The sequence below is a fragment of the Eumetopias jubatus genome, unplaced genomic scaffold, assembly GCF_037043125.1.
Source record: "Eumetopias jubatus isolate StellerSeaLion01/CBP00866 unplaced genomic scaffold, mEumJub1_p1.0 scaffold_10, whole genome shotgun sequence".
In the NCBI taxonomy this organism is placed as follows: Eukaryota; Metazoa; Chordata; class Mammalia; order Carnivora; family Otariidae; genus Eumetopias; species Eumetopias jubatus.
The window spans coordinates 106723845-107006820 of record NW_028274816.1 but is presented as its reverse complement, the minus strand read 5'-3'; the positions used below and the strand labels follow the sequence as shown (position 1 = coordinate 107006820).

The window sequence follows — 282976 nt, the reverse complement described above, 5'->3', positions numbered from 1 at the left end:
TCATTCAGTGCAGGGTCCCTGGCATGGTGTGGGGTGCTGGCCTGCTGCCTTTCTGTCCCCATTCCCAACCCATGTCTAATCCCTCTCCCTGTAGGGAAAAATTCCTTGTTGGGCTGCGAAGGACCCTTTGATTGAACCCCTGCCCCTCTCTCAACCCTCATGGGGGCTGGGGGTCCTCAAGATGATCTCTCCCAGGGCGCCTGGTGGCTCAGTTGTTAAGCGTCTGCCTTCAGCTCAGGTCATGATCCTCGGGTCCTGGGATCGAGCCCCGCATCTCAGCGGGGAGTCTGCTTATCCCTCTGCTGGCTGCTCCCCCGGCTTGTGTGTTTAAAAAAAAAAAAAAGAAAAAAAGATAATCCCTCCCTCTGACCCCCAGGACGCCCCACCCACTGCTTCTCCATGTCAGGCTGCTCAAGATAGGCCGCATCAGTGACTTCATCACCCTGAGCCTTGGTTTCCCTACCTGTAAAATGGGAGGAATCTCGTATTTAACTGTGGGGATTCAATAAACCAGTCCAAGGCCAGTGTTCCTAAAATGGCAGTTGCAGCAATGACTCATGCCCCACAAGATGCCCCATGTGTCTGGAGGCCAGGGCTCCTCCCGGGAATGGGTAGCTGGAACCCGGGACTTGGCCATGACCCCCAGCATAGGGACCAGGACCAAGGCAGGCAGGCAGTGGTGTGAGCAGGTCACAGGGAGGGGGTGGGGTTGCTGGGACTGTCCGGTGGCATCCTGCCTGGCCCCAGGCACATTCCTCCTCCCGCGCTCTCCCCACCTGCCACCTGTACAGCCGGCACCACTGCTCACCTGGCCTCTGCAGCAGGAAAGAGTGCTGGGACACTACCATACACGGCTCCTCCAAGGAAAGGAATGAACAGAGGGGGCGAGCGGGTCTGATTGGGACTGCCTGCTGGGGCTCTCTAGCTGCGGCCCCACATGGAGGGGCGAAGCCTCTAAGTCCTGGTTTCATCCTGTTGCCCCTCAGCACCCTGGGAGTATCCTTACAACAGGGGCTAGGTCTATGCCTTCAGACTGGGGGGCTCCTTGAGGCAAGGGAGTCACCATCAGACTGGAGGATTCGCCTGCAGGGGGAGCTTACCCAAAGAACCTGGCCCAAGGGGACGAGGCTGGGATTGATGGGTTAGCCCAGCACCTTGATGGGTCCCACAACCTCACCCCACTGCTTGCTCAGATCCAAAACTCTCTATTAAGGGGAAAGTCCCTGGGGAAGCTGGAGAGCCCTGGAAAACCTGGGGAATTGCCTGGTGTCCTCTGATCTGGAAACGGGTGAGGTAGGGGGAGGGCCGTGTGTGTGTGTGTGTGTGTGTGTGTGTGTGTGTGTGTGTGTGTGTGTGTGGAGAGGCAGCTTCTAGATTAGGGTCATTCCCAAATCAATCTCCCTCCGCCCTTCCCTCCTCAAATCCAGGCAGGTTAACCCCTTCTCTCCCTCTGTGCTCTGCCCCCAAGGAAATGCTTAGCATTTAGTGGTGGGGGTGCCACTAAGGGAAAGACCTGCTGTCGGGCCAGCAGAGCCACCTGCAGGGGACAGTCTGGGGTGGCGGGGACCATCGTGGGGGGGGCAGGGTTGCTAAAGGAAGCCCAGAGTCACTGCTGATGACACCCACACTCAGTCTCCCATCAGGAAAGAGAACCCCCTCCATACCACTCCCCACTCTATCCAAGTATGGATCATGGAGCGGGGTGGTGAGGGATTAGGGAGGAGGGGAGCCGGGCTAAACGGAATGCCGTTTCCTAGGCCAGAACTGGAAGGATTCGGAGGCACTTGGGAAGTATCAGAGTGGACCGAGCTGGGAGAGCGGGGCGACCCAAAGACCATCTCACCCACCCTTGGCTTCAAACCTCACTGACTCACTACCTCTCAGACAACGTCTCCTGATTTAAGGTCTACTTCCATGAGCATTCAACGCCGAGGTCTCCACATCCTCACCACAGAAACAAGAACGCTTTCATTAAAGGCCTACTGTGTTCCAGATCAGCTGTGCGCTGAATGATGGTATTCTAAGCACGACCGAGCAACACTCCCTTCCCTCAGTTGCTCACCATCTAGGGACTGCAACACACGAGACAGATTCCAGTTCAAGACAGAATGAAACACAAGCTAGGCAGAGATGCCAAGAAATCTGGGTGTGCAGAGGGGGAAAGTCATCCCAACAAAAGATCAAAGATAACCTCCCCAAGCATGGAGAAGCAAAAGGTAACTTGAATCCAACACCCAACAGTGCCTCTTCTGCCTAGAAGCTTTCTCTGAGTCCCCAGTCTAAATCGGTCCCACCCCCATTATAGCTTCTCTTTGTGTTTCTAATGACACCCTGAACTTATCGCTGTTTGTAAGGATATATTTATTTACGGGATTATGTGATTAATCCTTCTTCCCCACAATACCCTAAGTGCCAGGGACAAGCTTGTCTGTGAGCCAAGGTGCTCGGCCATGGAGGTACACGGCAGGACTAGCGTAAAACAAGCCACTGGATGTAGCTGGAGTTGAAGAGGGTGAAGTACGTAGCGGGGGCCCAGGCTGGAAAGGTAAATTGGCACCGGATCAGGGCGGGCTGTAAATACCAGGCAACGTTGGGTCTTTATCCTGCTGGCAATGGGGAGCCATCAAAGGTTTTTGAGCGTGAGAGTGGCATGTTCCAACCTGTGTTCTGAGATCCCTCTTAGTGCAGCGGCAAGGAGGGACGGGGCGGGGGGTAGGGGGTGTGCTCCTCTGGAGCCAGGGGAACCAGCCATTGTTGCAATAGTCTCAGGGACTGGTTTAAAAAGGCCTCAACTGGGTCCAGAGGGATCCAAGTGGAAAGAAAAGCAGGCACCTCCGAACCTACTAATGCTGCAGGAAGGGTGAGGTTGGGTGACCTGTTGGATGGTGAAGAGGGGTGGCTTCTAAATTCTAGTGTACTGTCTTAGAGATGTGATGCCTTTAGGCTGGATAAGGCATATGCAAGGCGCCATTTTGGAGGAAGATGAGTTCTATTTGGACATAGTAGGTCAGACTCGCCGTCCTTCCTCACGGCTACTCTCCAGTTGTCCCATTATAGCCGAAGCCTCTGCCCCCTTGCCCTTCCAGAACCCCAGCTTCAGGGAGGCTTAGCTTCCCCCAGGGTGGCAAGGCTCACAGAGACCACTGGAGAGTGAGTGGGTGGGTGGGTGGGTGAGTGGGGGTTAGAGCGGAGTACCGGGCCTCCTGGCTTCCTGCCCCCACTTGGCACTGCCTCCTGACTGGATCTCTGACTTCCTGCTCCTCTTGGAGCTCCCACCCTTCATAGGTGGGGAGCAGGCTCCCCAGGAAGGCTGGAGAAGATAGGAAAGGGATCTGGGAGCTCCCAGGCAGAGGGTCAGTTAGTGAGGGTTAACAAAGTGCTTTGGTCTCTGGGAGATGCACTTGTAGTTAGGGGGCGGGGAGGGGGAGAGATTTGAACTCTGAGGCAGGTCTAGCTCCAAGAGCTTTGCCCTCCTTTTCCTACCCACCAGATAGCCCCGTGCATACCTGGATTCCTGCAACTCTCAGCAGAAGAGCAGAGAGGAGGGTCTGGGAGACACACGGGGGTGGTGGGGAGGCATTGGGTCCAGCAACATGCAGGGTGGAGAGAGAGAACACAGGCCCCAGGGCACGGCCCCTGAATGATAATCACAGGTCAAGGGCAGGGCCCTCCCGTGGAGAGCACAGGACACAGCCCCCAGACCCAGAAGCAGAAACCCAGACCTCAGGGCCTCACAGAATGCCCCCACAGCGAGCCCCGGCCAAGGAGCAAAGGCCTGGTTGGCAATGCCCCCCCCCCCCTCCGCTGAACAGAGACTTAGCGGCATCGCCCAGCAGACGCAGACAAAAGGAAGGGAGAGCAGCCAGAGGCTCTCACGCCATACCCAGATCTGAGAGCTTTCCAGACTGTGTTCCTTGGAGCCCTCCCTAGGCGGTCTCAGGAGTTGGGTGGGAGGGAGAGCAGACCTCACTCCCTACTCCAGCCAGAAACCTTCCACTTTGATTTATATACTAGGCATCTGCCTGAGATTCTGCTTGGGGGGAGAAATGTAGGTTACTACTAAGCCCCACACAAATAAAGAAGGCTGACCCTGAAATGCTACACCCTGGAGAAAGAGCGCCCGCCTTCCCTGCGTCCATCAGTCCCGCTGACCCTCTCGGCTCTTCAGATGTGGGTGTTGGAGGAACACCTGAATTTCTGGACTCTCTGTCCAGTGCCCTTGAGCTACAGGGACTTTCCAGGAGGGGACACACAGGCACCGAGGGGAGGCCCGGTGGGGGAAGGGGTGATCGTCTGTCCCTGGGAGGCCAGTCTCCGAGCGGGGGCGCCCCCCCACACCCCGAACCGAAGGGGCCCGAGGCCAGCGCCCCGGGGCGAGGCCGCCCACTCAGCCGGCGCGCCCGGCCCCCGCCGCAGCTTCGCGCCCCTCGCGGTCGGCGACCACCCGGCAGGCGGCGGCAGCGAGGGGGTGCGGCCAAGAAAGGGTTAATCTGCAGCGCCTTTCATCAGCAGCTTGGCGGGCTCCCAAGGCCCACAGGCTGGGTACCTGGGCGCCTACCTCCGTCGGTGGGGCGGAGACGTGACCACAGGGCAGCCCTGCCGTCTGCATTCCTCCCGCGTGAGTGCGTGAGTGACAGCCGCCGCCGCGCCGGAGCCCCTCGCTGGCCGCCCGGCCTCCCGCCCCGCCCGCCGCGCAGGGGTGGGGGCGGCCGCCGGGAGGGCAGTGCCGGCTCGCTGATCCCCCTCCTCTCCTCGGGCTGCTGCGGCCCCGCGCTCTGCAGGGAGCCCTGTGCCCAGAGAGGGACCCGGACAGCCCTGCTGGGGGACAGAGGACGGGCGGGACGCAGCCTGGCCACGAGGTCAGGTTTCGGGGATGGAGAGATGCCCCGGGCTTCCCGGAGGAAGGGGGTCAGGACAGGGTGGGCACAGCCAGGTCAAAGCCCAGGGCCCTGGGAATTTGGCCTCTGTCCCCCGTGTCCTCCCTTGGCTCCAGCTATCCACATAAATGTCAACCCTCCCATTACATGGTGGCAGAATGGACATCCTCAATTCCTCTTCCCTGCACTCACCAGCCCTTGCCTTTGATCTCTCCTGGAGCCTGTTGGTGGAAACAGGAAGTCGCCTCTGGCTTGAAGCAAACTCAAACAGGGTGGAAACAGGCAAGCACCCCACCTTGAGGCTTCCCCAAGATGGACACCAAGTGTCAGGACAGGAGGGGGTGCCTTTCTCTCGGAGAAGGTGGTGGACATGCACTCCCTCCACCCCTAGGCCTGGGGGTTCTCCAAGAAGGCCAACAGGACTAATGAGACACAGTAGCTCCATAGCAGGGTCCCTGTCCTAAAGAGCCTGTCCCCAAAGTGGAGCTCCCCACAAGGCTCAGCACCCCTCCTCCAGACTAGGGTGCAAGGCCGGACCGTTGCCCCTTCTGGGGGACCAACCCCCCCAACCCAAGCCCTCTGGGAAAGGAGCATCTGGGACAGCCCAGAAAAAGGAGCTCGGCCACCTAGCCCTAAACCACACAGCTTCCCAAATGCCTCGGTAGCCAGAGTCGTCAGACCCAGGAAGCCAGCAAAGAACCCTCCTGAGAATGTTCCAGTGCCCCTTCGAACTGGCACTTCAAGCTCAATTTGAAGTGCAAGCTCAGCTCTGGCTTCCAGCCTCTCTCTGTTTGGGTTCCAAGAGCGCTGGGCTTGTGTGCAGAGGAGAGGGAGGGGAGGCTGAGGGGGAAGAGGCATGTGGAGAAGAGGTGGGTGAGGGCAGGAGCAGGTGGGGACCAGCCCCAGAGCAGCCCAACTCCAGGACAAGGGGAGCACAGCTCTGCCCGCTGGTCTCTCTCCCTCCGCAAGGCCTCCAAGTTGCCTCCTTCCCATCCGGGCTTCTTCAGGCGCCATCTCTTGGATGCCAGTCACTGCTGGGAGAACAGGTAGAAGTGTGGTCTGCTATCTAGACTTAACGAAGCCCTTCTGTGCCTTTGGAATCCTGCCCGGTGCTCCCCTTTCTCAGTCCTCAGTTAACTATGTCATTAATGTCTGATGAGTGGGGTTGAGGCCACCTTCAGGGAAGAAGCAGCAGACTCTCCCCCCACCTGGGGCCGAGGGCTTATTCCTGACCTCAAGAAAACGGCCATCTTTGCCCGAACAGGAAATGGGGTGAGGTCCATGTGGGGCAGTGCGATACCCAGGAGACCCTGCTTCACTCTCCCCCCAACTCAGCCCTGGGGCCAGTGACTCCACCTCAATTCTCTCATCTCTGAAATGGGATAATAACTGCAGAAACCACACACAGTGGGTGTTCTGAAGGTTCATCTGTTAGGCAGAAATGGGTGCTGAGCCGTCGGTGCCCCAGAGAGCAGGCCAGATGGGCCGAGGACTCCAAGCCCATGGTCCCCAGCATGAAGGAGATGAACTGCCAAGCTACTCACCCCCAACCCCATCAGCCCCCCAAGGTCAGAACATCTTCCAACACCCGACGCATGACCTTGAAAAGAAGACTACAAATAATAATAAGGCATCAGGCTAAAATCAGGTAAGGATGAAATAAAATCAAATAAGAAATCAGGCAAGAGGGGCGCCTGGGTGGTTCAGTCGTTAAGTGTCTGCCTTCGGCTCAGGTCATGATCCCAGGGGCCTGGGATCGAGCCCCGCATCTGGCTCCCTGCTCAGCCGGAAGCCTGCTTCTCCCACTCCCTCTCCCCCTGCTTGTGTTCCCTCTCTCGCTGTGTCTCTCTCTGTCAAATAAATTAAAAAAAATCTTAAAAAAAAAAAAAAAGAAATCGGGCAAGACACCTCAGAAGAACTGCTCTGTCCCCCATCCCTCTGCCTGGTCTCTGGGGCTTGTGTTGAAGTATGGGTGACCAGCTGTCCCAGCGTGCCCACGTCTGATGTGGCTTCAGCACTGCCAGTCCCACATCCCGGAAAGCCCCCCAGTCTGGGGTAAACAGGGACAGTTGGTTCCCCTTTCTCGGGGCAGCTTTGGAGATTGGAGAGATTATAGATGTCTGATTCCCTCACTCCGCCTGGTTTTCTTTAGATATCTATGCAGCAGTGGAAAAATGCTGGAGGCCTCAGAAGCTTCTGCCTGCCCCCCAAACAATATAACCTCACAACGAAAAGCAGCCACCCACCCCATGCTGAAGTCTAAGACCCCTTCCTTCCCGCAGTTATCCCTCTTCCAAGGAGAATTCTCATCCAAGGACTGAGGTCCTGGACCCCTGCCCCCATCCACACAATCCAGGCCCCAGCAGAGCCTTGGCATTCCCGAGCAACTAGGGAGAACCTTTCAGGAGACCAGCCCCATGTTGCCATCTGGTGGTAATTCCCCAGGGAAGAGATTTGCCCAGGTGACCTCTAGGTCAGGCTTCTTTAAATAGCCCCAAATTGCCGTTGACACAGGCACCCTGGGGTCACTGCTGGGGGAGGAAGACCCAAGGCTTTGAAGGCCACACCCCCCAATGGCACTACCTTGAAGCCACTTCTGGGGGCCAGCCTTCCAGCTGTGCAACAGCCGTCCACAGGCATTCCTGAGGGGTAGCTGCAGCAGGGTCTCTGGGAGGGGCAGGGAAAGGGTGAAGGAAGAAGGGTGGGCCCTCCCTTATACAGGCTCAGCTGTTTTCTTTTAGGAAACACCAGACCCCTGCCTCCCCCCACCCACCACTCACACACACACACACACACACACACACACACACAGTCTCTGTTGATCTCAGAGCATAACCATTATTGTGCAAGATGGTGGGGAAGCATAGAGATGCTGCTCCCCAGGCCCTGCCCTGCTATAGGTCTACACACACACACACACACACACACACACACACACACACACACACAGAGCAGAAATGGGACCTGCAGGTGCCTGGGCCCTGCGTGGAGCATGGCATCCCTCATGGCATCAGGTCAAGGGGGTGGGCAAGCAGCCTGGCCTTGGGCCTCTCCCTCAGAGCCAGGCCCCCCAGGCTGGGCAGGGAGCTGTCAAATCTCCCACTACAGAGACGAATGGAGCCGTCAGAGAAAATAGCTTCTAATGGTGAGCAGGAGCCAGGCTGGGCTGGGGGGTGTGGGGGGTGGACTCTGCTGGCCAGATGTGAATTCTTCACTAATCACACCAAATTGGCCCAATTTGTTCACTGACACGTGGGGCGACCAGCTCCATCTTTCTCCCGCTGAGCAGGCTTCCCTCCCTCCCGCATGGAAGCACTTTTGCTCTAAGGGTTGGGGCTGGCCAGCTGACAGCAGGGCTGGAGGAAACGGGATGAGGCCAGATTTACATACCCTCTCTCCCTGGAGGACCCCAGGAGTTGGCTTGGGCTTGCCTCCCCTCCTTCTCTGCCAGCCCCCTGGGCCCTGGGCGCTGAGGGCCACACAGTTCAGGGACCCTGGGGAAGGGGGCAAGGACAGAAGGGGGCTAGACCATCTGCTTCCTTGGAAATGGGTGGGCACAGGCAGGAACTAGGGGGTCAGAGATATTCTTGAGAAGAGCAGGGAGGGGAGAAGAGGCTAGGGGATCATTTAAGGTAAGGTGATGTCACCTCTTAGAGGCCGTGGAGTTTGCCCATTAGGTCCCATTAGGTCCACAAACTCAGAGCACGCTGGTGAGGGGAGGCAAAGGAGAGTCCTTGCCCCTCACTCCAACTCTGAGCCAAACGGACCTCTTAAATGCTTATACCAAAAAACTGTCCAGAAGGTGGGACTCTAGCCGGAGGGCTGCTGGTGAACTTCACCTTCCACTTCATTTGGACATCTTTTTCTCCAGTGCAAATCAGAAGGTGACAAGGAGATAGGCATCTACTGGGGCTTGGGGGTAGGATAAGAGGGATGATGGGGGTGGGTGGGTAAGCCAGGGTGGGGGCATAAATGGAAGCCCCAGCCTCTAGAACTCTCGCTTCTCTGTCCTGCACCAGGAAAGGGAGCTCATGCACATGGGTTTGGGTGCCCTGGCATTGTTCCAGCTCCATCCTCACCCTGCCCCACCAACCTCACCCCCTTCCCAAACGGCCACACCCCGGGGGCCGAGAAAAGATGGAGTAAAGGAAAAAGCCTGTGTAGACCCTGAGAGTGGGCTCAGGGAATTCTGGGGTTCTGTAGTCTACAAAGGGGATTGTGTCAAGCTCCCCCTTGGCTTCATGAAGTCCTCACTCTTGGTCAGGGGGAGATCTGGCTGCGAGAGGGCCAGGACAAGGCTATTAAGCTTGGGGCCCAAGGCCCAGGTCCCTGTGCCCAGTAGCCACTGAGTGCCCTGGGCCCTCACTTTGGCCTGGAGAGAAGGTGAAGGGCATCCAGGTGCCCCGGCCTGGCCAGCTCCAGGGCAGAGAACACCTCCCATCCCTATGCCCCCTTCCCTACTCTCGATCTCCCCCACCCCAGGGCTAAGCTAGTCCTGCCCCTGGGCATGGCCCTTAAGAACTTCCACCTTTCACCCTAAATCCGAAACCTTCCTGAGGCTCTCGTCCCTGTTGCAATCGGTGCTACTCCCTTGGGGGGAATTCCACTTGAGGAAGCCAGTGGGGGAGGGGCCAGCCCTGCGGGGGCTATGGGCCACCAGGTTCTCGGAAGGCAAGGAAGTCACCTGGTGTGATAACCTGCGAGGACCAGGTGTGGCGTGCCCCTGGCGGGGGGAGCAGGACAGAGCTGGAGGCAGGGGCCTCAGGAGGGCAGAGGACAGAGGCGGCCAGCGCTGCGGCGACGTCAGGGGGCATATGCTGCGGGAGAAAGGGCGGAGGGGAGAAGGAGCCAAGTGCTGCCCAGAGTCCATCCTGTCCCATCAACAACGTGATGTTGTTTTGTAATCACTCCTACTCCTCCCTCCCTCACCTGCCTCTCTGGTCCTCCCTGGCTGGGCAGAGCACCCCCTCCTGGCAGGGTTAGAGACCCGCCTTCCAGAGAGCTGAGGGCAAGAGGGAAGGGACGCACGCAGGAAAGTCCCGGGATTTCTTTTAGAAACACACTTTCCCTCCTATTTTCCTGCAGTTCCTAGCTGATCTGTGGGCTTATCTGGCCCAAGAACGGGAGCTCTTTCTCAGGCCCAAAGAGTCACCCTGACCCAAATATGGATTCTAGTTCTGTTACTTACTTGCTCGGTGGCCACGATCTAGTATTATATAACTCTGGGCTCTCAGGTCACCCCTCAGAGCCTCAGTTCCCACACCTGGAAAGTGGGAGAACCACCACAGACGATCACAGTGAGGACTGCAGCAGGTCACAGAGACCCAGCACACGGAGCTGGCGGACCCGGTGTCCGTGCAGTGAACCAATGAACCAATGAACGAACTTGAAGGGCTCTTTGTATCTTTTGCATGATTTCCTCACAGATTCTTGGACAACCTCGTGTATTTCCAACAGACCAGGGACTTAACCCCTCCGTGTCTCAGTGTCCTCATCTATAGAAGGGGCAATAATAAAATACCCACCTCGCGGGATTGTTTTGAGGGTTAAATGAGTCCATCCAGGTAAAGGTCCTAGAGCAGGGTCCCAGGAATGTTGGTATAGTCTCACAAGACTACAGGCCATTTTGTCCATCCCCCAACACCCAGAGCAGGGCCCTTCCCTCCTCCATACCACCCTATCTTCAAGTGGCTAAGGAACAAGATGCCCTAGGCCCCTCCTCTTCCCCTAATCTTACTGTCCCACAGGCCCGGTCTTCCCACCTTGGAGATCAGCAAGTCCTTTTGCTCAGTAAACTCCTTTGCTCAGAAATACTCGCTCCAAGACTGGAGAGAAGCTCCAGGAAGTTCCACGTTCCTCAGAGCCTCCCCAGCCCCACCCAGGCCCCAGTTTGCGTGGCTTTACCCTCCCCTCCCACCCTGTCTCCCTTTCCACCCTGTCTCCAGGACTGATCCTTCCCGTGTCCCTGCCCTGCTCTCAGCCAGTGACCTGCCTCCCTCTCAGCCCTCCTCGCTTGCCGCCCCTCTGACTGGCACCTGGGCCAGGCTCTCTCGGGTGGCAATGGTGAGCAGACTGAGTCCACAGCAGGCCCAGGGAGGAGCCCTGGGTGCCAGGACCAGCCCGGGCCGGTGGCTCAGGCCTCCTCTTGCTGAAACCTGCCACCTCCCAGCCCCTGTGGACACACACTCATCCCCTTCCGCCGCTGCCGCCAGGAAGCTAGCTCCAGACACCTTTACCTAGAAACCAACCCTCCCTACATACCCGCTCCTGTCCCGGGACGGCTCTGCCAGCTTGTCTGAGGGTGTGGCCCATGGTCTCTGCCGGGGCTCTGGTCCTCTCTGGCTAGTCATTCTGCGCTGTGGCTGACCTGCCCCCTGCCCCCATTCTGAAGTGGGCTCAGTCCCAAACGGTTCGGGGAGGAAATGGAGTGGTGATGGGCAAGCAGTATTTCTCAACCTTCCTCCTGGGCTGCCTGCAAGAGCAGAGGCTTGAGGGGACAGACAACACTCAACGCAGCTCACTCAAATACTTTCATTTCAGGCCTCTGCTTTACCTTGAATGGGCACGTACATACTTACTTGCACATCGTACTCCGTATTATCTCCAAGTTTGTTTTAGTATAAAAAGCAAGCTCAGGGGGCCTGGGTGGCTCAGTCGGTTAAGCGGCTGCCTTCGGCTCAGGGCATGATCCCAGGGTCCTGGGATAGAGCCCTGCATCGGCCTCCTTGCTCAGCGGGGAGTCTGCTTCTCCCTCTGCCTCTGCCCCTCCCCCTGCTTGTGCTCTCTCTCTCTCTCTCTCTGCCAAATAAATAAATGAAATCTTTTTTTTAAAAAAAAAAAGGCAAGCTCTAAAACATATTCTTTTTTTAGAAAAAGATTTATTTATTTATTTTAGAGAGAGAGAGAACACACGAGAGCAAGCAGGAGGCAGAGGGAGAGAGAATCCTGAAGCAAGCTGCCTGCTGAGCTCAATCCCAGGACCTGAGCTGAAACTAGTCCACCGTCTAATCAACTACGCCACCCAGGCACCGCTAAAACATATTTTTTAAACATTTTATTAATTTATTTGAGAGAGACAGAGAGTGAGAGAGCACAAGCAGGGGGAGGGGCAGAGGCAGAGTGGGAAGCAGGCTCTCCGCTGAGCAAGGAGCCTGATGCGGAACTCCATCCCAGGACCCTGAGATCATGACCTGAGCTGAAAGCAGATGCTTCACCAACTGAGCCACCCAGGCGTCCCCTTAATACATATTCTAGTTGAGTTCTTTTTTCCATCCAAACACCTTTGGCTTGAGAAAAATGTGCAATGTCTTTGGGTATTCCCATGGGGCCAACGGCACATCAGTGCCTCTGTTGGAGAAGCTGGGGGCGGGGGGGGGGAGGTTGGGTGGAGAAGAGGTGGAGTTGATCTGGGATGGAGGGATGGGGGGTGTGAACAGGTGGTCAGGGAATGCGGGGCGTGGGTGGAGGGGGAAGCTCTGCCAGACCATCACCTCTTCCCTTCCCTTGCCAATCTGACTTTATCTGAGACCAAGCTCTCCAGCCCTGACTCCTGAACATCCCGTTTTTCTCAGAAATTTTTTCTGCACTGGGGTTTTCCTCATGGCCCACTGCTCCCAATTCCAGCCAATCCAAACCGTTCACTCCAATCCAGAGAAGAGCCTTTGGCAGTTCCAATTCTGGGGAGCACCAACACGAAGCCTGGCACACCCTGACACGTTCCCACACAGCTGCGTTCTTTACCTTCTGTCACACTGCCCGTGTCCTCAGCCGCGGACCAGTGGGGTTGAACTTTGTTCTCTAGGCATCCGTCCCACAGCAAGAATCTTAACCTCCTTATAGAAACTGTAGGCCTCACTAGAAAAATCAGTCCCTGCTTTAAAATGAATATTCTGCCACTCATTCTGCCAACACTTACTGAGCAACTACAATATGCCCAGCTCTGTGCAAGGTTCTGGGGATGCCTGTAAAGCATGGCTCCCACCCACACAAAACTCAAATGTGGGGGCGCCTGGGTGGCTCACTCTGTTAAGCTCCTGCCTTCAGCTCAGGTCGTGGTCTTGGGGCTCTGGGATGGAGCCCCATGTTGGGCCCCTCGCTCAGCAGGGAGTCTGCTTCTGCTTCTCCCTCTCCTTGTGCCCCTCCCCACCCCATGCTCTCTTTTTTCTTTCCTCTCTCTCTCTCTCAAATAAATAAATAAAATCTTTAAAATAAAAAAACCCTCAAATGTGGGCATTAGTATTATGCTGGAAGTCTGCCTTTCTTTTTTTCTTCACATACGCTTAAATCCTAACGTACCCGAGCCCGTGGAGGCCTGGGGAGGCGACCCCGCCCCCACCCTGGCTCCTGCGCCAAGTGAAGACCAACATGGGGTGTGCAGGAGGGTTCTATGATTAAGTGCAGGTGGCCTGGTGTAGCCCAGTCGCCACACTTAGTACTTAATGTCTCTATACCTCAGTTTCCCCATGTAAAATGGACTTGACAATACTGCCTTCCTCATAGACTGCTCTCCTCAGCCTGCCTAGCCTCCCGCTACCCATGCTCCCCTGAGCCCCCCGCCTCTCCACACAGGCCTTCTTCCTGCGCCAGCGTGCCAAAAGCCGCGCAAGCACCCACCTCAGGGCCGTTCCACTGGCTGTCCCTCTTGCCTCGACTGCTAGACCCCCAATATTCAAATGGCTGCCTCCCTCATCTCACACAGCTCTCTGCTCCGATGTCACCACTCCCAGGAAGCCCACCTCATGCTGCTTCAGTTTTCTTCGGGGCGCTTATCATGACCTGACATCAGACGTCTGTCTTCTCACGTGTTTCTTTCCTCCACCCCTCACCAGAATGTAAGCGCCAAGGGGGCAGGGGTTTTGGCTGACCTGGTGATTATTATTATTACTGTATCCCCAGTGCCAGTATCCAGAATAATGCCTGGCGCATAGTAGCTGCTCAATAAATACTTCCCTGAATTAATCCTGAATAGCAGAGATGTGGAAGCTAAGCTAGCTAGAGCCCGTCAAGCGCTTTGCACAGCTTCTGGCACGTGCTAGGCAACAAGAAATGGAAAGTGTGATTATTTAGCAAACACCAACGAGCCTGACTGAAAAAGATTGGAATTTCATGAGGAGAAGGACAAAATTCAGCCAAAATTACATATATTGCTTCATGTAATAAACATTTGTGTGGCCATTCCTGCCATCCATCTTGATTAGAAAATGGTTGACTCCACTGCGTTTGCTCCAAAAATTGAGCCTGCGCAGGAATTGCCAGTTCTTCCTCTGCTTTAACAGCTCTTCCCCCAGCCTCCGAGTGAGCCATTTGGACCATCAGTGAGATGTCACTTCCCTGGCCACCTGGGCCTGTGGGGGGACCCGCCCCCCAAAGCTGCTAATCACTGATGACCGAGGCTCAGACCTCAACCTCCCCCTCTCTGCAGGGGCCCCGAATAAAGAGAGGAGGATGGAGGAAGCCCTCCTGAGTGGTCTTCTGCCTCCCCTTGGGGGTCGCTCCCCTCAGTCTGGAGTCCCGTCAACCTGAAGAGAAGGATGCCACTTCCCCTCCCCACCCTCCATGTCAACAGAGGCCCACCCTCCAACACCGCCGTCCTTATCTCGACTTTCCTTTCCTCGGGCCCGTAAGGACAGCAGGGCAAGCACCTGCTTCTGGTGTCTTCACCGACCTGTGAGGCAGAGAGATCACTCCCCGTCCTCACCTTTCTCCCAACGTGCCCAGCGTGGGCACAAGCTGGAAGGCGACCAGTTTGGAGAGAGAGAGACAAGTCCCGGCCCTTTGTGGCTGCACCATAAGGTCACCGAACACTTAGGGGCGAAGCTCATCTAATACCCTAACGCGGCAGGTGGGGTTAATAGCCCTGTTTACAGTTGGGCAAACAGCCTCGGAGAGGTCAGGTGGCTTGGCTTGCCCAAGGCCAGAGCACAGGCCTGGTCTCTCCGTGCCATGGTGAGCAGGAACGTGGCCTACCCACAGTGGCAGAAACGTGGGCTACCTGAAAAAGAGGAGGTGCGGCCCTCGGGGCAGGCTTCCCCGAGGAAGAGGAGGAGGCCCAGGCCTGAGAAGCAGAGGCGGGGTGACTGGGGAGCAGAGAGGCAGGAGACCCGGCCAGCACCCCATCCTGCGCCCGCCTGGGCTTCGACGGCGCACCGGGCCCAGCCCAGGAGGAGCCACCGCGGCCAGCCCGAGACCCCGGCCCCGCCCACAGCGGGAACGGGAGGCCCGTGCGTCCCTGGCCACCCCAAACTGGCGGCATGGGGAGGGAGTGGCGGGGACCCGACGCCCGGGATGGAAGGGCTGAGCTCCTCCCCCAGCGGTTCAGGGCCCCCCAGCCTCGGGGGAAGGGGGGGGCCGGGTCTAAGAAGACGTCGGCCTGCAGCAGTAGAAATCAGGCGGCGGAGCCAAAACAGAGGGGTCCCTGGGCGCGGTGCCCAGGACCAGGACTGCAGGGTTCGGGCGGCGTCTGCGGGCAGCCGACGGAAGGGGTGTGGGGAGGGCGGGTTGGAGGCCCGCAGGGCTGGGGCCCAGCTGCCTAATGGTTTTTAGAGGAGGCTCCTGGTGGATTAGAGGTCTGTCTGCCCAGAGCTGGAGCTGGGCGGGGTGGCCGGGGGAAAGGCCTGGGCCCAAGCCACTGGGTTGCGCTGGGCAAAGGGACCTGGGTCTTGCAGCCACGTGCCACGTCCTGAGGCCTTGGGGTGATTGTTTTGTGCTCACCCGACCCACCCACCCCCACGCCCCTGAGGCTGCGCAGACAGATTCAGGGGCTGAGGAGGGATGAAGATCCGGAATGAAGGTGCTGGTGGGGAGGGGTTATTAAGGGGCTTGTCTTAAAACTGCAATTGCCCAACACCTTCCACTGGACAGAAATGCCAACTGCAGAGCAATCCATGGGGTAGGGGGTAGGGGACAGGCTAATGAAGATGGGGGGACCAGAACACCCCAGACTGTTTGGGGGCTGCTGGAGAGGACTTCTTCCATGGGCTGAGCCCAGGTGGGCAGTGGGAGAGAGTACCTCCTTGACATTCCCCATCACCCTAGCAGAACTCGCTCCCTGTCACTGAGCTTCCCCCCACTCTAAGCCCTCTGTCTTCAGTAGCCCCCTCCCCTCACTGGTCCCCTCACTCAGCCTCCTTGGCCGGGCCCCTGCCTGTCCCTGTAGAGACAGATCTAAGGAGACTACCACCTCCTTCAGCCAGGCCCAGGCCTGCCTCCCTCTCCGGCACGGGAGCTGGCCCCAGGCAAGAGGAGCTTTCTCCCGAGAGGACCCCAGTTCTTTTTAGGGAGGTGACCCAGAAGAGGGGCTAGGCCTTGAGTACAGGCTGGATGACTTCAAAGGGCGGTAGGTGGGGTTGGCACCTGGTCACAGGTGCCACTCAGGGTGGGCCAACCTGCCCAACCGGGTCAGGGCTTGTGCTGCACCCCGCCCTCTGCCCAGAACATCACGACACAGACCTGCAGCAGCCGCACCCACCAGGGACACCCCCGGGGCCTCGGGAGAAAGACCGGAGACACAGGATTGAGGATTCGAGGCACAGAGGCCCCGGCCGGTCATCCTGGCCGTCCTCCCACCCGGGTGCCGAGAGCCTGTGCACGCCCACCCACCCCCCCGCAGGCACGGCCCCCGAGCACAGCAGCCAGGCAGACACAGAGCAGGGGTCCACGGCCTCAGTAGGCTCCACCTAGCTTTGTGCCAAAGTTCTCCCCGCTAGCTTCTCCTCCTTGAATTCTTGGGAAACAAGCAGAGGGTAGGCCAGTCCTTGCTCTGGCACTGTCTCGTCTGGATTCTGGAATCCCTGGACCTAAGGGAGGAGGCCTAGCCCCACCTCTCTTCATGGAGCCCTCTGCCGCCCTAACCAGATTTCATGTCAGGTCAACAACTGCTTGTTCATGCTAGGCACTGGGGCTTAAAAAAGGAGTAAGGCTTTTCTCCCCTTCCCATCGGAAGCTAATAGCCTCAGTTTGCTCATCTGTAAAATGGGAATCATGATAGTCCTTGCCAATAAGGTTGTTGCGAAGATTAAATGGAAAACCATGTAAGGTTCTTAGCACAGAGCCTGGCATAGGGCAGGTGCTCAATAAACGGCAGGTGTCATTGTGACGAATATTAATATTACTCTAGCTGGGGAGATCACATGTGGAGGACCACATCTGCCGTGGACCAGACTGGACCTTCGCAAACCAAGTGCCAGGGGCAAGGAAAGGAGTGGTGGCCTGGCCTTGTATAAATCAGTGCTTGCCCACAGCAGCTCACCCCAAAGTGACCCCCAGGCTTCAGACTGACCCAGCCACCTACCAGAGGGGACTCCAAGCCCCCAGGCAGAGGCAGAAATGGTCAGCGGTCAGCGGGGGGCCAACTTGTCTCCTGGCTCCCTATGGTGAAGACTCGCTGAGAGAGAAAAGGGCTGCAGAGGAAGAGTCTCAGCCAATAGGGTTCCAGGAAGACTTCGTGGAGGAGAGAGCTCCCAGGAGCCAGGGCAATAAGCAGAGGGAAGAGGCCCTGTGTATCCAGAGCCAGAGACAATAGGGGGACAAGGGGGTTTCATGAGGAGTGGAGGATGCTGGGCTGATGCTGGCGGAACAATAGGAGGCAGGGGATGGAGAGGCGAGAGGAGCGAGAAGAGGGATGGCTTTTCCCAGGCCCTGCACTGGCAGGATCAGGCTGGGTACCGATGAGCCATGCCCACAGTGGTGGGCACTAGCCCGTCCCCCCCTCCCCCGCCTCTGGCAGATGTATCTGTCCCCATGCACCGAGTTCAGCAGTCCGGCAGGCAGGTGGGTATATTTACTGGGCACTGACTGTCCAAGTCAGGGTCCCTGAGCCTGGGGCACCTCCAGTCTGGAGGGGACAGTGCCTTCCTCAATCCCAGAAGTGCCCCTAAAGGCAGATGTCAGGCTGGACAGAAAGGGAGGAGGACGAGCGGAGAAGGAAATGCGGGAGGGCAGCCTGGGCCAACCAGAGGACTTCCCTGGACCAGAGGCAAGGAAACGAGTGGTGGCCTGGCCAGGCTGCCTGGGCTCTCTGGCTGAGTGGGGGAGGGGCCTGGAGGTGGGAGGGATGCCACTGGCCCAGGTTCCTGGCCTGAGTGGGAGGGGATGTCTCTCGCTGGCCCTGGACTTTGGCTACCTCCGACCTCCCTCTTGTCTCGGAGGCAAGAGCCGGATCTGCCACATTCCGGGGAGGCCCGTGTTGCCATCCTACTGGGCTTGGAAGAGCCCCCAGGGGCAGGCTGGTCTCAGGGCTGGAAAAACTGGTCTTCCTGCCCCCCCCCTCCACCGCCACCATCCTGGAGTTCGAGGAGAGGGCGTCTCGGCAGGAGGCTCCCTACATTCCACATGGGATGGGAATGGGAGGGGAGTCCCGGAGGAGAGAAGGCAGGAGAAGCACAGGACGGGAGGAGGTGGGATAGGAAAAAAGGCAGGAGCCTCTCGGGCCGGTAAGGTTTGACTTGCTGGTGGGGGGCATTTTTAATAGACTTCAGAAGCAGGAGGAGAATGGGAGTCATGTCTCTCATTGCTCTCAGTCTGAAAGGGAAGATGGCTTGCCTGCAAGCAGGAAAGCTTGCAGTCAAACATCACGAAGATCTTCCCCAACGGATGAACTGGATGATTGATTGTCAGGGAGGAGTGAGGTATTCTCTAAGGAGAAAAGGAGAGAGTGGCTCGCAGCATGGGATGAACCCAGGAAGTGCAGCCGGGTTCACGCCAGGGCAGGGGTGGGCGGCTACATAGGATGGGGGTGCTGCCCCACATTCCTCAAGTATCCCGCCTGCTTCCTGGACCCCTAGGCTGTGTTAGACCTCAGAACAACTCCAGCCCCTAGCACGACCTCTTTAAGAATATCCTTTGCAGGGCGCCTGGGTGGCTCAGTTGGTTAGGCGACTGCCTTCGGCTCGGGTCATGATCCTGGAGTCCCGGGATCGAGTCCCACATCGGGCTCCCTGCTCAGCAGGGAGTCTGCTTCTCCCTCTGACCCTCTTCCCTCTCGTGCTCTCTATCTCTCAGTCTCTCTCAAATAAATAAATAAAATCTTTAAAAAAAAAAAAAAAAAAGAATATCCTTTGCAGTAAGAGAGATTTAGTGTAGACCCAAAGAAGGACCTCTGGTGGCCAGAGGCAAGCTTCTTACGTCCCAAAAGTCCCTCAGCGACATGTCAAGCCCAGCTCTCTTCTCAGAATGGCTTCACTCTGTTACCTGGGTCCCTCCCTCTTCTCTAGGCTGTTAGCCCCGCATCCATCCTTCCAGGGTCCGCCACGGTCCTGGTGCTGGCACACACGGTAGGTCTCAGCAAGTGTGGGAAGGGCTCTACCGGGCCAAGCCCAGGCCCCTGAGGCTTCCGGGGCTCCACAGATCTTGTTCCCTAGAAATAAAACATGGCCCCTCTCGGAGAGGAAGAGACCAGAATTCTGCTCAAGGTCATTTCCCAGCCTTCGGGAAGATAGACCCTGAGCTTTGGTTTTTCCCAAAATGTAGGGCATGGATCAGAACCAGGGGAGCCCTTGTTCAAAATGCAGATTCCCACAGTCTCTGTGTTGAAATTCACTAGACCCAGGAAACTTTGCAGCATTTTATACTGCTTTCCCTGCCAAAGTCCCCACCCCCAAGCCCATCAGAAATTCTCAGAAGAATTTCTGCAAAGACCAGCCCAATGAGCAGTTCCCAAAGGGTGCTATTTGGGGGCACTTAAGCCAGGTGAGCAGAAGCCTTCCAGCCTTCTGTAGCCCCAGGGAGAACAGTGGGCCTGGGAGGGGGGTGGAACTTCCCTGTGACAAGTGGCCTGAATGAAGAAGACCCCTCCCCAATGTCTCGTTCTTCTCATATGACACCTGCTGAATGGTGTTTATTGCAAACCCACTAAGTGCCAGATTCTGTGCCAGAGGCTGGTCATTTCAGAAGAGGTCCTGCCCACCTGTCTGAGGGGCAAAGGAGGCTGAGGGCTGCCATGGAGGCCAGAGGAGGGACACGATGACCTCTTAACGTGCCCTGGGGACCCAGAGGCATCCCTGCCCAGCCTTCCTACTCCCAGCTCTCAGGAAAAGCCAAACTTCTTTCAGCCTCCTCATGGCACTACTCGGGACCAGGTAAAAGTAGAGGTCATGGAAGGTGCTGGACCTCACGGAGGCGAAGGGGCCCCCAGCCCTGTAGTCTGGTTTCCTGTGGAGATGTGCCCGTGTGGACCACACATGAAATAGACACTTGCAACCCAAGCCGGTTAAGGAATTCATTCACTCGTTCGATCATCCATGTACCAAGTGTCCTGGGCCTGACTGCCTCCAACCAGCGCTGTTGTCTAGGATGGACCAATGGTGGGGGGGACTTTGTAGTCAGCCAGTCCTGAGTTCGAACCCAGCCTTCTGGCTCCTGGTGAAAGCCACCTAGGGCTTTGCCCCCTGAGCCTGGGACTTTCCCTGGCTGGTTAGAGCGCCAAGAGCAGGGTAATTGAGGTAACCACATCAGTGAGTGAGTCTCTCACCATCCGTTTCTCCTGCTGCTGCTTCTCCAGTCAAAGCACTTATCACATTGTGTGGGCTTTGTCTCTTGCCTGTTCCAGGACACACACACACACACACACACACACACACACACACACACACACCAGACATGCCGCTGTGGGTGTGCAGTGCCTGGGTGTGTAGTAAGGGTCTGCTGTGTGAGTGCAAAGAGAAAGAGTGAAATCAGCACCTGGCTCTGGAAGGAATTGAGGGTTGCTCTGAAGGTTCTCCCTTTGATTGCACCACTGGCTGGTTTTTGGCTGAGAACCCACAGCTCCGTGGTTCAGGTCAACACACAAAGGGTTAATGCTGACTCCTCTGGCCCTCTTCATCCCAAGGAACCAGGTATTCTGAGCTGCCGGGTGAGTGTGGAGACAGATGCACACATACAGGAGGCTTCCACAGTCTTCCAGGCTGACCCAAAGGTGGGGGGTGGGGAGGGCGGGAGTCAGGGCAGGAGCTAATGCCACAGGTAACTAAGGAGAAAGAGACAGGCTTCTCCCAAGCTCTACCTCCACCTGGCTTCCCATGATGGAAGGGACAGGCCCCTGCTCCCAAGAGAAGCCTTTGTATGTATCTGGGAAGTGCTTTGAAATGTATAGCCTTGAGAGGACATCCAAGCACTTCCCAGACATTAAGACCTGGGAGGCAGGAAGGTGCCTTCTGGGACTGCCAGTTCCAGCTCTCATCTGATCCATAACCCAGCAATGATTACCCAGAGCTTCTGTGGTCCTCCCAGGAGAACTTTCTCCTCTTTTCTGCAAGAAGCTTCCAATAGGAGAGGAGAGGAAGGTTCTCCTACCCCCCAACATGCACACATCCCTCTACGGGGAGATGGCAGCCTTCCCCAGGGGATTTGGGTAGGGAGCAGCTCAGTGGTTCCAAACAAAGCAGCGGGGATTTGGGTCAGACTTGAGGAAGGACTTCCCAAATGGGCAGACCCACCCCAAGGGGGAAGGCAGGACACCCCGGTCTAGAGATGGTGGTGAACACGTACGTCACTCGGGCGGTAGCTCTTAGATGGCTGGATGCACCCGCCCGCTGGCGGTGCTGTTCTGAGTGTGGAGTCGGTCCTACAGAATCACGCTCCCATTAGCAGGGAGGTACTCGGACACGCATCTGTGTTCAGCGTTACTGTGATGATGAAAGATCGGATTCTGCCTAGATGCCCCTCATGAGAGAGTTTAGCCAAGTTGGACTGCGTGCCCATAGGGGTTCCTCTGGAGCCCCCAAACATGGGATGGCTCGGTGCATGTGGGTGGGAACGCTGATGAACAAGCCGAAGGACTATTTGTTCTATCACTATTTGTTAGTAAAGTCCCATCTGTGTTGGGGAAAAAAGGTTTAATGTTTAGAAAGTTGGGGGAGGAAGCACCCCAACGTGAATCATAGTTACCCGATGAGGGGATGGGCTTGGGGAGCAACTCTTCTATTCTATAGACTTCTGCATTGTTCAAATTTTAGAACAAGCATGTAGCACTTTTGTGATTTCTTAGATGAAACATTTAAAAAATAAATAAACATATCTTAGTGGGGAGAGGGGAGGAGGCCGGGCAGGGAAGAGGGTCTTGCCTGCCCTTAGGCAGTGGAGGAGAGGTGACAAGCTTCTGGAGACACCCTTCTCACACCAGGGAGAGGGCTGCCCCTCCCATCCCGAGTCTGAGCTCCACTGAAGACTCACAGATCACCTGCTCCAGCCCAGGCAGAGGGTTTAGAGAAGAAGGAGTCTGATCTTTGCCCCAGGGGCTCCGGCACAGTGGGGGAGGCCAGCCTCAGCTGTCCCTGTACAACGCACCAGGCCCCACCACAGGGGACACACACAGGGTCTGCGGACGGAGCCAGGACATCTGCGTCTCAGGGGAGTGTGTGTGTGTGTGTGTGTGTGTGGTGGGGTGGGGGGGGGGGTTGGGAGCTTCCTAGAGTAAAGAAGGCCTGGAAAGAACTCCAACTGGGGTAGGGTGCATAGACACACACACACAGCCACTCAAACGTACAGCCTCTCAACTCAGCAAGCTGGGGCCCACTCATGTTGACGCCATCCTGTGTAGTGTACTCTCAGCCCCACCCTCAGAGCTGCTGTCACCTCCTCAGGCCCTGCTCAAACGGTGCTGGCCACGCATGGGGGGCGGGAGTGGGCGATCAAATGGGGGAGGAGGGGAGGAAGAAGCCCCCCGCTATGAAGCAACTCCCTGCAGATCAGGCCGTCCCTCAGGGCTCCCCTCCTTCCATTCCCTTCCACATCTGTGAGGGCAGGGCCTCCTTCTCTGTCCTTCCCTCCCTCACACATCCCCCTGGACAGGCCCTGCACAGCGGGACCTTCAGGGACAGAGAGAAAGCGGAGACCCTGCCGCTGAGCTCAGGGAACAAAGGCCCCTCACCCAACACCATCCTTAACTGCCAAATGTCCCTGAAGGAGACCTCCCTGGCACACCCGTGGATGGAAAGTCTAACTGATACAAGGGAACCGTCGAGAGGCCTCACCCAAGCTCACGCCACAAGATGGCAGCGAAGCCTGGACGGGAAGGCCGGCCTAGGTGGCCCGCTCAGGCTCCGTCCCCCGTGGCGGGCCCTCCTCTTGCATTGTCCTCTCGTGGCACTGAGGGGGGACCAGAACAAGCTTCCCACACACGGGCACTGAGGTTACCCCTGCTCCACAGGCTCATTCTGGTCTTCCCAAGTCTTTGTCAGGATTCCTCCCCCTTCTGTGAGAGAGGGCGCAAGCCTGGTGGCCTCGTATGCCTCAGCTTCCCCATGTGTAAAATGGGGGCCGGCAAGACTAATAACTGGGAGCAAACGAGGTGAGGGGAGTGAAAATATTCAGTAGTAGTGGCGCTTCTCTTTTCTAAATGAAGGCGGCCCCTGGTGGGGGGGCAGGAAGAAGGTTGGGGGGAAGCTAAGTACCTGCCAGGTGCCAAGGCCCTGCCGGGGAGGGACCAAGCACAGCTGTCGGGCAGCACCCAGAGGCCTGAGTGGGAACTGCACGCTTTCTCCGCACCGGCTCCGTCTCTGGACAGGAGGCCAGGGGACCTGGAGGAGAGAGTTCAGGCGCCCAGTCCAACCTTCACCCCCAGCAGGCCGCTCCCCGGCCCTCTGCAGGACTCTGGGGACGGGGTGGGCAGAGAGAGAGAGGCGGAGAGTAGGCCTTCCACCTGCAGGGACAAGGGGCATCCAGACCTGGGCTGTTGCTGTCGGGGACCCCAGGGCAGGGGTGGGATGGGGAGATGGGACTAGGAGCCAGGCTGGGAGGTGGAGGGAAGAAGGGCAGGGGCCAAGGGCAAGGTGTCCACAGAGGAGGCAGGCTGAGCTGGAGACAGGATGGCTGTTCAAAGGGCAAATGGGACCAAGATGCTGGGGCGGGGGGTTGGGGGGCCGGGCATTTCGGCCAGCCCCCTCCCTCGAAGCCCTTCCTAAAGGGGATGACTTATTTTTGGTGGTAGCTTTTTTTTTTTTCTGTGAAAATCCACCTGAAGCCGAGTTCCCAGACTCCTTCCTCTTTCCCTTTCTTTCTCCTACCCCAAGTTAGGCTTCCCCGGGTCTAGGCTTTCTTGGGAAGTTCCTCCTAGAGCATGACCTCAGATGTCCCCCTCCCTTCTGCCCGGGCTGGGGGGAGGGAAACCGCTGCTTTAGTCACGCCAGATAATCACCTCTGGTCACTCGCTGTCTGGCCTCTTCCTCCAAGTAACTCCAAGTATCTCTTAGACATTATCTCACCATGCAGGCTTGGGGGGGGGGAGGGGAAGAAGCAGGGAGGCAGCATTTAAGAAGGGAGAAACTGAGGCCAGAAGGGACCCCCATACCCACCTACCCTGCTCCCCACAGAGGCTGGAAAGGTGACGCTTTGTTATGATCTGAGGAGGGATAGAGGTCAGACAACAGGAAGAACTTCCAGGAGGAGAGCTGTGAAAATGAGAATTTGGAAGCGGCCTTTGAAGGAATCACCAGAGCTCAGTGAATGCCAGACTCTGTGTGAAGGGCTTTACAGGAATCATCTCCTCCATTCTCCCAATGAGACACTATAATTCTTATTTTCATGTCAAAGATGGGGAAACTGAGGCCTGCTCTGAGCAGAGTGAGTGTGCCCTTTTCCAAGACCGCTCAGAAAGCACGTGGAGATGCTAGGAGTCAGGCCCACCTGTAGGTTTCCATTGATTACTGGTACAACTCACCTGGAGCTGGACTGTGCCCTTCTCCCATCATCGTGGAAGGATCCAGGCCTCAGCCGACCCCACTGCTGGCCTTTCTCTCCCCAATGTTTTCATATGACTTGAGAATTACACGTGGAAGAGGAAAATGAGCCAGAAGAGGACCAATCGTATTCCTTTTGTGTATATAGGAGCCTCACATGAGCCTCTAGTGTTTTCACTGCTCACTCTCGAGCATCCTTCTTCCGTCTCCTGTCTGCTGCCCACGCCCTACCCCGTACTCCCAGAGTCACGCCAGCAGGCTAGCCCTTCAAAGCCTGGAGCAGGGAATTCCTCCCCTAACTCTGCCCCACTGCAGGCCCAGATCTGGCACGGGTAAGTCATGCACTCCTATGACCTAGGAAGTTCCTCCTGGCATCTGACCCAAATCTTTTCTCTACCAGCTTGGCGAAGGCTCTACTCAGAGTGAGAGAGGCAACCACGGGTTCCCAACTTTGATTGGAGGTGCAAGGCCCGGTCTGAAGCCTTCCTTGGACACAGGACTTCATGGGACCCTGGAGGTCATATGGCCACATGGCCCATCTCTGGCAGGATGGACAGGCAGGTGCCCCACGCCCAGCCAGGCCAGGACCCACCTGTCTCTCAGCTGCGTCCCTCATCAGAATAGCAAATAGTGAGGCAGCAAGAGACTGCCTTATCTGATGGGAGCCCCACTCAGGCCCCCTCCCCCGGAAAAGCCTCATTACCAGGGCCTCAGCCCCTGGCCCGGCCCTGCCTGTTTACTCTGTCATAAGAACAACACGACTCAGCAAGACTTCAAAGGGAGTCTCCTGGTGGTGCGTGTGCACAGGCAGGAGGGAGGAGGGAGGAAGGGAGAGTGGGCAGAGAGAGAACACAGAAGGCCAAGAGGGTGAGGTGGGGTGGGGTGGGGGGCTCAGGGCCCGGAGGCAGGAACGGACCCTGCCCTCAGGGAGCCCCCAATTTATGGGGGAGATACAAAGCCGCCATGGGAGCCCCTAGTCTGATGAAGGAAGCCATTCTCTCTTCTTACACACACACACACACACACACACACACACACACACACACACACACACACACACACACACACACACACACACACACACACACACACACACCCCAGGACATGGAGACTTGCATGTGGAGACTGGCGCTCCTGCAGCCCTGGGCTGTAGACTTTGGGCGGCAGGTGGAGGAAGGCCGCCCAGCCACCCTGGCCTGAAGCCGCCATCTTGACCTGAAGCCACAGCAGAGCCAGAGGACTCACTGCACGACCGGCCATCGAGATCGCCGCCCGGGCCTGCCCAAAGCAGCTGTGCCCCCACACCCTCCGCGCCCTCCATCGGCCCCTCCATGGGCCCCTCCACCCACTGCGGGTCCCGTGGGAAGTCTTCCCTCGAATCCTCCTGCTACAATTCCGGCTTTCTGGCAGGCAGAGGGAAGCGCGTTAGGGCCTTCTCTCCCCACCGCCTGGCTTTCGTGATGGCCTCCTCTGGGTCCTCCGGGGCCAGAGGAGGTGGGGCGCTGGCGGGCAGACACCTTCTCCTCGGCCACCACCCCACACAGCCCCCCCCCCCCCCCCCCCCCGCGAGAGAGGCCATCACAGCCCTCGTACCTTCAGGGGCTTCTCCCCACCTGCCCTCTCCATCCCCGGCCTCATTAAGGAAGGCGGTTAACCTCAAACACAGGCAAATGAAAGTCCTGCAGCCCATCACTCGGGAGACGCCCAGAGGGTAAACTGAAGGCAACATGCCCAGGCCTCGGAATTATCCTGTTCCCATTGCTCGGTGCCTGGCTCCCTTTCCTCCCAGGTTCAAGAAAGGTGAAAACGAGGGGCTTGGCCCGGACAGAGCACGGGATCTCTAGGATTCAGGAGCAGACACCCCCCGGGGAAGAGTCCCCCAGCACGGATGTCCCCCCTGCACCGGGGCCTCTTGGGCACAGTGACGTCCCACGGAGCAGTGTCGTTCCTAACAACAGACTCGGGATACAAGCAGCCCTGATGTCTCTCCGCAGAGGAGCTCGGGCAAGGTCAAGGTCAAGGTCAAGGTGAAGAGGCTGGTGAGGAAGCTGCAGTGGCGCCCACGGGAAGAGGCTATGAGCCAAGGCTAGCACGGCATTGAAACACGGCAGATACCCCTGGGCACAGACAGCCGTGGGGGCTTCATCCGGGACCCTTTCCCGGGGGTGGTGTGGAAGGACGTTAGGCAGAGGTATAGTTAATAGTCCACTATTTTAATATGTGTGAGAACATATTAAAACTGGTGCACCAAGCCACGATTTCCCAGATGTCATTGCTCAGAAGTGTTTATTTACTTATTCTATTTAACAAACAGATAGCACTTTCCACGCATCAGGCCCACTTCTAGCCGCTTTACAACTACAAACACGATCCCCCCAGTAACCCGATGAGGGGAGGACTATTATTACACCCCCTTCACAGATGAGGAAACAGAAGCACAGAGAAGTCAAGGGACTAGCCCAAGTCACACAGCCAGTAAGCGGTGGAGGAGCAAGGTTTAAAAAATGGGTTGATGTGGGGCGCCTGGGTGGCTCAGTCGGTTCAGCATCCGAATCTTTTCTTTTTTTTTTTTAAAGATTTTATTTATTTTTTTGACCGAGGGAGAAAGGGATCACAAGTAGGCAGAGTGGCTGGCAGAGGGAGAGGGAGAAGCAAACTCCCTGCTGAGCAGGGGGCCCCATGCAGGACTCCATGCCAGGACCCTGAGATCATGACCTGAGCCGAGGGCAGACGCTTAACTGACTGAGCCACCCAGGCGCCCCTCAGCATCTGAATCTTGATCTCAGCTCAGGTCTTGGATCTCAGGGTCGGGCTCCACACAGGTGTGGAGTCTACTTAAAAAAAAAAAAAAATGTGGGTTGATGTCAAATTAATCAACTTTAAATTTAAAAGATCCCATAGGGCAGAAATTGTGATGGTGATGTTTCCACAGCCGAAGCATGGGAAGCTCAAGGGACATAATCGGAATTTTATGTCCAATTATTTATCTGTTTCGTTTGTGAAGATTAATTTAAAAATAAAAGAATGTGGTCATTCATATCTCCGGCCATACTCCCGTCCTTCACCCATTTCCCTCGCTTTCCTCCGCCCAATCCCAGCTGATGAGAAAAGATTCAGGCTACAGACCCATCCCCGCTGGGTCTCGTGCTAGAGGTCACCCCTACATCTGGTCTCACTGACCTCCTCTCCTCGCCACCAACCCCAGCCCCAATTTCTGCCCCGACTTTTGTCCTCACAGCCCAAGGCGCGGGATCCTGGCATTAGGTCATTAGCAGAAACCATAGAACCCACATCCTCTAGCTCTGTTTGTCAATTCGAATACTTATTGAATGCCTACCTCATGTCAGGCAAAGTACCGGTGCTAGAAAAAGAAAAAAGGGGAAGGAGAAAGAGGGGGAGGGGAGGAAAAGAACAAGTTGCTCTTCTGTTAATTCCCACTGGGAGACAGCCCCTTGTCCTCCAGCTGAGGTCCCATCCTGCCCGCTCAGCTTACTGCCCCCTGCCACCATCAGGAAAGTCCATGTGCCTCTCAGGCCTTGGGACACCCCTCCAGCTCGGTCACCGAGGGGACCATCCTGTGCTCTGGGGGCTCTGTCTGCCCAACTGGGGGCGGAGGGGTGGGCTCCTGAGAGATGAGAGGGGGCAGGCCAGGAGCCACGGAGCTCTGGGGAGAAGGCCACAGCCTCTGGAGGAGTGAGCCGGGGTGAGGGGACACAGTGTGTGGGTGGCTTGGGAGCCTCTCCAGACACTTATCTCCCCACCTGGGCGGTGACTGCTGTCTCCACCTTTCTGTCTGGCGGGCCTCCTCTGCCAGCAGGCCTGCCCTCAACCTCCCACCCGGGGGTGGGTTTCAATCCCCTCCCAGCCTCCCCCATCATTCCGTAGCCAGCTTCTCCCCCCTCTCAGCCCTCCGGGCGGAAGCCCGCCCCATCTCCTCCTCACCTAGCTCCCAAAGACCCTCTCCACCCCTACAGCCCGGACAAAGAGGCATCCCCTTCGAGCCTCTTCTGCGACCCGAGCCACATCTAGTCATTAGGAAGGCTATTTTGGGTTACTTCAGACTTTTCCATTTTGCCCCCCTTCCCCCACCTGACTCAAATGTACATGCATCCTGCCCACCAGGCACCCGCCAGCTCCAGCAAGAGAAGAGCAGCTGCCTTGGGCAGCCTGCAGGGCCCATGGGGGTCTCTGCCCACAGCAGGTCACAGGCTCAGTTCCTCACTCAAGGCAGCGACTCTCGTTCCTCAGAGAGGACAGTGAGGGGGGTGGGCGAAGGTGGTAAGAAAGGGAGGGTCCGCTCGGAAACCACCAGCGCGCTAACGCAGATATAAAGTGCTTCGTGCGCCCTGCTCTGCTCTCTGCCCAGAGGGCCTCAGGCTCGTTGCCTCACCTCATCCTCACAGCAAGCCTAGGCACTGTTGCCATCCACTTCGTACTGATGAAAAGATGAGGCACAGAGAGGTGAAGTAACTTGCCCAAGGTCATACAGCTAAGGTGTTCAGGGCAGGATTTGGACCCAGGCAGTCTGGCTCTCTGCTCTTGCGGTGTAACTTTCGTGTTTAAAAACAGGAAAATCTACACCTACAAAATCAAGCTGAGGCTCCTCAGTGAGGCATTCAAAGGCTTTCCTAAGCTCTGAGCTCCTTCTGCAGCATTCCCGCCCCCTGGGAGCCTGATGGACGGGAACCCGGCTCTGCCAGCTGCCTAGCTGTGTGACCTTGGGTGAGTCACTTTATCTTCCTGGGCCTCAGCTCTTCATCCCCTAAAATGGGGCATAAGGACACCTATTCTCTGGCAGATTCGAGGAGGTCCCCTGGGTGATGTACCTGCTGGGCACCTGAATCTAGTGGGAGCTCGCTACAGAGCAGGAAGGGGGAAGACAGGGTCCTGAGATGGTCAGCTGACATGTCTAGGTTATTGGGGGTGGCGTGGAGGGGGAGGCCAGGGGCCAGGATGGAGAGGGGGCTGTCACCCAGAGGAAAATGTGCTCTAGAGTGGCCTGGCCAGCCGCCAGCAGGGGGCCGCATTAGCACTGGGCCCTGGGTAAGATGGCACCAAATCAAAGGGCTCCCACTCGCATGTCCCCCCCATGCACGGAGGGTCAGCCCTGTCTGGGGCCCGCCCTGGACCCCGTGCCTCCTGTCAGCCCCCAGCAAGCCCCAGGGCCGCAAGATGCTGCCTGGGGCTGCCAGGCACGGCCCCTGGAGAGATGGCACCGCCTCCCCAGAAGGGAGCCTGAGTGCCCAGGCTGCAGGGGGGCCCAGCGCTTGAGGGACTGTGGCCATGTTGGGGTGGGGAGGGGTCTGGACTCAGCCTGAGCTGAGCGCAACCACTCCCCCTGGTCTGAGGCAGACACAGCGCGCCCACAAGGGACCCAAGCCTTTCCTGGCTCTAAGGACCAAACTGAATGATTTCCTGAATGTGGTAAATAATAAGGCAGAGTGGGAAAGAGGGGCCCCTGACCCCAGCACTTGGCGCTCTTCCTGAGCTGCCGGTGCCTTCCTCCTCAGCCTCCTCACCTGCAAAGTGAGGGGAACAAGCCCACTCCCGCCTGCGTCTCAGGACTCCCCAGGCTCCGAATGAGATCAGATGTGTGAATGTGTAAACTGTAAAGTGCTCACAAACTCAAGTGTTTGGCGAAGGGACAGCCCACTCTCAGCCCTCCAAAACCTTCACCTTCTAGAAAGGAAGGAATGGGCCCATCTACCCTCAGGATTTAATTCTAGATCCTTCTATCCTTGGTCACACCCACCACTTCCCTCTTCCTTGAAGCTGGAAGCAGTCAGATGGGGATGTGTATTCCTTACCCCCCTGCTCCCCCAGGTGATGGGGGAAAACTAGTCTCAGGTCTCAGGACCCACCCGCTGCCTCCCCATTGGATTCCCAAGACAAGGCCCCAGGGCAGAGAGCTGGGCACAGGAAGGCAGAGCAGGTTCACGGTGCTGGAACCATCCAGAAGGGAGTGGCCAGCAGCCTGCTTCCACCCACTCACCCACTCACCTCTGGGGTTCTCTGAGTCTCGTTTTTGAGGCTGCAGCCAAGCAGGCTACCTGGAAATGGGTGGGTCCCAGATACCCCCAGGGACTCCATTCTCCAGAGCTCCCCACGGCAGTCTCCCCACCCCACCTGCCCCCACAGAGATGACCTGGTGGCTCTTTCCACTATCACCACCCCCTTGCGCTCTTCCCCCGGCTGAGGACTGAGAAGGTGTCCTTGAGACAGGCTAGGATCTCCTGGATCTGGAGAGGGCAGGAGGGAGTGGGGGCCAGGGGGAAGCGAGCTGGAAGTTGAGAAGGTAGGGGTCCCGAGCTGAGGGGCCTCCCACACCGCCCTCTGGTGCTGAGGACCCTGTTTGCTCCTCAAAAGCTGAGTGATCTCTCCCAGGAGGGGCAAGCAGGGAGCCCCTCCATAGCCCTCTGGGATGCTGAAGAGACAGTCTCCCCAAAATATTAGTGGGAGATTGAGGCAGAAGGAAGAAGAGATGATGGAGCAGGGACAGTCCAGAGGGTTCGGAGCCAGGGTCCTGGTGAGGCCCCCGATGGTCAAAATCCGCCAGCAGCCGCAGCATGCCGAGTTTCAGGGTGAAGATGGGGGTCTCTGTCCCTGTGGCCTTCAGGAAGCTGCCCAGAGCCTCACAGCTCAGTTCCATCTGTCTCCCTGTCCTCTGCAGTTCTGATGTCCTCCCTTCCTTCCTATTTTCCTTTCTTCCTTTTTTCCTTTCATTCATCCAGAGAACTGAGTGGCTACTTTGAGCCTAGGCCTTGGGAAGCACTGTGGATCTCCAGGCTCTGGCTGGCTGCTCATCATATCCTTATTTCACCGCGTGGAGCCAGCTCTCTCGGTACCCAGTGTGTCTCGTCTCTCCCATCAAACTGAGGGGTCCCAGGCCAGGGCTGCTCCTCCCTCCTCACACTGGGGCTCCCCAGAGTACAGGCTGTGTGCCCTTGGCCATGGTGCTCTTCTGCTCCCGTGCTCAAGGCCCCCCACCCCGGGGCATGGTGACAGAAAGACCGGTCCCTCCCTGCCGCAGAGGTGTGCTCAGACAAGTCTGTCTGGGGTGAGCATGCCAACCTTAGCCCAAATCCCCAATTTCTAAAGGCAAAAAGAAAAAAACAAAAATGAAAAAACCCTCCCTCGCTCTTCCAGGCTTCTCCCCAGCCAAGAACCTCAGACCAGAGACCCTGCCAAGTTGGCAGAGCTGGGAGAACAGGCCAGGGTTCCTGGGGTATGGGAGAGGGTGAGAACCAGGGAGCCAATTGCTGGAACCGGGAGGAGAGGCCTTCACAAGTGAGGAACAGAGACCCAGAGAGGCAGGGGCCAGCGAGGCTGGAGCCGCCTCCCTGACCTCGCATGGTCCCACAGTCACACACACTCAGGACTCTGACGCTAGCGCGGAACAATCTCTGTCCTTCCCATTCCCACACTGGGCCTGGGATGGTGGGGAAGGAGGAGACCAGGGGGCCGCTTTCTTCCTCCTCTCCTCTGCGCCCTGGCCTCAGAGATAGGGGCCACTGCGCCCGTCCTTCCTGCACCAGCCACCCGAACCTGGGCTCTGAGGACCCCCTTCTTGCCAGCCATGGGAGAAAAGAGTGTCCCCAGGGTGCCTCTGGAAGTGGGGAGTGGTCCTGGCCCTTGGTCCTCAAACGGAGGCCGAGCAGGGGAGGGGAGAAAGGAGGAGGAAGAGGAGGGAGGCGGGAGGTGGCCCGGTGCTGCTCATCCCAAAGGTGGGGAGAGAACCTGGCACACACGCACATGGGCACAGACTCTCACAGCTGTTTGCTCACATTTGTGGATGTCCGCGTTTATGTGTACGCCCTCACCATCTGAGAGCCGGGGCAGCGTGCGTGCATGCCTACACACATACACACATACACGCATACACGTCTACACGCCTACACGCATACACACCTACACGCATACACGTCTACACGCCTACACGCATACACACCTACACGCATACACGCATACACGCATACACGCATACACACTGGGGACCGGCGGCTGACGCCGTCCCTCTCCCTCGTTCCCTTTCGGAGCCTGGCTTCCGTGACCACACACGCTCCCTCACACATGCACACCCGCTCGCACACCTGCCTACAGAGTCACGTGTACACCGAGCTCGGACACACACCCCATCACTCACACATGCACACATAATCACACACTCCCTCACCATCATGCACACACACATCCTTGGGCTGCCAGACCAAGCCCCCTCTGCCCGAGGACTGGCCAGCTCTGAGGGAGTGCTCCCTCAGCCCATCAAGTTCCTGATCCCCACCCCCAGCACGCTCCGGGCATAGTCTTTCCTGGGACTTGTCCAGAAAGGCCCAATATTGGGGTTCCTGTATAGCCTCGCAACTCCTGAGCTCCCACCTACCCAGTGGGCGCCCATCTTTGTCTAGAACCTAGAATTGACCAGAACTGCCCAGGTGTCCCGGCTGTCCCCCATGGTCTGGAGCCCAGACTCCCACGGGGTTCTGAGTCCCCAGCCCTGCCAGCTTGCCCTCCCCTTCTAGGAGCCCTGGAGGGAGCACCTGGGGCATACCTGAGCCTCAGAGTCCTCATCTGTAAAAAGGATGTGGTCATCTCGTTCCCCACCCATGGTGGAGGTCAGGAGGCTCCCACATGATCAGGGAAGGGCACTGTTAGCTGGAAAACATCATGCCCAACCTAGAGGTTAGTCACCTCCCTCTGATTATCACCCCCTCACAGCATCCTTGGGACACAGGCCAGGGAGGACGGGGCCAGTCCAGAACTGCAGCAACAAGGGAGGGCTCAAACCTGGCTCTCTCTGCCCGAGGGGGTCTATCCACAGCCAGACCACTCACTGCACAAGGCTTGCCCCTCAAGGCCAGTCCCTCCAAGGGGGACTGAGTCTGGGACACCAGGTGCCCTGGGGGTGGGACACAGGGGACTGAGACCCTCTTCCCTGGTCCACGGGGGGGGGAGACCTGTGCCTGACTGGCAGATAGTGCCAGGGATGCCTGGGCCCCGGCAGGGCTCAAGGTCCAGCCCAAGCCCCAGTGCTGTGGGGGTTGGGGGGGAGGGGAGGGATTTGTAGGGTTCTTCATCCCCTATTTCCCAGGCCTCGGAGAGGGTCCTGGCGAGACCCTGAATCTTCTCCCAGGAAAGAGAATGGACGAGGCATGACCTGTCGTAGGGTCACGACGGCGGCCACTGAGAGGGAGGTCAGCCTGGCCAGAAAAACCAGAGCTGGGAAGGGCCTGAGGAAGTCCAAGGAGGAGTGGGAGGCCCTGGGGGCTGTGCTGAGAGCCCAGAGGGCTCCCACGGGGAGGAGGAGGCCGACAGCCCTCAGGCCTGTCCCAGGGCCGGTCTCAACCCCGGGAGGCACAGCCGAGGGCACCCTTCAACGTGGGAACGGGGTGCAGATCACTTCAAAAGGAAGGAAGGAGAGAAAGGAGATCCAGATCGAGGTAGGAGAGATGGAGAAAAGCTACCGCAAGGCAGACAGAAAAGCCAAGCGGACAGTCTGACAGAGAGAAGGGACTGTGACCGACGAAAGGTGAGGGAGGGCGGAACTGCAGCCCGGGGGGCCCAGGGGACCACTCGAGAGCCTGCGAGCCAGAGAACTAGGAGCAGAGGGAAAGAGAAAGAGGGAGAAGGGGAGAGGGTGGAGAGAGAAAGGCTGCAGGAGAGCCAGAGCCGGAGCAGAGCAGGGAAGGGAGTGAACGAGAGGCTCTAATTATGGATGGCGGGTGGAAGCACAGGGCAGCCTGTTTGAAGTCTGTGGTGAGAAGCATCAAAGAGACAGTGGGGAGGCCAACGGGACAAGGGGAGACACCAGAGGGGCTGCCCTCTGCTCAGGCCCACCGGGACCTCCCATCTCCACCCTCCCCGGCCCCGGCCCCAGCCCCCAGCCCTCCACCCAGCTGCTCGACTGGTCAGGGGTCCGAGCCACCTGGTCCCCAGCCCGGCCGGGCCTCAGCTTTAGCTCAGGCTCTGCTGCTGCCCTCCCCACATCCCCGGGGCATGGCAGGCTTCTGGCCCCAGGGACTGCCCGGCTTGGGAAGGGGGCAGGCTTCCCTCACGGTTCCTGCAACTACCATTTCCCTGTCCATCTCCCAGAAAATAGGTCCCAGCATCCCCCAGACCCACATTTGGGGTCCGGAGATGGGCTCCAAACCACCCAGCTTCCGTCCAGCACCAGTCCACATGATCTGTCTTTCCTCCAATCCAGAAAAGCTCACTCTCGAGACTCCCAGGTCCCACCCTGGCAGGGGATTCCAGCCCCTCTCGGCTGCAAGGTGAGGGGATGTCTCCAGATCGCCTCTGACCATCCCCTGTCTCAGGCCAGCGAGTCAGCTGTGCTGGAACCACCCAGGAAGCCTTCTCGAGAGAATGTGTCTTTCTGCTTTTCCTCATCTGCCCACTCCGGAGTTCTGCCTCCAGTGGGCAAGGAAGTCCTTCTGGAGGCTTCCCCTATGTCTCTCTGATGTGTCCTTCAAGCTGTTGCTCCTTGGACCCATTCCCACAGCTGGACCTGAGACTCCAAGAGGAGGAGGGGGTCTCGGAAATGAGAGGCTGCAAGAGGCAGAGAAGCCAGGCCAACTTGAAGAGGAATCTTGATTTTATGACCTCCTAGACAGGTAATCCTGGGCACATTCTTCCGCCTTTCTGAGCCCAGTTCCTCATCTGTAAAATGGAGGGAAAAGCTCCCTACCTTGAAAGGAAATTGTGAGACTGTATGTAAGGTGCCTGGCATCCAGCAGGTACTCTGCATGAGGCTCCTTTAATTGTCATGGAAAGTGGGGGCCATCCAGAGTCCCCCCTCCTCCCCAGGGTAGATTTTTCCCCCAAGAGAAGGGCCAAAGAGAGTCCTCTCCAGAAGAGGCCTGGTACCTGGGATGGGACAGAGAAGTGATGCCACAGCCCACCCCACCCATCCCCCTGCCAAGCACACCTCGTCCCTGGCATCTGAGTTCTGTGTCTTTTTATTTTTTTTTAAGATTTTATTCATTTATTTGAAAGAGAGAGAGAGAGCACAAGCAGAGGGAGAGGGAGAAGCAGGCCCTCTGCTGAGCAGGGAGCCTGATATGGGGCTCGATCCTAGGACCCTGGGGCCATGACCTGAGCTGAAGGCAGATGCCTAACCGACTGAGCCATGCAGGCGCCCCTGAGCTCTGTGTCTTGCTACAGTTTCTGGTAGCCTCCTCTCATTCTGGGGAACAGCTCAGGGAGCTTTTTCCAGTGTCCCCCTTCTGTTGTCAGGGCAGGCTTGCTGCTCTCAATTTCCTGACAGCATCACACCGCTTGGCAGATGTCAGGCTAACTTCCGTGATTCTGAGCCTCTCCATGCTGACTAATCTCAGGGAAACCTGAAAGAAACCCTGAACCCTCAGAGAGTGCAGTCAGCTTTCCCTGACTCTAGGGGAAGAGGGAGCCTGCCAGAAAGATGCAGGAGACTCACACCAGTGCTGTGGGCACTCTGTATCCATCTGGGAGGACAGGCTGTCCTTCCCAGCGAGAGATGAAGGGAGGTGTTGGCAAGAGAAAAGTCAGAGCTGGACTCCCAAGATGAGCCAGCCACATCAGCCTGTGTGACCGACAGGTCACAAATGCTCAGACCCTCAGACCTCATAAGTGAGAGCCAGTTGCCCAACCCCATCCCGGGATATGACATAAATCAGGTTGAGACCAATCAGCATCTTCTAGATTTTTCCATGACATGGTTTCTCTCCATCAGTCCAGATGATTGAGAGCTGACCAAAACCGAGGTAGTTGTGGAAAATTCATTCCCTGTGTATAGCTGGTCTTCTAAAGGCACCTTCAGGCTCCAAGATTTCCGCCACAAATCTACTCACATACCCATCCCCCCACTGCCCCATCTATCTCATTCCTTCCTTCCTTCCTTCCTTCCTTCCTTCCATCTATCCATCCTTCCATACATCCATGCATCCATCCATCCACCCTTCCATCCGTCCATCCTCCCTCCACCTTACAATCTATCATTCAACCATTCACACATGCGCCCATTTACCTAAATACTCACCCACCCATCCGTTCAAACACCACCCACTTACCCATCCACACGTTCCACCTGCTCACTTACCCATCTATCCACTCACCCACAAACCACCTATGCACCCCCACCCCCTCACCTGTGCAGTCATTCACCCTCTTCCATAGATTTACCCACCCACTCAGCACTATATGTCCATATACATGTATTGATCATGACTTATTTTCAAGGCACTGAGCCAGCTCCCAGCCTCTGTGGCCTCTTCCAGCCATTGGGAAATCGAGCTTCCTTCTTGGCAGCCTACTCCCGTGGATGGGATGGCGCCCATGCCTCGTTGTCTCCACCGAAGACTGAACGAAAGGACATGCCTGCAGCAGGAGGGGACCAAACCTACAGAATCACATTGTCGTGGAAAATATTAATAGGGAGAGGTCTTTAGGACAAAGTAGATCCCAACCCACTTGGCAGGGAGAGGAAAGGAGTTTCCACAAAGAGCCCCAGAAGCACGGGAGGGACAGCAAGACCTGTCCGTGGAATGGAGCCCTGTTGCTTAAGGACGGGGTGTGACTCAGGGAGGGGCCAGGTCATCTCCCCCAGCTCCCGCTGGTCTGTTCCCATTCCCAGGTTTCTCAAGACAGCAGACTCTTCGGGGGTGGCAGGGACAAGGTACGGAGCGGGCAGAGGCCCGGCCACTTGAAGGCCGAAGGGGATCTCCTGACACTGAGCAAGACCCTGGGGTCCATCCTGGCCCTATTCCTCACCGGATATGTGACTTCGGGGAAATCCTTTAACTTCTCAGAGCCTCGGTCTAAACATCTGTGAAATGGGGAAAAGAAGCAATACCTGCCCTATCTGTTGAGAAAAATCCAAAGAGAGTTAACGTGAAAGAACTTTGAGAATCACGTCTGGTTTTGCATGGTACAAAGTACAGGCTAGACTCAGAGGCAGTGACTCTACCCTTCTCTCATTCTCCCCGATGGAGGAAAAGCCACAGGAGCTCTCCAGATTCCCAAGGGGCAACGGAGACTCAAGGTCATTCCCAAAGTCTCCTCCATTGAGCCCATCCCTCCTGACCCAAAGCTGACACAGCAGGGGTGCCCACTCCCTCCTCCCTTGCTCTGAGGCTCATGGGGTGGGGGGCATCAGGCCTTCCCCCAGGAATGCAAAGGGAAAGGACTGGAAGGTCAGTCTGCAGTGGGGGAGGGGTGCAAGGGCCAGGAATGATACTCGAAGACGCAGAGGTGCCAACAGGGACGGAGGCCTGGTAGGTCTGCGCTTGGCTGATGGGGAAGTAGAAACCAAGGGGAGACCCAGCCCCGACCTGCAGTGGGAGATGTGAACCCCAGGACCTGCTTCTCCATGGGCTGTGCCTCTGCTTCCGCCAGGGTTCTGGGGGAGGACACATGGCACACACACACACACACACACACACACACACACACACACACACTGAGCTGGAGAGGTTGCGGTGAGGGCACCGCCCCTGGGCGCTGAGGTGTTGGTGCCAGCCGGGTGGGCTGGCACAAGGTGGAGAGAGGGCGGTGTGGGCCGCTAATCCCCCCAGCGTCTCCCAGACGCCCACAGAGACCAGGGTGAGCTCTTTGTCTGAGCTCAGAGACACAGAGGGGCGGTGGGCGGGCGGGCTCCTCTTTCTCTGCCCTGCCTCCCGCCCTGGGGCAGGTAGAAGCCTGCTGTCTGTGCGCCGGTCGGAGGGAGTGGGGCGAGAGGATTAGGGGAGAGACAGATGCTTACAGCTCGTAGGGTTCCCTCCCTCAGGCCCAGAGGGCCTGTGGCTTTGGGGTGGGGGTCCCCGGAAGGACAACAGGGCATGACCCTCAGCGGGAGCAGGCCTTGCTTGCATGGAAAGCCGGCTGGTGGCTGTGCACTCACACACGGGGTCACACCCAGGATGACAGTCTACACACACACACACACACACACACACACACACACACACACACACACACACAGGCAAGCACGCAGAGCCAGAGTCCCAAACTGCCTCCGCACGTGTGTTTACGGAATCACACACACGGAGACCAACATCCAGGGGGATAATCACACAGCCCCTCATCTACTGCCGTACTCATCGGCCACCCCCCAGAAACATCGTGACAGGCCATCCCAGTCCCCCACAGGGGAGCAATGCCACGGTCACCCGCAGGTCATCTCAGCCCTGCACACCACCACAGGCTGGGCACGGCCATGGGCACGGCCACGGCACAGAATCCCAGCCCAGTCCCGTCACCCAGTGCCCAGTGACTGCCCGCTGCCCAGGAGCACGTGGCCCTGAGTCAAACAGGAGTGCGCCATCTGCACACTTGAACACACCACGTGGTGGCCTCTCCGCATGCCGCTGTCTTTTTCCCTTGCACACATGTACCTGCTCTCCAGCCTTCCCACTTTCTCCAGACGTCTATGCCCAAACTTGTCAGTCTCCTTAGAGGGAACAGAAAGGCCACCCCACTTCCTATTCCTTGAACTCTGTCCCCTACCCACTCCTCCTAAGAGTAGGCCCCACACTCCCCAGCGAGGGCAAAGCCACTCTCTGATAATAAGCCCCATGTCATGGACATGTTAGGCCTCAGCGGCGCCTGGGCTGGAGGGGGCAGGCAGCCGGTCTGTGGGGGCCCCGGGCCCACCCTCCCATCCCATGCCTCCCACACCTCCGGTAGAGGCCCTCGAGCCTACAGAAACACATCCTGAGCGTGGCAGCCAGGCCTCAGCTGCTCTGGCTGGCACTGTCACTCTCCCCGCCAGCCTCAGGGATGTGCCCCTTCTCCTCCCTGACCCCACTCCCTGCCCTGAAGCCTGCCTGCCCTGCAGCCCGTGAGCCCAGCACTGGCGGGCTGTGTCCCACTGTGGCCAGTGCCTCTCAGGATGAAAGACCTCTGGCTCCTCCAGAAACCAGGGCTAAATATACCCCTCGCCAGCTTTCTTGTGCCTAACTGGAACCAGCTGGGCAAGACCCACCCTTCCGCCGGCAGGACAGGCCACGGACTGTCAGACGACGGACAGGCCGATCGTCAGCAGGACCCGTGCCTGGCTGAGCACTGGGACCCTCAGCGTGGAGCCTACAAGTAGGTGAAGAAGAAAGCCATGTCTCTCAGGGCCCCTCTCTTTAAACCTCATCAAAGAAACAAGGATGCTCCCTGAAAGCAGGCCACGTGAGACCAAGCCTGGTACATGAAAAATGGGCTACTTCTGAGCCTCAGTGTTCCTGTCTGTAAAATAGGAAGAAAATAGCACGGACCTCCTAAGTGTTGTTGTTCACAGCAAATGAGTTAATATAGGTAAAGTGCTGGGACAGTACCTGGCACACAGTAAGCACTCAATAAACGCTGGTCATCATTATGGACAACCTGGGCACCTTCCTCGGGTGACAGTCCTGAGGGCACTGGGCTTGCACAGTCTCCGACACACATGGAGAGGCAGGCCCAGGGCTTACCGCCTCGAACCAACAGGGCTGGGGGCAACAGGACAGAGGGATGGGCCAGTGCGGGGCAGAGCAGTGAGGGGGCAGGGGAGGGGTCAGAAGAGCCAAGCTACGCCCCCACCCAGCCCTGCCCCGAGCCTGGCCACGTCCTGGGCCCCCTCCCCCGCCAGGACTCCGCCCCCGCTGTGGTCTGCGCTGTGGCCACAGCTCCCACGCCACGGCCCAGTTTAGCGGCTCCAGCCCTCGGCCCCAGGACAGCCCACTCTCTGGCCCAGTCCAGAGGCCTGAAATAGGAAGGAAGAGGGGCCTAAAAATAGCCCTAATTACAGAGGGGCCCAAGGGGGTGGGGGGCGGTGGCTCCTCTCTGGCTCCTGGGCACTGCCACAGCCGGCTCAGGATCCTGCTCAGGCCCTGGGGAAGGGACCCCACCCTGGGCCTCCTGTCCCCAGCCCACTGCTGGCCTCCCAGTGGGACAGGGAGTGAGCGGGTGGGGCAGGGCAATGGGCCAGTAAAGGAGCTTGGCCCAGATTAGGGCCAACAGGGTCCCCTCCCCTGCCTCCAGGACTGCAGCAGCCCACCCAGCTGCAGCCCATACATGAGGTTCACTGAGCAGCTCCTGGCCTGATAGCTGCCATGAAAGGCATTGCCCTTACTCAGCCTACCTTCCCCTGTGCTTGGTCCCTGCCTCCTCCCAGAAGCCTGCCCTGACTACCTTCACCTAGCTCGGGCTCAACACCACCAGGGCTCCCCAGAAGGCTACACCTCTGTCTCCCCCATTCTGTGGCTCCTGGGACAGGGCCATGTTTCTCCATCAGCCTGGAGGCTCCCCGAGGGCAGACAGCGGCTGCCTTTTGGTTAGAAAAGACAACATGAAGATACATAGAACAAAGGGGGAAGGCAGAAATGGTCCCAACTTGGACAAGTGACTTCATTTCTTTGGGTTTCATCTTCTTCGTGTGTAAAGCGGGGATGCTCACCAGGCCCTCCTGGTTTCCGGGAGTAAAGGCAAGGAGGCGAAACCCTGCGGGGGCGGGGGGGGGGAGTTGGTGGTAGTGGATATTAGAGCGGCCCCAGGGGGCTCCCGGCCCCCACCCCTGGCCCCGCCTGTATTTTGCTGCTCTGTTTCCCTCCATGTTTAGAGTCCCAGGAAAGCATTGGGCAGGGTGTGGGTGTTGTGAGGGGTGAGGGGTGGTTAATCACCCTGGTGCGGCGGCAGGGGCGGGTGGCGGGATAGGGCAGGAGCCCCCAGCAAGGATGGGACCCGCGGTGCCCTGCTGCCATCTGGTGGCTCCCAAGAGCAATGCCGGTTACTGGGCTGAGAGGGGAGGTGGAGGAAAGATGGGGAAAGTGGGTATAAAAGAAAAGGAGGAAGACAGAGAAAGGCCTGAGGGAGGGAGGGAGGGAGGGAGGGAGGCAGCAGAGGAGGACAGAAGGAGAGAGAGTGAGGTGGAAGGACAGAAGGAGCCGGAGGCCCACAGCAAGAGGGGAGGTGCTGAGGCCAGGGCCCTCGCACACGCTGCCGTGAGCCCAGGCAGGCCAAAGCAATAGCCCAAGAACGTCTGCAGCCTCCGCGAGGCTCCCAGAGGCCATAGAGACCCCCCAGCACATGGGTCTGAGCCATGAGGCCTGAAGGCCGGGAGGCAGAGATCCAGCAGGTCAAATCAGGTGTTACTCCATGGGGACAGCTGAGCCTTCAGACCCAGCCTCATGAGCCTATGACACGTGGCCCCCAGATACCTGGGATGGGGTGAAATGGTCCCCATGAGCCCTGGCCAACTTGGCCCCTAGAAAAGGTTGGCTGCACTCCCCTGAGGACATGCGTGAAGGCAAACACACTTCACCACACGTCCCCCACCTATAAGGGCCCAGCACAGGCCCCGTGGACACCCATGACGTGTGTTAGGTAGATGGCTTGGGCCAGGTGGAATGTTTGGAGGCCCCCACCTCACCCTCTTTCCTGCTTCCTCTCACGGGCAGGAGGCAGAGGGTGAACTTGTTTACCACTTCTGCTCCGGGCAGTGGTGATGAGCTCAGACTGGCCCATTGCCCTCCATGGGCAGGGCCAGGCCTGAGTCATGGGGGTCAGATGACTATGGAAGCTAAATGGGTCCCATCATGCAGCCCCTGGGAGCTGCTGGACACTCCACCCTTCCCCAGCGGTGGGCTGCCCTTCCAAAGCACTCAGGCCTTCCCAGGCAAATGGGCCGTGGGGGAGGGTCCTGAGGTGGAGGGTGCCACTGGGCCCCTTTCCTGACCAGAGGACAACAGGGCAGATCCCCACCCCTCTGTCTCTGCCCAGTCAGGCTCACTCCACTGAGCACCCATGGAGGAGCATTCCCTGCCCTCTGGGGCATCCCGGCTCTGGCCAGAGCCCTCCCAGAATGCCAAGCATGCCTTCACTCACAGGCAAAGCTTCAGACACATCTTGGAAATAAATGAAATGTTGGGGGAAAAATGGTGGTATTGGAGGTTATGTTACTTCTCCCTGGGCCTCGGTCTGCTCCAGTGTAAAATGAGGAGGGGGATCAATGTTCTCCAGGGGCCCTTCCCAACTGACCTTTGTCCTTGGCTGATAGTAAGTGTTCCTGGGCCTGCAGCTGATGAAAATTAAGAGAAAGCCCTTAGCTCTGTCCCCCAGACAGACTTGCAGGCCTCAGGATTATCTGCAGACCGGAAGCCCCATGCCCTGACCCCCTAGGACAGCTGAGTAACCAGTGTCAGCTCCAGAAACCCAGTAATAATCCTACCTTCAGGATGTGCTTTTTTCTTGCAAAGTCTTTTCTAGTACTGTAGGTCATTTGATTTCCATTGAAAATGAATTCTTAATGGATTTAGTGCCGCCCCATTTTTTTGAGCTCTTCCAAAGCTACAGCTTCCCTAGGACCCCCTCTCCCAAAGGTCCCAGCTCACGGGAGGTGCATTCCACTGTTGCCCCAGAACGTTGCCCCAGCGGTGCAGGAGGCCTTCCATGGCTGGCTGGGCTTAGATGTGTTTGGCCTGCCGCCCCAATAAGACCACTGGCTCCCTTGGCCAAGACTGGAGCCCTTCCCTCCAGGCACCCCCCCACCCTAGCTCCCAGCACCCCACCCGGTACCCCACAGGTATGATACAGACCTGGACACACGGGTCCCTCACTAGATGCACTGGGTGGCCCTGGAAAGGGCAGGTCTCCCCCCCGCCACTGTGGACATCACTGTCCCCATCTGTACAAAGAAGGGATTGGAAAAGATGACCCTGGAGGGCCCTGTAAACCCTGAAACTCACCAACAGAGGCATCTGTTTTTGTTGCAAAACGGAATGAGACCAAGGGAAAGAGTAAGCTCTAGGGCTCCCTCCAGCCCACCCCTGCCCCCGCCCCCAGCCCCAAGCCGGCACCAGCTCACTACCATTGCTCCCTTGGCACTACCCTCTTCCTCCTGGCCACCACGTGGCTTCACTGATCCTCCACTCTCCCCCCCCCCCGCCCCCGCGGCCTCCTGCTTCAAGCCCTGACAGTGCCTGGGCCCTCCCCCATCCACTCCTCTGATCTCCAGCCCTGGCAGCCCCTCTCCCCACCTTGGCACTGCATCTTTCAGCCTGCTGTCTGCCAAGCCTAGGCATCGCCCACTCTCCATGCCTGGGCACCGGGATTTGGCTTTTGCCTCCTCAAACCTTCAAGCCTCAACACTGTCCTCGCCCACCCGCCCCCTGGGCGCCAGGCCAGAGACTCGCTGACTCCTGCCGAAGTCAGCCTGGTCATCCCCTGCCTCAGGGTCAATCTACGCCTCCAGCTACAGTGGCTAGTAGGGCTGCTGTCCCCACTGTGGGTCCTCAAGGAGTCCTTCTCAGGGTCGTGCCTGCATCTTCTCTGGTGAGAGATGAGATCGGCTTCCCTGTAGCATCATCAGCCACTTCAAAGACCCTCAGTGCTCCCTCATGTACGTGTCCCAGAGACAGTTGGGGGGGGACAGGGGGACCACTGGCTGATAATGGGGTTTCAGAACGCTTATGTCAGGGATCTTAGCAGGAACACCGAAGCACACCCTCTGCCTCTGGGCCGGCAATGCTGGTGGGCACCCTCTGACCCCAGGGCAACCCGGGGGCCACCCGCAGCCCCTCCTTCACTGTGGGGCTTGCTGCTGCATTTCATACTATTGGCTCTCCCCCTCTTCCTTTTTTTCTTTTTTTAAGATTTTATTTAGGGGCGTCTGGGTGTCTCAGTCAGTTAAGCGGCTGCCTTCAGCTCAGGTCATGATCTCAGGGTCCTGGGATCGAGCCCCACATCGGGCTCCTTGCTCGGCGGGAGGCCTGCTTCTCCCTCTCCCACTCCCCCTGCTTGTGTTCCTGCTCTCGCTGTGTCTCTCTCTGTCAAATTAATAAATAAAATCTTTAAAAAATAATAAGAATTTATTTATTTATTTATTTATTTATTTATTTATTTATTTATTTATCTATTTATTTGAGAGAGAGAGCGCGCGCACGCGTGCGCCAGTTGGGGAAGGACCAGACAGAGGGACAAACAGATTGCGCTGAGCGCGGAGACCGATGTGGGACTGGATCTCATGAGATCATGACCTGAACCAAAACCAAGAGTCGGATGCTTTAACTGACTGAGCCACCAAGGCGCCCCAACCCTTTCCTTCTTTCCTAAAACCCTCCTCCCCACCCCCACGGCTTTTCCTATTTCTCTTCTGGTTTTTCAAAATGTATTAATTGTAGCAGGCACATAGAAATGCATAGGCAACAGCACAGGGAACCTGAATGTTCTTAAATGAGTCATTACAGAGAAGACAAACCGCTGGTGTCCTCTCACCAATGCCCTCCCCGTCCCAGAGGGAAGCTCTCCTGCATGTATCGGTTATTCCCATGAGTATTTTATATGTTTATATATTGCATATATATTCTGCACGTATATGTGTCTATTTATAATATGGATCTATGTTTTTTATGTTTTTAAATTCCACATAGATGTAATCATACCATAGGGATCCTCCTGCAACTTGCTTTTTTTTTGCTTAACACTTGATGAGTTTTATCCAGCTCATTCCAATTCATTCATTTTCACTGCTATGGAGTATCCCATGCCACAACTGACTTATCCATTTTCCTGTTAATGGGCAATTCGAGTACTTCCTATCTTGTTTTAAACTGTGAAAGTAAAGGGGCGCCTGGGTGGCTCAGTCAGTTAAGCGGCTGCCTTCGGCTCAGGACATGATCCCAGGGTCCTGGGATTGAGCCCCGCATCAGGCTCCCTGCTCAGCAGAGCCTGCTTCTCCCTTTCCCTCTGCCTGCTGCTCTGCCTACTTGTGCTCTCTATCTCGCTGTCAAATAAATAAATAAATAAATAGCTTTAAAAACAACAACAAAAACAAACCCCCCCAAAAAATAAATTGCGGAAGTAATGCATGTATATATCTCATTGTAAAATATTCAAGTAATGTTAGGATATCGAATAGATTATGGAAACTCCCCTTTACCTACTGCCCATCCCGGAAGTACCACCGCCAACCACCTGCGTGGATTCTGCAGTACTTTTTCTAGGCATTAACATACAACTGCTCATATCCATACATATCTTTCGTAAGCATCTCTCGCCTGTATGTCTGTCTCCTGTGCACCCATCCTTCTACTTTCTCCTTTGTAGTCTCTCTTACCACACACCCCCACCCACCCCATCCACCTCCTGCCTCTTAAATATTGAGGCTGCTCAGATGTCCAGCTTCGGCCTTTTCATTCATGATTTCCCTGGGTGACTTTCCTTTCCCCTCGCTTCACCCGCCTGTACGCTGACCTCCTGAAAGCTCTATGACCTTGTGCCCTGAGCTCCGAGCCCCTCTGGGTCTACCCCATGGACAGCCAGAGATATTTCAAACTGTCAGATTGTCCAAACCAACACCCGGCAGCTCCTCCGCACCCCCCCAGAGCCTATTCTCCTTCCTCTTCATCATCCCAGTGCCTCCCCTCTCCATCCCTCCAGAGCTCAGACCTGCGGACACCCTCCCTTCCCCCCCCCGCCCCCCCCGCCCCCCCCCCCCCCCGGCTTCCTGAGAGCTTCCTGAGACTATCACCATTACCTCTTAACAGGCTTCCCTGTCTCCAGCTTCTCCCCACTTCCAGCCCCTCCTTCTCATCACCTCATTTGAGGGGAGGAAGCTTTGGGAACCCATGAAGGGAAAAAAACCAAAACCCCATGTAAATCCTTTGTTCTAAAGCTCTCAGTGACTCCCCAGTGTCTGCTGGGTAACATTCGCACTCCCCAGCCTGGCCTCATCCCTTCCCTCCCTGGTTCTCTAGCAGCCCGCTCAGGATCTCATTGAACTCAGCATTTTCCCGAGGGCTCCGTCAGCTCAGGTGTGCCAGACGGCGGGTCAGGGAGAGTGGGACGGAGGTTCAATCCTTAGCCTCTTGCGGAGCCCCAGCCAGCCACGTTACCCACCCCATGGGTGCTGTCTCCGGGTGGCTGGCTCCAGAGTCCTCCCCAACTCGAGAAACAAACTATTCCGCAGACAGTGGGGTCTGGAGGCTCCACTCGGTAGACAAAGGACAGTGCATTATAATTATATTTTCAATTAGCTGTTCACTTTTCTCCCACACTTGCTAACCAAGATCCAGGAAGAAAAGGCTGATTTACATCATGAGCTTCTCTCCCACTAATGGGGTCAGACTTCTGGGTGCCTTTATGCACATAAAGGGCTCTGTGAGAAGCAGGCACTCAGGAGAGAAACTTCTCTCCACCCTCCCCCCCCCACAGTTAAGGCAGGGGTAGGACCTGAACCCACATCCCCCAACAAGGAGGGCTTCACACACCTCCGTCAACTCTCAGGCCTGAAGCTCCTGAACCCTACCTTTAAGATCTGGCACAATGACCTTCATCTAAGAGGCCTGGCCACAGGGAACTAACTCTTAGTCCCACAGGAGAAGCCCAGTCCCTGTCCTTACGAAATTCTCAACCTGATGGCAAGTATCAGGGAATGCCTGATATCACTTTCCTTAATCTGGGCTTTCCCATAAAACATGGATGAGTGTTATTGCTTAATTATATTATTAATGGCAATAATAATTGCCACTGTTTATTAAGGCTTACAATGTGCCAGGTGCCGCATGAAGTTCTTTCATGCATTATCTCATTTAAACATCTTAGCAACCTTTTGAAGTGAATATATTATGATCTCCACCTTAGGGATAAGGGAAGTGAAGTCCAGAAAGGTTAAGTAACGTGCCTGATGCCTGACATTACACAGATGGTAAGTGGCGGGGTCAGAATTTGAACCCAGGGTCTCATTCTTTTTTTTTTTTTAAGATTTTATTTATTTATTTATCTCAGAGAAAGAGAGAGCACGTGCCCCAGCAGGAGCGGGATGAGGGGAGCAGGGTGAGGAGCAGAAGGAGAAGCAGACTCCCTGCTGAGCAGGAAGCCTGAGATGTGGGGCTCAATCCTGGGACCCCAGAATCATGACCTGAGCTGAAGGCACATGCTTAACCAACTGAGCCACCCAGGCACCCCCCAGAGTCTCATTCTTAGCCACTATGTTATGCTTTGCTTCTATTCTTTTTTTTTTTTTAAGATTTTTTATTTATTTGACAGAGAGACACAGCAAGAGAGGGAACACAAGCAGGGGGAGTGGGAGAGGGAAAAGCAGGCTTCCCGCGGAGCAGGGAGCCCGACGCGGAGCAGATTCCAGGACCCGGGGATCATGACCTGAGCCGAAGGCAGAAGCCCAATGACTGAGCCCCCCAGGTGCCCCCCCCTAGAGTCTCATTCTTAGCCACTATGTTATGCTTTGCTTCTACTCTTAACTTGGATCCTTCTTGGGGACAAATACTCCCCACCATGTATTTCTCTTTCCTTTCGGAGCCTAACTGAAGAAAAAAAAAAAAGATGTAGATGTGTGTCAGGGACCTACAGAGAAAGGGGCCCCCAGGGCCACGATGTGCCTTCCATGGTGGGGGAGGTGTCTGACCATAAGGGTGAGGTCAGGGATTGTTCTGAATCGTTTTCAGAACTCTGAGAATTTCTTTCTGAAACTGAGCAATAACTTCAGGCCCTTCCATAGATATTCCGGGCATAACTAAGGTCTCAATGTCAAAAACAAGGCAGGCTGGGGCCCAAATGTCTGCCGTGACTCTGGGCAGAGGTATCTGCCCACACAACCTCTGGGCACAGAGGGCAACTGCTCAGTTGGCCTCATGTGCGCTCTGGGTGTAGAGACCCACGTTCCTAAACCCAAAGTGTCCTGTCTAGGACAAGTGTCTGAAATGTGCCTGCACCATCAGTGTGAGTACAGGGGGTCCAGGATTCTTGGTTTCTCCCCAAATGCCCCTTCCATGGCACTTTCCACACTGAGTTAAAATTGTTATAAATGCTTGTCTGGTTCTTTCATCTCTGCTCTGGGGCAACTTCCATGTTGCAAAGTGCTCGGTAAGTCCGGAGTCAACGACTGAATGCAGGAGCGTAACCTCAAAGACGTGGGGGAGTTGCCTTTTTCAGAGGTTGCGCCGATCCCGAACTCCGGGGTACTTTCCTCCCCTGCCCTCCCTTAGAAGGACCAGGCTGCCGGCCCGAGGAGCCTCGCCCCCTCTGGCAGCCCAGCCCCTCCTTTACCTCCTGTTCCTCTATCCACAGGACAGGCCCTGGGGACCAGGACCCAGCTGTTGCCTGGCCTGGATCCGCCAACTCCGACCTAAGAGGGGAGACCCGGCTTCAGGAGAAGCTTCCACATGGGGGCGCTGAAGGGGCGCTGGAAAGCCCGAAGCAGAGTCCCTGCGGCGTCATCCGGGGCGGTGGACACCCCCGCGGGTTCCACCCCCTCCCCACAAGTGTCCCCACGGGGCGGCCGCGACCCCTGCCCGGAGCCCCCTCCCCGCAGCCTCCCCTTCCCGGCCCCGCCCGGCCGGCGACTCAGCCCAGGTGGGAGAGCGCGCGGCCACAGACCCACCGAGTTCGAATCCCGGCCCTGCCACTCCGCCGCAGGGCGGCCTTAGCCAGGGCGCTTGGCCTCGCGGAGCCCCATCCTCCCTCCTGCCGGGGACCGAGTGGGCGCTCGGGAAACATCAGCTTCCTGCCCGCCGCCCGCCCTCCTCTCGTGTTCTCGTGTTTCCCTCCTCGCTGTTCGCCCTCAGCTTTAAAAAAAACTCCCTCCCTCCCGCGCCCTTTCTCTTCTCGGCTCCCGCGGTCTTCGCCAAACCGCAGCCTTTAGCAATCCTGCGCGCCCACCCGGCGCCCCGGGAGCCTCGCCGCGGCCGCGACCCACCCCGCGGGCCACACGGCCCCCGGCGCCCGCCCCGGCCCAGCGCGCCCGGCTCCGCACCCGCCTCCACGCAGCCCTCCGGGGTCGCGCCCGGCTCCGTGCCCCAGCCCTCCCGCCGCCGGGGCCGCGAGGACGGGGCCGTGCCCGGGTGGCCGAGGGCACCGGGCGGGGCGGCGGGGCGGCGGGGCGGCGGGGCGGCTGGCCGGGCGGCCGGGGCAGCGAGCGCCAGCCCCGAGACCGCAGCCCGAAGGCAGCGCTGCAAATAGCCGCGGTTTGCAGCCCGTGCCCTGCCTTCCTCCCGGCCTTCCGGACCTTTGGGATTTTCTCTCCTGTCTTCCCGCCGCCCTCTCCTCTGCCCCGTGGCCCCTGCCTCCTCCCCGCTGTGCGCCCACCACATCCTGTCCCACGCGGGGCGGCTTCTGCGCGGGGCGGGCGGGGGGAGCGGGAGTCCACGCCGAGTCCAGGGTTCCAGAGGTCGAATAATCACAGAAAACAAGTGAGGATTTATTGAGCGCCTACCACGTGCCAGGCCCTGTGCAGAGAGCTCCTTAAAACTGGGGTAATTATGAAATCTTTACCACCATCCAATGAGCAGCAGCTCCGATTTGCAGATGGAGAAACTGAGGCTCAGGGATACTTCTTAAGTCCTAAGGTCAGCCCGTTTGGACCTGCAAAATGGGAAGCCATCGCCCCCCCCTCCACCCCGGGTCCATGCTGTCACTCTGCCTCCAGCTCTGTGTTGCTTGCCCTTAGAGACTGAGGCCCTGGTGGGAGGTGGGAAGCAGCTGGCTGGGGTCTGGGATGCTAGTCTGCCACCAATTCTTACGGTCACCTAGAACAAGCCCAGCCTGCCTCAGTTTCCACATCTGTAAAATGAAGGAGATGAAAAGCGAAACTCTGTTCCCTGGAAAGAAGAGCTTGCGAACAACAATCGAAAACCCAAAGTGGAATGCCCTGCCCTTGGGGAAGTTCAGTGGGAGGCCGAATGACAATCACCTGGAGTGTGGAGACAGACCCAGAGACCAGGGCTGGCAGGGCCAGAAGAGGGCAGAGCTGGGGGATCTGCATGTTATCGCATGCAGGGGTTCCAAAGCCATCAGGTTTGGGATCCACCAAAGAGATTGCTGGGCGGGGGTGGGGAATGGAGGGGGTGTGTTGGGGGTGTCCTCCCCCAAACCTCCATGCTTGCCCTATTCCCTCTCTGCCTTCACTGGCCTGGACTCAGAGTGACTGCCCATTTGTTAAGGACCCACTGTGCACCAAGCACACTTGTATCACAACCCCACTCTCAGATAGCTGAGGCCTACTGCAGCAGACCAGCAAGGCTGTCCTCAGCCCAGCCCTCCCCTCTGGGAGAAAGGGAACAAAGCACCTTCCTCCGGGGGAGCAAACCCTCACACCAGGTTGTGAGGCTCAGTGAACAGAGCGAGGGCTGGGTTTCCCATCCACTCTCCCTCTCGGCTGCCACTCCCACACTTCCCCTGAGCTCAGCTACAAGGGATGTAAGTGGGAGATACTGGGAAAGCCCAGGAAGAGGGCCAAACAATTCCAACTCCTTGCCGGAGTCAGGAATAGGCACAGAAAAACTCTAGTGTGGAGGTGACCATGAAGCGGGCCCTTTAAGGATGGGTGGGAATACACCAGGTGGAAAAGGAGGTCCAGGCAGAGGCAACAAGCCAGGGTCAGGGCATGGGGCAAGGAGTCTGAGCCGGTCCTGGAAGCAGGTGGTGCGGTGTGTCTGGGACCAGGGAATGGCTTTGGGGCAGATGGGGAGGGGGCATGTCCTTCTCATGCTCCCATCTCTATGCCGGCACATTCCAAACTGAACATAGCTTCCCTGCCAGCCAGAGGTCTCTCCTGGACTGGGAGATGTTGGATGACAGGCTCGGCGTCTTATTCATCCTCTAGTGGCCCAGTGCTTCACCCGGACCATAATAGTAACAGTAATAACAGTTAACGGTGTGAGATATTTACCACCTCGCTCTGTGCTAAGTGCGGTACACGCATGATCTCATTTCATCCTCCAACAACTTTGGAAATAAGTGCTGTTGTTAATCTCATTTTACAGATGAGGATTCCAAGGTTTTGTGGGGTTAGGCAATGTGCCAAGGTCACACAGCTATTTAGTGGTGGAGCTAGGATTGGAATTCAGGTCTCTGACCACAGGGCCCTTGTTCTACACTGACAGATGGACAGATGGATGGATAGTTGGAAGGATGGATGGATGGATGGATGGATGAATGGATGGATGGATGGATGGGAGACAGGGAGGAACTAAGTGGAGAAGGGCCTTGAATGCCATGCTAGGGAGCCCGAACATTATGCCAAGGGCCATGAGAACACATTGGAAGGCTGTAATCTGGGAAAGACTTGTCAGGTTAGGGCTCTAGAAAGATCACTTTGACAGCAGTGGGAAGTAGTTTCGAGCTGATGACACTTGAGCAGGAGGCCATTTTTCTGGTAAATCCCAATTCTTCCCTCTGAGAAGCTTTATTCCTTTAAGTGCTATGTTATTTCTCTTAGGGCAAGATGTGCATTTCTGTATACACATGGGGACCTTAGATGGAGGGGAACCTCAGGAAGGGGGGGCGCAGTGATGGGGAGACAAGTGGTCAAGCACTGAGTTCTGGAGAAGAGGCCTCTCTTACAGGGGAGCAGAGCACCGGGAAGGGAGGAGCCACACACTCTCCCTTCCCATGTTCAGGATGACAAGGCCCCCTCGGGCTTCCCGCCAGGCCCCCACACAGTGCCCCATTGTGCACCTGCCATCGAGGGAATGCAGCCAAAAGGTGAGGCCAGTGTTGCATCAGAGTGCTAAGCCCGGGGATCAAGTGCTGGGATGGCAGTGGAAGAGGTCTGGTCCCTCCTCTGGTATCATTGGCCTTTCCAGCCAGCCAAAGAGGGAGGGCAGGGAGTCACAGGAAGTGGCCCCAGGGGCCAGATAAGCCGAAGAAGGAAAAGCAGGGTAGCTGGAAGGACAGCGAATAGGTGGAGCTTTCCCCCCACCCCCACCGCCCAAACACACATGAAAGGAGCCAGAGAGAGGCCCCAGGCGTGTTGGAGACAGCATCTTCAGGCTGCGAGGGGCCCCCAGAAGGTTCCAGGACAGAGCAGTACTCGCGATGCTGCCCTGCCTCCCCCTGCTTCTCCTGATGGGGCTGTCTGCCGGCACTGTGACAGCTGATGAGGGACTGGCACTCAGAGCAGAAGCAGAGTCCTGGATAACCTTGACCCTGGAGGTACCGTGGGGTGAGGCATGGGTTGGTCTGCTGTGGAGTGGGTGGGAGAGCCCTTCCACGGCTGCCCGGACAGAAGGTTGTACATTGTTAGCCATGCTGTCTGACTCCCCTCTGCAGGTAGGTTCAAGGCCATGGCCCCTGGCCTGGCAGACATCCAAAGGGGCACGCATATATGGGAGCAACGGTGTGTGTGCGTATGTGGGTGTGAGTGTGAGTTTGTGTTTTATTTCACATATACTACGTTCCTGGTACTGTCCTAAGTGCTTCATAAATATTAACCAGTTTAATCCTCATATCAACCTTGTGGGGAAAGTACCGTTACTATCACCATTTCACAGATAAGGAAACCGGGGCACAGAAAGGTCAAACAGTTAGTCCAAGGTGATGCAGCTTCAAAAGCATGACTGCACATTTGTCCGAGGTCAGATTGGGTGTGTCTGTGTGTCAGAGGACGTTTTCCAGAATTTCCTTTCAAGGGGGTTGGCCAGGGGCGCCTGGATGGCTCAGTCGTTAAGCATCTGCCCTTGGCTCAGGTCATGATCCCAGGGTCCTGGGATCGAGCCCCGCATCAGGCTCCCTGCTCGGCGGGAAGCCTGCTTCTCCCTCTCCCACTCCCCCTGCTTGTGTTCCCTCTCTTGCTGTCTCTCTCTCTGTCAAATAAATAAATAAAATCTTAAAAAAAAAGAAAGAAAGAAAGAAACTCTTATTTCCTGATAAGTACTTGGTTTGATGGCCACTGTCTTCAACTAAACTGACCTGAATGCTGTCACGGGAGAGATCTAAAAATTAGGCACAGAGCATCGGTGCTGCACTCCATCTGATTGGGAAGACAAAGATCCTGACCTTGGGCAGCTCCGAATCAGACAGGGGAGCGAGGCCAACAGACCACATAGGACCAGTGCTGAGTGAAGGCTTTCAGGAGGGCAGATGGGGCACAGCTGAGCCTGGTTCTCCCAGTCCTGGGATAATCCAGTTGGGACCCTGGGACCACTGGAAGAGCCACAGAAGGAACTGCCATTGGTGGCGGGTTTCCTTCCTGCTTTGTCTGAATGTGGAAATGTGTGCAGTGGAGAAGACCACAGGGCTGACCGACCTGGGTTCAAGTCCCAGCTTCTCCACAGACTCTGTGAGACCTTGGGAAGGTCACTGCTGCTCTCTGGCCACCTGTAAAATGGGAGGAGAGGGAAGATGGTCCCCAAGGGTCTTCTCACGCTTTGACATGCTTTGCAGAGTCTGTGCCAAACATCATGGGACCTGGCCCAGGCCCAGGGAAGCCGGGCTGGGTGACGGGAAGCTCTCTACACAGCCACGCGAGAAACATCATCATCCACTTTCCCGGGTGCTGCTGGGCTTCCCACCTGTGAGCGCCTCCCCCTGCAGTGGGGTCTCATGCTTATTCTGTTTCCCGAGACATGGGGCTGGGAGTAGAGGAACCATTCACAGAAAAGGAGTGAGGTGATGGAAAGAAGGAACGAGGCAGTGCCAGGATGACCTAATCACCTCCCCAGCCCTGAGGGCTTCCCCACCTGTGGTCATCCCTGGAGCTAGGAATTTGGGTTAAATGCATAAGGAAGGCTTCAGGTGGAGGAGGAGTCTTTCCTGAGTCAAAGGGATCCAGTGTCCAGAAACCCCGCAGACGGTGGGAGAGAGGTAAGCCTTACTTAATTCATAAGTAGTCATTCTCTCCAGCTTGCATTTGAAGGCTGCCTTTTACCCAGGCAAAGTGCTTTTCATGAGTTTTCAGCAATGGGTCCAAATCTCCGAAGAGACTTTTCTGGTTCCTGGCCGGGCTAGGTGACTCCAGCCTAAGACAGTTACCCCAGCGCTTGACGTCCTGGGGAGGAGACAGACTGGAAGTGACTGAATCAGTCCAGGGTTTAGAAAACAATCCACTCCTGGTCCTGAAAGTCAGGACCAGATGAGCTGTGAGAGAAGAGGGGTGTCCACTGCACCCCAGCCAGGTCCCTGCTTGTCCCAGGAGCTCCAGTGTCGCCCCTGGGGAAGCAGGGGACCAAAGAGCCAACCCCTGATCCAAGCCCAGCTCCCATCCTCTTGGCAGGTGGCCTGTGTTACTCTAGGGCTCAGCTGCCTGTCTCCAGCCTTTCTGGAAAAGGAGACCCCGTCCTCCCCCTCTCTCCAGACTGCCAGAGAAAGGGCCCCTCTTCAGCTTTCTGTGTCCCTCACACACTGTGTTCTAGGCTCTGTGCCAGAGCCTAGATGTGCCAGATGTGGAGCCAGAGCCTAGATGTGCCAGATGTGGAGATGGTCTAACGACTGTCACCCTCTCCACTAGCAAGCATCTCTTCCTCTCAGCAGAGCTGAGCAAGCCCTTTGGGGGCTCAGGTTAAGGCCAGAAAATGAGGCGACTTTTTGGCCAACATCACAAAGCCTGATAGAAAAATGAGAAGTACAATCCAGAGCTCTTGGCCCAGACTTTCACCCCATCAGCTCAAGGATGAAAATGTCTTTGCCCAGAGAAGTGGCTTCCACCCCAGGCCACATGCCATGCTCCACATGGGAGGCCCAGGCTGTGCGGTAGGGTAGATCCGGGGCAATGTGGGGAGTTTTGGGGGGGAAGAAGGGACAGCAGTGGCAAGAGTGGGGGTTCCAGGGAAGCACTCCCGCCCTGCCTATGGGGTGCCCACCGTGAGTTCCTCAGCTGCCCGCTCCTGTCCATGTTGGAGACGTTTTCTAAATGGAACAGAACCCATGCTCTGGAGTTAGACTCCTTGGGTTCAAATCCTGCCTCTGCCACTTCCTGTGTGACCTTGGACAAGTCACTCACCCTCCATGAGTCTCAGTTACCTCATCCATAGAGTGGGGATAAATCATAGTCACTTCCTACAGCGGATGCAAAGAGTAAGTGAGATTTTGGCTGCAGTGTTTGAGCCTTTGAGCCAGGTGACCTGGGTTCAAGTTCCGGCTCCATCTCTTACATCCTAGCTGGTGAGCTTGGGCAAACTAATGTCTCCGTGCCTCAGTATCTTCATCTGTAAAATGATGACCGTACCGGTTCTTACTTGGTGTGGCTTCAGTGAGGATTAAATGAGTTAATACACAAAAGTGCTGAGCACAGAGCCAGGAACTCAGTAGGCAGAACATTAGCTATGAATGATTGTGTCTAGGCACTGTGTTGTGTAAAGAATGCACCAGGGCTGCATGCCGGCACAGAGCCAAGTGGCATGATGCTGGTGTCGCTCAGGCTGCCTGCCCTGTCCCATCTCCAGCCTCAGCCTCCCCTGCAGCTCTAACAATGAACTCTCTGCTTCTCCAGGATGGTGGCATTCACTTCCAGCTCCAGGAGGTGAAGAGGGGCAAAGCAAGCCAGTTCTTTGGGCTGATGGGGAAGCGGTTGAGAGGTGAGTGACAAAGGTGGATGCTGTCCGGCAAGGAGTGGTCCTGAGCGGGTTCAGTGACACCAAGCAGAGGCCCAGCTTCAAGCCCAGGCCCCCAGGGACTGGTAGGGGTCACCCGTGCCATAGAGTGTCCATAGGAATGACTGTCAAACCCCAACACTTTGGAGAGTTCATTATGCCAGGCTACAGGCGTTAAACTCAGGGCTGGCTTGGGCATGTGGGGGTGCAGTCACCCCAAGCTTGAGGGCAATGCCTCCCGCCCTGCTGGTGCCCTTGCCATCCATACTAGGGATGACTCCGGAGACAGGTGGTGAAGTTGGGCATCAGCCTCTAGATGGGAGCCAAGCCACGGGCCAAGCTTTCTAGTTGATTCTGTTTGGCTCAGATAGAATTATTAAAATGAATCCGTGTTCCCTGAGGGTAGTCTTAATGCAGGAGTCATGTCCTAGGAGCACAAGGAGCAAGTAGTCTGGACAGAGGGTAGTATTCTCCTTTTCATTGTCAACATTATATCTCTCTATATCTATCTACACATTTAAGTGGTTTCGGTGAGGGTCTGAGGAAACTGGCACTTGTATACCCTGTGAAGGACATGTTAGCATTCTCCATCAAAGTTGAAAGTACGCATACCTTTTACCAATAGTCTCACTTCAGAACATGTACTAAATAGAAATGCTATTGATGCATGAGCCTTGAGATATCTGTATCAGAGTATTGCCAACTTGTTTGTAATAGGAAGAACTGGAAATAACATAAAAACCATAAGTAGGGGGTGCCTGGGTGGCTCAGTCATTAAGCGTCTGCCTTTGGCTCAGGTCATGGTCCCAGGGTCCTGGGATCGAGCCCCACATCGGGCTCCCTGCTCCACGGGAAGCCTGCTTCTCCCTCCCCCATTCCCCCTGCTTGTGTTCCCTCTTTCGCTGTGTCTCCCTCTGTCAAATAAATAAATAAAATCTTAAAAAAACAAAACAAAACAAAACAGTGGTTACATCTAGGCTGGGAAGTGGAAGTGAGGGAGAGAGAGTGAAAGGGACTTTAATTTTTACTGTACAAAGCGCTCATTACTTGATTCTTTTTATAGTGGGCACGTACTTGAAGACTGCTTTTGTAATAAAAAAAACATATGCCCATAAAAACAGAAAACCGACTTATGACCAAACACTTCTGGCCTTTGTTTTCTCCTCCACAAAATGTGTTCTGGACTGGGCCACTTCAGAGTTCTCTTCCAAATCCAACACCCCATGAGGAGCAGGGGATGGGGAGAGAAGAAAGAGATTTATTGAACACCTAGAATGCTCACATATGATGATATCTCACAACAACGTCCCCTTTATCACCAGTGGGAAAACTAAGGTTCAGACAGGTTAAAAACTTTTCCAAGGATGCTCAAGTGGTGCCAGGCACCAGTGACTCCTAAGTCCGTGCCCTTCGCAGTAGTCCACACTGCCTCCTCCGTTGAGCAGCCAAGTGGCCCGGCCATACGAGGACAATGGGAAGGGACTGGAATTCTGCTGACTACCCACCAAAGGCACTGAACCCCAAAGAGCCATGAGCCCTTCCCGTCTCACCAAACCCCAGGGGGAAGCAGTGCAGCCCTCATTCCTTCTTTCTCTTTCCCCCCAGGAATACCTCCTATCCAGCCAGACAGAAGAACAGGTAAAGACTTGTCCACACCTTCCGCTCAGCATGCTCCCTGGGGAGGGCTGAGTTGGCCTGGCCGCTAACAAGTCAGGGGGGTGGGGGAGATGCTCTGGCCGGGGGCACGCCAGGCTGGCCTTAGAGGGGGTGGGGCCAGCATGGTTTGGCCACATGCTAGGTTTCCTGGTTGTCTCCTCAGAGGGGTGGTCTGGGCACGTGGGGGGAGTAGTTGCAGGGATAAGGAGGAGACCGGATGAATCTAGTTCTGCTAAAGGTTCAAAATTACTTTGGGTCTAAAGCCTGGGATTGGAAAGAACTAACCAATCCATTCCCCACGCTGCACCTAGAAGGATCTGAAAAGTGCAAATATGAGCAGCCAGTACCCTGCCCAAAATCCTTGGTAAAAAGGGCAAAAAAAAAAAACAAAAAAAAAACCCACCAGAAAACCAACCAGCCCTTACCCACCACACCCTCAGTACTCTCTCAGGATCAAGTCCAATGCTCTGACGCCTCACCACATCCTCTGGGGCTGCTCTTACTGACTTGACTCCAGGCCCCACCTCTCCTTCCCCGACTGCCTGCCCTACCCAGACGGAGCTGGTCTCCGTGGCCTGGGTGCCATGCTGTCCTTGGCACCCTGCCCTGCCCTGCACTGCCGGGTCACATGGCCGCTGTCCCCAGAGCAGAACCCCTCCCACCACGGGCAGCAGCAGGTGGGCCACCTCCTCTGTACCCACAACACGAGCGGTTTCTGTCTATGAGAGGTACCTCCTGGGTATCTGTGGAAGGGAGGGTAAAGGGAGGGAGAATGAAGGAGAGAGAGGTGGGAATCAATGAATGAATCAGTAAATGAACAAACCAATCCACGGTTTCTCTTCAACTCCCAGAATGCTTGAGGAATGACTGCACTTACGAGGCCCCAGCTCTGGCTCTGGCCCTGCCCTGCCCTTTTTGGGTCCCAGGACAGCCTTACTCTGCTGCCTTCTTTCTTCTCCATCTCTTCTAGCTCCACCACCAGAGCATCTGCAAGGACAAATGGTGCAGGGCCTCCTGGGCAGGGCGGTACCATCTACAGAAGGTAGGTGAGAGCCTCTGGTGGATTGCAAGGGCATCATGAGAAAGCGACCAGATGCCTTGCTGCCAGTCTCCACGGTGGGGGCCAGGCAGACGGACAGACGGAGCAGGCTGCCCACAAGCCACTGGGCAGATGTCCCATAGAAGAGAGCAGCTGAGGCCTAGGGAGGTGGTCCCTTTGATGATCCAGGCTCGAGACAGCCAGAGTCCGGAAGCTGTACCCTCTCCACCCCCAGCACACCCAAGCACACTCTACACCCCGCCTTCTCAGGACCAGCTGAAGCCACAGAGAATCATGTGTGTTTTTTCAGACCCTGGAACATCCCCCTTATTCCCACAGTGATCAATGATTGTTAGAAAGTCATGCCTTGGTCTTGAGATCCTTCCTTTCCTCAGCAATCGTAAGTGTGAATCACTCCGGGAGGGGTCGCACCCTAAGCAGTTATCAGCTAACACCTTCTGGCAGGGGCCACAACCCCAACGGGCCCAAGGGTACACTCAATACATGAATAAACAGGCATGAAGGTAGATAAGGGACGCAGGCGGGGGAAAGATCAGAAGCTCACACCAGCGGCACGGGAGGGGGTCAGAGAGACCGAGCTCCAGTCGGCCTTCGCTAATGCCGGACCTCTTGCCCCGGAGTGCATCCTCTAGCAGGATGCCTTTCTAGCTTCCCTGATTGAACACCTGCTCCTTCCAATATAAGCACTTGGGAATAAAGATGGCAAGTCCTCTCTTTCCCCCCAGGATTCTTTTCTAAGTGTCTGAGCCATTCCATTCTAAGGGCCATGGAAGTCACCTCAGTACCCAAATGGAAATGAATGTCCCTCCACACAGAGTGTGGGCAGGAATCCCATTTTTCAGGGATGGAAAGCAGGTTGCCTGAAGTCACACAGTGAGCCAAGGACAGCCGGGGCTAAAGCTGGGTCTCCTGTTACCTAGTCCACGGCACCTTTCACGTCTCTAGGAGGGGCTTTGGGCTTGCAAATACTGGATTGCCACTTCCCTCCTTTTAGAGAAAATAGCTGAAGGCTGGCTCGTCCATGCTCTGGAGGCGCTTCCGATTGAGAACTGGGAGATATGGCAGATTAACTTGTAATTTGCCCCAAATATCTACAGCCCGAGTTAGGGAAATGGAGGGCCCAGGGAGGAGTGACTAGGGAAGCCCAAGGGTGGAGGAGACAGACAAGTCTCCTGAAACGACTGTCACGTACAGAACTCTTCCCAGGCAGAGAGGAGGAGGAGCATGGGTCAGAGTAAGCACCCCCACCGCACACTTCCCAGAGGTCGAAACCCCCATCTCCTTCCCTGGATGATACAGCTGACAGCCGGCCAGGCCAACTCTCTTCTGTGTGTGTCTCCCGCGCCCAACACGGGTGTGTCCCACCCGGCCTCACTGAACTCATTGCGCTTCCTTCTAGGACTCTCGGTCCCAAGCAATGGTGATGCACAAATGCACTGTTGTTGCAGTTGCGAGCTGAAGTGACCCTGCCCTCCCTCAGTGCTCAGCCCCCATCTCACTGCTAAGCGGGGCTGTCACCCACTTCTATGTCTCCTGTGCCTGGAACACCATAGGGGCTCAATAAACGGAGAAACAGTGAATAACTTCTTCTTTGGTACAGGGCAAAGGGCAGGATCAGTCTGGGTGCTACGCCCTGCCTAGTGGCCTACAGCGCAGCAGGCCGGGCGGGGGGCGGGGGCGGTTTTCCAGAATTGCAAAGGGAAATAGTAAACAGCCCTGGTCCCCACCCTTGGATGGGAAAACAGGCTTGGGACACAGGTGAGGAGAACAGTCCCCCCCGAAAGCAGACACCTTCTCCCTACTCAGAATCATCATCTCAACGCCCCAAATCCCTGTGTCTTCTGACCTGGACAATTGGGTCCCAGGTCCTTCATCAATTCTCATGCATAAACTGGCTCTTCAACTCACTGCTTTGCTTTTGGGACACAGGCAGTTAGTCATGCTCTGAGCACTGGGAAGAGCTCCAGGGGCGTGAAGCACTTCCTGCCCTCAGGGAGCCCCCCGTCTGATGAGGAGACCAATGTCGCTGCCCCTGTGGCTAATGGGGCAGGATGCAGAGGACCCCAGGGTGCTTAGAGAGAGCGCGGAGGGCTGCGTAAAGGAACGAGCTGGGAGTGGGGTGGGTTCAGCAGTAGAGGACAATTAGTGAATTCGCTCGGCTACATAACATTTAGCCTGTGTGTCCCTCTTTCCACAAAGAAGGAAATGGGTTAGACGTTTTTTGGAGTGACATCTGATCCTTCGGGAATGGGGTGGCCAGCCTGTTTTAGAAGGAGGGGAAGTGGCCCTGGAGGACAGGGCAGGCCCTTCACCTGGGCGCCGGGGAACCTTTTAGCAATAGCAGAGACCACTAAGGAGTGGCCAGGTGTCCGCACAGCCAGCAAGATCCCTCTGTTTGCCCTGTAATGAAATAGCCTCTATGTTAAGACAGTTTGTCGTGGGCCCTGAATAAACCTCAGGCCTCCCAGTTCTCCCGCCTTACCCAGGGCCAGGGAGCCGCCCACGGGTGGGGGCGGTGTGCGCCCTCTCCAGACACCACAGCACAATCCCCCAGGAAACGCACTTATTCCATCCATTCCCAAACCCCTCACTCCCGGGGCACCCCCGGTGCCTTCCCCAACTCACCCCACCCGGTGCTGTGGGCCCAAGAGGCGGTTCACCGTCATAGCCAAACTTGAGGGATCCACGAAGATTGAAGATTTTCTGCTTGTGTTTTAAGTTTGGGACATTTAAGAGAAACTGGGGTCACCAAAAATTTGGTGTTTCCTCTCGGTGCGGGCACTTTGTCAGGAACTCAGATGGCACTGGGAGAATTGAAGAAGTAGGAGACGTGTTTGTCCTTGAAGACCTAATGACCTTACAGGGGAGTTGAGATGTGCAAAGCCCACGCCCTGCTCTCCTTGCTCAAACCCACCACGTTCCCTCAAGCTTCTGGTTTCTGCACATGCCATTCTGGGCAATTCTTACTCCAAGGTCAATGTCTCTGTAACACCTTCCCCAGCCGGGAACTACCCATTCACTCCCTCCTCTGAGGTCCCCAAGCCCCTTGCACGTTCCTCTGTGACAACACTTAACATACGATGTTCTGATTCACAGTTTCTCTCAAGTACACGGACCCATCCCATTTATCTTTATCCCAGTGCCAGCGCTAGTGCTTGGCCCCAAGAGGTCCTTGGAGAGTGTTTGACAAAAGACTCAGACGTCCTGCCCTTGGGGAGTCTCTGTCTCTAGAGAGCCATACTTAATGCAGTACCCGAAATAAATAAGAGCAGCTACTGCTTATGGAATGCGTATCCTGTAGTTCTCACACTCACCGTGTCCCGACGCTGAACCCTTCACCTACTGCCCCAAAGCCACTCCTCCCTGTGGTGGGCATCCCCACTAATGGCGCCTCTGTGTACCCTGCCGCTGGGAATTGCCCTCCGCTCTCTGCTCGCCACATGGAATATATATCCCCTAGTTCTTGGTATCTCCAAAATCCATCTCAAATTCCTTCCCCCTCCACTACCACTGTTAATACAAACCATAGTCTGCCGTTGCCGGGGGGAGGCAGCCCCAAGAGACTTCCTTGCTTCCCATGTTACTGCCAGACCTGACCCATCCATTCTCCAACAGGAGCATGACCTCTTAAAATGAGAAATCAGGTCATGCCATCCCCTGCTGGCCATGGTTCAGCTTCTTGGGATAAACCTGACAGTCTCGTGAAGGCCTCCAAGGCCCTGTGTTCTCAGGTTCTTCCCCCCTCCAGCCAGGCTTTCTCGCAGGCCCTCACACACAGCAAGGGGCTGCTTACACTGGGCTCTATAGTTAGGCACTCCCCAGTGTCTGAGTGCTGCCCCAATCCCCCCACTCCTCCTTGGACTAATTCCTCATCGTTCAGGCCCCAGGATAAAGGCCCTTTCTCAGACAGGGCTCCTTCTAGCTCTGCTCACACATCTTGTCCTTTTGCCTTCATGGCACTGATCACAATTAGAAATCCTATGTATTAATAGTGGTCTCCTCCAGAATGCAAGGTCCGCATCTTTTTTGTACAAATGAGTATTGGTGTACAAATCAGGCATCGTGCAAGACAAATTTCCCTTCACAATTACTGTCCTCACTCTGCAGATGAGGATAAGCCATGTGCTCGAAGTTACACAGGAAATGGCAAAGCCAGGATTTGAGCCAAGGTGCCTTCACTCCAAACACCCATCCCCTCCCTACCTTACTTGGTCTACGCCATAATCATACAGGCAAGTCCCGGGCAGAATTAAGACTTCACAAGGAATTCCTTTTTAGCTGGGCCATTTCAATTGGTAAGAAAGAAACCCAAAATATATGCCTCCAGTGTACCAGTCTCTCAGGAGGCTCCTTCCAGAGATCATTTTAGGAAATGTTACTGTGTCTTTAGGAAATGTTACTGTATCTTCCCTCTAGGAAAACCCCCAGAGGGAGGAGGTTTTGAGAAGCTCTGATGTCAAGAAACATACTGATACTTTTTAACTGTCTCCCAAGTTTGTGACTAGTCTCCTTTTTACCCCTACTATTGTGTTCAATGCAATACATGGGGGGGGGGGGCTGCTGTTGAAGTGGTGGATTTCCCAGTAAAAACAGGAAAGGGGATAGAGGCTAATCCAGTTGCACTTTGAGACTAGGTGTCGGGGAATGATGAAAGCTACGTAGGCTGAGTCAGTTTATGGACAGACTTGAAAGCCAGGATCTGTGACCTTAATCCAAACCCCATGGATGAGCAGGGAAGTGACAAGCCAGGTCTTAAGAGCAGGATATTCTTCCCTTTTCCTGATCCACTTCTGTAAGGAGGCAGCTAAGATTCCCAGGCCAGGCAGGGACTTCAGGAGCAATTTGACTGACAGCGAGACAAGCTGAATGGCCAAACAGGGCTTGAACTGGCTCCCAGGCTCCGAGGGTGCCATTGTAGGGAATAGGAATAGCGCCCCCTGGAGTTACACAGGGCGGTGGCCCTCGCCAGGCACATCTGGTTCCCAATCACAAGCAATCCGCTGATGGAACCTCTGAGGTCAAACCAAATTCCAGTTTTCATTTCAGAAGTTCTCTTCCTGCATTTACCCACTGCTGTGTATCAAATCATGCCAAAACAATGAATGGCTTACAGCAGTCTTTCGCACAATTCCTGAGGCTGGCAGGACTCAGCGGCATTTCTTTGGCTTCCCGCGGCGCCAGCAGGGGTCACCACTGAGGCTGCACTCAGCCCGGAGAGGGCTGGCATTTGGGTGCTAGAGGCTGCGGCTTCTTGGTCCTCCCCTGCGTGGTCTCTCTTACGCGGCCCTCACCATTCACAGTAGCTCAAGCTTCTGGTCTGGAAACATTTCTCCTGGTTTCCAACAGTCGAAGTGGAAGCTGCCAGAATATTACTTCTGCCACGTTTGATTAGTCAAAACAAGTGAAAAGTCCAGCCCACACTCAAGAAGGAAAAATCTCTTATTGGAGCAACACATACCCAGAAATGGCAGAAATTGCTGGTGGTCAGCTCTGGAGATGATCTGCCACGCCAGGTTTGTGTGTGTGTGAGACAAGAGTGTAGGTTTCTAACGACTTTGGAATAAATAAACGGTGAGCTGTTCCCAGAAACGAGCACCCAGTTAAGAAAGAGTAGCTTCTTGGAAAGAACCGTACTTGTCAAGGATAAAGGTGTTTATAGCTCACAGAGAACATCTGGGAGGAGCCACAGAGCTGATGTTGCGCAACAGGCAGGTTTGTTTTTTTTTTTCTCCACTCCTGTGCACAAATAAACAAACCCCCCAGCCCCCAAGTGGTGGCAGCATGACCCGCATGGACAGAGATTGCACAAGACAGAAGAGACGAATGAGCATCTGGGACATTTGTCACCACCGGGCGGTCCTTTGTTTCCTTCTTGGTGACATGCATTGGCATTTTGTTGGAAGACGCCACAAAGGAAGTGGGCAATTATACTGCCCCCAGCATCAGGAAACAGTCTGGAAGACGAGGTCATAAAAGTCTGTAGCAGAAAGTTCTGGGGCAAAAACCCGTGGGTGTAGTACTAGCATTCCAGGATCCCAGTGAAGAACAAAAGGTAGTTTTTAGAATTCCTAGCACACAGCACATATTTAGCAAAGGAGTTTTCACTTTATTCTAGTAACATGCAGAACGCTGGGCCACATTTCGTATATACCTGCACTTGTGAGACCATGGAGGAAACAGAGCGCCACAGCGAGCCAGGCTTGCTCCCTTGGTGGTCACTCTGCTTCACTCAGTGCGACCTGTTATTTGAGCCTGCACACTCAAGCCAGTTTAGGGCCTTGGGGTGAGTGATGGCAGGGTTCATACCTGCTCAGGGAGAATTTGTTTCAAACCAAGGTTTCTTTCTTTCCTTCTCTTAAAGATTTTATATATTCACTTGAGAGTTTGGGGGGGGCAGGGCCACAAGCAGGGAGCCCCGTGCAGGGCCCGATCATGGGACTCTGGGATCATGACCTGAGCCAAAGGCAGCCACTTAATCAACAGTCACCCAGGTGCCCCAAACCAAGGTTTCTTATTTGAGCCCAGTCTAGTAATGGACTTCAAAGGTCCAATTTCCTGAACTGTAGACAAATGTGTGCATATTTGCATCATGTGCGTTCAAGAAGATCCAATTCTAGGATTCTTCTCAAAAGGTCAGAAGAGATAAAAGGTAGAAAGGATCACTGCTGAGAGCTACACTGCTTGATCCTGGCACGGCTCACACAAACCCTGCTTCTGGAATGCCATTTGGCTTAGCAATTGCTCTTCAGACAAAGGCAGGCAGGTTTAGAATTACACTTGAAGTTACTAATATACCTTTAAGATGCGTTGCGTTCCATTCCATTCCGTATTCCAGAAGGAATGTGTACTGAAAGCAAGCTGTGGTCTTTTCTACTGGCCTTTCACATGTAGCCCCAACCTCGACCTGAACCAACTGCCTTCACATCAACTCCATTCGAGGTCATTCTTAAGCCGAGGCAGGCAATCTGCCCAGAACTGCAGGGACGAAATAAAGCTAAGTGTCCTCTTGCTCCGTAAAGGGTAAACCATATTGTTACCAATCACTTGACTCACTACTCCTCCTTGTGAGAAATGGGAACAGACAGAGCATCAGAGGCCTCCTGACAGCTTTTAGGAATGGGTTTGGAATGAGAATATCAGGGCTGGGGCTCCATAACCCAGAGGCAAGACCTCTAAGCCCCCAACTTTCCAATGAGAAAGAGGCAGAGAATACCCACCTTACAGAGGTGTGGTGAGGAGGGAAACCAGTCAAGGGACAGTGCTTACTGAACAGCTTATTCCTAAATCAGCAGCAGTGTCAGAATGGGGAACAGTTGCTGCTTCCTGGGTCTCTGGTCCCCAAATGCTACTTATAGAATCAATTAAAATCCCTTCTTTCATCTGAAAGCTTCCACCAGTTTCATTATTTTTCTTGTAATGGAAGCCACTAGAAGCATGGGGGCCTGTGGCTGAAGCCCGGCAACCTAACTAAAAAGGAAAGGATGATTAATCATTACAGAACTAAAAAAGTAGAGAAAGCAAATGGTAGAGGGGAGGGTGGAAGTTCTCAAGTTGGACAGACCAAAATGAGTTCTCTGCCCTCATTGCTGTCACCTTAGGCTCCCGGTCTCCTTCTGCCAAACCAGTGTGAATGTCTCCTGCACCGGGGCTGACGTGGGGGTCAGAGGAGGCAGGAGGAAGGCACCCAGCAGTGCCAAGCATATAGGAAGCAACCAGCATGTCAGGGCTCCCTTCATCCTCCAGATAGAGTAGGCGATTCCTCTTAAAGGATTTCGGGAGCTGGATCCAGAACAGTTCTGGACTTGCTCTGCTAAGGAAGGAGCCCAACAGCGGAGCTGCTCTCATGCAGGTAGAGTCAGAGGAGACACTTTTACACAAAGTTGCTAAGGAAGTAAATTCTGTGTTTCCATACCTGTGAGGGATTTAAACTAGAGAAATCTTCTTTTTATTTTTTGGTAAGGAAAGTTGGGTGGCAATCAGGAGTCTTGGGGGCCTGACGGTGCACAAAACTTCAAGTGCCCTGACCCCTCAGCATCTACCCGCATGGTTCATTATTACCTACCCCTATATTTTCAAAATGTGAGGGAGCAGAATTTCCCTTTGTTACAAATTATCTACAATGGGGAGATTTGGGCATACATCATTCTAACAGTATAAAAAGGGTATTTCTGTAACCTCAAGCTTCTCTCCAACCCAGTCTCCACCCCAGTAAGTGGCACACAAGACTCTAACCTTACAAAGGAGAACCCCGAGTTTATCCACCAGGATAGGTTCTCAACCCTACCATGGTGAGCAAAACCACCCCAGCAAATACAACTTCCAGCATCCAAGGAAGTGCCGGCCCGTTTGCAGGCGCTAGATAAATGCTACAGGACAACGCAGCTTTCAGAAATCCTCTCAAGCTGGGAGAATCCATGACTGGGGGGCGGGGGGACAATGTTCTCTATTGGCAAATGAACTTGGGAGACGAGGAGGGATAAACCTGTCCCCACCCCATCCCAAGTATCCATTGTACCCCATTTATCCCAACTTCCTGCCGGTGCCCTTGCCCTTGAAATCACAGGAAAATGACCTTAAGAATGAATAACACTGAAGGGCAAGGCTGGCTCAGTTGGAGAAGCATGCAACTCTTGATCTTGGGGTTGAGTTAGGGTCCCACGTTGGGCATACAGCTTTAAAAAAAAAAAGGAGTAATATTGACTTGTCGTTACTATGCATACCCATTAGTGGCAACTAAGTGAGGCAGAGAATTCTTCCCACAAATTAGACAAGTTCAGAGTAATCACTCCCTCTATAGATAGCCTGCATCAGAGAAAAAAAAAAAAATCCCACAGCCACAAACCACATCCCTCAACAGTGCCCTCACTGCTGGGGAAAATAAACGCCAACTGTGCTCACTATTAGCGGCAGGTCGGCTGCACCCTTTGCAGACTTAAAGAAGAGCCCCTGAGTGAAACAGGCTTGAGCAGAGAACATGCTTTATTGAGGAGTAGATATAGAACAGCACATTCTACCACATGTGGGGAAGGGTTAGCTTCGGTAAAAGACCTTTACCCCTTAAGAAAACCCCCAGTGAAGTTGCTTTTGGATAAACATTAACAGTGACACTGAAACTGGTGGGGGGCTGCCACTGACATGCTGAAAAGGGGCTCCCCCCAACCCACAGTGAGTATAAGTAGTGTACAGAGAGGACAAGAGAAAGGCACAAATGACCAGAGTTGGGACCGTGGGGAGGGCTCCACTCGAAGACAGCAGTGTTGGAGACCAAGTCGGGAAGGGGAGCACATGTCCTACATCCAAAGCTGCCCCAAGATAGCGGGTTATAATGGGCTGGAGAGAAATTAGAGGGAGTGGCTCTTCCTTTGCTTGAAACCAAACACAGGAGAGCAGAGAAGAGGGGGGTGGGGGGGAAGGTGTCAAATCCCAAAAAGGAAATGGGAGTTCTTGGAAAGGCAGGAGCACTTCAGTCCCAGAAGGGAGGGTGAGGCACTGTGGGAGCAAACGCTGGGAGGGGGTGGGTGGGGGCGGCACTCTGCCTTGCTGAGTCATGGGCTGAGAGGAGATGTGCAATCATTTCCTACTTCTCTGAGGAGGTTCAGGCAAAAATCAATGCAACTGAGGCAGAAGGACAGGCGTGCCAGATCAGAGCGACGGGGAAGAGGGTTCTGCAGTCTTATGAACTGTGAGCATGCAGCATGAAAGGGAGAGCCGGACACCGGCCCCCGCAAATGTAAAAAGGGGCAGGGGGTCACAAGGGAGGAAAACATTTAGGGCTGGGCACTTTCTGGTGAGGCAAAAAGGACTCGTTTCCTTCCACCAACACGGTGCCCACTGGTGAACTCAAATCAAAGTACAGAATCACCACCTGTCAATTCTCCTCTCCATTTCATTCAGATAAATTATGTGCGGTTACCAAGACGAGTCTTAAAAACTACTGGTCTCTCGTCAGCTTGACACTGATCAAAAACCGGTCTTTCAATAAAAATGGCGGAAAAACTTGAAGTGAAATAAAATCCAAAGGGAATGGACCCCTCCCAGTACAGAGTCAGAAATGTTACCTCTTCCCTGCTCTTCCAAAAAAAACACATGTAAGGAGTAACTGGAAAGGTCCTGGTGGTGGCAAACCATGGTTTGGAAGTCTGGTGACCGGGCAGCAAGAAGCACTAGTACAAAGTTTAGAAGACACAACACAACCTCATGGGGCTAGAGGCCATGAGGAGAACCAGTGACTGGACAGGTACAGTACCAAACAGAACACCTTGGGTCAGTGCTACGAGGGATCTGCTCCCAAGTCTAACAGAGATCCCATCCGGGCAACCTCACTGAGGCCGAAACAACAGTTCCTCAGAACCAGCGTCTGCAGTGAACACGAGGGTCGGAGCCAGGACAGTCCTGAGGGGGATGGCCTTCCCAAAGGATACTGTACTTGCCAATCACAAGAGCAACAGAAATGACAGACAGATCCCTAGGGTACGGATTCCTACTGCTGGGGTTCGCTGGCTCAGAGTAACAGGTCACTTTAAGTGCCCTTGGGAGGGGTCCATTTTAAACAGCTTGGATCCATGGTTTTATTGGAATTGGATCTTTTGGCCTCTTTGGCTATCCACTCGTCAATCAGGTCCTGCGGGAGAACAATAGGAAAAATGACTCTACACATTCAATGAAAACGTCTTTATTAATATACTAATGGAATAATACAAAGATATAAAAGACTATCTTTTGATCTAGAAAACGTTTTCCTAGAGAAACCATTTCCAACTGTCCTCAGGAAGAACTAACATCATTATTTAATATTCACCTTCCCTTACACGTGAGTCAACTAAAACAAATTAAAAGTGGGCATGAGGGGCGCCTGGGCGGCTCAGTTGGTTAAGCAACTGCCTTCGGCTCAGGTCATGATCCCAGGGTGCTGGGATCGAGCCCCGCATCAGGCTCCCTGCTCAGCCAGAAGCCTGCTTCTCCCTCTCCCACTCCCCCTGCTTGTGTTCCCTCTCACGCTGTCTCTCTCTCTCTGTCAGTTCAATAAATAAATAAAATCTTAAAAAAAAAAAAAATCATTTAAAAAAAAAAAAAGCGGGCATGAGTTGAGATGCCATTTGTTTAAAGAATTTAAAAGCACTTGCATGAGGGGCACCGGGGAAGCTTGGTAGGTTGGGTATCCGACTCTTGGTTTTGGCTCAGGTGGTAATCTCAGGTGATCTCAAAACCAGCATCAGTCACCATGCTCAGATATATATATAAATATCTTTTTTTTTTTTAAAGTGCACTTCCACAAAGATATTTTTAAATATCTTTAAAAAAGAAAACAAGTGCACAAGTCCTAGAGTTTATGAGGATTTCCCTCAGATGAGCAATCTGCTCCAATCTAAGAAAATCATCAGAAGTGCCGTGTGACACAAAGCTGCTTAACTGAGCTCCTTTGTTTGTGTCATCCAAATTTGAGACAGGAGCTTACTAAAAGCTTCAGATAAGGACAAGATAAGAAGTAAGCCTAACAGGCATCGTTGCATGCTTTAAAAAAAAAAAAAAAAGGTACATGTAGGCAAACCGCCTTAAGGAGAGAAGGCGGCTTTTCGGGTATTAAGGCCCCATTTTGCTCTGCTAAGCCTCAAGAGACATTTAGCACTAAGCCAGCAGCTGACAAAAACTTCAAAAACTTTACCTGTCTCTTTAAAACTAGGTGTTTTCCTTTCCAGTACTTGAGCATCTGAAGGGCTTGCAGAGTGCTGACAATGTCCACTGGATTCACAGCTGTCTCCTGGCTAATTTCTGAAATAGAAGCGCTACTGAGAACCGGGTCAAAGTGCAGACCCCCACCTTCACCGACCCCCACCAAGCCAAGCCCCCGACCTTGCTTAGAAGAAATCCAGATGGTTGAAATCTGATACTTAACCCAACCTGTTCAGAGAAAGCTTACAAAGCATTTATTTGACCAGTCCTAATAACTACAAAAGGGAAATACTACAGCAAGAAATCACTCTGACCTGTATAGAAATCAAGGTCAAAGACAGACCTGACTAATTCTTCTACCCTTACATAAATATACAGGCATGTCTTATCAGCCCCTATGTTTGCCAAAAGACTTGGAAAAAAATATTCACGTTTTTCTTCCTTTTTGACTTTCGTTAAGAATTAAAGTGTTAGGGACACCTGGGTGGCTCAGTCGTTAAGCATCTGCCTTTTTGGCTCAGGTCATGATCCCAGAGTCCTGGGATCGAGCCCCACATCGGGCTCTCTGCTCAGTGGGAAGCCTGCTTCTCCCTCTCCCACTCCCCCTGCTTGTGTTCCCTCTGTCGCTGTCTGTCAAATAAATAAATAAAATCTTAAAAAAAAAATAGAATTAAAGTGTTAACCACTCCAGGTTTGTAAAACCAAAATCATATAGCCATTCCCAAAGGGCCAAATGCTCTGGAATCCTTAGGCACTTTCCGGAGGGTCTCTTCAGTGGCCCGCATCCAGTGGGCCTTCTGTTCTCATATTCAGATGAAGCACGGAAGGGGTATTCTCTTTGCAGGTTACCCAGCAGAGCAGGGCCAAGTAGAAAAGCTGGAATGTTCAGCGGCATTAACATCTTGGGTACCAACTATCCTAAAGAGCCAAAAACCAACCTTTGATAGAAATCTCTTTGCCTTGGAAATTATGCAGGTAACGGAGAAGTACTTCTTTCCAGTAACTGCGATAGCTTATGAGCCCCAAGTCGGAGAGGGGACGTTCCGGGGAGCCGACTTTTTCTTCCACTTTGGAAAGTAAGTAACCTACCGAGGAACAAAATGCAGGCACTATTTTATCCTAATCACAAACACCACTGTGTCAACAAGGAAGGCCTGAGGACAGGCTGCTTCACAGTACCAACTAGGGGTCAGACATTCAATGTGGGGCGGCTGCTGTGCAGCATGCTGCCTTGGGGTAAGCCAAAGGGGAAGAATGGGGTGTTTGCATTTAGCTGTACTAGACATTAGGAAAACTCTGGAAGGTTTCACAAGATAGAAACTTTAATCAGTGGTAATCTGTAGGTGTGTGCTGGGAACAGAGATGGGAAGCCATTTCATTATGTCACTTTTTATATTTTTTGAGATTTTTCGATTTTAAGAATAGATTATCTCAGCATTGAATCTCCTGAAGCCTCTGGTTCTAACATCTGAACGACTAATGTTGAGTATTATGGGGATGCAGTCCACAAAATCCAATTTCCGCAAAACGCTAGTGGAAAACTAATGTGCTTTCAACAAATAAATAGGAAAGAAATACAGGAAAGAGATGGGAGTGGGAACTTTCAGATTAAAAGTGATTTACAAGCCACATCGATCAATCACAATGTATCAATTCTATGTGGAACATGTAAAATTACATGTGTGTTTTCTTTAAAAGGAACAAAAATCACAAAATCAGGGAAATTTGAATACTATAACTTAGGGTTAAAGGAATTTGGGGAGGTTTGGTTTTTTTTAATGTGAAATACAGCTTATCTTCTAGAGATGTGAAAGTAATTGAGGTTGAGAATGGAGGTAAAACAAGATTGGCCATGAAATACTAATCATACATTACAAGGTCTTTTATTATCCAACTATTCTACACTTGTATGTATGTTTAGAAATCTACATAAAATCAAGTTTCTAAAATAGGTGTCACCGGTTCCAAGATATAGGGCCCCCTCCTCCATGGATTTTGCCACTTCCTGATTTCATCACTTCCCATAGCTGGGAAGTGATGGGCTAGAAGGCTAACTCTAAGAATCGTAATTCTGACTAAAATCTCGTAGGACAATGAACACTGAACAAAATACAGTTGATTCTCATCATTTACAGGAGTTACATTCTACAAAGTCACGGCAAGCACTAAGTTAGCAAACACTGAACCACTGCTCCTAGGGGAAACAGGGTTAGGTTTCTGTAAGCCTCTGGTCATATTTTCATCAACCCATCATGATGGTCACCTTGTTCTATGTGTTTCTGTTCAAGAATACCTTTTTAAATATACACTGTTGACTCATTAGCACATTACTCCCGGACAACAGCACAATCACCTATGCCTAAATGAAGCCTGTCAAATACGGGTATTTTCTCTGTAAGACAGAGACACAGCCTTTGTAGATGCCATTTCGGCACTACACCTAGGGGCCATTTAAAATCAGCAACAAGGGTGACTGGATGGCTCAGTCAGTTGTCTGCCTTCAGCCCAGTGGGATCCAGGCTAGTGTCAAGCTCCCTGCTCAGTGGGGAGCCTACTTCTTCTCCCTCTGCCACCTCCCGCTCCCCCCCCCGCCTGCCCCGCTCATGCTCTGTCTCTCTCAAATAAAATCCTTAAAAATAATAAAATCAGCAACAAAATGCACAAAAATATGAAAAGCATGGCACTAACACCTGTAAAAAAACATGTGTTTACACTGAGAGCTGAAACAAGGCACCTGCTTGTTTGACCAGAGCAGAGAAAATGCGGTGACTTCCTTCTTGCTGCTGTGTGCATGTCCACAACGGACTGCAGAAGTGCCAAGAGTACTGATTCGGGGATTACAAATAAACTCGAGGCGGCAAATTCCCAAATACAGAATACACTACTACAGAGGCCCAGAGCCTCTATCAGGCACAGGAATTGCCGCTAGAAAAGTCCTTACAAAACTGCAATCCCTAATCCAGGAATAGATTTGAAGCCTTATGCATGTATGTGCTGTTCCTAAGTCTCAAATGGGGATAATCCTCATGAGCTTTCTTTCCTATCCTCTATTTCCCCCACTATCAGGTAGCAACTGAGTCCTGTATTCATGGAAGATTCCAGGTAACAACCTGGCTGACCAAGGACATTCAGATTCTGTCCACGTAGCCGTTCACCTGCTGCACGCCAGGAACTAGAGACCCAACCGTTCCTGTCGCCCCTGCAGCTCGAGGAGCCCAGGCTGGAGCAGTCCCACTTACTGAAATCGATGAGCATCTTGCCATAGCCCTGTCTCATGTACTGAGGCATGGTGAGGATACACGACACGTTGTAGTTGAGGAATGAATTCTTTTCCTGAAGTCAAGAGCAAAACAGATGAAAGCATGTCAGGAGGGTTTGGAACCCAAGGTGTCAGCAGTCCCAACACAAAAGAAGGCTGCTGGCAAACTGTCTGGTTAAGCAGTCCCGGGGAGTGGCTGTCACGCTCACAGCTGTTCCCATGCACACTGTTTCCTACGATGGCCGAAGCCAGCCATGCCAGGCTCTCCCTAGCTCGGAGACCAGTCTCATTTTAAGGGGGCTGACTGAGTTCCTTCTAGTCACAGAGCAGGGCAAGGTTTGACTGCTGAGTCGGTCAGGGCAACCCTCTGTAAATGTAATTTTTCAAAAGGGGGCTGCCTACTGGAAAACAGGGATCCCCAACAGTAAGCCCCCAGTCTGGAAGGGAGTCAATAATCAGATCACATACTGTATGGTTCCCTTTATACAAAATGCTCAAGACAGGCACACTTATAGAGATGGGGCTGACAGTGGTGGAGGGGAAACGGGCGGTGCTGCTTTGGGGGTGCTTGCCGGGGTAAGAAGAATGGAGCGGAGGGCCTACGTGATTGCTGCACTACTCTGATGGTACAAAACCGCCGAGCCATGCGCTTTAAATGAGTCAAGTGTGTGGCATGTGAATGAGATTTCAATAAAGTTCCTAATAAAAAGTCAGAAGCAAAACCTGGCCTTCAGTCTTCAAAGGCACAGTGGCCTTATCAGAGAATGAGCCTAGCTAGAAAAACAGGCGAAAGGAATATATTCCTGGTTTTAGGCTAATAACAGAGGGCAAAGCTAGGAGCATTGGCTTGACTACAAAATGTGGGCTTCGGGGTTAGCAGGTAGGGCCTTGGCCAGTAATTAATAGGTAGCTCTAACCCACAAGTCCAGAAATGAATAAACCAGAAGCTTTTAATAAAGAATTACATACTTTCATTAAACAATCTCTGATACATGGATTTCTGCAACCCTCCTCCCCAACCCTTAAGGGAAGGACTGTCATTGCCCAGGGTACTGCCTCTTCCTGTCAGGGATCTAGGTCCCCAAATGCCAACATCAATCACCCTGCTGGGGCAGGTAGCTTCTTAATCTCCAGATCCTGCTGACCTTGGAAAAATATCCAATCAGGTGACAGCCGGTGTTGTCCGCTTCTGTCATAACATAAAACAGGAAGGGTTCCACATCATAATATAACGTCTTATGGTCCAGAAAAAGCTTGGCCAACAGGCACAGATTTTGGCAGTAGATCTGGAAGCAGAGACAGAATTCATGCATGGGCCAGTGATTCCTAAATTTATCAGATAAAGGCCTAAAATTAAAGATTATATCATCATTGTTGATGAGGCAGCAAGTGTGCTTTGGTCAACAGCAGAGTCCTATCTTCTTTACGAGGGGAGATGGAGACAGGGTAAATTGCTTCCAAGACCTGTGAATATACACCCTCCACCACCACATCTCCTTCTCACCTTGTTTTTCTTGCCATCCACTTCAAACACGGAGATGGAGCCTTTACGATAGATCTCATCGCCAGGTGGGTGTTTCCACACACATTTAGCCTGCAAGAGAATGGAATTTATATCAGGGAAACAAACCTTCCCCAACAAGACTGCTGCTCAAAAGGAAAAATGAATCACAGGTCAAATTTAGTTAGTGGAGATGACAGACAGCTGGACACACTTGAGAATGTACGGCAAAAGTTGTTTTTTTGTTTTTTTTAGTAAAACAATTAACGGTTTCTAAAATCATAGTAATGTGTTTATGGTATTTTTATAACAGTTTAGGACAAGTTTTCTAGATCATACTCTGGCCCTGTTTCAACCCAGGAGATTAAAATCATCTACTATGTAAAAGCCAGATAAATAAAAAATACCCTCGATTCTAAAACGCCCTGTGCCAACAGGAAATTCTTAAGCAGCTTATTTCCAGCAGCTTAGAGTTGCTAAGGAAAAGAAGGAATACTTGATGTTCACCTTTACCAGTAAACTTTGTTACCACATAACCACTAATCTTTTCTTCAGATTAGAAAACAGGCCCATGACAATAAAGACTAACCCCTACCAAAGTGTTCCCTTTGTTATATAAGGAAGATGAGCAAGTCCTTCTGTGGCTTAAAAAAAAAGGCAAGGCAGCCTGGTTCAGCAGCAAGAAACTGCAGGGGTAGGTGGGCACCTGGCCACAAGGAGGCACAAAGTACCCCTTTCCTCACCCTCAATTGCTAAAGGATTTAATGCAGCCAGTCAGCCATTGCTGTAAATATGTGAATTCTTACAAGGTTTTATGTAAATACATTAAATAGTATCATTTAGGAAGCAGATGTATATGGAACATTTTCTACCAAGTTTTACTGTGACTTCTGGTCAACTCAAGAATCACGCCCCAATTGTCACATGTAAATCCAAATACTAACTGGAATTGCTTCAAGAAAGCTGCACCCCTAGGCTAATTCCTATATCCACCCATTTATTCATGCTGGCTCTTTCCAACAATAACCCAACTAATACAACAATTGTTTAGAAACAAGCCAAGCTGTTGGCCGAATGGCCAAAGGTGGCCCATTTCAGCGTTTATTCATGAAGCAATGGGAATCAGAATAGGTGTAGACGAAAACACAGGTTTTTAATTCCTGAAAATCAATTTTTGTACCTCCCGTAATGCAGATCCTCAAATATTCAAAATGTTTACTTGACCCTCAGATTTATTCAAACCCTTTGTTTTCCCCGCCTACTACTATGTCTTGCCCTTTTGGGCTATTTTATTGGTTAATGCCACGAAATAACCAGAAACAAAAAGAAAGAAGTAAAACCTAAACGGTAAGCAGTTCACATCAGTAAAAATACCAGCCTTACTTTCACACAGGAAAACCGGATTTTGGTTTATCTCCATGGTCTACAACCACGGAGACCAGTCCTCTGCTACCCTCACCCCTGTAGCCTAGTGGCCCGACCAGTCCTTCATCCCTCAGTCCCTCTCCCCTCGAGTCAAGTCAAGTGTGCAGTCCCCTCGAGTCAAGTCAAGTGTGCAGGAGTCTGGCGGGCTGAATTCACAGGGGAGGTTCTGGGCCGCAACACTACAGAGTATGTGTCCCAGAGATGAGAACACAAAATGCAGTTATCCCCCAACCCAACTGGGGACAAGAGTAGAAGGACAGGAACTCTGGGAAAGCCTGGGACGTAGGTGTTCAGCACACAGAAAACCTGGTAAATAAAGGGGGAAGGGGATGGAAGGAGGGACACCCTAAAAGGTCTTAGAGCCAAATTATGCTGGGACGACAGAAATAGGAAAAGGAAGGTGTCCTGCCCAAAAAGCTCCTTCCTCTCTTCCCCATCCCTGCTCCCAGAAATTCCCTTATTTAAGACAAGATTTTTCATTCTTCAGCTAGGAAATGAAAAATGACTTAAAGCTACAAAATACCTAGTGAGCATATTTATGAATAAAATGAGTGTCACATCTTTCTTCCTATTTGAATAGCAAGGACAATGTTCAGGAACCAGAAAGCACTAAACTTGGGAGAACGCACCAAAGCACCCATTTGGTTAATTTCATAATTTGTCTCCTTTAAATACGCGCTCATTCAACAAACATTTACTGGGCACTTCCTGCCCACGCTGGTTGCTAAGGATACAAAGTGAGTCACATCGTCCTTGCCCTAATGAAGTCAATCTAATTTAGTCTACTTGTTTTTATCTAGTTTGGGACACATAAAAACTGTGGGCAGAGGTAACTGATATCCCAAGGAGAAATGGTAAAGAGCAGGCAGCAAGAAAAAAGACAAGTCAATGTGTGTGACAGGATGTGGTTATGGGACATCAGCTGCTTTGGGTGCCACATGGCACCAGCCAGGCCACAGGCTGATTCCTCCCCACCCTGAAATTTGTCTTTCCATTTCCAATGCCTTTCTGCCTTTACTATGGACCACTGAGAGAGGGAGGCTTAGAGACGGAGATCATCCAGGTAGAGGTCAACATCTAGAGCTCCTCTGGCTCATCACCATCATGATCAGAGAACCCTAGACTGCTTACCATGTGTCGGCGGAGTATTGTTTGGCTCTTCATGTACTTTAAACAGAATTCGCACATGTAGAGACGTCCCAGGCGTGCATATTCTTCGGGATAGGGAGAATGGTACCAAGTATCAAGCTCATAACGACCAAAAGCAATTGTTTTAATCATGTTGCTCCCCTCTGTAATTTGGCCTTGCAGCCTTAACTTCTCCTATTGTAGAGAAGAAATCAGAAAGTCAGAGGATTACAATCAATCATCTTTGTTTTTAAAAAGCCTCTAGTATGCTTGTTTGCATGCCACCATGCTAGGCTAGGAGAAAAAATAGAATTGCCTTCTAACTCATGAGAAACTTGCACTAAAGACGGCTACCTTTTAGTCAGGATGGGTTCTAGAAAACTCACGATCTACACTGCCTGGAAACACAGGTCTCAACAGACTGTGGCTTTTCTCCCCTCCCTACCATGCTGTGGGTGGGCCTCGTCTCTAGAACCTCAGAAAAAGTCCTTGCTAAAATTTTGTTTTTGGGCGCCTGGGTGGCTCAGTTGGTTAAGCGACTGCCTTCGGCTCAGGTCATGATCCTGGAGTCCCGGGATCGAGTCCCGCATCGGGCTCCCTGCTCAGCAGGGAGTCTGCTTCTCCCTCTGACCCTCTTCCCTCTCGTGCTCTCTATCTCTCATTCTCTCTCAAATAAATAAATAAAATCTTTAAAAAAAAAAAATTTTGTTTTTAATCAGCCTACACCAAACTTTTTTTTTTTTAAAGATTTTATTTATTCGTTTGACAGAGAGAGACACAGTGAGAGAGGGAACCCAAGCAGGGGGAGTGGGAAGAGGCAGAAGCAGGCTTCCCACGGAGCAGGGAGCCCGATGCAGGCTTGATCCCAGGACCCCAGGATCATGACCTGAGCTGAAGGCAGACGCTTAACGACTGAGCCACCCAGGCGCCCCACCAAACTGTTTTATAAAGGCAATCACAAATACAAATGCCCCACCCTTACAAAACATTCTAAAACCAAACAGAAAAGATTATCTAGAATGTGCTTTACTACTTCTAAAACTGTATGGATCTGTGTGACATAAATCCACAGGTATACGGGGTCATCCTCTCAATGTAGGTCCCTGAAAAAATATTTTTGAAACATGGACAGTGCTTTAATACTGTAATCTAAACTCCAGATAAAGTAGAAAGTATTTTTGGATATCAATCTCTACTCAGTGGCTAGGAGCTGACTATAGGAAGAAATTTTTTTTTTTTTTTAAGATTTTATTTATTTATTTGAGAGAGAGAGAGCACAAGAGGGGGTGGGGTCAGAGGGAGAAGCAGACTCCCCATCAAGCAGGGAGCCCGATGCAGGACTCGATTCCGGAATCCCGGGATCATGACCCGAGCCGAAGGCAGTAGCTTAACACAACTGAGCCACCCAGGCGCCCTACAGGAATTTTTAAGCCTAACCAGGTGGAAAGTTGTGATAGGAAATGCTCTGCTCCAGAGCAGGAGAAAGCAGCTACCAAACCCCGCCTCCTCCAAGTTTCCAACAAGTATATTTGAAGATTTGTGAATGAAGTAGTTGATATAATTAAAAAAAAGGGTAAAGACGATGTTCACTCTACAAGCTAAGTTTCCCTCAACACATTTAATCTGTTAAATCAGAGGTACCACAATTTTTTTAAAGCAACATTGCTGAAAATTCTGCCTAGGGTATGAAAACTAAGTGAAACTAACTGTAAGTAAAAACCATAACAGAAAACCAGCTTCATAGATAAAATGTAGCTGGGTCAAATATTAATTTCCTTTATAAAACAACTAACCACAGCCTTTTCCATTACTCTTCTTCACTGTTCTCTTTTTAGAGCTAGACTGGAGGGCTGAGGAACCCTGGTAAAGGCTAGTTCCTGGGAGTGGGGGGGTTATGAGAACAAGAAGAGAGGCTTAGCCACCAATCTAGAGGCTCTCAGAATTGCAAATTGCCCAAGTAAGACCAAGGGGCACCTATTGTCTAAACCAGCCTCAACACTCCCACCAAACAGGTCCTTCTGGGAGGTGAGGTGAAGAGGGGAAAACGGTCAGGGAAAAGGAAGGGAGGAGGGGAAATTAATTTTAAATATGAATGGGAAGGAGGATCATCCTGAAAAGGACAGCTGGGGGAGGGGAAAGAGACTCATGTAGCAAAGGACCAAAGGACATTTATTTCTCATCAACTGATTGCTGATCACTTTTCTCGGCAGTTGTACAAGCCCTTCACAAGTGCTCCACAAACTTGAAGGTTTTAATACTCACCAAATCCTCTGAAGCCCGGGCTTGTGCTCTTCGGAAAAGATCCAAGTCATACTCGCTGGTCAGGTTTTCCAAGAGAGGTTCCCGAGTGTTCCCATAGGTCTGTCTATGTTCCTAGGAAAATAACCAGAGCGTGATTCTTTCTGCTTCTAAGAACTTAATCTATTTCATTTCAGTCAATGCCAGAGGGCCAAGCACAACTAGAAGCTATTTATTTAGTGCCTACTATATGCCAGCATTATACTAGGCACTGGGGACTGAGCATAAGACACACTATTACCAGGTTAATGCCAAAAACAACCATTATCCACCCTAGTGAATCTGGAAAGAAAAGGCTCCTACACTTTCAAAAGGGAGTTTCATTCTTCTCTCTCTAAATGAGCACCTCGAGGGTCAGAATTCTATGCCTCCATTTCTTCATCTGAAAATGTGCATGACAACACAAATAAATAAAATATAACAAACCCAAAGGCACTACAAATTCCTAGAATCTTGAGACCTGGAAGGAACCTTGGTGGATACTCCCATATTTCAAAGCAAAGCAAAACAAAAAGCACAAAATCTATGAGACTTAGAGTCTGAGATTTTTAGACTGAAAGGAAAAGCCGCAACAAAGAAGGGGTGTCTGCACCAAGTGGTCCTTGCTAAATCCTATCCCTGCAGTTGCTGCGCCCAAGACACTGTCCGCCCAAGGCCTGAAAGTGTCGCCTGAGATCTCCAGCCCCAGTGCATGGGAAACACAGGCTGGCCCCTTTAAAAACCACTGTACTAAGTATTAAGCAAGAAGAAAGAGACAATACTCATAGAAAATCAGAAGCATAAAAATAAGCCAGTTCTCAATAAGTATTAAATCTCACCATGGCAGTCATGACAAGTATCCTGGCACCGGAAAGAAAGGCCACAAAGGAAACTTCCCTTTTTAAACCTCTGATTCTAGCCCTTCCCACTCCGTCCTAGACTCCACCTCCCACCCAGAGAATAGAAGATAATGGTTAAGTGGAGTGGATGGCTCATCCCAGGGAGAACATTATAGAATTCACATATTAGCATATGAAAAAACTATTCACCAATACCTTGACCCCTATTACAATTTCTTCAGGTTCCTCTGGGCCCATCTGACCGGTACCTTTTGCATTTGGACTCTGGTCATCTAAGATTCAGATTCTAAATATTAAGTTATTTCTTCTAGTTTCATAAACATTTTTTTAAGCTTAAGAAAAAAATATCCTATCCAGCATTTTTAACAGGAAGGTTGGATCCAAATAACCTAGCTCAAATTTTGGAAAGCAGATGTTTGTAAACTAAATTTCAGGAGCTTTTACTTCAGACATTCTTTCTACCCCCATATGATTTCTGGGCAAATTACTTCTCAAAACCTCTGTTTTCTTATCTATGAAACAGGTAATATACCATCCATCACAAAGAGTTGTCATAAAGATGATGGGGACAACATAACCATGCCTAGTGCCTAAGCACATAAGCACCCAATAAATGCTATTTTTTTTAAAGATTTTATTTATTTATTTGAGACAGAGAATGAGAGAGAGAGAGAGCACATGAGAGGGGGGAAGGTCAGAGGGAGAAGCAGACTCCCCGCTGAGCAGGGAGTCCGATGCGGGACTCGATCCCGGGACTCCAGGGATCATGACCTGAGCCGAAGGCAGTCGCTTAACCAACTGAGCCACCCAGGTGCCCGTCAATAAATGCTATTATCATGTTATTCATTCCATGTCTACCCAGTTTATAGATAAAAACAATGAACAAGGCAGAGGGAAGCATACAACTTTGCACCTGACAGCCCACTACTAGAACCCTCCCCTCTACAAACCCCAGTCTGGTGTAGGCGTTCAGCTACAAATTCGCCCACCACCGGTTCCTGCTGGCCTATATCCATCTCATTCATAAGATTATCATTTTCAGGGGCACCTGGGTGGCTCAGTCGTTAAGCATCTGCCTTCGGCTCAGGTGAGGATCCCAGCTCATGATCCCAAGGTCCTGGGATCGATCCCCACATCGGGCTCCCTGCTCCGCGGGAAGCCTGTTTCTCCGTCTCCCACTCCCCCGCTTGTGTTCCTGCTCTCTCTCTCGTCAAATCAATAAATAAAATCTTTCAAATAAAAAAATTAAAAAAAAAAAAAAGATTACCATTTTCAAGGCAGTGAGAATGACCAAAAACGTAAAATACATGGTTTGGCATATTTTTGCCTTAATGAAGCTGTGCTAAGTATCCACAAGCCATACATTAAATAACCTAATGCCTAAATAAGCCAATATTCAACTCCATGAAAAAATAAAAATACACATCAGAAAAAGACTGAGAGGGCGCCTGGGTGGCTCAGTTGTTAAGCGTCTGCCTTTGGCTCAGGTCATGATCCCAGGGTCCTGGGATCGAGTCCCGCATCGGGCTCCCTGCTCACCGGGAAGCCTGTTCTCCCTCCCCACTCCCCCTGCTTGTGTTCCCTCTCTCGCTGTGTCTCCCGCTATCAAATAAATAAATAAAATATTAAAAAAAAAGAAAAAGACCGAGAGATCACATAGCAAAACACGCACTGGGGGGAGGGGGTTCCTATCTCAGAGGGTGATTTTTACTGGAATTTTTCCTCTCTAATATTTTTAGTATTTTCAATAGGAAGCATTTAACACATTTATAAATATCAGTTACATATATTTATAAATTGTGTTTACAATAAATCTTAAGTTTCATGCAAAAAATTTTTTTGAAGAATTTTTTATGAAATGAGGAAATTACAGTTCACGTTATTTAAGTGAAAACACAGAATCCAAAGCTGTACTTACAGTAAAATCCAAATTACATAAATAAGGCATTATGTAAAATGCTAAGAAAAAATATCGCCAAATGCTAACATGGCTACTTTTTAGGTAGTAGGATTGATGTTTATTTCTGTATACTCTTATGTGTTCTGTATTTCCTCCTACAAATGTGCATTACTTTTGGGGCACCTTGGGTGGCTTAGTCAGTTAAGCATCTGACTTTGGCTCCGGTCCTGGGATAGGGCCCAGCATCGTTGGGCTCCCTGCTCAGTGGTGGGGATGGAAGGGGGTGCTTCTCCCTCTCCCACATCCCTAACTCATGCTCTCTAATAAATAAAATCTTGAAAAAAAACAATAACAAATGTGCATTATTTTTCAAAGTAGAAAAAAAGTTAAAATACTACCCAAAAAATCTTCTTATAGACTACATCACCCAATCAATACTTTTTATCATTCAGGAATTTTGTTTTCCCATTAAAATACACAGACCACCACTTAGTTCGAATACTTTCCCTTATACAGACATCTCCAACATCCTGATATTTGCTAGAGTGGCTAAATTTAACCCTTTACAACTAAAATGAGGTTTACAAACAACTACAGGATTGAATTTTTTTTTCATCTAAATTCTAACTGTATTTTGTTTTTCGAAGCCTCCTGGTTTCCACTCTTAACAACCCAGTTTGGGGGGGATTACGGCAAACTCTAAGGGCCAGAGAAGGGCCCTTCTACTTGAGAATACCAAATGGCAAATCTGAAAAGCAGGGCTTAGAAACCAAAAGCAATCAAACGCGATCGCAAGAATTCGTGTTAATTATTTAACTTTTTCTCACCATATACTTCTCTTTCTGCTCTTTGCTCAGCCCAGAATTCCTTTTCTTCCTGAGTTCAGCCACCTTTTCCTTATACCGCAGCTGCCTCTCTGTTGGTGCCTAAAAGGTAAGAAGAGGGACACTGAGAAGCTAGCTAGAAAATGCATGATGTCATTCAGTTTCAAAATGAAAGTAACAACACAAAACAAAACACAACCTGGGCAGGGAAGAAAAACATGCCAGATGTGTGACAGCCACATCCTGAGAGTACTATGGTGAGTTTAAAATTCCAAACTGGGGTCCCAGACCACTAAGTTACTGTCAGTTAATATGGGATCAAACAGAACATAAATTAAGAAGGGATGTCTCCACCAAAGCAACAGGAATAAAATAAAGGTATTTCAATTCAATAAGCATTTCTTGAACGTTTACTGTTTTCCAAGCACTGATACAAGAATGAATAAAACTTTTAAACTGAGTAAGACTAGAACCCCAGGTAGACAATGAAAACAAGAGCAGCTACCTTTTATGGCATGCTTATTACCTGCCAAGCACCGGGAATGGGTATTTTGTTAGCGGACTACCCTACCAGGTAGGTATTATTCACTCCTTGTTATTAACAAGGAAATAAAGTTTAGGGACCTGCCTAAGACCACACAGCTAGCATCACAGAACACAGTATTCAAATCCAGATCTGTTTGGCTCCAAACCCAAACTTTTTCCTCCTCACCAGGCTTCCTCTGCTACCCACCTATAATCTAACCACAAAAACAGACATCCGTATGATGAGCTGCATATATATAATATGTGACAAGAGCTAAACCAGCATTCTGAGAACACTACAGCAGAATACCTAAGGAAGAAATTCCTCAACGGTAGGAGGTCTGGGAAGAATTCCTACAACAGCTGAGAAGTGTTCAAGGCCTTGAAGGATAAACACAATCTCTTGGCACAGAGTTAGCCAGAAAAACAGCAAGAGCAAAGACCAAAGGCATTCATGGAGGAACAAGGAATTGAGCGTCATCAATAAGCAGGAATATTCAGAGAAGCAGAAAGATTAGGGCAAAGCAGCATCTTGGAATCCAAGGCAAGAGAGAAGTAGAAGAAAAATGACACCATCCACAAGTGTCAAATGCTAACAAGCACAAGTCACTGGTGACCCTAGAAACATGCGAGCACAGTGAGGGGGTCTGAAAGTAACAAAGGGTTAAAATGGAGTTGCGACATGAGGACATGGAGCAGCAAGTGTAATCTCTGAAATAATCAGGATTATGTGTGATAACTGTTATTTTCATAAACAACATGATTCCTTCATTTATGAGGCAGAAGTGCTTGTTTCATGAAATTTTACTGTCTGGAAAGCAAATATGCTTCTGAACGTACAAGTGAAGACGAGTTAAGACGCGTTACTTAGAAATACCACGGGGAACAAGAGATATAGAGAGACCTAACGCCCACTCCCGGGCAGAGGAGATCCAAGACTTGGCTCTCAGACTGTGAGCGGCCGGAGCTTGAACAAGGCCCGTACCTGGTGCCTGGTTGCATGCCTGTTGTTGTCATCTTGCCTGTGGGACAGCATCCTCTCTTCTATCTGCTTATCCCGGCTCTGTGCTCTCACCTGCAACCATCAACAACGTCAATAAATCCTCCTGCTTCTAAGACTAAGTTTACTTAAAAGCATAAGAATACAATGGTAATCCCTTGAATTTATGTTGCGCTTTTACTTTCAAAGGATCTTCACGTTTATTATCACAAATCTCTAAAAGAACAGGTAAGGCAGGCTTCACGGTCTGCTTTCTCAGCCATTAACTGAGAATCAAAGAAGCGAAATCATCACAGGTCCGTGGTGGTAAGGCGAAGATTTTAATGAAGTCTGATGACTCTGAGCCTGGACCCTTCGCAATGCACAATGGGTAAGAAACAAGAAACCACGAGGAAGTACAAGAACAGGGTGAAGAGGTGCAAAAGAAAAGCTTGGATAGCTGGGGGTCAAGTCTGCGGGGGAACTGAACTCTGCAGTTATGTAATCTTAAGACAAATCACATCAGCTCTCCAACAGTTTCCGCTTCACCTTCTGGAAGTGAGGGCTCATATCCAACCTCCTGTTCCGCTTCACACCAAAACTCAGCACGGTCCAACAGGGCGACTGATATTTTCCCACAAATCTGCTCCTCCCAACCATTCCTTCTATCAACAGATAGCAACACTTTCTAACCAACTCATCAGGTCAAAAACTTGAAGGTTGTCCTTGCTGCTTCTCTTCCTCACATCACATCCATCAGCAAGTCTATCAGGCTGCTCCCTTCCAAAATATATCCTGAATCCGATCAGTTTACTATCTCTGTGGATACAGCACTAGCCCAGGCCACCAGCCACTGCCTGAGCTTCGGAGCAGCCTTCTAACTAGTCGACCTGCATCAACTCCTGCCCCGACCAGTCCATTCTCCACACACGACAAGCTGTGACTTTTAAAAAGCGTTTATGAAATTATATTACACCTCTGCTACAGCCCTCCAAGTGCTTCCCACCGTCATCACAATAAAGACACACTCCTTGTGCTAAGGCCTACAGGTCATTCAGGATCTGGATCCTCCTTCCTCATTTCCATCATGCTCCAGTCACACTGGCCTACTTTTGGCCCCTCCGACCCAGCAGTTGATCCCCACCTCACAGCCTTTGTGCTTGCTCATCCTTCCATCTACATCTCTTCTCCTAGATCTGGACACAATTGTCTCTTTGCCCTCAGCCATGACTCGGGTCAAATGCCAACTCCTCTGGAAGGTCTTCCTTAACGACCTGAGCAAAAGCAGTGCTGTACCCCTGTCACCCCCAAACAGCCATCACCCCCAAAACAGCCATTCTGTATCTTTAGTTTTTTTTGTTCCTCAGAGCATTTATCACTGCATGAAATTCTGTTCTACTTATTCATCTGTTTGCGTTTTGCCTCCCCCCATGAGAAAGTTAGCTCACTGAATGCAGTCTTTTTATCTCATTCAGAGAACCCTCAGGTACCTGTACAGTATGCAGTCATGACATTCTGTAACCAAATAAAAATAGCAATATCCTTGATTGCAAACGTTTACCAGGAAACTCAAGGGTAATTACGTATATGCAAGTACGTTAAAAATGACAGAGCTTTCAATAAATGCCAGGAATTAGTCTAATTTTTCCATTTGGGATTCTAAATGTAATAAAAACATATATCTTTCAGAAATTCCCCGGATCCTCCAAGTTCCAGTAGTAGAGATGGATTATGTGGAGCCTCATTCCTCTTGTGAAGAAGAAAGCACAAGAGAGGAAAGAAGATTCAGGAAATGCTTTCCTTTTTTTCAGAATTTTCTTCCCCAAACTGAATTCTTTTTCTTTTTTAAAAATAAATTGCTTAACTTGTTCACACTACAAGCCAACAATTTAACAAGCTGTACCTCAGAAAGACTTCAATTGTGAAACCATCCACAGTATCAGATCATGATATTTAAAGACAAGAGGCAAAGGACAACTCTCAAAAAAGAGATCACGGTTCTTTTCAGAGAAAGACAGACCTAGTGCCTTGTCCGTGATCTGATGCAGATGTTGGCCAAGCTCTTCCTGTTTTGATTCGGTCTCAGGCGAATGGCAAGATAATGGGAAGACCTACCACTCGCTCTTACGCGGAAGAGAAGAAATGACCTTCCTTATACAAGAGATTTGGAATGAAGAAAAATAAGAGTGTGTTCAACCTTAAAATTCATGTAAGCATTCAAAGTATAGTACTTTGATGAAAAACTAAACACACAGAGAAACTTCCTATGGTGTGGTCTAGTGAATAAGAGACCAAATTCCTGAATCAGAAAGAACTAATGTTGGCTAGGGATTCTAATTTTTCATAGGATGAAACTGGCTCAGACAGGAATAAATCTGTGACCTTGGCGTTGTCAGAAAATAACAGCCACAAGAATAACAGTTAATACTTTGATCTAATGAGCTTGGATAACCTGTCCAAATAATACCCATGCAACCCATTTAATTAAGAATGTTTCAACTCTTGCTTCCCCATTATTAGTTCCATCCTTGGTAGCAGCAACCCACACAGGAACATATAACATAGGATCTTAGGCTCTCCCAAATCCATTACCCCCAAATCCCAAAGGTTATTTAGGACTACATTTCTCAAGAAATGTAGTTTTAATTCTTAAAACAAGAATTAGCCAAGAGTAGGTGTGATTGACAGTTAACAAAAACGAAAACTATTCCACGGAAACAGAGAAAAAGGAAAATAATTATGAAAAAATTTAAAGAGCAAAATGTCTTCACAGATTCGTAAGAGAACCTAATGCATAAATATTGAGATCACATATTTATGCAAATTATTTCCTAATGGAAACGGTCCCTGGCAGTCGTTGAAGTCAATTTTCAAAGGAAAGTATCAAGGCACTAGAAGATAATATTCCAAATATTCCATACATAATCTCCCTATTAATTTCCTTCAAAGCATTCATTACCTACTAGAATTCTTTTATCTGTTTAACTAAGAAAACAACTGTATTTTTATTACGTTCCCTCCACTAGAATGTAAGAAAAAGGACCTTGCCTATTTTGTTCACACTGGATCCCCAGTGTTTAGCAAAGTGCCTGGCAAACCTTAAGTAAGCACTCACTCGCTAAGTATATGTCAAGTAATGAATACAATTACCTTGCATTCATCAGCTGAGAGGTTATGATAGAGCGGGCATCCTGAGATGGAGAAATGTCTCTCGTGTTTTCCTGTAAGATGTCCTGTTAAAAGAGGGAAAAACTTAATCTCTAGATAAAAGATTTAAGCTCATAAAATGATAGTTTTCTGTATGTCAACCGTGTTATTTTGCTGTATCATTTTTATGCAATATATATCTGATCAGAGATTGAATCCACCAAAGGTAAGTGATGTCAGGGCCATAACTTGTACCCACAATAAATTCTTTTAGTCCATAGAATGGATCTGGCAATCTTTGAACATACTTGTATATGTTCAGTATCAACTGTAGTTCCTTCTGTTCTTCTGATAATGTAGTTCTCAAATTCCAAAAAAATCATAAAAGCCATACATTTATAATAAAGGAACAAACACAAATGAACATTTTCTTCCACTGAAATTTAACTTTCCTATGCGAAATTTTCAAGTTATATGTATATTAAGTGCTCCTTCCTTTCTATTATGCAATGCTACTCAATATGAATTGAGCTTTCTTCAATAATCAAAAAAACTTATGGAAAATAAAGAAAATGGACTCTTCAAATATACAAATAAGCGTATTTTGATAATTTTGAACCAGATTAAATATATTCATTTTTTTGGAGGGGGGCTGATTTTGTTTAAAATTTAGTCTTCTTCTGTAATCAGACTTTTAAATAGGCAGTTAGTATTTTCAACAGCCGAGATATAAAAGCAACTCAAATGTCTATCTATAGACAAATAGATAAAGATGTGTTCTATACATATATATACAATGGAATATCCCTCGGCCATAAAAAAGAATGAGATCTGGGTGCCTGGGTGGCTCAGTTGGTTAAATGACTGCCTTCGGCTCAGGTCATGATCCTGGAGTCCCAGGATCAAGTCCCACATCGGGCTCCCTGCTCGGCAGGGAGTCTGCTTCTCCCTCTGAACCTCTTCCCTCTCATGCTCTCTACCTCTCATTCTCTTTCTCTCAAATAAATGAAATCTTTAAAAAAAAAAAAAGAATGAGATCTTGCCATTTATGATATGGATGGACCTAGAGGGTATTATGCTAAGTGAAATAAGTCAGTCAGAGAAAGACAAATACCATATGATTTCACTCATATGTGGAATGTAAGAAACAAAAGCAAAGGAAAAAAAAAAACAGACTCTTCAATAAAGAGAACTGGCGGCTGCCAAAGGGGGGTAGGGGAGAAAGGGGGGAAATAGGTAAAGGGGATCAAGAGTACACCTCTCTTGATGAGCACTGGGTAATGTATGGAACTGCCGAATCACTGTATTGTACACCTGAAGCTAATCTAAAACTGTAATAAAATAAATAGGAAGTTAGCACAAGGCACTCTTACAGAGGGAACAATGTTAGTAAATAACAATACTGAAAGCTCATTTTATCTAAAGGGGTATCTTTTCACTTTTCTATTTTTCACGTGGTGTTGGGAAACACATAGGGAACTGAATGTTACTTCCTTTTTATACATCTCTTTAACCAAAAGGTTTACAAAACCTTTGGGTAATAGAGACATTGCCATTTAAAAAATCATACATGATTTATGGAGTAAGCTTTAAGGGATGAAATTAATCCAAGTACTGGGTGAAAGAGGAATTAATATATGATATGCAGGCTGCCATTTCTCCCGGACTATATTATTGAAAATATGATTAGGGCGCCTTGGTGGCTCAGACGGTTAAGCGTCTGCCTTTAGCTCAGGTCATGATCCCGGGGTCCTGGGATCGAGTCCCACATCGGGCTCCCTGCTAGGCAGGGAGCCTGCTTCTCCCTCTGCCTCTGCCTCTCTCTCTCTCTCTGACTCTCATGAATTAAAAAAAAAAAAAGTTTAAAATAAAAAAAAAGAAAATATGATTAGAGATCCATTCAATTTATCTTGCACAGAAAAAAATACCTTCAGTGATCAAACACCATGTATATAATGTAAAGCATCAATACTACAGAAAGCCTTCTTAGTATTTCTTAGAAATACTTCTATAAATATTTCTAAGATATTATGCATTTTTAACTTCTGGGTAAAATTATTCAAATCATGCCTTATTCTAGAATATATAAATTAAAACCAATCTAATGTGTCTATATCAAAAGTGTTCGAAAGGATAGCTAGTCTATTGATCTAGCAATTCTACTCCTATAAATTTAGTCCTACAGGTTTTCTAGGAAGATACCAAAATACATATATACAAGGCTATCCACTACAGTGTAATTCAAAATAAATAAAATGAGAAATAATCTAAAGGTCAATCCATACTGTACAGTTTAAAAAATTTATAAACTATCAATATAATGGAATTTTCTATATTCTTTAAACAGATGGAACCCTAAGTAATGTAAAATATCCCAAGATGCCAAACCATTATATTTTCCCTTTTGTGAATAACAAGATAGAAATATATGTATATACACGTGTGTGTGCACGTACATACAAACTTACTAGAATCATTCATAAAAAACTACCAAGACGGCGCCTGCGTGGCTCAGTTGGTTAAGCGACTGCCTTCGGTTCAGGTCATGATCCTGGAGTCCCTGGATCGAGTCCTGCATTGGGCTCCCTGTTTGGCAGGGAGTCTGCTTCTCCCTCTGACCCTCCCCCCCCCTCATGTGCTCTCTCTCATTCTGTCTCAAATAAATAAATAAAATCTTAAAAAAAAAAAAACTACCAAGAATAGTTTTATACCCAGGGATATGAGTGAAGGAAAACTTTTACTTATGCATTTCAAGGCTCTTACAGGGTTTTAAGTTTTCACGAGCACAGAATACTTTTATACCAAAATTATTAAAAAAAAATGACGTTATTTTGCTGAACATATTTTCTGAACCTGATGGCCACGTTGAAAAGTTTACAAATTTGAGAAGTAGACCCAGTAGAGAAAAGTCTGTAATCTCAATCAGCGCCTTCCAACTCTAAACAAAAGTGTAAGCACATTTGCACTGAAGCTCACCTTAAGGAGCATTCATAAGGTTTAAACCATTATAAGAATCTGTCAGTAAGGGGTAATGGTCATAAGAAAACATTGAGATACTCATTTATCTGAGAAGAAATACTTGTCTGGTTTATACTTATTTTAAGTACACAAAACCTAAAAGCACTGAAGTCACAGAAATCCAGCATCTCATCTGCACCCTTTTAGTTTCACAACTGTGCGATTAGGAATCTTGTTTTTCTCATTTCCTTAACAGCTCTGGCCATACAACCAGTATTCTGCATTAGTACACACTCCTCATTAAGCTCCAACTATGCACCTTACGATGAGCCATTTGGAGATAACTGGTCTTTTGTTTTGTTTCTGAAGGAAAAAGGAGGAAATTTTTCGCAGGGAGAAGCTCTCAATAAACGGATCAGTGCATCACATTTAATGTCCTTGCAACCATATGGACAATAGGCCAAGAAAGCAAAAATACTCTCTACTTGAGTGGGCAACTTGGTGATACTCTGAGCACCACTGAAGAACCTAAGAAGCTAGATCACAAGAGAACACAAAACATTTCTTCATGATCCTAATTCCAGAGGGCGAGAACCACAGAACACAGGTGTCATGGAGCCGGCCACACTCACCTAGAGAGTTACAGCCTGGAGTAGGACACTTCATATTGAAATTGTAGCTTTCATGGAAGCGACGGCGCTTGGGGCGATGAGAGAGATCGCTGCCCGAGTCCTTCAGGGACATGTCCTTGGCAATGCTCTCATCATGAGACACATTGGGGCTGGAGATGTCTATGTCAGACTCAGAAGAAGGGGCATTTCCAGTTGGAGTTCGAGGTGGAGACTCATCATGATCAGCTGTATTTTTAGTTTCTAAAGCAAAGGCAATTGGTAGAGCTCATGAATGGGGTTCATTTATTTAGAGTTTTACTATTCAGAAGAGTTTACGGGCTTCCCAGATCCTCTATCATTTAACTAGTGACTTTTAACCACTTATCTGCTATAAAGCTAGAAGAAAAATGAAGAGAAACTAACATTATTCCTTTGTGCAACTTTACATTCTAAGTAAAATTCAGTTTTGGCTTTATCCTAATACATTTCACTTATCTGTGTTTCTCCTAAGCCCCCCATCATGGGTAATCAAAACTGGACGGAAGTAAATTTTTCTTTAAAATGACCATCCATGGGGTGCCTGGTTGGCTCAATTGGTTAAGTGTCTGCCTTTGGCTCAGGTCATGATCCCAGGATCCTGGGATTGAGCCCCACATCGGGCTCCCTGCTCAGTGGGAAGTCTGCTTTTCCCTCTCCCTCCACCCCTCCCCCCACTTGTGTGGTCTCTCTCTCCCCCTCTCAAATAAATAAATAAATTCTTTGAAAATAAAGTAAAATAAAATCACCATCCAATTCTCCTTCCAGGAGACACATAGGATGGAAATGAAAATGGGTGTCCTTCTGGATGACAGACTTGGTGCGAGAGTGTGAATGAACTTGACTCTCAAGCTAGCTTGTTAGTAATCTAACAATTCAGACTGTAAATCATGGGCTGTAAGCTAAATGCCTAAAAGGGCTGAGCAAGGCCAAATCGAGAGCAATTGTTCACCTCAAGAAGACAACTGCTATTTCGTTCCAGTCAATACTGTGAGTGAATGGTCACCTCATGTTCCCAGAGCTTTCCAATTTTTAAAAGAAACTAGTAACCCAGGTTTTTTTGTTTTTTTTATGAAATTCTCTATTTTCAAATGCTGGCAACAAACTTTTAAAAATGTAAACACTGGGGCACCTGGGTGGCTCAGTTGTTAAGTGTCTGCCTTCAGCTTGGGTCATGGTCCCGGGGTTCTGGGATCGAACCCCACATTGGGCTCCCTGCTCAGCGGGAAGCCTGCTTCTCCCTCCCCCACTCCCCCTGCTTGTGTTCCCTCTCTCGCTGTCTGTCTCTCTGTCAAATAAATAAATAAAAATCTTTAAAAAAATAAAATAAAATAAAAAATAAAAATGTAAACCCTGGGGCACCTGAGTGGCACAGTCAGTTAAGCATCCAACTCTTGGGTTTCAGCTCAGGTTGTGATCTCAGGAGTCCTGAGATCGAGCCCCATGAATCTGCTTGTCCCTCTCCCTCCCCCCTGCTCCCCCCCAACTCTCTATGAAATAAGTAAATAAATCTTTAAAAATTTTTAAAATTTTGGGTGCCTGGGTGGCTCAGTTGGTTAAGCGACTGCCTTCGGCTCAGGTTATGATCCTGGAGTCCTGGGATCGAGTCCCACATCGGGCTCCTTGCTCAGCAGGGAGTCTGCTTCTCTCTCTGACCCTCTTCCCTCTCGTGCTCTCTATCTCTCATTCTCTCTCTCTCTCAAATAAATAAATAAATAAAATCTTTAAAAAAATTTTTTTTTTTTTAAAAAGGTAAACACTGTGTAAGCAAACCAACAGGGCATGTTGGCAGGCTAGATGCTCCCAGTCTGCAACCTGTGCTCTAAGGCATCTGATTTGGGCTGGTCAATCACAATCTCAACAGCTCACCACGCCCACTACCAAAGGTCACTCCTCCTTAGAAATTCAGAGGTAAGTGGACTGAAAAGCATAACTATAGGAAAATCTGGTTCAAACCTTCTTCATCTATGGGTAAAAGGGTTCCAGTCCCTTTTGCCTATTATGCGTTCAATCTGATATACTTATTACTCTAGACTTTAAGAGTACTCCAGTACAAAACTGCTCAGCAAGCCATTCAAGAAAGGAATCAGACAAACAGCATTTACCTAGCCGAATTTTGTCAGTATTGGGCATCTATCTGCAGTGGGCCCAAGCCTTCCTTAAGAGGAAATTGACCAGATCCTCCCTGTAATTGACCAAATGATCCCAAAACTCACTCACCTCTATCTGAAAAGTCAACCACTTGCTCGGTTTCTGAGCCAGACGAACGAGTCTGCCGAAGGGGGTATTTTTTTGGAGTCACCGGGGTAGGCTGCTGCTGACTACGGGTCACTCTTCTGGTAGAATAAGCAGGCTCCTCAGTGCCAAAAGATTGCAAATTTCGAACAGGACTGGAATCTGATCCCCAATATTAAAAGATAATAAAATAATTAAAGAGAAAAGAAGGAAATTTGTTTTATTTCTTATCCATATGATTTATTAGCATGTATGCCCTCCTCTTCATACTTCACAAAATCTGACAAATAGTTAAAATATCTATTTTATTAAATAAAATATAAGCTAAAGAGCCTAGATCAGATACAGAGGTGCAATAGAGTATAGAATAGTTTAGCTTCTGGAATCAAGACTGACTCCCATTCCATTCCACTCCACCACACCAACTAGCTATAGCATCCTGGGCAAGTTCATCTCTTCAAGTCTTTTCCTTGATCTATAAAAAAGGTAAAATGCTAGTTGCACATTCCTCAGACATTTGCTGTGAGAAGTAAGTGAAATATTTCATATAAATTTCACTTAAGGGGCGCCTGAGTGGCTCAGCCATTAAGTGTCTGCCTTTGGCTCAGGTCATGATCCCAGGGTCCTGGGATTGAGTCCCACATCGGGCTCCCTGCTCAGCGGGAAGCCTGCTTCTCCCTCTCCCACTCCCCCTGCTTGTGTTCCCTCTCTCGCTGAGTCTCTCTCTGTCAAATAAATAAATTCTTTAAAAATAAAATAAACTTCATTTAACGTGATCCCTGGTACCTAGATCTAGTGCTTTCTAAATATTAGCTGCATCTCCCTTTCTTCCCTTAGTCCAACCCACCATAAAACAGATATTCTACTAAAGGTATAACAATATACAAATATTTCCTTTCTTTAAGGATCTCTGATACTCTGAAGCAAAATCATAATAGATTTATGAAGAGTGAGGCAAGAACACAGCTTTTGGAATTTTTTTAGATAACAAAACCTATTCTGAAGCACCTGGCAGCCTTGTTACATCTCTAATTTGATGACACTTAAAAAAGAACTAGAAAAAGATGCAAAGCTGAAAATAAGCATTTTTTAAACAACAAAAGGTCTTAAGGTGGTATGTAAATCTCACAGGTTCTCCAAAGAAGAAAACTGAAATTCTCAAACTTTTGGGTAAAAAAAAAATTAGCACACAGCTAGGTTATCGGCTTGCATACCTCCAGAAGGCTCAATTCAAAACAGAGTCTACAATTTTGCTTTTGAGAAGGCTACCTTACATAGACTACATTGTGAACAATGCCCCTAGGAATTGTGCAACTCCCCAGTTATGAAGTATAACAACTAGGAAGAGACCCAGGGCGCAGGTATTTCCTAGCTGTTTTGAATACTTACAACTTTCAGGTGTCCAGGGCATGACCAATTACACTTTGTAAGAATATTATGCCCCTTCCTTTGCATATACTGTTCCCTCTGCCTAGAATAACATTATCCCATCTTTCAACTTATAAATTCCTACTAGATCCCTTAAGAATTCCACCTTGGAGACCTGCCCCAAGTTGCCGGCCCCATCTCTGAGCTTCCAAAATATGCTATGCAAACCTCTCAGGGCCCTTACCACAATCCATGACCATGATCGACTGACACATCTTGCACTGAACTGTGAGCACCTTAAGGGCAGGAACTATGATTTTTCTATCATGGCATTCCAGTACACAGCACAGTATCGGAATTACAGCAGTCGTAATCGATATTCCCACTGTGCTAAAAAAATAAACACAAACTGAGACTCAAGAGACAACAGCGTCATTTCAGCTGAAATGTTAAATTCAAAAATAAAATAGGGGTGCCTAGGTGGCTCAGTCGTTAAGCGTCTGTCTTCGGCTCGGGTCATGATCCCAGGGTCCTGGGACTGAACCCCACATTGGGTTCCCTGCTCAGCAGGAAGCCTGCTTCTCCATCTCTCACTGCCCCTGCTTGTGTTCCCTCTCTTGGTGTCTCTAGCTGTCAAAGTAAATAAAATAGAATCTTTAAAAAATAAAATAAAGAAACAGTTGTTGAGAATGTTCCCATTTTCTTGCTTGAAAAACTGTTTTTCTCTCATTTTGCAATGTGCTCATGAAGTAGTAACCAAAATGGCACTATTTAAATGCTCGAAGCATATTACAAATTTTTCCCTCTTAATCTGTTATCACCTATTAGTTATCAGCTTTTTGCATTAACTGCAACCTTCTTTCCTCCCCAGGGAATCCCAGAGCAGAACCAGGAGGGATCAGGGGTACCCTCCAAATCTAAGCCGAGATGGCTAATTGCAGGAGAGAACCTTCAAACTACTTTCCAACACAGAGATTCTCCATTCTTCACTACCAAGCAAAATTCTAGGTATTTACAACTGACAGTTGGGTGCAACTATTTATATTCACTAATTGTGTCTGACTACATAACAGAATTAAGTACAAGTTTTAGAAGTATTGAGAAGTACTGAACCTCCTCCAAAAACAAGGTCAAGAGACTCTTCTAAGTCCCTAAGTCTAAACCATTCTAACAGAAAGTAAAGAGATGGCATTCCCATTTTACTGATGGAAAAAGGTAGTCTAAAAAAAAAGTTAAATGACTTAAGACATCCATGTGTCACACAGCTATTATATCAGACATAGTTCCTTTGGGTCTCCAAATTGGACAACACTCCCAACAGAACCATTAAGGCTCGATATTTCTGCAGTCATTCACTCTGCATTTTACCAGATTCTGTCACCTACACCAAGCCAAGGGACCAGTTTCCATATTAACACAACATGACCAGTGGGTAGGCAGTGAGGCATGATCAGGAAGAATGAATTCTTATACCTTGGGAACTCTGGCTCAGCCGGGCTGAAGAGCGAGTAACTCGGGCAGATCGCCGGGATGTACCATCACTCTCTGAACTGTCTGTGTGCTCGAGATCTGTAGAAAAATCGGAATCTTCGGTTCCATCTGAACTACTGCCTGCATTCCTCTGTAACACCATAGATCCAGACATTAGCACAGAAGCATTTACTCTGTGGGTTTGTGTTAACACTGGAAATAAAGTGAACCATGATCCTGAAAACACTAAGGAAGGATTCCACCACCAAATTCCCTTTACTTAAGGCATTTAAACAGAACAACCTACAAATAATGCACCTTTATAAATGAATGAAAGAATTAATTCTTACTTCATTAACACTACTTCTGAAACAAACCCATTTATCGGTCAGTACTACAAACTGGAAATAAAAGTACCCAATTCAAAATTGTCTGGCCAACAATGCTATGCACTTGAAGTCCATGGTGGTGACAAAAATATCAGTGCTAGTCTCCTTTTAACTTTAGAGTAGCTTTTGTTCAAAGTCTCCACGAAAGGCCATCACGTTTTTTTAAACCATATACTAATCCAAAATATCATGATCCACAACTCTGATCCCAAGAGAACGTAAAGAGACTAAAATTCTTCTTTCTTATGTTATCTACCTATGAAGTTTCTCCACATGAATACCAAAAGTGCTTAAAAAAAAAGGTAGCTTGCACATGAAGACTTGTAGATATTCAAGAATAGAGATTTTATCATCTCTTCAATAATTATTTGTCAATTATTATCTTCCTGAAGCATGATTAGTCATACAGATAACTTTTAACAGCTGAATATTAACACTACACCCTTTACTAAGACAGAAAGGGGAAGAGTATTTGCTTAGAAAACCATACAAAACTTCAAGCTACAAGCCCCCTGGTTTTTTTTCAAGACCCTTAGGGCCAGTTGTGTTTGAAATTCATAACTTTTTGGCTTTTTGGAAAGGGAATACTTTGCATATATCCCACAAGCAACACCCCATCATCAAACACGTTAACATTTCTACAGCAGAATATATAAACAATCACACCCAACGAGACACACAAAAACTGTAAGTAGCCTCAGCATAGTTTAAGACAGGTTTTGCCAACCAAATGTTACTAAAAAGATATTTTCAAAAGCTCTTTGTATTTGGGAATTGCAGAAAGGGGCCTGTGGACCTATTCCAAGGCACCAATACTATTCCAGCATGTGGTGAGCCTCAACATAATACCACCTAAGAGTGTAGGCCATTTTTAGGAGAAAATAAAAGGTACAGATGTTTGAAAACCTCCACGAAAAGAAAGATTTCTGCAGAAATGAGCAAGAATACCATGCAGCTTTCCAAATATTTCAAGAGTAATCTGCCCAGAAATGAGCAGAGGCTCCAGAAAATCCATGGGATGAAGGGGGAGTCTTAAAGGTCATCTAGTCCAATTACCCAGATACTTGAATCCCCTGACCATCCCCTCCTGGTTTGACCCTGAAATTCAGCTCTTCTCTCTGGCTTTCACCATCCACTTCCCATCTTACTCCACAGGCGACTTAACTGCTCCCTCACTTCCCTCCCACAATACTTGTTATATACCCCCAAGTAGAGAATTTACTAGCTCCTTCTACAGTTATTTATATGTTTTCCCCATCAGACTGTGATCTTCTTAAGCCACGGATCATGTCTAATTAATTCGTGAATCCCCAGCAACTAGCACAGTAGCAAGTAGTCAATAAACATGTGTTGAATTGAATTAGATTTGTTCTGTAGTCCTGGCTCCGCTATTGCCTAATGGGAGTGGCTTGGGGCATTCCATTAGGTCTCTGTTCAGCTGCAAAGAAAAGGGATGGGGGTGTCCCTCGGTGACCTTATAAATCCCATCTAACTTTGGAAAGTTTTTGCCTTTACGAACTGCATTTTCTGGCCGCTGTCCAATTGGGCAAATAAGGAAAAATTACGGCTTAGATGCAACAGGCCTGAGTGGGATCCCTAGGGAGTGGGCGCTGGTTCCTTACCACCCAGTCCTCTGCTTTGTTGTGCCCCCCGCCTGGAAAGGAAGGACGCTCCAAAACCCCGCCTATGCACCTATCAGCATCACCGGCCGGAAGGGCGGGGATTTGTGCCACCCAATGGCGCTACTGCTACACCGCGCCCCCACGGGACAGACTGCCAAGCCTAGCCAATCAAGAGAGGAGGGATCGTTCTCCACAGCCAGTCGGAGAGCGGTAGGGCCGGGCCCCGACACAGCCCCCGCACGCGGGGAGGTGACCGTTGGACCCAAATGGGCGGTGCCACCAGCCAATCAATATGCTTCTAGGCGCTTCAGCGACCAATTAACGAGAAGAACGCCTCCGAGCCAGGCAAGCAGAGGGCGGGAATAGTTGCAAGCATAGGCCGAGGCCAGGATCGGGCCCACATTTTTCTGTTGGGTATGGACAGAAGAGAGGGTTGCTGAGCTAGGTTCGGGGGAGCGGGAAGTTGGAACCCAACCACTGTGAGGCGTGGCCAACTGCGTCACGTTGCTCAATCGACTGTCCTTAGACACCCGCCATCCCTTCTGTCCCGTTCCTCTCACCTTCCTTCGCGGCATTGCCGGCGGCTGCAGCCCGACAGTTCCGATTCGGGCAGCGGCGGCAGCAGCAGTAGGAACGGTGGCTCCGGCGGGCTCCGTGGCGGCCTCTGTAGCAGTCCCAATCCTGCGGACGATCCCAAGTGCCTCCTGCTTCACAGCGTCTAGACCCTTCTGCGCAGGCGCCGCGGGCTGAGGCGCTCTTTCCTTCACTTCCGGCTGGGGCTCGCGTCACCTGACGTTGAGGGCCCGAGAGGGTGCTGGGAGGTTCGCTCCTCCGGGGGAGGCTAGTGAGCGCCATTTTGGAATTGGGCAGAAAGTAGCACCGTAGTAGAAATCCGGGCCAGCCATTTTTAGTTAGGGGATTGGCACCTTTTGTGGACGTGGGCAGCCATTCTTGTTTGGGGCTGAAACCTGACAGTTGAAGTTCGCGGTTCTCATCTTTACCTTGGGCAAAATTTCCCTTCCCGGTCGTTTTAATTTCTGAAGTCGAGGAAGGAAACCCCCAGAATCCATCAGGTGGCTGAGGTTTAACCCCTTCGTTGCCTAATTGGCTAAAGGACATTTCTGTTTATTATATAAACTCAAAGTTGGGAAGGGATATTTTGCACAAGAACTTGTATCTTAAAAGCCATCCTGCATCACAAAGTGGTGGGAATGGGGGCTTATAAAAGGAACTAAAGGGTAGCGTCCATCATCAGTTAAGTTTGTTTCTGGTAGAGGAGACATTGTCCTTGCTTTTAGCGAACAGCAAGTAAGTTAGTTGCTCACGTCGCGGAAAGAGGTAAAACCATTCTCCAGAAGCTGTAGCTCCAAAGAATTCCCAGGTTCACTTAATGGTGAGCGCCCACCTCCTTCCCCCGTTCTGTATGGGTTTGAGAGCCCTGAGTGGCCCCGCGGGGGTGGGGGCGGGTGCCGGTGCGGTACCAGTGTCGGAGAAGCAGTGAACCCCATTTAGCCCAAGTGACCTCTGTAAATCTAAATGCTTAACCAGGAGTTGGGCGGGGGCGGGGGGGGGAAGAAGAGGAAGGAATATTTTTAGTGAAGCTGGAGCTTAAAAAAGGCATGAATATTTAAATGATAATAATTATAGGGTCAGTTGTGAGAGGAAGGAAAAGTTGGTCAAGAATATCTAGCTAGAAGATCCATTTAAAAAAGTTGGGAAATGGAGAGCAGGCGTTGAGGATTTAACCTCGCTGGAGGAAATGCTTTGAGAGAACCAAAGGTTGGCGGAAAGCGACTAGGTGGAATCCAGGCATACTCAGTCATTAAGTTGGAATCTTGGACCCCAGTTTCACCTGAGTTTTCCCCCACGAGCAGAGCTAAAGAACAAAGCAGCAGAAGGTACACATCTGATTGATGAGAAAAACAGAGGACTCTGAAGAGTTAAAGTTCCGGACCTTTAGCCAGCACTGTCATCGGGGATATTCTGGGCTGGTGGTATAACACAGGCAGCTTTCAGTATTTAGTATTTAACTTTTAGTGTTCAGTATAAATACCTCTGAATAACCTACCTAAGACTGAACTGCACATAAGAACTTGTTGGAAAAGGGCTCACGTTTCTTCCTCTTGTATCTCATCATTTAATTTCCCATTATTACTGTTATTTTGCGTTTACTGGTGTGTGCCTGAGGTCAGTCGTGGATGCTCTGGCTCCCAGACTAGGGTAAGGAGCTCTCGTGTTAAAAGCATAACTCAGTTTTGTGTATCGTCCTTAATTGTGTGCCCAGACTGTGCTCTGCCCACACTAAATGCTTGCTAGTCAATCAGGACATGTTTACTGTTCCACAATCTCTGAATGGATGGCACTCAAAGATGGTGAAATATCCCTCCCTGGAAATTAGTATTTTAGAATAAGATCTTATCCTGACTTAACCATTCATTATACAAATACCAGCATTACAAATGTTCAACATTAATTGTTTACACTAGATTCTCAAACACTGCAGCTGACACTGAAGAATTTACAGTTTCATTTAGACATGGTTCTTGTCCTTGGAAGGTGTGCACCTTGGAAGAAAGATAGAAAAAACTAACATCAATAGGATAGAAAGATGATCAAAAGGAAAATGTGTATTTAAGATGAAAGTGGAACAGCTAGGTATATTTAGAATGGGGAAGCGGGAACCCTAAAAGCTTTCTTTTTCTTCCTTTCTTTTTCTGGATCAAATATAATCTTTACTTTGAGGGTCATTTTCATCATGGCAAAATTAGCTCTTGAAGCAGAAACTGATGTTGGTTTCAAAGTTTCTTGACTAGTTGCCCCTGGCCCATCTTCATATGCCAGACTTCACACAGGCAGCCCACCTGCACTGTTTCTCCTGACTTTACACTTTCACATGGGCTTTTTCTCCTGCCTGGATGCATCTACCAACTTTCTTGAACATTTACTTTCTTCAGAAAGTCTTTCCTGATTAGGGCGCCTGGGTGGCTCAGACGGTTAAGTGTAGGTCATGTAGGTCATGATCTCATGGATCTGGGATAGAACCTATCACCTCAAACTCGGAGCTCAGCAGGGGGTCTGCTTGAAGAGTCTCTCCTTCTGCCCCTCCCCCCACACACGCTCTCTTGAGCTCTTTCCATCTGTCTAAAATGGATAGGTAAATCTTTAAAAAAAGAAGAAAATCTTTCCTGATTTATTCATTCTAAGGTAGTAGGGCATAGTGATATATTATTTTACATTTACTGCTATATTTATACTTTTCCTTATACAGTTTGGTCGATGTTTTGTTCCCCTTTCTCCTTTCCAAACAGATAATAGGAACTCATATTTATTTTATTCATAGCTCTACTAGTACCCAGTCCAGGGCTCCGACGTCAGATGGGGAATTGACTTTCAGCTCTGCCACTTTCTTTCTTTTTTTTTTTTTAAGATTTTATTTATTTATTTGACAGAGAGAGAGAGAGTACAAGCAGGGAGGAGCGGCCGAGGTGGAGGGAGAAGCAGGCTCCTGGCTGAGAAAGGAGCCCGATGTGGGGCTCGATCCCAGGACCCCAGGATCATGACCTGAGCCGAAGGCAGATGCTTAACCAACTGAGCCACCCAGGTGCCCCTCAGCTCTGCCACTCGTCTGCATGGCTCTCAGACAGGTTTTTGAATTTGTGCCTCAGTTTTCCTCTCTGTGAAATGGAAACACTAATAGCTGCCCCACAAAGTTGTAAAGATTCAAGGAGATGACTGTCATAAAGCACTTAGCACAGTTCCTGCCAGAGTATATACTCTGTAAATGGCTGTTGTTACTGATATTTATAATTCCAGTCACCCTAGTCATGGCTAATATCCTACTGTTAGTCAATATATCTTTACATGGTCTAGTGATTGTTTGCTTTTGTCTGTTCACCCTCACTTCAGCTCAAGAAACGCAGAGTAATTACCCGGGAATTCTAGCCCAGGTTTTGAGTCACACCCAATATGGGCAAGACACCATGTCTCCCCAAGCCAGTAATCTCATGGTCCCCAAATACTGTAGAGTATTAATGGGAAAATAGAAGGACAAGCAAGGGTCAGAAGTGGTACAGAGGAGGAAGTAGAGTGTTTTGTCTGGAGGATAAAGGAAAGGATTTCTAGAATAGGTGAAAAAAGAATGGGGTTTCTTAGGACAGATGAGTTTGCCAGTGGGCAAGGAGAAGAGGGGCTTTCCATGCAAAGGGAGCAGCGTGCACAAAAGCGCAGAGGGACGGAGCAGCATCGTGCATGGAGGTGACTAACAGCAGGGTGGAGTTGGGGGGGTGGCTGCCAAAAGAAGAGGCAGGAATGGTTTGGGTGACGCCCTGCTGAGGAGCCCGGACAGGAGGTGATGAGACATCTCTGAAGGACTTTAAGCAGAGTAGTCCCACGATCACACTTGCACTTTAGATATCTCTTTCTGGCAGCCGTGAGGGGGACTAATCAGAGTGGCAGGGAGACGAGTGCGAATCCTGCTGTAACAATAACCTTACCCAGAGTCGAAGAGGAACTGAACAGGGCAGGGGGTGTGGGGCTGATCTTTTCTGTATGTTCTTGTGCCTTTTCTTTCTTGTATCTGTATCTTATCTCTTCAGTCACACTTGTAAGCTCCCTAAAAGATCCCTGAGTTTCCTTTAAAATCCTCCCCTGCCAGTAAAATGATAGGTACTGTATTTCAAATGCAAAGTGGAGTTGTTTGTCCTTTGCTTCAGAGGTCTGGGAGCTCCTAGAGGTTGGGAGCCTTGCCTGGGCGGCTTCTCCCTGGCTTCCTGACATCTCCAAGGGTCAGTAAATTCAGCGGCTACTGCCAAGTGTTGGCTCAGTTAGGAAAGACTTGCACAGAACCAGCCACCCTCTCTCCTCTAAGCCTGTTTTTGACCAGGGATGTGCACAGGAGAGGATAGAGACAGTAGTTTCTTCTGTGTGCAGACAACTGTCCTGGAAGGTGGAGAAGCCTGCCTTGACCTTCAGAGTGGCTAGCGTAGCCGGGCCAATCTCCTGACTTCTGAGTATAAGTGTTGGCCTAATCTCTGTCCCTTCGGGAGAACCTCAGAGGTTACCGATGCAACTGTAATTCATATTAAAAGCCTTTCATTCACAGCTGCCTTCAACATGGAGTCAGCACAGTCACTACTGGTCACTTTCTCACTCTTCTTGGAGGGTGGCCTGCAACTTCTCTTCCCTTCTTGGCCACTTGTGAATTTGGTTCCTGTATCACCCTTATCTACCATCCACCCCCCAACCCCACCCTGGGGGAAGGTATTGGACAGATCCCAGCAGGCTCAGGCACCACTCCTGCCTCTGCAGCTGGGGTTATAAATAACCACCAAAACTAAACAGTCAAACAAACACATTTTGGAAATTGCTAAAAAAAAAAAAAAAAAAAAAAAAAATCACCCTAATCCTGATGCAATAGCAGTTCTCCCACTCCTGCCCTTCATCTCCTCCCTTCCTCCAATTATCTACCTCCCTTCCCTGATCTAAGCTCCCCAGGGAAGTCAGTCTGTGCACGAAGCCTGCGTGTGATGAAGACATCCTTTTCCATATTTGACAGGGCCAAAGCCCTCCAGGGCTGTAGTTATAGTTACACAGTGTTGTTATGGCAGCAGAGGCCTGAGGGCAACATATGTTCCTGGGTAGTAATTGGGTTTGCTTTAACAGACTGTCTCTCCCTGGGTTCTCCAAGCCCAAATTCACTTATCGAGAAGACCGGGGAATTGCCATTATGGATGGGCCTTCAATTTTTTTTTTTTTTTTAAGTAAGCTCTAAGCCCGATGTGGGGCTTGAACTCATGACCCCGAGGTCAAGAGCTACTTGCTGTACTGACTGAGCCAGCCAGGCGCCCCACCTTCCTTTTTATATTCGGGCAAAACCAAATTCTTCTTCGTTCCGCAGGATGGAATGTGCCCAGTGATCCCGGGTTGAGACTTTTTGGACTGCAGGCATTTTCATTTATTCATTCAACAAATATTTACTGAGCATCTGATAAGTGCTAGGATTGAGCTGGGGGCTGAGTGCAACCATGGATAAGCAGACGTGGGTCTTCCCCTCCTGGAGCAGAGGATGTAGGACAAGTGTGTATAGAGGGGGCTGGGAGAGTATGATTTTCACCTGTCCCAACCCCTCCACCTTTTCAAACATTAACACAGAATAACACTAAATAAGGTGTTTGGGTGTTTTTTTTTTTTTAAGATTTTATTTATTTATTTTTGAGAGAGGGAGGGAGAGAGCACAAGCAGGGCAGGAGGGGCAGAGGGAGAGGGAGAAGCAGACTGGCTGCTGAGCCGGGAGCTCGACATGGGGCTCGATCCCAGGACCCTGGGATCATGACCTGAGCTGAAGACTGAGGCCCAACCAACTGAGCCCCCCAGGCGCCCCAACACTAAATAAGTTGTGAGAAAATAAGACATCCTTAATCTCACTGCTGCCACAAAGCTACTTTTCTTTTTTGCAGAGTACCTTCCAATTTTTCACCACATGAGCACATTTTATTATTGTGTATATTTTTGCATAGATGCACCCATTGTTTACATGAAATTTCATATTTTTACATATTCTCAACATGCGCCATGTTTCTCTATGGGCTTCAGAATTGTAATTATAATCATTGTGTGACGTTGCATTGTGGTACTGTTTCATAATGTGCTCATTCCCCTATGTGGGATTATTGAGGCAAGCGTCTGCATGCCTCTGTCGGTCTCTTCTGTGTTTACGTCTGCCCCTTATATATTACTTTTTTTCTTTCCCCAAAGACTTACCCAAATGTAAAGTGTCACCATCATCATGTGAGGGTGCCAATTTTAAGACATTATTCCCAGAAGTGAGTGTTACCACTTAATAAAATCCTGCAATTTGGGGCGCCTGGCTGGCTCAGTCTGTAGAGCATGCGACTCTTGATCTTGCAGTTGTGAGTTTGAGCCCCACCTTGTGTGTAGAGATTACTTAAAAATAAAAATCTTAAAAAAAAAAAAGATCTTGCAATTTTAGTCAAAATGAAAACTGTGCCTCCAATGTGCTTTGGATTTGATTTCTGGTAAGGATTTACTTCAGTCTGCCGTATGTTTCTTTGCTAGTTCTCTTTCCTCTTCCATGAAATCCTCATTACCCATTTCTCTACTGGGGTCTTGATTTTCTTTTTAAGTCTGAACGAGGGTCAGATAGATAGATGGATAGATAGATAGTCAGATGCTTCGTGTGAGCCACATTCGGTTATGGAGTCAGTGTTATTTAAGAAGGCAGAACATTTGCTTCGTAATTCTTGCCCTAGTATTTTCTCCTCATTGCTTCGCTCTGGCTTTCCAGTGACCTCTAGGGGTAAACTCTTAGTCAAGAATGCACGCTACTGAGAGAGAATGGCCCCGTGAACAGAATGTGGAGGTGACATGCATGAAAGCAGTGAGGAGGCAGGCTCCCTTTTACCTCAGCAAGAGGTGTGGGGCCACTTTAAAAGCTGTAGTCACAGCCACTACAGGAAGCTTGAAGATGGTTCTATAGACAGTATTTTCCCAGGGACCTAGAAGAAACCGAGTCCCAGAAAGAAAAAAAATTCCCAAACCAGTCAAGCTTCAGGAGGATGAAAAATGACCCTGAATTTTGCCATTTGTAAACTGTGGGTCTTTTTATTTTGTTGGGAGACGCTTTCCCAGGAATGGGGGCTAGGAATGGGTCCCTGAGTCATTTACACATGCTTACCCAGTCTCCCTTGTGACTAACTGTAGCCAAACATGAATCAACTGGCCAAAGTTAAGGATGCAAGCTGCAACTAGAAAAAACATTTCTCTATTTAAGGCAAACCAGCACATATATGGTCCAAACCCACAACCGTGGGCTTCTTACTCTTGCTCTAACCAATATCAGGGACTTAGGATGATTTTTTTTTTCACTAGTCTAGAAATTACTTGAGGCTAAGTGGGCATCTGGTCATTTGCTTACCTGCCTTGCTTTGCCAGTAGGTGTCACTACACCAAACCACATTCTCCAAAAATAGGACCAGAAAGAAGGAGAGGCCTTCAGAAAGGCAAAGTCCGGCCATCATGACGCTCTTATCCCATGGCTTCCAGTAATACCAGTGCAAAGCTCTCAAGGATATGTACCTGGTTCCAGACAGTACTGAGGCCTGAACTCAGCAGGTCAAAACCCCAGGTTCTGGGCAGTCAAGAGTTCTTATCCAGGGGCCTTCCCCAGATTGGGTGGGGAGAACAGCTGTACAGGAAGGGCAGCAGGGTGAGTGGGCCATTTAAATGGGGGGCATACATGATAGAGTTATCTGGGAACAAGAGCCATAGTCTTGGGACTGTTCCAAATGTCACTGTGGAGCCGATACCTCAGGCAAAGCACTCCACCCACCCTCCACCCCTGCTCCTCTGTCCACATGAGCAGGGGCCATCCCTTGCCTGAGGGCTGCCAGGCTGGGGCTGGCTCATGAGTCCTGGGCCTCCCCAGTGCAAGGCAAACATAGCTGCACCATGCCAGGACACTGGGAAAGTTCCTAGCACTTCAGGCCATCATTACCATTCTCCTTCAAGACAAGTATAAGCAACTTAGTAATCTGGGGAAAAGAGCCATTATTAACTCTTCTGTAGATTTTTGTTTCATATGCTTCTGGAGAATAATGACTGGAATCCTTACCTGGCCTCTAGGGTCCTTCATGGTCTGTCTTCTGTTTAACATTCCAGCTCATCCCACACCACCTCATCCTCTGTGTTGTAGCCTCATTGGCCTCCCTGCAATTCTTCTGGAGTGCACTGGTTCCTTCTACCTCAGGACCTTTGCACTTTACTCTGCCTGGAATGTTCTTCCTCATACTCTTCTTCACCTATTTCCACTAATCCTTCAGATCTCAGATCACATGTCACTTCCTCAGGGAACTCTTTCCTAAAGCTTCCAAACTAGATCCAGGCCTCCATTTCTATACCCTTAGGCACCCTGTACGTTTCTTCATAGCTCTCGTCTTGTTTGTAGTTATAAATGTACTTGTGTAACTTCTGGATTCTTTATCTTCCATACCTTAACGTATACCCCAGACCACAGCATCCTCAGTATCGAGCATGGTGCTTCATAGGCACTCAGTTAACCACTGGATGTTTGAAAATATGGCCAACAGTTAAATGAAGGAAGTTAGAAAACATTGGGTTACCCATCTACACACATGCATATAGCATTCATATACAAAATATAGTGCCTAATTCCGGTCACTTGGCTCCCAAGGAAGACCTATCAGAGTCCAGAGAAAGTTCATGTAAATTATTAGCCAAGGGAAAAGTGGGGGTCACCCTATGAGGCAAACTTTAAAAGACTGTGGAAAGATGGAGGCTGAGGATCTGAGCCCTGCATATGAAAACGTAAGGGGGTTACCTGCCCATTGGATTACCAAATCCCAAAGCACAAAGGAAAATCTTTTGAAAACTAGACCGTGGACTTGGCAGAGAAGTGAACCCTATGTGTTGTTCACCTCTATATCCCCACACAGAGTGTGATGCCTGGTACATAGTAGGAGTTTAAGAAATGCATGTAGAACTCTTTTTTTGTTAAAGCTTAAAGGCGGTAGACTCGTATACTCGTAGACTCAGGTCTGGGGACAGGGTAGCATGGAATTATTCACTTGGGAAACCCCAGAGGCAAGAAAAAGAGAAAAGCACAAATAGGGTTAAGAAGGGTTCCTTTACATGTAGAGACAATAGCCATACAATAGACTGTTTCAGGGACATTAGGGCTATTCAAGGCCCATCCCTTGACCTTTTGAGATCACACTTATGAAGGGCAATTACCAGGCGCTCTCATGGAAGGCATCTTCTTTCCACCAGCCAGGACCAAACTGTAAACTATATAAAGCATGGGTCCCACCCTACCTCACGTTGTTATCTCCTTCAGTGCCCTCCAGACTGTTGGGCACATGCCCTGTTGGTCCTCGGGGCATATTCTACTCTGGTTTTTCACCAGAGAAGGGAAAATCCCAGAAGGTGGTGCCCTTCAATCAGAAGTAAAAATGGCTGCATCTCTCAGGGCAACCAAAGCCTGGGCCTGGTATTCCCAAGCCCACAGCAGGGAGGCCATTAGCCCCGATCCCAAGAATCCCTGCAACCAGCATCTCTGGCTTTTAGCCTTCCATCCCTGGCACTTAACCCCCTGGCCCCATAAGCAGGGACATTTCAAATAGTTGTTCTTGGAGCCGTGGAGGGTTCAAAAGAATTCTTGTACATGAAAAAAATAAATCCTCCAAAAACAGCTATTGAGCTGCTCGACCTCACTGATTTCTTCCCTTGCCCAGCAGTATGAGGCTTACAGAACAGGCTGCAGATTTGGATGTATGTCCATTAGTCTCATTCCAGCCAGTTCCACAGGTCTCAACTTAGATGGTACCCGAGCCCTGGGCCCCAGGAGGGGTGAGGGCTGTCTCTTGAAACTGAAGGCACAGGCATCAAGAAAATACTTTGACTCTTGTCAGTGGTGTACTGATGCGTCATGGAAACTAGTCCCTAATCCCAGGGGCTTCCCCTCTCTGGCTCCCCCCCCCGCCCCCCCCCCCGGCCTTCCTTCCAGCAGCCTATAAATCACAGAGTATTAAATACTGTCTGGAGGACCCTTTCTACCCCACCCCTCTCTGGGGCTCCCTGCCAGGCAGAAGTTTGCAGCAAACTAAGCAGAGAGAAAAGAGAATGGGCAACAGGCAGGGGTGCTCATCATTTATCAGCCAAACACAGCGGTCGGTCAGGCACTCTTCCCTGCTCTCCCCCGCCCCCCGTGTTTTCTGGCCTCAGCACAGTCCAGCAAGAGCGCACCTTATTTGGCTGCCCCGCCCCAGAAGTGGGGAGATAGAGTCAAGGGGTGAGTCCCTTCCTTTGGTGATTATAGTGGTTTCAGAATTAAAACACACTTTTGGTCCCGGATCAGTTCTTACCTCCTTGCCACCCTCCTCCGCCGAGTCTTCCCTAGAGCCTCCTCTTGTTGCCTCTCTTTTGACCCCACAGAGAGCTTTCTCACTTTACCTGCCATGCTACAGAAATTTCTTGAGTCTTGGTTCCAGAGCTCTGGCGGCCTTGCCTAGAGAGCAGCTCTAACCCTTCTACCTCCTTTCATTTTGCTCTCGTCTCTCCCAGTGGAAATCCCCCAGCTTCCCCATCTCTCTCTCCTCCCCCAAGCTGGGAAGCTTGGAGGAAGCAAATGGATTTGATCCTAGGCTAGTCCGCTGAAGGAAAGACATGCTTTTGCCAAGGAGAAGTTCCAAAAACTGTTCAACTCCCACACCAGGAACAGCTGGAACCTGCCAGACTCACCTCTATAATTTCTGAGCACCGCTTCCTGCAATATAAACAAAGTCAGAATTCTAGAGAGTTTAGGGCTGGGGAGGTGGCAGGGAGGCAGGGGAGTGGGTGGTCTGATGGGTGGCATGATTGGTCTGGCCTGTATTCCTAACTCTGACCTTCAACCTCTGGGTAAGGGGTCGTGACCCCCCCCAACCCCATAGTGGTTATACACACAGTCTTTGAAAGCAGGTGGACCTGTCACTTCTAGCTGTATAACCTTCAACCCATTTCCTAACCTCTCTGAGCCTCGGTTTTCTCAACCTGTGAAATGGGGATAATTATACCTACTGTATAGGTTATAATAACTATGACTGAGGATTAAATGAGATTACGTGTACAAATTGCATAGCCTATAGTAAGCACCCAGTAAGTGGATGTTTTCTTCTAATGCTGTGTAGCAGGGGCACATGGCCTTTAGCATCCTGATTATATTACTTCCTTCCTGGGGGGTGCTGATGTTACTATCTGCACAGATGGTGCAGACTTCTTGAGAATTCTGAGGAATGAAGGCCCATTACTGGTTCAGGGATCCCAGGATTTCCAGTCTGTCTTGGGAAGAATTCAGAGTTGAGTGTATAGGGCCAAGAAGTTGACAGGGCTGGTTTCTAAACCCTGGCTTGACATTCTGGGCAAATACCCAGGAGGTCAAAGAATTGGATAGAGCTTCTGGGTGGGACTTCCAAGGAAGGTGCCAACTTGTGTGATATTATCAGAGTGGCATGGAAGAAGCAAGGCCAAATTGCTTCCTACCCCCGCAGAATACAGGCTACTTTGTAGATTACCAGGCCTTTGCCTAAGTTGATTGGAAGCAGGGGTCACAAAGGCCACTGGTGGAATGTACTGGAACATTCCAGGCCCTTCTGCTGTACAACAACACAACTCCTCGAGTCTTTGAGCCATCGGGGGCTTCCAGGATTGAGCACAAGCTTCCCCCTCCCCTCCATGATGCACATCAGGAGAAACCACCTGCTCTGAAAGAACGGTTCTAAGTGCCATGAAGTTACTAAATGGGAGGAGTGTCAATTCAGCACTTTGGGAGTTTCTCATGAGATAGACAGACTAGGCTGCCAAAGCCATTTTGTTGAGCCAGAGCCATCTTGTGGAATAAATGTGTTGGGTACAGGATATCCGCAGGAAAAAGCAGGAATAGACACCTCATTCAGTCAGGGCTGAAGAGTTGAACGGGATATAATTGGACTTCATTCTTTCAGTCAGAAACAGGCTTACCATGAAGCTAATGAAACTTTAAGAGTCTGAGCCCCTCACTTGCACAGAACACTTCTAGGGCCTTGTACCTAATTCTGTAATTTCTTTACTCTTTAACTTAAAGGGGAACCCCCAGATGATAAGCATTAGTCCTCACAAAACTTGGAGCCTTCCTTCCCTCCTTTCAGTTGTCAGGACTTGTAGGCCCAACTTCCAAGAGTGATCAGGAATATTCAAGAGCAATCAGTTGGAGAAACAGTCAGTTACTTAAATAACCAACACCGACTCACCGCTGCCCAGTGCAGTGGCTCATGTTAGGTACTGACAGGAAATACGAGAGCAAGGGGCACCTGGCTGGCTCAGTCAGTTAAGCGTCCGGCTCTTGGTTTCGGCTCAGGTCGTGATCTCCAGGTCGGTCGTGGATCAAGCCCCGCGTCGGGCTCCGCTCTCAGTGCGGAGTCTGCTTCGGGTTCTCTCTCTCGCTCTCCCTCTCAAATGAATAAACTTAAAAAAAAAAAAAAATACAAGAGCAAATGGTTCCCTTTGCTCAGAACTGGGGAGAAGGGACAAACATACATAAAATGACTTAGGAGAAGCAAGAAAGCTACCCATAAGCTAGTACAAAATAATGGGCTGCAAGCCAAACACTGAAGCTGAAAACCTAAGTCCTGAGGGAATCATCAGTGCCTGACCAGGTCAGTTGAGGAATGTTTGGAGGAAATGAGGTCTAACTGGAAGTTGAAGCAGATGGTGAAGAAGACGGAGTTGCCAGGAGGCTGGCAGGGGGGTGCAAATCTCATATACCAAGGCCCAGAGAATAAAAATGAGGAAGACTCTGTGGTGATATTTTGCAGTTATCTATTACAAAAGATACCTTTAAAGATAATATTTTGAGCTCTGAAAATAAGCTCTGGAGCCTATGCCCTGGGTCTAAAGGAAATCAGACTGCAGACCAACTTTCCAATCATGCCTTCCTTCTGTTATATTTAGAATCTTTTTCAATTGGATCTCATGATACTTGATGCCTGATTTGGTGCGTGGTGTGAGAGGAAGGGAGAGGGATTGGATATGGAATCAGATGGAGAACGTTTAAGGTGTTATAGCTTATTTGGTCCCAGGTAATTGTATTTTTGAGGCCAACTTCAGGCAAATGGGAAAGGAAGAGGGAAGTCAAGGGGGCTGAGGGTCACCTGGCTGGCTCAGTAGGCAGAGCATGTAACTCTTGATCTTGGAGTTGTGAGTTTGAGCCTCACGATGGGTATAAAGATGACTTAAAAAATACAAATCTTTAAAAATTTATTTATTTTAGAGAGAGGGAGAGAGAGAGCTCAAGTCGGGGGAGGAGCAGAGGGAGAGGGAAAATCTCCAGCGGACTCCACATTGAGCACGGAGCCTGACGCAGGGCTCGATCTCACAGGCCTGAGATCATGACCTGAGCCAAAACCAAGAGTCAGACGCTCAACTGACTGAGCCACCTAGGGCCCCCCCCCCAAAATACAAATCTTTAAAAAAAATAAAGGGAGCTGAGACTCTGCAGTCTCCTGGGAGTGTGCATAACCCAATCTGTCCTCTTCAAAGACTCTGATCTCTGAGAAGGCCTGGTGTGGGGGGACACAAACTGTTCCCACCAAGGCACTGCTCTAGATACCAAATGGTTCCTCAAGGCACCTGTGATCACGTGACTTGACAGAAGTCAAGTTCATTTTTGCACCACCTGCATGCCAGGCACAGAGCTCACTGAGTAATGAGAGTGATGACCAAGACACACCTGTTCTCCTGAGGACACTTCTCTATTTTAGAGAGGAGGACACGTGTAACAATTGAAAAATGCCAACCTGGGTGTTCCATAGGCCAAAGAGCCAAATCTTCTGTCTCTCACAGTGACCTTTTAAAAGGGAGATCACGGAAGTAGCTCTCTTTGTTTCCTGAGACATTCCCTTAAAAGAATAGCAGGAGTTGCCACACATCCGACATCCCTCATTCATACATATATCTAACTCCTTTTTTTGGGAAACAGCTAGATTGAGGTATAAATTAAATACCACAAAATACATTTATACATGTATAACTGTGTTTTTTTTTTTTTTTTGGTAAATTTCTAGAGTTATGCAACCATCACCACATTCCAGTTGTGGGTCCTTTCTTTCTTTCTTTTTAAAAGATTTTATTTATTTATTTGACACAGAGAGACATAGCCAGAGAGGGAACACAAACACGGGGAGTGGGAGAGGGAGAAGCAGGCTTCCCGCTGAGCAGGGAGCCCGATGTGGGACTCGATCCCAGGACCCTGGGATCATGACCTGAGCTGAAGGCAGACGCTTACCGACTAAGCCACCCAGGCGCCCGTTGTGGGTCCTTTCTATCCCCCCAAAAAGTTTCAGTGTGCCTGTTTCCAGGTAATCCTTGCTCCCTGTCCCAACCCTAGGCAAGCACTGATCTGCTTTCTGCCTCTATAAATTTGCCTTTTCTGGACATTTCATATAAATGGAATCCTATACTATGTGGTCTTTTACGTCTGGCTTCTTTCACCTAGCATCATGTGTTTGAGGTCTATGCATGCTGCAGCACATATCAATAATTGTTTCTTTTCATTGCTGAATAGTATTCCATATCAATTCTTTTAGAAGCTATTTATGTTTTGAGGCAACCCTGAATAGGATGCAGGAGTCCTGGTCTCCTACCCTGTCTCTGATTTTCTGAGTGGCCTCTGACCAGCCCTTCCCTTGTTTGGGCATCCATTTCCCCATCTGTAAAATCAGAGGGCTGATCAGGTAGAGTCTCTAACATCTCTATCAATTCTTTTTTTTTAAGATTTTATTCATTTATTTGAGAGAGAGAGAGCATGAATGGGGGGAGGGGCAGAGGGAGAGGGAGAAGCAGACTCCCCTTTGAGCAGGGATCCCAACGCGGATGGAGCTCAATCCCAGGATCCTGAGACCATGACCCAAGCCAAAGGCAGACGCTTCACTGCTGAACCACCCAGGCGCCCCTCAAATCTTAAAAAAAAAAAAAAATCTATTTTCTATTTTTCATGGAGTGCCAGCAGGACCGGTATACCAATATTTTGATGTCTCTGATCCCACATTTACCCTTTACCTGTTTTAGAACTTCCACCATATCCCATATTGTTAAAGATAAGGAATCTTCATTTTTAAAAGGCTGCAGTTCAGCAGGAAAGTTTGATTCCCACTGAGAGGAAACGAAGAGTGAAGGAGGGACCATCATCCGGTCTGAAAGAAGGAAAATGAGCATGTGAGATAAGTAAGCCAGAAGACAGGAAGCGGTGGGCTGCAGCAAGGGATGGAATGTGTCAGACACAGACCCGAAGGTCAAAATCCAGGCCATCTAGTTACCTTGGGAGTAAGAGGGAAGGAATAGAGGGAGAGAAAGGCCGCCAGAGTGGGAGAGATGTTGAGGGCTGGGACCCCTCCCTACTGTGTTCCCATAACCTCATTCATTCCCTCAACCCTCCTTCCCAATCCCTCTCCGGCTGCTCTGCTCCTTCAGTTCTGACCCCATTTCCTCAGGATCTCGTTCCCTGAGGAGCTGGGCCTGACATTTCAGACAGAGGCTGAGGAAAGGAGGTAGGTCGGAAAGAGACACTATGTGTCTGCGTCATCTTATTTTCTGTTTTGTTATTTTGGAACCTGAGGGCCAAAGACGTGAGCACTTGGACATTTACCTGGAAGTGCAGCGACAGTCCCCCAGGTACCAAGGAATATCAAGAGCTCTCTGTTCTCTGAACAATTGCTATTGAGGGTCAGGTTTGGGAGGGTAAGAATGGTGATCTGGAATTCCCGTGCTTTTTGGTAATTGTGGCAAAAATGCATAGGGTGGAGGGTCAAGGTGCCCTGGAAATAGGGCCGGACATCACCTTCAGAACTAGAAGGCTCTTCTTAGCTATGAGGACCCCAGCCTTCTCCTAATTCAGTGGCCAATAGGATAAGACGTCCCTGTTGAGCCTCTGATCTGCCAGAATTCCCTACAGCCTTTTGTCTGTGGTACTCCCTCAGACTCCTGCAAAGTATTGATACGCTTTGTGTATGTACTCTTCCACTTTTGCTGTTTCTGAATGCCTGCCTCTGACCCAAACTCCCTGAAGGCAGGAACCACTTCATGTCTCAATCAGAATAGCATCTAGCCCGGTACCATTTCCGCATACAGGCTTCAAGGCCCCCTGGGCTATGAATTCCAGGGTAGGGAGCATGTCTGTGAACATTAGTGTCATTCCTTAGTGCCTAGCTCTCTGTCCAGTACATAGTGGTCATCTGAATAAATTTGTGCTGAATGAATTAATTAATGACAATCATGGTAATAAGGATGACAGGGGGAACAGTAACAAAGGTTTTTGTTTGTTTGTTTTTTGTTTTGCAAGCTACAAGATGCTTTGTAAGGCAAGGCATCTCCCTTAGCAGCACACAGCCTCCCCAAAGCCATGGTTTTCTTTCAGTGGAGGAAAAAGACAAGAGTTTATCTTCAGATGAGGCCTTTATCCCCACCATCAAGCCCGTGCCAGAAGCTATCGGTGATAGAGAAGGGAATAAGAGACAGCTGCTTGGGCATGATACCTGTGTAAGAAGAAGACAGGGATCTCCTGTGCATGCTTGCCTTCTCACTCCTCCGGCTAGGTCAACGCGAGTGTCTCTTGCCAACAACTTATCAGGAAGGACCATGACTCTCTGGACTCAGAAGATCCAATTCTTCAGCTGTGCCACCTCCACTGGCTCTTCTTCCCCTGTCCAGGTCCTCAATTCCTGGTACCTTGGCTTTAGAACAAAATTTAAACACCATGTCCTTGAGGCTACCCACATTACCATTCTCCAATGGAAGAATACAGCTGTCTAATTCTGTGCCATTTTATCTTCAGAACCACTCTGTGAGGTTAATGGAGGTGACTCTTGCATAGAGAAAGGAAGCCACCTGCCCAAAGTATTTCAAGATTCCTCATTCCAGGGCTTTTACCTCTAACACACACTGTATGGCTTAACCAATAGCAATTACCCATCATCTCCTAAGAATGCCTGAGAATTTACATGTTGAGGGGTCCTAAAATGGAATATGTTGTCAGGCAAGAACAGATTTCAAGAGATCAACTAGCCATCCTTTGGCTCTTAGGAAGGCCAATTGTCTAGAAGTTGGGAAAGTTGGGAAAGTCCTTGAATTTGGAGTCCAAAGACCTCAGATGTAAGTCCTAGGTCTGCCATTTACTGAGTGGATGATTTGGAGCAAGTCACCTAACATCTGTGACTTAGCCTTCTATAAAATAGGGACATTAATGTCTGTGTTTTTGTTTTGGGGAGTTTTCTTTGTTTGTTTTTACTTTACATGCCTATTGTGAAAATTAAATGAGATGATGTACGTGTACTAGGCAGTGTTAATTTTAACATCTCAGGCAAAGTTGCAACTTTGGAGACTCTTTATGTAAAATATAAATAGCAATCCATCTGTGTTCATAACAAAGTTTTACAAGAATAGGAGTTCAGCTCTCGTGTCAGGCTGCCTGAATAACCTTGGTCATGTTACTTCTTTCTGAAATCTCATTGAAGAGGAGATAACACCCATCTCATAGGTGTGGTCATGAGCATTAAATGAGCGAACGTACACATAGTACTTAACATGTACCTGGCATAGAGAAAGAAACTCAGTGAATGTTAGCTGCTACCATCACTGATTTTATTAATGGAGAGGTGGGGCAGGGTAGTCCAATAAGATCTGATAGAGATCTGAGCTAGAGATCAAAAGACCTCACCTTCTTGGCCTCGGTTTTCCTACTTGCTCTATAATAAAAATCTATGGTTTTCTTCTTCCAGATTGTCATGAAAATTAAAAAAAAAAGCATATGAAGACTTTGAACTAATTGGACTTGAGGAACATAAGTTGCAAGATATTTTTGAAAAAAACTGAGTTAAGTTTATAAAGACTCTGACTTTGATCAGTTCATCAGTTTTTGTTCATCCCTACCTGCCTGTGTTAAAGTTGTTCTCTTCATGGAAAAGGAATACAGCATTTCCCAGCCAATAAAAAAGATTTCAAATGTCAGATCTTGACATAAACCCTTCAAATCTGCTAGAGTACATACACTCTTCACAAAGAAAACCATTCTTTAGGATGTTCCATTGCCTCGAATTTGTTCTGTGTATGTAGGGTGATTTTAATATTCAACCAATTCTTGAATTTCCACTTTGGGTATTATCTTCTTTCAATACGTAATCACAGAATGACCTCTCCTTGCCTTGCAGGATGCTCCCAGATTACCTCCTTTTCTCTGATTAGCTAGGATGGCTTCAGGGAATACCTTCATTTTAACATTAAAGTGGGCAAAAACAGAAATAGAAAGATAAATCTGTAGCAAGATCAAAAATAGAATTCATAGCTAAATATAAATCTGGAGGGAATTATCCAATTATTTGTATGGTCCCTTATCGCAGACGATCCAGGGTTGATTGCCTTCTGCTTTTTCCTTATGTGGAACAAAATGGTCAATAAATGCCAAGAGTAATTTTTTTTTCTTTTGAAGAGTAATAGTTTTTAATAGTAACTTAAATGCCGTTTTCTTTCCCAGATGTCCTCGTATATATTATAGCATGTGATTTTTACTGCATGCATTCTCTTTGGGGACCATCTCATCTCATTTTGACTTGTAGGTCAGAGAGCTTTGAACTGGGAAGACCAGGATTTGTTAATGGAGTCACTGTACAAATTTGGGCAAGTTTCTCAGTCACTTTGTTCTTCCACTCTGCTGAGCTAGACTTGGAATGGACGGCTCTGAAGGGAAATTCCCTGCTCCTTTTCGGTCGCAATATAATTTAGAGGCTAGCAGCTGGGTTGTTTTTTTGTTTTTTGGGGGGGGGATTGGACCCACACCAGCTAGGGACTTGGAAACGTGGAGAAAGACAAATGTGGGTGTCACACGAGGCACGGTAGCCATTAAGTGCAGGAATATAATGCAAATCGCATGCAAATATATGCAAACTGCATTAATTTGTAGAATCTTACTTTGGAGCTTGCGAGCAGCACTGAGATCCTATGGGGGTTCACAACTAATATTTTTAGGTTAAATCAAAAGTAGTGCTTTTTTGAAGTTCTCGCTTTCTCGGTGCTTGCCGGGCTCAACTGCTAAAAGTTTGACACTCCTCCCTACCCCCCATAATGATTCCACTAGTGCTTGATTCCATCTTACACCCGGCCCCACCCCCGCTTAGCCTGACGTCACGTGACAGTGTATTTGCATACTACCTGGGACTGGGTGTGACGCTCCCCTTTTCTGCGTCTTCTCATTGGCGGCACCGGAGAACCGGCCCTCTTCCGGACAGACCAATCGGCGGCTCCTCGGACGGAGGCCAGCGGGAGGGGGCGGGATGAGGGTGGGGTCTTGGGTTGGATCGCTAGGCATATCGACCAGTCATCCTCTGGAGTGAGAAGAACAAGCCGCGGATTGGTTGAGGGGAGGGGTCTGGGGCTCTGTAGGCCAATGAGAGTTCTGGGCTGAGGGGGCCGGTCTCCGCCCCGTAGAGCAGATAAGCAGCCGCAGCGGGGGTTGGGGGGCTGTGTGGGGCTCGCTGTGGGGCCGAGGCAGGCAGGCGGTCGGGCGGGCGATGGCGGGGGCCGCAGCGGGCGGCAGAGGCGGAGGTCCCTGGGGGCCGGGGCGCGGAGGGGCCGGGGGGCTCCGGCGGGGCTGCTCTCCCCCAGCCCCCGCCGGCTCCCCCCGGGCTGGGCTGCAGCCGCTCAGGGCCACGGTCCCCTTCCAGCTGCAGCAGCCGCACCAGCGCCGGGACGGGGGTGGCCGCGCAGGTGAGCCGGGCCTGGAGCGGGTACCGGGGGGAGGAGCCGTTGGGGGAGGGGGGGCGCGTGACGGGGGGGAGGGGTACGGGGAGAAGCGTGAGGGGAAAGTGGATGGGGGCGAGGGGAGAGAAAGGGGGTCGCGCAAAGTCTGCGAGGGCGGAGGGAGCGAGAGCGAGGAGCGGTGAACGCTGGGTCCACCGCTGGGACAGAGTGTGCAGGGAGTCGGGGCCGGGAGGTGAGGAGAGGGACAGGGCAGACGGAGGCTGTCTTTGGGGGCGTAACCGAAAAGTGGGCAGAGGTGTCGTGTGGGGGTGAGTGGAAGATGCAGGGGTGGCAGCGAGGTGTGAGGAAGGAGTGAGTGGCGCGTGATGGGGGCGCCCTGTGCTGGCTGGCGCTGGAGCGAGGAGCCGGTGGGCGCTGGACGTCTGCACGGGGAGGGGGAGGGGCATGGAGGAGAGCCCCGTGGAGCCATGTGTTACTTCTCCAACTTGAGTTTGGTTCCAGCATCCCGCTCTACGGTTCTAGAGTTCCTTTCCCCCCCACTTCACGTGCACTTCCCTTTATGCCACCTCCCGGAGCTGATTTCATCCGAGCTGTTGGAATAGGTTAGTTTAATGGCTTTTACTACGGTACAAACGCTCCGCTCCGATTCCTACATTCCTCTTGGTGTGACCCAGAAGTTGTATGTTCCCAGATCATTGACCTGCTTAATATGGCTGTCTCATTCCAACTATCGTGTGGGTGTGTGTGTATAGGGCCTGGGCAGTGTGCCCCCTGCCTTTCTCTCCTACCCCCACCAAGGCTGTTTAGTCTGGGGCATTGCCAGCCAACGTGGCAGTGGAGTGAGGGCTACACTCAAGGGCAAATACCCCCACTTTCTGAACAGCCCTGAAACGGTGTCTTAATAGCAGCTTGATGTGCTGGGTGTGGGGAAACTAGGGAGGAGCAAGATTAACCTTGCTTTCACACTCAAAGCTGTGATGGATCCCCCACGAAGGCAGGCAGTGAGGAATGGGAAAAGGAACCTACTTGCGGAGGAGGTTGGCAATAAGTTGAAAGTGAGGCTTGCATTTGATTCACACCAGATGTGAAAAAGATCATCGCACACTTCCAAAGCCTCAGAGTCTACCAAATGTACAGAAGTCATGGTCCCCACCGTCTAATGGTTAATGACATTCTCTACACCAGAGTTTCTTGAGCTTTTTGTGATTACTAGGCTTCATTGCGGCACACCCCCCTCTCTGAAAGTATAGCTGCCACATTGCCTTTCTAGGTAGGAATGGGATTAAGGGTCTCTGAAGTAGAAAGTCCAAGTCTATCTGGACCTCATTGTAAATGTTAACATTGCATCTTGGAACACAGAAACGTAGTCAAGTCTGGTAGCAAGATGGTGACCAACTAGTCAAAGTATGCCTATCTGGTGTTGTAGAGCAGAGCAATGCCCAAACTCATGCCTATCATGAGCTATAAAGCAAACCACAAGATTACAAGCCTGTTGGTTTTGTTTGGACTTCCTTGGAGTCCAGGGAAGTTAGTAGAACAGCAAGGACCAGAACCTTAGTCACTTTTAGTAGAAATCAACAGAAAGCCTGCCTATGCTATAGCTGGAAATCTAATAGCCGTCATATTTTAAGAGCAGTTATTTTATGTCTACCATAGAACTAACATTAAAGGCGCAAACAGTGGTGGGTGCTGCGGAATGGAGAAGAGTGTAGGTTTGGATAACTGGGTTCTTTACATGGCCCCTCCCTTTTTAGAGGGCCAGGGGCCCAAAGATCCTGGTAAAAATGGTAGGAAGCTAGAGTTCTGCATAACTTGTTGAACGATTTAGGGCAAGTTGAGTGGTCCTTTGTGTATGAATTGGGCTGATGGGTTATTCCTCCACCTTTAAGTATCCCAGAGGCATTAATGAGGCACTTAATCTGGTATATGGTGGGATTATCTATAGATTCTCATTGAGGCAGAAGAGAGGAAAGATGGAAAGAAAGGGGTCTGAGCCTGTGGACTTCTTTGTGAGCAGACATTAAGGGGCTGTACCTGACCTTTGGTTTGGGAGTACATCGGGTCTTCTATGTGTTAACTTTTCTATGTGTGTTCAGATTGTTTCCATTCCTTGCACTTGAGAAGTGGCAGGAGTGGTTTCCTCTAGGCCAGCGGCATACCTGTGATAGGAGGAAACGCCTTACATTCATAAACCCTTACGAGAATCCTCCTGGCTTTGGGTCCCAGGATTCCTGAATTTTGATTCCAGGCTCTGCCATTTACTAGCTGTGTGGCATGGAAGAAGTTTCTTAACTTCTGTGCCTCAGTTTCCTCATCTGTCAGAATGTGAATCATAACTATATCCTGAGTTAACAGTTATAAAGTGCTGAGGCACCTAGAAGGTGCCAGCGGTGTTTGCCGCTGCTTCTGTCATTACTCTGCCCTCCACCCAGCCACGGTGAGAGCACTGTTGGCCAAAACCCATTGCCTTTCAGGCTTCAAAGAGCAAACCCATGTTGGTCTGAAACCAGTACTGCAAGTTTCAGAATTTCAAGGCTGCCTCTTGCAGTTTTATTCCCTCATCTTTTAAAATGAGCTTTTCTAAACAGGGCTCCAGAACCCAGCTGTTTAAAAAGGCATGTGAGCTGGGACTGGGTTTCAGGGACAGTTAGGTGCCGTCACTGTTTCTTTCCCATCCCAGAGTGACGTAGTGCTCAGGGCTGTGCAGTTATCTCTGTCACACACCCTGTTGTGTTCCTGACAAGATATATTAGACCTTGTAAAAACAGGGTGATGGTGTGAAGAACAGGATTTACCTTCTGTGGCCATTCATCCATGAGGGATGTCTTCATAAAGTGAGGAATGGCTTCATTTTTCTGAGCCTGGGCTAGGGGTGTAGAAGGCAAAAGAGAAGAGTGAGAAAAATGAAGGTCAAGTCTAAGAAAGCTAAAATCCACCCGTGGGGAATAGCAACCCAGGATACATTTCTTACAGCAGTTTCCCCTTTAATTAAATTCTCATTTGTGTCTTATGTCAGTTGGAGGCTGCTAACTTTATGTTCTTCCAGGACTACTGATGGACAAAACGGGACTGGGAGGTGAATTGTTCTGGGTTCCAGTCTTAACTATCCTGTTTAGTGTCTCTGTCTCCATATCTCTAGAATGAAGATAATGTTTAATCCAGCTTTGCAAATTCCTCTAGAGTGGACCAGCCCCACAGGGGTCAGCTGGGTGCTGGGGGAGCCACATGTTGCCTCTGTACCTCCTCTGCCCAGCAGAACCTTCTTAAACCCAGGGTTGGCAGTTATGGCCTGCAGGCCAAATCTAGGCCTCTGCCTGCTTTTGTAAATAAAGTTTTATTGGAACTCAGCCATGTTCCTTCATTTAGTATTGTCTGTGGCTGCTTTTTCACGACAGTGACAGAGTTGAGTAGTTGTGATAGAGACCGTAAGGCCCCCAAAGCTTCAAATATTTACTACCATGGCACTTTACAGGAAAAGTTGGCCTACCCTTGTCTTAAACAGTGTTCCTTACCATTATTCCTATATAAAGGTCAGTTTCAATGCATGTGGTGTACATCTCCTCAGAAAATTCTAAGGGAGTAAAGAAAAGTGACAAGCCTGTATCCCCACTCATGTTTTAGGCGAAAAGAAAAGGGGGGGGTCATCAGCTTCCAGTCAGTTCTCAGTCTTTGTGGAGGATCAGCACATGTGAATGGAGGCTGCCTCCCCGCCCCCCTGCCCCCGCCCCCTGCGTTGTCAGGTGGCATGTGTTCAGTAGACATAAACTAATTTGGATTTACATAAAAGCTTGACTGTTAGGCAAATATGCACCCCCTGCCCTCAGAACCCCTCCCAAAACACCCACAACTGCAGTGAACACATTTCAAATCAGTTGGAAATGGCTTTAGGTTTATCTCCTGTTTGGGATTTTTCTCGATCACTGACAGCTGGCAGTAGTCGGGGCTGCCTTAAAACGCTGGCTTCCCCACAGGGACGTAGGATGGGTTTACTTCAGATGTCCATTCAGTTCTCCAGGATGGCGTTTCAGTGAATATAAGGCAGCATTGTTATTAGCCATGCTATTGGTAATTATTAAACTCCTTTCCTTGCAATGCTTTGAAAACTTAGTACTTGGGGGATGGGTGTTTAGATAGGTCTGGAACCACATTAAGGAGGTCCCTTATTAGGGATCTTGAGAAAAAGCCCTCATCAAATCATGGTCCTCCTGGACGCTGGTGTCAGAAGCAGTCCAGCTTCTCAATGCCAAGGAGCCATCTTGCTGTAATGAAGCCCGGGGATGCAGTTAAAATCCTTTAAGAGCTACAACCGTCCTTGAATGCTCTGTGACTGAGGCACCCTCTGTTTGGGAAGCATTAAACACTGCTTAGCCTGATGCTGCTAACTTGCTTTTGACAGCTTTGCTTGCCCCAAGCACGTGGTCCCCAAAATGTACTGCTGAAGTCTGTCTTAAATGTTTTTATCACCAGTGACAGCATCCTTGAAATTTGGGGGCCACAGTGCCTAACTGCTTTATCCTGTCAGTCCCTAAAGGAGCATGGGTCCATGTGTTCTTCCATGTTTGGGATAGCAAAGGATTATATATATGGGAAGTTCTCCACTCATGTAACATAGAGCTAGGATATTTTAAACCATTTGAGGTCAGTGGAGGAGGGGTGAGAACAAAAGTGGGTGTGGTGGTAAGAGGACATCATTCTCTCTGGTTCCAAATATAGATGGATCTCCAGAAAATTTGGGGCAGGATTGCAAAACTTCCAGTTCTGGTGGCCATGTGAGTGTTGCCAAAGTGGTTGGTGGCGTTAATAGCAGAGAACACTTTACCCATATTTTTGGCTAGTTTATACTGAATGGTGTGATGGGCACCCACACCACACTATTCTTTGATCTTGTTCTTTTTTTAATTAAAGCATAATTAATATACGGTGTTATATTAGTTTCAGTTGTACAACGTAAGGATTCAACAATTCTGTACGTTACTCAGTGTATTCCTTGATCTTCATGGAACTGTTAGAAATCAAGTGTCCTCAGGGCGCCTGGCTGGCTCAGTTGGTAGAGCACATGACTCTTGATCTCCAGGTTGTGAGTTTGAGCCCCACGTTGGGTGTAGAGATTATTAAAAAAAAAAAAAAAAAAAAAATCAAACATCCTCCTCTGGATTTTTATACCTCTCACGTAGAGACTGTGCCATAAGGATTCACACTTTAGGGTGTGACATGTTCTGGAGGCGGGTCTGGTTTTGAAATCTTACTGACACTATCACACTTCTCAAATGCTATTTGACACCAGCTCCAGTGCTTTCCTAGTCTTGCCTGGGCTTACCCTTGCTCTACAGGCAGTTTGGAGCCCTTTCAAGGGGCTGGAAGGAGAAACCTTATGTGTCCTTTCCAGTTCAGAGTGAAGGTGGGTGCCCACCAGCACGTTTGTTGAGTGGAAGTGGACAATCTCTTTGTGGGTTACTAAGTTTTGCCCCACTTTGAGGTGGATAGAAGAGGGGCCAGGAAGAGTGGAAACAGACAAAAGATGAGTGAGAAACCTGGTCGCCCTCCAGCCCCGCCCCAGCTGAGGGCTGAGTTGAGTCTTCATAGAGGGCTCCATTATTTGGTTTGCAGGGTTATGAATTAACCAAACACGAGCCAAATCTATTCACATTGTTAGGTCAAAAACAAATCCTGATCTCCGAGAGAAAAGAGTTTTGGATTATATTTGAAGTTATAAATTATCCGTGCTCCAGTTCCTCTCCAGCGGTGTGGAGCTTGTGAAGGGGCCCGTGTTCTTGGGAACAGCTGGTTAGAGGGAATTTCTCTACACTGGCTCCCCACTCTCAGGCCTCCAGCTCAGGGTCCCCACCAAACCTCCTGGTTTTGAAAACTCTTCCTGGCACTTCACTCTCCTCCTCCACACTTTTCCTCAGGGTCACTACAAAGCTGCATGCTCAGCTTGGAGTCATTTAAATGTTTATCCTCAGGCCCGAATAAGCCTCAGTTGACTTTTACTGTGTCAGAAAACCACAGCCAATCAAGGGTGGCCTTTTTTTTTTTTTTAAAGATTTTATTTATTTATTTGACAGAGAGAGACAGAAAGGGAACACAAGCAGGGGGAGTGGGAGAGGGAGAAGCAGGCTTCCCGCTGAGCAGGGAGCCCGAAGCGGGGGCTCGATCCTGGGACTCTGGGATCATGACCTGAGCCTAAGGCAGATGCTTAACGACTGAGCCACCCAGGCGCCCCAAGGGTGGCTTTAATGAACTTAAAAGAATGCTATCAAAGTATTTCATATTAGGGAATCTTTTAGCTCTAGCCCTTGGGCAACCTGGAACTGAAGTTGGGGCTCTGGACACCTCCCCTTCCCTGCTCACGTGCCCCAACCGGCTGATATTCGGGATGGATGCCGGGCCTTGGGCTCAGCACTGCCTGCCCATGAGCAGTTTCTGCTCTGCTTCCAGCTCCCTCATAAAAGGGTTGGAGGTTGGGGGAGGCCTGGGAAGATTCCTCTGAGGGCTTTGGTTGATCTGAAGCAGCAGGTCTGTGATTAGGGGTGGTGGAGTTTTTCTCTGAGGCCGCCTGGATGTGGCTTCTTAGTATTTGGCAGGGCAGAGTTCTAAGTCTGGGATGCCTCTTCTCAGACCCTGAGCTCCCTATCTTGTGAATGGAGGGTGGCTTTTTAAGCTGGAGAGAACTATGCCAATAAGCATAGGTCTAGTCCCTCCCCAGCTCTGTTACCTGAATCCCCTGTCATTTGATCCTCAATGAAAACATGCAGGAGAGCACTGAGGTCTCACCTCCTTAAGAGGGAAAGGTAGGATAAACATAGGACTCTAAAAGCAAAATGACTAACATGTCCACCAATGGATAAAATTTAATTCAAGCTGGAGGAGGCATAGAATAAAGGAATATTTATTCCTTTCATGTTAAGTAGGGTTAATTGGAGAATTAACCGGGATATTTCCAGTAAGCTTTTTTTTCCCCCCACCCAATTGGCCAGTGTATTAATTCTCCCTAAGGTTAAATTAAGTTTTTACTCTTCTCTTTTCCTTTCCCTTTCAAAAGTGGCATTGGTGTGGCCCTGTCTGGTCAGCTGTGTTTCTTCACTTTCTCATCTCTTTAGTCCCTTCAGCCCGTGCTGCAAATTGTGTGCCTGCCTTTTTAAAAGGTAGGCACCTCATGTTTCAAGTTCAAGTGCAATGGAACTCACCCTGCAGCTTGAACAGATTTGAGTGTTTTTGCAGAGGGAGGGCCAGGGCAGATGGGGAGTGTCGTGCTCAATAAATACTTGTTGGATTGAGTTGCTGGAAAGGCAGCAGGGGTGGGGAGAGTGAGCCACACTTCCCCCAGTCTCACTTGAAATGGTTTTTCCCACTTCTGGTCCCCACACACTGTGCCCCCTTTATAATACCTCTCTGCAGCTACTTCCAAGGCAACCTCTCCCCACCCCACCCCCACCCCCCCCGAAGTGTTAGTGTTCTCTCTCTCTTTAAATCACTGGTCTCCTATTCATCTTGGTCATTGGGCTTGAAGCCCAGCTGGTGGCAAAGACGTGGCATTTCCATGGATGTCATTGCTAGGCCTGTAGGTTCCCTTCCCCTCACACTTAAAGCCAGAGGGTGAGCTTGGGCAGTTAGTTACCAGGTGGATCCATGGAAACAGCCAACATTTAGGATTTTGTTTAAAAAAAAAAAAAAAAAAAAGCCAGACTACCTGGCTTTAGGCTTAGAAGTGGATATGGGTGACAGGCCAAGGAAAGTGAGATGAATACTGCATGTCCTTTCACTCCAGGCAGATTTACACCAAATTCCTAGTAGGCTAATGTATAGCAAAGGGAAGCAAAAAAACGAAATCTGAATCAGTGACTTTTCTAGGCTAGGGAGCAGAACTGTCTACGGGCTATGGGCCCTAGTGGGGCTTCAGGCTTCATCTAGAGGTGTGATTGGGCTGAAAGCCCCCTTTCCCAAGCCAGGCACCATCCTGTTTCTCCTTCTCTTCCCACACCGCGAGTTGGGAAATGCTGGAAAGAGATGCTCATTAGCATTCCCCACGCCCTGGACACATACACTGTCATCCATGGAGCCCACGTTGCCCCTTTGTTCAGGTTGCCAACCATGGACCTGGCGGCTTAGTCAAATTGTTTTCTAAACCTGTCCAGCTGGGGGTACCTTTGAACAGAGTAAAACTGCAATTGAGAGGAAGGAAAGACAGCTTCTCTTACCTCGCCCTCCTTTCTCCTCTTCCCTGCCCCACACACTGCCTTTCCTTTACTAGTTTTCTGTGCTCAGTGCGTGTTTGATCGCCCACACCGCTTTGAGAGAACCACCGCTGATAACACGTGCGCTCCCTGCCCCACACCTGCAAGCTGGCTGAACACCTGCCGCACGGCCTCTGTTTGGGGATTGTCTTTGTAACTCATACCCATCAGATATGACAAGCCAGGGTTGAGGGTGGGGCTGGATGGCATTTGGCGAGACTGAGGGGATGCAGCCAGAGTCCGATGCAGAGATTGGGAAGAAGGCAGTGCGAGTCACACCCATGTGGTGCGTGCACTTCTTACTGCTGAGAGTAGCGCCTGGACTCTCTCTCACTGGTAACCGCAATCCTGGGGAGTTCTGTGTTCGCAGGAGAAGGCAAAAACAGCTGCTTCGGTGGAAAGAGCCTGGGAATCCCAACAAATTTTTGTATTTTTCGGGGAAGTTGAGCATATAGATAGCTTTAGTTTTAACAGTGTGTTCCATTCATTTAGCTCTCTGTTGCTCCTGGTCAGGATTTCTCATTCATTTGCCTGACAGTCGTGCAGGTGCAGGTGGCATTGACTTGTTTTCACAGATAAGTTTAAAGTGAGGCCTAGAAAGGAAGTGACTTGCCCAGGACCGTGTGACTATAAAGCCCTTTTGCTCCTGATCCCAGGGCTCTTCCCACATATGTGTGGCGAGTCCCTTGTGAATTTCCTCCCGAGCTGGCATCCTCTATGCTGCCTGCCCAGCACACGCCCAGCCCATGTTTCCCTTCGGCTTGTATGCCCGTATTCCAGGAGCAAAAATTCATCTGTTCAGTTGACCAAAAGAAAATTGGAAAGGAAAATGGGCTGCAAAGAAGTCTGTTGTTTCTTCAGCACCCTCTAGGTGACTATTCACTTGGTGTGGCTAATTGGAAGGTGACAGTTATTACATTAAATGTGTGATATGGTGGCGGCTTTGAGTACCTCCCACTGGTTTGAGATACGCAATTTCCAGGTAGAATGAGAAGTTAACCAGGGACAGACAGGCCCAGGAGGCAGGAAGGTTTTTCCTGCTTTTAAGTGGGGTCATTGTCATGGTTACTGGGCTTGGGCCCATGTCAGGAAGATACCTCCAAGATGGAGCTTATAGGAAAGGGTGTCTTTCTTAGGTGTGACTCTGTGGAACCCCAAAAAGCACCTGGGAATAAATGTGGGTGGTGCAATCCTCTGCTGGGGGGTAGGTTCAGGTGGCATGGCATCATGATGACAGCTTAGTCTTCCATGTAGGGAACCCCTGGTGCAAACCACCCCCACCCTCCCTGCCATGCTCTATTTGAGTATGTCTCCTCCTCCTAGCTTTAGGTTAAGTGGGAGTAGAGTCACTATGATACATGGTAATGCTTTTATGAGACAAGTGTGTGCCCAATAAAGGGGACTAGCGGGGACTTGAACTCAGAAGAAGGCTCCATCTAGGGACTTGGTACCATGGAGAAATTGCCTGGCCTGCCTCACAGAGGTTACCTAGCCCTCCACCCCCTCCCCGAGAGAGTTCCAGGCAGCTCTTACCCACTTACCTCTCCTACAAAATCAGATTTTGTATAGAATTCTTGAATGTCCTGATAACCATATGCTTATGTGTATCCTTCCTTTGCCTGTTACTTCTCAGACTTCATAAGTTAAAATCCCATTATAACAAACATTATAAAAAACCATTCTGTATAATAAAGCTATTTCCATGGTTCATATCAATGCTTTGTTGTTGTTTTTTGTGGTTTTTGTTGTTTAAAGGAGAGTAACCAGCTCTCTTCTGTGTCAAGTACTTTTTCTGGTCCCTGTCCATGTAACGGTTCATCCCTGAGCCAGGGCCCCAGCACTAGCCGTCTGCCTTGGGGGCAGGGAGGAGGGAGAGGAGCAGTGGACCCATCTCGAAATAGCAAGGCCCCCCTTTGTTGGCATTTTATCTCGAACCTCCCACCCTCCTGTACGTCTTTGTTTTCAAACAACACCACACAAAAACCCAACAGAGGACAGTACACGTGTTTATCTGAATGTGAGTGTGTATGAGTGTGTGTCTTGAGTGTGAGTGAGCATGTAGGTGCCGAGTGTGAGCACGTGTGTGAAAAAGTGCACGTGAAGGAAAGCAAATGACAAAGCAGGTGGGACAAATGTTTGCCCAAAGGCAAATCTGGGTCAAGGTTATATGTCCTGCTCTTGTTCTCGTATCTGGACATTTGAAATTACTTCCAAATAAAAAGTTTAAAAAATGAGTACATGCTAGACTAATTTGACGGAACCAGGAATTCTTGAGAGTGGAAGTTCTCTTCTCTTCCTCTTACAACATCTCTTATTCTCCCCGTTTAACAGACAGCAAAACTGAAGCCCAGAGAAGTCAAGTGACCTGAGTTCACATAGCACACTGGGGCTGAGGCAGGATTTGGGCCCAGGGACTGACCATTGTGGTAGGCCGCCCCTCAGGAGCCTAGACTGCGGCTTGCCCTGACTCCCTGAGCTGGACCAGGGGGGCATCAGATGCCAGGAACGATCGGGGGACCTGCTGGGGTGTGCCTGCGCCTCGTGCAGGCCCCGCACTGACCCAGCAGGGGTCAGCCGGCGTGCAGCAGTCTGCCGAAGCACGCCAAGCACACTCAGGATGTCCAGGTACCTTCTCGGGACAGCTGCTTCCCTATTCTAAGGAACACTTTTACTCTGCTCTTCACTCAACTCTCTACATTTCTTAAAGAGCATGAGATCAGAAGCCTCTTGTGCCAGAGCCACGGAGTAATTCTAGTTCGAGTTTTTATGTCAGAGATGGACAGGCAAAAAGCAGTCAGGTTCGGCATAGAGAGCAAGGCTAGAGGGTGGGCCCAGGCCAGACAGCTTTCTCGGCTGTGCACCAGTCTGCTCGTGGAGGGACAGGAGCCCAAGGGAGGATGTTCTTGTGGTTCCGTGTGACACGTCTTACCAAGTGGACGAGAGTTACAACTGTGTACACGGAGGGAGGACTCGTCAGTCGGGGAAAACTGCTAAGCACAGGGCCCGGGGAGGGATCTGATCATCCTGCTCAGCTGGTTGAGGGAGAGCTTCAGACACTGCTGTTTGTTTCCTGGCCCCTTTGCTCTAACACCAAACCACACGTCCTACATCTCTCTGTGCTCCTGGAAGGCACTTGAATCGTTCCTGACAGTTTCACTTACTGGTATTTCCCCCCAGCTTCCAGAATTAGGGTTGAGTGAATGAGTCTTACTCTGCTTCTTAACAGAACAGTTTTTGAAAATCTTTCATTTTAGCATGTGTCCTTTATCTGCATTGCCTCCCGGGCAGCCACCCTAGAGCCATGAGATTGTGGTTAAGTTGGCTTCAAAGGGTTTTTTTTTCCCAGGGGCTCCAGCCAGTTATGTGAAAAGAGACCTGTGAGCACTTACTATATTATTACCCCAGCTTATATATACTTAGATTGCTTGTCTTTAGGCAGTTATCATGTTATATAGGCTATTGCCACAATTCTCTGGTTCTTCCTGGCTCTGTCCTACCCCAACAGAAGTGCCGGGTGGATGACATCCAGGGGCAGAACAAGGTGCAGGAGGATGAGGAAAGGCTGCCCCCCTGATTCCTGGTGGGTCGTGTGCAGCATGGAGGTGTGCAAATGGCCAAAGCAGTCTACTTAGACGGCATGGCAGCAGCGGCATTCTGCTACTTAGACGTATAGATAGGATGTCATGGTAATGAACCTCCTCCCACTGTTTCCCTGGATCAAATTCTCCTTTGTTTCAGGAGGCTAAGCCTTTTCTTTGTCTGACTTGTAAAAGAAGAGACTAGTACTGTTAAGCCCTTGATTTAAGAGCAGACACAAAGCCCTTCGTGTACTTTGCGGAGGGGGTATAACTTACCCTCCAGTGATGTGTGTTGTCCTGTCCACCTCTACCTCCGGAAGGACATGGAGAGAGGTGACCTGACAAGTGTCCTTCTGCACTGAAGTCCTCAGTGGTCTCGGGCATACACTGATGATAGGAAAAACCTTCCCAATGTCATACCTTTCAAGGCTGTTTCTGGAGGGGCCATCTGATTTTGCTTTTCAGAAGAGGTTTATCCTGGAGGCACTGCATCACCTTTGAATCTCGGAACAACTGGCAAGACCAGGGGCTACAGCAAAGGGGCTGCCCTGGAAGGTTGCCCGGCACGCTTTGAGGTTTTTCCACTGCTAGGACGACGGCCTGGGAATTTGCCTGGGATTTGAGGTCAGGCTGGCTCAGGTCCAGGATGTCAGAGGCCAGGTAGGGAACCACTAGGTGGGATGTAGCGGACTCTTGGGTGTCTCCCCTTTGCAGCCGGGGACACAGTAGAACTTGCAGAAGGAGATGGAGGTAACCAGAGAAGGCTTTCTGCAAGTGGGACAGCATGGTCCACACAGCTTGGCAAAGCGGTCACGCCTGGGCAGAGTGACCCTAATAGGATTTTAGACCCTGAAGGCAAAGCAGATCCTGTGACCATAACTTCCTGGTCCTGAATAATTGAGCAATTGCTACTTATGAGCCCCCCTCCCCACCCCTCAGCCCCAAGCAAAATGAACCTGAGTCAGTGTTAAGAGCGGATGACCTGACAGGTTCCAACTTAGTGAGGTGTAGCCGGTGAGCAGACCTGCCCTCTGAGCTCTCATGTCTGCTTGCCCAGTCATGTGATCAGCCATTCTGCCTGTGGCTAGCCACAGGTAAATTGAGCGCTGTTTATACCCTCCTGCTTGGTCTGGGAGCCCATGGCACAGCTGTCTGATCAGCCTAGGTAAGGCAAATTTCCTTTTGAATTTGTGCCTACACCACCTTCCCACTGAACTTATTTTGCCCTAGATATTAGCATGGGCCCTGAGCTTTCCATTTAGCTGAATCGGTCAGTGGCCGTCTCTTATTTACCCTTCAATAAGAGTTGGGGAATTCTAGAACTAGAGGAGGCTCAGACTCCTCTGCGGCACTTCCCTGTCTTCCGGGGGCCGGGGGCAGTGGGGCGGGGGAACTAATGAGACATTGGGGGACGTGTCATTCTCTCTCCCCAGAGCTGTTCAGGGGCAGACTCTACATAGTCTTCCTCACCTGATTGTGATCAGCAAGGTCTTCCTTTTATCTAGCTAGACTCTCTCCTATTCTAACTAAAGTCTGTTTCCTTCCCTTCATTTTTGCATCCACACAGAAGACTGATAGATTCTACGTCCTTTCACCGTTCCCTGGGACCTACCTACCTTCCTGTCAGCCATGTTTACCCATCTTCTGTGAGATCTCACTGGTTTCTGCATTCCTGTGGCAGAGCAATAATGGCCAATGAACGCCCAGTGCTAACTTTCCTGGGCATAGCCAAGGTTCTGTCCAGTTCCAGCTGTGTTTCTGGACCTGTAGGAGCCCTTTCATTCTGCCCACAGTCTTGGTCTTGCTCCCGGGATGATGTGACCTTTCTTAATTTAACATCACCTCCTTCATTTGGTATCTTTATTCTACCTTGTCCTGATTTACATCTTTCAATTCCTTGCCTCAGTTTAAGCTTCATTCACTGTTTCGTTTCTTCCTGCCCACCTTCCTTTTCCCCAAATTAGAAGTCCAGAGCAGTGACCCAATTGAATTTGGCTACAACCCTGCCAAGATTGAAACGCTAAAGGGTTTAGATCCTTGCTGAGTAGTGAATTGAATTTCCGTCTTCCCAAATTAAGCCAGTGCTTTTTTTTTTCTCTCACAACTTTATTTTGGAAGAATTTCAAACCTACAGAAAAGTTATAAGCACAATGCATACCCATTTATCTTTCACATAGACTCATCGATAGCTTTTTGCCTACAGCTGTCAAATTTCTCTTCTCTCCTTCTGGGTGTTACATATGTGTGTGTCTAGACTTATATGTGCATCTGTATGTGTGTTTTGTTTATTTGTTTTGAACTGTTTGAAAATAAATGACAGATATCATGACACTTTTTGCCCTTAACCACAATGGTATCTCCTGAGAATAAGACCATTCTTCTACATAATCACAATATCATTATTACCCTGAAGAAATTATCTATAATCCCATATCATCTAGTATCCAGTCCCTTTTCAAATTTCCCCTCTGATTGCTCTTTTTTTTTTTAAGATTTTTATTTTTTTTAAAGCAATCTCAACACCCAATATGGGGCTGGGGCTTACAACTCTGAGATCAGGAGTCACATGCTCTACTGACTGAGACAGCCAGGTGCCCCTTGTTTTTGTCTTTGAGCCAGAATCCAGTAAAGACTCTCGTTTGGTTATATTTTCTTATTTATTTATTTTTTTTAAAGATTTTATTTACTTATTTGAGAGAGCGAGAGAGCACAAGCAGGGGGAGTGGCAGCGGGAGAGGCAGAAGCAGACTCCCCACTGAGCAGGGAGCCCGATGCGGGGCTCAATCCCAGGACCCTGAGATCATGACCTGAACCGAAGGCAGACGCTTAACCAGCTCAGCCACCCAGGTGCCCCAGTTACGTCTTTTTAAAAAGTTTATCTAGAATTCCCCTTCCACTCGTGTTTTTGGTTTTTAATGACTTTGCAAATCAGCATGGACCAGTTCTGCCTTCTAGCTGTCCCACATTCTGGATTTTTCTGGGTGTTTTTTCATGGTGACATTTAACTTGCTCCTCTATCCCCTGTATTTCCTGCAAGTGGAAAGTTAGGTCTGGGGCCTGATTTGATTCTGGTAAAACATTTCTAGCAAGAACATTTCGTGGGTGAAGCTGTGTATTTTATATCACTTTAGGAGGTATATTAGGTCAGAGTGTCCTTTACTAGTAAAGGCTAAACTTGATCACTTGAGGTGGTGACCACCAGACTTCCCACTGTAAAACTACATTATTCTTTTAATAAGTGGTTTATGGGGTGATACTTTGGCATTATTTAAAAATTCTGTTCCCTACAATGTTTCTTCCAGTGGTTTGGCACCCACTGATGACTCTTCCTAAGAGATTACTTTGGGGTTGCATAAGGCTAGTTCTGAATTAGCATTTATGGACATGAGAAGTTCAAAAGAGGAATAAAAATTTTTTTCTTTTGGGTTTTGAAATCTTAGGTTGGGGGGAAGGCAACAAAACAGGGTCAATCAAATTCTGTCAAAGACTAGGTATGTTGTGTGACTTGGTATTGGTAATTGAGTAATAGTTGCTTACACATATATTGCTTCTAGCAGTTTGCTTCAGGTCAGGGGAAGGCAGGCTGGATGGAGCTAAAAATAAGTCCTAGTTGGTTCACAAAGCAGAAATTATTTTGACTATTTGGGAGTTAGCTGTAATTCTGTTCTCATTTCCTTTTCTTCCTTTCACACAGTTTCCACTCTCCTCACTAAAAAAGGAATCTCATTCTTTAATTGTTTTCTTCTCCCCCTTGACCCATCCAAGATGCCCAGTGGGTAAAACAGTGTTCCCTGAGACCCAGGAATGAGCACCCTGATTCCTAGCAAGGGAAAGGACTAGAACTCTTCCAACCCGTGAACTAGTTCCTGAACCAAAGCAGCCAGGTGGTCATGATGATTGAGTCTGACAGTGGAACACAGGGGTGGGGATTCTATTCTCACAAGTCTTCTGGGGAACAAAGATCTGCATCTCCGTTTGCTCTGTGGCCCTGGAGAAATCAGTTCACCTCTTTACTTGAGGGTGCATCACAGGCCCCCACCTGTGACCCCTTGGAAGTTCTGCATCCTCTTCCATGGATGAGTTCATGCGAGTATAGGGTGCACACCTTCAGAGCAGGAATCAGCGAGTTTCAATCACACATGTCCTCTCACGGGGTTTATTGTAGATGAACCTCCTTGATCTCTGGTTCTTCCTCCCCCTCACTTATCTTACAAGACTACCTGAGAGCTGACTGGATGTTGTGATTTCTTCTTGACTTGATAGGAATCAGACTGTTGTGAGAAGTGGAGATACTGAAGGGTTTATGCCTGTCCTCTGAGTTTATAGGCCACCCAGAGATTCGTCGCTCCCAAATAACCATGGGTGGGTTTTTTTATGTTTTGTTTTGTTTTTTTTTTTTTTTAAGACGGAGAGGGCTAGGCTATGTGCTATTTATGCTATTCTTGCAGAGGCCAAGTGGCTCCCAAAGGAAAGCATGCTCCAATCACTAACTGCTAGTATTTTGTTTTGTTTTAAGGATGTTGAAATCCTACAGAACTCTTCAGAGAATTCAGATAAAAGGTGAAAAGTTCACACCACTTCCTTTTCTTCTAACTGCAGCTTCTTGAGAATTGAACAACCGTCTAAATAACTGTTGTCTACTCTTTATACACACACACGTCCGCGCACACACACTTGGGATAACCCTTTTCCCTCGCTGATGCAAAGAGCATATTCTTTATTGTTTTCTGCACAGTGACCTCTCTAGATGGGTTTCTTCTGGCCCTTCTCTCCGGCTTCCCATAGATGTGGTCTGCGTGCTGGGAAGTCAGACACAGGGCCAGAAATGCTTTCACGTGAGATGCACACTTAACCGTGGAATTAGCAATTAATTGAGAGGCTGGCTGAGTAGTTTTACATGCGTATACAACTATCATCACTCTTGTCTCTTTAGATAAGCCTCCTTGGTCCGGGAAATGTAACGTTCCTCTTCTTTCCTTCTTTCTTTTTAACTCTAGTTTCTGTAGCTTTTTCTCCCTGTTGTGGCTGAAGTGAGCTCTCTGCTTGGTGTTGAGTTTAAAGCCCCAGGTGTAATTTTCCTAGCTGGGATGGATGGGGTCTCCTTGGGCTTTCCAAGGAGGGCTTCTGACTCTTGTATGGTCACATTGGGGATTTCAGTTTGACCACAACTTCCCTCCCAAACCCACACGTCCCTGAGTTAAGCAGCTCAGCGGCACCGGACCACAGGTTGCTCAGAAGACCGCCTACAGTGTTTAATCCCGACACAGAGACTGAAATGGAAAAAGAATCCCTATCAAGCTGCTGGAAGGAACTTCCCCTCCTTACTGCCATTCTGTTATTGGGGAAATGTTTAGAAATTCTGATTCCCTGGTTTACTTGGCTTCTCTCCAGATTAACATATCCCCCTCCCGCCTGGCCCCCAGCAGAAGTGCTGCATCATAGCTGGGGGTGGGGGGCGGGCGGGACAGGGCAGGGCCTGCTCCCTTGATGGCCAGCCTTGTGCCCGGCCGCAGCTTCCTAGACTGCCCCGCCCCTGCCTGCTCCTCTTTCTGAAGGAAGATCAGTGACGGAAACAAGCAGATTGCAGAAAAACAACGTATCATAGGATCTCATTTTATTAAAGAGATGTGCATACATGCGTGCATGGGGAGAGATCAGGAAGGATGTGGACAGGAGGCGATCTCTGGGCCGGGGACATGCAGTTTTAACTTCTCAGTTTTTGCTCATGTGCATTTTCTTATTTCCTCCAGTATAGTTACAGCTGCTGGTACTGGGAGCTCTATTTAAGAGGAGAGGCAGGGGACTAGTGCTAATAACGCTTCAAAGCCCAACAACGTGAGAAAGTGACTGACTCGTAGCTCACTTGTTAGACTAGCCAGTTGTTGAGTTTGGGCCACACGTATGATCTCATCGGCTGTCTTTCTGCCTTCTGCAGTCCTTCTTGGGTATTTTGGGATCACTGGGCCTCGTGTTAATGGAGGGTGGGGGAGAGTAGCCTTGTCTCATTTCCCAGGCTTCTACATTGCTTCAAAGGTGGTAACGTGAGTGACGTCCGCCCCCCCCACCCCCCAGATGCCCAGCTGGGACCCTTTGGCCAGCGGCTGCTTTCTCCTTGTAAGCTGCCAAACTTCCACCGTACACTCTATCTCTGGCCAAGCTGAGAAAGGCAGCCCCGAAAGCCGCACTTCCTGCATCATCTGCTGCCTTCCCCTGACCCCCGTCCTGCGCTTCTTCTGACTGTTGTCATCCTCCTCTGGGTTCCTGGGGTGAGGGTTTGCCGCGGTGGTCAGGCCTGAACCGGGGAGAGGAGGGAGCCGCAGAGACGGTTTGGTGGGCCTTCCGAAGTGGCATTAGCTGGGGGGATCCCCGGGAGTTGTGTCTGGTAGCCTGGCCCCTAGGGATTACCGTGGCCTTGCACACTTCACCCCCGTCAGCAGCTTCGGGTGCTCCTCCTGTGTCACCAGTGCTTATAGGTTGGCTCGGCCTGGGCGCTCAGAATCTGCTCATCAGAGGAATCAGTCGGTCCATGGTGGTACGCCAGGCCCCTCTTGGCCGCTCTCGGTCCAGTGTTTTGTCTGCTCTTTGCTTTCTGCTCTTGGAACTCCTCCCCCAACGCACAGACACCCGACCGCCGGCCCTCTGCCCTCAGAGCTCCTGTCCCCACAGCCATACAAATGCAGCAGTTGGGAAACAGAACCGAGTGGCTCTGGAAGATAGCACCTAAGGCTTCTTATCTCCGGTGTGTGCTGTTTTGTTTTGTTTTTTCCATTTGCTGTTGCCCAAGAACCCAAGCATCCGCCACTACTCAGCTGCATGGTGAAATGGCCTGGCCCCGTGCCAGGGTACTTCGCCAGGTGGTTGGGCTGTGGAGGCTGCTGCATGCGATGGGCCGATAATACCCCACAGCGCTGTAAACAGGACACTCCACCCTCCTGCAGGCACCCAGCCGGTGCCCCGGCTGCCTGCTGCTTTGTCACGGCCCGTCATGATCTGGGCGTCCCTTCTCAGATAGGGGAGCTGATTGTCCTCTTGCCCTCCCCCTGTTTCCCAAATCTGAGAGGGGTACTTTCCAGAAATGAAACCAGTTCAGCTTCCAACCACAAGCAACCGTTGTGACTTCTCAACGCTTCTTCGTTGACCATAATCACACAATGGCAGGGCGGAACCCAATCCCCAGATCTTTCCGGGATATCCATGAGGGAGAAGCCCAGGAGGTCCCATTTCAACTACACTCGCTTGTGAGATTTCTTCTGGGACGTTCCCAGCTGAGCTAGGGCCCCCTGGGCAGCACAGGCACATGTAAGCCGCCTCTCCACCGTTTCCTCAAGGCAGCGTCCGTGTTGGGTTAGGCTGTCACCGGTCAAAGCTTTGACGCTAAAGAAGTACACCTTCCCAAAGGACAGTGTGGCTGGAACTCTTTCTGTGCGTCTTTTCTGGGCTGAATCCTTTTCTAGGCTCCTTTACCCCACCTTTTTTTTTTTTTTAAGATTTTATTTATTTATTTGACAGAGAGAGAGATAGCGAGAGAGGGAACACAAGCAGGGGGAGTGGGAGAGGGAGAAGCCGGCTTCCCGCTGAGCAGGGAGCCGGATGTGGGGCTCCATCCCAGGACCCTGGGATCATGACCTGAGCGGAAGGCAGACGCTTAACGACTGAGCCACCCAGGCGCCCCCTTTACCCCACCTTCTATCCTAAAGAATTGTGGAGGAGGGATGGTTTAAGTGACATGAAGTGGTTCAACCTAATCTGCTTAGTGAAGACTTAAAAGCAGTTTTGCATCTCCCCTTCTTTTCTTAAAGGCATCAGTTGGAAGTAACTGTAGGCTGGGATTGAGCTTCCGCTTGCCAAATGGGAGGGCAGGTCCAGGGAGGTTGGGTGTTGTTGGCTGCAGTCCCATCAGGAGGAAGGTAGAGCCTTGGTAAGAAGTGGGTCCCTCACATCTGAGCGTCTTGTGGATATTCGGGGGCCACACTGCTCCAGCCTGTTGCCCCTTGGAGGATGCATATTCGGGGGCCACACTGCTCCAGCCTGATGCCCCTCGCTGTTTGATTCTAGCTTGCACTTGGGGGGAACTTGACACATCGGGTTAGCCCTTCATCGGTTTTGGCGCCCATGTTAGCAGGTGCTCACCAAACCACTTAGGGCGAGGTTTCTGAAATAAGTGCTAAGTTTTCATTTCCTATCAAAATCTAGTTTTTCAAAAAGTACCCTCATTTTCTGGGCATGAAGGAAACCTGGCATTTTAATTCTCTTCAGAGGTGTCAGGACATGCCAAGAATTGGGGGCTGGGGAGGGGAAGTGGGGACTTGCTGAGGTCTCTGAGACAGAAGGTGGTTCTGTCACCTTGTGACTGGTAGGAGCTGTATCAGCAGGAGGATGTGGTCACCCTAGAAATAAGGCTGAGGCCCGGCTGCCTCCTTGAGGGAAAAGAAACTGAGGCAAGGCCTCCAGCTTGACTTGGATGCAGTGAGATCCTTGCAGGTCTGGCAGAGAGGAGGGCATCAGGGGCCACTGGTCCTGGATTGGGGTGCTCAGTTTCTCTCCATTCCTATTTCCTGCTCCCGTCTTGTTTTCTTCCTTTTTTAAAAAATTAATTAATTTATTTTTATTGTGTTACTTTTTTTTGTATATGGAAGAGCAAGTCAGGACCCATGACGCCCTCAGAGTCTTTGTGAATCGCTTTGGTCAAAGGTAGCCAGAAAGCATGTAGAGTTGACCAAAGTGGGTGGTTGGATTCTCACCGCGAATTCCGGGATTCTGGGTCCTCCTTCACCCTAGGAGTACTGGGAGTACGGTCCCACCTCTGATGACTGCCCTTGAGATTGGATTCCTACTGTAGCTCATGAGTGGGGTGGGATATGAGGGGTAATGTGAACTGATACCAAATGGGTGTGGTTTAAATTGTCCCTGGGAGATAGTAGAATCCCAAGGTTTCAAAGACTTCAAAACTCAACCAACCCGAAAAACAGAAAGTCAGTACAGACACCTGGGCAATGCCTGCCATCAAAAGACTCCCTTCCCCGAAAAGGAGCTAAAAAGACAGTCCTTCCTGCAGGTGTCTAGGCAGGTGTCCCCTGCAACCTCAGAGAGTGTTCCTGATGTGGAAGGGCCAAGGCCAGGAGCCCGCGTGGGGTGACTGAAGAGGAAGGAGGCTTGGGTTTAGGCGTAGGACCACCTCGGACCTCGTGGGCAACTGAGTCCAGTCAGAGACTGGCCCTCTCTGGGCCTCGGTTCCCTTACAACCCCCCCAAGCTCCTTTTGGGGCTGATGGGAGAGTGAAGACCCATATGAAAGGACTGTGCAGATGGGGTGAACCTTAAAAGTTCTATATAAATACTGGAGAGCTCTCGTGGTCTCAGTAAGAGAAAAATCTCCAGGAGGCTTTTGCTGCAGTTTCTGCGGAGGGCTGGGCCTGGCTGTTCCCAGAGATCCCTCCTCCTCGCTGCTGAAGCAGCTGTCAGGACCACCGTGTTCTGGCCTTTATGCCAGCCTCTTGCTCCTTGGCTTCCCACCTGCCTCTCTGCCGCTCTGTCATGTGTTCCCATAAACTTGCTTTCTGGGGCTGCCGCCCGCCTCCTCCCTAGGCTCTCCCAGACGGTTTCAGAGGCCCACAGGGCAGCAGTGTTGTGTCTGACCTGCCTGCCAGCATGCGTCAAAACCTCCCCAAAATATCTGGATTGCCACCTCTTGATCTTAAACCCAGGACAGGAGAAAGAGTGGTTGACATGCTAGTGTGGGAGGTGAAGTTGGAGCTTGAACCCAGCGTGCCTATCACTGACTTTACTGGGTGACAAGGCACAGGAAGGAGAAGAGAGAGGCCAGGCCTTCCTGAGCCAGAGAAAGGTAGAGACAGGCAGCCCTAGGGGCTTTACTCGTGGGGGGCGGGTTGAGCATGGATGTGCAAGGCAGACAAACTTCGAATCCATGATCTAATTAGAGCAGGTGTTCCCTTGTAGTAACGGTTTTTTGATTTTATATGAATACTTAAGCATCTGCCAAACACCAGCCCTATGTTCTCGGCACTGTGTGGGGTACAAAGATAAATTAGAGACAGTCCTTGGCCGCACGTTGTTTATTATCTAGGAGTTAAAATACCCATAATCCAAGAGAGAGGATTCTAAGTATTAGAAGAGTACAAAGAGCTGGGGAAAATCAGAAAATCCTTCCAGGGAATCCAGACGGCTTTGTGGGTGTACAGGCAGTTAGGCTGGCCCCAATGCATAGGGCAGATTTCAACTCTGGGCCCCTGTGCAAAACCTCAGAGGAGGGAAGGCACAGGATATGGGTGGGAAATGCTTCATAGTACAGCTTGTCCGGGACATAGAGACGTTGAAGAGGAGTGAAATGTACAGGAAAGGTAAGTGGGACCAGAACATGAGGCCTTTGGCTACTGTCTTCGAAAACGAGCCTTTGAAGAGTTTTAACAGAAATGTTAAGGTCTTTTAAAAGGATATCTTGTAGGTCAATATATATTATTTGGAAGAGTGTTTATGGTATAAGGTGAAAGCATATTGCAAAACAATTTGTGTGGTATGGTCCCATTTTTTATTTTAAAACCTACACAGAGCAGTCAGGCTGACAAGGATCTCTCTCTCATAGTATTGCAGTGATTATCTCTGGATATTGAGATTTGAGGTTTTTCTTTTTGTTTAGGTATTTCCTGACTTTTCTGCAATTCACGCTTACTACTTTTGCGATGTGTCATTTTCTTTTGTTTTAAATGAACACATATGCTAGCTGAGGGAGAGGACTCAGAAATATGCCAGGAATTAGATAAAAACAGACTGAAAGTTATCCCTGCAGTAACATTTGTGATATCTAGATTGTGAGCAGGGAGACCCCTCAAGCGGACAACTGTATACCAACCTAATGGGATATTATGTAGTCATTGGAAATGACAAATATGTAGATTGTTGATACCTGGAAATGGGTATATGAAATGGGTAGAACAAAGCAGAACATAATGTATATTTCACATTGATTACTACTGTGTCAAAATGTGTGTAAATACATAAACGAATTTGGAGAATATACAGTGTTAACTAGTATCTCCTTTTCTATCATGGTAAATGCTTAACATAAATTTTACCATTTAACCATTTTAAGTTCATAATTCAGTGGCATTAAGTACATTCACGATACTGTGCAACCATCCCCACCATCCATTTCTAGAACATTGTCATCATGCCAAGCAGAAACTCTGTGCCCATAAATAATAACTCCCCATTCCCTTCACCCCCTAAGTCCCTGGTAACCTCTATTCTGCTTTCTGTCCCTATGAGTTTGCCTCACAGAAGTGGAATCATATAATATTTGTCCTTTTATGTCTGTTTTATTTCACTTAGTATAATGTTTTGAAGTTTCGTTGTATTGTAGAATGTATCAGAATTTCATCCCCCTTTGAGACTAATGATCCATCGCATGTATACGCCACATTTGGTTTATCCATTCATCTGTTGATGGACATTTGGTGCTTCTGCCTTTCGGTTGTTGTGAATAGCGCTGCCATGAACAGGAGTGCGCAAGACCCTGCTTTCAGTTCTTTTGTATATTTACCTAGAAGCGCAATGGCTGGATTGTATGGTAATTTTATGTTTGATTTTTTTTTGAGGAACTGCCAACCTGTTGGTGTCTTTTTAATATAAAGCTCTTCAAGTTTATTTATACCTACGATCCCCAGTTCCTTTTGCTGTGCTAGAGGCACACATGAATCATCAAGGGATTACTACAGATGTGAAAATGTTTTGCTCTGTTTAAAGGAAAGAGGTTTTACAGATCTTAAGATAGTAGAATGTTTTGAATGTGGCCGTGGAAAGCAGGGTCAACCCAGATAGATGATTGAAACTTACAGATGATTCCAGAACCCTTACGTTTTATCAACAGTCTCAATTTTTACCTTCTCCCGAAAAGCTTTAACCAAGGTAAAAATTAAATAGTTGGATTTATAATTGCTTTATTTTTGTCCCATTTAGCCAGAAGAGGGGAGACAGAGGAGGGAACCAAAAGACTGATTTTCCTGAGCTGGATTCCTCCATCCCGGAGGGTTGAAAGGAGTTCTGTTGTTCTCTTTGTCTCAGTCACCTAGGTTCCCTGAGCTAACCAGTCATGAAGGAAGTATGAAGAGTCCTTCAGTTAATTGGGTTGAATTTGTGCAGTGCTTAGGAGCCCTGCAGTGGGTGCTGGAGAGAGGCAGAGCAAGGGTTGAAAGATTGGTTTGGGGCCTCTTAGAGTTCCCTCGTTAATGATGGGAAACAGTCCTGCTCTCGGGAACTCAATCCGAGACTTAGGAGTTCAGGGCTCATAGTCCACTAGGAACAGGAAAAAGATAGAAGACATTTACAAAATAACCCCTTGTCTAAAGTAAAATGGTATAAATTGTTTCCAGTGATAAAGGCCAGCTGGTTAAGTCGGAAAAGCTCTGGTCAGACTGTATTGGCTTTTATGGGCCGCTTCAAAGAATCTTTTAGGAGGGAGGTGGGTACAAGTGAAGACGTGGCCATCAGGTGAGGATTTCCTAGGAGACAGGAGGTTGGTTAGCTCGCCTCCTTCCTCCATGCTGATGCCAAGGTATGCGGGCTGTGCTCTCTTCCAGCCAGCGTCCCATGCTCCGTGGCCCCAGAAAAGTCAGTGTGTAGGCCTCAGCCACCCCAGGTCCGGCGTACATTCTCCCTGGACACCATCCTCAGCTCCTACCTTCTGGGCCAGTGGCCACGAGATGCCGATGGGGCCTTCACCTGCTGTACCAATGACAAAGCCACCCAGGTAATGACGTGCTCTCCTAAGGGGATAAGGATGGGGGGTGGGGGCTGGCTGAGGAGACCTTTGGTCTACTTAACAACTCTCAGTCACTGAAATGATCTGGCCTGGGTTTTGGCTGTATATCTTCACCATATGGCTTTTCCGCATCTGATATTTACCAGCTTGGTTTTCTCTGTAAACTTAGGCGAAAACGAGTTTGCATTCCACCTGGCTGGTGGAAGAGAGAAGTCAATCTGGGTTTTCTAGTCTGGCTTTGAGTCTTCGTGTGTGGGTAAGCAAGAGTTGACTTTGGAATCTCTTCTAGGTTTTCAAAAATGAGATTTACCTTTCTAAAATTAAGCAAGCCAACATTCAACAGAGTTTGTATTCCCCAGACAACTGGGAGAGAGGCCCAAAAAGTGTGTTGAGCCTGGGTAGATCCCGCTGGAGCAATAAGAGTGGAAAGCTCTCAGATAATGAAGACTCAAGCCCTAGCCAGCAGCCCATGGGAGTCCACTGGGCCCGTTCGAGTCCTTTGGAGCCCAGGTCCTCTCTGTCAGTATTTTTCTTCCTGGCAGTCTTTTCAATAAGAATCCTAAACTTGGAAGGAATCTCTGCAGATCATCCACCCAAACTCCGGGCTTCCCGGAGTTTTGAATAAGATAGTGTTCACCGGAGCAAGGAGTCGTCTCCTATGTAAAATTTTCTCTCTCTCTTTTTTAGATTTATTTATTTATTTGAGAGGGAGAGGGAGAGAGTGTGCCTGCAGGGGTGGGGAAGGGCAGAGGGAGAGAGAGAATGCCAAGCAGACTCCCGGCTGAGCATGGAGCCCAACTCGGGGCTTGATCTCACGACCCTGAGATCACGACCTGAGCCAAAATCAAGAGTCAGACACTCAACCGACTGAGCCACCCAGGCGCCCCCATACGAAGATATATCTTAATCTGATTCAGGACTTCAGCATTCTTAGCAGTTGTTCAGAGTCCAGTCTTTTCTCTTTTGATACCGTTTAAACCCATGCGTGTCTGACTTCAGAACACATGAGTTGTACTCAGGAAAGAGGAAACAGGGTGGGAAGAACAGGGGCTCAGAAGTGGCCCTGAATCCTGGAGGGTCCTGGGCAAGTCGGCTCTTCCTTTGCAAGCCGGGAGCGTGTGCCCGCTCTTCTTGCTTTGCAGGTGGGGTGACAGCCAAGCGTGAAAGTGTTCCGTGCACTCACGTCCCCTACCTCCTCTTTTGTGCATGTCCCGTTGGTCCCTTTCTTTTATTTATTTTTTTTAGTGAGATCCATTTTCAAATGTTGCTAGTGAACATCTGAATGCCCCGTACTGTTCTCGGCATGTTGGAATGAAGGATAAGGAAATGAGAACAAGATTTGGCCTCTGTGAGTCTGGATGCCAGTTCCATGAAGGCCAGTGAACAGACAGCCAAGGGATGAGATGGGGCCAAATGTTTGGCATGGTTTAGAGGACAGGAATTCTCATGGGAATGCCCCACCTTGAACCAACAAGAATTTGCTGCAGCTGAGATCAGTGGCCCTCTTTAGATCTACAAACAGAAAGTGAAGGGAGAACAGACTCCAGTGGTGGATGGCAGGGGCCTGCTTCCTTGGAGCCCCAGGCACTGCTGTTCCCTGCATCCTTGGGAAAGGCTGAGTAAGATGGCTTCTGCTTTGCCCTCATAGGCCTGGAGTACACACCCCCTTCTCTTTGGAGAGGAGTGTTTAATCCAAATAATGTATCTAGTCAAGTAGGGCTTCCCGGAGGACAGGACCCGAGGCTGCTTCTGGTGTGCAAGCTCGTGAGTGCATCCCCCTTTGTAAGGTGCGGGCTTCCCACCTCTCCCCATCTCTGCCACTTCCGGCCACCAACCTTCTAGGAAGCCTCTACCCCACTCCTTGGAGAGTGTTCTCTTTGTCAACTCAAGGGAAGGTTGGCCTCAGATGTTCCCTGGCGGGATTTAGAGGCCTGGGCTCTAGGCTATGTGTTTTTGCTCGGGCTCCAGCTGCAGGCCAGATCTTTTATATAACAAGTCTGGGCTTCTTGCCACGGCAAGACAGAGGTCAGCGATGCGCCTCCGTGGGTCTGGCAAGGCCAAGCTGTGCAGCTTTCCTCTTTTCCCGGGATGGGCTCCAGCCCTCGAGGAACTCTTAGCAACCTGTCAATATTGTGGCTGGAGTCAAGAGGTAGGAGAATTCTGATCAACGTAGGCATCCAAACCAAAATATGCGCTCTGCCCATCTTTCAGTCCTGGTCTTCTGGGAATTTTCTGCTTCTAGATTTTGGGCTCTAGTCAAATTCCTGTTCAAGCCCCCCCGGGCCTGACACAAACTACCTCCTTCAACACTGGCATTACACCAGGAAGACCTGAGGCTCTGCTGACCTCTCTCTAAGTGATTGGTGTTCCTTCTCTCCAGAGCACGGGCATATCCCCAGAACGGGCTATATACAAGGGGCATGGACAAGGGTAGAGGGAAGGTGGGGAGGCAGGATTTACCAAAGTCCTTGAAAGCTTTTATGTTGTTAAAAAAATAGATTGAGGCCAGCACCTTTCCCTCATTTCTCTGAGCCCTACCCCTGCTTCCTGCCCCTTCTCTTCCAGACACACCAGTGTAGCACTTCTACTGTGTCTGGCAGGCAGGCCCTCACTTCTGCCCTCCTGTTTGCCTTCCCACCCCCCACCCCAGAGCCAGCAGCTCGAGTGTGGTGTTTGGAGCCCATGTCAGCCCCGGCGTTCCTGGGGACATGCCTTGTAGTGAGGGCAGCACCATAGTTGGGCTGAACCTCCTAGAGGAAACAAGAACCCTGCCCGTTCCAAGCAAGTTTCTGACCTGGGCCGCAGACACAGAGCACCTGCCATTTAGATAGCCAAGCGTGCTGCATTCTCGAGTCTTCCTTGCAAGATGGCTACCAAGTTATTTGGGGCAGGGGAGGAAGAGAGGTGGCTGAGTCTTATGTGGGGAATTCGGTGTCCTGTGAAATTCTGCATGTTCTCAGCCAGGAGGAGCAATGGGAGAGAGCTGCCCAGGTCTCCCACTGAGAAGCTTGGTGAGCCCAAGGAAGAGATTGGGTGCAGCGGGAGTGGGGCACAGAGCGGCCAGCCAGGGAGGACTAGCAAGGCTCCTGGATGGAGTCCCCATCATCGGGAGGAGGTTCTTTGTGTCTTGGAGGACTTTGTCAGGATTCTGCAAGCCAATCTGAATACGTTTTCCCCTCTCTGGACCGCCCTGTCCCCAGGTCAGCTGGTAAACCCACGCTGGCCACCAAGTGCTCTGGGCTGGCCCTGCTAGTGGCGGGCCAGGGCGGGGTACCGTCTCCATCTCCCGTCTTGCTGTGCAAAGCCCTCGTGTCTCTGTGCACTCTTCTGTAGGGAGGAAGTGGTCTCACCACAGCTGGAATGACTGTTTGAGCACAGTTCCCCTGCTGGTCTCATCCTGCAGACAGACAGGACCCTGGGTTCCCACTCTGCCCGGCCCCCTGTGCTGCTCATCCCAGCCCTGCTTCCTCCACACTCTCCAGGGGAGGTGCGGAAGCCTCTAGCATGGACTTTCTTCTTTAGGCTTGATTTATCCGATGGAGGAAAAAATAGCTGAAGTCCTTGACAAATCTCCAAGAGTGTCTCGTAGACCAGAGGCAGAGGCGGCCTTCCTTGTTGAGGAAGATTTCCCTTTGTGACTTTTCCCTACTGTGTGTTCTTTCCTTTCGTTACTCTTTTTCCCAAGCCAGTGCCTCGGCGTTTAGTGATGACACATGATCAAGTCTGCCCATCACAGGCTTGCTTTCTGGGTGTGGGGGCCTGGGCATGGCGCCTGTTTTCCAAACTGGCAAGCAGGACCAGTTGGTCAGCATATGGTTTGACAGCAGCACAGAATATTTGAAAATGGGTCCATGATGGAAAATCTGAGGGTTACGTAGTCACTGGAGGGCCAGGGACGGTGGCCTTGGCCACCTCCAGCCGGAGTTCCTGGCACGGGCCAGCGGACCACCCTTGGAGAGCCTTTTCCTGCCTGTGTTTCGCCAGAGTCCCCCAGGGGCTGATTCCCTGCCGAATGTCATGTTCCACACGTAGTTACCGAGCATCTGTACCAGGCCAGGCACCACACTGTTCTTGGTCCCCGCATAGGTATATGGGGCTGTGTTCCCAGGGCCTAACTGGTTCCACCAAGATCCCTGGAGACAGCAGGGCTGGGACCCTTGCCTGGGAGTCCAGGTAGAAACTGAGTTGGGTTGGGGTCAGAGAAACAGGTTCTAGTTTGGAGGGTTTTTGGCTCCATACCACCCCTGCCTTCTTGTTCTTTCGGGCTCTTCTTTGGAAAGCTGTCCTCCACCCCCACACGCAGTTGTCCTTCCACATGTGGCCCTGGGAGCTCAGAAGCCCAGGCAAGGCTTCCTGGGTTTGACCCACATCCAGTTTTGCATAATTCGAGCATCATCTGCACAGGTGGCTGATGTCACTCATGGCTAGTACATGGTCCTGCTTCTCTCTCAGCTGCTCCCCTTGGGCCAAGGTGTTAAAATAAATCTGTTCCAGCGCATGAATCCCCTTGATGAATACAATGTTTTGATCTGCTGACCAAAGCTCGAGCTCCACTCCGCTTCCAAAGGATCATATAGAGCGACTCCTTCCATTGCCGTCCTGCCGCATGGCTTGACCCTTGTTGTGCCATAAAGGGGCACTCTTTGAAGGGGAGCCTTCCTTAGCTGTGACCTTTCTGTGCCCCAGGGAGACCTTGGCTCAGACCTCTGTGGTGAGACCCAGAGGCTAAGCGGCCCGTCTACCCAGATGCACTGGAACTAGGGAACAGGGCACGGTCCCCACTCTTGACATGCCCCATTGAGTCGGAGGGGCCAAAGCCCACACCCGTGCATGAGCCTGCCTTAGAGATGCTCAAAGCCAGCATGGACACGGCTTCACACACAGGATGACCTACTGTGTTAGGTGCCCGGGGCTGTTGTGACAAATGACCTCAAACTTCATGGCTTAAAACAATAAAACCTTATTCTCTCACAGGTCTGGAGGCCAGAAGTCAAATTCTGTTTCACTGGGCCAAGATCAAGGTGTTGGCAGGGCTGCACGCTCTCTGGAGACTCGCTGAGAGATCCATTCCTTGCATCTTCCAGCTTCTGTGGCTGCCAGCGTTCCTTGGCTTGTGGCCACATCACTCCAGTGTCTGCCTTTGTGGTCACATCCCCTTATCTTTCTCCGTGTGTGTCTGATTGCCCTCTGTCTCTCTTATAAGGACACTTGTAATGGCCCAATTTGTCTGGACAACCCAGGATAATCTTCCCATCTCAAGATGCATAACTTAATCACATCTGCAAAAACTTTACCATATAAGGTAACACTTATAGGTTCCAGGGATCGGGACCTGGTATCTTTGTAGGGCCATTTTTCAGGCTCTCACACCTACTGACCTCCTCACCTACTGCTTTGCCTCTTGCTCACTCTGCTGCAGCCACACTGGCCTCCTTATCATTCTCAAACAAACCAGGCTCGCTCCTGCCTCGGGGCCTTTGCGCTTGCTCTTCCCTCTGTCTGGATCACTGTTACCTCAGATACCCACATGGCTCACTCCCACATCCCCTTCACGTTTTCATTCAGATGTTACTCTTTCATTGAGGATGTCCCTGACATTTAAAATCATGTTCCCCTGCCCAGCATTCCTATCTCCTTTTGTTGCTGTGTTTTTCTCTTAGTACTTATCACTGTTTCAACTATGTCCCCAACTAGAACATAAACTCAAGGGGAACAAGGATTTTTGTTGTTTTGTGCATTGCTGTGTTGCCAGCCCCGGAACGGTACCTGACACACAGTGTGTATTCAGTAACTCTACGCTGAGCGTGTGGATGATGGATACTCGGAGCCCATTTGTACAGAGGAGACGTGGGGCCAAGGAGCAGGCAGCAACCTACCTCTAACAGAGGTAGACAAGTTAGAAGGGCTCCCTGCGGGCAAGGCTAGGAAGAGTTGGTAGGGCAGGCCCTCTGAGATGGAGAGGCCAGGCTTGGGGTCCAGGGTAAGGGGAGAAAGGAGGCAGAGCTAGGTTTGCCTGGATGCGATGAGGGCCCGGTACAGAGGGCCCGTGGGATGGAAGGTAGGATGGCGACATCTGTGACCAGGGGCTGGCCGAGTGCTGAGGCAGAACAATGGCCTTAGTAGCATGGTTTATACTGAGGCAGCAGCGGTGGCTGGAAGATGTGGCTGAGCAGAGAGGTGAGGCAAGATGGACCGAGAGACATGATCCCAGTTTGGCGTGAATTTTCTTTGTTGTTGTTGTTTTTTTAATTTTTTATTGTTATGTTAATCACCATACATTACATCATTAGTTTTTGATGTAGTGTTCCATGATTCATTGTTCGTGCATAACACCCAGTGCTCTACGCAGAATGTGCCCTCTTTAATACCCATCACCAGGCTAACCCATCCCCCACCCCCCTCCCCTCTAGAACCCTCAGTTTGTTTTTCAGAGTCCCATCGTCTCTCATAGTTCCTCTCCCCCTCCGACTTACTCCCCTTCATTCTTCCCCTCCTGCTATGTTCTTCTTCTTTTTTTTCTTAACATATATTGCATTATTTGTTTCAGAAGTACAGATCTGTGATTCAACAGTCTTGCACAATTCACAGCGCTCACCATAGCACATACCCTCCCCAGTGTCTATCACCCAGCCACCCCATCCCTCCCACCCCCCACCACTCCAGCAACCCTCAGTTTGTTTCCTGAGATTAAGAATTCCTCGTATCAGTGAGGTCATATGATACATGTCTTTCTCTGATTGACTTATTTCACTCAGCACAACACCCTCCAGTTCTATCCACGTCGTTGGAAATGGCAAGATCTCATTCCTTTTGATGGCAGCATAATATTCCATTGTGTATATATACCACATCTTCTTTAGCCATTCATCTGTTGATGGACATCTTGGCTCTTTCCACAGTTTGGCTATTGTGGACATTGCTGCTATAAACATTGGGGTGCACGTACCCCTTCGGATCCCTACATTTGTATCTTTGTGGTAAATACCCAGTAGTGCAGTTGCTGGATCGTATGGTAGCTCTATTTTCAACTGTTTCAGGAACCTCCATACTGTTTTCCAGAGTGGTTGCACCAGCTTGCATTCCCACCAACAGTGAAGGAGGGTTCCCCTTTCTCTTGGCGTGAATTTTCACATCTTTTCTAGCCTCCGCTGCCAGCCCACGTTTCTCCTTCCACCCTCTCACACATCTCAGAAGGAAGGAGGCAGTTGAAGAGTCTGCAAGAGATGTTAACAGAGCAGCCGACAGCCTGGATGGGGCTGTTGTGAGTGCGGTACCTTCCTGGTGGAAGGGAAATGGGCATCACCAGCTTAGCCTTCACCATCCCTCCCCTGTGGCCTCAGCCACCTTCCAGGGACAGCAGGCTTGCATGAAGCTCCACTTGGGTGAGCAGAGCTAATGATCTGGAGGGTTGGCTTTGAGGCCCTGGGACTGGAGGCGCGTTTGTGTGTGTGCTGGGCTGAGGGGGCTCTGGGAGAGGGGGCCCTCCTCCTCACTTCGCAGTATGTGCCGCAGCTGTCGTCAGGCTCTGGCTGCCGGCACCCCAGTGTGGGGAGACGCAGGCATTTGGAAGTCGACCAGCCAGCCGCTTGGTTGCCGTACGCTGTCACAGGCAGCTTTACCTTGAGGGCTTGGGCTGCGGCCTGGAGGATGCGCTGCCTGCCCTCTTCCTGAAGGACAGGGGTATGGAGACTGGAGCCCTGGCCCGTCTTCTTTGAGGCGCTGTCAGGGAAGGAGGGTGGGGCAGCCGTCTCACCCTGGCTGTGTCGCATGGCCCGGGAAAGGTCCTTGGTCAGCAGCTGGGAGAAGGAAGAGCCAGGGAGACTCGGTCCCCTGTGGCCCCTCCATACAGCGCTCACACAGGGTAATCTGCCCCCCCCCCATTCTTCTTCACAGCTGTTGGGTGGTGAGTGGTTGGGGTTCTTCTTCCCCCCCTCTTATCCCCCCCCTTTTCTGTTTGCAACAGCCTCTCGGGGGAGGTCAGCAGATCTGTTGGAGGAGATGGTTCCCAGGCCCTCATGGTTTGGCAGCTCATGTAGAGAAGTCAGAGCTGGTTCCCCTGGAGCATTCCTCCTTGGGCCCCTCCCTTGGAATGGAAGTAGGGGGTGTTGGTGGTGGGAAGTGATCTAGTCATCCTCTGCCTCATGCTTAAGCCAACAGCTTCCTCCCTCAGGTTGGGGCCCAGGAAGTGGGTCTGCAACTCCCCCTGCCTCAATCTTGGGCCCTTGGCCTTCTATGCAGCTGGGGAGTGGGGAGGAGGCGGGGGCATATGGCCGACTGAGAGGTCTGTTTTCACAAAGGGCAGCACAGGGCCCTGGAGAAGGAGCTGTGATAAAGCCAGGAAGGGTCAGAGTCAGGGCTGAGTTCAGAATTCTGGCTTCCTCCTTCCTGAGAATGTCCCCTCCCATGTCTGTTCAGGAGGACTTCAAGTCTGTGTGCAAGGAAAAATCATGAAACCAGCTCGAGACACTGTGCTACACGGAAGTCTCCTGCTTTGGTCGAAGATGGAGGACGGGGGACCTCTACTGACATTTTTCCTGTTTTACCAAATAATAATGATTGCTTAATGGAGTCCTGTCTAGTAACTTGTTTTTCACGATGCTCCCAGGAACCTGAACTTGTGCCGGACCCATAAAGGGTCCACGAATCGAGGATGCCAGGGGTCCCCCGAGCCCGTGTTCTTCTGGAGCTGGTTGGGAGAGGGAGGGGCAGGACTTGTCCCATGGGGGGCACCTGAAATAGCTGGGGCCAGAATCCCTGTGTAAAAGTCACAAGAGAGTAAAGAGAAGGTTGCCCTTGTTGGCTCATCGGGGAAGGCTTCCTGGAGGACGTGGATCGGGAGAGTGGCGGTGCAGGCGGAGAGCCTCAAAGAATAAAAGAGGCAGGCAGTGTTCAGGAGGTTGATGACCTAGACGACAGACGCCTTCAAAGAGCCACCACCTCGGTCCACGAAGTGGCTGCTTCCCCGGGGCCTGCCGAGAAGCTGCTCTGTCTCACGGGGTTTCTCCCCCTGCAGACGCCCCTGTCCTGGCAAGAGCTGGAAGGTGAGCGGGCCAGCTCCTGTACACACAAGCGCTCGGCGTCCTGGGGCAGCACAGACCACCGAAAAGAGGTATGTGCTCCCTTTGACTCCCTGGCCATGGCAGCTGCCTCCTGTCCACACCCAGGGCCGTGGATGTGTCTGCTCCAAAGTGGCCTCACATCTTCGGCCTCACTTGCCTTTTCCGGATGAGATGGCTCCTTCAAAGCTGCTGTCAGTGTCCTGGTGGCCCGGCTTAGGAGTCCAGCCCCTTCCGCCGGCAGGGCCTTTGCCAGCGACTGCTGGTGCCCTCCAGCAGCCCAGTGCAGGGTGGGAGTCACCACTGTTCTCGCTTGGAGCTTGTATCCAGATGAGCCGTTCCGAGTGAGTTTCTGGGAACTGGAAGCCCCCAACCTTACCACCTACTTAACTGTGCATCCAGCCTTTTTTTTTGTTCTATTTAATTTTTTTTTTAGATTTTATTTATTTGACAGAGAGAGAGAGAGAGCACAAGCAGGGGGAGTGGCAGGCAGAGGGAGAAGCAGGCTCCCCGCTGAGCAGGGAGCCCGACACAGGACTCGATCCCAGGACCCCGGGATCATGACCTGAGCCGAAGGCACATGCTTAACCGACTGAGCCACCCAGGCGTCCCATCCAGCTTTATTTTTAGAAGAGAAAAATAGTTGTGTGTTCCCCAACACTTTTCACTGGCCCTCGCCCTCTCTCAGGAGGACTCCAGTCACTGAGGTTGAATAGAGAGAAGCACAGACAGGGGATTCCGGGCTCCTAACCCAGCTCCGCCTGCCACTCCAGCTGGCAGCCCCTGAGGGTCGGTCGACTCGCTGGGAGTCACCTCGAGCCTCTCTTGGTTTCAAGAACAGAGAAAATGTGAAGGGAATGCTCTACAAGTTGAAAGCTAGTGGGAAATATGGAGTATTTTAAGTTTGGAATGATCAGAGTAAGGAAGTTATTTACACTAAGCGTGGAGTCATGGTGTGAATGGTGCCCGACAGCAGATCTAAAACCACTTTCTTCTTGGCAGTGGTCATAACTTGTATGGCTATGGGCGGCAGATCTCTGAATCCCGATATGGGCCCATATTTAAATAGATCTGCATCTCCTGAGCCTTCGCCTGCTGAGGGCGAACAGGTGGAGAATTACAAATGTGACAGAGACAATAGTCAAAACCGTTGATAATAATGCATAATTGTTACAAGATATGGAAATCAGGACAAAATCTGATACTCCTTCTTGGCGTCTGCTCCTTGTTCGGTGCAGTCTACTCTAAAATGAGGGGAAACCCTTCCATCTTTCCTGGTCCTGGGGCCTTTGAAATAGCTGTGAATGTACTTTGAAGAGTGAATTCAAAAACATCATTTCCCTTTTCTATTAATAGAGTAGTATTCCACGCCTTTGGAATCCGTGAAAGACAAAAATGGTTTCGGCATTGCGTATTTTGAAATTTTTGGAAACTGATCTATCTGATTCATATTTCCAGCTGATCCGTAGAATACATGATAATTCAGAAACACCAAATACCTAGTTAATAAGGTCTCCAGCTGGCCCAATGAGCGTGTCATCAGTTCTGAACTCACCGAGGTCTCCTGGGAGGTTTTCCATCTTCCTTTTACGCATTATCATGGGCCTCGGGCGGGAGCCACGCGGGGAGGAGGGACCTGTGCCCTTTAGCTTTGCTCCACCTGCCTCTCCCCCCTCCCATCTCTGGGCTACCAGATTTCCAAGTTGAAGCAACAGCTGCAGAGGACAAAGCTAAGTCGCAGTGGGAAAGAGAAGGAGCGGGGCTCCCCCCTGCAAGGGGACCATGCAGTGCGGGGAGCACTGAGGGTATGTATGTGTCCGCCCCCTCCCCGGGCCCGCTCCCCTTGCTGTTGCCCATGGCAGCCCGTGTGGGCAGGTCCTCGCAGGTCTTACGGCCTCTGACTGAGCCTGCCACGCTGCCCACCCCATGGCCATGTGGCTGCCTAGGTGGTTTGGGCACAAACTGGGGGTTGCTGAGAAAGGCCGGAAGGGCTTCTTGCCCTCGCCAATGGCTCTCCCCACAAACCCCGCACCCCCCTACAATTGACGCAGTGGTGAGCCTGCAAGCGCTGAAAGCACGCTCTAGACTCTCAAAGCGCTAACCTCTGGAGAAAAGCCCACTGAGCTTTCCTATTGCAGTTGGTCCCCATGCCCAGATCCTCCTTTACTCGGTTGGTTCTGCTGTGTAGACATGACATTACCCCCTGGTCAGAACTAGGATCTCTACAGGGCTCGGGCGGTGGGGGGAGGGGGGGTTCCGTGACCGCTCCATCTGCCTCCTCCTCAGGCGTCCCCTCCCAGCTTCCCCTCAGGGTCACCTGTCCTGCGACTCAGCCCCTGCCTGCACCGGAGCCTGGAAGGGCTCAACCAAGAGCTGGAGGAGGTGTTTGTGAAGGAACAGGGTGAAGAGGAACTGCTGCGGGTGAGTGGGGCGTGCCCTCGACGCGCGACGAGCCAGCGGCTTGCTGAGTGTGGGTGCGGGCCGGGGGGTCTCTGGCTCTCTGGGGGCTCCGGGCTGTGGCCATGTCAGCAGCGCAGTGCAAATGCCGGCCTGCACAAGGAACACAAATCGGGTTCATTAGATTCAAATGGACTTGGCCACCAGGACAGCAGAGCTGGGCGATGGAGCCAGGACAGGCTTGTGGTGCTGGGTGGGAAGAGAGGGAGCGGGGCTCAGTGGAGGGGAGACTCCCCAGCCAGGAGGAAGGGGCTCGGCGCCGCTCTTCAGCCAAAGCACCGGCTCCCTGCTTCCTCATCCCCGTCACCATCACTGTCCCCCTCCTGTGCCTCAGTCGCCTGCATAACCACCTCTCCCCCCATGTCCACCTGGTGACCCACATTCATCCTTCACGCCCAGTTGCCCTTGCGCAGCCTCCCACCTCCCCCCCCCACCCCCACCCCACTCCCAGGCAGAATTATTTGCTACCTTTTCTGCCGTCTCAGGCACATTTTTATACTGACACAGTACAATTGGAGAATGCCAGTTGGGCAGTATTAATATAATTCTAATGGGCACACTCCTCAGTTTATGAGTTACTTGCCAGTTGATTTTTAATTGCCGTATATGTAGGATTTGATACCCACCCAGGCACCTGCTCACAATTCAGTGAGCTGTGGGTACAAGTACCATTGATGGCTAAGAAGCAGGGAGGGGGTATTTCATACGTGATAATGATGTGCATGCCTGTCCTGCAGTGGCTTGCGTGGTTAGTGCCCTGGTGGTTCGCCCCCTATCGTGCTTCCCAAATGTTCTTCATCTTTGTGTTCCTGGAGAAGGTCCCTGCCCTCGAGGCTTACTGCCTGCTGGTGGCATCACCATGATGAAACCATACAAATAAACATGTGATTCTAGATGGGGTCGCAAGGGCTAGGGGAGAAATAGGAGGGGCTTTCCCTTAAATCAGTGACTTGAGAAAGCCATGTCCTGGTGTCGCTGTGCGTCATGGATAGAGGCCAGAACAACAGCGGGGGGAGGAGCTTAAGGGTCACTGCTGCTCTGCTGGCCAGAAGAGTGGGGCCTGAGAGTCCTTCCCCACCCTCTTCCCTGGCAGATCCTTGATATACCTGATGGGCACCGCGCCCCCGCTCCCCCCCAGAGTGGCAGCTGTGACCACCCCTTCCTCCTCCTGGAGCCCGGCAACCTTGCCGGCTCTCCCTCCGTGCCCCTGGCATCCCCCCAGCCTTCTGGCCCGGCCAGCCACGAGGAACACCGGGGTGCTGTCGAGGAGCTGGCATCCATCCCCAGTGACAAAGGTAAGCTGAGGGGGGGCCGGGACAGCAGCCTGAGGTACAGGGGGGGGCCTCCACGCCCTTTCCCCCTCTAATCAGTTTCAAGTCTGGGAGTCCTCCTTACTAACCAACTAGAATATCATGGGTCGTCTTTATTCTGTATGCGATACTAGCACTAGTGATGGTCCGCACAGATCCTGATTTATAATTTATATAAAGTCTCTGCACCTACACTTCTGTTCTCGCTGGGAAGCACACAAGCAGTGCCTCTCATCCTTCTATTTTGGCTAATGAGTAGAAAGCCTGTGGGTCTGTCCGGCTGGTCCACTGCACGCATTACCAGCGACAGGTCTCAAGGTGTTTGGGAAAGGTAGACAATAAGCGAATGTGGTCTCTTGCCCCAGGGTCATGCTGTTTGACCCGGATTGAAAGCCGGGCTTTCCAACTCCCAATCTCTACTTTGTCCTGTGCCCTGGTTCCTTTACGGGAGGATGAGACCCAAGCCCTTCCTCCCCACGATACCGATCCTCCTGTCCTAAAGCACTGTGGCCTGCCTCCCCCAGTTGGATTCTCACAGCACCCTGTGAGGTAGGCTGGTCAAGGGCATAATCTCACACTACACAGAGGTAAACGGAGCATAGAGTAATAAGGAATAAATGTGAGATAAATACAGATAAAGTCACTATTTGCAGCCTAGGCAAAGTACATTCACTGTGTGGAAAGAGAGAGGGATTTTATCCCACAAGTGGGGTTGAGTAAAGACTGCTTCTCTGAGCTGGTACAAGAGCTCTTCCTGGAAGAAGGGATAGCTTTGCAGGGCTGTGCAGGGGACAAAGCTGCGGTATGTTGGCAGCAGGGCAGTGTGGTCTTGGAAGAAAGCAGGGAGACAGAAGTTAGGATTCCTTTAAGCCAGACTTGGAGTCCCGATTGTAGTCTACCTCCTGAGAATACAGAATTGCTATTAGACCTGATTTTTCCATCAATTCAACTGTATTTTTTTAAAAATATTTATTTATTTATTTGAGAGAGAGAGAGCACAGGGGCAGAGGGGCAGAGGGAGAGAGAGAATCCCAAGTAGCCTTCCTGCTCAGCATGGAGCCCGACGTGGGGCTCAGTCTCACAACCCTGAGATCCTGACCTGAGCTGAAATCAAGAGTCGGTCACCCAACCGACTGAGCCACCCAGGTGCCCCTCAACTGTATTTTTTTTATCCTGTATAACAAGATAGAGATTTTTGTAAGCCTTCTTAAAACGACTTGAAGGTAAATAAAGCGTGGACAAACAACCTGGATTAGCATAAGCCCTGCCAACCCCCTCACCACATGTCCCAGTCTCGCCCCTTTACACCGAAGCCTGAGCCCGGGAAAACGGAGAGCCTCCTTTCCTTCAGTTCCACTGGCCTCAGCCTCACTCTGTTTGCAGCCCCCTCTCCGGGCCGCCCAGCCTGCCTTGAAGATAGCAGCCCGTCTCCGGTCCTTGCCTTTGCCGCCTCCCCTCGGCCCAATCACAGCTACGTCTTCAAACGGGAGCCCCCGGAGGGCTGCGAGAGAGTGCGTGTGTTCGAAGAGGCCGTGTAAGTACCTCCTGTGGACCGTGGACCGTGGACCGTGGACGGGGTGGGCGGGGTGGGGCGGGGCTGGGGATGGGGGTGAGCCCTGCACTGTCCTCTCTGACAGGCCCTTCTTCCCTCTTGGGCTCTCTCAGCCTGGGGCCGTTGTCAACTTCAGGTGATCAGGATCACACTTTTTCCACGATCAAACTTGTTGACATTACCTACCCAGAGCCCTTCAATCTTTGCTTATCGTGATCTCTATGGAAACCTGCTCTCTGCCCACATGCCAGCCACAAATGCTGTGGGAGCTGGAAAGGAAAGAGATCTGAAACCTGAACCCTTTGTTTTTTCTACTTTTTTTTTCCATCCCTGGGGAAGGTGTGAGTTTGCTAGATGGTAATCGGAGAGAGAGAGAACATATTAGTAGTTCTCTTCAGGCAGAGATGAGAAGTGTCTTGTCCCCAGTGGAGTGGCAGGGGGACCTGAACAGCTTCCTCCCTGCATCTGAGTCAAGTCTTCACCCTGTGGCTCTAGTGGTTCGAGGGTCACGAACTCCCAGACAGAAATTTCCAGTCCTTACAAGGAAGGACTGTGGATGGAATACTCCCAAACCAGGTGGGAGAGTTCAGAAGCCGTTCTGATGTTGACTGACTTCTTTACCACGGTTCCCTCCCATTAGCAGAGAGGATGGAGGGCTGAACCTTTTCAGATGCCCACCCGGTCCCCCGTAGCAGGCACCCCAAGAGCTCATTTCCTTCCCCCTACCAGCTTCACAGTCAGAAGGGCAGATTCTCAGTTAGGAAGACTTGGTCCTGGTGTGTGAGCTGAGATGTAGCTAGGACAGGGTTTGAGCCTTGAGAGCTCCATTCATGTCACAGGTCAGGGACAGTCCATGGTAGCGACAGAGGGTACAGCGAGAAGGCACAGTGGGAGTTAGGGAGAAAGCCATGGCCCCGGGGGATGTTTGCTCCCAGCTTTGCTATGTAGCTCTCCAAGAAGACTGGGTCCTCAGGGGTGGTATGGAGGAAAAAGACCAAATCTTGCAGCTTAAGCGGACTTGTGTCTCTCCCCAGTCCATGTTATACTTGAGTAGCCACCGCCTGGGATTGCTTGTGGAAATGAGGCTGGTGCCCATCCTGATTCTTCCACAGACTCACGATGCCAGCTGGGGTCTTCAAGCCATCTCCCCAGGCTTCCTGTCCCTGTGTTAATCCTTTGAGAGAGATGGTGACTCTTGGGGCCCTGGGTGGCTCAGTCGGTTAAGCATCCGACTCTTGATTTCGGCTCAGGTCATGATCTCAAAAAAAAAAAAAAAAAAAAAGAGGTGGTGACCTATGGATTCCTTTCCAAGAGGCCCTGGGAGAGAAATTCTCAGCTCACTGGGGCCTCTTCCTTGTATCACTTGCCCATTGGGAAGTTCTTGTGTTTAGCAGTTCCTCTGTCACATTTTCCTTTTCCTAGCTGCTGATCCTATAAGATGGCCTGGATTTCCCAGGAGGGGAATCAAGCCATTCAGGGTCATGCCCTTTGTCCTTCGAGTGGGGCTTGGTCTCCTGGGTCACCTTCCCCACGTGGGCATGCACACAGTGAGAGGATTCCCCTCTCCTGCCCATTCCTCACCGTCCATAAAGTGGGATTCTTGTAAACCCTTCTTGGTCAGGAGAGACCTTGCCGCTGTGGACTCCGCTGGGACCCCGGGCCTTCCCAGATACACCCAGCACATGGGTCTTCACCTCTTTCTTCCACCTCTCGCTCTGGGCTCACCCCTACCCCCCTCCTGTCTTGCTCTTCTTCCTGGGTTTGGAATTATTAGAATTCTACACTTAAAATGGTCATCAATTTCCCATGCTATACCCTAAGTGCATTTTTCTGTCTATATATTATACATAAAGAGGAAGGCAGTCGGGGGATCCACTGGTAACAGCTTCACCATCACACCACACATTTGCCTTTTCCCCAGGAGCCCTCACAACCAGCGGCTTCTCAACCGCTTCCCCTCAGAGCATGGCCAGACACTCCTCTTTATCATAAGGATTCCTTACTCTAGAACTCCCTGACCTCACCCCTTTTATCCTTCCATTTCTTCCACATGATCGGGAGGGTGGGGATGGTTCTTTCCACATTCAAGGTGAGGCAGGTGGGTCAAGACCACATGGTGAGTTAGAGTCCAGACCTCCTGTTAAGGTCGGCCTGCCTTCCCGGAATGGCTGTTACCCTTGCATCTCGGCAAGGGCTTTGAAAAATCACACCTTTCAAATGTGTTCAAGAATGAGACTCCTTAGGTCAGTAGATTTCAGTGGGAGACATCCCCCCCCCCTTCCCCGCGCCCTGGGGACATTTGGCAATGTCAGGAAACATTTTTAGTTGTCACAACTTAAGGGGGACACAGGTGGCCCCTGGCATCTAGTGGGCAGGTGCCAGGGATGCTCTTAAGCATCCTACAATACACAGGACAGCTCTCCACAGCCAAGAATTATCTAGCTCAAAATGGCAGTAGTGCTGATGCTGAGAAACCCTGCTTTAGGCTGTCCCAAGTCTTAGAAAATCATTTTGCATGGGTCTCTGCTTTTAGGCAAGTGGTCTGCCCTCAAAACACTATTTACTGATGAAATCTCTCAAGTTAAAAGATCCCCTGGTCTCCTCTTCTAAAGTCACCTCGTCAGGAAGTTCTCCTTCCTGTCTAGCTTCAATCCCTCCTGTTTCTAGCTGAAGTAGATTTCCTGTTGTTCAGCCATATTCCTAAAAAATGGATTGCTGTGGGCCTAAAGACTGGGTGTTTCTCAGCAGCCTGTAGTTTTTTGGTTGAGTTACCACCCTGTTTGAACAGAGACCCAGCTCCCCTGCTCCCCTGATGCCATGATATCTCCCATCACTTCTCACTGGCTGTTTCTCCCCGCCCCCCGCCGTGTGTGTGTGTGTGTGTGTGCGTGTGTGTGCGTGTGTGTGCGCGCGCGCGCGTGTGTGTGTGTGTGTTTCTCTCTCCATTCTCCAGGTCCCCAGGTCCTGACCTGGCCTTCCTGACTTCCTGTCCTGACAAGAACAAAGTCCATTTCAACCCAACCGGCTCGGCCTTCTGCCCTGTCAGCTTGATGAAGCCCCTCTTCCCCAGCATGGGCTTCATTTTCCGTAACTGCCCCTCAAGCCCGGGGTCCCCCCTTCCCCCTGCCAGCCCCAGGCCACCGCCTCGGAAGGATCCAGAGGCCTCCAAAGCCTCCTCGCTGCCGTTCGAGCCCTGGCAGCGCACCCCGCCATCAGAAGAGCCCGTGCTTTTCCAGAGTTCCCTGGTGGTCTGAGGGCCCCAACCCCACCACTTCACCATGGAGACCAGTGCCTTGGTGGCAGGCCCCTCCCTAGCTCCCCTGAGGTGGGGGATGAAGGAGCCCTTCCCTCTCGGCCTTCGAGCACTTTCATTTATTGTATCAAAGCCCCGGGTCCTCTTTCTGAGGGACACCGGCCCCTCCGAATGTGAGGGGACCTGCCTTCTCCACTAGCAGCTGGGCAGCTCACGAGTCACATCTGTGTTCTTGCCGCCTCTCTCACTTGGTGGAAAACTCACCTGAAGGTCTTGGGTCCCCCACCCCTGGGTGTGAGTCAAAAGGACTGTCTATGGGGCTCTTGACCTTGTCATGGAGCAAGCTGGCCATGATGGAAGGAGAGGGGACACTGCAGATTTCCTTCTCTCTCCTCCACAGCCACGGAAGAGGAGACCCGAAGATAGATAGCCCCATCCTCTCAGCCCCCACCCCTGTGCCTCCCTCTCATTGGAGGAGCTGACCAAAGCAGCCCTAAAGGGCCCTAACACTTGACCAATCCAGCTGCTGGCAGAGGGGGGAACCAAGCGTTTTCCCAAGTGGCATTTTCATCTCGCTTTCACCCTAAGATTGTCTGAAGCAGCCCAGCTTGCCCAGCCCCAGGTGGGTGGCGGGGGAGAGGGAGAGCTGGTATTCCTCCGGGTGGCAAGCGGCGACTCTACACCCTCCGCCTGCCCCGGGACTGGGTTGGAGTAGAAAAATGCCTATTTTTCTTGTATTGATGTAGAAACTCTATTTTCTCCCAAAGACACTATTTTTGCAGCTGTTTGAAGTTTGTATATTTTCCGTACTGCAGAGCTTACACAAAACTGAAGAAGAATGTTAATGTTCAAGTTTTCTTACCCTGTGTTTAGAAGTTGTTTTTTGCAGATCTTGGTGTTAATAGACCAAATAAATAAGTATTCCCAGCAGCTTGAGGTTCTGTTAAACATTTTTTGGGGAGAGGGGATTGAGCGTGTGATATTGATCATCCTTGTCTTCAAGAGGGGTCTCTACTTAACACATAATGATGTGGATGTGGGTGTTACGTGGATGCACAGAGTCCCTGTCCTCAGGTCACCAGGCTTGGATTCTTTAGATGGACATCTAAGCAATAGGGTCCACGGAAAAGCTCCCTAGGGAGAGTGGGTTTCAGAGGGGAAGTGAGGGTGACCAAGTTTGACATTGTGGTGCACCGGCAAGGGGAACAGGACCAGGGAATGGTCATCGGGTTGAATCTCTCGGCACAGTTTTAGGGAAGCTTTAGCTCTACTGGAGTATTCTTTCCATCTCGTGAGTACCCGCAACACAGGGGGGTTTGCGGCCTCTCAGCTTTATAATGCTGCACCTGTAAGAGCTCAGAGGCTTTGGGGAGAAATGGGAATAATCATCCCGACATTCTGATGGTGCTTTACGCTTTACAAGCTTTTTCACGACATATTATCCCCACTGTATGGGTGAAAAGTTGACTACCCCAAGGGCAGTCATAATAACTACAATTGTATCTATGTCAGAAGACCTCGAGACAAACTCCTAAGGCAGGCTATCCCAACTACCATTCATTGTCCCGGTAAGCATCAGATACCCTGTTAGTGCTTGACATAAAATGTTACCGAAATATCACAACAACCCAATGAGAGAAATGTGATAAATCCCACTGTACTGATGAGAGGACAGAAAGATTGTATAACTTTACCCCCAAGACACAGGAAGTGGGGGAGCTAAGATGGGGAAGCAGATCCCTTGAATCCAGTGCCCATGCTTCTTAACCACAGTGCTCTCCCACTTGTTACTATTTTCGTATTAATTTCAGATGAGGAAACTAGTTTGACTCAGAGGTCAAGAGAATTGTTTGAAGTCCCAGCTAGTGAAGCGGCAGAGCCGGGACTGCAACCCAGGTCTCCCACCCCAGCTACTGTATGGTGCCCTGGGATCACAGGCTGATTCAGTGGAATGAGCCACTGGGCGGGAGAGCAAATGTGGGGGCCCCATCCGCACTGATGTAAAAGAGACAGGGGCTTGAGGACAGACCCTATCTTCTATTTCTTACCCCTCCCCCTGAAAGATGTTTGGCCTACCCCCAAAGCCTTAGTGAGTCAGGGCCTGGAGTGATGGGTGTGGTGCTGCCCTGAGTTTCCTTCCTTTGCCTGAGGCGGTGCCAAAGAAGCGGGCTGTCAGAAGCAGAGAAGGAGCCTCTACCCAGATAGCAGCCCAGAGTCCAGTGACTAAGTGGGGCTTGGGGGTTGTAGTGGAAAGTCCTGGGGTGTTGCCCTAGCTCTTGGTGCCCGCAGGTGGAGGGCCAACACTTGGATGAGGCAGGGGTCCAAAAAGGAGGTCATGAGTGGGAAAGAATCTGGAGGGCAGCAGGAGGGTTTGTTGTATTGTTGGTGAGGTGTAAGACCCCGGAGAAAATCCACTTTGGTAAGTTTCCATTTCCACCTCCAGGATGTGAGGAAATAAGATCAGCGTTGAGAAAGTGTGATGACTAATGATACCTTAAACTTGCATAGCACACTTTACAGTTTTTGAAACACTTTCACAAACCTCAGCTCATTTAATCCTCAGAACAGTCGAGAGGCGACAAGGTGGTTGCTACTAATTGTCTATCTCAAGTTTCCAGGCTGGGAAAACTGTCGCTCGGAATGTAGGCGACACGCGTAGGTTACCCCTTTGGAAGCCTAGTGATGTGCCCTTAGAAGGAGGACAGCTCTCAAACGCCAGCCTTGAACGCTCTTCTTGCAGAAGGGGAGGCGCTGACGCGGGGCAGCAGCTAGGGGGCGCTGAGGGTCCACTGAGACTTCCTGGCGTTAGGACCCAGCGGAAGCCTGACCGCCGACTGGGGAAGAGATTGGGATTAACCCGGCCGGCCGCACCTCCTTCCAGCTCACCTGTCTGTCTTCACACAGCGCAGCCAATTGGTGACCTCCACATCCTTACACGTCATCATTCCACGCCCGCGTAGCTCCTAGGCCATCCCGTCGAGCTCCGGGTCGCAGTTGTCCTCGGAGTTGCCTGATCGGAAGACTCCAGGGCACAGCATTAATGTCAGGGTGGGTGGCTCCCTCGGCCATCAGGGACGAAGCCGAGATCCCAGGGTGGGTCTCCTTTCCTTGGAAGCGCTTTCTGGGTCCCGAAGCGTTTCCCCCTTGGAGGCCCTGAGCCGGCAGTTCTGGCGGTGGCTGCTGGGGCCTACTGAGCGGCGGTCGCATGCAGCTCCTATGAGGCCCCTGTCGTCGGTCGGCGATGTCCGGCTGGAGCTGTCGCCGCCGCCGCCGCTGCCGCTGCCGGCTGTGAGCGGGTCTCCGGTCGGGTCGTCCGGGCGTCTCATGGCCGCTAGCAGCTCCCTGGTGCCCGACCGGCTGCGCCTGCCGCTGTGCTTCCTCGGCGTCTTTGTCTGCTATTTCTACTATGGGATCCTGCAGGAAAAGATGTGAGCGGATCCCCGGGACCGGAGCGCAGACCTGCCCCCTCTCTCGCCCCTTGGCCCGGTTCGCGGGCCTCCCGCCCCTGGCGCAGGTGTTCCTTCTTGCCCGCTCCCAGCACCCGACACCTTTGCAGCCGCGGCTGAGCCTGCTCAGATTTCCCAAACGCGGAAGCTGGTCTCGGGATACTCGGGACCTGGTTATTTTTCTTCCCTTGTTTTTCTCCCTATGGTTCTAAGGGCTTGGGCTTTACAGGCTGGCAGTTGTACCCCCTTCCACACACACGTTTCCTTGCCTGTACCAGCTCCTCTTTGGTACTTCCAGATGTTTGCGGACAGCGGATTCTTTTGCCCTCGGCCTTGCTGCTGCAGCCCAGATCCCTTCATCTGCTGCTTGGGGTATCTTGTTTCACCGTCTAATTATCCACGTTTCCTCTAGCTCCATCCTTTACGGATATTCTTTCCCTAAGCTACGGGATCAGCAGGCTGGGATGTCTGGCTTCTAGATCCAATAAAATCAGCCCCTTTTGTGAATGAGGCCAGTGAACCTTACCAGACTGTCCCTACATCCAGAGAAGCAAGATCATTTTAAAGCTTTCGGTGACTCTAGACATACTAGATGACACTGAGTGAAATACACTAACTTTTCTCCTTTTTTTTTTCTCTCATCATTTCATTCTTAGAACAAGAGGAAAGTATGGGGAGGGAGCCAAGCAGGAGACGTTCACCTTTGCCTTAACTTTGGTCTTCATTCAATGTGTGATCAATGCTGTGTTTGCCAAGATCTGTGAGTACCTATCTAGTCATCTGTTGTGTGCCCCCTCCCTATCCACCTTTAAGGTTTAACTGTCAGCACTCCCACCCTCTTTAGCGTTTTCAAAGCCTCGGTGTTCAGTCTACAAAACGAATGGTTTTGGAATAGGGTAAAACCCTATTTCCTTACATTAGACCAACTTCTGAGTCAGAAATGTGCAGAGAATGGGTCTTCTGTGTGCCGGATCCCCACTGAGAATACTTAGTTTTTTTCTTCTTTCTTCCCTTTGATTTTCCTTTATGTTTCCGCTTCAAACATGTTTTGAGCTGCTCTCTTTGTTCCCTGGGGGCTACAGCAGAGCTAATGAGCCCCTTGAACTGAATGAGCCCCCATTCCTGCTCTGCATGTGGTCTTGTGTTAGGTGTAGGTGAGATTGGAGAGTTGAATAATCTTCAGAGATTTCCCAGTCTAGGAGGACAGAAATATCTTGTGCTTCTCGTCTTATTTGACACATTCCTTTCATGTGGCTTCAACTTTGGTTCAGTGGCCCATCCTGGGCCCACCAGGTTTCTCTTACACATTTTTTGTCTCTTCCCAGTGATCCAGTTTTTTGACACTGCCAGGGTGGATCGTACCCGGAGCTGGCTCTATGCTGCCTGTTCTGTCTCCTATCTGGGTGCCATGGTCTCCAGCAACTCGGCACTACAGTTTGTCAACTATCCGACTCAGGTGAAATCTCAGGGTGTGATGAGGGTTGGCTCAGAAATTGTTTGAAAAGAACTAAGAATTCTTGGCTCAGGTCTGTGACTTAAACAAAAGGGAATGTGTTGGAGAAATTCACAGGGCAAAGAACCATAGATCTGAGGTCTAGTGGTGGTGGGTTGGCCATGATAGACTGTGGTTTCTGGTGCAGGCCCCACAGTTACTTTTCTTAACAGAGCACCTAGCACAGTGCCTGGCACATCCCAGAGGCTCAGGTACTATTTGCTGAATTTTGTTTCAGGTCCTTGGTAAATCCTGCAAGCCAATCCCAGGTAAGTGGAAGCAGATGGTCTCCCTCTACCATCCTCACTCTTCCTGTAGCAGGCTCTCTACTCCTCTGCCAGAGCTGTGTATCCCTTCGGGGTTGTCATCTCATCACAGCTATCTCCAGAGCCGGCCCTCCGTCCCTTCCCCCTGCCATCCCGTCCTCCATATCACTTCCGGTGGTATTGGGTGTGCATGGCCCGGAAGCTAGAGGCTGACCTAGTCTGCTTCACATGCCAGTCATTTTGGTGTCCTGTGTGCTTACATTGTCATTAGAGTTGAGTCCCATTTTTGTTGTCAGTTTCTTTCTCTCAACCTCGCACTCATCCGCTGTCCCCACCCCTTCCCTGTTCCTTCTTGGACCTTTCACCTTTGTTCTCTGCCTTTTCCCTGCCTCTACCCTTTGTTCTCCTCGTTGCTCAGTCCTCTCTGTCCAGGTGCCAGCCTTGCGCCTTCCTCTTAGCTTCTTTAGGCCTTCCTTCTCAGACATTGTTTTCTCCCCGGAGTCTCCTCAGAGGACGGTGTTGGGCTCATCAATGCCTGTGGGTACCCGAATTTTCCACTGTTTCTTCCCTGTAGTCATGCTCCTTGGAGTTACCCTCTTGAAGAAGAAGTACCCAAAGGCCAAGTACCTGTGTGTGTTGCTAATTGTGGCTGGAGTGGCCCTTTTCATGTACAAACCCAAGAAAGTAGTTGGGATGGAAGAACACACAGTTGGCTACGGAGAACTGCTTCTGGTATGTGATCCTGGTGGGAAAGGCAGCCTTTTCCGGTAATCACAACCAAGGAGCATCCCACCTGGGCATGTGAAGGGCCAGTTATGTGTCGAGAGAGAGATTGCGATGCCCCTTGCCCCCCATTTCTCGGCTTTGTCTCTTGTTGCATGGCCCCCAGCTCTCCTAAGGCCACAGTGGGAAGCCTGAAATACTGAACAACAGCGCAGCTCTCCTGGGGAAGGGGTGACTCTGAGGCCTGTGTTTAAGTGCTGGTGTGAGGCCGGAGAGACTTGAGAGCAAATAGGGAAGGAATAGCGCGTCACTCACTGTGGCTTTCTGAGAAACCTGGAAGCCAGAGTTTAAAAATAATACTATAATAGCTCTTGCTCACTGTGTATTCCGCCTTGTTCCCAGCGGTTTACCCATTAGTTGGTTAATCTCTACAACAATAACCTTATATATATGATTATTTCCATTTTCCCTATGAAGACACTGAGACAGAGAGGTTAAGTCACTTGCCATGGTCACACGGCTATGAAGTGGCAGAGGTAGTGGCTAACTTTGCCCGGCCTCCTAATCTGGGCAGTGTGACCAGAGAACCTAGTCTGGAGCACTCCTCCAGGCCAGGAGACTAATGGGCCAGTACCAGATGTCCTTTCTCCACTCTCATATGGGAAAATACATGGCTCAGCACGGGTTCCAGGCCCCTGCACACGAGGCTTCATGGCACTGCCTTGGGAAGTGCTAGGTTTTCCATCCCACTCTGATTACATTACTGTGTGGCTCAGATAGCTTGTTGTTCTAGTACCTGGGCGGGGCAGGAGGCAGTGAGCATGATCTCTCTGGACCCTCCACCCATGACCGAATGGTAGCATTTTGTTCTGAGGACTCTGTCTTAAGATAGCGGCTTTGTGAGGAGTCTCAGAAAAGTGAGAGTCCTGTGTCCTGGGGTAGGGAGGGGCCCTGGTGGCCCTCTTGCTGCAGGGTGCACCCTCTCTTTTCCAGTTATTGTCTCTGACCCTGGATGGACTGACGGGCGTTTCCCAGGACCACATGCGGGCTCATTACCAAACAGGCTCCAACCACATGATGTTGAATATCAACCTTTGGTCAACATTGCTGCTGGGAGCTGGTAAGGAGCGGTTCTGCTGTTCTTCCATGTGTCACCAGAGGGCAGACTGCCATCCTCCAGTTGATCCCTAGCGCGGGTGCTGGTTGCTAACTTTGCCCAGGCCAGAGGCCTGTCTCCGCTCTGAGATGCCCTTCTGTCCAAGCCCCTGAAAAACCTTCTTGGAGAAACTTTCCCTGGCGGGCTCTGCTTGCTACTCATGACTGACACAATCATAGGTGGACCTGTGCCAGTTTCCTTGGGAGGACACGTAGTAGTAGGTCACAGGGGTACCTTGGGAACTCACCTTCTTTTGATAGCGATGAGATATTGGTATATACTGAATGTAGTTCGAATATGAACACATGTGCTTTTAAATCAGTGCTTCCTAACCTTTGTTCAAATCTGGGTGCATGCGGGAAGTATTTTTGGTACAGCACAGTGGGGTTAACGGAGGAGGCTGCTGATGGCTGGAGGTGGCCATGCTTGGGGCTGCCTTGAGCTGGGGATGTGTGGGTCAGTATCTCCCCAACATCTGAGGATCTCTGCTTCCAGTAACTTTGGCAGAAGTAGCTAATCGACTCCCACGCCTCTCTTGGAAGAGTCTGTAGTTAGTTTCTCTAATCAGAAAACTAGGAGCAAGGTGCATGACAGGACAGTGTGAACTCAGTCCCTGCACTTTCCCGCATGCTGCTCTGTGGACTACCTTCCTGGACTGTGTGTAGACATGTGCGCTGGCACAGGCACACAAGGTGCGTCATTCATCCTTTGCCATTTATTCCCAGGAATCCTGTTTACTGGGGAGCTCTGGGCGTTCTTGAGCTTTGCCGAAAGGCACCCTGCCGTCATCTATAACATCCTGCTCTTTGGCCTGACCAGTGCCCTGGGTCAGGTAAGTGCCTTGAGACCGGGTAGCTTGGCTTCCCCGAGGGAGACCGACCCAGCTGGAAGAGGGCGGCAAGCCTAGCCTTGATGTCCTGTCACAGACTTTGACCTTGGGGCAGAGCCCCAAGAGCCAGCCTGACCCCGCTTTCCCGGTCTCTCTAGAGCTTCATCTTCATGACAGTTGTGTATTTTGGCCCCCTGACCTGCTCCATCATCACCACGACTCGAAAGTTCTTCACCATTTTGGCCTCTGTGATCCTCTTCGCCAACCCTATCAGCCACCTGCAGTGGGTGGGCACCGTACTTGTGTTCTTGGGTAAGTTCCATGCGGAGCTCGCATGTCTGGGCACGTGCAGCAACAGTCACAGGGCTCTCTTTTTTCTTTTTTCTTTTAATTAATTTTTTGAGAGAGAGAGAGAGAGGGAGTGGGGAGGAGCAGAGGGAGAGGGAGGGAGAATCCCAAGCAGCCTCCCCGCTCAGTGTGGAGCCCGCCTCGGGGATCGATTTCAGGACCCTGAGATCATGACCTGAGCAGAAATCAAGAGTCGGACGCTTAACCGACCGAGCCACCCAGGTGCCCTGTTAGAGAGCTTTAAGATTTTTTTTTTCCTGAAATGTATATTTATGAAAGTGATTTAGTTATTTTATTTAATTAATTTTAAAATACAAACGCTCTTTTTTTTTTTAAGATTTTATTTATTTATTTGACAGAGAGAGACACAGCGAGAGAGGGAACACAAGCAGGGGGAGTGGGAGAGGGAGAAGCAGGCTTCCCGCTGAGCAGGGAGCCCAATGTGGGGCTTGATCCCAGGACCCTGGGATCATGACCTGAGCCGAAGGCAGACGCTTAACGACTGAGCCACCCAGGCGCCCCTATTTAGTTATTTTAGAGAAGATGTTTTTTAAAAAGGAAAGGAAGCATTGCCTCTCATCCACCCTTCCTAATGAGCATTTCATTTTAGTGATGTTCCTCCAGTGGCATGGGTTTCCTCAGACACTGAACAGGGTAAAATTGTTAAACTTACTCCCTACCAATTCGTGCTGCCATGGATGAGCTGAGAGAACTAGCTAAAGTTTTGACATTTTTTCTTTTAGTTTTACTGTATTTTATGATATATACATAATTACCTGTGTCTTGGTGATGTTTCTCATTTGATGCCATACTTTTTCTTTGAGGGAGTTCTATAAAACCAGTGTTTGGAGTTAGTTTTCTTTAAAGCCCCAATTTTGGAGAATGAAGGCTGATCTTCCCCTCCCCCCATGCCACTGTCAAAACCATTGGTAGGTTTCATTTCTCCTCGTAAAGCTAAGCCCATCTTCTCCCTTTTCATAGGTCTCGGTCTCGATGCCAAGTTTGGGAAAGGAGCCAAGAAGACATCCCACTAGGAAGAGAGAGACTACCTCCACTTCAAGAATATTTAAGTTATTATCTCAAATATGGACATCTCTTGAGCAAATGGACACAATAGGGATAAAGGACTGGGTTCCAGTCTGTTTTTGGTTTTTGTGTTTTTTGTTTTTTTTTGTTTTTTTTTTTAAGAAAAGGAAGCAAAATCACATGTTCTAAAAAAAAGCACTTCGATTTTAACAAGACAGAGTTGGCAGTTTCTGTTCTGGATGACCTGGAGCACAGCCTAATGCAAAGAGAGAAGGGGGAGGGAAGAGGCAGAGCTTGATGCTCTTGGCCCAAGCTCCCTCTAAGGTGTAGGAAACCCGGTTGGGTGGCTAATTCCCCCAAGAGCCCAAGCATTGTAGGGAGGAACTTGAATAGATTTGCATTTGGGCTTGTGGCCTCTGTTCCCACAGGTGAGGGTCTAAATCTGCCAGGACAGGTGGCTGGCTGTTAGAGCCAGAGAATGTCAAAATCACTTTATCACTTCAAGTTCTGGTGGGCAAATATTTCTTTAAAAACTCCAGATACAGTCTTTCCTCAAGAAACCTCCTTTGAGGTTGGGGGGGTGAAATGAGCCCAGAGCCTCAGAGTCTGTTGTGTTTTCACATTTCCCCACGGCCTCCTCTTCAGCCGGAGCTCAAGCAAGCCCAGAGTGGAGACCCAGTGTATATATATGAACAGCTTGGGAAGGTCGATTCCCTCCCTCCGTCTCTGAATCTGTTCTCGGTCCACCTGGTCCCCTCCCGGGGAGGCTGGATGAATCCTATTCCTGTTCCCTTCGGTTGCTAAAGCATTGCAGTCCTCTGCCGTTGTGGCTGTGCCAAGGTGTCCCCATGCCAACTTCTGCCTGTTGAAAGGGATGCTGGCGGAAGGCACGGTGGCTGGGTGCTGGCACAGAGCCTCTGTCAAGTTTCCTGGGTGGCAATGGGGGGAGAAGGCGGAGCATGGAGCGGAGCCACCTGCCCACGGCCGCCTTCAGAGCTGGAAATCGCAATCCTCCACGGACCAAACTTTACACATGAAAGTGCATTTCCACCAGCTGCAACTTTCACTCCATCTGTTCAGCAGCCCGAGCCCCTTGGCTCTCCAGCTGGGAGCCCAGCCTCCTTCCTGAGCGGCTGCCTCGCCACCCCTCCCCAGCCTTTCAAGCCAGCCTCACTTGCACTCGTGTTGCTCCCTAGGGGCCCTGGTGTGGCTGTAGCTCTGCCCCCAAACGCCCCCTCTCATTCTGAACTCCTTGAGAGAAGAGGTTTTAAGTACATCTGGCTGAATTTCCTTCCTTCTCCACCTCTCTCCCCTGTTTTTTTTTTTTTTTTCATCCCAAAGTTTGCCTCAATTAGCCCCTTCCCTTCTGGATTGACAGTTCTTCCAAACTGTCTTCTGTGGATTGGATAGGTGGTCAGAGCGTGTGACCAGTGCCAGGGGCCTACAGGCCTGTTCTCCTGACCATCAGACCGGTCCCCTCCACCTCCAGCCCCTGCCCTTCTCAACTGGCTGTCTCAGAGATGCCCAATGCTAGGCACCAAGAGCAAGACAGAATCTTCAACAGCCCAGCGTGGCTCTCACCTGCTACTAGAGCAAGTACGTCCTGCCTACTGTGTGCCAAGAGCCCGCTGCTGGTATGTCTATTCAGCCCCCCTGTCTGCCCGTCTAACACATCACTCCTGTGTGCCACATCCTGTGAACTTGCTGGGAGTTCAAAGCTGAGTAGGACCAGTACTTACCCTCCGCGGGGGATTCACAGTCTAATAGGGAGACAGGTAAACAAATCATTGCATCTCAGACGCGCAGCGCCAACAACCAAGTGTCTGGGCAAGGTGAGGCTTGAGCTGGAGCATGTGGGAAGATGAAAGGTGGAGGAAGTGGAGCCAAGTGGGAAATGGGGTTTTCAACTGCCCACCTACACCCCCCCCCCCCGCCATACTCCTGCCTTCAGTTGGGTCAAGTGGGAGCAGTGGCTCTCCCCTGAGGCAGTCGTTCAGCTCAAAGGGGAGACAGGTGGAGATGCGGCGTGAGCTGCCGCTGTGCCTGGTGGCACACTTACCTCCCGGGTCGGGGGAACCCGAGTGTGCCAAGTTTGACGGAAGTCAGCAATGTCAGGGCATAAGGGCTGATAAATGTGAAATACCAGGCAAGTTCCAACAAAAGGAGTGTTGATCCCTAACCCTGGGCGGCCTCATACCTCAGGTTTCTCAAGATCAAAGGACTTTTCATCTGTAGTTAATTCTCAGCTATGTGTCGAAGGGAGGGAGCCAGCGCACAAGTTTCCCCGAACACTATGTTTTCAGTTGGGGGTGTACTGTACTTAATGCCTATTTTGGTCAAACCATCAGGTTGACCTCCGCTGTTGGTGCTCAGGCTCATGGAAAAGCAGTTTGTCCATCTCCTGGACACAACGTGGCCTCGTGCAAGGGCAGTGACCCACCAATGTGATTTGGGGTAAAAACATGGGGAAAGCTATGCCGGAATTTAAAAGAAAGAAAGTCTACATTGTTTTTTGAAGGGCAGTAATTAAACATTCCCTGTGGACCATCTCTCAGGCGAGGCATTTAGGAACGGATGATGTGTTTTCCCACAGTCCTGTGACACCCTTGCAGAAGAGGACCGAGCAAGCTCCTGTCCCTTACAGAAATGGAAAAACAAGTTAGGGAAGGCTGGGGGACCTGTGGTAGGTCCTTGGGTATGTGCCTACGAGATTAATTAGAACTCAAGTTTCCCTGAGTCCTAGTCACTTCTTGGCCCTGTGCCCTCAGAGGGGGAGAAGCAAAGCTCCTCAGGAGACCCATTGCCTGTGCTGTCTGGTCCCACTTCTCAGTGGAACAGTTTGCACATTTTATGAGTGCTGGTCACTTTCTCCAGATGCCATGGCAGAGAAATTATCCTGGGTCTCTGTGGGATCATTCGACCCTTCTCACTGAAAACACACCAGCTGTCTTCAGGAACCACAATCTCATATGTTTATGGAATTCCTTTCCCAAAGCTCTTTAGTTTCTGAAAATTTGTCCTTCCAACACTCCTGGGGAGAGCTTAGGCCAGGACACACACACACACACACACACACACACACACACACACACACACACACACACACACACACACACACATGCCTGAAACCCCCCAGAGTGCATCAGCTGGAAGTCCCATGCCTTTGGGAAGGCAGGGCCTGGAAGTGAGTCTCCACTTCCCACGTGTCAGAGGTCAGGGAGCTAAGCCACTGGTTCCCAACCATTTGGATTTCCTGGTCCAGTAGAATTTCCAAATAATTTGGAGGGCTGGCTTTCTTTCTTTCTTTTTTTTTTTTAAAGTAAGGACATTAAAAAAAAAAAAAACAAAAAACTTATCACCAATATGGCTTACAACAAGTCATTTTAACTCTAAAAATTTTAGGAAAAGCTCAGAATAAAGGACCCTTCTTCCAAAGAAATTATAGTTGGAAATCATACCATGGTGTAGATGAGATAAGTTTTTAGTTATAGAAAATGTTCAACATAAAATGTTCTATGATAATACATTGTATCCTTATGATTGTTTGCTCCATACAACTTGGGTCAGTTTGGGGGCTGTATTCCACAATGCAGTCCACTGACCCTGGAATGTCACACAAACATGCTGACAAAGATGGAAGCAACTGACAATGAAGTTTTTACATCATTTAGAACATTCAGAGAGAGTCTGAAAACAACATCCCCCTGGCCTGGGCCACTTCTGCCTTCCCTCTATAGGGTTGGGAGGAGAGCAGGCTGTGGGGATCAAAGAGCTTTCCAGTTAGGGCCGTAGCAGGGAGACTTGGAGACTTGGAACACCCTGCTCCAAGATCGGCTCCCAAAATGTTCCAGCCATGGCTTTGATCACCCAGCTCAGAGCATCCAGAATTTACTCTGGAAGGTTTTCACCTACTGATTAAAGGCAATTTCTGACAGACATAGTCCTTAGAACCAGTAGGCTCTGCCTGCCATGGCAAGAAGGGCGGGGAGGGGAACAAAGAGGGTCTTGGAATAGAGAGTGATTTCATTCAGTGCCTTCCTGAATGAGGCTGAGGCATAAGTTCACAATATGCCTGATTCCCTGTTGAGAAGTGGAAGACGAAAGAGGTTCAAGGCATTTATGAAGGGGAGGGACTGAATGTTTCTTGCTGCCCACTTCTAGGTTTTGTCATGTATGTGGGTGGCCAGAGCTAGGCGAAGTGCCATGTTTCAGTTTAGGTTCTGACTGGACACCATTGCCTCCTACTCAGGGTCTAGAACTGCCACACTGAGACCACAGCCCTAGAAGGAATGTGTCACTCTTATGTGAAGGCTTGGAACTTCCTGAAATTTTAAGTAAAAGTGTCTGTACATGAAAAAATAAAATAAAATAAGCGTGTCTCTGTGTGTGTATCAAGCTCATAGGGTCATTTTTCTGTAAGGAGTCCACAGCTCTTTTCAGATTCTCAAAGGGGTCCATACATGGTATCCACCATCATCCTGGGGCTCGTTTAATGAAAAGCGATTTCCTAAATACAGTGGTGTAACTGGGCACCACTGCAAAATATTAGAAAGCATCTTCCCCAGCTCTGCTTAGAGGAGGGGTGGTGGGGTTGAGGTTGCAGAGCTACTCCAGGAGAGTAACCCTTCCAAGTTCATTTCTGGTTTTCTCCCGGCCCCTCCACACACTTTATCTGGGACTGTCCCATTCAGCAAATAAAAACGCAGGATGCCCAGCTAAATGTGAGTTGAAGATAAACAATACATAATTTCTTTTTTACGAATAAGTACGTCTCATCTAATACTTGGGACACACTTATATTAAAAATTATGTGTGCAATATTTGAGGCATACTTATTATATGTGCTGTTTATCTGAAATTCAAGTTTAGCCAGTGTTGCGTATTTATCTGACAAGCCTGTGGCATTAGTCATTATCACACATGTTCTCACGGGCCTTTCTTTTCCTCTCAGATACAGCACCCCTTGCAATTCTGTACGGTGGCGAGGGGGGGTGCTTCCAGGTACTTTTGTTGGGGCCAGACATGGCAGAATTCCCCTTTCGGCCCAGGGGAGGTGCAAGCCTAGATCTCGTCAGCAGGGGGCACCATTTTCTTAAAATAGATCCCCCAGCGGCGCTTCAGGGGCCTCAGAAAGAGGAAGTGGGGCATTGAATGGAATTCTTTTTGCTGCTCCTGTCTTCCCTCCGGAGCTCACTTCTCCCCACCTCACACCTTGCCAGACTTATCTCTGAAACAAGACTCTGCTCCTGTTACTTCACTCCTCAAATCACTTCTCAGGGTCCATGGTTACCATCAGGAGGCGGCATAAAAAGTGCTTCAGGATCCCACTGGAGTCTGTTTTTCCCTGCTTCAACTCCTGACGCTTCTACCCTGCGGAATCCCACCCACCTCACACTTCCAGCATCTCTGTTCACCACGAACGATTTGCAGCTTCCCTGTACACTATTTACTGCCATGCTTTTGTGCCCCCAGTTCCCTCTGCTTGGAGTTCCCTTTCCCACCTGGTGCTTCCAGCGTCTCTGTTCATTCAACACGTGGCACCCGAGCACGCGCTGAGACCAGCCGGGTACCAGGCACTCAGCCTTGCACCCGAGATACTGTGCAGGAGGCAGCCAACCACGGCCCCTCCCACGGTGTGGGGGGGTGGTGGACAGGAACAATAAGCAAGTAATCAAATCAACATAATACTTAAAATTGGTTCCGGGGCTAACCAATCCTGCAGAGTTGATGGTTCCCTCCTCTGGTCCTCGGATAGCTTTTCATTTTAAGGGTCCCGAATTCTCACACCTGCAAAATGTTGCAGGAAGACTGGATGAAGGAAACCAGCCAGTTGGAGTTCATAGGGAAGGGCTGGGGTGGAGAGGTGGGGTGGCGTGACCTGTGAGTGCATGTCCCGTCCAAAGGGGACAGTGGCTTATCACCTCTTCCTGATTGTTGCCAAATCTGTCATTTCAAAAAAAAAAAAAGGTTGGAAATACCGATTTTTACATGAACTCTTCCAATTTTTAAAATTCTTTGCCGGCTAAACTAAACATGCCGATAGGGTCGATTTGGCCTAGGGCCACTAGTTCGCCCCCTACCCTATCGCAACACTATATTACTGCGTTGCCTCTGATTAATATTTGTGGATACTTTCTCCCCCGAGACCGTGTTCTTGTGTCTTTCGCTTCTAACACAGTGACTGGCGCATGGAAGGTGCCACACATCAGTCAAGTTTGTGGAAGGGCCGAGCGGAGGGAGGAGGGACGCAAACGGGGAACAACAGTTTGTTGATGGAAGTTCTTATTACTCCTGCTTTGGGCATGGGACAGACGGGCCAAGGAAGCCTGAAACAGTTTATTGCTGAGTGTGCCTGTGTGCACGAGTGAGTTCCCGTGTTAGCAGGTGTGACAGCTGGGAAATGTGTCTAAGGACCATCAGCTCCTTTCTTGGTGGGCTCCCAAGCCCTCCCTCCCCATTCTTGGCGGACGGGAGGGAGGAGAAGAACGCAGGGCTCGTGGTGGACTCTTGGCTCCCTTCCAGGACCTGCAGTCCCTGGCACAGAGATCAGAAAGAGCTTAAATAGGCTTTTGGCACCAACTGATCCGTTCTCAGGGGAAGGAGTCCGGCAGCACCCACCGCCTGCCCACTGGAGTGCCCACTGCATACATAGCAAGCAATTGCCGGGAGCGGGCGGGGGGGGGGGGGCTCGCTTGAGCTGAGCGAGATAATCAAAATGACCCTTCACCGGGCATTGGAGAGTCAAAACACACGAGTTGAAGAGAAGGACTGGGGCGCAGGGGCTTAGACTCCCCATTGCAGCCCCTCAGAAACAGAGCAGGGGCTTGACCACTGGAGCAGCCTGCTGATTTCTGTGAATGGTATGCTGTCCCTTTTTTTTTCAGTCAAGAGAGGAGGCTGCCTTGTGCCCACATGGAGCATCTCATACGCATTCTTACTGCCCCCATGAACAAGAACATATCTTTGGAAAATAGACATCTGAGGCTTACAAAGTACATTTTGTCTAATTTTCAGGAGAAGTAACTAGATCATTCAGGAATCAGAGCCTCCATCTTGGCCCTGAAACCTCTTGTGAGTTCTGGAAAATGCCATTTTCTGAATCAGAGAGTGTGGAGGGTGTTGGGGCAGCCTGAAGTACATAGGAATCACTCTTTAAGCTGGACTATGGATATTTCTGCCCCATGACTTTCTGGTGAGAGGGCTCTTGAAAACCAAAGCCACCTCCAGCTTCCAGGCAGGGTACCTCTTGCTCCCTACCGGTGCTTGGTCAGCCAGAAGCTTTGAAGCAAGACTTCCAGGAAGCAGTGTCTCCCACAGGCGGTGCTGACTCAGCCCAGACTCCAGGCTTTAAGTCTGGTGCCTGTCCCAGAGAAGCCAGCAAAGGCAGAGGCGCGTGGGGGGGGGGGGGAGGGGGGGGGCTGTGTTCCTGAGCTGTGTTCCAGCTGCTGGGAAAGGGGGGAAAGGGGGCAGGGACAGGGGGGCATGGACCCTGAATTGTTTAGGCTTTTGCTAAGGGAAAGGGGAAGGCGACTCAATAGTGGCCTGACTCCTCCGGGTTCCAGCACCCTTTAACGAAATCTGTCTTTTCCCCGTTCCTGGAGGCAGGGATGGTGGCTAATCCCAAATACTTTGCATTTGGGAATGAGAAAATCCTTCGATATGTTCCCTGGCTCTCATTTCTAATCTGCCATGTGGGTGGGGGCGGTATGACTGACCATCTCTCTGAGTCTCCAACATCCTCTTGCCCAGATTACCCTACTCGGACTAAAGGGAGATTCATGCTCCTTCTCTCCTCCTGACCTTTTCCAAGAACTACCTGATTCCTTCCACCTCTGCTTCCTGCTTCCCTCCTCCCTGCCCTCCCTCCCTTGGTCCTTTGCTGTCATTTTCCTCTCTCCATACTCCTACCTTCTCTCTCTCTCCTCCTCTCTCTCTCTCTGTCTGTCTCTCTCTCCCCCTGCGGTTCTGATGGCAAATCCTTTCCCTGGCACAGACCCTCCACTTGCTCGCCAGCCCTGCTGGGTTACTGTCCTCATTCTGTAGCCCCTATCCAATTACCTCTCTGGCCAGGCTCGTTGGGAGCCCTCCCCTCTGGCCGTCCTGCCTCTTGCCTTCCTGCTGCTGGCAATGCTATCACCCACGATTCGTTTCCATTTGGGGAAGGGGGTGGAAAACTGTCTGGAATGAACGGGGAGATGTTTGGCAATCCGTTCTGCATTCTACTCCAAGGGCCCCCAGAAGAGAATCTTAGGGAAGAGGGCACCATTTCCCAGAGCATGAAGGGCTGCAGGATCCAGTTTTAACGAACGTGGGATCAAAAGCTTTTTAGAGTCAGCCAGTCAGTCCTTAAAAACAAGGGCCCAGTGACAGGGAGGACTGGAGGCCTTTGCCACAGAAAACGAAGCCGTGACTCAAAGGCATCACGTAGAGGCTTCCTTGCTCATCCACGTTCCTGAGTTTAATGTCTTTGGCTTGGGAATTAACTTTGAGACTTTTCCAACATAGATAAAAATAGAGCTCATAAATGCCATCACAGGCACTTTCCGATAAGGTGGCCTTTTAAGGGAAGACTGGGCTCCCAAGCAGAGCGTGTGAGTCAAAGAGCCTCTGAGTGAGTGTTCAGCATGCCTGAGACCAGCCTCCTGACCAGCCTGTGGCCAAACAGTGGAGGCAGGAAGAAGAAGCTCCTGGAGGCTTCTGTGCCTGAAACCTCAGGAACCAAGGTCCCGAGAGGAATGTTTCTGTCACTCATTCATCTGTTTATTCGTCACACAAGCATTTACCTGAATACCTACTGTGTGCTAGAAACGCTGCTTGGTGCTAGAAACGAGATAGAGGGAAAGAAAAAGAAATCCTGTCCTCATGGAGCTTACCACCTAGTGAGGGACACAGACAGGGGCTGGGTGAGCATGATTCAGGGGGAGAGTGCAGAGGGAGGGGAACCGCGGGGAGCGCCAGCTCAGGGTTGGGGGACTTCCATAGCTTCCTGGAGGAACAGATGGGTAAAATCAAAGCCTGGAGAAGCAGCAGAGAATTGGCCAGGGGAAGGTGGGGGTGGGGGCAGGGAAAGGTGTGGGGAAGACTGTTCTGGTAAGTAACAGCACTAGCAAAAAGACAGAACTTGGTTTACTCGTGGGAATTGAAAGTAGCTCTGTGTGTGATGGAAATGCGTATTGCTAAGTGGGGTGGGGAGAGTGGGAGAGCCCCTGGAGACAAAGGCACAGGCCCCGGTAGAGAGCCTTTTGCCCCATTAAGGAGTATGGACTTTATCCTGAGGGTAACAGGCAGCCAGGGAAGGGTTGCATGCAAAGAAGTGAGCCCATTGGACTGGCATTTTAGGAAGCTCATTCTGGCTGCAGAGCAGAGAATGAACTGGAAGGGGAAGACCAGAGGCTGGGAGGCCAGTGAGGAGGTCGCCATGATCCAGGGAAGAACTGGGGAAGTGTCAGTGAAGGGGGAAGGAAGTAGGCAGAGCTGGGCCATAACTGACGTACAGAATTGTCAGAACATGGGGGTGCATCCGAAGTGTGCCGGAGGAGTTGGGGATTGTTCCCAGCTCCCAGACTCAGCTACCTGGTGGGACAGAGAAACCTGGAAGAGAAGCACATTTTAGATCTGCTACGAGGTGCCTGGGGGACATCCACCTGAGGATATCAGGCTGCTAGTTGGGTGTGTTAAGTCGGGAGCTTGAGACGGATTTGGAATATTCTTCAGCAGATGGGTGGCAGTGGAGCCATGAAAGTGAATGAGGGATCTCGAGGCAAGTGAGGACAGTGTGAGGAGGAGAGGAACCGACTAGAATCCAAGGAAAATGAATATAAAAAGGATGGCCAAAGGCAGAGCCCCCAGAGGAGACTAAGAAGGAGCAGCCAGAGAAGCAGAAGGAAAACCCGGAGAAAGGGTCTTGCTTCTCCTGCCGAGAGTGCCCTGACTTCCCTTCAGGAATTCACTCCTCCCTGTTCTGGGCCCTGGGGTTTGGGTCCTAGAGGAGAGACGCTGGCTGGCTCTGCCTAACCCTCCTGCCCCACCTCCCACAGCCCTCCCACTTCTCTGTCTCCAGCTACTCATTTCCCTTGAGTTTCACAAAGTCTCCATGCTCCCCCTGGCCTGAGGATCTCTGTGTCTCTGGGCTGTTTTCCTTCCTCATTCCCCTTCTCCACATCCCTAGCTTACTGACCTTCCATGTAAGCGTCCAACCTCTGCTCAGGCCTTCCCTGACATTCCAGACAAGACCAGGGCTTTCTGTCATTCAGTTGTTCCTTCCAATTGTTTGTTCGGTGTGTCCTAAGCACCCTGCTGTCCACGTGTCCGCACTGTGCCCAATGCTGGGACATTCTGGAGAGCAGAACAGACTGCTATGGAGCTGACAGCTGATCGAGACTGATAATAAACAAGTAAATACTCAAAAAATTAACAATTGTTGTTAGTACTGTGAGGGAAGTAAACAGTACCATGATGGAGGATAACGGAAGGTCCTTGTTTGGGATAGGGTGGGTGGTCAGAAGAGGTTCTCTGCGGATGTGAAATTAAACTGAGACCTGAAAGAACCAGCCATGTGAGAAGCTAGGGTAGAAGTGTTCCATGCAGAGGGAACAGTAACCGAAAATGTCTATGGAGGGAACGGTCTTGATGAGCTTTACCAGTTCCAAGAATTGACACATGGCCAGCACGGCTGATGCAAAGACAGGGAAGAAGGGACATGAGATGTGGTTGAACCTGAGACTCTTGCAGGCAGCGGTACGAAGTTTGGATTTTATTCTTGGTGCAGTGAGAAGCATTCAAAGGTTTTGAGCAGGGTGGCAGCACAATCTGACTTAAGTTTTAATTGGATTGCCCTGGTTGCTGAGTGAAGAATGGATGGAGGGACAAACCAAATACTAGGGAGATTAAGTAGGATCCCCTCACTGTGGTTCAGGCAAAAGAGGGTAATGGCTAGGACTTGACTGGGACTGGGAAGACGGAGAGCAGTGGATGGAATCAAGGGATGTTTTGAAACTAGAGCTTCTGGGAATTCCTGATGGATCAGATGTGCAGTGACGGGGGCGGGGGGGGGGGCGGGATTGAAGGATGATGCCTGATTTCTGGCCTGACAGTGTGGAAAGAGAACCGGGCTGGCTTGACTTGACCTGCCCAGCCTCATTTGTCCCTCTACCCCCTTCCTTGGAGCCCCTGAAGCAACTCTTCAGAAGACCAGAGCTTGAGAAGCATCATTCAAAAACCACCGGGTTGGAGAATCTTTATGGTTCCTTCCAGTTTGGGATTTCTTTAAATTCAAAACTGAAAACCCTATGTGAATAAGGAAAATATTTCTATTTCTTTCGACTTCTCCTGTAGTTACATTGGTAGAGCTCTGTACCCAGGGAGCATTCAGTAAGTGCTAGTTGACTGTTCACTTTGGCACAGACCTTCTATAATTGAATTTTAGATTAAATTCTTTTTTTAAAAATAGGGTTCTAACATAGAGTAAACTTTCAATTGAAATCAATTCACCTTGATAAAGGAGAGCCCTGGCAAGGATAATCTAAAATTATAAAATCCAAAGTAATTTCTACTTGAGTTGAGGCAGAGAAAAAAAAATGTGTTTTTGCTAAACTAATGATCTACATTTAGGTATATGTTATTACAAGGCAAATGCCAACAGGTGGTGGATCAATCCCATTCAGAAAGAACAGAAAAAAAACCCACTGAAAATAATTCATAACAGTGAATAATCTCTATTTGCTAATACATTCTTTGTTGAAAAAAAAATATCAGCCCTCTAAAACTTATTTTGAAGCAATGACTTCAGGTTATTTTTAGACTTGAGTTAAAGATGCACGAGATGACTGTGTTGCCAGGCCAAGGCAAAAATCAGAGGAAAGCTAGGACTCAAACTTGCTACTTCCTCTCTTCTCTTTCCCACTGCTGCTTCTTTGCCTGGTACTTCAGTCCTCAGACATCATGTTTGCCAGCCATTTCTCCACATTAAAAACTCAGAACTTCCATTGATCTATAAGCACATCAGTCAAATCCTCAGCTACACCATTATAAGCCTTTTGTTTTTTCTTTTTTTTTAAAGATTTTATTTATTTATTTGACAGAGAGAGAGAGACAGCGAGAGAGGGAACACAAGCAGGGGGAGTGGGGAGAGGGAGAAGCAGGCTTCCCGCAGAGCAGGGAGCGGGGCTCAATCCAAGGACCATGGGACCATGACCTGAGCTGAAGGCGGACGCTTAACCAACTGAACCACCCAGGCACCCCACCCTTTTGTTTTATCAAAGAGGGAAGTAAAGTAACATAATGCCCTTCAAATGCCAAGCCCTTGTGAACAAATACCACGTCATTCGATGCTGTTTATTACCCTCTGATGGATGCCCCACGTCGCAGATGAGACGGGAGAACGGGTCATCCAGCATCTGATCTGCCGCGAGCGCTCTGCTGTGGGTAACGTCAGGGAGAAGGAATGCTAAACACTTCACCACGGACACTGTGGCAGCATGGTGGTCAGGGCCCAGGACATTGACCAAAACTGGCCAACTTGGTGCTACTGCCTGGGGTTGGGGTTTGCAGCACGAGGCACAAAGATGAAAGGAGTGTAGACATCTTTTTTTTTTTTAAGATCTATTTATTTGAGAGAGCGAGAATGAGAGAGAGAGAGTACATGTGGGGGGAGGGTCAGAGGGAGAAGCAGGCTCCTCGCCGAGCAGGGAGCCTGATGCGGGACTTGATCCCGGGACTCCGGGATCATGACCTGAGCCGAAGGCAGTCGCTTAACCAACTGAGCCACCCAGGCACCCGGAGTGTAGACATCTTTTGCCACAGTAGCCGCGGAATGCATGTGCCTGGTGGTCAGCAGGACCTCCTGGCCACAATGTCCTGCTGACGAAGGCTGTTCTTCCTCCATGAGCTTTTGGTTTTCAGCCAGATTGCCGAATCTGATTCTTAAGGTCCTGTCAGTTCTGGAGACCAGAGGTATTTCTTCAGTAAATTCCAGTTTGGGTTGATCGAGCTGGAGCTGGTGCAGTTCTCACAACCAGAAAGCCTGACCCATCTCTGAGGAAACAGACTCCAGGTCTTGTCCAGGGACCCCAGCTAGCAAGTGGCAATGTTCTGGCTGAGAAATTTGTGCTGTTTCCTTGATTCTCTGCTTCCCAAAGAACTTGAAAGAATCCAAGAAAAAAGGGGAACATGGTGTACAGATGAAAGCAGGGCTTGGAGACCAGCAGCTATCTGAACACTTACTCCCAAACCCACATTCAGTAATACACCACTAAATAAGCAGGGTCTGCTCTATGCCAGGGACTCTGCTACGTTCAAATATTATCTCAGTTGATCCACACAACAGTATGATATGGTGGACATTATTTTCTCCATTGTTTGGGTGGAAAAACAGGCTCACAGAGGTTTGTCCACATTTATATTATCGTTAAGTGTTAGTGTTGAACTTGGGTCTCCAGACAAGGAGGCTGGAACTCATTCATTAAGCCATAGCTACCTCGCTATGAAATTATTTAATCAATCAATATTTCCCCACTGCCAATCTTCCATTAACCCCATTGTGGCCTCAGCACCACCTCATCAATGTGTTCTTGCTGGCATGCTTCCTTGCGTATGGTTTTACACTCGTGTCCCAAAGTATGTCATCTGTCTCTGTTCCTTTAGACTGGGAACCTCCAGAGCACAGGACCAGGCCTCCCCACTGAGGATATTCCTTCCTGCATACACATCTCTGAAATCCCTGTGGGGCTCCACCATGACAGGCCTCGGGCTGGGGTGCATTGACTGGGGTGCATAGAGAGGAGAGGACTGTATCTTGCCACAGTGCTTACAACCGGTTGGGAGTCTGGACTCATTTTCTGTTCAGTCCTGCCTGTCTCCACCTCCCCTACAGCTTCAAGAGAAATCATGCCTTTGCTTACTGGACTGTACAATGGAGCTGAAGATCCTCGTTGGCAGCATAAAGACCAGATGTGTTGCGGTCTTTTGAGACAGAGCCCTTGCCCAGGACCTGGCTCATGCCAGCCAATGAATACTTTGTCATTTGTGTTTTGGAATTAAGAAAACTGAGTTCGGCACGTTTCCTACCACCACAAGGAGCAGTGAATTGAATTGGTGCCATTGTAAGCTTGATTGTTGTTGCATAGATAAAACCCTCATTAAGTCCCTCAAGAGAAGAAAAGAATTTTATTTTGAAGAGAGAGGAGTGGGGGGGGTGCTTCTTGCTTGTCGGCAGTTACAACAACAGAACAGTAAATGGAGGAAATAATGAAATAACCGCACTTTTCCCCCCCAAACCTCGTCAACAGGCTGGGTGAGTTTTTAATTAGTGCTTCGTTTTCAATAAATCCGTATGTGTACGTGGTGCTGATTCTTTCCTGGATAAGGGAAAGATAATAATGAGAATCCTATTTTTCAGTCCCACACTAAAGGGATGCCTCGTATATTTAATCATGCTGTAGAAATCCTGGCAGCTTTCTCTGAGCCCAGCCTCTGCACTAATTACATTTCTAGATTTTAGTAAATTGAAAGGGAAAATGTAGGAACAAAATAATTAAAACCGAAGAGGAAGTGCATATTAAAAAGGAGAAGCTGTTTAAAATTCTTCCACACAGTGTTTCCAAGGACATCTACAGTCATTGAATCAGATCCACACCAGATCAAAGCCCTTTGTACAGAGGCTGGTGGAACACATCTCAGGTGGGCGGGATGGTCCCCACAGCAGAATGGGAGCCTCATTGCGCCAGGCTACAGATGGGGTAGGACTCATGTCCTTCCAGATCTCTGGAGATTCAGGGCCAGCCTGGACAAGCTGCTAGCACAGATTCACTAGCCCTGAGGAGTCCCTTCCCAGGTGCCAGGCAGAATCTGACTACACCATATTGATTAGCCCCAAGTGTGAGGTAGCTAAACTATGCTGTCCGTGCCTCCAGATTCCTTTTTCTGCACTCCTTACCCCTCTATGATCCTCCCTCCCATGAGCACCTTTTTTCTTTCTTCCTTGCCAACCTGTGAACTCTGAAGTGAAGAGAACAGGAACTGAATAGCCTCAGTGACACCAGGAGTCAGTTACTTGAACCGGGTTACCTGGTTACCTATGGGGCACTCTGAATTTTCACAAGGACCAAAAACCTTGTTGGCTTCAGCTAAAGGAATGAATGTTTGTTGAGGATGATGATGAGTGGAACCTAATTGGAAAGTTTCAAGCATCAGCCTACTAGGTGACAAAGGCCTTTTTTTTTTTTTTTAAAGCGTTTTGTTTTAAGCAAGGTAGGCCCAGTACTCACATGACGGTGGAAGTTAGGAGCGCCATTTCTTGATCATGTTGTCTGAAATACAGTTGGAGCAAGCTCTAGGAGCTTGGAGGGCATTGTCTGTGATTCCTAGGACATTTTAAATTGTGGGATTGTAGGGTGTGCTTGTGTACTTGAAAGTGGAAGGCAGCCTGACACCGTCAGGGGTTTCTTTCCAAACCCCTGTGGCTTTGCTCATGGGCTCCCGGCCTTCCCTAATGAACAGACTCACCGGCCACCTGGCGCCAGGACGCATGTGGCAGGAGACAAGTGAGTGCAGTCTCCTGGAGACAGTCCCATGGCAGCAAAGCTTCCGGAAGCTGTTCCCAAGGCAGAGCCCACACTTTATCACACCATGACCTGCAGGTTCATCTGGCTGCTCTTTTGGGTCCAATGCCTCCGACATTTGAATGAGTGTGTCTGTGTAATGACACTATCACAGTGCGGAAAAGAGACAACAGCTGCTCTGGGTTATTTGGCTTGATTCAGTAGGAACAATTTTTTAAAGTTTAAGCTAATGGGAAGGATTGTAGCAATAACAAATATCCCATCACTGTCATTAAGTCTCTAACATGGGGATGTCTTTTTTTTCCTCCCAGGGCCAAGATGCTGAGGCTTTTTTTCTTTTACTCAACTCAGGAGTCACTGGTGGCCCTTGGGAGCCAGGATGTGAGGCCGGCTGGGGACCCAGGTGTCCATTGATAACAAGTTGTCATTGAATCAAGTCCCTTTCAGTTAAGCCACCCACATGCCCACCTTCCCCCAAGAGGTTGGTCCTTGGTTTTGTTTCCAAATGCCAAAATCTAAGTTACTTAAAAGTCTTTAGAATTATCATAAAGTCCAAAAAATAGTTTACTGACACAAATCTGTTCGGAAAAAGTGAGGGAACGCAAGTTCTTGGTAATCCATATACTTCCTGCAAATATCAATTGCTATTGTTCAATGCCTTTATTGTTACGCTGCCCCCCCCCCAACCTTCCCCCCCAACCCTTGGTAGGCCTCTGTTTGGTCCTCGCACCTCCGCACAGCCTCCTGCGCGGGGCATGCCACCCCCTCCGTGCTCCCGCCTCTTTCTAGTCAGGCCCCTCCTTCCCCTCAAATCCCCCGGCCCAGGGGAGCCGGCGGGACGCACGCGCACTAAGGGAGGTAGGCGGAGTCTTGAGGAAGAGGGAGGAGGGGCAGGAGAACCCAGGGAGGGGAGAAGAGGGGCGGAGGCCGCGCGGGGTGGGGCCCGGCGGGTACGCGCTCGCTGCGTCGACGTGCTGACGCCATGACGCCCCGGCCGGTGTGTGTCGGTGTGTGTGTGTGTGTGTGAGTGTGCGCGTTCTGAGTGTGTGTGTATTTGTGTATCGGCGGTCCCGCAGGTCCCGGATGTTGCGGACAGTATGAAGCGAGCGCAGGGGTACGGGGACCAGCAGCTGTCGCCGCCGTTCTCAGGTGAGTGGGGGGGAGGAGAGTCAAGGGAGAGGGTTGTCCTGTCGGAGTGTGGGGGGGAGCCTCCCTTAAGAGGTGACTGACCCCCAACCCCCCCCCCCCGCCACACACATACTCTTCTCTGTCCCATATCCCACATCCTGGGTTACGTGGCCTGGGAATGCCAGAGCCTAATCAACCGTTCCTTCTCCCAATCCCAAGCATTCAGGAGACACAAATGCGCCCCCTGCCTTCAGCCCCCCCCCATCATTTTCCCAGCCCCATCCCCCTTGCCAAATAGTGAGCTGTCGCCTGCGGCGAGATGGGTGACTGCGCATGCGCGAGTGTGAACGAGCTAGGGGTGCTTGTTCGCTGCCCCCGGGGCGCATGCGCATCGCTGTGTTGCAGGGACCTGCGGGATAAAGAGCCCCTTGACCACGCGCCCGCCTTCTGCCCAGACAGTGGGCTGCCAGAGAGCGCGCCTGTTGCTCCTATCCAAAAGGGAGAGTTTAAATTATTTGACGGACTTACTGACAAAGCAGGATTTGCATCTCGTGTTGCCCTAGAGACTCCCAGGCTACTAACGCTTTCCAGAGCCAACGTGCCCCACGCTGACCCTTCTTTTGAAACTGTCACTGCAAGTTCTAGTTCCAGCATTACGTTTCTTTCCTCCCAGTCATGCTGTACTTTTAATGCAAACATCCCCTAAACTTAGGAGTTGGTGCCCCAACCCATTCAATTATTCTGGCAGGGGATTTTGGTGGCTTTTCTAGGGAGGACTAAGGGTCACAAAAAAGAAAGGGGACTACCTTTTAGTAAGATTCTTAATTATAATCGTAGAACTAGGTGAGGTAGAGATAAAGAACACGGTGTAAGGCTTAGAGCAGTAACTAAATCAAGACATCAGGGTTCTCATCTCTAGCCCTCCTTCTTGTGACCTATTTGCCTCTTTTTTTTTTTTTGTAAAAGATCTTCCTTTAAAGAAAAAAAAAGGATCTTCCTTAGCACTTTCGTTTTAGCTGTACATTATTGATGCTCTGTGAACATCACACGAAAACAAAAGCAATCTGAAACTACTAGTGGAGGGTAACTTACCCAGTGGAGGTTTTAACTTTAAGCAGTGGGAGTGATGTTTCTTGCCCATTTGCAAATACCGAAGAGCAGTGTAAAATAAGGAACTCTAAAGTACCGTAGTATTTCAGTGATCTAGGACTTAGGTTTCAGTTGGCAGATTATTCATGGTCCTTAATTTGCTGCTGTATGGCCACTCTTGGATACTTGGATGCTTCTTCCCTCTGGCATCAGAACAGGGTGAGGAAATGATGAATTCTTACAAACAGAAGGTTTGCTGAATAGCAATGAAATGAATAGCTGAATTGTTGGGGGGGGGGGACAGCTTTTTGTGTGTTTTTCAGTTATCTTTGCCAGACCTGTTTCCTATCTGGATAACAGGATGGGTGATATCAGTAAGCCTTATTTTCTATTTTCTTCCCTTTGTGTTCTTTCTTTGGTATTCTAGCAAGACTTTTTTGGCTGCCATTCTTAACTGTAGGACCTTATGTTTTGGGGCCTTAAAGTGTGTGTGTGTGTGTGTGTGTGTGTGTGTGTGAGTGTATAATATATATATATATATATATATATATATATATATATATATATTTCACTTCCCCTTTTAACCCTGGCTTTTGCAAGGTTCAGCTGTCTTTTGTGCTGTTTTCTGTTGCCATGGTTGCAGTGGGAGCCAGGAGATGACACAGAAGCAGCACAGGAATTTGGGGGGCATATATCATCCTGTTTCCTGGAAAGTTCTGGAGACTCATCTTGTTTTCCTTGTGTGAAGACTAAGGAGTATAAGTTATCGTGACCGCTCCACACTTAGGGTGGGGATGGTTGGTGTCCATTGGCACTTTGGTGACTTCTGTTAGAGCTCTTAATAGTGGTTAGTGAACTGGAAGATGTTCAGTGTTGCCTATATCCAGACTTGCATCAGGTTCTGGTGCAAGTGAAATAAAACTATTGAGGTAATAAGTAGCCATTTCTCAGGAGGTTTCTGTCATCTGTGATCCTTTGTTTTTATCTGGAAGCATTTCATCTGGTTGAATTTACTGAAGCCTTATTCAGGAATTTTTGTGGTGTGAAGGCATGATTGCTTTTAGGGTTAAGATGAGTATTCTCACTTTGTATTGGTGCAGAGCCACGTTTAAAAAGTCTCTTTAAAATGGGTAACACGGGCGCCTGGGTGGCTCAGTCATTAAGCGTCTGCCTTCGGCTCAGGTCATGATCCCAGGGTCCTGGGATCGAGCCCCGCATCAGGCTTCCTGCTTGGTGGGAGGCCTGCTTCTCCCTCTCCCACCCCCCCTGCTTGTGTTCCCTCTCTCGCTGTGTCTTTCTCTGTCAAATAAATAAAATCTTAAAATGGGTAACACATGGGGCGCCTGGGTGGCGCAGTCGGTTAAGCATCCCACTCTTGGTTTTGGCTCAGGTCGTGATCTCAGGGTCCTGAGATCGAGCCCCGCGTAGGGCCCTGCACTCAGCTCAGAGTCGGCTAAGACTCTCTCCCTTCTCCCACCATGCACTCTCTCTCACTCGCTCTCTAAAATAAGTCGTTAAAAAAATAAGATGGGTAACACACATGAAACAAAATTCAAAAGGTACACAGAGAGAAAAATCTTCCTTCTCTGTCCTCTTTTCATCCATCTAGTTAAACCCTCCTAAGCCCTCTGCAAAGGAAACTGTTGTTACCCGTATCTTGTTGACCCTTCCAGAGATAGTCAGTGCTTTTACAAGCATATACAACTATGTACCCTTTTAAGTTTTTGTATATATTTACTGTTTTACACAAACGGTAAGATACTATAGCCATTATTCTGCACTTTGCTTTTTTCACTTAGTATATCCTGGCCATCATTCCATACAGTAATAGAATACCTCTTCCTTTTTGAAAGATGACAGATAGTCCCTTGTACAGATGTACCATCATTCAGCCAGCTCTTATTATTGGATACTTAGGTTGTTTCCAGTGCTACCATTAATTCTTTGCATGTACTTTCTAGGTACATGGGTATCTTTTGGGTAAATTCCTAGTGGAAGTGCTGGATCAGAGGATATATGCATTTTTAATGCTGTTAGATACTGCCGAATTGCTTGCCGTAGAGGTTGTACGAATTTATATTCCTGCCAGTAGTGTTGTGAGTCTACCTCTTTCCTCACCAGTACTGTATTATCAAAATGTTTTTTTATCTTTGTACAGTCTTTTATCTAAGATTTTAAGTTCATTATGTAGCTTGTTAAGCTTCATTACAACCCAGGAGTTGTGGATAAATACCATCAGCTGTTTTGCAGATGGGAGTGGTGGTGGAAGATAGTGTTCGACTGAAGAGTAATGTCATGAGACTAAAGTCATATGCCTGGATAACAGCAAATCCATGACACTTCTCAGAAGACATGTAAAACTTATGCTTCCTTTAACTCTTAGATGCTAGTTTCTCTGTGCAAAATTCTGTAAGCCCATAAGTGATGTTCTATGATCTCCTTTTGATAGTTTTGACTCAAAATTGTTTGTACAAGTGAACTGCCATTCTGTTGAGGAATTGAAAAGCTAACCCAGTTAGTTAAAGGTGCTTTACTGAGTGCTTTCACAAGATATTGGTACTAGTACTTTTTAAAATCTGCTGATTGTAGAATATTTCATTATGAGCTGTGAGGAAATGGAAAAGAATTTAAAAATGCATGGGCCTGAAGGAGCTCACAGTCTTGTTAGAAAACCAAATCTACTGAGTATGTGAAATGGAGAACAGTTAGAATGGGAACGTAATACACTGTGTTCCATGTTGAGAGGACTTTGTAAGAGTGATAAGGTTTAGAGGAGAGTTCCCTTTGGGAGGCCTTTCTGGAGGAAGTGCATTTTGAGCCCTTCCCCACCCCCCCTTTTACAACTGTTTATGTAAAACATTTTAAAAATACAGAAAAATTCAAAGAATAGTACAGTTATCACCTTTATACCAATTAGCCCCTAGATTCCATAATTTACATTTTGCTATATTTGCTTTATGTATATATGTGCATGTATGTTTATATAATACATAAATTTTCATATTGCAGACATCATAACATCTTAATACTTTCATACTTTAAATACTTTAGATGCATCTTCTTAAAGATATTGTTTTGCTTAATTGTTCTTAGGATATATTGTCGTAGTTAAGGGAATTAACAGTAATTTCCTAAAAACCATCTAATATCCCGTTGAAGTTCAGATTTTTCTTAAAACATGTATCTTTAGTCTTTTTAAAGCTAGAGCAGTTTATTTAAATCTAGAGCCACAAGAAATTGCCTTTATGAAGAGACCAAGCCATTTGTCTTGTAGAATATATTACTTCTGGAATTTTCTGTTTATTTCCTCACAGTTTCATTTAATTTGTTCCTTTATGCCCATATTTCCTATAAACTGGCATTTAAGTCTATGGTCTGATTAGATTCAGATTAAATACTTTTGGTAAGAATTCTTCATAGGTGTTGCTCTGTGCCTCATATTGGGTCACAATAAGAGAAATAATGTCATAATATCCCATTATTAATGATGTTTAGTTTGTTTGATAATTTGTTTAAAATGATAAATACCATATCTCCAGTGTAGACACTTTTTTCCCTTTGTAGTTAGGAGGTAATCTGTAGAGTGGTGACACTTTGGAACGATATTATTCTACTTCTCCAGCAGTCTGTCACCTAATGATAGTGATCCTTGTCTGAATCTTGTTGCAAAATGATAATTTTCTAATTCTGCTGTTCCTTTTACATTAGCTTTCAATCTTCTGTAAAGATTTCTCTCATCAGGAATAATTGTAATTTCTATCAAAAGTTAGGTAAATTCTTAATTTTCCTTTTAACAGTTTCCTGAGTAAGGAGATGGTATAATAATCACCTCGAATGGTGGCAAATGATTTGTTTGTTTTTCTCACTTTCTTTGCTTTAGTATCACTGTAAATTCATGGACCTTAATTTATTCTACATGTTACCAACAATTATAGACATTTTTTGAAGCTCAAAATGTTCCATATTTGGCTTGTAGAAACCTTTTAAGCTTGGTTTATGAGTGCTTCCTTGCCCTCTGGTACAAGAAGTTCCTGCCTCACTTTGTGTTTTTCCTGTCCTAGTTGTGGAACCCTCATCTGTGTGTGTGTGTGTGTGTGTGTGTGTGTGTGTGTGTGTGAGAGAGAGAGAGAGAGAGAGAGAGATACATATATGTGTGTGTATACACACCCATATGTAGGATTTATATATATATATCACATCTTCCCTTTTATTATGTTGTTCATCATGGAGCTTCTGGAGCCAACATCTAAAAACTGAAGGTGCCTTTATTCTAACACAATGCACCTAGTGTTTGACTCATCTCTGTGCCACAGACATTGCTGGATTCTGGATCTTAGACCTCACAGATGCCTTGTTTTGAATACTCTTTGTGAAAGACAGGTAGTACCTCTGAAGACAGCATTGCCTTCCCCCTACCTCTCCAGTATAAGGTTTGCTGTAGAGGAAACTGGGAATTTCTTCTCTCATGAGCAACCTTGCTTTTTTTCCGAGATGAAAGGTACACAAAATGGAATTTAGAGACGGAAATTGTGTTTATAAGCTTTCTTGGAGATGTGGGGTTTGAGTGTTCTGTAAAAGCATCTTAGCGTGTACGTGCACAAGTATGTGTTTGTCTTTCCTCCCTTTTCCTCATTTCTACATGGTTCTCCACACGGAGTGTTATGTAAGATTATGCTGTGATAGCATATTTTTTTCATTATCACTAGATTTTCATCATTAAAAAAAAAGGAATGAGACAAATTGTTCTTAATTAGGGAAATTTTTCAGATAGGCCATGAACTCTGATATCTAACTGTCTTGACTCAGGGTCTGGAACAGTGCTGAATCCTGTAGATTTCTGTCCTGTACTGTAGACTCAGGAGAAATGTTGGCACATCCACAGTGTTTTCTTAAAATCCATCATACTAATGAAGGTTAATACAAACAAAAGGTACAGTGGAACTGCATTCTAAAGCTGGTTTTAGGGGCTGGACTAATTCCTGCCTTAGCAGGAAATGTTTTATTAGACTCTTACCATGTAGTGGTATTTTGAGTAATCTTAACTGATTTCAAGTTACTCAAGGCCTGATAATAACAGTATTGTAATATGTATCCGAAATTCTTTTTTTTTTTTTTTACTATCTTGTCGTATTTACTTCCAGACTTAATGAGGTTATTCTCAACCTGGTTTCATAACAATACTGGCCCCATATTAAAATCTGGTTGTGTATTCAGGGAAGCATACCTGTTTTTTGTGGGTGTTTGTTTTCAGGCATGGTGAATCACTCTGAAAGGCTATGCTGACACATTTGCCACTAAAGATCCAATAGCTTCTTTTCCTTTTGTTTTTGACAAGCTCACATTATAGGAAAAAAGATTCTGAAGTATAATCTCTTCAGGAAATGCTTGGGCCTTCATTCTTACAACTGTAGTCACGTTTTAATAGAATTGGCAGGAGTTGCCTAGCTGTTCTGTGTGGCAAAGCTGGTCATGCCGCTTGGGGAGAGCTGGGTGCAGAACTCAGAGTGGGAGTCAAATGTTCAGGCAGTAACCCTTACTTGACTGTGAAGACCTTTCTTCTTGACTCTTTCTTTCTAAGAAGCTCTTGGCACAAATCTTCCTACTGTGGCACTAGCTACATTAGAGAAGGGCTTGCAGTAGTTCCCTGAAAGCCTCTAATTCTCTCTAGTGTGTCTGTTTGTAAGAAAAATGTGTGTAATCGTTCATCTCCTTAATTTAAGATTTACACAATTTTTGGTATTTAGAAACAGGTACTATTTTCTATCATTTTGACTACTTTAGTTACTTTATGAGTGGAGTCATGTGGTCCTTTTATATCTGGCTTATTTCCCTAAGCATAATGTGTTTGAGGTTCATCTGTGTTGTAGCACATGTCAGAATTTCTTTCCTTTTTAAGGCTGAATAATATTCCTTTGTGTGCATACACCCCATTTTGTTTATTCATTTATCCATCAGTGTTCACTTGGGTTGCTTCCACCTTTTGGCCGCTGTGAATCATGCTGCTCTGAACATGGGTGTTCAGCTATCTCTTTTGAGATCCTGCTTTCAGTTTTTCTGGGTATATACCCAGAAGTGGAATTGCTGAATCATATGGTATTTCTATTTTTAATTTCTTTGAGGAACTGCCATACTGATTAATATGGAGGCTGCACCATTTTACATTTCTACCAACAGTGCGTAAGGGTTCCAGTTGCTCTGTATCCTCACTAACTCTTACTATTTTCTGGGGTTTTTTTTGATAGTAGCCATCCTAAGGGTGTGTTTAAAATTTTTTAATTTTATCTTTTTTTTTAAGATTTTGTTTATTTATTTGACAGAGAGAGACACAGCGAGAGAGGGAACACAAGCAGGTAACAATTATATCTTGTATTTTTTTCTAAAAGTTTTAAAGTTTTGTTTTTCACATTTGGGTCTCTGATCCAGGTAGAATTTATTTTGATGTTTGCTGTGAAGTAGGGATCTAACTTTTTTCCATAAGGATAACCCTGAAGTAGGAATTTAATTTTTTTTCCATAAGGATAACCCAGTATCCCAGCATCATCGTCTGCCCCTTATGACTTTATAATGCCACTTACATGTTTCTGTATTCCCTGTTCTGTAATGTTGGTCTGTTTACGTATCTCGTACTGGTACTACACTGCCTTAATTATCTTAGCTTTATAATTGTTCATATCTGGTAGGGCAGGTCTCCCTACCTTGTTCTTTTTCTGTTCATCAGCCTCCCTGAAAAACCCTGTCAGGTTAGTATATTTTAAAGAAGCCATTGGCTGTCTAAAATATATTGACATGATATATAATGGCCTTCTCCAAAAAGAAAAAAAAAAAACAAAACAAACACCCAACAAACCAAGCCTCCCTTAATCTAGCAGCTGACCATTAAGGTTGTCTCTTGTTCTGAATAAGCCTATAATTTCCATTCAAATTTTAGTTTTGTTGGAATGACTTTCATTTTATATGGGGATATGATCTTCAAATGGAGGAGAACCTTGTTATAATTTGGTGTCTCAGATAAGGACACCAAATAAAACATTCTTGGTAACAGTATTGAAGTTCTGTGGTGTTAAGGCTTTCTTGATCATAAGGAAAAGGAACCTATTTAACGGGGCGCCTGGGTGGCTCAATCGTTAAGCGGCTGCCTTCGGCTCAGGTCATGATCCCGGGGTCCTGGGATCGAGCCTCGCATCAGGCTCCCTGCTCCGCGGGAAGCCTGCTTCTCCCTCTCCCACTCCCCCTGCTTGTGTTCCCTCTCTTGCTGCGTCTCTCTCTGTCAAATGAATAAAATCTTAAAAAGAAACCTATTTAAAATAACATATAAAAGATTTTTCAAAAGGAAGTAGTTGTAGTAGAATCCAAGGAAAAGCTGAACAACAAGACCTTAGGGCTGGAACCAAAACAGTTCCAAGGACTTCAGCAATAAGACTTAATGGACTCTAGCGTTCTGCCATAAATAGACCTCAGTATCCATGAGGCTTAATTCAGATTCCTGAATGATATCTGATTTGGCCAATCTAAGGCATGATTTTCCCTCGGCCAGATGTCTGCCCCAAGTTCAACTCTGGGTGAGGATGGGGAATGGAAGATTTGCTACAAATGGCAATTTTGGGGGTGGCTGGAATCAGAGACAGATTCTCTTAGAGCAGTGGTTCTCAAACTTTTTAGTCTAAGGGCTCTATACTTTTAAAAATTATTGAGGACTCCAAGAGCTTTTGTTTATGTGGTTTATAACTATTGATATTTACCAAACTAAAAATTAAAATAAAAAACAGTTTTAAAAAATTAATTACCTAGGGGTGCCTTGGTGGCTGAGTCGGTTAAGCATACAACTCTTGGTTTCGGCTCAGGTCATGATCTCAGGGTCATGGGATCAAGCTGTGTGTCGGGCTCCGCACTTAGCAGGGAGTCTGCTTGAGATTCTCTCTCTCCCTCTGCTTCCCCTCGCTCGTCAGCGTGCACTCTCACTCTCTAAAATATATGAATAATTAGCTAAAAAAAACCTCTCTCATGTTAACATCAAATCTTTATGAAAAATAACTTTTTCAATATATTAGAGAAATGTTACTTTTTTTTTACACTTTTGCAAATCTTAAATATCTGGCTTAAGAGAAGATGGATTTTCTTATCTGCTTGTGGATTCAGTCTGATGTGATTGATAGTTTTGATTGAAGTATTTGAAGAAAATATAATCACAAGGGATATGTAGTTAGAAAAGGGAGAAGTATTTTCAGACAGTTGTGCATATTCTTCTACACAAAACTTGACACTTGGTAGTTTCTTTTTAATTTTTTTTTTTATTTTTTAAAGATTTGATTTATTTGACAGAGAGAGAGAGATAGTGAGAGCAGGAACACAAGCAGGGGGAGTGGGAGAGGGAGAAGCAGGCTCTCCACGGAGCAAGGAGCCCTGTGCAGGGCTCGATCCCAGGACCCTGGGTTAATGACCTGAGCCAAAGGCAGATGCTTAACGACTGAGCCACCCAGGAGCCCAAACAATTGGTAGTTTCTTAAAAGTTAAGTTGCAGTGTGGAAACTGAAATCATTGATGTTACTCTTACATTAAAATCCATTGGTCTGGGGGTACTTGGGTGGCTCAGTCGTTAAGCGTCTGCCTTCAGCTCAGGTCATGATCCCAGAGTCCTGGGATGGAGCCCCACATTGGGCTCCCTGCTTGGTGGGAAGCCTGCTTCTCCCTCTACCCTTCTCCTGCTCTTGCTCTCTCTCTGTCAAAAAATAAATAAAATCTTAAAAAAAGAAAAGATCCCTTGCTCTGTCTTACACTTTGAATGGGTTTTTCACCCATTCATGATTTGATAACATGCATTGGTTGTTTGGGAAATATTGGTTCATTGAGTTAAGCAAATTTTCCAAATGACACATTTCATAATGCAATAAAAAAAACACAGTAGGGGCTCCTGGGTAGCTCAGTCGGTTTAGAGACTGACTCTTGATCTCAGCTCAAGTCTTGATCTCGGGGTCATGAGTTAAAGCCCTTTGTTGGGCTCTGTGCTGGGCATGGAGCCTGCTTTAAAAAAAAAAAACCACATTAGTTAATATCATCACCCATCTCATCAGAAAAGTCAGTAAGTATTAGGAATCTGTCAGGCGGCTACAAGATTTACAGAATTCTAATTTTTTATTAAAAGCTCAAATTTTACTAAGAAAATTTATTCCTTCATCAAAAACATTCTTCGTGAAATTGACTTAAAAAAAATCACCAGTATATGATGGTGAAAGACACCAGACTCTAGTACAGTTTGATGCCATTACCTTAATTTATGATGAAGCACCAGTAGTCTTACCCATGGTGGATTTTGTATCACTAGTGCAAATGACAATGCAGTGAAAAAGGCAAATGATTTCTTAGTATTATGAAAATAGTTTCAACTTTATGGACTCCTTGAAAAGGACCTCCAGGGATCCGTGGACTACATTTTGGGAACCACAGCCTTATGAGAGGGTGTGGGTAGGGAAACAAAGGTCTATTACTTGAGGTACAACAAATGTTTCATGGTAGGATTTTACTGCATTGCTACTGCTGTTTTTGGCCATCATTTAACATGATGTAGAAATGAATGGAATACTTTGAAAGTTTCAGATTTCTTGTTGAATAGAAGTGTTTTCCTAGTCATGATCATTTTCAAACAGCAGAGCTTACGGTATCCAGATCTTTCAGCCAGAATTCTTTCATGCATGTGATAATCTTAAGGTAACCCATTTTTTTTATTTTTCTCTTTTTTTTAATTTTATGTTAATCACCATACATTACATCATTAGTTTTTGCTGTAGTGTTCCATGATTCTTTGTTTGCGGATAACATTCAGTGCTCCATTCAATATGTGCCCTCTTTAATACCCATCACCAGGCTAACCCATACCCCCACCCCTTCCCTTCTAGAACCCTCAGTTTGTTTCTCAGAGTCCATAGTCTCTCATGGTTCGTCTCCCCCTCTGATTTCCCCAGGTAACCCATTCTAATATAGCCCATAGGATTTCTGTCCTGGTAGTAGCACATGCAAGTTAATATTTTTTTCAAGCAGTTGAATACGTTAAAAAACTTGAGGTCCAAAAATTTGGGAAGATCTTGCCTTTGCAGAAAAGCCATAGAAGGGGAGGTTAAGGCTGGGAATCTGCCGTTCCAGCCTTGTATCTCTTGATTATTAAAGGTCTTGCTAAAGAGAACCTCCATTCTCCCCACCCCCATTTAAATATGCTTTATGACAGAGACAGTAGTAGTGGTGTTAACTGACTTCATTTCAACAAATATCTATTGACTGTAAATGAAAGGTTTTATAAAAGGTGGAGAAGGGGTATGTTGTGAAATGATTGGGGAATTAAACCAGTATTACATATTTTGGTGTTTAGAATTGGAAGGGATCATTTAGTTGGGGAAGTTGGGGTGGGAGTCAGGACTGTCTTTGTGAAGGTTACCTTTGAGCTGGATTTGAAGGGTAGGTATTTTGAAGGCTGGAATTTTGATTGGCAGAGATGGAAAGGGAATTCAGGCAGAAGGAATGTCATAAGCAAAAATGTGGAGGTAGGGAAATGCAGTGTTTGTTAGTATAGGGTGTGTACTGGGAATATGAATAGTGCAATATAGCTGAAGCAACAGACGCCTGAGATAATAGGAGCTAAGATAGGAGAGAAATTGGCCCTGAACATGAAAGGTCTTCTACAAAGGCCAGATAGTTAGGCTTTAATGTGGTAAATGATGGAGAGACTTTGAAAGATTTTGATTGAAAAATAACACGATCAGAGTGTGCTTTCAGAAAATGTATTCAGCCCCATTCATTAATTCATTCATTGGCTATTTTTTAAAATAGTTACTTGGTGCCACTTCAGCATGAAAAACAGCGTATATAATGGTGAACCAAATAGAAAATCCCTATTCTTTTGGAATTTCCAGTCTAGGAAGGGAGCTTTAACAAATAAACACAAATGTAATTACAAATTGTTAATGAAGGAAAGGAATAAATTACTATTGGGGAATAATGGGGTACTTCACTTTAGTTGGGGGAATCTGAAAAGGCCTTGCTGGGGAAGTTAAATATTAGCTGAGTACCTCCCTTGTGCCAGATGCTGTTTTAGGTACTGGGGATATATAAGGAACAAAAGAGTCAAAAATCCCAGCTCTCATGAAATGCATATTCAGGCAGTAAATAAGATAAATAAATTATATGGTATTTTAGAAGGCAGTATGTCCCAAGGAGGAAAATAAAGCTGAAGAAAGAGATAGGGTATGTTGGGGTGGATGTGGAGGTTACAATTTTCAGTGGAAGGGCCATGGAATGTCTCACTAAAGCACTACAAAAGTAATATTTGAGTAAATCTCTGTAGAAGCTGAAGGAGTGAACCAGAGCAAAGGCAAACGCCATGAGGAATGATGTGGCTGGCACGGTCAAGGAACAAGCAGGGAGGCCAGCTGTGGCTGGAGTTAAGTGAGCAAGAGAGAAAGTAACCGAAGTGAGATCAGAGAGGCTAGTGGGGGTCCAGAACCTGCAGAGCAGTCGTTCTCCCCCGGAGCTGCATGTTGGTTACCCGAGGAGCTTTTACAAATCCCGGTGCCCGGGCTGCACCTCATACCGCTGAAATAAGAATCTTGCAGGTGGGACTCAGTGGCAATGGAGAAAAGTAGATGGATTTGAGAAGTATGTTAAAGAAAGAATCCATTTAATTATAGATTGGATGTGGGGGTTGAGGAAGAAGAGTGTCAAGACTGACTCCCAGTTTTCTGGCTTAAGCAGTTGGATGTGTAGAGGTGCCGCTTACTGAGATGGGAGTGGGAGATAAGAATGGGGGGGTAGGTGTGGGATTTGGAGGGAAGATCAGAAATCAGGAGTTCAATTTTAGACATGTTAAATTTGAGATGCGAACGTGGCTAAGTATAAACATGTTAAGTAGGCAGATATATGAGTGGGGCTTGAAGTAAGAACTTGAGGTAATAAATTTGTATATCATGTGCTTATGATGGTCTTAAAAGTATCTAAATGACATCACATAGGATAGATTTGATGGAATGAACTGGAGGTGTGGAAACTGGTTAGCCTGTTCCAGCAAACTGCACAGGGATTGGTGCTAGTGTGAACTGGAATTGTGGCGGTGGGACTAGAGAAGAGAAAAGAGAGTAAGTTGGAGGTTTGAGGCCCCAGAGAGCTTGTAAGGAGTGGGGGCGGACAGTAGGCCAGGAATGCAAGACAGCTTTGAGATACCAAGCCTGGGTGAATGATCGGTCTGTTAGCAGATATAAAATAGTCAGGAGGAGCTGCTTTGGAAAAAAAGATAGTGTTTGGCTTTGCATGTATTGACATTTAGGAGAGGCTGCCTAGCAGGCAGGCAGTTGAATCTGTTGCACTGGGTTTTCGCAAAGCAGATGAGGTTTGAAAGATAGATCTAGGTCTCATTTATATAAAGTTGATTCACCATAGGAGCGGCAAACTCTATGAAAATAAACATCCAAAGTCTCTATCATAACCTGTTAGGTCCTCTGTGATGTGGTTCCTGCCTGTTTCGTGTACAGTGTTTTCCTTTGTTTACCAGGATCAAGCTGCACTGGCTTTCTTTTTATTTTTCCAATATATCCAGCTAAGTCCTCCTTCAGGGCTTTTGCACTTTTTCATCTTGACTCTTCTTTTCCACTTGGTAGCGGGAATAGGAGTTCAGAGAAAAAACTTCAGAAGTTGGTATTTAGGGAGTAGAGAATATTCCAAGAGATCCTTGGTTAGGTAGAGAGTGTTGGATGAGCATCTGAAATAGAATGGCGATAGGAGCCCCAGACCTTGCAGTTCTGTCAACACAAAGGCACCAAGTGCCATGTTGGTCTTAGTGTCCCCCGGACTTCAATCTGTTCACCAGAAAGGCTCAGTCAGTGGTAGTTCCCCTCCACGTTGGCTGTCTGACGATGGAGTGGAGGTGACGGTCGACCTTTGGAATATAACTCGACTTGATGATAACCTGACTCATTGCTCTCCTGTCACCACTTATGGAAATGTCCTCTACGTAGGTGAGAAACTTCCGTTTTGAAAGCTGCTGGTAAATTACTTCAGAAACTTTTGGCTTGAAGAAACAACATGAAAACAGCAGGGAAATGAACTGCACGTTGACCTTGGTGCATTGTTAGGGACTACTTCTCTTCATGGGCTGGTGCATCACTCCTTAAGTGGTGGTGATAGCAGTAAATGTGAGTAATGCACTATACACATGAGTTCTTAAAATGAGATGTACGTAATTGCAAAATTTATACTGTATTTTTTTATTCAGAATGAAAAGATTTCCTTTTTCTGATTTTAAAATAATAGAAAAATAGTAAAAAAGAAAAAAGAAAAACTTAAAACATTACATGTCACTAAAAATGGTCTTTTATTTTATTTTTTTTTTAAGATTTTATTTATTCATTTGACAGAGACACAGCGAGAGAGGGAACACAAGCAGGGGGAGTGGGAGAGGGAGAAGCAGGCCTCCTGCAGAGCAGGGAGCCCTATGTGCGGCTCAGTCCCAGGACCCCGGGATCACGACCCGAGCTGAAAGCAGACGCCTAACGACTGAGCCACCCGGGTGCCCCTAAAAATAATCTTTTAAAATAACTACGTAGAATTCCTCTACAGAGTTTTGTTGTATGAATGCATCATATTTGGTCAGTTCCATACAAATGAACTTCCTTTTTCTCTAGTTTTTGCTTGTAAATTATGCTCTGATGAGCATCCTAATACATAAATATTTGTATATACTGATCAGATTGATTCGTTAGGATGGATTCTGGAAGTGGAAGTGGGATTTCTGTGTTAAAGGGTCTGCAGTGTTCCATTTTTTCATAATTATTCTTCAGATATTTTTATAGTTGGAAAGATATTTAAACAGCATTAAAGAACATTTTAATAAAGGAAAGAATCTATTATTCTGTCAGCCATTTTCCCCTTTCCATCTGATAACTTGTTTTGTTTTTTAAGTACCTATTCTTAGGTCTCACTAGACCTACCTAAAGAGAATTTGGGGGTAGGGAAAGACATACACAGAAGAATTACAGTCCTCGGCATCCTACATTAATTGTCAAGTAAGGGATTCTAAGTAACCTTTGTTAACTGCCAAGAAAGTGGACAATAAGTATGATAGGAATTCAGAGGGAGCTGGGGTGATCAGGAGAGGCTTCAAGACAAGGTAGAACTTGACCTGGATCCAGAAGGGTAATATTCAAACAAGAGGTAGGAGAATATTCCTGGCTTTCAGAATGGTATGACCAGATTTGAGGAAGGCACATGACTGTGTGTGTGAGCTGACACACAGGCTTAAACAGCCTAACCGGCAGACTAATTGGAGAGGAGGCTGTAGTGGAGAGGCTTGTATGGGAGTGAAGTTATATTCCAGAGGACTGATTTTATTCTTAGCACATCTGAAGTTGTTCAGTATAGAACTAGAAGATAGAGCAGATACATAGATGTGGCCCAATTTAAACTGAATGCATTAAAGTCTCTTTTTTTTTTACAAGAAGTGTAGGAGAAGGTTATTTATTTATGTAAATGTATTATTAAATGTGTTATTTAAATAATGAACTTTCTATAGATCTTAAAAGTTCTCATCCCAAGGAAAAAAATTTTTGTAACTGTGTATTGATGGACGTTAACTAACCTTATTGTGGTGATCATTTTGTAGTGTTGTACATATATTACATCATTATGTTATACACCTAAAGCTAAAACAATGTTACATGTCAGTTATATCATAAATAAATAAATAGGTGAACTTCCCAGTACTTAAATATTTAGTATGTAATTTCACAGATATGTTGCAACTTCTGTGGATCTTATTTTCTTCTATAAAATCAAAGAGTTTAGACAAGGTGGTCGCTGAAGTACTTTCTGGTGCTGAGGTTGTATGTAACCTTTCAAGAATACCTTGATTTTATGACATAAATTGGGCTGTAGCTAGGCTGATACCCACTTTTAGCTCCTTAGGCACACTAATGCACCCCCACATCTGTGAGAGCAAAAATCTTCAGTTGGTTGATTGTCTCCTAGCTCCCCAGGTCTAGAATGATTCACCTTTGGAAACTCAGTTGTTCTCATCTTTTATTTCTGAATGACATTTAGAGATTTTTGGTTGAAAGAATTTTATGGCTATGATTGAGCCTCAAGAGGATGCTGTGAGGTTGAGAGGAATTATTATATAATAATAGTTTTAAATGATCTTCCTGTTATTCATAGGAATTTATTTCATGCTGGCCTCCTCCTTTTGTTTTGAATTCACTCCCATGATGACTTTAATGTATGGCCATGCTATGTAAATACATTTTGTTATAAGTTTAGCCCAGATAAAATTTTGGATATGAATCTATAGGAAAAATTACAGAATACATTCCAAAGCAAAATGTTAAGGATTTCTTTTTTACTCTCTATTTTGAATTACACCACTTTTTACCTCCTTTTGAGAACTGACTAATACTTTTTTAAACTCAGAGACTCTATTTAAAAGTGCACAATCATCACAGGGTGTTGTATGGAAGTGTTGAATCACTATATTGTACACCTGAAACTAACATAACACTGTATGCTAACTAACTGGAATTAAAAGAAAAACTTAATATAAGTGCACAGTCAGGTTCACAGCTCATTAGTGGCATACTTTAAGTGTCTCCCACCTAGCATCACATTATTTTCACTAAACTGTACTGCTTTTGACCAAAATGTTGTGTTTTAGAGAGAACCAAGGTAAGCTGTCACAAGGTGACCAACTAGCTCTTCTGATAAGCCCTCTCAGGATGGTTTCAGTATGATGGGGTCTTCAGGATTCAGGATACTTTCTAAAGTTTTGCAAGTGAACCGTCTCTTCAGTGTCACCAGAGTTGATTGGTCTCAGGGAAAAGTGGCTAAACAAACTCATAAGGGGCTGACAGATAAACCAGCATGCCATTTTATTTATTTGTTTGTTTATTTATTTATTTATTTATGGGGGGGTGGCACACAGTGGGAGAAAGAGACATCTTAAGCAGGCTCCATTCCCAGCGCAGAGCCCAACATGGGGCTTGATCTCAGGACCCTGAGATCATGACCTGAGCCAAAATCAAGAGTCCGATGCGTAACTGACTGATCCCACCCAGGTGCCCCAAGAATGCCATTTTATTAATTTTCATTGAGGGGTGGTCTTTTCCATGACCTAGAAAACGTATGTCTGCTCAGTCCATTCCCCTTCTAGTGTCAGGGTATTATTAGCAAAAACTAATAATAGCTAATGTTTACTGAGGACTTACTGTGTCCCAGGCACTGCTCTAAGCATTTTACATGTTTATAAGTCATTTGATCTTCATAATAACCTTATGAAGGAAGTATTCTTACCTGTATTTTTTTTATAGGTGAGGAGTCTGAGGCACAGAGGTTTCTTTTAATAACTTGCCTGAGATCATGCAGCTAGTAACTACTGTGTTGTATTAAGCAAAAGGTCACTTGGTAAGCATAGAATCTTAGCAAAGGGAAGTAAAAATCCTTGAGGCCATTTTATCTGGATCATGATAGAGTCATTCCTTTTTCAAACATTTATTAAGCACCTACTATTTGCTGGGCACTGCCTAGACACCAGACTTGCCAAGGTAAATATCATAGTTGAGTGCCCTTCTGGGACTCAGAGTCTAGTGAGAAAGGCAGGTAATTACAGCAGCAAGAGATTTTACACATTGGAAGTGGGGAGGAGGAAGCATTTAAATTCTACTTGGAGAGATTAGAGTAGTTGTTTACAAAGGTGAAGAAAAGGCATTCTGGATAGAGAAAACATTTTGTGCAAAGATGTTGTGCCAAGCACTAGCTTACTCTGCAGGAATGAAACAAAGTGTTGCACTAATTAAGGTAATACTGCAGTATAATAATGTTCTGAACTAATTAAGCTGTTTGTTGTGGGGATCAAGAGAAACAAATGGGCTTGAAATATATTTCTGAGGTAAAATTCACAAGACGTGGTGAATGACTAAATTGGGGGATGGGAAGTGGAGGTATGGGTAGTGAGAGCGAGTGGGGAGTTAAGGCTAACTCCAGGATATCTGGTTTGAGCCCTTGGGTGAATGGTAGGATCGCTCAAAGCAATCAGGTTTTGGGGGGAGGATGGGCTTCCATTTTGGACCTGCTGAGTTTAAGATGCCTATGAGATAGTCACGTGATGTCTAGTAGCAGGAAGCTGGTTTGCAGCAGAGAAGAGAGAGGCATGTACATGGTGACTGAAGCCATGGGAATTAATGAAATGGGGGCAATTGTAGTGATTTGGATTGGCTAGAAGGCAGGAGCAAAAGTGGAGAGGGGCCGGTATTCCTCCATTTTCAGTAAATCCTTGTTTAAATTTTTAGGTCCTGTTTTGTCTGCTTTTGACTTGGTAGAAATTTTGTCTTTTGAAGTAAGTGCTTTAAATAATTCTTTTACTTATGGTTGTTGTCTTAAAATTTACATAAAAACTTTTTTTTTAATTGCAGTGGTTTTACACGTGAATTTTGTTGAAATTCACAGAGTGTAGACAAAAAGGTTAATTTTACTGTATATAAAAACTGTAAAAAAAAAAAAAAAAGTACGTCCAGAGTTTGGATCCTTTTAAAAGGATCTGGTTAGAGCTTTATATAATGCCAAAACCTCATTTTAACAATTTTTTCTAAACTTAGTCTCCAGTTCCTTAACCAAGCTCACAAATACTAAAATGGGTGGATTTAAATTTATCCATTCTTCTCCTAATTTGATTATCACTACTTGAAGGCAGAGAGGCAAGAAAAGATCTGAAGAGTCTACAAACTGGATAGTGAGCACTGTACTGACTCCAGTCTCCCCCCCCCATAAATTGTGAGTGATTTCACTGTAAATGTGTATAGTACTTTTTTATAGTACTTTTTAAAATAATTATTTTTTTCTTTTTGAATAATTTTTCATCTCCTTCAAGTACTGTAGGGATTGAAGTGGAGGTCATAATTTCATTCTAGAATAAAGAATTAGGAGAACAGTATCATCTTTATTGCCAACTATAAAGATATTTTGAATTAGCTAAATTAATGTCAGTTGTGAAAAGTCAGAGTTTAAATTTTTTTTTTTTAAAGATTTTATTTATTTGTTTGAGAGAGAGAGAGCATGAGAGGGGGGAGGGTCAGAGGGAGAAGCAGACTCCCTGCTGAGCAGGGAGCCCGATGCGGGACTCGATCCTGGGACTCCAGGATCATGACCTGAGCCGAAGGCAGTTGCTTAACCAACTGAGCCACCCAGGCGCCCGAAAAGTCAGAGTTTATGGACATGAGATACTTACAGAAGTGATAGAGGGCACCTGGGTGGCGCATTCGTTAAACTTCTGCCTTTGTTCGGCTCTCCTGGGATCTAGCCCAACATCAGGCTCCTTGCTCAGCGGGAAGCCTGCTTCTCCCTCTCCCACTCCCCCTGCTTGTGTTCCCTCTCTGGCTGTCAAATAAAGAAATAAAATCTTAAAAAAAAAATAGAAGTGATTGAGTTAATTATAAAGTATGTGGAAGTCTCAAGGACATTGGACATCAGATTTTGGCAGTTTATTATGCAACAGTAGAAAACTGAGACACCGCCCTTTCTCTGTTGGACTGTGCCTTGACTGCTGTGCCTTGCATAGAGTACATGTTAATTAAAAACTGATACAGTGGAAAAAAACCCAGACTACTTACTTTTGGAAGTTATTTGTATTACGTGATCTGATTGGATAAACTTTTGTGGCAGTAACCAATAAATATGCATTTGGGTTCCCAGACTGTAGCCAATCATAAGCCATTGTGTCCTCTTAGGTCATAGTGGTCTGCTATTCAACATAGCAGCTCAACCCAAATGCTGCTTTAGTTTGTTCTTGACAGTATGTGCAAGCTCAGTATTAAATTGAATGTCTTTGATTTTTGGATTAGTTTTAAGTAGTCTTTTGTTTTTCTGTCCTTGATTCATTGCCACTTAATACCAATCTCAAATCCAAGAAACAGATTCTTAACTGTCTTGGAAACAGTAGATTGCAGTGAAGGACGTAATTATTTTATCTCAGTCTGAGGTCTGCCTCTTCAATTATGTGATTAGAATATTTGTTTTTGTTTGGTTTATAACTGTTATTTGAAAACTCTTAACCTAAAATTTTTATCTACTAAGGACTTCAGTCTGGTAGATGGGACATTAAACTCCACTAGGTAGAATTTGCCAACTCCTAGAAGACTTTAATTTTTCTACAGCTGCAATCTTAAAGGACCTACCCAAATCATAAGCCTTACAGGTAAGGGCTTCTTAATTAGTGGCAAAATTTGTGGACCTCTCAAGTGATTTTTTGTTAATATCATAGGACCCTCGCCAGGTAATCCTTGTGTTTGACATTGCATCCCATTTAGTTAACTCCCCCTTCCTTGCCCAGTTGATGCTCATTGGATACCTGGAACTATCTGCTTTGAGTCCAGTGTCTGGAGTTGGGACCCATTGATCATTTGTGGTATAGTCAGAGCAAGGGCTGAGAAAACCACTCTCTTTTATTTTCTTTTTCTTTCTTTTTTTCTTTTTAACTCTCATTTTGAAAGAGATGCTTCTGGCCCTCAGTGTAGGATGTGCTGTGCTTGGTTAGTTTGGTATGTAGGTGTGTGTAAGGTTGGCCTTGATTCTGAGTGCTTGGATTGATGCTTAAGATTATGAGGCTTTTTGTGTGTCTTTTTTAGTGATCCCCTGATGATATAAGAAACTGGGGGCAATTTTCTTGAGAGATTTAGTGTTGGGTGTGGTTGTTTTCCTTGAGTGAGGAGAGGAGAATGTATTGGGAATGATCTCATAGTAGGTGTTCCTAAATTATATTTTCCCAGTGTTCTTATAAAATTAGAGGGAGCTCCTGCCGAAAACAGAACATACTGCATTAGATATACTGCATTTCCCTGATCCTAAAATAAAAAAAAGTTGTTTTTTTTTTTTTACATTTCAGTGTAACACTAACATATTTTTTGTTTTTCCCCCAAAATGTGATAGCATACTGCAATTGAAGATGTAATACTACACTTGATCTTAGCCAAAAGGCCAAGAAGCGATAAAGACATAATACTGATAATAAATTATAGGAAAGTAAAATGAGAACTTTTGTATATATTTTGTGTTTAGAAACTCATGTGCTCCCCCCCATACACACACATATACACACACACACACTTTGAGAGTCACCTGATGTTTACATGGTCTTTTGTAAATACCTCCTATTAAATTAAGGTAATTTTCAAAGTGGATGAACACTTTAAGAACACGTCAAGAGTTGCTTCCTACGTGGTTTATTAGCAGTTTTGTCACCTTTGGAATCATACACTATCCCATTTAATTTGGGGATAAATTGCCGAATTCGTAGGGATCCTTTGCCAATGACAGAGATAAGGAACTAAATTGACTTCTGTGTTGATAAACCTCTCTGGGTGAAAACAGCCAGTTTATATATGAAGGAATTTAGCTGTACATGTTATTAAATCCACATCCTGATCTAAAAACTGTGTTCTTGGGATTCACATAGACGCTGCAATACAAGTTGCTCACTACTCTCCTTTTGCTTCCCACCTGAAATTTATTTTCTATCAATATCTTCTTAAACATCTCAAGGAAACAGCAGCACTTAAATCTTAGAAACAAACAAGTATCACATACCATGTTTGCTGTATTTTTGGATGAAGTTTGTCCACTTCATAAGAGATATTTCTGAGCTTTTTTTTTTTTTTTTTTTTGGTCTAAGTCTCACTGGTTCTGTTTCTGTTTTTTTGTCTCTGGCCATCCTGGATGAATATCTGTCAAGTGGGTAGATGCTCAAAGGTGCAATGAATCTGGCAGTCATCTGGGGAGTATATACATATATATATAAAACATTTACAGGGCAATTTGTCATTATCTATCAAAATAAACAATGTACAGGCTCTTGGGCTTGCTTGCATGTATGTTCAGATACACCAGTTTGCTGGGTTGTTTGCTGTAGCAGACCCCTGGAAACCACACGTCACGGTACACTGGAGTTCTTTACAACCTTCAGAAAGGATAGGTCTATGTGTGCCTCCAAGGAGTGAGTGTGTGTGTGTGTGTGTGTGTTTGCTGGTACATGGCGGTTTTGTGCATTTTGGGGGATTGTTTCTGAAGCTACAAACAGTAGTTGTCTTTAGGCTTTAGAAGAGGGATTTGGGGGTCTGGAAGGAAGCTTTTACTTTTCATTTATAGCTTCCTATCACTTTTGAATTATTTGTACTCTGTATGTATTGCTTTTAGTTTTCAGAAAGCACATATGAAGAGAGGCAGATATAATTTTTTTTAAGGATTTATTTGAAAAAAAGATTTATTTATTTGAGAGAGAGTGTGTGTCTGCGCACGAGTGGAAGGAGGGGCAGAGGGAGAGAATCCTTAAACAGACACACCACTGAGGGCAGAGCCTGATGCAGGGTTTGATCCCTTGACCCATGAGATCACAACCTAAACCGAAACCAAGGGTCCAAGAGTCGGACGCTCAACCGACTGAACCACCCAGGCGCCCCAAGGCAGATGTAATTTTAACATTATTTCTAGAGGGGCATAGACTTGTGCTCTGAAAGAGACCTTGGACAGTCATCCTCAATTTAAGGCTGAGAAAAGTCAGATTTAGGAAAGCATCTGCAAAACCTGCACTAGAATTCGGGTCCCAAGGACCGCAGAAGCTTATGAATATATTGACTTGTTCTGTTGTTACTCTATTTATCTAACTGATGTCCATTTCTCATTATGAAGAATTGATTTTGAAAGACCCAATAAAATGTTGACCTTTGTAAGATAGTTCTTAAAGTAACTACCTCTGGCAGTAAAAATAAAGTGATAGTGGTAACTTTTGGCCACATTTTGTAACTTTGGAGGCCCAATCCCTTAAAAGTGAATTCATTTATGAGTTCTGTAAGTTTTAATATTTGAATGAATTTGTGTTTAGAGTCCAAAGCTTCCCTGTTTGATTTGAATACCTTGCTGACTCTTCTAGATTTTTAAAATTGATTTTACTGAGTTTTCATTCCATCTGGTATCCAGGGGTTGAATAGATGGAGAAATAATTTTTGTGACTTCAAAAGGGCTTGCTATTTAAAGTTGAAGTGTACTGTGAAAGATGGTAGGGAAATTGTTTAAAGGAAGAAAACATATATTGAGGAGAAGCTCTCAGTTCCTGAAAATATGAGCAGTTCTTCTTTTAACCATGAGTTGAGTCTTTTCCTGGCTCTTCAAGGTCAGAAACAATTTTCTCTTTATTCAGACCAAGTACAGGCGCCTGGGTGGCTCAGTCAGTTAAATGTCCGACTCTTGATTTCAGCTTTCAGCTCTGGTCATGATCTCAGGGTCATGAGATCGAGCCCTGTGTAGGGCTCTGTGCTCAGTGGGGAGTCTCTTGGAGATTCTCTCTTTCCCTCTCCCTCTCCTTCTGCTCCCCCTACCTTCCCCCCCCATGCCCCGCCTTGCACTTGCACTGTCTCTCTCTCTCAAATAAATAAATCTTAAAAAAAAAAAACAACAGGCAAAGAAATTGGTAGTGTTAAAGCTGGTAGCTCAGCATGGGACTGGAGATACTCAATGAATATTCTTTATGGTTGATTGACTCTAGGGCTCCAGCAATAGAAACATATTTAGTAATGTTATGATTAGTTGCTGGTGGGGGGCGCCTAGGTGGCTCAGTCAGTTAAGTGTCTGCCTTCCACTCAGGTCATGATCTCACGGTCCTGGGATCGAGCCCCACGTCAGGCTCAAGTCTGCTTCTCCCTCTCCCTCTGCTCGTCTGCCCTGCTTGTGCGCTCACACGCACTCTCTCTCTCTCTCAAATAAATAAAATCTTAAAAAAAAATTAGTTGTTGGATTTAGGATAAATACCTGTCTTTGCTTGTATAGGTGGGGAAAAGTTACTCTTCCAAAATTTAAATAATCAATAGGCCTCTCAAGATGGTCACTTTATTTGAAAATAATTTGATTAGGCTGATAAGGTAAATCTTTGCTTCAAAGGAGAGGGTTTTCAGGAAATAAAGGAGCCTTTTAAAAACATCTTGAGGGGGCGCCTGGGTGGCTCAGTCAGTTAAGGGTCTGCCACCGGCTCAGGTCCTAGTCCTGGGTCCTGGGATCAAGCCCTGCGTCAGGCCCCCTGCTCAGCGGGAAGTCTGCTTCTCTCTCTCCCGCTCCCCCACTCGCTCCCCCGCTCGTGCCTGCGCATGTGCACACTCTCCCTCTCTCTCCCTCTCTCTCCCTCTCTCTCCCTCTCTCTCCCTCTCTCTCCCTCTCTCTCCCTCTCTCTCCCTCTCTCTCCCTCTCTCTCCCTCCCTCTCCCTCCCTCTCCCTCCCTCTCCCCCCCCCCCCCCCGTGAGCGCGCTCTCTCTTCTCTCAAATAAATACATAAAATCTTAAAAAAAAAAATAAAAACATCTTGAGGATCAGACTCAAATCATGTCTGTGCAGTTTTAATCAGTAAAGTTTTGGTTGAATTTGAAAGGGAAAAGAGGTTCATACAGGGCCAAGAACAGATAGAGTGGCAAATTTATCTTTGTAATCCCACATCCTTAGGGAGGAATCCGGTCTGTATAGCCACGTTCTGTTGTGAATGTGGGCTGAGCAGTGGAATTGGAGAGTCTGGCAGTTGACTGAATGTGAACAGTCACATTGGGTAAGACTGGAAAGCTAGATTGGAGGATGCCAGTGTTAGTGTTTCCTGGTTTGTTGCCAGTATCCTTTCTAGTGATGGAGATCAATTAGAAACCTGTTAACACCAGTTCAGGTGAGAGAAAAGTGCAAAGAAATGGATAAATGTGGAATGTGTTAGGAAGCAAGAGTGCTGACGGGACTTGCTGATAGATGGGAACCCTAGGAAAAGCGGGGTCTTTTTGGCTTAGGCACTTGGGCGGCACACGGCGCTGCTTAGTACTCTAGTCGTGGTATACATCTCAAATCACTATTAATGATAGAAATTGGGCTTTTCAATTCTGTGAGCTTATGGCAATGGAGAGAGAGAGCTTGGGGGAAAGACACTAGTTTCTTGGAAACTCAGGCTAGAAAATTACTCTGGCATGTTAGAACGCCTTTTAAAAAAATTAAGGATGGTTAGGTGCTAATGTATGGAAAGTCTTTCTTAAAGTATTAGAACGTGTGATTTGTTCCCAGGGTCCAGCCTTGAAAGTAGGCATGAGCCTGTCAATGATCAGCCCAGGTCTCCCTTAATAGTGGTGTTCAGAATTCATTAGGAAAAAAAGCATACTTTTCAATAGAGTTGCCTCTTGAAAATGAAATGGGAATTGAAAGCTAGAGTATATAAATATACCTTCTATCAGATATTTTTCCATTTCCTACATGTCGAATAAAAGACCATACCTGATCTAAGAATCAGTCATAGGAATAATGAAGTTTTGGGTTAGGAGAACTCAAAAGAGTTGAGTTCTGAATTCAGATCCCTTCATAGCCATGTGATCATGACCTCTGAGCTTCTCTTTCTTTATTTGTAAAATACTTGCTCCACATGCCTCGCAGAGCTGTTAAAAATCCCAAATAAGATCATGAATGTCAGAGTACTTTGGAGACTGAGGCAGTGACTGATATTTGTGAGGAAATGGTTATATAGCTTAAAGCATTTAACACAGGATGACCTCAGAAGTACTTTTAACGAAGACCAGGAGGATGGGGGAGTAGTGCGTGGATTGTACCTCTGTTGTGAATCTTGAGGCTGCGGTTTCCACTAGGTTGTCGTACCTAACTGTACCTACCTATTCTCAGTGGTCTTACAATTCTTAACCAAAGTGTCTTATGAAACAGGCAGCCCCAGATACATTTCAGTGATATAAAGATGATAAAATGTGAAAGGAAGTTTGGTTTTGCTGTCTTATTTGGTAGTTGGAACTGTATTCCTGGTCCTCATGCCAAAATGAAAGACAGCAAAATATGGTTAGTATTTTTGACTTTAAGTTTTTTCCCCCCTTAGTTGACCTTTGGGCTATGGCATGGGATTTTGCTTGGTTTGGGAGTATCTTTTCCTTAAGAAGCAAAAAGTATAAATATGCCAGAGGCTTAGGAGCAGTTGAAAGCAACTGTTGATCAGCAAGAGAATGGAAGGGGGAAAAAAAGGTTGGGGATGGCAAAAAGCAAAGGAAGAGAGAGGACAAAACGTAATTGAAAGAGGAGAAAAAGCTTAAAATCATTTCAGAAAGTCTCAAGTTTTCTTTTAAAAAAAATCCATCTTTGAGTTCAGGCACTAAAAATTGAGGTGATTAAAGAAGGAGGGATTAGTCCTGTAAGGGCAATGAATAAAATTAGGGAAGGATGGAGGACAGGTCTTCAGGAGGTTAGAAGGTCTGATGGTGGAGAGGTAAGAGAAGGTTCCTCTGTGCAAACCTGGTTCCTTTCTAAGGATTGACAACCTGAAGATAGGCTGGGTTACTGTATTAGTTGTACGTAAAGTGTGCTTTCTTGGGGGTGCCTGGGTGGCTCAGTCAGTTAGGTGTCTGACTAACTGAGTCTGATTTTGGCTCAGGTCATGATCTCAAGGTCATGAGATTGAGCCCTATGAGGGGCTCCACGCCCAGCACTTTCTCCCTTCTCCCTCTCCCTCTGTTCTTCTCCCACCTCCCCCCCCAAAAAAAAACATGCTTTCTCTCCCTCTCTCTCAAAATTAAATAAGTAAATAAAAATCATAAAATAAAATGTGCTTTCTTGCTGGGGTATATGAAGTCAGCCTCCTCCTCCCTCTGCTTACGTAAGCCCAGTGCTATATAATTCCAGTCAACTGGGAAAAGTATTTTACCAACAAGAGCTAGTTTTTTCATTATTAAGAAGATCTGGTCTGGGCGCCTGGGTGGCTCAGTTGGTTAAGCGACGGCCTTCAGCTCAGGTCATGATCCTGGAGTCCCGGGATTGAGTCCCGCATCGGGCTCCCTGCTCAGCAGGGGGTCTGCTTCTCCCTCTGACCCTCTTCCCTCTCATGCTGTCTCTCATTCTCTCTCTCTCAAATAAATAAATAAAATCTTTAAAAAAAAAAAAGATCTGGTCTGAATTCATTGGCTTTTTTTGGTTTGATTCAGACTACATTATTGTCTATTTAAAATATTTCCCTGATGTCGATTTAAAAAAATCTTTTCCAATTTACTTTTTCTTCTGAATTCATTGTTTTTGAAACATTTTTTAAAAAGGCAAACAAAATGGAAAGATTATGACAAACCTCTCTAGCTGAAATCCCTCTTTATTTACTTCCTCTGTTCTTTTTCCCACCCTCACTCCCCAGAGACAACTATTACCCTGAATTCAGTGTGCATCCTTGCAGTACAGTGTGTGTGTGTGTGTGTGTGTGTGTGTGTGTGTGTGTGTGTGTGTGTGTGAGAGAGAGAGAATGTGTGTGAATATATAAATTCTATGATAGTCATTTGTTTTTTTGCTTACTGTTTTTCAAGATCTGTCCATCTGGATGCATATAAATCTAGGTCCCTCGTTTTAGCTGTTTAATTTTTATTTCACTATGAATATTTCAGTTTCTCCAAGCCCTTTGATGGATCTTTAAGTTGTTTCCCTTTATTTGCTGTTACAGACAGAACTCCAGTGAACAACAGCCTCACGTGGATCCCTGTGCTTTCCTCCTCCTCCTCCTTGTTGTTGTGATGGTTGTTCTTGCTGCTTCCCTGGTTTGTTTGTTTGTTTTCTTTCCTCAGTATCTTACCTGAATTCTCCCACCTGGGCCACCACTTTGGTATTCACATCATCACTTGGGGGACGGGCAGGGATGAGGAGACCCTTTTATAACTGAGAATGCCAACTTCTTTTGTTAGGGTCAGAGGTTCTAAAATTTTCTTTTCCCATGGATTCTTTTTGGAATCTGATAAATTTGGCAACTTTTGCATTCCAGTATTTTGTATTTTTATTGTCTCATGTCCAGTAGCTATTTTTCATAAATGTCAATGACTCCTTACCTCTTCCTTTTCTCCCTTCGTCTTTTACTACTTTTTAACTCCTAGAATACGTCCCACCAAGCGTAGGGCTGTGCACTGATCTCCAGTCCAGTTCAGGGAATTCTTGTGTTATCTTCTAAATTCAGCATGATCCAGACATAGCTGATATTCATAAAAGAGTTTCTTGGAGCATTCTTAGCCAAATTAAGCATTAAAAAAATATAAGCCTTCACCTTATATTAGAATTATTACCGATAAATTTTTTTCAGGGACCATATGTTTCAATGATCGGAGTTTTCATTTATAATTTTTTTGTCTAGACTCTTTAATCCACTATACTTTCTTAATCATTGCAAGGTTGAGTATATTTTTAATTTTTATGCTCCGTGTCTTTTCCCCTTTAAACATGGATGCTATTCAGAGCTTTGAGCGCTTGGAATGCTGAAGTGTTACACATGAAAACTGTTACTCTTCTCTAATAATACACTCTGCCTGCTGCAAGTGTTTGAGTAGGACTTCCTTTCTTAACAACTAATTTGGGCCACCACGTCATGTATGAATATATAGTCATGATATTTTCACCTCATGAATATGTGAACTATCTTTGAGAATTTGATAAGAATTTATGTGTGAAGTATTTTTTTAAAAATTGATCAGCCCTTAATGTTGAAGCCTTAGTAATAAGTGTAACCGTGCAATATCAGATGCCTGTGTATTTTCTCGCAGATTTATTCATGTCTTAGGATATGGTTCAGGTCACAAGTACTGTGGTTGGAAAGTAACCTTTGGATCTAAGTTTACTCCGGTTTTAACTTGAGCGAAGCATTCCATCAAAAGTATAAGCTCTGTCTGTATGCTCAGATATATCTGTCGTGTCACCTGATAGGCAGTTTTGTTTAGAGAATTATTTCCCGTTTGCCACTGTAATCACTAGGTTTGAATGGAGTTCAACTGCTCTTTATCACATCAATCCCACAATTTATACTGGGGAGAGATGTTCCTATTTTAAATCTTTCTTTAGAATAAGATAATATGATACACTAACAGTATGGAGTTTTTTTTTTCCCCTTTCATTCTGGAAACTACTATAACAATTTTGGGACCTAACTCAAAAATAATTTTTTTTCCTCTAACTGTAGTTACCGTGTTGGGATATTTCATCAGGATGCATAACAGAAGCCTTCCGTTTTTGTGGGAGTAAAAATAGAAAGAACTTTCTTCTTGAAATTATATTTTGTTTACATAATTCTTTTTAAAAACACCTTTTTCCCCTTCTATTAAAATAAAACCTCATTTAAAAAAAACTAAAAAGCCTAACTAAAGGCAGCAGTCTTCATGCAATGTCTTGTCAAGAAGCTCCTGTAGTGGGTACGCCAGTATTACAAGCACACCAGTGCGCTAGAACAGAGTTCTTGTCTCTCAGTGGCTTCCCAGCATTGTTATTACTAGAACAGGGACTGCACATTTGTTAGGGGGAAAATGCAGCTTTGTATCAACTCTTTATAGGTCTTACCTTACCCGTGACTCATTGATACTAATAAACCTGAAACTTGTTAGTAAAACAAACTTTTGTTAATAAATTTGACATAGAGGGGAAACTTTTTTTTTTTAAATATATGGAGTTACTGTCTAATCTTTCAAGAACAGAAATCCAAAAGAAAAAGAGATTAATAAGCATTTATTTCTGGCCTCCCTTGTGCCAGACACAGTCTGGGGACAAACAGACAGGAGTCTGCCTTTCATACATTCCAGATATAGTAGGGTAGATGATTTTATGTGCTAGAGAAAAAAATGAAGTAATGAAGGAAGAATAGGATTGTGGCCTTGGGGAAGGGGATGACATTTTAAGGGTGTCAGGGAAGGCCTCACAGAAGATGGTGACTATTAACAGAAAGACCCAACAGTGGTGAGGGAGCGTGCCAGGAGAGTATCTAGGGGAAGAGTTACCCAGGGAGAGAAAAAGGCAAGTACAAAGCCCTGAGGCAGGAATGGGTCTGTTCTGTCTCAGGAACAACAGCAAAGAAGGGCAGTTTGACTGGAACATAGTGAGGTCAGGAAAACATAATTGGAGGTGCGGCCAGAGAGGTAATGAGGTCCGATTGTGCAGTCCTTTTTCAGCCATTACAAGGATTTTGGCTTTTACTCCAAGTGAGATGGGAAGTCACTGGAGGTTCCATGAGAGGCCATGATTAAGCTAAAAAGGTAATACCAAAAAATACTGTATCTTGGCTTTGCTTTCAGAAACTTTGGATTATTTCTTTTTTTTTTTTTCTTTTTAAGATTTTATTTATTTGACAGAGAGAAACACAGAGAGGGAACACAAGCAGGGGGAGTGGCAGAGAGAGAAGCAGGCTTCCCGTGGAGCAGGGAGCCGGATGCGGGGCTTGATCCCAAGACCCTGGGATCATGACCTGAGCCGAAGGCAGATGCTTAACGACTGAGCCACCCAGGCACCCCTGGATTATTTCTTATAATACTTTTTTTTATTTAACTAATGACTGGTTTTAACTAATGGCTCCTGGTGAGTAGCCAGATTTAAACATTTGTGTCAGTACTGTAAATTTCCCTGAAATACAGATCTTAGGTATTTCATTTAAATTCAAAGAAAGAAAGTATGATAGGAAAGTCTGTCTATAGGTGTTCATTCCTAGGTGACCCTTCTTTATTACTGATTTCTCCTTATGAATTGTCTTGGAAAAAAAACAAGGGTGTATTCTATGCAAGACATTGTATTCACTCTTAGATGTAGGAGGATATATACATACATATATGTGTGTGTGTACCTTTGTGGCTACTGTATTTTAACATATGTCTCGCACATTTTTATTATGAAATATAAAACATAGAAAAATACATAAAACATAACTATAGTTTAAAGATGAATTATAAAAAGCAAGTACCTATATAACCACCAATTAGACCTAGAAATATCTCATTGCCAGCACCCAGAAGCTTGCTATATTGTGTATTCCTTTTAGATCATAACCCATACTCTTGTGGAGAGTCTGACATTTGTGATAGTCATTTTCTCTATGATTTTACCAGCTAGGAATCCTTACAAACCATTATAATTTAGTTTTGTCTGTTTTTGAACTTTATATAAATAGAATAATATAGTATGTGTTCTTCTGTGTCTTCTTTCAGAACCTAACAATATGTTTGTAACCTTCATCCATGTTGTTATGTAGAACAGTAGTTTAATTTCACTGCCATATAGTTTCCTGTTATATGAGTGTACCATAATTTATGTATCCATTCTACTGTTGATGTTTTTGGCTGCTAAGAACATTCTTGTCACGTGTGCTGATGGATGTGCAGGAATTTCTCTGGGCCATTTTTGGGAGTGGAATTGCTAGATCTTTAGTTTTATTAGATAATAAACTGTTTTTCAAAAGTGGTTGTATTAATTTGCCCTCCTACCTACAGTGTGATAGGTGTCCCTGTTCCTCCCAGTCCTCATCAGTATTGTCAGACTCCTTACATTTTGCTAATCCACTGGGCCTGAAAATGTTCATTGTAGCAAATTAACTGAGAAACCAAAACCTTACACTTAAAAAATTATTTTACAGGGTAAGGGACTAAAGGTATTGGTTTCTGTTTTAAGAATCACCAACACTCAGCATTTTCATTTCTTAGAGTTGGTTGGCATCTTCTGCCTGGGACTACTTACAGAGTCTTAAGAGGTATTTGTCTGTCTACCCTCAGAGGGTCAGGAACCTTGTCTTTTTTTTTTAACCTCTGTGTCTGAAAGAATGCCTTGCACAGTTGGTGTTGAGTAAATATTTGTTAAATGAATTCAGCCTGACTCTTGCTACTCTTAACTCTTCTGATCAAGACTGGCCTGTTTTAGCATCAGTAGTTGAGGACAGTTTTTGGTGAGGGCTCCTTCCATTATTGATAGTAACTAGACTGGTTTATGAAAATGAGAAGTTTATTTGTAGGTGTACCAGTTAAAGTTTAATGTTTAGATTTTCAAGAAAAGATTCTATTTTTAAGGAATCACCCAGTATGTATGCAGTACTTCATTTTCCCACAAAAGGGAAGAGAGTGCTAGAATTTTCTGCTTATGTTAGGCTCCTGAAAGCCTGGCAACCACTCTTAGCCCTGTTTCTGTTTTGAGTTACTTTGTAGGCTATGGTAGATAATTAGGGTGGTGGGGGTGTTTTAGCCAAGACATCGCCTCAGTCTTCACCAGGAACCTCATTATGGTAGTTGTTCATTAAAACCATAGAATACATTGCTTTGCTTAAATGTATCTTGCTTTCGTGTAGTTGACCCACAGAGCACTTTTTAAAAAGGACATTTGACATAAAAATGAAATAAGAATTCTTTCAACAGTTTGTGAGGTAACTGGCAAATGTGATGATGACCCCCATCTTGTACGTGTTGACATGAAGCAAACCATTTATTTCATTTTTGCTGCATTCATAGGCCAGTTGATTAAAGGAATTAGCTTGGATTTTTCAGACTTCCATATCAAAGTATAATCTTTTTCAGAGATGACTAAAAAATAGCATATCCAGAACTAGTGATAAAATATAAGAATGGTGATTTTTGACTAGGAATTCCTAGCAAATGTATAACCTGCTTTTGTAAGGGTTTCCCTTTCAGAATAGCCAAAATAAGTAAAGACTTGTATGAGATTCAGAATCTGGTTAAGTCTGATTCATCATCTCTATTTCCAACAGAGGTTTCCTGTTAGACAAGACAAATTAGAGTCTTCCTACTGACTTAACTTGGTGAGTTTTTACATAGTTTTCTTTTAAACATAGTTTAAGATCATGAGGAAAAAAGCAGAATGAAATACACAGACATATTTACCATGACTTTAAAAAATGCACATCTTGAGTGCAATCTACGGTTTCATTTCAGTGCAAAATGGTATGTAAAGTTGGAAGTCATAGAAGGTAAACATGTAAGGTTTGTTGTTGTTGTTTTTTAATAATGAGCATTACAAATGATGTTAAAGAAACATTTTTCATATGTGCCTTGAAAAGTTTTATTTTAAATTTTCTTTCCTGGAGTAAACCATAGCTATTTGTTCAGATCTTCTCTGGTGACTGCAGCATATAATATAAGGCTTTACACTAATGGTGGAAGGGAGAAAAGTTGGGATTTACGTTTGTAATCAGTGGTTGATAATAGATGATATATAGAGAGAGACCTTAGAGTAAGATGATTTTTCTCCCTAGAAAAGATCTTCAGGGAAATGAGAATTACAGTTTATAAAAGGAAATAAAGCAAGGCATTTGATTCTGAGCAGATTGCCTTTGTGTATGTATGTAGAGCTCATCTCTTTATGGGTAACTTGAAAAGATGTTCCTGCCATTTAGGCCAGCATCTTAAAATTTTTACTTTTTCATATGAGATTCATGCCTCAAATGTTTATGTATGTTTTTACAGAGTTTTATTGGGTAAAATAGGTATTACTGCATTTTAGTCTTTTAAAATCTGACACAAATTGTTGGGAGCCAGGAAATTCTGTTAAGACAGACTTTCTGTCTAACTTGCCCCTGTTTTGTCTGCCTGTGTGGTTTTACTTTTTCCTTGTGTCATGAATTTTGGAATGAACATTTAAAACTGAGAACTTCCTGCCCGTCCTTTGTTCCATTTAGCTTAGTTAGAACCTTAACATTAACATAGAAATTGGCTTATTTTTAGTAACTTTAGAAGGAGAGGGAATTTATTTTCTGCAGATGGTTTCTAAGCAAGGAGCATGGACATGGATCCATGTGAACAGTCATCAGATTTTTTCTGGTAAGACCACGGTTAAAGGAGATTAAAGCAAAAATACACTTCACTCTCTTTCTTTCATAGTTGAAGGGACACCTGAGTGTCTCTTATAAAGAACAGTATCTCCAGAGAATACCAAATTCTGTACTGCTAGATAGTAGTAGTTAATGCTGAAGAGAATTGGTTGTGCTTGTAGTATACCAAATTTTCTGGAGTGGATGGGCCTTTTCAGCTTTGAAGTTAAGAAACTTAGTACACATAGTATACCTTAAGACCAGTTTAGATGATCTTCTTTGCTATGTATTCCTTGAGCTCTTTCTGTAGCCAAATTGTGTTAGTAAGAAATATTTTTAAATGGCTTGACTAAAGTATTGATGGCCAAAGAGAACTGCATGTTGAATTTGGTTTCCAGAAAGGCCAGAGGACCTTGTGGGGTTATGCAACCTCTGCCTGTTTGTTTCATGAAATGAGTCTTCTATTTTTGAACTCCTTGCAGATTGGACACACTTAAATTGTATTACGGCCAAGCCTTTCATCTGTTTACTATTTGAATTTTATAAGGTTCTTCGTAGTTTGTAGTTGAGGGGAGAGGGTGAAAAACTATAACCTCCCAAATCTCGAAACAGCTTTGAGAATATAATTATATAATAAACATATCTTCTTAGCCATAAGGTTTTTTTCCCCTCTTCCTCCTCCTCCTCCTTCTTTTTTTAAATTCTGTTCTAGCTCTTGTTTTAGAATGAATTTTCTCAACCTAGAGGAGAAATCTTTGATAACACGTGGGATGTGTTAAAATCTTCTTTCCTAAGTTTGCTCTTTGTGGCCCTGGAGATTTTTGTCCAAGTCATCAGTGGAATCAACACATAATTATAATTTGTGAAAAGAGAGAAGTTGCTGATTATTTGGTTTTGCCTATCTAACTTCATTTCTAAAGATGTTTTCCTTTGGAACTGAGATCCATTTTGAAGTGAAATAGCCCCTTTATAAACAGATTTGTTTGGATTCCTGTCTTTCCATTTCAGACATCTCCCAAATGATGGATTTTGAAAGTAATGTGTGGAGAAGCTTGATCTGATGAACACTGCCTTTTTTTTTTTTTTTAAAGCAGTTGGAAGAGTTGTTTTTGTTTTTACTTTTTTTCCTAGCAGGGGTTCAGTAATTAACATTAGCACATCACCTGATTGTATTAGCCCAGACCTTGTGAAACCTATGCTTGTTGAAACCATGATTGCTTGTGCTGGATCCCTCATCCAAGTGGAGACAAGATGCATTTAGCTCAGTTAGTCATTTTTCCCTAAATTAAAAAGCAAAAGAATTCAAGAAGTCTTTCTTTAAGGTCTGAAGAGATGCTATCCTATAAGACTGTTGAGTGGCATCTGCCCCTTTCAGGACAGACCTTTGCTTTTGGAACAGAGCATGTATTGTATTCTCCCTGGATATATTTTTGGGGTGGTGAACTATGCAAAGAAGTCTGTATAACAACTTTTATATAAATGATAGATTTTAGGGAGAGGGAATGATTCCCCAGCCTTTAACTTAGATGGGCAATAAATTTTTTTGCTCTTTCATTTTTCTGGTAACTGGAAGAGTTTCATCCAAAGTGAGAATTATTCCATATTTTAACCTTTGAGCTGGCTGCAAAGGTCTCCTTGGGGACAAGGACACTTTGCAGTTATTTATAACCTGTAGAGAAGGGCAGTAAAAGCCTGTAAACAGCCAGCACACACTAAGGTTTGGGAGCCAGTGGGAGCTATCTGTTGGTTATTCCACTGCTTTCCATGACTTGAGATTCTTTCATGTACCTTATTGTTCATCTTCATCTTGGCTTTGGATGAGCCTTACTAGCCAAGCTATTTCTGTAAATCTCCATTTTATAACACTTAGATTGAGGAGAAGAAGGTAAAATAGCCTTTTTATGTTTGAAAGTATATCTAATCCTTACAATCATTTCAGTGTCTATGCTTGCCTAAGTTATCTGTAAACTGGGGAATCTTAAAGGTACTGACCTGCATACATACTAGTATACTTGTTTCTGAGTTTTCCTTAAATAACAATAGTTGCGAGAATAATTCAATCTCTTAATTAGATAAATATTTGGCTACGGCAGAAAATAGGTTCTACAAATGAGCCTGGTATAGAAAAAACTTAGTTATGTGTTCCGAGATATGTCTGTCTCTATATATTTATACATGGACATGTTTACATGTGTATATATTTAATGTTAAATATGTTTACATGTCAATTTTAAGGGAATCAAACCGCATGTCAGATGTGAAAATTTAAGGTCAAATCTAAGTAAAGATACTAAAGATCTGCCTCAGTTTTATCAGTATACTGGAATTTTATTATATAGGCTTCAACTTGAAAGAACTCTCAAGGTCTAGCCTGAATTCCTGGCAGCTGTTGTAGTGGTACTTTCTATAACCAGGATTGCCCTATTCTAGAAAACTTGCTTATGTTACTGTTGTCTTACAGATTTAGGAACTCCCCCATTTAGCTGTATAGGCTTACCTTTTATCCCAAGTTTTCCTGGACTTTTTTTTTTTTTTTTTTTTGATCAAGGGAGAGTATAGTATTGGAACATATTTTTTTTTAAGATTTTATTTATTTATTTGACAGAGAGAGACACAGCGAGAGAGGGAACACAAGCAGGGGGAGTGGGAGAGGGAGAAGCAGGCTTCCCGCGGAGCAGGGAGCCCGATGCGGGGCTCGATCCCAGGACCCTGGGATCTTGACCCGAGCTGAAGGCAGATGCTTAATGACTGAGCCACCCAGGCACCCCTAGTTTTGGAACATACTGAATGAGTTATTTAAAATTGGAGTGAGATGAACTGATACTTTTCTTTTTGAAAATGTTTTATTGTTTTATAAGTGTGCCTGGATTCCTGTAGCTGTTACTCAGCAACTCCCAAACTTTAACTTTTTAACTGGAGCTCATTAAGGAAGAATATGATCCCCAAAGACAGTAGTCTAGTTATTCAGCAATTTCACTGAACAAATATTTACTGAGTGCCTGTTATGATACCATTTTAGGTACAGGGGATGCTGTTCTCTGATTGAGCTTAACTTCTGGTGGGGAAGACAATAGACAAGTAAGAAACTTGAAACAAGATCATTTCAGGTAGTGATAATGAAGAAAATAAAATAGGGTAATGTAATGAGAGGGACAGGGTAGAAGTAGGGGGTCAGGGAAGGCCTCTCTGAAGATCTTATACTTTGATAGAACATTTAAATGACAAGGAGCCAGCTATGAAAAGATCTGAGGGAAAAAAGAGCTTTCCAGGCTCAGGAAAGAGCCTGGTGTGCTAAGTAGAATTAAAGGTCTGAGTGACTAAAGCATAGTGACTGTGAAGGGTAAGTGTTAGATGAGGTCAGGGACATAGACTGAGGTCTTGGCAGTCATGACGGAGGTAAATTTTACTCAGATAACAATGGAAACCACTGGATAGTTCCTATCTTGTCTTTCATAAGGATCTGATTTATAAGCCATCTCCTCACTTAGAAAAATTAATTGTAAAGGCTGCTAATTGCTTTAAAATTTTTTTTAAATTTTATTTGAAAAGATAATATATTTACATGGTTCAAAATTCAGAAAGTACAAAAGGGAAATACAATGGAAAGTTCCTTCCCACCCAAGTACCCTGGTTTCCTTTGTTGCAAGTAACCAGTGTCCCTAGGGTCTTGTATAGCTTTACAGAGAATATTATGTGTATGTTAAAATAAATAAATATTTTTGCCTTTTTAAATAGAAAGAACCTCCCCATTTTAAACAGATTTTTGTTATATTGTCTGTTTGTATCATAATTCATTTAATCAAACCCTTGTTGATGGACTTTTAGGTTGTTTCCATTCTTTTGTGATTACAAATAATGCCACAGTGAAAAAAATCTTTTATGTTTGTCATATTAAATATATCAGTAGGGTAAATTTCTAGAAGTAAAATTGCTGGATCAAAGGGTATGTGCATTTCTTATTCATTCTGATATACATTTCCCTTCATGCAGAGTGTAACAATTTATACTCTAATCAGAAGTGTTCTCCTTACCCTGAGCAAGTGTTATCAAACATTTTGATCTTTGCCAATTCACTTGATGAATCAGTGTGTGGTTTAATTTGCATTTATCTTATTATGAATGAGAGTTGAACATGTTTTCATATATTTCAGAGCCACTGGTATTTACATTTCTCCAAACCATGGGCTGTTCTTCACCTATTTTTCCATTAGGCTGTTGACTTTTTCTTCTTGATCTTTAGATTCACTTAATACGAAAGCCTTTTGTTAAAGAATTTAAGAAAACAAAAACAAATGTCAGTTATATCTCAATAAAGACAAAAGCAGTCATCTTTAACTTGTAAATTTTATAAAGCATGAACCTGATAAGGGATATAAGAGAAACCCCAATCTTTCCTTTGCTTATTGAGGTCTCTCTTGAGTACCCTTAGTTTCATTTTAAGAAGTGTCTGTAAATTTAAAAAAAAAAGGTACATTTAGTATTTTGTTAGACTAGATTGAATTGCACTAAGTTTACCTATGACAAATTTTCAAAAGTCATTCAAACCTTGCAACAGAGGAAGTCAGTATGACCTGTAATAATCTATCCTTAGGGTAATGAGAAAGAAGTTATTATCTCACAGGCTGTATATTATTGAAGACACTGTAACAGGAGAAATACAAACATTACTTTGAGGTCACATCAGTTTCTCAAAAATGAATATATCCAAGTCTTCCCATAGTTTTGTGGGGTTTTTTGGTCAACAATCTTTTTGGCATCTTCTGTTTGGGAAAATGCAACGTCTCTCAGGTTTAAAATAGTTATGACATTGGGATTTTTCCTTACTTGGAAACTGTACAAGGCTTTAAACCAAAAGGAAAAAAAAGTAATAGACTTCTACAAAGTCCCTAATAAACCATTCTTTTAAGAAGCTATGTTCCCATCCGTCTAGCTTGTGCATGTTTGTGTATTATGTTGAACCACATAAAATTGCCGATGTTTGACTAGTTTTGACTTACAAAACCGTTTCATGGTTCAGTCTCATATTATCTTCTCAGTCTTATTCCTGTAATTATTTTTTTTATTCCTGTAATTTTAAGACCGATGGATCTATATGGCTAACTTACAGATATCATGTATGTGATAGGCCTGTGTTGGTTGTCGATGTTCTTTTTTTTTTTTAAGTCTCTGGATGACTGGATTAGATTGAAGATAGAGGAATGGTTATAGGGAATAAAAGAAAGACCAAAAAAAACCTGCAGAAGCTGTCTTTGTAACACTTTTCAGAGAGTGTTGTAGCCTAGCTCTGCGTATACTGCAGGTTAAACTATTGGGACATTTCCCTCCATTGTATAGGGAATTCATCTTCTGTCCTCAAAGAATCCTGATTACATAAGAGTTTAGTTCAAATTACTGATTCATGTTTTCAAAATGAAGGAAATTATATCCGGTCTCTTTCCCCTTGTAGAAGGAAGATACACTTGGTACTGGATGAGAACCTTAGTTTTACCAGAGCAGATACTTGAGAGTGCCCGGCTAGGAGTTTTTGGCTTTGTGTGTAACTCATCCAAAAGAACAAATTAATGATTCTCATCACATTGCAAATCTAATATACTCAGCACTGTTCAAAGGCTCTTTTAGAGATATGTGAGAGAAACAAGCAGAAAAGTTAATGAACTAGAATGCAACTGGATAAATGTTTCAGTCATCAAAGTATTTTTGCTGAATGCCTTGTTTTAGGCAGGCTCTGCTAGGTGATAAGGGGACGTAAAGAAGAAGAGTTGCAAATTCCTTTTAAAGAGCTTCAAGTCTACTGAAGGCAACAGAAGTGTTCATAGGTGTAAAAGAAGGCAGAAAAGTACACTAGGTTTGATTGAAAGTATCATGCATCTGCATCATGACAGCATTAAAATATTATCTTTTTTATTTCTGTCTACTCTCTAGAGTTTAATGTTCTAGTTAGAAATTATACTATATTGATTGACTGGAGTCTCTTGGCAAAAATAACTTGCAACTTTATCGACTTCTAATACCTGTTGAGACACATTCTGTTAGTGATTGCTACTGGTTGCTAACTTGAAACTTCATTGGAATTTGAGCAGTATTATAGTTGACAGATATTCTAAAGTATGTTTTTTGGTGTGACGCAAAAGAGGTATCACCTCATGGGTCAGGATTTAATAGAGTAAACAGGAAAATAAATGGTGGTATATCATAGACATGTTCAGCCTCAGAGTTGTCAGCATACTGGGAAGTTTGCTAAGCTTTGGAAAAGAAATTTCTCACTAGACAACTTGGATGGTCTTGTCCTAACTTGTTTGAAGCCAGGGATACTATATTTTGGTGCTAGTTGTCTCCTACAGAGGTTCTCAAATCATGACCCCCAAATAGACCTCCTCTTTTCTGAAATTGTTTTTCTGCTGAGTACCTGCAGCAGTTGGCATGAAGTGCTAGAGAGTTCATGTAACCCTAAGCTACTTTGCTGATGAACACCTTGCCCCTGGTGCCTGCTATGAGTGAAATTAATTAGACTTGTGCTATCCTAGTCAATTTCCCTCTCAGCAGGTTGTGTGGTTAAAGCTCCTCAGAGTCTGAGGCTCATCTTCCAGTGCTACTAGCTGCTGGGTTAGACATTTCTTTAAAATTGGAATAAAGGTGATATTATTAGAAAAGAAAAACCAAAAAGACTTGGCTACAAAATAAATGAGAAGCAAAAAAGATAGAAAAAAATGGCCAAGACCAAAGTAGTATTTTTTTTTCCTGGTTGTAATAATGGACGATGGTTCAGTAACAACAGTTAAGCCATTAAATAAACTGTTTTTAGGGCACCTGAGTGGCTCAGTTGGTTAAGCAACTGCCTTCGGCTCAGGTCATGATCCTGGAGTCCCGGGATCGAGTCCCACATCGAGCTTCCTGCTCAGCGAGGAGTCTACTTCTCCTTCTGATCCTCCCCCCTCTCATGCTCTCTCTCCCCCATTCTCTCTCTCAGATAAATAAAATCTTAAAAAAAATAAAATTGTTTTATTTATTTTTAAAGATTTTATTTATTTATTTGAGAGAGAGAGAATGAGAGATAGCACAAGAGGGAAGAGGGTCAAGGGAGAAGCAGACTCCCCACTGAGCAGGGAGCCCGACGTGGGACTCGATCCCGGGACTCCAGGATCATGACCTGAGCTGAAGGCAGTCACTTAACCAACTGAGCCACTCAGGCACCCTAAAAATAAAATTGTTTTTAAACTTGTCTTTTTCTTAGGCTTAGAGAATTCTTAAATTAATTGTTAGATAAATATGAAGTATTTTTTTAAAACCTCAAAATAAACCTAAGTTAGTATTTTATGATCCCTCAGTGTAGAGCTGCACTGCACACCTCCAGAGCCAAATTTTATGCTCTTAACTAATGTGTAAAACTCACATCTTCATTGCCAATCTGCCCAAAAGATAGTTTTAAGTGGGAATTTTGAAATTTCATTCTGGTTCCTACTGGCAGTAATGGTAACTGGGATTTGTAAAACTGCCTAAGGTGCATTTACTCATTACTAGACAAATAGTTCTTTTTTTTTTTTAAGATTTTATTTATTTATTTGAGAGAGAGAGAATGAGAGATAGAGAGCACGAGAGGGAAGAGGGTCAGAGGGAGAAGCAGACTCCCTGCTGAGCAGGGAGCCCGATGCGGGACTGGATCCCAGGACTCCAGGATCATGACCTGAGCCGAAGGCCGTCGCTTAACCAACTGAGCCACCCAGGCGCCCAAGACAAATAGTTCTTGAGAATGTGTTTTCCATCAAATGGAAGCATACCTCCATCACAGGTGATCCAAGTATAGCATTTGGTTTCTTGAGTATATCATGGAATCATGAATTGCACAAACCAGGGAGCCCCAAATGCCACTCATTGCTTAGTTTGCTAGCTTAAGTGAAATAGCATGTATGTGTATAAAACTGTTAACTCCCATCTGTGATTACATGGGATACTTTAGTTGTAAATGTCTGTAGGATAGTGTTTAAAACCAGTGGGGACTCTGGTAATACCAATGGTATTACTCTGTGGGGATACAACTGTATCTTATTGATCCCCTTCCCTTCCATGCTTATTACTTAAGTTGCCAGTGAATGTGTGTAAGTTGAGTGATTTTTTTTTGTTGTTCATTTATACCTCTTTCTACAAAGGATTTGGGGCGGTTTCCAGAAGTACTTAACATATAAAAGAGTAAATAGTTGAGGGAATTATAGCAAAGTGAATAACAGTGTTAAGAAAATAATAAAGCTGGGACGCCTGGGTGGCTCAGTCGCTTAGGCACCTGACTCTTGATTTCGCCTCAGGTCATGATCTCAGGGTGGTGGGATCAAGCTGTGCATCGGGCTCCGCCCGCAGCAGGGAGTCTGCTTATTCCTCTCCTTCTGCTCCTCCCCTGCTCTTGCTCTCTCTAAAATAAATGAATAAAAATCAAAAAAAGAAAATAAAGCTATTATAGAATGAGCGTGTGATCCTAGAGTTCCAGGAGATGGCTTACAAGTATGTCTCAGGGCTTCCTAGTAACCAGGCAAAGAGGACGACATGATCAGTTATATTCATATCTTCTGTGCACAGCTGGAAACAGACCAGGTGTTCAGGAACGAAATTTCTCCCTTAGATATTACAAACCAGTGTTTGATGTAATGGAATACGTCCTTACACTATTCTTACAATACAATATATTTTTTATTTTTATTTTTTTAAAGATTTTTATTTACTGAGAGAGAATGATAGAGAGCATGAGGGGGGGAGGGTCCGAGGGAGAAGCAGACCCCCCGCTGAGCAGGGAGCCCGATGCGGGACTCGATCCCGGGACTCCAGGATCATGACCTGAGCCGAAGGCAGTCGCCCAACCAACTGCGCCACCCAGGCGCCCTACAGTATACTTTTTAAAATAAAGCAGAACAGTAGGAAAAATGGTATATACTCAAGTGGCTATCATCCCAAATTAACAGTTATATATATTTCCATATTTGCTTCAGACCATCCTCATTTGGAAAGAAACAGGAGAGAGCAACTTGTGGTGTCTTATATTCTTGTCCTGGCCTCGTTCTTCTCCCCTGCTCTCCCACTGTGAACCTGAGGCGTAGCTTGTCAGTGTGTTCTTTGTTTTTTTACTTCTACTGAATGCATAGATCATATCTGTAAATAATACATAAATCTTAAATTTGCATAAATCAGGTACTGCACATGACATTCCAAAACTTGCTTTTGTTCATTAGCATTGTGTTTGATCTCATCTCCATGGTGCTGCAGATCTAGTTCATTAATTTTAAATCCTGAAATATAGCTTTCCATTATATGGAAATAACCCAATTTAGTTTTTTATTTCCCTCCTAATGGATTTTTGGTCTGTTTCTCGTTTTTTTCACTGTTATGAGCAGCCCTCTCTGTGTCTTCTCCTGCCCACGTGCAGGGTTTCTCTTGGGCAGTGGTTCTTAAAATGTGGTGCCAGGACCTGCACATCAAGGTCACTTGGGAACTTGTTAGAAATGCAAATTTGTGGGCCTAGCTTAGACCTCTGAATCAGAAATTTTGGGAATGGTGGCCCTCACGTGATTCGGATGCACACTGAAGTTTGAGAAACCCCTACACTAGCACATATACAGTTAAAGTAGAATTACTAAGTCTTAGGGTACATGTATAGTCAACGTACTGCATACAGGAAGTTCCTATCCAAAAATACATCCTAGTTTACGGTCTTACCAGCAGTGTGAGAGAGTCCCCATGTCCCCATACATGGCATGGTTGATTTTTTTTCTTGCTGGACTGAAAGATGTAAAACTTTAAGAGCTATTTTATTTCCTTTTTTGTGAACAATATTTTACAGGGTAGTTGGCCATTTTCTTACGAATTTTGTAGAAAACTTACATATCAATTCATAAATTATCCCCTCATCATGCATTGCAAGCTCTTTTTTTTTTTCAGGTTTTTTTTTTTTTGGCTTTGTTTATGGTACTTAAAAATTGTAACCAGATTCACCAATGTTTTGAATGGCTTTGTGTTTAGAAAGGCCTTGGAGAGGAGAAGTTGGACTTGGATTTGATTTGCTGCTGGGACATCCTGTTGAGATGTACAGCAGTTATTTGAAGGTGGTCTGAGGCTTATGAGACAGGTCACAGAGAGATTTGGGAGTCATTTGTATAAAGGCAAAACTTTGACACTGGGGGTGGATAAACTGAAAGAGAATGTAGATTGAGAAAACGATGGAAAATTCAACCACAGGAACGACACTGGAGAAAGAGAATCCAGTAAGAGAGATTGAGGAATGATCAGAAAACAGAGAGAGCAAGAAGAAGAATCTGGAAAATTGGATAGTGATGGAGCATGTAAGCGAGGAGATTTCCAGTGCTGCAGAGAAGGGGCACATCTAAGAAAGTGGTGAATGTTGCCCTTCAAGAGAGCAGCCAGCGCTGAGTTGAAGAATAGAAGACTTCTCCTAAGAAGTCTGCACCGAAGTATAGGAGGAGATGAGATGGTAGTTAGGTAACCAAGGTCATTTTCTTTTAGAAGTGGAATATTTGTGCCCCCGAGAAAGGGGCCATTGGCAGAGTTGTGCGTGGGGTTCACTATGCTGTCTCCTCTTTGGCAGCCTTTTCATGGATGTACTTTATATGCCCTTTGAGGAAATTCATTTGGTAAGATAATATTAGGAATTGGGCAGAGGATGGAAATAGGGTGATAGAATTGTGACTAGGAGGCTGCTTTCGATTAGGTGGTCTTCTCTGACGTTAACATTGAATACTAAGGAGCCATTTGAATGATAAGGTAGAGCATTCCAGGCAGGGGACACAGTTTCCAATCTGCAAGGTCAAACGGAAATAAGATAGTATACCATTAATCTAATAAAATCCTCATGCTTCTTTGGTCAATCAGGGTGAAGAGAGAACAGAAATCTTTGTCCCCTGACTTTGGAGATCTTGTTTAACCTTCAAACTGGCGATGTCAAGGGTTCCAAGTCCTCCACCTCCGGCAGAAATGTCGAGTGGCCCTGTAGCTGAGAGCTGGTGCTACACACAGGTAAGTTCATGTTTTCACCCTGTAAATCGTGTATCTTGGGAGGATTTTGGTGAATGAAAAGAATAAGGTTTCTTCATTAGGTTTCCTGTTTCTCTAGGACATAACTGTCAAAGAGCAGATAAAGTACTTGTCGGCTTTCCATTCCTTGGTTATCCACATGGTATCTGAATGTACTAGGCTGGTGGTTTTCATTGGAGGTTGAAGGGGGGCGGGGATCTTTGAAACTAGATCCACTTATAGCCACCTTGATGGAAATGTGTTCCTCTTTGGACAACTCACAGGAAAACAGGTTTGAGATTTGCAACCCCAAGCAGTGGCTTCAGCATCTCAATTGTCAAATGGTGCTCTGAGCAGAGGCTTGTTTTAGGTACAGCTTTATTATCTGCTTGCCCACCCCTGCCCATGTTTTTCTCACTTTCCACCCAGTGTTTCTCAGAAGTGGAAAAATGTTATGAAAGCAGTTGGTCACTGTGAGATTTCTTAAAATGTGGGTGAGGGACAGAAAAAGCTGAGCCTCCATGCCGCCCAGAGAGGGCTATCTTCCTATGGGACTCATGCAGACAGAGGGAGGAAGGGAAATGATTATTTGATCTGCAGCCTGTTTTTCAGGTTGCCCACTTCCTATTTAATTGCTTCTTGGTTTTCTGTTAACAGATCAAGGTAGTGAAATTCTCCTACATGTGGACCATCAATAACTTTAGCTTTTGCCGGGAGGAAATGGGTGAAGTCATTAAAAGTTCAACCTTTTCATCAGGAGCCAATGATAAACTGAAATGGTGAGGAAGACTATATCTAGCTGTAAAAATTTTTCTAAAAGTTGCCTGTTTTGCTTGGTTTTATGACGGAGCCTGACTAGAACGTAAGATCCTTGAAGGCAGAGACTTCGTTTTGTTCTTCACATATTCTCCAGTGCCTGGAACAGTGCCTGGCACATGATGGTGTTCATTGTAAAAATATATTTTTAAAGATTTATTTATTTATTTACTTATTTGATTGAGAGAGAAAGAGCACAAGCAGAGGGAGAGGGAGAATCCTCAAGCAGATGCCTCACTGAGCACAGAGCCTGACTCAGGGCTCGATCCCAGGACCCCAAGACAATGACCTGAGCCGATATCAAAATCAAGAGTCAGCCACTTAACCGACTGAGCCACCCAGGCACCCTCACTGTATATTTGTTGAATTAATTCAGTGAGTATGTCAGGAATCAGCAAACTCAAATGGCTGTAGGGTAATATAAGTGAGTAAAGAGGGCCAGTGTTGTAAATGATATTCATACATGGTATGAGTGTTGAGTGACCTTCTAAAAGGGGTGGTGGCTGCTCAGCGCCATAGCTGTGTGTGAATAAGGGCTGACCATCGTCATATTTGCTGATTTTTTAAGAAAAGCAAGAAATTTAGATTTTAGCATAAAAATCTCAAATTTTAAATTGCCTGCTTTTCAACAATGCAGGAGATTTACTTGCTTATGTAACCGGAATGCCCAGGGTGTAGGATGGTTTTGAAGGTAGTGTGATCCAGCAGCCCAGTGGTGAGATTAAGGACCCCATGTCTCTCTGTTCTCTGCACTGTTGGACATCTCAAGTCTAGCTTCCCTTGTGGTTAAAGGATGACTTGGCAGTAGCAATGGGTGTAATCCACTACCATCCAACAGAAGTCTTTGAACTTTCTCTGAATTAACTCTGTGGCCAAGAATATGTCCTACATGTACTGACTGGTTTAGGTTTGGGTTCCCTCCATTAATCTCTGTAGCAAGGGGAATATGATCTGAGAGTGGGGGTCAGTCCCACCCAAACCACGCATCCCCTTGAAGAGGAGCTGACAGTTAAGAGTACAACCATATCTTTGCTGCCAAGAACAGAACACATGTGTGTCAGCCACCCAGTTTTGATCTCTGATAACCCGCTGAAGAGTTAAACCACTCTCTTTCCCTTTAGTATTTTTTGGCTGTGTGCACTAAGCAGTGTATTACTAGGTTCTGAGAGAATGCTTTATTCTTAGGCACTTCATTTATTTATTTATTTAAGAGAGAGGAGAGCGTGAGTGAGCACGTGGTGGGGGGAGGGGGGCAGGGGGAGTGGGAGAGGGAAAATCTTAAGCAGGCTCCATGCCCAGCACAGAGCCCAACGTGGGGCTCTATCTCATGACCCTGAGATCATGACCTGAGTTGAAATCAAGAGTCAGACTCTTAACTGAGTGAGCCACACAAGCGCCCCACTTAGGCATTGTATTCAAATTCACATCTTGAGCACAATGTATATGGCATATGCGCTTCCCAGAGAGGCACTGGATTGGGCCACCTGTTTGAGAGAGGTGCCGTAACACTGACAAGGCCTAAGGATACATATGGCCTGTGTATTGTATGTGGTAGAAGTAGTGTGAACCACATGCAGTTCAACTAATGACATTTACAGCTTAACTCAGTTGAACCTATTAAATCTGTCTGAAATTTGTTTTGATTCATTGGCAACAGATTGTCATCTCTGACTCCATTTGGAAGACTAGCTTGGAATTCTGTCCTGTGTAATAGGAGTTTACTTTTTTGTCTATGCTTCCTCCATACTGCCTTCTTTATTTCAATCTTAGGATATTATTGCCAGATTGATAAAATATCTGTAAAAGATTATGTAGTATTCACATATTTCTCTGGAATGTTTTTTTCTCTCCCAAGGTGATATTAAAGGGCTTAACGACACTATTTTTAGGGGTGGAGGGGCAGAGGGAGAGGGAGGATCTTAAGTGTGCTCCACACCCAGCGCAGAGCCTGATGCAAGGCTTGATCTCACAACCCTGAGATCATGACCTGAGCTGAAATCAAGAGTCGGGCACTTAACTGACTGAGCCATCCATGTGCCCCCAACATTTTGTTTTTATGGTTTCATTATAATCTTGACAAAAGAGGGGGCTGCCTTTCTGAGATTGAGGATTAGAACAGAGTGGAAGTAGGCTCAACTTTAAAATATTTTCGGGGAGAAAGAGTGATTTAGGAGATAATGAGGAAAGAGGCAGAGATGTAAGCATCTCCTGCTTTGGGGCCTGGATTGGTTTTCTTAACATCTTCCTCTCTTGGGAAATAGGTGTTCTGTTTCTCCTGTCACTTCACAAAGCCTATAAACGTGAATGCTTCCAACATATTTTTTTTTTCCCCTATCTGTTTTGGGCAGGTGTTTGCGAGTAAACCCAAAAGGACTAGATGAAGAAAGCAAAGATTACCTGTCACTTTACCTGTTACTGGTCAGCTGTCCAAAGAGTGAAGTTCGGGCAAAATTCAAATTCTCCATCCTGAATGCCAAGGGAGAAGAAACCAAAGCTATGGGTAAATGTTCCCGTCTTCATTCCACTCTTAATTTTCACACCAAGCAACTTCATACGCAGACAGGTTATGGATTTGATCTGGGTTGTTTTGTTCTGTTTTTTTAGTAAATCTAAATATGACTTTTTTTTTTCCATTCCAGAGAGTCAACGGGCATATAGGTTTGTGCAAGGCAAAGACTGGGGATTCAAAAAATTCATCCGTAGAGATTTTCTCTTGGATGAGGCTAACGGGCTTCTCCCTGATGACAAGCTTACCCTCTTCTGTGAGGTGAGTCCTTTACCCCGAGGTGAGACTGGCAATTCCCAGACCTGATGGGTATCGGTAGACTTAATTACATTGTGTCAGGGATGGGGAGTGAGAAAAATCCCCAAGTGGAGTGGTACTGCACAAATGTGATTTCTATGATTGAAACTGTGTCATGATTTCAGGCTTGTTGGGCACTTCACCTTTCTGCTTGTTATTGTTCTTAAAAAGAAAGATTGTGCACTATCTCGGTATGAGCGATTTTTTACTTGCTTGGGTCAGGATTCTGGCTTTTTCACTGGGGATGTTCTCAGGTAGCATGTGCACAGACTGGCACTACAAGCTGAGGAGAATGGCCAACAACTCACTGTGTGGATCTGTCCCTTAAACTTTCTGACTTCTGAAGTATGAGGTCCACTTGTGTTTGACTGCAGATCATTTTCCTTTTCTACTTTACTAGATGACTCTTACCAGGAGTTGAGTATATCCAGTTTGTCTTGCTGGAGTAGTTGTGAAACAATGGAGAGAACCATTTTTTCTAGAGTGAGGGGTGGGTAAAGCTCTCTAACTTGTGGTTAGCTAGGAGGGTTATCTGTCGTCAGCCAGGAGAGTATTTCTCTCACCAGTGACCTAAGCCTGTCTGGGGTGACAGGAGAAGCCTTGAAGTATTCCCAAGAGTGAGTTGGAAAGTGGCTTATTTAATGGGTGTATATATACTAATCAGTCACTTCATGCCATTATCATTTACAAATACTCACAAGCTCACAGCGTAATAAATGAATAAAACCTCCAGTCTGATGGGAAATGTGTGCTCCCTATACTTTGTATGGTCAAGAACCACTTCCTGAGCAGCACCACTTGAGAGGGACCACTGTGTTTTCATGGGGAGGGTGCGAGCAAGCTCCCCAACTACCGGTGCGTTCTGCCAACTAATGGGCTCATGCTGTGAGTTAATGACAGTTCCAAAGGCTTACTGCCACCTGGGCAGGAGAGCAGGGTGTCCCTTAGGGATCTTGCCCTTTCATGGAAGAGGCCTAGCCAGCAGTAGCCGGCTTCTCTCCCCAGTCACAGCTCATTGAGTATTTCTGCAGAATAGTTGCTGGGGGTCAGACAAGTCTGGATGCACAGTTTATTAAAGTACTACACCGAATACACAGAATAGTTATATAATAGCTACCTCCTTTTCTTTTTTGCTGTGAAGTAAAAGAAGGAAATACTAGAGTGATGGCATCTCTATAAATACATTAAATGTTGCAGTTGTTTTTGTCTGTGAACTTGAGTTTGGAATTCCATATAACTCCTACTAGTTACAGATCATACTCAGTTGCCCAAGTGAAGAAATGAGAACAATTAGTTGGTTTCGTGTGAGGTTCGATGAAAACTTAAGACCATCCATTTAATCTTCAAGAGACTGTATTTCAGAAAGATTTAAAAATAGTGGAAAATTCTAATTTCTGCTGGAAATGAAAACCAGTCTTTGAACTGTTCTCAAGGAAGAGAAATCTCCTCTAAATACTGCCTCTGGTATTTTAGGCAAAGTGTTCACCTTTATTGCCACATTTTCCAGTCCACAGTGGGCCCAGTTTTTTCTCCCATGATCCCCCTTCCACCCCCTCCCACCCCCTCCCACCAGCCCATTCCAGCCGCTCCAGCCCCCTGTACTGACATTCTTGATTTGGGAACCGATTGGCCTGCCCTCACTTGGCAGTCTCTCATCCTGTGGCTAAGTCCAAGGCTTCGCTTCCCCATATGAAATTCTCTGAGGAGAAATCCTGTGGTTAAGTTTAGATTTGTCTTACTGACTTAGAAGGGAAGTGAGATGACACTTTGGAAGTGAGGAGATGTTGAACAGGGAAGCGTCTGCTGAGTTCTGCTGACGCCGTCGGTTTCTTCCCATCGAACCAGGTGTGCCATCTGTTCCTGTCACACTTCTCTGTTGGCCACAGGTGCTGAGTGTTGCTTCTCATACTTGGGCTTGTGCCCAGTGAGACTCGTTTCTGTTCCAAGGCTCTCCGTGGACTTAGTAGCATTCAGTATTGCAAGACGGTTGCGTGGGGGGGTGTGTTGGATGTGTGGGTTTTCGAGATGTCTGCCGCTCATCTAAGTTCTTAGCGCTTTTCAAAGCTATAGATCACTCTGTGTTGCACCTTCTGTCCTTCTGACCTGTTGCTCCCTTCTGTCAGTGGACTATTTATAAACAAGTATTTTACTTCATATTTATAGTTTCTATATTATTGGTTTAGCTAGTGGGGGTTTTTTTATTATTATTATTCGGAGGCTTTTATGAAGTTGATGTCCACCTACAAATTTACGTTACGAGTCCTCCACTGCTCCGTTCCACACTCAGCCTTTGCCCCGGGCACTTCCATCTTATCTGCCAGTGGATTATTTATAAACAAGTTTATTGCATCTTGATAAAAAAGAACGGTGGTTCTGTGGATTCTTTTGGCTGTTCCGAGAGGCCACAGGAGGGAATCCTAAGGTGAAAGACTGAGAATCACATGTTTGTGTTTGGGCCTTATTTCAGTGGTATTACTGTTAATGAACACTTAAATGAAATTAGATTGCCTATTCTCCAAATGCTGAATGGCTGGTCTTGTTTATAATGTGCCACACTGGGTTCACCTCCAATCCTCAGTGATGTTTTTGTCTGTTAGGAAATGTGCCGATTCTTCCAAGTCGGTGTGGCGTAGTTAACATATTTGGAAGCATTTTCAGAGCATTCCCTGAATTGTCTCTTATCACAGTGCTTTGAGCTGGATTAGTTCTGTTATCTTCATTTCATGTTCCTGGGGAGAGAAGCAGCGCCTAGGGAGGTCATGTAATTTTTCCTAACGTTGCACAGCAAATCAGTGTCAGGCCATGTCAGCTCTGCATTTTCCACCTCTAGTCTGCTGCGCAGCACTAAGTGGAGCTGAATGCCATTCACCAAGGAAACTTGTGCTCTACCACATTTTCTTAACAGGGAGTATTTATTTTGGTAATGAAAGAATCAGGAAAGCTTTACACTTTAAATTTTTCTTTAATAGTTCAGTTCACAGAAAAGCTGCATGAAATGTTTCAGCTTCTGTTGACCCTTCCCTATTTGTTTATATTGAAAACAAATAGCTACTAACAATAAAGGTGCAGATATTCCCCCTTCACTGTACATATCTTTGACAGGTAGAAGACTCCAGTGTCCATTTGGGATGTTGCAGTTAAAGTTGAAATATGAAATACCGTATGAAGTATGAAATAGCAAATATGAACCATGCAGACACTAGTTGACTCTTAAAATATCCCTTTTCTTCTCAAACATTAGAATATCCTTTCATAGCCTGGGAATATGTATGTTTACCAAATTTTAAATACGTGGGTCTCTCCTTTTTTTCTTTTTTTAAAGTCATTTTATTAATGGATAATTTGGATATATTAGTTGAACTATATGATAACGCCAACATTTGATTGGTCTTGACCTACGAAAATGGTGATTTTAATATGTAACGTTATTTAGGTTATAAACATTCTGTAGTAAAGCTAGCATCCAACCCAACGGCATCACCAATAACTTAGAACTAACCTGTATATGCTTCTTCCCTGTCCCTTAGACCTTTGTCCCCCCACTCAGAGGATGATAATAAATAGCTGTTGGAAATTGTATGTTATCATTCCCTCGTTTAGTATTTCTATGCCCGAACAATGTACTGGTTTAGGTATGCTTGTTTTTGCGCTTTATAAAAATGGTGTCAGAATGTATGTAGGTCGTGTAGGTCACGTTGCTTTTTTTACATTATACATCTAAAATGTATTTCTTTATATGGTGGGTGTAACTATAGTGCTTTCATTTTTAGTGCTATGTGATAATGTGTTATGTGAATATACAACAGTTTGTTTGCTCATTCTCTTGTTGGTGGACATTTAGGTTATGGCCAGTCTTTTGATTAGAAGTAAGGCTGCTGCTATAACCCATCTATATGCAGAGTCTATTTTTTTCCTTGATTGTTTTATATAGAAGCTAAAAAATATATTTCCATTGGTCTTTGACTTTTTATGTTTGGATAAAATGTACAAGAAATTGGCACAATCTTTAGTCTTTTATGAAATTTTCTTTTTTAAGAAAAGGAATTGACTTTAAAAGTGAGGCCCGTTTACGACTTGAAATGTAGAGGGTTCTACAGCCTTCCTGAGACATTTTCATGTAGTCATTTATAAGACGACATAAATGTCACAGTCACGTCATCTTCACAGCTGCAATTCTGAATGGGTCTCCATAGTCAACTTTATAGGCATTAAAAAAAATCTTTAGTTTTTCTCAAAATGGTCTCATTTTAGCATGATCATTTGCAGAGGAAAACAATCCCTTCCTAAGTTAAAAGTTTGGGCTCTGAAGACTCATTTGTGAATGCCATTTAAAATTTATTTTTAATTAAGCGTATTTAATGTTGGTAAGAGGTGCCAGACTTTCAGCACTCTGGAGACTCCAGGCATCCATATATCTACAGAACAAGTCTGGCTCAGACCGTAAAGGTACATTCTCCTTCCTGCTGTGTTCCTGTCTGTGTCTGGAGAGAGGAATTGCCCCAGTGAGACGAATCACAGTCTTTGGGCCCCTCTCATTACCAAGCGTGCATCTAACCAGCAGAGGGGCCACTGGTAGCCATAGTTTGACATTCAGCTTAGTACTTGCCAGTTCATTCTACCCCATCTAGTAAATTGCCACCAGTGTTAATGACTCTGGGCTTCTATCAACCTGGTTTAATTTAAGCTTAGAAACCCAGTGCCAAAAGCATTCTCCATTCCCTCCATTGGCCATCCCAAGAGATTCCCACTTTTCCCTGTGAGGAAGTTGGATTTAATCGGTCTTTTCCTTGTCCTTTTTTTTTTTTTAAAGATTTTATTTATTTATTTGAGAGAGAGAGAGAATGAGAGATAGAGAGCACGAGAGGGAAGAGGGTCAGAGGGAGAAGCAGACTCCCTGCTGAGCAGGGAGCCCGATGTGGGACTCGATCCTGGGACTCCAGGATCATGACCTGAGCCGAAGGCAGTCACTTAACCGACTGAGCCACCCAGGCGCCCTTTTTTTTTTTTTTTTTAATCAGTATTTTGAGGCTATAACTAGAGACAGGAAACTTCTACTTTTGGTGTTAGTATGAGAAAGTGACTGAATCAAATTAGAGATCTTACAAAGGACAAGAGAAAATCTCTGTGGGGTAGTTTGTGCTGGGTCCTGAGCTATTAAAATAATGTTATAGTCTGGCTCTGATAAATGTGCTACTAATGTTAAGTCCATTCATAATTGGTTAACTTGGCTGCTTCATCACTCGAGATCATAATGGTTAGTTTGAAACAAACGAATACATTTCTTGACCTGATAGTAAATGTCTCACTCCTTCACAAAAGAGACTACGGGTCATTTGGATGCCAGGGCATTCATTTTGCCTCTGGGTTTATGACTGTATTTAAGAGATGACTTGCATCTTGAAGGTTGAGAGAAATTTGGGTCATTTAGGATATTCCTAAGCTGTCTTTCTCATCTGACTTGTAGCAATATTAGCAAGAGTGAGGAGCGGATTCTCAAGGTTTGTGAATTCTGCTTTGATATTACCATTTCTAAGCTTATATGATGGACGAGGTGAAGCATAGCAGTGCTTGTTAGGCAGAAGACTGATCTGCTGGGTCTTACCTTCAGTTTGGTAGCTTCCATTTATTTTAGAATGCTAACTGATTTATAAATCCTTGTACTTGGCATCCTAACAAATTTATCTGAGTTTCACCGACCTATCTGGAAGTTACCTTGGTTTTTATCTAGGCTGAACAGTTAATTCAACTAGTTAAAGCATGCTGCCGTTGAAGTCATGGGGGCGATTTGGATCCCTCTGTAAATCTGTTGTTGTCATTCTGTTCCAGAGTGAAAAGTGCACACCTGGCTGGAGCCAGCCCTCTTATAGGTCACTGTCACAAAGGACCGAGGAATGGTGCCAGTGGTGTGGGATACCCACCCGGTTATCACTGCTGGGGAAGATCTTCCAAGCCCAGTTCTGTTCATTAGACTAACATCTGTGGGGAAGTGCTAATTATTTACCAGGCCCAAGAGAAGCTGCATTTTATTTTTATTTTTATCTTTTCATTTTTTTAATTTATTTTTTTTTTAAGATTTTTAAAAATTTATTTATTTGACAGAGACACAGCGAGAGAGGGGAACACAAGGAGGGGGAGTGGGAGAGGGAGCCCGATGCGGGGCTTGATCCCAGGACCCTAGGATCATGACCTGAGCCGAAAGCAGACGCTTAATGACTGAGCCACCCAGGTGCCCCGAGAAACTGCAATTTATTTTCATGTTCTAGACCTAACTAAAATAAGTGAAGTGCTTTTAGGCTTATCAGAGATTTTTTTCTTTTAGAGAGTTTTAAATGGTAGTTTCCATAGGAATTCTTTGTTTATTTATTTATTTGAGAGAGAGTAAGAGAGAGATCACGAGCAGGGGAGAAGGGTAGAGGGAGAAGCAGACTCTCCACTGAGCAGGGATCCTGATGCGGGACTCGATCCCAGGACCCTGGGATCATGACCTGAGCCAAAGGCAGCCGCTTAACTGACTAAGCCACCCAAGGTGCCCCTCCATAAGAATTTTTTGTATTTAACCTTTTGCTTAAGGCAGAATAAGGTAAATACTTGAGGTTTAATGTGTGTTTAGGTCAGTATCCTTTTCTCTCCGCACCCCCCTCCCCCGCCGTCATGGTTTTGCCCAGGTTTTCAAGGCAGGGAAGGCAGAATTTATTAGCATTTGGAGGAGAAGGAGATTTGTGGGGCTTTTGCCTCTCATCCTAGGATGGCGTAGAATAAGTATGATTGTGGCAGATTGGAAATGACTTGATCCACAGGATAAAGCCTTGTTTTGTGGAGGTGGTTTCAAGAGAACATGACTAACGTCTGTATCTGAATGTACTATAGCATCGAGGTAAAAGTCATCTCTTCTCCTGCTGGGAAGAAAACTCTTGGTAACAAAACCTTTGGACTGTGCTTCCTTGTCTTTCACAGGTGAGCGTGGTGCAAGATTCCGTCAACATTTCCGGCCAGAACACCATGAATATGGTGAAGGTCCCTGAGTGCCGGCTGGCCGATGAGCTGGGAGGACTGTGGGAGAACTCCCGGTTCACGGACTGCTGTCTGTGCGTTGCTGGCCAGGAGTTCCAGGCACACAAAGCTATCTTGGCAGGTTGGTCTTTATTCACAGGAAGCTTTAGTTTTGGTGAAAAAGGAAAAACAGTGACTACATAATCACCTTTTGAGTAGCATCAGCTCTTTGAACTGGTGCATAAAAAACTGCAACTGAATTTATTTTTTTTTATGGTGGGGACATTCGTTGTCATAACCAAAAATCCTACTCTCCATAAAATAGTGGTGTTTCTGTTTTTCCTCTGTCTAGGGGACTTAGGCCACCATTGTCAAGCAGTAGATGATGATGTGTATTGAATGCCTTTGCACCTAGAGGGTAGATGTCAAAACACTGGTTAAGAGCAGGTATTAGCCGCTAGACAGGGACTTAGGGTGTAATGGAGAAGATTCTGGACTTGGGACTAAACCACCATCTAGCTAAGTCCCCCAGTCCTGGAGTGTTAGCCCTTACTTCAGTACAGACATACTAGAAGAATGAGAATTTGCTAGTGATGTGGAGGATTGGGTCTTGCTCTAATAATAGGCCGTTGTCCTTAAGACCAGAAGGACTGACAAAGAGCCGGAGCTGATAAGGCAGGACTGACTACTTCCCATGAAGGTGTAGCAGTCAGCCATAAAATTCTGTTCAGACCGTAAGATATAAGAGGAAATTGCGTGAACTTTCAGGCAACAAATTTCTTACCAAGACTCTCCGCTCTGTCATTCTAAAATACACACCTGGCAAAACCTCAGTCTGGCTCAGTCTAAGCGTCTTCCTGTTCCTGCTCTCAACTAGGTGTTACTGTCTATTGCCAAAGGAAGTCATCTACTCTTAGGTTAGTGTCTCCACGCTCAGCTAGGCTCTTGGCGCTGCCAAGAACTCTTCTACAGATACCTAGTTAGCTCCCTTTCTTTTTCCTTAACAATAGATACTTCAGACTGTTTACCAATCTCCTTCAGTCTCCCGACTCCTAAAAGAGTTGCTTGCTACTTCTGAGAGATAATTGAGGCCCTTCTCCCTCAGCTCTTGCCTGTCGCCTTGCGTGAATTTTCCCTGCATTCTCCGTGGAGGAGGTGTTCTTCCTCGTGTCCAGAGCAGGCTGTCTCTTCGGCGTCTGTTTGATATCACCTGCCGCCTTCTCAGAAGCCTTGCTCCGCCAGTTACACCTTTGTTGTCTGGTATCTCCACCATCTCTCTTTCTCCCATTGCCTGTTTACCCTCAGCCTGGAAACTGGCTCAGCCGTCTCTCTCTACTTATTCATTCATTCATATTCATTTTCTCTGTCTCTCTCTCTCCCTCTCACTCTCCCTTTCTCTTTAAATAGAGCTAAGTTTCTTGAGTTAGCACATTTACTGTCTCTACTTCTTTCCTCCCACTTATCCTCAATTCACCTCCATGCTACGAAAGCAGTTTTCAAAAGTTCTGTGACCTGCTAATTCCTAAATTTGAGGGATTCCTTAGTTCATATATTATTTGACTTCTTTCTTCTGGTTTTCCCCTGTTGCTCTGGCTACTTCTGATGTGTGGCCTCCCTCTTCTTCACACGTCCCTGTCAGCACAGGTGGCCCTAAGGGTCTGCCTCAGTTCTCTTTTCCTCTACTCATTTCCCCCAGGTGATTTTATTTATTCTCATAACAGCACTTTGTTTCTAGCCACTGAAGACCCTCTAAGCACACCGGTGCTTTGGACCCTTCCCTTTTTTTAAAAGCCACCAGCCCTTTTAGTCTTCAGCTTCTGTGATGTACTTATTTTAGTACCTTATAACTGATAAGCCTTCTGAGATAAGAGCAGTGAGAATTAATGTCCCTTTGGAATAGATTAAAATATTGAGTCTCAGAGGGTTAAGTAATTTGCCCAAGATAATGTGGTTAGAAAATGACAGATCCAAAATTAATCCTTTCTGACATAAACTATAGGCCGAAGTTCAGGTTACCTGTTAGCTCAGAGTCCTACTATAATATTCCATCTGGTGCTCCTCTCTCAGGTGGAAATTTGGTAGTCTCTGCCTTCATCAAAACCTCTGATTTATTGGACAACACGATAAAATTTGAGGTTTTTAGGCCTTTTATTACTTTCATGGTTGAAATTAAGTTGATTTACTTTTCTGTGTTCATTAGACCACAAGGGGCATGGCTTAGAACACCATTTCTTAACCTTTTTTCATTATCTCCACTCTCCCAAGGAAAAAAATCAAATGATTCCTAATGGGAGACGTTAAAATACTAAGGATTAAGATTTTGTCAGGAAAGGTTGAGCTTTGAAGGACCACAAATGGTTGTCATACCTTAGATTTTTTTTTTTTTTTTGGCCTCTTTGGGGTGTTAGTTATCTCTATTGTGAGTGCATGGCTTGAAAGAACAGACCACCTGCTATAAACAAGCATGGACTTCATCTAGTTAATGGATGCCATCGAGCCCTGTTCTTGGCCTCCTTGCCGTGTGGTCCCTAGAAGTGGAGAAAGTTGGTGTCGTTGTTCTAGGCAAAAATCTGGGTGTTAGGCCACCCTGCTTATTATTAGAGCATGAAGGATCTTCTGTTTGAACCCCCAGATCTACCCAGAGGAGACCATTGTCATCCAACATAGGTCATTTGAATAATTTCGTTCAAATATGAATGGTTGGAATGGAGCTAATGAGAAATTATTTTGAAAGTACTGATCTCTTTTTTCCCCTCTGTCGTATTATTCATTTCTTAGTGTAATATAAGAAGAGAGAAATTTTATTATTCCTATATAATTTGAGGCTAAGACCCTTCCCTGTAGCAATGGGACAGGAAAGAAAGTGATCTCCTCTTCATAAAAGAAGAACCAAGAGGTTTCAGTGTGATAACCTTATCTATCTCTGTTTCCCTTTCACTTTATAGCTCGTTCTCCAGTTTTTAGTGCCATGTTTGAGCATGAAATGGAGGAGAGCAAAAAGGTATGTGACAGAATGAAGATACATCTTTTTAGCTAGGTTGACTGGATCCAGATGATTTCCCAGTTTGACACCAGATTTATTTTTCCAGTCATGTTATTAAAATGGTACATTCTCTGAACAGACACTTTCTGAGAGCAGGGAGAGGTGGTCTGGAAGCATTCTAGGTAAAGCAGACTCACTCTGTCCCAGGTAGATCATCCAGTTTTGGGTGAGGGTCTTAGACATGTGTTTCTACTCAGGCAAAGAAACACCAAAAAAATCAAAGATACAGTTGTCTTGCTCTTGTATTTGAGAAGATAAAGGTGGTGCGTATGATGGGAGAGAAGGCTACTCTAATGAAATAGGGCAAAGAGAGAGTTCCCATCCATGTTAGGTTTTAGACGATACAAGCCTTTCTCTCACCAGAGCTTAAAATCATGAAAACTGTTTAGGGATTTTGTTCTGTTGGAATGTTTCTCATTTTCAGTTTTTCTGGCATAGAATCGGGTTGAAATCAATGATGTGGAGCCTGAAGTTTTTAAGGAAATGATGTGCTTCATTTACACGGGGAAGGCTCCGAACCTCGACAAAATGGCTGATGATTTGTTGGCAGCTGCTGACAAGGTGAGATAAGACTAGAAAAAGAATCACAAGAGGGAGGAGTGTTTGTGACCTCTTGAGTCTCATGACTGGGCCTCTGTCTTACATAGTAGGTAAGATGAGCATGTATCTTAGTGTGGCCAGGACAATCCTGGATTACAGTTATTGGTAGCATCCTTTTTATTTTCCAAAGTGTCCTGTTTTGAATGAAGTAATTTACGTGGTCCCCCTAATTATAGAAAAGAAGGTTAAGTTTGATGTTTACCTCCCTTCTCTTCCCCATCTCACATGTAAGCACAGTGATACTAAAGATGCAGATAATACTAACATTTGGCTTTATAATTTACAAAGTGTTTTTGAGTTCATTAACTTTTTCTTTCTAAATAGTGAGGGATTTTATTTACTTTTTTTTAAAGTTTTTCCTTTAATTCCTGTTAGTTAACTTAGTGTTGTCAGTTCCATGTGTACAATATAGTGATTGAAAAATCCCATACATCCTGCAGTTCATCATGGGACAGGAGCACTCCTTAATCTCCATCACCTGTTTCACCCTTCCCCCCACCCACATCCCCTTGAGTTCATGAACTTATATTTAAACTTGTCAGTAAGAGAATAATCTTTTACCTAGTGTTGTTGTTAGCATTTTCAACTTTTACTTAAGTAGCTATTGAAATATACTGCATTCAGAATTACAAGATGATCAGTAACTCTTTGGGAAAAAAGAAATACTACTGCAGTAAATGCGTACGTTGATCATAAGACCCATTTCAATTTGAGAAATGTTAAAGTGTGAAAATTAAAGTAAAGTATGGATCTTAGAATCAAGGAAATAGAGGACCAAAAACAGTAGGCCAGTGATTCCCAAAAGAAGTTTGGGGGAAAATGTTAATGAAACACTGAGTTTAAACAAGTCAAATTGGGGTTCTTGTGTGTTGCTGTCTTAACTGCAAGATTTCTCAGAACCTTTTTAGTATGTTAATGTACAGTGTGAGTTTTCTAAAAGAATATGATAGACCGCATTTCTCTAACTTAGTCAACCCTGAAATCCTTTTCCTCAAGAATCACCGCTGGGGATTAGTGTCCCCCAAAACACACCTCGGGAAACTTTCATTATGTAGATATGCCAGAAAGAGCTCAGTAACCTGTCCTCCAAGGCCCTGTGGTCTGAGGAAACACAAGCTGGGGTGTGGGTAGCTCTTTTTCCTGCGGAAGTTTTTCTTAAAAGGGTTTACACCTGGCCAGGAGTAGGCCCCGTGAGAACGACCGTTCCCTGCTGGAAGGTGTTGCTCCTCTTCCTGCCGTGATGCTGCGGCACCCATCTGGAGGCAGAGCTGGCTCAGACCTGGGGGTGCTAGAGCCTCCCCCAAGATATCCCTGTAGGAAGAGCCTCCTTCCACCTTCCTTTGCACCTTGAGAACAGAGGAAGTGCATGTTTTGACAGTGGAGCTTTATCTTTATTGATCAGCTTTTTGGAGTGTTTGTAGAGGATGAGGCACGTAAATCAAACCTCATTGATTAGGTTGGAAAGGATTGAATAGCAGCTGTGTCCTTTCAAGATTTTATGAATCCAGTTAGGCAATGTGAACATTCCCTACCCTCCTGGTCTGGCTCCGTTCTGACCACAGGGATCTTGCTTTCCATGGTGGCAGTAAGAAAATATATGCTGTGAGCTCTGGAGAAGTAGAAGACGCAGCTTTTTATAAACATGCATTTATAATGATCCTTGATCCTGCCTTAACCTGCCTTCTGATTTTCAGTGAAGTTTATACATGCCAGGTATTTATCTCCCTCATCTTCTAGCTCCCATAAGGATGAGTAGTATCAAAAAGCCCACTTTTCAGACAGAAATACTGAGGCCCAGCGGTATATATTCTCAGAGCCAGGGTTTGATGTCTGTGTCATTCCTGGGTTTTAATTCCTGCTCCTCAGCCAGAGAACCTACTGGGGAACCCCCCCTATAAGTACACAGAGCATGGGGATCAGCCTGAATTGGCATTCTGTGAATGGTATTTTCAGTATAGTGCGTTAACTTACAGTTTTAAAAGATAAAGTAGTCGAATCACAGCAGTGCTTTAAATTTATGAATGAGAAGTAAGTGAAGGGTACATTTTCAAATTCCATTCAGAATTTTCTATCAGACAGTCTTTGCTCCAAGCTTATTTGAAAACATTTTTACCTTTACACCTTGTTGTGAGCTTCAGGAAAACAGAATAAGAAATTGTTCATGGAAGGATCTAAACATCTAGAATTTACCCAAGAGGCTGAAACAGCTTCTTCTGAGCATTTCCAGTCTCCTGGGGACACGTGTAATTAGACCAAAAACAAAACAAAACACGTCGGCCAGGCCTGGGAGACACAATTTCAATCTCCTGGGTAAGTACAGCCATTAGGCAGGTTTTTCAGAAGCATAATTAAGAAAAAAACTTTGTCCCCCAAGGGACAAGAATGGCTACTTTTGTCTAATTATGCAGTAGGGATCAGAACTATTCACGGTAAAAGTCCTTTTAAAAGAATGTATCGAGAAAGGATAAGAGGAATGTTCTGTGCAGCACTGTATAAAGACTGAACATTTTCTCAACCTTTTCCAGTCTTTTAAAACAAAAATGGCAACCTAATTTCTTGCTTGTCTAGTGTCATTCCTGTTTTCCATGGAAACTGTTTTCCAGTTACTCAAATGTAAAAAATTAAAGCTGCACCAAAACCAATAAAACTCTTTTTTTGCTGCAGGAGATCATAGTGCCAACAGATATGCCTCCTCACCCAGAATTCATAAAAATGAAATTGTCTTGGTTTGATTGCCGTGATTCAGCCTGAAGGAGTTATTTTGTCATTGAGTTCTGAGGTCCTCAAGATGGGACCGATAACAGATTAAAGCAGACCGTTCTCCTATGAACTGATTAATGATGTTTTATTTTGTGCCACCTTTTATACCTTCCTCCTCCTCACTCCTGAAGTTCCTTACTAAGTTCATAATCTCATATTTGAGAGCACGTAGTACAGTGGCTTCAAAACAAATCAACTAGATCAGATGTGCCCAGTGTTAACCTAGACCTTCATTTCCAGAACATTTGTACCCTTTACTTGGAAAATAGGAAGTTTTTAGACCAAAACCGGATCCGGGGTCTCTGCTGCTTTGTTCCTACCCTGAGAATCTTAACCTTAACCCCAGTAAAGAGGACTCCATTTATCCCTTTCTCTTTAAAAGGAGGCTTTTGTTTGACCCTCATTCAGGACCAGTTAGTGGCAGAGATGCTGGTGAAAGTCACCACGGGGCTCCTTTTCTTCCAGCCCAATGGGCCAGTTGGGATACCTGCTGGGCTGGTGACATTGCTTAAGTAGAAAGGACTGTGCTTCACCCTAGTTTGGCTCTGACTGAAAGGATAGCAGAAATGTGAAAAGTAATGTCCTGTTGGCTTGAAGCAGGGTAATGCCTCATCATTGTAAGGGAGGGTAGGTGGTGGTGGTCCAAGAAACACTTGAGTCCCTCTTGGGGCAGGTGACCTGGAGGGTGTGGGTGTATTCCCTAATGGCCATTTTTCTAGTAGGTGGACTTTAGAACTTGAATGGCAGCCACGCACATTATTTTCACGGCCTTCTTTTCAGCCTCGGCGCGTGCTTGTGCTTTATCTATCATTGCAGTAGTTCAGTAGACTTGTCACGCTCTGTGCAGTTTTGCTCGGGAATCCAGTTCCACGCGGTCCCGCTGAGGAGCAGAGCTTCGGCGGTGGCAGCCCGGAGGCGCTCCGGCCCTGACCACGGCAGTGCTTGTGTCTTACAGTACGCCCTGGAGCGCTTGAAGGTCATGTGTGAGGACGCCCTCTGCAGTAACCTCTCCGTGGAGAACGCTGCAGAGATCCTCATCCTGGCTGACCTCCACAGCGCCGATCAGTTGAAGACTCAGGCGGTGGATTTCATCAACTAGTGAGTCGGCATCTTCAAAGCTGTTGTTTCAGGAGAGTTGGGCTTGCTAGAGAAAGGAGAGAGACTTTGAATTAGCAAGTAAAGCAGGCAAATGGCTTCGTTAGCCCCTTGTAGTAGTAAGTAGAAGTTTTTCATCTTTCTCTTCAGCTTGACAGGATGGAAGATGGTTTTTTTCTCTCTTGTGGGGCTAATCCGATTGGTGGGCAAGGTGCTTTCCTTCCTCGTGGTGATGGGAAACAATGAAATGATAAGCGGCTGGCCTGGAAAGGTGGTGCGCCCCGAATGGTAGCACCTTTGCTTCCCACTCTTGGGCTTAGACGTGTAGATCTTTGGGAGAACAGAGGTGTGTTTTGTATGAGTTAGTAAAACGTATCAAAGAGCTGATTGTGGAATGGGGAAAGGAGGAGGGATGGCCAGTAGTCGAGGTGGTTAAATATTGTTTCAAAAAGGAAATGTTCATTCCTGTAGATCTGTCCCTTCATCCTAAATGACAGATGACCTACTACTTTCTGCAATAATTCTCAGTGGGTCATGTTCTACTCCCTTGCCTGTTGGAGAGCAAAAGTTGGGAAAAACCCAAAGGGGAGAAGCAGGCCTTAAAAAGCCTTCACAGCAGCAGTTCTGGGCTGAAGCAGGTCTAAAAGGTTGCTGAGTAGATGGGTGAACATTATTCAATACAGAAAATGCCCCCAAACAGGAATCAACTTCCTCAATGTAAGGTTGTTTGTTAGGTTGTTTCAAAGGAGTTTACCAATTGCGGCAAAGGCCAGGTGGGAAGAGACCCCTAAGTGTTTCTTCTAGTGACTGCTCACTCCATGCTGGACACTTGCTTGGTGCTCTTTAGATGTTAACCATTCAGCGGAGTGTGGTTATGATCCCCTCCTTTTTGATCAGATAGGCCCCAGGCTATGATCTGCTCTGTGGTCAGGGACCAGAATAATGGCAAAGCCAGATGGAAGCTCAGAGCTGCCCGACCAAGAGAACCCTGGCTCTTTCTCTGTATTGGCATCACCAGTGAGTATAAAGAGCACTGACAGTGTAAAGAAGGGCCTGAGGAACATTGCACCTTTTGTATTTGAGAGTATAGGGCTCAAAGTCCAGGTTTTCAGAGCTGCAGCAGCCCCAGCCTGGTCGCCTGTCTGCACGGTGTCTCGACAGGCTCAGTGTCTATTTAGGGTTCTGCCTGAGTGTTTCTCCCAGTGGCACCCTTCCCAGCGAACTCTGGGAGGTCAGACTGCCCCGGGGGCTGTTGACCCCATTCCTCTCACGTGCCTTTGGTAATCCCTCTCTCTCTGCATTTCTCCTAGTCATGCTTCGGATGTCTTGGAGACCTCCGGGTGGAAGTCAATGGTGGTGTCACATCCCCACTTGGTGGCTGAGGCCTACCGCTCTCTGGCTTCAGCACAGTGCCCTTTTCTGGGACCCCCACGCAAGCGCCTGAAGCAGTCCTAAGATCCTGCCTGTCGTAAGACTCCGTTTGTTTTCCTGAAGCCGCGGCCACCGTCGCTGCCACTGACCACCAGGTAGACAGCGCGATCTGTGGAGCTTTTACTCTCTTGTGGGGGCAGGAGACTGCATCGTGGCCCCCAGACTTTCAAAACAGCACTAAATAAACTTGGGGGAAATGGGGGGAGGGAAGGGCCCGGGACCTGGGGCTGCTCAACCTAATGAAAAACCCTGTTGCTGCGTCACTGTGTTCCCTTTGGCCTGGCCGAGTTTGATACTGTGGGGATTCAGTTTAGGCGCCGGCCCTGAGGACATCCCAGACATCCCAGCGGTGGTACTTCGGAGAAACCTATCTGCATCTGACTGAGCAGAACAAATCGTCAGGTGCCTGGAGCAAAAAGGAAAAAGGAAAAAGGAAAAAAAAAAAAAAGGACATTTAGTTTTAAGAGAAGGGAAAAGAAAAGGAAAGAAGAAAGGATTTTTGCAGAATTTCTCAAAAATCAGTTTGTGGATTCCAGTAGTATTTATGTTGAGAGAAATTTTAGTCCATCCAGCTGTGCTAAAACTTGGATATTTGTGACAACTCCTCACCACCATACAAGTATCAGAAGAGCTCTCTTGTTGTTAGCACTTACTGTTTGCAAGAACAGAATACATCCTTTTATCCTTTTATGAAAAATGACAAGTGAAGGCGAGAGGGGAAGGAGGTTATTTGAGCTGGAAGATGCGTGTTCTGATGTGGTGGCTTTTGCAAAAAATCTTTATTGGTGTTGAAAACTGGAAAAAAAAATTCATCCAGAATTCATACTGTCTTGACAAGAACTGTGGTTCTCTGTTTTTAGATATTGTGGAAAATGTTTTTTGGCATTTTTCTCTGATTTTATTTCTCCTCCCTCCCCCCCTTTTCTAAAAAAATAAAACGCAAAACAAAAACAACAAAAAGAAGAGAAAAGAAAAGGAAATTTTGTTATTAATGCTGTGTGACAAAAATCCCAGCCCAGATTGCTCAGCTGTTTGTACCTGACTTGCCACCTGCATAGGAGCCAGTCCTGTTCCTTCCAATTCACCCCTTTCCTATAGGGGAGAACTTCCAAATATTAATTTTTTTCTTTTTGAAAATATAAATAATTACTATTTTGTACTGTGTGGTATCTCTGGTCTTTTGTTTGACTCACCTGGTTGGTGTTTTGGGTCTGAGTTCTTCAAGGGATTGCAAAGGCCTAGTTTGATCCTTCAGCTTACAGAGATTATCTGAGAAATGGCTATCTGTGGGGATTTATTGCGTCTCCCTCATCCTGGGCTGCCTCTCTGAGCTCCCAGCATCTACTAGGGTCCTGTCCTCCTTGAGTATCTCGCAGGCCACATTCTAATGAGGGATCGATCAGGCTCCTGCCTCTCCCAAGGCAAGTAATGGGAGTGGGCTTTTCTACACCCTACATGTGCTAACACCTAACTCCCAATCTCCCTTCTCCTGGCTAACTATAAAAAGATCAAGGGGACATGAATGTGGAGATTAAATAAAGGGAAATCATTATCTCTGACTGGTTCTGTCACTGACTTGATGTGTTTCCAGAAAAGTTAACGTCTGAATTCCCAGTGGGCTCACAAGGACACTCCGGGGCTCCTCTGCCTTTGTCGCAGCAGTGTTGGACAGGCCAGGACAGTGGGACACACTGGAAAGTGCAGTGGCTATGTGGTCAAGGTGTGTACCGTTTGACCATAGGTGGAGACTCAACGTGCTCCACCTTCCATTTCCCTTCAGTGACTTTGGCCTTTGCAGATTTTCCAGTTTTCATTCATCTTGCCGGTCCTGGACTGGACCAGCCATGGTCTAGCATCATACAACCACACACAGGATGTGCCTATTAGAAAGCACTCCACCGTACTTCTGTTTCCTCCCGCGGGTCACGTCCGTGAGGAAGTATCCTGTGCTGCCTCGTCCCCACTCTCCAGGTCAGCGCACTGGTCCAGGGCTCCAGCACGCACAGAGTCTCCTCCGCCCGTGTGGCCTCTCGGGCCACTGCATTCACTCGTTCGCTCGGCTCTTCTCAGTTTTCACTGAACCTTCACATAACAGTATTTCATTTAAACTTCCCAACAACCAGGTGACAGCACCTTCCCATTCTATAGCGAAGAGAGGTGGAAACCCAGAGAAGTCCAGTGCCATGCGTCAGATCCCACAACTGTCGAGTGACAGTTCTTCTGATACAATCCCCTGAAAAGATTATGCAAGGAACAGGAGGAAGTTCCATTTCTGAAAAGTTTCGGTACCAGATCGGAGGTAAAGCTTCCTTCCTATGGGAATAGCAAGAGCAAAGCTCTCTAGAGAGATCTGTCTGCTGTCCTGTTCTGGGGGGCTGGGAGGACCAGCCTGGCTTCAGATTTGCTTTCCTCCTCATTCATAGCTGTGGGTTGGGGGCCGGTGGGTTCAGGGAGCATATCCTCAGGAGGGTAGCAGTCCTAGTGCCAAGCTTTGTCAGGAGGAAGGTCTCTTTGGGGATTTTCCAATATTTTTGGAATCTCCAATGTGGGCTTTACTGTGGGTACAAAGCTGTTAAGATTTCAGGTACAGGTGAAACTGCTCGATGCTTCTCCTGTCATTATTACGTTATTTCTGGACATGTTTGTTTTGGTTTAAGTGATACAGTTGAAGCCATCTGGTTATGACAACATCAGAGCCCCAGCATACTGTTCATAAACCTCCCACCGCCACCACCCCCTCCCTCAGCTCCCCCACATCTGAAATTTAATTCAAGTTAACTCCACAATCTGGGGCATGTGCTGTCACTGCAGAGATGTCCGTGCCAGTGGAACAGTTGGAGATTTCAATTCCATCCACAAGGATATAGCTTATTTATCTAAACAATATTTCAGGCAAGTAGTTTCACAGAACCTTTGGAGTTGCAGTTTGAGGTCCAAATAGAGTATCTGGCATCGTTCCCCACTCCCCCTCCTCCGGGTTGTCAGCGCCCCTATATCTGGGCCATCTGTGGAAAATTTTCCCATTCCCTGTGTGGAGATGAAACCTCTCTGTGTTGCTATTAGGCATCTCAAACACCTTAATGGGATTTAACAATTCAGGTAAGAGAGGCCTCTCTCTTCCTTATCACTGGCTAGTCTGCTGGGCTTGCGGGTCTTTAGAAGAGAGTCTTGTGGGTTTTTTTTTTTGTTGTTGTTGTTGTTGTTTTAATTCTAGCCGAGGACGTCAAGAATCCTTTCTTAGGCCAAAAGATCTCTGGCTTCCCCATTCTGTGCATCCATTTATAAATCTGGTTTAAACCTATTGTGGGTTCTCCGTATTGTGTGAGCCTGTGCAGATGAAAGGAAACAGCTTGTATGTTTATGAGCAGAACAGAAAACAGAGGGGGAGTTGAGCTTCACTTTAAAACTGACTGTTGCTTTGTTCTGGCTGCTCAACTCCTAGAGAACAGCAGCTAAATCCCCCAACATAACTGTATTGGATCCTTTGGTTCATCTTCGTCAAAGAAGATGAACCAAACTCTTGGCTGGAGCCCAACCTTATTTTCCACAACCAATTATCTTTTTAATCAGCCTGGGCCCCGTGTGTTTCCTTTATCTCATGACTTTTCACTGAACTCTGCCCTACATCATTTAGATTCATTTCTAATGGCTTGCTGACTAATCTAACATTCAGGTGAGGATCATTGGACTGCTCTTTATGTATGTGTATGCACAGGGTGGATGTGTTTTCCCCCTTTTAATTTCAGAGGTGACCGCACCACGTTGGGGCCTTTGACCCAACAGGTGGACACCTCACGGAGGCAGTGAGCAAGAAAGCAAATGTAGGACGATCAGTATCTGGGATAATGAGCTGGGAGAACCAGAAGCTATGACCTCGAGATGAGAGCAGAAACTTGAATGTTGTTGACTGATGGGATCTTTATGCCGCTAAGCCATTAGCAAGATGATCGCTCCCCCTTTGTAAATCCCATAATGGTGGAGTGGAAAGTGGCATCTGGAATACTGTTTGGTTCTGATTCCTGCAGCTCTAGGAAAAAAAAGAATTTTAGACTTGAGGGAATGCAACACAAGCAACAGAAATGATTAAGGAGTTGAAGGGAATCAACTCTAGGGGGAAAACATTATGAAGATAAGATATGTGTAACTCAAGTACAGGAATGTAGCATCAGGACCCGCGGTTTACAGAGCTCGCAGGAGTTCTGAACACTTGCCAGCTTGTCTTGCACAGTTCCCATTCATCCCAGTCATATAGCTTGGGAAGGTGATAATGTAACTTGCTCAAGGTCACTCAACCTGGCTCTGAGCTAAGAAGCAACAGACGGCAAAGGAGTAGCTTTGGGGCTTAGGCCCAAGGCCCAAAGAGAAAATGAAAATCCAAGAGTTTGCCTGGCAGTGAAGTGGACACACGCCTACTCATAAGTCTCAGCTGAAATGGGGAGAGTTGTAACTTGGTCTCAAGACCCTTAAAGGTGAGCCTTTGACAAGCCAAAGGGAAAGAAGCTCCCCCCCGCAAACCCACACACGGTTCACCTTCTTTTGATGTCTGAGCAAACCAGACATCCAGCCCAGTGAGACGACATGTTCAAGGTCACAGGGATTAAACTCAGGCCAGCGATTCAGCAAACAATGGCCGAGCACCCAGAAGGTACCAGATATAGTGCTGGGCTAGGATTGGGGTGGAGGGTGGGATTTCTGCTCTACCAATTCAGTCTAATGGGGGAGGCAGGGGAGTGGCCCTCAGAAACAAAGCAGAGAGGTCATAACATTGAGAACTGAAGAGAACAGAATTTTTGCAGTAAGGAGGTCAGTGGTTACCTGAGAGCAGTTTCTGTCAAATGGTGGAGGCAGGAGGCAGAAGCCAAGACTGATGAGAAGGTAAGCAAATACAGAATGAGTAGAAGCTACGCTTTCCAGAAGTTTGGCAGGGAGAGAGAAAAGGAATCTCTCCCGCCCACTCTTAAGGACTTACGCCTCAATTTAGTCAACACGTTTATTTTTGTCTAGAAGTCATCATGTACAGGTTCTTCCATAAAATTACACTTCAGTAACTGATCTTTGTAATAAAATGTATGTAGAATAGTTACAGCTTTAAGTTGAAGAAGAAAACAATCACCTTCAGCCCTTAACACAATTTTGAGAATGATTTCCTAAATTTAGACAGACATGTTTCTGTACTTCTTCAGCCTATCCATCTTCCAAGTAAAAGTTTGCTTCACATTTACCAGAGACCTTTAAAATGTTTTAAGGAGCCAGTGGTTTGGCTCAGCAGTGAGCTACCAAAAGGTATAACATTTAGTACCCCAAAATGTACGCCGTGATTTGGTAGCTTTGCCAATTTCCATGGTGTCAATACTCCCACCAGGGCCCAGTTCAGACTTCAAAGGTGACATCACAGGAGCGCAGAATTGGAAAGCGCGCGGCTCACTGCTGCCTAGTGTTTCCACCACGCAGATACGGCAGACAGAACCTCAAGAGCGTAGGCAATAGTAGAATGGGAAAGAATTCAGAAGAGATGAATTCGGAGCATTTATTACCTTTGCTGTTAATTGCATGTTAACATAAATTAAATTTTAATTGGCTACTTAACAACCAGCTCTCAAAATTCCTAAAAATGTTGTCCACAGTTCACCTAGACAGCCAGGGTGAACCAGCTCTAGCACGCACCGTGGTGTGGTTTCACATCTGTCCTCCCAGCATCTGTGCACCTCATTATTTCCTGTTATCCCACAGCACTTACAAATGCCTTAAAATCCTTAGTTTAATGGTAAAAGGAAGTACACTTGACCCTTGAACAACAAGGGAGTTAGAGGCAACCCTCACTCCCACTGTGCAGTCAAAAATTTGCATGTAACTTTTGACTCCCCCAAAACTTAATGATTAATAACCTACTGTTGACTAGGAGCCTTACCAATAACAGTTGATGAACATATTTGGTATGTGTATTACATGCTGTATTCAAGCTCGAGAAAATAATATTAGGAAAATCATAAGGAAGAGAAAATGCATTTACAGTACTGCACCGTATCAAAAAAGATCTGCATGTGAGTGGACCTATGCAGTTCAAACCCATTTAAAGAAATCTATAGATAGAATGACATTGACAACGTGAACCAATAGTGCTATTACACATTTTAATCTCTCTGGGTAAATAAACATTTTATTTCTATCTCTTATCAGTACTAGAAGTATTTTATTGAACCACTAATGAAAAATAGGCATATCCCCTGACAACATGATCCAGTGTAATCTCCAGTCATTCCAGGGATGTGACCACTGAGTATCCTTGCTGCCCCCATGACCTCTGGACAAAAGCGAAGGAGCACAAGCATCTGGGAGCGGTCAGCATACCACTGGGTGATCCCCAGGGCCTTCCACTCCAACCTAAGTCTAAGAACCTTGCCTTGGTGTGGCCTTGTAAGAATGAATTCTCTTCTGTTTTCCCTGCTAATTATTCATTTACACGTTCAATATCTGATGTGCCAGGGGCTGGGCTAGCTTTTAGGGGTTAACAGGGAGTTCCACCAACTGCTCCCTGCCCTCCATGGAGCTTAGAGTCTGATGAGGAGAGAGCATCCTTAATGATCTCACGAATACGTGATGTCAAACCATGCTGAGTGCTCTGAAAGAAATGCATGGGGCACTGCGAGAGCCTGTGAGTAGGGAATTCATCTGGGGGATCCAGAAGGCCTCCCTAAGAAAGCAGCTTTTTGAAGTGAGAGCTGAAGGGTAAAGGGCTGTGAGCCTGGGAAGGTGGGGAGGGCACATTCTGCCCAGAAGAAACGGCATGCGTGAAGTCCCGAGCGTCGGGAGGGAGCTCGGGAGCTCGGTGCGCTCCAGGAACCCGGGAGGCTGGGTGGCTGGCCTGCAGACAAGCGTGGCAGCGAGTTAGACGCCGGAGCTGGGAGCACCTCCCTAGGTCACGTGTAGGATTTAGGTACTTAATTGAGAACAGTGGGAAATCATTGAAGAGGTTTAGGCAGAAGAGGGTGACAAGATTTCATTTTAGTAAGATCTCTGGCTAGAGTTTAGAAAAGTTAGTGTTGACAGTGGCGACGGTGGAAGGCCAGAGATAACAGAACTTGCACTGGGGAGGTGGTAGAGCTGAAAAGTAGATCCATTTGAGAGAGATTAAGGGGGCAGATTTGGCAGAACTTGATGATGGGTTGGATAGAGTAGGGACAAAGAAGCCACCAGGATGGAGTCCCCCCAAAAAGGGACGGATAGGAAGATAAACAGGCTGGAGGGAAATGAGATCACTGATTTCATCTGACTTGCTGTTCATGAGTTGTCGTGAGAAATCCAAGTGGAGGCGTCACGTGGGCTGTTGCATGTACGAGCCTAGCATTCAGAGGGGAAATGGGGACTGGAGAGAAGGTTCAGGAGATACTGGTCTATAGGTGGAACTGAAGCCCTGGGTGTGTTGGATCCAAGGAAGGATACAGAGTGAGGAGAGAAGGGGGCCTGGGACTAAACCTTCAGGAACCCTTAGCTCTGAAGGCCGGTAGAGGAAGATAAGTCACGAAGGAGAAGTGGCCGGAGATAGGAAGAAAATCAAAGTCAAGAGGACCAATACGAAAGAGTTAAAAGTGTCAGATGCTGTCAAATAAGAACAAGGATTTAAAAATGCCCATTGGATCTAGCAATATGGAAGTCATTGGTGACCTTAGCCAGGGTCATTCAGGGAAGGGACCAGGGGCGGGGCGGGGGGTGAGGGATGAGCAGGGAGGACAGGCTCTGGCTTCAGGTATGGCTGTGAAGGGAAGAAGCTCGGGCAGTGCCTGGAGGAGGGAAATAAGGAGAGAGGGAGGTGGGCTTTCCCGGAGGACAAAACCTATTTGTTTAAAGCTGATGGGAAGGTTCCAGTAGAGAGGGGATGGTCCGTGCCCTGAGGTTCTGAGCATACAGGGGGCTGGGGGGCTGAAGAAGGAAGAGGAGGGACACCCTCTCTGGGTGTGAGGAGAGTCCTGCAGACACGGGCGCCTTTGTGTGAGGGTGGGAAGTTGAGCAAGGTTGCACCCGGGGACTTGTATGTTTTCCGGTGTTACGTAGGGAATAAGGCCAATGGCTGAGAATTGCTGGGAGCGGGGTGGGGTGGAGGAGTGGTCTGAACTGAGTGCAGCGCGGAGGGTCCAGCCCCGGCCGGTGTTTGGCGGCACAGCATCTGGAGTCCGGGAGCCTGGCTCTGCACTCCCGCCACCACTCGTGATCCTGGCCAAAGTACTTGCCTGCATAAGCCTTAACTTTCTCCTCTGTAAAATGGGCATCCTGCATAGAGTTCTCTTGGGAAATTAATGAGAAAACATATGTCAAGTCCTTAATTCAGTGACCGCCATTGAACAAGAAAGATAAACTGCGGCTAACGTTAATGTGATCACCACATAATTCGCGATGGTTCCAGCCTACCCCATATATAGACTTCGGAGTCCATTCCCTTTTAGGATTTCTTGGAATGGAATATAAATCTTTGGTGAGACACTGAAATGGGCACCGTTGGGAGCATGGGGGGGATTCTCTGAAGCAGAACTCCCTGTGGGGAGAGGCCCTGCGTCGAGAGCCTGGTGTCCTGTGAGCTCCGAGTTCTTAGGCTGTGGGCGTGTGTGGAGGAGGGGGAGTCCGCAGAGGTCCCCGGAAGGAGTCCGCCTGCGCCAAATCGTTCAGTCACCGGGATAGCGTGTGTCTGGTCACCCCTGTCACCACTGTCACCATCTCGGAAAGCCAGCAGCACTTGGCATTAGGCATTCCAGAGAGGAGGGTGGGAGGCGGGGCAGAAGCCCTTGGGCTTGCAGATGTGAGAAGAGTAACTCTGGGACCCAGGAGCCCTGTTTCTCGGGCTCCTGCTGGCTTCTGGGGGGGGCCGGGGAAGGATGGATGAAGCATAGCCGCTAAACTAAGCCCATCTCCACACCAGTTTCCTTCTTGGGCTTCTCTTCCTTTTTTCTTCCTTCTCTACTCCCTGTGCTTCCCTCCTCCTGGAGCATGGAAGCTTCCATTTCTTTCTCCCCTGTTTTCCTAGACATTTCTCTCCGCCCCCCCCCCCCATCTCCAGTCCGGCTCACTGGAGTGACATCTTGAGCCTGATCCTGCCGCATTAAAAAAATAAAAAAGCCTGCCTACACCGAGCCCTCCAGTGCTGATCTCTGCTGAGCTGAGGCAGATGGCAGAGCCTGAGTAAGCAGCCCCTCCTATCCGAGGCCTGGTGCTGCCAAGACTGGTAAATGGGGCATTTGTATACCCTTCCATGCTCCTGTATCCCGCGCCTAGCCCCCGTCTCCCCAAACCAGCACCGTTCTTGTCTTGTGTAGATGCTGCCCGGCAGGGGTTAGCTCCCTCTTGACCTGTGTCTCTCCCCTTCTTGCCCCTATCCCCGTGAAAGGGCCCCACGATAGCCATGAAGTTCAGAGGTCGTCTGTGAGTCCAGATCGACTGGCTAGGTTGTGTGTGTACCCCACGCCCTTGGCCCCCCTCAAAGTGTGGAAGAAATGGGTCACACAAGGCCCAGTCCTCAGGGGGACTCATCCTCAGGGGTACAGTCCGAGATGGGCATGCTTCCTACGCCCAGTTCTCAGGGGGTACCGACAAGGGACCACGGGCCCTCCAGGCTGAGAAGCTGATCCGTAGGGTGGAGGTGACAGATGGAGGTGACGGGTGGAGGTGACAAAGATAGGCAAGGTAGGGGGTAGGGCGAGGTAAAGCAGGAGGGGCCCTGGGCAGGCTGCCTCCGTACGCTTGGCTGCCTGCTCTGTAATTCCGTGCTTCTAAATAAAGACCCTGTGGCCACCTGCATCCTCTGAGCCTTGTGTTAGGTTTACAAGGAGAGGTCTCGGGCCCAGCGTACACAGATGAACCTCCTTAGTGCATCACAGGGCTTCTGGAGTGCAGACATGGGCTTCTGGGCCCAAAGAGCTGTGGCAATGCCACCAAGGGCCCCGTCTCTTAGGCAGAACCAAGGAAAACAAAAGTAGCTGCCTTTGTATGCATCATCCTTTGTAGACATGACAGACTTCTGACCTCCCCTGTGGGGTTTTCTCCTGCACATTCTTCCTGCAGCGAGAAATGAGTGTGCCCATGGCCATTCTTTTCCCTCATTCCCTCCCTCCCAGGCTGGGCCAAGATCGGGGGGGCCGTACTGTGGGACTCTTCAGAGTAGCTCCCCTGATCGCTGCCCCGGTGCCCAACACAGTTCCAATCGCCACACACATTCCAGTTCACCACAGCCCTCCGATAGGTAAAGATTATCCCCACTTTACAGCTGGGGAAATCGAGACACAGGGATGTTCAGTAACTTGCCCCAGGTCTACAGTTAGGAAGTGGCAGCCTGGCTTCAGGATCCATGCTCGCAACCACTGCCCTACATAGCCTACCCCAAAAAAGAAAGAGAAACAGCTTTCTCCCCATTCCTGTGAGGCTCTGGGATGCCCCTGGGCCCCGGCAGGTGGGTCGGAGGGCCGGGTGGTGCTAGATGCCAGTAGGCCTCTGCCTGACATGGGGCTGCCACTCAGAGTCGGTTTGTTCCTTACTGTAACCATGTGAGCAGGTGGGGAAAAGAACCGCCATCCAAGGCCCAGAGAAGCCCGGTAAGACTAGGTCAAGATCACATGGCAACTAAGATTGTATACACAACTCTCTCCAAACACATCATAGTTGGGGCATGGCCTTGCTTTGACCCCAAGGTGGGGGAGCCCTGGCTCCCTGGGACTGAGCAGGCCATTCTTCCCCCGGTGGGGCTACCCTGTAAGCCCCAAAGGGGATCTGGGGCGAGGAAGCCTGGCTTAATGGAAAAAGCAGGTACTGGGTTAGGATCCAGAGGGCCCTGGCTTTTCCCATGACTCTCAGTGATTCAGGTCGAGACCCCACCCCTCACTGTGCTCCAGGAGCTAACCTGGGTCTCTGAAGACCCTTCTAGAGAAGACAACATACAATGCCGGGGACAAGTGGGTGGAGGGGTGGGGCTCTCTCCTAGCCAGGAGGTCGGGCATGGCAAGTGGGGACAGCGGCTTGCCCTCCTGTCATCACTTCCCCACCCCAGCTGTGGTCATGCCTGGGCATGGAGGGTTCGGTGTGCAGGACACTGGGGTGCGGGTAGTTCATTAGCTAGGCCTTGGAGGAAGGGCCTCTGCCTCTGGGGATCCTGCAGGCCAGCTGCCTAGTGGCACCTAGCCCCTGCCCTCACGGAGTCTCCGTTTTGTTCCGAGGGAGCAACAGCTCCCGTGTCCAGTCCCTCATTAGTCTAGGGGGGATAGCCACATGTCCTATTATTACGGTCCCTAAGTTGGCAGGGACACAGCACTGCAGGCTCAACCAGAGTCAGAGATAGGAGCAGGATCTTCAGAGAGAGCTGTGGGGGGTCAGGGGACAGCAGAGGACACGGGACGGAGCGCAGGGTGAGCTGAGCACAAGAAGAGGGGAAAGTGGTGGGAAGGGCAGGAGCAGAAAGGCCTAGGTCCCGGGAAGTGTGTCCAGCAGAGCAAAGTACGGAGTCTCCCCAGCTCAGCTCTGGAAGGAGAACATTTGGGGTGTGGAGTGGCAGGGCCTAATGATTCCTAATCTTTCCCCTTGCGTTTCTCCTTCCCCTTGGGGTTTCTTACTCCAATTCCAACCACTGACGTCATGCTGACCCCAGTAGAACGTTTCCTGGAAGGCTGTGGCTCAGGTATGAACTGAAACCTCTTCTGGATCTCCTGGCACCATGGAGACCTGCTGGAACTTTCGGAGGCTTTATTAAACAGTATTTGTTGAATGAATGAGCACTAAGGAAGAATAGATGGGTATTAGTGTATGATGTCCACAAGGCTTAAGAATAGCCTGGCTCACAGAATCTGCCCCTGCCAAGGCCTGGTGGGCTCTGGCCTGGGCCCCTTCCATCTGCCTTCCTAGGGAGGAGCCAGTTGAGGCCCAGTGCCATGGGGGTCCTTACTGGTACCCAAGAAACAACGTGGCCATCTGCAGCCCACCTCAGCCTCTCACTTTCGTCCCCCTCCCCACGCGGATGACACCTGGAGGGAAGACCCTGTTCTCGGGGGGCATGGCTTTGGCGGATGCGGAGGTACCCCTGTTTCTGAATAAGCTGGGCTAAGTGGGGAGGGATCAGAAGCATCCCTGTTCTTACCTAGTGTCCTGGGCAGGGCCAGGGTCTCAGGCAGCCCAGACCTGAGCTTCTGCAGCCTGTGGTGGTCCCAGTGCAAAGCACCGCCCCAACCTGACAGCATCAGTTTCTAGAGCCTGCTGCTCTGCTCCCCGGAGCCTGCTTGGCCTGGCTCCCCAGCTTGGCTGCAGCCCAAGCCAGAGGCAGGGGCTGCACTGGCTGTTCTGTGCAGTTTGTGTCCACCGGGTGGGAGAACCATCCCGAAAGCCTGGGTTCGCGGGGTGATGGGAGGGCAGCCACCCTTCTGTCCTGCCCTCTCCCCTCCCATCACAGGGCCCCTCCTGCACCGGACTTCCAAAGCTGTGTTGTTGCAGGTAATTAAAGGGTTTTAATTAAATTAGGATCCCATCTGGCTGGGATCAGCCAGGCCCTTAACGAGGATTGTGTGTCACCAACATCAGAATGCGGATGGGGACTCAGATGTGCGGGGGTTGAACTTGGGGACTGGAGGCCTTTCAGACGGGGGCTCCCGGCCATGCTGCAGCAGCTCATGGCACCCCGAAAACGAAGGCTCTGTGCCCCGATGCCAGGGAGCCGGGGGAGAGCTTTCCCAAGTTCGTTCTCTCCCGCCAGCCTACAGAACCTGACTGATGTGCGGCAGGATACGGGAGCTTTCTCTCATTTCCCCAGATGAGAAAACAGGTCCACAGAAGGGGAACGCTCAAACACATCCACTGGGTCAGGTGGTGATAGATTCAACTAAGAAACGGAGACCCGAAGCACAGTGGCTTCCGTAAGGCAGACATTTGATTTTTCTCTCACAGAAAAGGCTGAGGGGGGAGGCAGCCGAGCGCTAGCATGGTGCTTCTGGTCCACACCACTTCCTATTTCACGAGGCGTTCAGGAACCAAGCCTTCCCCCAACTCATTGCTCTGCCACTTGCAGGATGTGACTCTTAGGCCCGTGGTCTCTGATGGCAGCAAGAACTGTCCTTCAACTGTCTTATCAACTGTCTTTCCAGAAGTTGCCAAATAGCCCTTTGGCTTACATGTCGCTGGCCAGATCTCGGTCACGGGACCACATCTAGGGGCAAGAGAGGCAGAGAGATGTAGTATTTATCTCAGGCAGCCATATGCCTGGCTAAACACTGAGGAGTCCATTCCTACGGAAAAGGGCGAAATGGCTAGTACGGGACAATTAGCGGCCTCTGCCTCCTGTGTTATGGGGCAGGACCAGGCCCAGAAGCCTGGGGTCCTTGCTCCAGCCCCAGGGGCCCTTCCGCCCAGCTGCACCAGGACGTAGACATAAACCCACGTCCCAAAACAAAGGAGGAAGAGGTAACATTTGTGGACGAAGTCACTTAATTTCCGCCCCCCTCCCTCCCAGTGTTCCAATGTAGGTAGATTCCTAGGTTTTCACCTAAGGAGGTCTGGCAGATGATGTCCTTTGCCCAAAGCCACCCAGCTAATGGGGATGCAGATGTCAATTCCTGCAAGCACACGTTGTCAGTTCGGAGGCAGCCTCTGTGGTTCGGGAGGTGGCCCCGACATGGTGCACTGGGGAGCTTTGAAGTAGGCATCCGTCGCTTGGATTTTGAGCTTGGCAGGCCGACAGGAAACGGGTCCGGCGGAACCAGAGCCCAGCCCCCGACCACTGAGTGCCGGGTCTCCTCCGGCGTTCGCGCCTTGCGGATGACGGCAGCTGCCGCTCCTGGAATTTGGCATAACTGGCAGGTGCCACCCCCCTCAATCTCGCCTCCTCCTCGTGGGGCCTCTCCTCGCCTGTCGCCCCAGCCCCCGGTTCTCCTTGCCGGACCACGGGACTCAGTCTCTGAAAGTAACATTTCTCTCCCCGAATCCCCCGCCATGGCATTGGATCACTTCCCAACCCGGAGCAACTGGTTCACTGTGTCTCCCACAAGCCCCTACACCTACCTAACTTGATAATCCAGGTCTCCGGTCACCCCCCGACCCTCAGCTGCCTCCATCCTCCATACACCCCCTTCCCCCACTTCCCTACCCACCCACCACCTTGTGCAGCTCTGAGCAACGGGCCTTGCCTCAGGAGACTGCCACATGCAAGGTCACGGGCACCCCTGCCAAGAATGGGGAAGGGGGTGACTCAGTTCCCGCTTGCTCATCCCAGGGAGGAAAACTGAGGGGGAAGGAGGAGAGGGGAGGGACCAAGCACCTACTGCTTTTGTCTCAAGCTTCATTCAGAGGAAGACTCGGCTTTGCTGCCAGTTGCCCTGACACGGATTCCCTCTTGTTAGCTTCACAGACTGCGGGGAAGATTCACCCTGTCAGAGACGGGGACACTGAGGCCTAGACAACACCTGTGCCCAAGGCCCAAGGGCAGAGGCAGCCTCCAGGTGCTCTGAGAGCAAGCTTGCCCACCTGTGTCCATATTGCCGTTCTTGCCCTCGGGAGACTCCAATCTGATGAGGGAGGTACGGATGCTGGCCTCACGGGGTTACAGACCCTGGATCCTGAGTCTCAGAGGGTGATATGGGCTGTGGCCTCAAAGCTTGCTCTACTCGGATGAAGGAGACAAGGAATCTGCCCTGGGGCAGCTCCCCGGCTGGGGTGAGCAGATTGGGGAGCTGGACCATGGGACCAAAAGCTTTGTCACTGAAGAGTAGGGGTGGGGGTAGGACCTAGAGCTTCTTCTGGGAGAGGAGACAGGTTCATTCCAGAGGAATCCGCTCCCCTGTGTTGGAATGGCAAGATCAGACGATCAGAGAGCACTTGGGAGTGCCTGGGGGTCCATCTCCCCTGGGAAGATGTCACAGACATCGCTCACCAAGGGGAGCAGCGGTTGGTGCCTTCGTAACGAGAGGCAGTTGGATGGAGCCCTTACCTTTGTGAGGTCCAAGGGGACATAGGATAGGAAATATCGGCGGGTGGCAAGAATATCAGGGCCCAGAGGTCTATTCCAAAAGAATTACAACTCAGGAGAAAATCTATTGGCAAGATCCTAGCTGAGAGGAGTGGCCAGGTTAGTGGGGAAGGCAGAAAAGGAGGGATGAGGCAGCCGAGTGGGCGCGAGGGTGAGATGAAGTTATTAAAATGGGCCCCCTCCCCGCCGCCGCTCAGGCGGAATGTGTGCCAAGCGGGCCAGCCCTCCAGCTGTCCCCGGCATCTGGCTCTCCACAAAAGAGGAGCCAGAGGGGGTGGGGCAGTGTCCCCCAAGCCTGCTGCTAGCTCAGCCAGGCCAGGTGAGGAGGCCTCAGGACCACTGGCCTGCTTCTCTTCCTCCAGCACCCACACGGCTGTGGGAGGTGGTGGGGCCTGGGGGGCATCCGCAGGTGAGAGAGTACACCAGATTCCAGCCCCCCCCCCCAGGGCAGAGCCTGAGCTCCTGGGCCTGTCTGAATTCTGAGCACCTGTCCCCACGGCCGAGGTGGGGGTGTGTCTCAAATCTCCGCTTGGGAGAGGTGGCCCCAGGAGGCATGGTGCAAGGGAACGCTGCAACAGGAGTGTGAGCTTGAGTCATGTGCCCTTTCTGGGTCACTTCATACAGCAAGGAGGCTGCTAAGGCCTCGTCCAGCTCTGCTCTGTACAAGGGGAGCACCGGGCCATGCTGAGTGCCGGTGGGCAGGGGAGACAGGCTGGGGGCGGCAGGACCCCCTTCCCCTCATGCTAGGACTCTCCTCACTGTGCATGGCCAAAAGGGACCCAGGGACCCTGAGTGCTGCCCTCCCAAGTGAGCAGACCTAGGATGACCTGAGAGGGCACTGTGATCTTGGTGCTTGGGACTCAATGTTCTGCTCACTGAGCCCCAACGGGCCCAGCTGACTCCCAGGCGAGGCGCCACGGGCAGACACCCATCCCAAGGCCCTCATCTCGGCTGGGGGCAGGGCAATGGCTGCTTTCAAGCCTCCTTCTGTCCCCACTTCCCCCCAGCCTGGCCTGTTCCTGCACCAGCACGTCATCAGACCGAAACCCCAATACCCCGATTCTCTGAAAGGACCCTTCCAGGAGATTTGCCCAGGAGAAGGAGCTGGAAGTCACAGGTGGGAGAGAGCCTCAGAGGTGTCTGTCCATGTCGGGGAACCAGGGCCAGAGAGGAACGGAGAGGTCATGTGAGTGGTCCTCCGAGTGTGGTCCCTGGGGCCAGGAGCATCGGTGTCTCTCTGGGCAAATCCTTACACCCCACCCGAGACCTACCGAATTAGGCACTCCGGAGCCCAGAAATGCATGTGTTAACCAACACTCTCCGTGGCTCAGAGGCCCACTCACATGGGAGAAGCCTGGGGTTGGGCAAGCTCCTCATTTTACAAAGACGCGGAAAGAGACCAGGGAGGAAAATGGACTTATCCAGGGCCACGGAGCAAAATACTGACAGAGCGAGAGCGAGGGCCCCCCACCCCGGGCCCACCCAGACGGCCACCTAGGGAGGCAAGGAGGAGCACGAGGGCCCATCCCACCTTCTAGGTTGTCTTCCCCAAGATGCTCTGCGGCTGCCACCCCCACCCCCCTTGGAGCATCAGGCAGTGCCTGTCTAGCCTTCCCGATGGCTCCAGAAAGGGGGCCAGAGAGGGAAGCCCTGAGCCCTCAGGGAGCTCTGGTCTCCAGGACATGTCCTGCCGCCATCTGGGCGGGGCTGGCTGGACGCTGGGGCACCCAGGGCCCTTTCCCTCCCCGGACAATTCAGAATCCAAGGCCTTGGGAAAGCTTTATTCCTGGCTCCAGAACAAGACTCTGCACACAGAAGTTGACAATCAGGTGATTCCACACCCCGCCCGCCCCTCCCCCACCCACAGACAGACACCATGGAACGGGTCCAGCATGCCCTGGACAGTCTGGCGTCCCCCGGCCCCATGGCCAAGGCCAAGACAGGAGGTACCGGCTCTGTCCAGGGGAGCCCCAGGCCGACAGGCAAGGCTCGCTGGCTGGACGAGGACACTCCCAGAGGAGCCGGCAGGAGGTGGGGTGGCGGAGGGACACGGTGCAAGGGCGGGCTTCCATCTGTGGCCTTGGTGTGGGGAGAACCACAATCACCCTCTGTCTCAGCTTAAGGATGGGTGTCCCGTCCGCACAAGGGTGGACGGGGGTGACGGGGTACGCAGCCATGGCGGGAGAGGGAATTCTGGAAAGGGATGGCCTGGCTGGGAACAGAGGGTCTATTTGTCAAGACATCAAAAAGACTTCAAGGGTCACCACTTCAGCCTCAAGCCAAGCTCAGTCCACAGTCCAGGACAAGGTCCCCTCGGTGGGGCCCGAGAGCTCCTCCTGCCCCCCGCCCCTCCCCCCTCCCAGAGCTGGCTACCAGGCAGCCCCATCTCTGCCGTCCTTTGTCGCCTACTTGGAGTCCACACTGAGGAAATGCCCCTCTCCTTGCTGCTGCTCTTCCTCAGGATGGCAAGGAGGGAGCCCAGGCTTTGGGCTCCTCTTCATCCCTTTATTGGGGCCACACTGGTCTGCCTTCCCCAGAAGCCTCCGGGACCCAGCATCTCCCTGCTGCTCAGTGCGGAAGCCCTGCGGGGCTGCCCAGAGAACCCACTGCTCCTCAGGTGCTCCCGTGTCCCAGTCGCTCCACAACCTCAGGCTGGGCCAGCCCTCGGGACCCCTTCCCTGCCACCACTGGAGACTTGGCCCTGGCCGCGCTTGGCATCTCCTCCTCTCCACCCCCCTCCCTGCCTGAGGTCCCTTCCTTTCCCTGCCCAGTATCCAGCCAGATGGCCTCCTCTGTGGGCCGGCCTGGCCTCTGTGGCCTGCCCAGGGTCACCCGGAGGGGTAGTAGGGAGTATCGCTGTGGTAGTTGTAATCCGGGCACACCTTCTGGACCAGCCTATAGTCTGTGCTATAGAAGGCGATGTAGACGCAGACGACTTTGAAGGGCTGGGAGCAGCTCCAGGTGGCCGAGCTCTGAGCGTGGTCTCGGGAGCAGGTCTTGGCCGGGTCGTGGGTGCAGAGCGAGGTCCGGCGGCCCCGTTCCACCTTCTCCCACTCCATTCGGCAGTTGAAGATTTTGGAGGCCTTGGCTTCGATGAAGATCTGCTGCTCCTGGTGGAACTCTACAGCTTTACTGGGGGGTACGAGGCTGATGGAGATGTTGCCCTGGCCGGTGGCGTTGTGTCGGAAGTGGACGCTGAAGGTCCCGTTGCCGTGGTCCACGATCTTCCCGGTGACGAGCAGGTTCAGGGCCACTGTCTTGATGTTGGAGTAAAAGTCACCCCAGCCGAAGATTTTCTTCACCTTGGCCGAAGGCGGGGGGCTGTGGTTCGGGCGGTTGGGGGGCTGCCCAAGGACCCCCCATGCCTCCCCAGGTGGAGCCAGCAGCCCTAGGAGAGTGGAGTTGGCCATGGGGCGGGACTTGGGTGAGATGTGGCCCCGCTTCCGAGGTATCCGGGGCCGGGACTGGCTCTCATGGTCATCGTGCTCAGGGTCCTCTGAGCCGGGAGGGCCATCCTCCTGGCCATAGATGACCTGTGGGGGGAGTTGGGAGGAGAGTGAGAGCCCTGTCCCCGGAGGACCCAGGAGTTCTGGTCCCTGTTCCCCACCAACAGCCTAGCCTGTCCCTTCCACTGACCTGAGGCTGAGGGACCCCCGCTAGGCTTTGGGTGTACACTCTGCCTTGTGTCATGGTCCCAGCTCACCTTCTGACATTCAGGTCACCCCCCCCACCCCTCACCCCCGTCCTGCCTTTGGCCACTACTCAAAGTCTGGAAGGATGATCAAGAATTCTCTGGGGCGCCTGGGTGGCTCAATTGGTTAACCGACTGCCTTCGGCCCAGGTCATGATCCTGGAGTCCTGGGATCGAGTCCCACATCGGGCTCCCTGCTCAGCAGGGAGTCTGCTTCTCCCTCTGACCCTCTTCCCTCTTGTGCTATCTCTCATTCTCTCTCTCTCAAATAAATAAATAAAAAATCTTAAAAAAAAAAAAAAGAATTCTCTCCAGTGGACCAGTGAGACATTGTCCCTGCCCCTAGGGAGTCTCCAGTCTGATGGGGGAGGCCCAGCTCCCGATCTTGGGAGAGTCCTCATCAGATGTCAGAAGCGTTAGCCTTGTGCTGATGGAGCCCCCCATCTTATAGGAGAGTCTATAAGGTCACAATTTCACAGAGGAAATTCCCCGCCTCTGAGAAGTTCACAAGGTGATGATGGGGAGGCATAGTCACTGCCCTCAAGGAACCCCGAGTCGAATAGGAAAGCTCCATCCCTATGCTGGGAGAGCCCCCGGGTTGATGGGAGAGGTGCAGCCCCTGCTTTTTGGCACTTCCTCGTCTGTCGGATGAGACACCACCACCCTTAACCCTAGGATATTTTGTCCTCTGAGGCTAAGAGAACCAACAGACAATGGAATAAGAAAGCAGAGCTCAGTGACGTTTTCTGTCATGTACAAATGCAGTTAAGGTTTGGGCAGGAGGACTAGGAAGAGCCCTGCACTGAATTCCACACCCAGGATGGCCAAGATATGGAAGGTCAGAAACTCTGGGGGTCACCGATGATGATGTGCCCGGACACTATTGCTCCACGAGGCGGGAATTCTTATGCCCATTCTACAGATGAGGCCACCAGGATTCAAAGGCAACATCCCTACAAGGCTGAGTCACATAGGGTCCGCCCTCCCATTCCACCGCTCACTCCTGGCCTCAGGGACCAGATAGGTCCGTTTATGGAGGTTCTTACCCAAGCCCATCCCCACTCAGAATCTTATGCCAAACTGCCAAGGCTTGGCCGGCCTCTGCTGGATCGGCTCCGGCAACAGGCAACACCTGGGCAGGCCTCCTGGAGGAACTGTGGGGAGGGCCGGCAGGACAGCGTGACCCAGCTCAGACAGCGGCCGGCTCAGGAGGGCAGCAGGGAGTAGACGAGGTTTCCTGAGGGCAGCCGCCTGGTGTGTGCTTACTCAGCTTCTAAAGAGAGTACTGGCCCTATGTGTCTGTGTCACTGGCACTAGGGGCACCAGCTCACAGCTAGGCAGCTTCGGGTTTGCTGGTGACCCCTGGGGTGAGGATGGGGGGATGCCTGAGGGCTGGGATCTGGAGGGCTCCAAAGGGGCCCTGGGGTCTTCATGTCTCTCCGTCCCGCCCCCCCCCGCCCCCTCCCCCCGCGTTCTGGCCCCAGCCCATACCCTCAGAGGTGTGCCAGATGGCCCTCCCTGCTAGGCCCCAGGGGTAGGGTAGAGGGACAGCCAGGAGGGCCCGGGGCTGCAGCCCCGTGTTTACTTGGCCCTGAGGGTCGCCGCTGAAGGGCTGGAGGGTGGGGAGAAGGGCCGCAGGTGCGGACAGGAGAAGGGAAGGGTGCTTCCACATTGTGGCAAAGGGGAGGTGGCACGAGGGGGGGGTTGTTTTGAGGAAACAGGCAGGTCCAGATGTGGGGCCGAGGCTTCTCTACGGCAGGACTGGGGGCGGGGGGCCGGGGTGGGACTCCCGGGTGTCCCGGGCGGCAGGGACGCGGCGAGCGAGCGCACGGGGAGCGGGCTCTGGGGCGCTCCGCTCAGCTGCCGCGGGCGCCCGGGGCGGGAGCCGCCTGCCCAGGTCCTGTGGGGCTCGGGCTGCGCGCGGCCGGGAGAGGAGAGGAAAACAACAGGCGGGGAGGGAGGGAGCGGGAGGGAAGGCGCGAGCGGGGCCCGCGGGGGGCCGCCCCCCCTGCCTGAACAGGCTCCGCGCGCCGGGGGACCCAGGTCCCGGGCCCTCGGGGTCCCCGAGGTCAGAGAAGAGCCCAGGGCCCCAGACCTGGCAGGTGGTCAGCTCCGCCACCCACCCCCACTCCCCTTCTGCGCGTCCCGGGGCGCCGGGACCGGGTCGAGTAACCCTTGGCGCCCCGCGGCTGGCCTTTTCCCTCGTGCTGGTCGCACCTCCCGCAGCCGGCGGCCGAGTGGGTGGGCCAGGCGAGCACCCTCTCCCCGCCCCTATTAACCCTTGCGGTCCAGTCTCGGTCCTCGGACCCGCCCTCTCCCCCGGCCTCCGGGCTTCCCCTCCATCCCGGGGATGTCGGGGGGGGGGAGGGGGGGGAAAGAAGGGAGAAAGTTTCCGGGCTCTCCGCCGTCCTCCGGGCCCCCGCCCCTCCGCGCAGCTCCCCGCGGGCCACTCACCAGATAGAGGCTGCCCTGCACTAGGAACACGAAGCAGCAGCGAGTCAGTTGCATCTTCCTCCTTTGCTCTCGGGCCCCTTGCTCTCCTCTTTTCCTGCCGGGCTCCCAGGCCCCTGCCTCGCCCCTGCTCCTTCAGGCGCGCCGTCCCATGCTCCAGTCCCCGGCGGCTCGCGGCCCTCCCCTCTGCTGGCCGCCCGGGACCGACCCCGCCCCCTCCGGTCCAGCTGTGTAGCTGCCGCCCCCCTCCCCCGGCCCAGCTGTGCGCGGCGCGGCCCCCTCTCGAGGTCCCAGATGTGCGCCCCGAGCGCCTCGAAGGACCCCAGCCGCGCGGTGCCTCTGCCGCTCCAGATCTGCGCTCGGCGCCCCCCTCGGTCCAGCGGCGCCGCTCTCGCCCAGATGTGCTGGGGACCCGAGCGCGCGCCCGTCCCTGGCGCTAATTCCCCAGGCCAGACGGCCCCTCCCGCCCCGTCGCGGCGCGCCCCCTGGCGGACGCCCCTGGCTGCGCCGGGCCCTGCCGCCCGCTCCCCGCTCAGCGCCCCGCCAGACTGGAGCGCTCCTGGCGCCCAGGCGGCTCCCGCTTGCTCGTCCCTCCCACCGGCGGCGGCGGCGGCAGCGGCAGCAGGTACGGTGAGCCCAGCCGGTACCTCCGGAGTTAACTCCTCCCCTGCCGGCCCGCAGCCCGGGGACCTAGGACGAGGGGGGCAGGACGCGGGGGCGGAGGAACTCTCGGCGAGGAGGGGAGAGGGTGGTGGCCCTGGGATAGGGACCCTACCCTTTGCATCCCTCTGGCAAGACTCCTGCTCCTCCGCAGCGGGCATTGGGAATCAGCTGCCCTACCCCGAGCCCCAGGAGACCTGGACTTGGGAAAGGTTATTTTTTCCAAACCCATTCCTACAGCCAAAAAAGAACGTCAATAACGAGGAGCCTGTCCCCACAGCTGAAAGTCACTTTCTTTCCGCAAGACTTGCTTCTGTGAGGAGGGAAGTTCTTCTAGGTGTCTAGCCTCTACTCCCTTGTTATAATGTCAGTTTCTTTCCTCTTCTACTTTCCTCAGAGGGGCTGGGATAACCCCCACCCCCCACCCTGTCCAATCACTGTGACAGGAAACCTTTGGCCAGAGCCCTGGGTTGAAAAGGTCACTAGGGGCCGGGCTGAATTCTGGGGCTGGGGTTAGAGGTAAGCCTCCTGAGAAGCTGAGGACTGAGGTTGGCAAGGTCTCCCTGTGTCTGCCGTGTCTGCCTTCTTCACTACTTCCCCTCCCTGCGACTCAGGGAGTGACCAGGCTGGGACACTGTGCTCCTGTCCCCGCAGGGTCCTTCCTTATCTCTGACCTCTGCCTACCTCCAGGGCAGGGAGGAAGAGCAGGCCCCTGACCTGAGACCCCCAGTGGTGGGTCCCATCCTCCATCATCCCACTCATATCCGTGTTTCCTTGCTGGCATTCCAGGACCCTGCTAGTCCTTAGGAAAAGCAAAGGTCAAGTCCTAGCACCCCTTGGAGGCTTGTGAGGGTGAGGAGGTACCCCAGCAGTTGGAGTGGCCCCAGCTTGGGCTGGGGCCCAGGGAGAACACGGAGGGAGAGCACTCTGCTCTGTGGCCCTCCAGGCCCAGCTTGGTCTCTGGCCACAGCCCCCAGCACGCACCCAGCCTCCTCCCCCACCATCTGCCAGGCGGGTGCGCGGGGAATGCAGATGAATCTTAATATCAGCCTGGGCCAAGTGCGATGAGGGAGACAGATTCTGCAGAACCCAGACAGCATCGCAGAGCCCCCTGCGTTCCCCAGGCATCCTGGGCAGTACCAGGATGCAGCAGCCCTCCCCTGGTGGGGGGATGTGTGTGTGTGTGTGTGTGTGTGTGTGTGTGCATGTCTGTCAAAGACCCCCAAAGTCAGGGGAAGAAGGAACAGATAAATCTTTGGCCTCTGAGCCTCTGGTCCGGCTGGGAGGAAGAAGCTGTCGGCCTGAGCGTGGGCAGCTGGTTCCAGCGCTCAGCCAGGCAGAGGCGTAGCTGGGCCCACTCCCTGTCCATCCCCAGAAGGTCCTATCCCCAGGACAGCAGTGCAGCTCAGGAGAATGAACACAGGTTTTCAGGCCAGACAATCCTGGATTCCACTCCAAGCCCGGCTGTGTGACCTTGGGCAGGTTGCTTGGTTCTCTGATGCCAGTTTCCTGATCTGTTGTTGCAAGAACTAAAAGAGACAAAATGTGCAAACAAAGCTCAGGCACAATGGCTGGCGGACAGTCGTGGGAGTGCAATAAAGGGAAGTTCTCGCTTTTCTACTTCCCACACATTAGCTCTGGCTGTGCCTCCTGCCAGGCTTGCCCTCCCTGCCCTCTCGGCCGTTTCTGGCTCTCACTTCCTTCGGGCTCCCCCGCTTCATTCATCCATCTAGCATCTAGGCTGTCTTCGGTGCCAGGTGCGAGGCGAGGGTCTGGGATACAGAGATGGATGGGACACCATCCCAGCCCTCAAGGATCTCACGGGCTAGTGTGCAACCGAGACACGGAAATCAATGATGATAATTCAGTGTGGTGAGTGGAATAACGGATCCCTGTAACAGGCGTTATGGCTGCACCAAGTACGGTGCGGGCAGGGTCCGGGAGCATCAGGGATGGCCTCCCGGAGGAGGTGACGCCAAAGCTGTGAGGAGGAGTCAGCCAGGCAAGGGCCATTCCTGGCAGAGGGCACCGACTGGTCAGAGGTAGGAGGCTGGAAGCAGAAGCTGTGTGCTGTCACTGGAGCACAGAGGAGTGCGGGTGGGGGAGAAGAGGCAGGAGCGGGAGGCTCTCGTGTGTCGGGTCATGCTAGGACCTTTGAAGGGTTTTCAGGGGGCTGGTGAATATAGGCAGATTGTATTCTGGAGAGACTGGAAAGAGGAGAGACTAGAGGGAGGGAAGGGGAGGGAACCGGTTAGGGAATGGACGCAAGGGTCTGGGGACAGAGGGGGTACCCCAAGGATGTCTTTAGGAGGCCAAATAATCAGGTTGTGGTTGTTGCTGAGATGAGAGAGGAAGGGAGAAAGGGAGTTGAGTATAAGTTTCTGGCGTGGGCAACAAGGCAGGATGCTTGCTGAGGTGAGCATCAAAGGCGGGGGCCGGGGGGCAGGGAGGGAAGTGGGTTCTGGGCCTCCAGGGGCAAGGAGGGCAGGCAGGCTGGTCCTGGAAGCCGGGGCAGTGGTGGGGTTCTCACATTTGAGCGTGCCAAGCAGAGTGGGGGTTCCTACAACACATGCAGATTCTAGAATCCCACCCCAGGGAGCTTTTCAGGAGACGGGAGCCCCAAACTATGTATTTTTATAAGCCCCTGCTGGGTGATGCCAATAGAGGTTGCCTCTGGACTTCGCTCTGATAAACCCTGGTGTGTGGGGAGTGTCAGGAAAGAGGGAGGAACCACTGCTCAAAGGAACCGAGCGGCCCGGCAAGGGAGAGACGGAGAAGTGACCACTGGGTTTGGCTGAGATTCCTCTGGTAGCTGTACCCCACCTTCGTCCCTCTAGCTGCTCCCAGGGTGGGAAGACAGAGCGACAGTGAACTCTGTGCACAGCTGTGCTGGAGACAGCACCCCCTGCCCCCCCGCCCCACATGGCTAACCTCCCCGTGTCCCCAAGGCTGCGACCCCACCATGCCAGGGGCATAGGGCAGCTGCTCAGTGAAGGGTCAGAACTCAGTGCACGAGGCCCGCCCCCCGGCCCCCAGGTCCTGGCCCCCTCGGTGCCTCCACGGCGCGCTGGGTGCGGTCGGCCTTTGCTTAGCCCCTCTGCTTGCCCCTGCTTCGGCCTCACCCTGGGCGGGGTCCTGTCCGCCTCCCTCTCCTCCTCCTGCCCCCCAGTGCAGCAGGAAAGCAAACAGCACAGGCGGTGCCTGATCGGCGCTTATCGAATGGATGTGAAATGGGGTTCCTGATGCTTTGAAAGGCAGAGAGTGGATGCCCTTGAGCCAGCTGGAGCCAAGAGTTCTTGGGATGCGGGGAGATGGCAGCAGATCCTGATTGTTAACAATCTCTCATGTTTTACCTGGCAATTTGCAAGGTGAAAATGTTGTGATGGAGTGGTATGCACGGAGGACTCAGGGAGCCCAGAGGGAAACCCTAATTCAAATGAGGGGGCCAAGGACTCGTGGCAGAGAAATTGGTCCTGTGATATAAGGATCGGCCCAGGTGGGAGGGGAAGGAAGGAACCTTTCTGGAAGAGGAAGCGACTGCAAAGGCCAGAGATGAGAGCAATGGGAGTGGGGTTCCGAGAGGCCGAGATGAAAGGATGATCTGTTCCACAAATAGGCATCGGGCCTCGACTTTTATGTCGGGCCCCAGGCTGGGTGTGGGGGTACAGCTGTGATCGGCAGTCCTTAGGTGCACGCAGAATTTGGGCTCTGACAGAGACAGAGATGAACCAGCCAAGCACACGGAAACACGAGCTCTAAGATGGTGGCAAGTGGTGTGAAGGTAGAACAGCAAGTTCCCAGCGAGATGGAAGCTCAAGAGGGGCCAGGAAAACACTGCGAGACATGACATTTTAGCTGGGATCCAACGGCCGGGAGGCCTGGGCCGCCGCACAGCGGGGGAAGGGGCTTCCAGGCAGAGGAGACAGGACATGCTAGGACCCTGGGGCCAGGAAGAGTCCAGCGCCTCGGGGTGTGGCCCAGGAGGGGAGAAGGAGACCGAGAGCCGGCCGGGCGGGCGGGGCTGGATGGCCCAGGGCTTTGTGAATCTAGTTAAAGATTTTGGGTTTCATCCTGTGATTCAGGTGCTTTGGGTCGATTGCAAGTTTTAAACGGGGTCGGATCTGCACTCAGAACACTCGCTAGAAAGATCACTCTGATAACAGCGTGGAGGGTGAATTTGGGAGGGGGTAAACTGGAGGCTGGGAGGTGAGGATGGGCTGATTTAGGGCAGACTCCAGGGGATGGGACCGATGGAATGGCCTTGAAAGATGTTTAAGGGGTGCGGTGGAGAGGAGTTTGACTTCAGGGCACAGGGTTGAGGAGGCAAAGACGATCCCCGGCTTTCTGGCCCGGAGAATGGGACTAAAAGCGGGTTTGCTGGAGGAGATGCAGCACCCATCCTCAACAGGTGGAGTACCAGGTGCTATGGTGTGCTCAGGGGCAGTGAATAGCTGGGGGCAGAGTGCAGGACCCCCTAGAGGGACCAGACTGGGAGGTGTAGGAGCCTGGAGGATCAGCAGAGGTGAGATTGGGAGGAGCTTGCACAGAACAGAGCACAGCCAAGTGTGCAAAATGAGGCTGCCAGGGCCGGTTGTAGAGGAAGGAGTGAGGGAAGAGAGGGGGGCACCAGGACAGCGGAGGGGCAAAGGAGCCAGGGAAGCAGGTGGGAGACTGCTGGCCCTGAGAGCCCTGAGGGAAGCTGCCCACTCACATCCCAAGCCTGCATGCCACAAGCTTTGAGAGGTCATTTTCTCTATGCCCCTGCCTCTCTCAGGATCTCACTAGCCAAGAGGGACCTTCGCCTGGCTGTCAAGGCTCCCACATGTGCTCTCCTAGAGGGGGTGAGGGCGAGCACATGGACTCCAGCAGGCCTGGATTAGGGTGCATCTCTGAGATCTGCTGTCTGGGTGATCTTGGGTGAATCTCTCCTCTTCTTCGGGCCTCAGCCTCCCTGTTAAGGGGGATCAGAGTGGCCATCTCACGGGGTGGGGACTGATCAGTGAGAGAGCATTCTGCTCTCTACTGGGCTCATAGTACCCCCCCACCCCGTCTTTGGTCAGAACTGAGCTAGTGGAGAGGGCTTTGTAAACAGAGAAGCACTGAACAAAAGGCGTCTGGCCATGCTCCTTGCTGCTACATCTCAGTATCTTCAAAGGTGAGGAGCAAGGGGGAGAAAACAAGGCCCGAGCTGGGCCCTAAACTGCAGGACACGTTGGCAGGGAGCCGACACCTGGCACCAGGTCACCTGTCCGCCACCTGTCGGCCGGACACGGGTCGCTGTGGTCAACACCAACTCCCGCAGGGGGCGATGGAGAGATTGCGCGGGCGTGGCGTGTCGAGGCGAGTGGGGTCAGCGCGCCACCTGGTGGGCACTTGGGGCTCCCGGGGAAGGCGAGGACCTTCGCCCACCGCGCACCCCCACCCCCCACCCCCCACCCCACGCCTGCTGGTGCGCAGACCTCCCCGCCCGCCCTGGTCCCGCGCCCCGCGTCCAGGCGCTTCCTAAAGCCCCCTTAACCCATGGCGAGTGCTACTCAGAGGCGTTGTTACGCGCCCCAGGTCTGAAGCCAGATGGCCTGGGTCCCAGCCCTGGGACCGCTATATGGCTTGGGCAAATGACTTCACCTGTCTGTGCTTCAGTTCCCTCGTGGGGACAATAACAGTATCCACGGTTGTTGAGAACAGCGTCTGGCACATAGTAAGTGCTCAGCAAATGCTGGCTGTTACATTCGCGTTCAGTTAGTTACTCGTTCAACCACGGATTTTCAAACGCCGCAGCTCCGTGGGGGAGGTAGCCTCAGCTGCCAGGGGGAGAGGGGCTCCTATGACTTGGTGCCCGGAAATGAGCCTCGGGTTTTGAATTTATGAAACGGGTCAATATAACATCTGCAGTGAGAAGTTCCCACCGCACGTTCTCCCGCACCCCTGGTCCTCGGGCTTGCCTCCTGAGTCGCGGCCACAACACCCCGAATACAGGGATGCACGCCCCTCTGGACGCCCCCCCCCCCGCCATAGACAATGGGGCCAGATCTCCAAAGGGCAGCCACTTCCGGAGGTCGGGGAGCGTCCCGCCCTCCACCCCAAAAGGCTGGCGGGGCGCTTCTGCCCCTCACCGGCCGACTGTCGCCAGGGCGTCCGGGACGCGCCGGGCTGCGCCTTCCATTTCCAGGCCTGTGGTGACGCCTGGCGGCAGAGGGAGGGACAACCGCGACCTCGACCCTGCAAGGACGCCCTGCGGAGAAGCTCTTAAGGGCGGCGCTGGGCACCGCTAGGTAGGAGTTGGGGGGTGGGGATGGGGGGCAGGCGCTGTCAGAGGGATCCAGGAGGTAGAAGAGCTTCCCGGGGCTGCATGGACCTGGGCTTCTGTTAGAGAGATGGAATCTGGGGCTTTCCATCCAAGCTAGATCACAGATGGAGCAGGGGTAGTGAGGGGATTGGGGTAGGAGCCAGATGAAACACCAGGGAGTTCAGACGAAGACTTCCCTAAGTTTTCTCCCTGCACCCCATTTGGGGTCATCATTGTTCCCCTCTGGTGCTTCAGTGCCCCAAGATTTCAGTGGGAGTGGTGTGGGGCAGGGCCGGGGGGCAGGGTGGGGAGTGAGCCTAGGAACAGCCACAGCCTGAGAGGGGCCTCAGTCTGCAGCCGTGGAGGCCCGAGGACCAGCAGCAGACTTGGAGAGGCAGCGGGAGGGACGTCCCCTGGAGATGCTTTTCTGATCCCTGTTCTGTCCTGGACCACCAGGGGAGTGTGGCTGCCCACACCCACTTCCTGCCAACTCAGCACCAGCCTACTCCTGGCCCTTGCAGGCCGGTAGGACCTGACCTCAGCCCGAAGGCATAACCTCCTCACTCCTGAGCGCCAGGCCTGAAGTCAGCCACCTCCAGGAGTTCACAAACTGTGCCAGCTCAGGGAATGCAAAGTCACACTCCGCACATGCTGACCCGCAGACATGTGGCCTCCTGTGTTCCCCACTGCACGAAGGGCCCCACCCTCCAACTCGGAGGTGCCAGCCTCACTGTGGGCCTCTGTCCCTGGTGCCTAATAGCGTTTTCTCCACCACGCGGCAGGCTTCATGGCTTCACCATTGCTCACTGGGGCCACGGCAGCCCCCCAGTGGTCTGTCCCCACCATTCCTTCCCTACCCAGGGGGAGAATGATTTCCAAGATGCTAACGAGATGGTGTCCCTCTCCTGTTTCAAATCCTTGGAAGTTTGGCCACAGCCCCAAACTAGCCAAGCCAGACTGAGAACGCTCCCTAAACATTACCCAAATTCTCTCACTGAATTGCACAACCCAGTGAGGTCGTTTCTATTACTGCCACATTTTACAGAAGAGAAAACAGACTTCGAGAGACAAAGTGACTTTCCCAAGGATCCCGTGAATACTCCTCAGAGCTGGGATGTGAACCCGGGCGGTCTGGCTTCCGGAGCGCACACTTTCACACCGCACCAGGGTGCCCGGGAGTGAGGAGATTCCTTTTCTTTAATAGCACAGATGAACACTTTTAATTTCCATAGAAATGTTTCTGTTTACAGCTTTTCTTCTACTTTCCTTTACTTATAGCAAGGGATACTGTTTTCCCATTTATGGGAGTCATACACTTGAAACTGAATTTCACTTTAGGGAAAAGAAGTCGCTAAGTGAACGACAGGCGCTCAGTACACACCAGCACCGGACCAGGTGTTGGCGTACACGCGGGAGCGCCGGCCGCGGAGAAGGGCAGTCTCCTCAGCACTCCTACGCGTGCTCTGGCCCTGCTTACCTGGCCAGCAGCTCTCTCCCCTTCCGTCCCTACCCTCGCCCCCTTGCTGGGGCCTTGGAACCGCCTGCAGCTCCCCACACACACTAGGCTTTGTCTGGCCCTGGTGCCTTTATGCACACTGACCTCCGGTCCCGGCTGCCCGGCAGCACCTGCTCACCTGCGGCGGCTTCCCCAGCTCAGGCAGCATCTCCTTCCTGAAGCTTTCCTGAAATGGAGTCGCCATGTCTCCCACCACTGTTCCCCCAGAGTCACCTGTCCCCAGAGCCCTGTTGCAGTTTGTTATTTCTCCTTCCTTCCCCAGAAGACAGGGACAGCTTTTTCTTGTCCTTCTGAAACTCTGTCCTGCTGACCGTGGCTTTCTGGTGCCCTTAGAATAACGTTCAACCCCGTCACAGTGGCCTCCAGCGCCCTCCAGCGGGGCTCCACTTGTAATGTCCCTCCTCAGGGAGCCCTTCCCTGGCAGTGCCCTCCTACAGCAGCCTGGTGCCCGCCCGGGGAAGCCATCACTCCCAGCCCATCACCCCACCATCGCCCCCAGAGAGTTCGCCATTTGGAAGATCCTCGTTTCCTCTCTACTGCCTCCCCTTCTCCAAAAGCCCCGTGAGGGCGACGGGCATCCTGACTGCTGGCTGATTTGCCCGGGGAGTCCAGGCTTCGCACAGGGCAGGCAGTGAACGTGTGGTGGGTCTCATTCTTCCTACTTGTTGAGCAAATGGCCTTAGAGAAACAAAGACAACACTCTTTCAACCATGTTGGTGACCTCAGGGGTGTGTGATTGGAAAGGGAGAGAGGAGATTATCAAAGTTTTCTCTAGATCCCTCTGGTTTGTTTAAGCTGTTGCGAAGAACATGTAGTACTATGGCTTCTAATTAAAAAGAAAATCCAATAAAGTTAATAAAAAAAAGAAAGGAAATAAATTAAAGTTTTCATTTCCTGGGGAAACCTAAGAAAAAAGCAGAAGTCTTCATGTGGGAAATTGGTGTGTCGGGGAGCACAGGGTGTCTCCTGAGGCTGGGCGTGGGGGTGAGCTGAAGAGGATGGAGGGTACGGTGGCAGAAGAGACAGGGAGATTCTAGAATTGTTATAGCAAGGGTCTGGGTGGAAGGGGTGGGAGGCAGAGGTGGAACCCGGAGGCGTGTCTAGAGTCAGCTGGAGGTGGGTTGATCTGGGGTGGTTGGTGGGGAGCATGGCGGGCGGGGGTCACTTGGGAATCTGGGGCCATCCTTTGGCACCACCCCTGGGACATAACCCGTCCCAGAGTCCAGTCCCTGGCCCAAGCCCCTGTGGGCGTTAGTCATCTCCCCTCTCTTGGCTTCAGTTTTTCCAACAATAACATAGGGGTTGACACAGGAGTCACCAGGGTTCTCCCAGCTTGAATGGCCGCATCAATGGCCCTGACTCCTGGGACCCAGGGAACTCGTGTCGTCTGGCCAGAGCCCGCAGCTGCCCGCACCCCGCTCCCGCGCATGACAGAGCTCTGAACGGGCAGCCTCCGCCTCTGGCCAACAGAGGGCGCTGCGGCGGCGCCGCACCCGGCCGACTCCGCGCGATCCAGAGCCGCTCGCTGCGGGCTGAGGTCCTGGGTGGGCCCCGGCTCTAACTGCCTCCCCATCCACGGATCCTTCTCTCTGCTCCCCTGGTCACGCCAATGTCCACAGGACTCGGGTGTCCGGTTCTCTGGGCCTCGGCCGAAGAGGGCAGGCTGGATCTGGAGCCTGAAGGGCTCAAGAAGTCATTTCTTCCATGCGCCTGCCTCTAATCCCTGCCTCTCCTTTCCCTCCCTGGAGTGGCCCCCTCTTCCCGCCCCCCGCCCCCCAGTACAGAGCTGGCTGGGTCCCAGCCCCGACATCTGTGGGCAGGATCAGCCCCGAGCTGCAGGCTTCTCACTCCCGTGTCTTGCTTCATCTCATCCCAAGAAAGTTCTTCCTTCCTTATTTCATGCCTCATTGGCTCTGCCACCCCAGACCTGGCAGGCTCTTGGGAGTGTGTTGTTCCAAGATCAGAGGAAGTTC

At 48.7% G+C, this 282976-nt stretch overlaps 6 protein-coding genes, 1 long non-coding RNA gene and 1 pseudogene across 17 annotated transcripts; 5 read left to right on the top strand and 3 right to left on the bottom strand.

The window, feature by feature from the left end:
• The first annotated feature begins 52286 nt into the window (after window positions 1-52286).
• Window positions 52287-60071, top strand: TAC4 (tachykinin precursor 4). The gene is made up of 5 exons (XM_028093735.2): window positions 52287-52432; window positions 55707-55791; window positions 57412-57444; window positions 58433-58504; window positions 59922-60071. Exons 1-5 carry the CDS (start codon window positions 52316-52318, stop codon window positions 59984-59986), a joined length of 372 nt encoding a protein of 123 aa, XP_027949536.1. The 5' UTR covers window positions 52287-52315; the 3' UTR covers window positions 59987-60071.
• Window positions 60072-67483: 7412 nt separating this feature from the next.
• On the bottom strand, window positions 67484-99561 carry KAT7 (lysine acetyltransferase 7). 3 transcript variants are annotated; one of them, XM_088028318.1, is made up of 15 exons: window positions 99267-99561; window positions 96699-96794; window positions 93843-94019; window positions 91608-91847; window positions 88021-88103; window positions 84877-84966; window positions 83370-83468; window positions 79768-79878; window positions 77509-77700; window positions 74956-75045; window positions 74597-74737; window positions 73432-73525; window positions 71131-71277; window positions 70185-70291; window positions 67484-69143 (listed from the first exon to the last, which is right to left on the bottom strand). In XM_088028318.1, exons 1-15 carry the CDS (start codon window positions 99559-99561, stop codon window positions 69042-69044), a joined length of 2064 nt encoding a protein of 687 aa, XP_087884444.1. In that variant the 3' UTR covers window positions 67484-69041. The 3 variants fall into 3 exon arrangements, with proteins under 3 accessions (XP_087884444.1, XP_027949510.1, XP_027949511.1); XM_028093709.2 differs by having other exon boundaries at window positions 96699-96846; window positions 99267-99373; XM_028093710.2 differs by lacking the exon at window positions 84877-84966 and having other exon boundaries at window positions 96699-96846; window positions 99267-99373.
• Window positions 99562-118771: 19210 nt separating this feature from the next.
• On the top strand, window positions 118772-162145 carry FAM117A (family with sequence similarity 117 member A). 2 transcript variants are annotated; one of them, XM_028093664.2, is made up of 8 exons: window positions 118772-119007; window positions 143406-143575; window positions 152601-152696; window positions 154338-154448; window positions 154930-155064; window positions 156194-156395; window positions 157794-157944; window positions 160916-162145. In XM_028093664.2, exons 1-8 carry the CDS (start codon window positions 118812-118814, stop codon window positions 161214-161216), a joined length of 1362 nt encoding a protein of 453 aa, XP_027949465.1. In that variant the 5' UTR covers window positions 118772-118811; the 3' UTR covers window positions 161217-162145. The 2 variants fall into 2 exon arrangements, with proteins under 2 accessions (XP_027949465.1, XP_027949466.1); XM_028093665.2 differs by lacking the exon at window positions 118772-119007 and adding an exon at window positions 141018-141170.
• Window positions 143583-152594, top strand: LOC148163464 (uncharacterized). The gene is made up of 3 exons (XR_015769351.1): window positions 143583-143843; window positions 148562-148889; window positions 150730-152594. It is a non-coding gene; the product is annotated as an uncharacterized LOC148163464 (long non-coding RNA).
• An 83-nt stretch (window positions 162146-162228) lies between the features above and the next one.
• Window positions 162229-170714, top strand: SLC35B1 (solute carrier family 35 member B1). Of its 2 annotated transcripts, none has more exons than XM_028093667.2 (9): window positions 162229-164263; window positions 165318-165421; window positions 165987-166117; window positions 166392-166422; window positions 166994-167151; window positions 168136-168262; window positions 169024-169130; window positions 169286-169439; window positions 170457-170714. In XM_028093667.2, the coding sequence occupies exons 1-9, from the start codon at window positions 164256-164258 to the stop codon at window positions 170507-170509; spliced, it is 873 nt and encodes a 290-aa protein (XP_027949468.1). In that variant the 5' UTR covers window positions 162229-164255; the 3' UTR covers window positions 170510-170714. The 2 variants fall into 2 exon arrangements, with proteins under 2 accessions (XP_027949468.1, XP_027949467.1); XM_028093666.2 differs by lacking the exon at window positions 162229-164263 and adding an exon at window positions 164279-164643.
• Window positions 170715-187042: 16328 nt separating this feature from the next.
• Window positions 187043-252578, top strand: SPOP (speckle type BTB/POZ protein). 7 transcript variants are annotated; one of them, XM_028093693.2, is made up of 12 exons: window positions 187043-187207; window positions 201268-201444; window positions 219816-219866; window positions 231741-231884; window positions 232539-232660; window positions 235046-235197; window positions 235337-235464; window positions 242455-242632; window positions 245436-245491; window positions 245972-246094; window positions 249849-249991; window positions 251299-252578. In XM_028093693.2, the coding sequence occupies exons 4-12, from the start codon at window positions 231807-231809 to the stop codon at window positions 251441-251443; spliced, it is 1125 nt and encodes a 374-aa protein (XP_027949494.1). In that variant the 5' UTR covers window positions 187043-187207; window positions 201268-201444; window positions 219816-219866; window positions 231741-231806; the 3' UTR covers window positions 251444-252578. The 7 variants fall into 7 exon arrangements, with proteins under 7 accessions (XP_027949494.1, XP_027949493.1, XP_027949499.1 ...); XM_028093692.2 differs by lacking the exon at window positions 201268-201444; XM_028093698.2 differs by lacking the exon at window positions 219816-219866.
• On the bottom strand, window positions 208127-208276 carry LOC114201185 (U2 spliceosomal RNA; annotated as a pseudogene).
• A 15662-nt stretch (window positions 252579-268240) lies between the features above and the next one.
• Window positions 268241-272748, bottom strand: NXPH3 (neurexophilin 3). Its single transcript, XM_028093704.2, has 2 exons — window positions 272545-272748; window positions 268241-269932 (listed from the first exon to the last, which is right to left on the bottom strand). The coding sequence occupies exons 1-2, from the start codon at window positions 272596-272598 to the stop codon at window positions 269228-269230; spliced, it is 759 nt and encodes a 252-aa protein (XP_027949505.1). The 5' UTR covers window positions 272599-272748; the 3' UTR covers window positions 268241-269227.
• Window positions 272749-282976: the final 10228 nt, after the last annotated feature.

Coding starts and splice junctions, on each gene's coding strand:
- KAT7 (XM_088028318.1), bottom strand. CDS start 99,561: ATGGCGCTCACTAGCCTCCCCCGGAGGAGCGAACCTCCCAGCACCCTC. Junction 79,879..83,369: donor AGCAGAAAGAGAAGTATATG/GTGAGAAAAAGT, acceptor TTATTTTCCTAG/GAACATAGACAGACCTATGG. Junction 73,526..74,596: donor TGATTGGATATTTTTCCAAG/GTCAGCAGGATC, acceptor TCTTGACTTCAG/GAAAAGAATTCATTCCTCAA.
- TAC4 (XM_028093735.2), top strand. CDS start 52,316: ATGCTGCCCTGCCTCCCCCTGCTTCTCCTGATGGGGCTGTCTGCCGGC. Junction 57,445..58,432: donor CCAGCCAGACAGAAGAACAG/GTAAAGACTTGT, acceptor CATCTCTTCTAG/CTCCACCACCAGAGCATCTG. Junction 58,505..59,921: donor GGCGGTACCATCTACAGAAG/GTAGGTGAGAGC, acceptor GCTTCCTTCTAG/GACTCTCGGTCCCAAGCAAT.
- SPOP (XM_028093697.2), top strand. CDS start 231,807: ATGTCAAGGGTTCCAAGTCCTCCACCTCCGGCAGAAATGTCGAGTGGC. Junction 231,885..232,538: donor AGAGCTGGTGCTACACACAG/GTAAGTTCATGT, acceptor TTCTGTTAACAG/ATCAAGGTAGTGAAATTCTC. Junction 235,198..235,336: donor AGAAGAAACCAAAGCTATGG/GTAAATGTTCCC, acceptor TTTCCATTCCAG/AGAGTCAACGGGCATATAGG.
- NXPH3 (XM_028093704.2), bottom strand. CDS start 272,598: ATGCAACTGACTCGCTGCTGCTTCGTGTTCCTAGTGCAGGGCAGCCTC. Junction 269,933..272,544: donor TGCAGGGCAGCCTCTATCTG/GTGAGTGGCCCG, acceptor CTCCCCCCACAG/GTCATCTATGGCCAGGAGGA.
- FAM117A (XM_028093664.2), top strand. CDS start 118,812: ATGGCGGGGGCCGCAGCGGGCGGCAGAGGCGGAGGTCCCTGGGGGCCG. Junction 119,008..143,405: donor GGACGGGGGTGGCCGCGCAG/GTGAGCCGGGCC, acceptor GCTCTCTTCCAG/CCAGCGTCCCATGCTCCGTG. Junction 152,697..154,337: donor GCACAGACCACCGAAAAGAG/GTATGTGCTCCC, acceptor CTGGGCTACCAG/ATTTCCAAGTTGAAGCAACA.
- SLC35B1 (XM_028093666.2), top strand. CDS start 164,432: ATGAGGCCCCTGTCGTCGGTCGGCGATGTCCGGCTGGAGCTGTCGCCG. Junction 164,644..165,317: donor GGGATCCTGCAGGAAAAGAT/GTGAGCGGATCC, acceptor TTTCATTCTTAG/AACAAGAGGAAAGTATGGGG. Junction 169,440..170,456: donor CACCGTACTTGTGTTCTTGG/GTAAGTTCCATG, acceptor CCCTTTTCATAG/GTCTCGGTCTCGATGCCAAG.